The 288,358-nt window shown below is 35.3% G+C and overlaps 1 long non-coding RNA gene across 1 annotated transcript; it reads left to right on the top strand.

Moving 5' to 3' along the window:
• The first annotated feature begins 90,152 nt into the window (after positions 1-90,152).
• On the top strand, positions 90,153-216,325 carry LOC745936 (uncharacterized). The gene is made up of 4 exons (XR_001715974.3): positions 90,153-90,271; positions 168,352-168,468; positions 186,997-187,155; positions 216,065-216,325. It is a non-coding gene; the product is annotated as an uncharacterized LOC745936 (long non-coding RNA).
• Positions 216,326-288,358: the final 72,033 nt, after the last annotated feature.

The raw sequence follows: 288,358 nt of genomic DNA, 5'->3' as shown, positions 1-288,358 counted from the left end.
ACAATTTGGAGTACATTTTCTGAGCCCAACAACTGGAAATAGGTAGACAAGAATGTCTAGTGGGTACAGCAGTATCTAGAGAGGTAAAAGGGGGCAAAATTATCTAGTACCAAGTTGACTAAGTCAAGGGGTTTATATCCTATTTTGGACAGCATAAGAAAACATGAAAGGTTTTAAACAAGGGAAAGACATTCTGTGATTTGCTTTTAGAAAGTTTAGCCAGTGGATCTTGGGTTATATGAAGGGCTGTTTAATTTGTAAAGTACCATACAAACTCAAGGTATGACTACTGTTATTTTTTCTTACTAGTCTAACACTCTTGAAATTAGGCATACTGTTCTTTGTATTATTTTATATTGTTTTATTGCATTTTATTTTTGTATTCCTGGCATGAGTTAAAGCACATAGCACATATTAAGAGAACAAAATAAAAAAGGAAGATCCTTACCTCATAAAAATCAGTTAAATATGCTTAAAACCTAAATGTGAAGGAAGATCCTTACCTCATAAAAATCAGTTAAATATGCTTAAAACCTAAATGTAAAGGGGAAAACATTACAACCTTTAGAAGAAAGTATAGAATGTTTTTAGGTCCTCAGGATGAAGGAGTTTATATACAAAGCACAAGATGCACTAAATTAAAGGAAAAGACTGACAACAAATTACATTAAAATTAAGAACCTCTATTCATCAAAAGACTGCCATAAAAAAGTAAAAAGAAAACGTACAAACTGACAGTGGATATTAGCCACATACATAACCAACTAACATTCAGATTCTATGAACTCTATTAATTAAAAAATTAATAGAGAAAAGGGCAAACAATATAATAGATATTTCCTGGAGGAAGAAGCATGAAGAATCAATAAATATATGTAAAGTCATTTGATCTCCACAATAATTAAGTAAATTAAATCATAATAATATCCCACTTGCAACCTCTAGATTTTCAAGAAAAAAAAAGGTAAAAGTCTAACAATAACAAATATTGGCAAGGATATAGAAAAACCAGGGACTCCCAAAGCTGCTAGCATTGAGAATGGCACTGAAAATGGGCATAACCTGTGTGTGAACAAGTTGGCATTATCTAGTTTACTTGACCTTCATGTATCCTATGATCTAGCAATTTCAGTCCTGGAGAAACTCTGGCACACATGCATCACTCAACATGTAAGAAAATGTTTATAGCAGCACTGTTTGTCAGAACAGAAGTAACTAACTCACTCAAGTAAATTCAAATGTATTTCTACAATTATATAATGGAATGAAATATAGTGGTGAAAATGAATAAACTAGAGCTACATGCAACAAATATGAATCTTAGTTACATAATGTTGAAAAATCACCAAGTTACATTTTAGACTTTATTACTAAAGGTAATAATTGGGTCTTAAAAATAAAGTTAACAAATAATAAATAATACATTACATAGGAGTATGTCCAAGTGTGATAAATCCATAAATAAAAGTAATAGTTTTTTTTTTTAATACAGGATAATGTTTACATCTAAGGGAGAGACAAGAGTTTGGGATTTGACAGGGGAGAGCTATAAGAGATATAAATGGTAATGCTAAGATCTATTAAAGAAATATAGTTGCTGACACTTGTTAAAGACAGTAAGACATAATTTATTCAATAAGAGGCCATTTCAGTAGGTATAGGGACCATTACAATGGGAGAGAGATTGGATTAGGCTCTGAATACAGCACAGGCATGTAGGAATGTATAGCCAAGTAACAGGGTGGGGATCAGTGGATAGAATATTACCAAGAGGAAACAACAGGAGTAAGAGGGAATTCTGGCAAAACCAAACAAATAGAATTTTCTCTGAAGACAAGCCGGGGTGCAGACATGGGAGGTGGTGGAGGATGAGGAACCTGATTAGATATTGAGGGTGATCAGATATGGAGGATAGGAGATTCTGACTTAAAAACTGACTTAGGATTCTTACTAAAATTGGACAGTGCAGAAATGAACACAAAAGTCCAAAAGTCAAAAGCTACTTGAAAGAAAGTTCAGAAGAGCCTGAGTAGAATTTGGTCTAGAAAAGAATCTTTGCTGGATTCAATTTCTGAAGTTGGGTATTTGTTTCAGAGGTGTTTGCTTTATTATTATGCTTTATAAAGTATATGTATGACATCTATATTCTTATGCATGTATCAAATACTTCCCACTAAAACATATGAGAATAAATAATTAACAAATAATTCCATTAAAATAAAAGACATGTATAGGCATTTCTCAAAAGAAGACATACAAACACCCAACAGGCATATGAAAAAGTGCTCGACATTACTTATCACCAGAAAAATGTAAATCAAAACCACAAGAGATATCATCTTACCCCAGTCAGAGTGGCTATTATTAAAAACACACACACAAAAAAACATGTTGGTGAAGATATGGAGAAAACTCTCTCTAGTGGTGGGAATGTAAATGAGTACAACCACTATGGAAAACAATATGGAGATTTCTCAAAAAACTAAAAAGAGAATTACCAGTTGATGCAGGAAACCTACTACTGGGAATTTACCCAGAGGAAAAGAAATCAATATATCCAAGTGATACCTGTACTCACGTGTTTATTGCAGCAAAATTCACAATAGCAAAGATATGAAATCAGCCTAAGTGTTCATCAGGTGATGAATGGATAAAGAAAATGTGGTGCATATATGCATATACACAATGGAATACTGTTTAGCCATGAAAAAGGACGAAGTCATGTTATTTGCAGCAACATGGATGGAACCAGAGGTCATTATGTTAAGTGAAATAAGCCAGGCACAAAGAAATATACCTTAGATACCTCGTGTTCTCATTCATATGTGGGAGCTAAAACATTTGATCACACACAGGTAGAGAGTGGAAAGATAGAAACAGAGAAGTGAGTGGAGGGAAGAGGAGGATGAAGATAAGTGAATTAAAAGGTAGAAACATACACCAAACCAGGAGGAATAAATTCAATGTTTGCTAGCTGAGGAAGGTGACTATACTTAACAAAAATGTATTGTTCTTAGGCGATAGACACCCTAAATACCCTGATTTGTTCACGATGCATTCTATACATGTAACAAAATTTTTCATGTACCCCATAAATTTGTAAAAATAAAGATAAAATCATAAAAGGAAAAATCTAAGCAAGCTTCTTTTTAAAAAATAACCATTTACAATGTAGAAAAAAAGTGAATGAGTGCATGATGCTCAATGTTAACATCAAATAAATTAAGCAATACACAAATATTATCACAACGGGATCTGAGATGCGGAAATACATGCATAGGTTATGTTTCGAATTAAGAGCAAATTCTCTAGGATTTATCCCACCACCTTCTTCCCACCACTGTGTTGGTTTTGAGTGTCATCCTTTGGCTGAGGGCCCCTCTACAGCTTTCCCCTCTTCTACTCCCTTCCTGCAGTTCAGACAACACCTTGATCACATCAGAGCCAAGCTCATCTCTATATTGTGAAACTGATCATTATTCCCTCCTTGAAACCCTTCAATAATCCCATGGCTCTCAGAAAAAGTCCATGCTCTGTAAAATACCACATGCTTTATTTTCTTACATAATCCATTCCTTGTGGCCTTCTGACTCCTTCATCTTCCCTTTCCTTGCTACTGTCCACTGCTATCTAGGTGCCAGGTACAGTGAAAACATTAGGGAACACTTATACAACCCATCCTATGTCCCAGATGCCCCTCCAAGCACTTTATATATGTTATAGTCCCAGCAATCTTAAGAGGTACACACTGCTTTGTTTTCAGTATTTGACCCCTCCAAAACTCATGTTAAAACTTAATACCCCATGTCACAGTAGTGAGAGGTGGAGCCTTTACAAGATTATTGGGTCACAAGGGCTGTGCCCTTAAAAATGAATTAACCCATTCACAGAGTAATGGGGTAAGGAATTAATGGGTTACTATGGGAGTAAGGCCTGCGGCTCTATAAGAAGAAGAAGAGAGACCTGAGCTAGCATGGTCAGCCCCTCTCAGTGGCCCTGTGATGCCTTGTGCTGCTTTGGAGCTCTGCAGAGTCCCTACCAGCAAGAAGGCTCTCACTAGATGTAACCACTTGGCGTTGGACTTTCTGGCCTCCATAACGGTAAGAAATTAATTTTTTTTTCTTCTCTTCTTTTGTTTGAGACAAAGTCTTGCTGTTTCACCCAAACTGGAGTGCAGAGGTGCTATCTTGGCTCACTGTAACCTTCGTCTCCCAGGTTCCAGCGATTCTCCTGCCTCAGCCTCTCAAGTAGCTGGGATTACAGGCACACACCACAACGCCCAGCTAATTTTTGTATGTTTAGTAAAGATGGGGTTTCACCATGTTGCCCAGGCTGGTCTCAAACTCCTGGGCTTAAGCAATCCACTCACCTCGGCTTCCCAAAATGTTGGGATTATAGGTGTGAGCCACCATAACTACAAGAAAATATAATTAATATTTAAAATTGTAAATAATATTAATTAGTTAATTGTAATATTAATATTATTAAGTTGTAATCAGGTATTCTGTTATAAGCAATCAAAAATGGACTAAGACAATTACTTATTATTATATTAATTTTACATTGAGGAAACAGATCCAGAGAAGTAGATTGTCCAAGCTGTAACAGCTAGTTAAACAGCAGGGAATGGAATGGTTGGCTCTTCATACGTGACACTTTTTTCCTGCCTGATTCCTGCTTCTTCATTCAGACCCACATCAGTCACACTCTCCTTTGTGAATCCCACCCTCCAACCACACCCCGTCCCTACGACTAGAGTTGATGTCTTAGTGTTCCTGCGTCACCTGGTACATGCTCCACCACAACACAATTCGCAATTGCCCCCCTGTTATTTCACCATTACCATCATTAGAACATTGTCAGTTGCTGGCACACAGTAGTACTCAATGCATATTGACTAAATTCATGAATGAGTAAAGGCATTTAGCTAAATAGTGATCAAATCCAAAATTTACAGAGTATTTCTTTTATGTCTTTATAAATATTACTTTCTGTATTTCTCCTTGCTAATTGATTCTTAATATTATTACACTCCTATTAAAATAGGAGTTAAGCATTTAGAAGCCATGCAAACAAGTAACATTCAAATGTGCGATTTACTACATTTATATTAAATTAAGAGTTATTACAATCACAACAAAAAAATAAACTTGAAATAAGAACAAAAATGAGCTCCTAAAAGTTCTCTAGAATAAATGTTGGAGAAGTCTGTATTCTGCAAGTAAGTATGGTTTTAAAGAATTTAATTCATTAACTATGGCAAATTGAACCCTTTTAGAGAATTAACTGATCACCTCCAGCTGTGGACTAAAGGGTTTAAGATTACACCACCAGGGGATAAATAATTTCATTAGTCAGTCAATTTCAGATCTCTTTGATTGGGCAGCTTGTCTGCTGTCCCTGATCAAGGAGCTTGGCTGACTCTGGTCCATACGAGGTACCATCAGGAACTGGGCTGAGAGAAGTTAGGAATCAGTCAACTCTAACAGAAGTTATGGGTAACAACCATCATGAACAAGGAGATAGAAACCTGCAGTGTAAGTCACATAGCTTTAGACATGATTCATTTACAAGTACTTTCTACAATTTTAAGAAGAAATATTATTTCAACTGTAGAATTCAGTGATTTCAATATTTCCTGAAGCAAAAAATTACCAATTCTTTCAAGATCCAGGACAATTCCACCAAGGCTACCTGTTGGCTATGAAATGCAGCCCAGTCTTCTTGTGTAGGGGGTACAAAAATCATGAAAATCAGGTTCTCTGCTACAGTAGTCTTGTGCTTATTCTGGAATTAACAGGTACCCTAGAGATACTTCCTTCAGGGAAGCATGTGGGTTGTCAGGTGCTCTTTGCAAAATCATTAAAACATGGAGAAACCAAAAAAAAAAAAAAAAGAAGAAGAAAAATCAGTCTCTTGAGTCTTTTATTTATTATTTGATGCCAATAAAGTAATGGAATGACTTTTTCTTCCCCCCCTCCCCTACCTTACTTCTCATCTCTTCCTCCTCTTCCTCCTTCTTTGTCAGGAAATGTAATTGCTTAGTTGTTGTGTCATGTCCAAATTGCCCGGTATGATGGTATAGCAAGCAATGGAAGAAAATGAGGTGAAGAGGAGAATGAAAGGATATTGGTAAACATGAGATTTTGTAGAAAATATCTAATTCGCCCAAAAGTGCCCACTGGAAGAAGTCAAGCAGGTGGGTGAGGGAGGCAAGGAGGGATTGACCATCATCTGTGCTCACACGTGCACCAACAGCTGGGCTAATGGGAGATCAAGAGACCACATGATTGCAGAAGGAGATCAAGCCAGTACATCAACATGACCTGCAGACTCCTGAGTCCTATTTGCAGAAACTCATTTGCAAATCCCTCAATAGTTTCATGCCTTCATAAGGCGTTAAAGTGCTCCATCCAGGATGTAGAGGTCAAGAAGGGAATCCAGGTGGGAAGCATGTGTCAGGAGCGCCTGATCATGTCTGATAAAGAAGTAAGAATCACTGGTAATTCTATTTAAAAACATTATATCAAAGCATCAAATACTGTTTTCTACAAGTAGATCATTTAGAGATTAAAATAAATCATTTTTCTATTTAAAGTATTTTTAGGATTTCTTCATTTTTACAATGTGGACTGTAAACTAAGTCCTTTGGCAATCTTTATTTTTTCTTTAATATTTCTAGACATGTGACCCTATTAAAATTAGAATAACATCATCAAAAAATCTTTATTGTGTACCTACCAGGTGCATGACACTTTGCTGAGGCAGAATTTATAACTATTTATAGTGTAATACTGCATATAATGTATTTTTTAAAGTCCAAAGATAACTGTGCTGCCTGCCTGTGTTGTCAATAATAGAAGTTCATGACATTTGATTTGAGTCTTTGTGAGAGGCAATGTTATTCTCATTTAATAGCTTCCATCTGCTCTTCCCATTTTCATTGCTCCTTTTACAGTTTCCAAATTCCACCCTGTACCCTCCAGGGAAATTTTCTCAAGCATTGATTCTATTCATCTATGAATTGGAGGAGGGGGAGGGTTCTTCTACAGCCTTATGGTTTTGTTTATTGATCTTGATTGTCAGGCAACTTGTTGACATGCATACACTTGCTTTTTTATTTTATATACATACATATATATCTATGTATGTATGTATGTATACACACATGCACACACGTATCTGGTGTTGATAAGTGCTTAGTAATCTTAATGATTTAGCTCCTAAACAAAACTTGGTGTTGAAACCTTCCTTTACAAAGTAAAATAGGGGAACATTCCATGAATAAAAATGCATAGAAGAGAAACTCCTTCTATATTATTAGTCCATCACCAAGCAATTTTTCCCTGTTACTACAAAAACAAAAAAGTATGTTAAAAGTTTACTTCTTTGACATAAAATAATGTGAATCTAAAGCCTTATTTACAATTATTACAATATATTGCAACGTTAGTCAAATATAAAATATTAACAGAAATTTAACACATTTGGGAAGGTTTATAGACATACTGGCCACATGTGGCATTATTTTAAACTTTTTCATTTTAAAAGTAGGTATTATTTTCAAGTGAATAAAATAATGTAATTCTCTCTTGACATTATATACCATCAAATATTATACTAGATTTCTGAAGTCAAAAATTGAATACAGAATATTTTTACTGTACTATCATCAAGGTTTTACAAATGTGTTTATCCTCAGACAAATAAAGAATAAAAATATTTTTACAAATACTCATCATAAGCATGATTCATAATTATTTTAATATGTTTTATCATTATTTTTTGAGAAACTGTGTTTTATAGCTTAACACTGAAATGCTTTCATTTTCAACATACAAATCTCAGATGGGGAGACCAAGGAAAAGTTTCAGTAATCTATACCTTTAGTATAGAACTTCCCATACTTATTGGCCTCAGAATAGGATAAATATTTTTTAGATAAACACTTTGGGGAAATTCACCTTAATTCCTAAAGGAAATGTGAAATACATTAAAATGAATAAAGTTGACTGTGGTTGTGGTGATAGGAGCTGCCTTTGCAGAAACTTGGAAGAACCACACATATGACTAAGAGGAGCTGGACTTTAAATTTTCCTTCTGGGCTTTTCCAAATGCCATTTCCATTGCCTCAGTGTCATTTAACTATAGACCTACCTGAAGGGTTTTCGGCCCAGCTCTCTACACTCTGATAATAAATAATCAAGTAACAGTGCACAAGTCAATATATCAATATTTTATCTGCTTCACCTAGACTCTCCCCTCTAATTCAGAATTTTTAAATGGAAAATTAAATTCATACTTTTGCCTTTACTTTGCTGTGGTTTCCACTTTTTATTTTACGTGATTCTTACCTAACAGCTAGATAACAAAAATAATTCCATCTGCCCCACAATAGCCCAAACTGTCATTGCAATCACAATACATTCAACTACTATGTTAACTATACTTTGCCTTATTTTATACATACTTCTATCCATGTCATCTACTTAACTAAATTTTATATCTTTTGGTGGCAGAAAGCTTGTCTTTTTATCCTCTGTAGCACAAGACACAGTGCCTTATACATAGTAATTTTTAAATGCTTTTGTTTTTACCAAAATGGAACCCCAAAATAGTCATCCATGTCTATGCAGATAAATTAATTAATTGATTCATTCATTCATTTATTCTTTTATTCCACAAACATGTAGCAAAGGCCTGATGTGCTAACCATTGTTGAAGATGCTTGACATATAAACATGCATAACACAACATCCAGAGAATCTGATAATGACCCTAGGTTTGAGATTATACCTCCTGAAACAATGAATATATTATTTAAAATAAAATCTGTAGTAGATTCTACATGAACGGATATTCTTATATGTAATGAAATTCAGATATCTACATCATCCCAAATCAATTTCACACTTCAACAGTTCCTAGAGCTTGGCCCTTTTTAATTACTCAGCTGGATCCTCTATTAACCAGTTATTTCTCACATTTTCAACTTTTTCAAATAATTCGTTTAAGACTTTCTCTAGATGATTTAAATAATTTCCTTAAATAGTTTCTGGAAAACATTTTTTTTCAATACCACTAGCATCATGTTAAACAATACTTTTTTCTTCTGTTCATTTCCTTTCTTAGTCATTATTTTGGTCAATTTTAACTTGTTAATTCTCTGCCTTAAAGCAAACTATTCGTTACTTGAATCCAGATATTTTAGATGCTCTTTTATATCTAATGGATTTTTTCTCTTGATGTTCTTGAACTCATTGTTGAGTCACTAATTAAAATGTTGAAGTCAATTCTACCCCCAAACAATAAAACAAATTAAATGAATTATAAATGCCTTTACCTTAAAAACCAAGTATGGGAGGCATAGCATTAGGAGATATACCTAATACTAAATGACGAGCTAATGGGTGCAGCACACCAACACGGCACATGTATACATATGTAACAAACCTGCACGTTGTGCACATGTACCCTAAAACTTAAAGTATAATACTAATAAAATTAAAAAAAAAAACAAGTATATATACCAAGAGTATAAATCTAGCATATTGAGGCAATTCACTGTATAACAAACATAATTTCTGTCTAATATTTACCAAAATTCTCAAAGCTGCATCAATTCCCCTGATTAGTCATACTTTACTTCCTTTTCCTTTATGCATTTTCTAAATTTAAATATAATTTTATTCTTTTAGTTATATTTTTAAATGTATTTTGTTCCATTGAGTTTTTAGTTTTTATTCATGCCAGCATTAGTAACACCACTCAAATTTTAATTCTAGTACAGAGCGATTTATATATAATCATTCTCACATTTTTTCAAACATGTAATATATAATCATTTTTACGAAATGTCAATTGCCTTGACTTTCTACTAGAAGCTCCACTCTCTACACTTATGATCAAAACAAAATAATATAAACAAGTATGAGCACCAGTAAATACATGTGCAATGGCCCGATATAAGTTATATAAATATTTATGAATGTTTAATCTAAAAAACTAGACATTGACAGAATATAATTAAGAGAATGTGCTATGCAGAGAGCTAACTTTTATAAGACCAGCCTACTTTAAAATATTGGTAAAGTAATTAATCAACTAATATTACCCAAATGCTGATGACCATCATAAAACATCCCAGGGGAGTCCCAGTGCCTGTGTTACCAAGTTTTATGAAAAGCAAATTATCTTTGTTTCCTTTCCTACTTCCAGTGCCAGTAACTATAATCCACAAGCAAACATCTCATCACCTGAACAATAACTGTCTGTGGTTGTCCAATCTTGAATTAAAAGAGCAAATTTCCCTATGTGTTTAGTGATGACAAGATGGCAACTGATTTGGCTTGGTGACTCGACAGACTTAATAATGACGAAATGTTTTCAAAAGCAGAACTATTCATACAAACTAAGAACATGGCATGTGTTCTTCTGAATATGGCTGAATGGGATAAAATAGGGAGGTTCTTGCAAATAAACATGTTTTTGAGATGGACAGAACATGAAATGGTGACTGAGAAGATTGACATTGTGAAGTCACTCGCCTATGGTGATCAATATTGACCTATACATTTTCTGTATTATTCTTATTCACTGTTTCCCAACTTAATTTTTTAACCATTTCCACAAGATAGAACCTCAAATTTTAATATGTCAACCTGAAATGTGACATTTTGCTTTTCATTGGACTGAAAGAGCATATAATCAACAATTCTTTCTAGGATCAGTGTATTCTATGGGCTCTCTTGTTCTCTCTCTCTCTTTCTCCCTTTCTCACCATTCCCTTCCCTACCCTCAATAAAGCATCTGCATCTGTTACTTTCTAGAAACCTTTTAGATATCTCAGTCACTTTTGTTAGGCTTTTGTGTTTCTTAGTTGCCACAATTTCTCCCTTCTTTCAGCCACAACCCCAGGCAATTCCTACTAAAGAATGACACCAAACAACATGTCAAGAGCGTTTCAAAATTGCTGCCAGACTTCAGTGACATTCTTACAGCATATGGAGTACTGATGTGCTGAAAATATGGCAGAAAACTACCTGATGCTTACTGTGTCAGGAAGTTCCAGCCTGATAGAGTGCTCTGGTTCAGATTTGCAACATAAACAGGACTTTTACTGTTCTTTAACAAAGCAGCTAAGCAAAACTTACCAAAAATATCTTTTTCAGTCAATTGTATCTCCCAGCCCCCATTTTTCAAGCTCTGCTATTAAAAAAAGAAATAGTAAGATTAAACAAAGACTAAAATCCCTAAGCATGACATATAATCCTAGTAAAATAATTTAGCTGTAATTTAAATGTGTTATATGTTGTCTTAAATCATCAAGACGATATCACATGAGAGCTATGTGCTTGCTATTGTCTTTTATATAAGGCAAATTTCTTATAGATTATAAAACAAAGGCATTCAGTAAATACCCATTATTTATAATAAGCACACGTTTAATTGAAATATGAACTTTTAATTTACTAATGAATTAGTATTTGTTTAACAATATGGACTGCATGTATATAAGTATGTAGGTAAAGTCACGTGTATACTTATGTGCGTGTGTGTGTCACTAACAGTTTTTTCTTATTCTATGAGAACATTGTCTTAATTGAATTCTAGTTTAGAATTACATATTGTACAACAATTTCAGGCAGATGTGTTATTGCATGGTTTCCAGATGAAGGTAAATTTGTCCCACAGATTCTATATTTCCAAAAGTAAACTATATTCCTTTTTATGACAAACAAAAATATTGAAATTAATAATATTAGAGGATAATACAAGTGCCTTGGATGGGTCCTTGTAATTCAGTTTTATTATAGATAAAATCAAGAACCCTTAAGAAGATTGTGTAGTATTCATATACTTATTGTTGCCTTTTAATAAATATTTTTGAAATTTTTTTGTGTGTAAACGTTTTTTGGACATAAAATGCAGGTCACTTTAATAGGACTTGAGCCCTTGGGCAAATTGCTAAAATTCACAAAGCTCAGTTTGCACAATATATATAATCATTGAAGTGTTCTTATACTAATAGACTGTTCTTGTAAGATCAATAAGATAATGCACATGCATTTAATAGCATGATATCTGGCAGGTGGTGAGTACTCAACAAATATGTCATCAATTTTATTTAAATTTTCTACTTTTTGATACAATTTTTTTCTCAAACACATTTTGGAAATGGATATTAACTCTTGTGTATTTCTAGGAGGAACAATTTTTAGGTGAATTATTGGAGCGTTGGCTTCTCTATCCTCCATGTGTGAATATCCTCGAATCTTACTGAAAATGCTCTTAGGTATCTCTTGAATCTCTCCATGCCAGTCTGTCCTCATTCCCAATACCTAATTAGGCAAAATTCACCTCAACTTGAGCCTTCTATTTAAATCTGTAGTTGGCCTCACCTACCTTTTGAATCTATTCCCCCCACTAATTTGTAATAGAATCTCTTTTCTCCAAAATGCTGTTGTACTTCTCATCCTGTCATTGTTCCCAAGTAATAATTTCATACCCTAAATAAAGTCCCCATCCTATCTAAATTGCTCCAACACAAAATATAAATATTTTAACAATGTCGTTTTTGATGCTGCTATGTAACCACAATGCCAAAGCTTGACCAGAAAAAAAAGCATATGAAAAGAGAAGAAAACAGAAAACCAAATATATTAATAAAACACATTCTAAATAAATATTAGTGATAAAGTATGGTATGTGAAAGCATTAATACTTCAATCGGAAGTATAATTTATTTAGGAAATAGGAAGATTAATCTTATAATACTATTAAAATAATTCATTACATAAGTCAAAAAAAGCTATATCCATAGATATTTCAAAGTCATGGCAATCTAATACAAATTTTTAAAATTAAAAATGAAATATGGAAATATTACCTACACCAGCATTAGAAGGATGCTTTTTTGACATGAAGAAAGAAAGCTATTTTAAACTAACACATTGTAAATAGGTAAAGTAGAAAGAGAAAGAAGGAGGAGTCTGGGGAGAGAGGGAGAATCACTAAATTCAGGAACAAAAGATGCATGTATATTATCAAGTGTTACAATTGCAATATTTCATATAAACTAATGAGGAAAATAACCATTGTAAAGGAGAGAAAAAATTTTTATTATTTATAAACATTTTCTCTCTCCATTTGAAATACTTAGAATAATAATCAGCAAAATATAAAATTAAATTATAATGTTTAATTATAAAATTAAATTGAATTAGAGTCTAATAAGAATAACTACAACAAAATAAATGAAGTCAATAGATTCCCTAAAATGAATAGAGTATGACATAATGGAGGAAAATTCCATGCACTCCTGTGACTAAGCATAAAAATCTTTGGAAGTGGGCGTTCTCGTATGCGCCTTTAGTCCCAGCTACTCAGGAGGCTAAGGTGGGAGGATCACTTGGACCCAGGAGTTCCAGGCTACAATGAGTTATGATTGCACTACTGGGCCTCTCAAAGGAAATTTTTCAAAAAAGCCTTTGGAATAAAAAGGAAACATAGGAATTATTTATATGAAAAACTTCCAAATATTTTTTTCTGAGGGCTATAAAATGTCTACATGGTGACATAAAACCATTCATAAGAATAGTTAAGGCAAAATTGCACAGTTATCGATTTGTCCAAATTAATGTGTCTGTATGCTACTTCACATACAGTGAGATAGGAACACCCTAGCTCCCCAGTTCCAACCAATCTCTTAATCTGTACTTTCCACTGGCCAAACTACCCAGTGTAACCGGAGTTGGCAGGCAACATACATGAAGGATTGGTCCCTTCAATTGGAAAGGAGGAGAATAGATCTAAGAGCAAACAAGTATGTACACGCACATTCATTGTGTATCTCACTCTTGGCTAGCGTGATTCTACAGTTCTGTTACTCACTCTTTGCTATTTTTATACTTATAGCTATATTTAACTTGTACAACATGAGTTTATGTTTCCTTTTAATATGATGTAACTGTAAATAATACAAAGATGCTCTCAAAATCGTGCAAAAAAAGAACAGGGGCTGGAGGAACTCACTATATCCACTACTGAGGATGTGAATTCTTCAGCCAAGATCTTACTGGGCCATGCTAAAATCAACAAACTGATTACAAAATTAAATACTTTCAACATTCTTCATACAAAATAGTAGAATAAGTAGAAAAAAAGGAAGGATTTATTAATTTTAACCAATATATGCATAAGAATATGCTTTCTTGGTTTTATTCCTAGTACTGTGAATTAGCCTATAGCTGATATTTACGAATTTCTTTTTTTATGACTGTGTTTCCATTCCTTCATCCAAGGCATACAAGACTTAGAATTTCAAGTAAGTGCGCCCTTAACCTACAAATTTGATGGAATCCAACTTTTAGACTAACATGTTTAGAACTCATTCCACATATTTTTGGCTTGTTTGTTTGTTGTTTGTTGTTTTTTTGAAGCAGAGTCCCGCTCTATCCCCCAGGCTGGAGGGCAATGGCACGATCTCGGCTCGCTGCAACCTCCGCCTTCCCCGTTCAAGCGATACCCATGCCTCAGCCTCCCGAGTAGCTGGGATTACAGGTGCCCGCCACCACGCCCAGATAATTTTTGTATTTTAGTAGAGATGGGGTTTCATCATATTGGCCAGGCTGGTCTTGAATTCCTGACATCAGGTGATCCGCCCACCTCGGCCTCCCGAAGTGTTGGAATTACGGGCCTGAACCACTGCGCCCCGCCATTCCACATATTTTCTTAGATATCCCACATAAATAATCAACATTTTGCAATTATTTTGCACTTGTCTTCCTGGGGATGCTGGCCTCTGATTTTGGTTACATGTCTGAAATCGAAGACAGACAGTGCACATGAGCCTTGAGGAGAAGAGCTTTCTCTTGCAAGCAACTGCTTATGATGAGGGCCATATTAGGTCTTTATTTCCAAAATAAGAAAAAAAGAAAAGAAAGAAAACCTCACCTGACAGAAGAAAAAGAGCTGCTTCTGTTGGCAAGAGAGGCTCAAAGTAACTGAGGGATTCAAAATTCTCAGAATTATCTGAATCCATCCAGATCGCCCCATCCAAGTTCTTTCCCATTCTTCCCAAATCAGTAAATCTGTATCCCAAACTCTACATAGAAGATGTGGTGAGGCTTTGCATTCAACTTTTCTTGAGATTCTGCTACAAAAACAATTAAGATCTGGGGCTTTTTTTTTTTTTTTGCAATTTCTGTCCTAGAGTTAAAAGAAGTATGAGTTAATTTTAAGTTTTACAAAAACCCTAGCTTTGGTAAAATGTGCTTTTCTAAGGTAAGAACTAATTCTTAAATTTTCTGATTTAATGTCATAACGTTGAATTTTCTGAATATCTTTTGGAATGTTTATAGAACCTCTGATGTTGACTGCTTTTTCATTACTGATGCTTGGTCTTGGTGCCTTTGCTATATCTAGATTTGCCTTGGCACCTGCTTATTAAATTTATTAGCCTGTTCAAAGAGTTTTTCAAATCCAATCTATTGAAAAATGATTTCTATTTTACTAATGTCCACCCTAAATTTATTACTTATTTTTCATCTTTCTGCTTTATTTGACTTAAATTATAGTTTACATTCTAAACTCTAGAAATAAATAAGATTATTGATTTTCAGCTTTGTCCTTTTCTAATACATTCATTTAAAATGTCTGTATTTGTATAATTATAGCTGCAATTACACAAGAATGATATGAAGTGTTTTCATTATAATTCAGATCATAACTTTTCTTTTTCTCTTTGTTACTTTGTTGACCAATGAATATTACATAATTTCTAAAAATAGGAGAGTTTTTAAACAGCTTTTTGTTATTGATAACTAGCTTAGTTATACTATGGCTAGATAACACAGCTAATATCCTTTCTGTTGTCGGGCATTACTGGCCCCTCATATGGTCAATTTTGGCAAATGTTACATGTACACTTACTCATACTATGAATTTCTTGTGACACATGTTTTTGTTGTTGTTGTTGTTTTGTTTGATTTTTTGAGACAGAGTCTTGCTGTGTCTCCCAGGCAGTGGAGTGATCTCAGCTCACTGCAACCTCCACATCCTGGGTTCAAGCGATTCTCTTGCCTCAGCCTCCTGAGTAGCTTGGATTACAGGCGCGTGCCACCACACCCAGGTAATTTTTGTATTTTTAGTAGAGAGAGGGTTTCACCATGTTGGCCAGGCTGGTCTCGAACTCCTGAACTCAAGGAATTCACCTGCAGCAGTCTCCCAAAGTGCCGGGACTATAGGTGTGAGCCGCCTGTAAGCCCAGCCAACCCATGTTTTAAATATGTCAATTAGGTTATCTTTATTTACAACACTGTTCAAATCTATATTCTTACATTTTGACTGCTTTTTCAATCTATTCCTAGGAAAAATTTGTTAAAATCATCCCCTGTGGTTTTGATTTGTGTCTATTTGTCTTTTATTTGGGCAATTATTGCTTTATATATTTTGATGACATGTTTAATTACATATAACTTTGGAATCAGCATATCTCCTGGTTTATTAAAAAGCATGATCATTATTAGACACAACCTTTATAATTATATTCTTAAATTCTGTTTTTAAATTAGAATATTTATGCAACTGTTTTCTCCCTCTCACATTCTGTGATACAATTTTTTGTCACTACCTTCAAACATTTTATTCCTCTTATTTAGAATATGTCTCTTTTAGCAGGATAAAGTTTTATTTTTTATCCTGTCTGACAAGTTTTATTTTAAATTTCATCATGTATAATAACATTTACCGTAACTAATATTGTATTGAGGTAGGTTTTTGACCTCTTTCCTGCAGTATGTATCAACGATTTAATGTGCTATCTTTCTATTTGTTTTCTATTAGATTTTGTTTCTATTTTCTCTCCTTTTTATCTTGTTTTGAGTGAAATGAGTATTTTACTGATATTTCTCTTTTTCTTGCTATATTCTCCTGTTAGTTTTATATTCTTTCATTTTTCTTTCAGATAGCCTTCAGATTAAAATGTGATCCCTTGTCTTAATTCTTATATGTAGTAATACATTTATTATATCTGGACAATGCTATGACTAAAAATATTTTACCTTAATTTACCATCCTGCTATTCCCCATATGACATCATCATCATCATTAGTATTGTTGTATGTAGTCCATATTTAGTTAGATTTACTGAAATATCTACTTTTTTGTTACTTTCTTCTTTCCTGAAATTCAGAGCATCCATCTGGTATCATTTCCTCTTGACAATTCCCTTTACTATTTCTGGTTGAATGGTCAATTTTTTTTAAATGTGAAAATGCTTCTATTTACCTTCACTTCTGAAGCATATTTTGCTGGATGTATATTTCATTTCTTAATAGTTTTGGAAAGTTCCTAACCGTTATGTCTTCATGAACTCCCTCTCTCTCTCATTTCTGCATTCTTTAGTTCCTGGACTGCAATTATATCACCCACTTGTTAAGCTCTTTTCTGTTTTCTGTCATTTTATTTCCTGTATGATTTTCCCTGGATTTTCATCTTGCCTATCTTCTGGTTTATTATTTACACTTTACTATTATTGAGACCTCTATTAATCTGTATTTAATCAGCCGTTAAATGCATCAGTTGAGTTCTATTTTCCAATTATTGTGTATGTATTAGTTTTCTATTGATGCTCAAACTTAGTGCCTGAAAACACAACAGTCTATTAGCTCACAGTTCTGCAGGTCAAAACTCCAGGTGGGTTTTTGCTTTGAGTCTCATAGGGTCAAAATCAGGGTGATACCTATACAGGGCTCTTATCCAGAGGATCTGGAGAAGAATCGTATTCCAAATTGATTCAGTATCAGCTGAACACAGTTCTGTGCAGTTGGAAAGCAGAGGTTGCCATTTCCTTTTCTGCTGTTGGGTGGGGGCTTTCAGCTCCTAAACCACCTGCACTATTTGACGCAAAACACTTTCCAATTGCAGAGCCAGGAACAGCACATCGAACCCCACCATGATTTGAATCTCTGGCTTACTCTTCTGTTACTGACTGGAGAAAGCTCTCTGCTTTTAAACTGTCAATGTGATTAGATTAATTCCACCTGGATAATCTCCCTATCTTAAGATCAACTATTTAGTCATCTTAATTACATCTGAAAAATCCCTGTCATGCTGAACCTTAACATAATCACGGGAATAACATGAGAGGGCAAAGGTCATGGGCCCTCTGGAATTGTGCCTACCACAGTAAATCTCAGTGATAAAATCTCTATTGATTGTTATTTTTTTCAGTTTTTGCTAAAATCGTCCGACATTTTGTTTTATTTCTTAGACAAATTAATCATAGTTATTTAAAGAATTAGCTGATAATTCCAAAATCTGGGCTATCTTGTACATCTGTTGTTTCTCTTTTTAAAAGTTTGACTTGTGTTCAATTGTTTTCTTTTTTCATACCTTGCTATTATTTATTTAATGACTGACATAGCATACAAAAAATTAGAGTTTTTTGCCTGAAATACATGACTTTAAACTTCTGCCAAAAAGATTATTTTATTTATTTATTTTTTGCCTTTGACAGACATTCCAGCTAGAAAAAGTTCATCTGGGATCAAACTAATATGATAAAGAATTTCAGTCTTTAAAAGGGTGGCTCTATCATGATGCGTCATAAATTACATGTTAGGTTCCCAGTTGAAAGCCCCAGTTTATCAGCTACCTCCGACTTGGTGAGACTAGAGTTTCAAGTCTTGCCCCCTTCTCCAGAGACTGCTCAAAGCCCTAGTCTGCTCTCCCAGTTGCTCTTAAGCTATCTTATGTTCAGCTTTACCATCTTTCATGCATAATTTTAGAATTAATAAGTGCATGAAAAGGCAAAGTGGTATAAAATATTAGACTCAGCTCTCTTAGCTAATTTTCTCTTCATCATGAATGCCTCTATTCTTCATTGTTTTGGTAGCTACTTAACATCTTAAACAGTGGGCTTTAAAAGATCCACATTACTTAGTTGATTTTATTTTAATCAACTTTACTGAGACATAATTTATAAATGATGAAATGTACATATTTTGATTGTAAAGCTCAATGAGGTTTGACAAATGAATGTATCCAATGAAATTACCACCTTAACAATAAAGATAGAGAGCACTTCTATCATCAAAAATATTCCCTTGTGACATTTCCTAGGCATTCCCTAATCCTTACATCTTACCCCAGGTTACCATTGATCAACTTTCTATCACTGTAGATTTGTCTTTCCAGAGTTTCCCACAAATAGAATCCTAATGTACTATGTTGTCATTTATCTGGCTTCTTTGTGCAAAGCAATGCTTTGGGAGGAGTCCATTCATGTTGTTTCATATAGCAATTCTTTTTTCTTTTTATTACTAAGTATTACTATATAGAAGGGTTTATCTTGTTGATGGACATTTGGGGTGTTCCAATTTTTTAATATTATGAATTAAACTGCTTTAATTTTTTGTAAAAGTTTGTGTTGTCATATGTTTTTACTTATATTGGGTATCTAGGAGTTAAAATATTGGGCCATAAGTTACATGTATATGTGACCTTATAGAAAGTTGCTAAACTAATTTTCAAGGGTCTGTCATTTTACATTTTCAGCAACAATGTATGAGATTTTCAGTTCTTCTACATACTTGTCAACACTTGGCACTGTCTGTATTTTAAATTGCACCTATTCTAGGGAGCTTACAATGATATCTTATGGTAGTTTTACTTCGTATTTAATTTATGAATAAAGATCTTTAGTACCTTTACCCATGCTTATTTGTATATGAACTTTGTACAATATATGTGCAAATTATTGCATCTTAAATTGTTTTGTTTTTTAATTCTTGAGTTGTAATGGTCCTTATACATTCTGGATACATATCCTGTTTCAGACATATGGATGGTGAATATTTTTTCCCAGTGAGGGTCCTTGCCTTTCCATTTTCTTAATGATATATTTTGAAAAGTAATTTTTAAAACTTTGATAAAATTAAGATCCTTATTTTTTCTTTGTCTTTTTTGTCTCCTATCAAAGAATTTATTGCCTATTTAATGTTTGCAAAAACGTTCTTTCATATTTACTTCCAGAAGTTTTGTCACTTTACCTTTTCCATTTAGGGCTTTAAGCCAGTTCCAGTTAATTTTTGTGTAGGAGTGGGAGGTGATGTTTGAAATTCAATTTTTTCATATAGTTATTCAATTGTCTAGTACTATTTGTTTAAAAGACATTATTTTTACTTTTGTAAAGCAATGTTTGAATTTTTGGCATTATATAAAAAGGGACTACGTACATAGAGAGATAAGTTAATTTCTGAATCCTATATATTTGTGGGTTTATTTCTGGACTCTATTATCATCTCTTTCTTATATATATAGCCCTTTTTGATTGATATGATGACCTTTTGATATGAGATTTATGTATATATATATAGAGAGAATCCTTTTAAAATTTGATATATGTGTGTGTGTATATATATAATACATATATATATACATACATATATATATATACACATATATATGAGGAACTGGACTATATTCCAATCATTGATGAATATGCCTATTCTTTTACCAAATACCAAATATTGTTAATTATTTCAGCTTTGTAGTAAGTGTTGATTAGATGTTGTCAGTCCTCCAATTTTGTTTTCCTTTTCAAAATTACTTTGGCTATTTTATATCTTCTGCATTCTTTTACAAGTTGTAAAATCAGTATGTAAATTTCTATCATTAAACAAAGGGTTGTTGGGCATGGTAGCTCATGTCTATAATTCTAGCCCTTTAGGAGGCTGAGACAGGAGGATAACTTGAGGCCAGGTGTTGGAGACCCATTTGGGCAACATGGTGAGACCTTGTCTCTACAATTTGAAAAAAAAATTCACTGGGCATGGTGGTACCCACCTGTAGTCCTAGCTACACAGAAGGCTGCGGAGCTTGAGCCCAAGAGTTCGAGGTTGCAGTGAGTTATGATCATGCCACTACACCACTCTAGCCTGGGCAAGAGAGCAAGACCCAGTTTCAAAAAAAAAAAAAAAAATGCATGTAAATTTTGTTGCAATTGTGTTAACTATATAGGCATATTTTTGGAGAGAATGGTTATTTAACAATATTGATCCTTCTAATCCATTAATTTTGTTTTACTTATATCATTCTCAATTATTTAAGGCTTCTTTAATTTCTCTTTGTAGTGTTTTATAATTTTAAATATACCCTTGTATATTTTTTAATGAAACCCTATTTAAAAATCATTCCCTGACAACTTATACTAAAATAGTACCGTATTTACTATATAATTATTCTGTTTTATTTTTCTTCATACTACTTATCATTACCTAGCATTATATCCTATGTCAATTTTGTTTTCTACTGCCCATCTCACTGAAGAAGAGCAACCTTCATGAAGGTAGAGCTAGTACCTCTGTTATTCACTGCCTCATCACCAGTGCTAAGGAAAGGTCTTGGCTTACATTTGGCACTAAATGAATATTCACAAAGAATGAAATAAGATTCTTGCTCCAGCTATGTTACAATTTGCCTGCTCACAAGAAAAATTCTTTATTACATATCTTGTATGTAAGATCTTTTTTCTTTCCCCATTGATCTTGGTTCTCTTTTTCTGCCTTTACCCATATGTTTCTATGATCTCTCCTTGACAAAATTTTCTGGAGAATGAGAGTTTCCAGGGAAGTTACTCTACATTTTCTCTTAAACGCTGATTTTTTTTGTTTGTTTTAGTCACAAAGGACTGGGAAGAAATGGGGTTCATTTCCATTATTCATATTACTTCTGATTATTATACACATGCACTTTTGATTTTTACAGGAGTGAAGTAGAACTTCCTTTAGCTTTTTACTCTGTGTAAAGAGATCCCTTCTCTTCATGCTCTAAAATGAGGTCTTCAGAGTCCACCTCTTAAATATAGTGTGATATAAGTTGGTATACCTAATCCACAGCCCTGTTGTATTGGATCTAATTTAATAAGTTTGTTTTATGTATACCCACACACGCGCCCGGCACACACACATACACACACACATTCACCACATATCATAGTGTCTGATATAGTTTTTTTCAGGACATTCCATTAAGTATCATATACTTCAGTGTGCAAACATTTAATAATATACAGGAAATTAAATAGAAGCACATAATTAGAGAGTATTTGGTACTCATTTTGAGGGAATATGTTGATAAATATAGGATATGTCCCCCAAAATATTATTTACTTAAAAAAATGAAAATTCATTTGAAAATAATTAAATTTAAGCTCATTATTTTTTCTGACTCCTAACATATGAACATTACAAAGTGTTAATAGCATCTCAATTTCTTTTCCATTTCATTAATTATGTCTACTTACATGAGATCCAAAATCTACAAGACATTGCTTCTCTTAGAGAATTTGGTAATATAAACTTTATATGTTGAATTTAGAAATATTTTTGGCAGCCACAGAAGTATCCCAGGATTATCTTATACTTTTGCTTATGTACAGGCTACCTCACAATATCTACTACTCAAAAAAAAGTCAAAACAACATAAATTACTAATATCTTTTTCCCTTTTTTAAGGCTTATTTTTTTAGCGCAGTTTTAGGTTCACAGCAAAATTAAGAAGAAGGTATAGAGGGTTCCCATAAACACCCTGACTTCACACATGCATGGCCTCCTCCATTATCAGCATCCTTCACCAGGGCGACACATTTTTTTACAATTAATGAACCTACATTGACACATCATAAACAGCCAAAGTCCATAGTTTACAGCAGGAGTTCACTCTTGGTGTTGTACATTCAATGAGTTTGAACAAATGTATAATGACATGTATCCATCATTATTGTATCATACACAGTACTTTTGCTGCCCCTAAAATCCTCTGTTTCTCCTCTTCATCCCTCTCTACCTCCACCCCTTGCCAACCACTGTCTCTTAAATGTCTCTAACTTTTGTCTTTCCCTAAATATCATAGAGTTGGAATCATACAGTATGTAGCCTTTCCCAATTGACTTCTTTCACTCGGTAGCATGCATTTAACTTTTGTCCATATCTTTCTATGGCTTGGTAGGTCATTCCTTTTTAGCACTGAATTGCCTGGATGTAGCAGAGTTTATCCATTGGCTGGATGTACCACAGCTTATTCTTTCACCTACTGAAGGACATTCCTGAATATTTCCAAGTTTTGTCAGTTAAGAATAAAGCTACTATAAATATTTATATAGCAGGTATTTGTGTGAATATAAGTTTTCAGTTTCTCTGGATGAATGCCAAGAAGCGTGTTTGATGAATCATGTGGTAAACATACTTATAGCTTTGTAAGAAATGACCAAACTATCTTCCAAAGTGGCTGTACCATCGTGCATACTTACCAGTAATGAAGGAGAGTTCCTGTTGCTCCACATTCTCATCAGTTTTTGGTGATGCTAGAGTTTTATATTTGGGCCAATCTAATTCTTAGGTAATGGTATTTCATTTTTTATTAATTTGCATTTCCTTGCTGACATAGAATGTGGACCATCTTTTCATATGCTTATTTTCAATCTGTATATCTTCTCTGATGAGGTGTCCGTTAAGATCTTTGGCCCATTTGTAAAGTGGAGTGTTTTCTTATTGTTGATTTTTAGGAGTTGTTTGTGTATTTCAGATAACAGTCTTTCATCAGATGTGTCTTTTGCAAATATTTTCTCCCACTCTGTGGCTGGTCTTCTCATTCTCTTGACATTGTCTTTGACAGAGCAGACGTTTTTAATTTTGATGCAGTCAAGTTTGTCAATTATTTCTTCCATGTATTGTGCCATTGGGGTTGTATCTAAAAGTCATCATCATATGAAGGTCATGCAGGTTTTCTCTTATGTTATCTTCTACAAATTTTATAATTTTGTGTTTGCATTAAGGTTTATGGCTCATTTTCAGTTTATTTTTCTGAAGAGTGTAAGGTCTGCATCTATGTATTTTGCATGTGAATGTCCAGCTGACCTACCATCATTTGTTGAAAAAAGTATCTTGGCTCCATTGTACTGTCTTTGCTCCTTTCTCCAAGATCAGATAACTTTGCTTATGTGGGCCTATATCTGGGCTCTCTATTTTGTTCCATTGATACATTTTCTATTATTTTACCAATAACACACTGTTTTTATCACTGTCACTTTATAATGAGTTTTGAAGTTGGGTAGTATTAGTTCTCCAACTTTTTCCATTTTCTTCAATACTGTGTTGGCTAGTCTTGGTCATTTGCCCCTCCTTGTAAGGTATCAGATCAGTGTATTGATACCCACAAAATAATTTGCAGTGACTTCAGCTGGGATTGCATGCAATCTACACATTTACTTGAGAAGAACAAAAATCTTGACAATATTGAGTCTTCCTATCTATGAATACAGAATATCTTCTTTGATGTCATTCATTGGCATTTTTGTAGTTTTCTCTGATTTTGTTCATCTGCAATTTGTAGTTTTCCACATATTAATACCTTTTATAGATATTTTGTTTTATTTACACCTGAGTATTTCATTTTGGGGTTTGCTAATGTAAGTGGTATTGGTATTGTTTGTAATTTCAAATTCTACTTGTTTATTGCTGGTATATAGAAAATTGATTGACTTTTATATATTAATCTTGTATACTAAAATCTTGCAATATTAGTTCTAGGATATTTTTGTCAATTGTTTTATATTTTTTACAGAGATGATTATGTCTTCTACAGATAAACCCAGTTTTATTTTTTCCTTCCCAATTTATATTTGTTTTTTTCCCTTCCTTTTCTTGCTGCATTTGTTGGTTCTTCTATTACAGTGTTGAAAATGATTGGTGAGAGGGGACATACTTGCATTGTTGCTGCATCTTAGTGAGAAACCTTCAAATTTGTTATAATTATGATGTTAGCTGTAGGCCTTTTGTAGATATTCTTCATCAAATTTAAGAAGTCTTCCTCTATCCCTAGTTTACTAAGAGCTTTTATAATGAATAGGTGTTAGATTGTATCAAATTCTTTATCTGCATCTATTTATATGAATATGTGATTTTTTTGTTTTTTAGCCTGTTAATGTAATAGCTTACATCAATAGATTTGGGTTTTTTTTTTTTGTTTTTCTTTATTTCTTCTAAAAAAATAAAAAAATGGGATACATGTGCAGAACATGCAGGTTTATTACATAGGTATACGTGTGCCATGGTAGTTTGCTGAACCTATTTACCTATCCTCTAATTTCCCTCCCCTAGCCCCCCAACCCCAACAGGCCCTGGTGTGTCCTGTTCCTCTCTCTGTGTCCAAGTGTTCTCAATGCTCAACTCCCACTTATGAGTGAGAACATGCAATGTTTGGTTTCCTGTTCCTATGTTAGTTTGCTGAGGATGATGGCTTCCAGCTTCATCCATGTCCCTGCAAAGGACATGATCTCATTCCTCTTTATGGATATTCCTTATATGGAATACTGCATAGTATTCCACAGTGTATATGTACCAATTTTCTTTATCCAGTCTATCACTGATGGGCATTTGGGTTGGTTCCATGTCTTTGATATTGTAAATAGTGCTGCAATAAACATATGTGTGCATGTGTCTTCATAGTAGAATGATTTATATTCCTTTGGGTATATGCCCAATAATGGGATTGCTGGGTCAAGTGGTATTTCTGGTTATAGATCCTTGAGGAATTGCCACACTGTCTTCCACAATGGTTAAACTAATTTACATTCCCACCAACGGTGTAAAAGCATTCCTATTTCTCCATAGCCTCGCCAGCATCTACTGTTTTCTCACTTTTTAATAATCACCATTCTGACTGGTGTGAGATGGTATCTCACTGTGGTTTTGATTTGCATTTCTTAGATAATCAATGATGTTGAGCTTTTTTCATATGTTTGTTGGCCATGTAAATGTCTTCTTTTAAGAAATATCTGTTCATATGCTTTGCCCACTTTTGGATGAGGTTGTTTGGGTTTTTTTTTTTGTAAATATGTTTAAGTTCCTTATAAATTCTGGATATTAGACCTTTGTCAGATAGGTAGAATGCAAAATTTTTCTCCCATTCTGTAGGCTGCCTATTTACTCTGATAATAGTTTCTTTTGCTGTGCATAAGGTCTTTAGTTTAATTAGATCCCATTTGTCAATTGTAGCTTTTGTTGCAATTGCTCTTCACGTTTTTGTCATGAGGTCTTTGTCCATGCCTATGTCCTGAATGGTATTGTCTAGGTTTCCATCAAGGGCGTGGAACTGGACAGAGGATCTGATGGACAAATTGACAGAAGTAGGCCTCAGAGGATGGGTAAAAAAATCTATGCTGACCTAAAGGAGCATGTTCTAACCCAATGCAAAGAAGCTAAGAACCTCAATAAAACTTTAGAGGAATTGATAACTAGAATAACCAGTTTAGAGAGAAACATAAACGACCTGATGGATCTGAAAAACACAATACGAGAACTTCGTGTATACACAAGTAATAACAGCCGAATTGACCAAGTGGAAGAAAGGATATCAGAGTTTGAAGACCACCTTGCTAAAATAAAACATGCAGACAAGAATAGAGAAAAAAGAATGAAAAGGAATGAACAAAGCCTCCAAGAAATATGGGACTTCACACAAAGACCAACCTACGACTGACTGGAGTACCAGAAGGAGACAGGGAGAATGGAAACAAGCTGGAAAACACACTTCAGGTTATTATCCAGGAGAAATTCTCCAACCTAGTAAGAGGAGCCAACATGGAAATTTGGGAAATCCAGAGAAGACCATTAAGATACTCTACGAGAAGTTCAACCCCAAGACATAAACATCAGATTTTCCAAGGTATAAGTGAAGAAAAAACTGCTAAGGGAAGCCAGAGAGAAAGGCCAGGGCACTTATAAAGGGAAGCTCATCAGACTAACAGCAGACCTCTCAGCAGAAACTCTACAAGCCGGAAGAGATTGGGGACCAATATTTACCATTCTTAAAGAAAAGAATTTTCAACCCAGAATTTCATATCCAAACGAACTAAGCTTCATAAGCAAAGGAGAAGCAAAATCCTTTCCAGACAAGCAAATGCTGAGGGATTTCGTTACCACTAGGCCTGACCTGCAAGAGCTCCTGAAAGAAGCACTAAACATCAAAGGAAAAAGTGGTATGAGCCACTGCAAAAACACACCAAGATATAAAGACCAATGACACTATGAAGAAACTGCATCAACTAATGTGCAAAATAACCAAATAGCATCATGATGACAGGATCAAATTCATGCATAACAATTCTAACCTTAAATGTAAATGGGTTAAATGCCCCAATTAAAAGAGACAGACTGGCATGTTGGGTAAGGAGTCAAGATCCATTGGTATGCTGTATTCAGGTGATCCATCTTACATACAGAGACACACATATAAGGCTCAAAACAAAGGGATGGAGGAAAATTTACCAAGCAAATGGAAAGTAAGAAAGAAAAAAAAAAACAGGGGTTGCAATCCTGGTCTCTGACAAAACAGCAAAACAGACTTTAAACTAACAAAGATCAAAAAAGACAAAGAAGGGCATTACATAATGGTAAAGGGAACAATTCAACAAGAAGAGCTAACTATTCTAAATATATTTGTACCCAATAAAGGAGCACCCAGATTCATAAAACCAGTTCTTAGAGACCTACAAAGAGAATTAGACTCCCACACAATAATAGTGGGAGACTTTAACACTCCACCATCGGTATTAGACAGATCAACGAGACAGAAAATTAACAAGAGTATTCAGTACTTGAACTCAGCTCTGGATCAAGTGGACCTAATAGACGTCTACAGAACTCTCTACCCCAAATCAACAGAATATACACTCTTCTCAGTGCCACATGGCACTTATTCTAAAATCCACCATGAATAGATTTTTTGATTATTGATCCCATCTTGCATACCTGGAATAAATGCTATTTAGTCATGGTTTATAATATACATTATAAAGTACACTTTGTACATTGTTGGATTCAAATAGTTAATATTTTGTTGAAGATTTTTGCATCTATGCTTATGAGACATATTTCATTATAATGCCTTGATCTGGTATTGGTATCAGGGCAATGATGGCCTCATAGAATAAGTTAGAAAGTACTCCATCTGCTTCTAGCCCCTGAAAGAGATTGTAAAGAATTGTTGTAATTTTTTCCTTAAATATTTACTGGAATTACCCATCTGGGCCAGATGCTTCTGTTTTGGAAGGTTATTAATTATTGACTACATTGATATTATTATAATTATCTATATTAAATATAGATATAAGGAATAGCTAACAATGTCTTTAATAGATATAGACCAATTCAAATTGTCTATTTCTCCTTATGTGGGTTTGGCAGGTTTTTTCTTTGAAGAAATTGGTCTATTTCATCCAGGATATTATAGTTGTGGGCACAGAGTTACTCATGGTATTTCTTTATTATCCTATTAATGTCCATAGGAGCTGTAGTGGTGTCCCCTCTTTCATGTCTGATACACATAATTTATGACCTTTCTCAGTTTCTCTTAGTTAGCCAGATATAGGCTTATCAAGTTTATTGACATTTTAAATAACCAGATTTGGTTTTGTTAATTCTTTCTACTGATTTCCTGTTTTCAATTTCATCTATTTCTGCTCTAATTCTTATTAATTCTTTTCTTCTGCTTCTTTTGGACAGAATTTGCTCATCTTTTTCTAGTTTTATAAGGTGGATGATTAGATGATTGATTTCAGACCTTTTTTTCTTCTCTAATATATGCATTCAATGACATAAATTTCCCTCTAAGTGCTATTTTTGCTATATTTCACAAATTTTGATAAGCTTTGCTTTCATTTCATTTGGTTCAATGTAATTTTAATTTCTTTTGAAATTTCTTCTTTAACTCATGTGTTATTTAGAAACGTGTTGCTTAATCTCCATGTATTTGGGGCTTATCTTGTTATCTTTCAGTTAGTGATGTCCAGTTTAGTTTCATTGCAGTCTGAGAGCAGACATTGCATTTCTATTTTTTAAGCTGTGTTTTAATGCCCAGAATGAGTTCTATCCTACTGATGTTCCATGTGAGCATGAAAAGAATGTGGATTTTGCTGTTGTTGAAGTAGTTTATAAATATTGATTATATCCAGTTGGTTGATAGTGTTGTTGTGTTAAACTATTTCCTTACTGATATTTTGCCTGCTGGATTTATTTATTTCTGATAGAGAGATGTTGAATTCTTCAACTATGATAATGGATTCGTCTATTTCTCCTTGACGTTTTATTAGTTTTTGCCTCACAAAGTTTTATTCTCTGTTGTTAGGCACATACATATTAAGGATTGTTATCATTATCTAATGGCCTTCTCTATATCTGATAATGTTCCTTGCTTAGAAGTCTGATCTTTCTGAAATTAATATAACTATTCCTGCTTTCTTTGCATTAGTGTTATCATGATATATTTTTGTCTATCCATTTACTTTCAATCTATATGTTACTTTACATTTTAAATGGGCTCCTTCTAGACAACACACAGTTGGGTCTAGTTTTTTATTCAATCTGATAATCCCTGTCTTTTAATTGGTGAATTTTGACCATTGAAATTCAAAAGGATCATTTATATAATTGGATTAATCTCTGCTGTATTTGTTAATGCTTTATATTCATTGCTTTTGTTTTTTGTTCTTATTTTCGTCTTTTACTTTTTTTCTGGCTTTTGTAGTTTTAACTGAGAATTTTATATAATTCTATTTCCTTTCTTAGCATATCAATGATACTTTCTTTTTTACTTATTTAGTGGTTGATTTATAGCTTGTAATATGCATTTACAGCTAACTCAAGCTACTTTCAAATAACACTATACCACTTAAAGGATATCTTATAATAACAAAATAATCTTAATTTATTTCTCTCCTCTTATATCATTGATGTCATTCATTTGGCTTATATATAAGCATACATGACTATATATGATATATACATAAGCATAAGTAATAGAATACAATGTTACCACTATTATTTTGAGGAAACTGTTATCTGTTAGGCCAATTAAGGACAATAAAAGTAATAAGTTTTATTTTACATTCCTTTATTCTTGCTCTGATACTTTTCCTTTTTTATATAGATCTGAGTTTTTTACTCAGCTCTATTATTTTCCTTTATTCTTTTTTATAATTTTTTTTTGATGGAGTTTCTGTCTTGTTGCCCAGGCTGGAGTGCAATGGCATGATCTCAGCTCACTGCAACCACAGCCTCTCAGGTTCAAGCAATACTCCTGCCTCAGCCTCCCAAGTAGCTGGGATTACAGGAATGCACTGCCACACCCAGCTAATTTTGTATTTTTAGTAGAGACAGGGTTTCACCATGTTGGTCAGGCTAGTCTCAAAACTCCTGACCTCAGGTGATCCACCTGCCTCAGCCTCCCAAGTAGCTGGGATTACAGGAATGCACTGCCACACCCAGCTAATTTTGTATTTTTAGTAGAGACAGGGTTTCACCATGTTGGTCAGGCTAGTCTCAAAACTCCTGACCTCAGGTGATCCACCTGCCTCAGCATCCCAAAGTGTTGGGATTACAGGCATGAGCCACCAAGCCTGGCCAAAAGAAGTTTTTAAGAATAAAGGAAAATAGGCCAGGCGTGGTGGCTCACGCCTGCAATCCCGGCACTTTGGGAGGCTGAGGCGGGGCAGATCACGAGGTCAGGAGTTCAAGACCAGCCTGATTGACATGGTGTAATCCCATCTCTACTACAAATGCAAAAATTAGCCAGGCATGGTTGTACACACCTGTAATTCCAGCTACTCAGGAGGCTGAGGCAGGAGAATGGCATGAACCTGGGAGGCGGAGCTTGCAGTGAGCCGAGATCATGCCACTGCACCCCAGCCTGAGTGACAGGGCGAGACTCTGTCTCAAAAAAAAAAAAAAAAAAAAAAAAAGACAAAACAAAACAACAACAACAACAAAAATCTTCTTTTAACATTTATTGCAAGACAGGACTATTCCTTCAATTTTTATTTGTTTGAGAAATTATTTCTTTTTTACTTTTGGAACACACTTTCACAAGGTACAGAATTCTAGGTTGTTATTTTCTTTTTCTCTCAACACTTTAAATATTCCACTTCACTCTCTTATTGCTTGCATGATTTCTGAAGAGAAAGATTATCTTTGCTTCTATGTAGGTAAGGTATGGTTTTCCTCTAGCTTCTTTCAAGAAGATTTAAAAGAAAAACTTTTTGGTTTTCTGTAGACTGAAAATAACATGCCAAAATGTAGGATTCTTTAAAAATCTTGCATTGTGCTCTCTGAACTTCCTCGATTTGTGGTTTGGTATCTGACATTAATTTGGGGAAAGACATTATTGCTTCAGACATTTATTCTGCTTTCTCTCTTTCTTCTCCTTCTGGTATTCCCATAACCTGTATGTTACATTTTTTACAGTTGTCCACAGTCCTTGCATATTCTGCTCTGTTTTTTTCAGACTTTGTTATATTTCCTCCTTAGTGTTTGAAGTTTCTATTCATGTGTCTTCAAATTCAGAAATTCTTTACTCAGTCATGTTCAGTCTACTAATACGTCCACCAAATGCCGCCTTTATTTCTGTCACTGTATTTGGTAATTTGCATTTCTTTCCTGTCCTTCCTTTGCATTTTTGTCTGTCTGCTTACATTGCTCACCCGTTCTTGCTTGCTGTTTATTTTTTCCATTAGACCCCTCAGGATCTAATTATAGTTGTTTCAAACTTCCAGTCAGATAATGCCAACAGTCCTGTCATGTCTGGTTCTGATATTTTCTCTTGTCTTTTCAAATTGTGTGGGTTTTGTCTTTTGATATGGCTGGTAAATTTTCTTGATAGCAAGATATGATAGTAGCAGAAACTGCTGTGAATAGGCCTTTAGTAATATAGTGGCAAAGTGTCGGGGCACAGGGAATGTTCTATAGTCCTGTGATTTGGTCTCAGTCTTTTTGTAAGCTTATGCCTCTGTACTTTGAACTTCACGAGTGTTCATCAGCTATTTTCTTCCATCTTAGGTAGGACAGAATGGCTAGAGTGAGCTGGAGTTGAGTATTTCCCCTCCCCTACATGGAAGGCTAGAGGGAGTTGAAGTTGGATATTTTCCTTTATCCAGATCAGTTTGGCTCTGATAATGTACCAGCAGATTAGACTCTAGTTGAATAGTTTCTCGTGAGGGCAGGCCTTATTTAAAAAAAGAGTGTTCTAACATATTTCAGAATGGTTCCTTTTCCCCTCCCCCTGGTGGAAACATGAGGGGATTTTTCTATTATATTTATTGTGGAATCTGGTTGAGCTCCTGAAGGTAAATCTCACAACATTGTGCGGACTCCCCTACATCTGGTTCCTCTCGAGTTTTAACTCTCAAACTTGTCTACACTGCCCCCCCTCCAGCAATTTGTCAATTAAAATTGTTTTCTCTACCCCAACACTGGTTCTCATAGCAGTTCCATGACAAGTCTCTTCTTCGCTTAGTTGGGACTTTCTGTGTTCACTTGTCTATCCCTCCAATCTTTAGGGCAGTGGGTTTCTCTATGTCCTCCCTTCTCTTATAAATCTATGAAAAGTTAATTTTTCAATCTATTTAGCTTTTTCCTTGTTAGAATGAAGGGGTGACTTCCATTCTCCTTCCAAGTGATATCAAAAATTAGATATCTTTGCATTTTAATTTTTATTAATAAATAAAGGTGCAATGGGAAAAAGATTAAAACATAAAATGTAGTCATATAATAAAGAGGTGACCCAATGACTGCTAGGCATAATTTTGTGTGTGCACACTTTAGAGTTATACAGAACAGATTTAGAATAAATGTTAAAGGACTTTCTATTGTCTCTTATTCTTAGTGATATCATCCAAGCACTGGTAAAACTGAAAACATTGTAGAGAAAGTGTAATACGGAGGATGAAGGCAGTATGTCCTAGCTTCTGATACTGTCTTCCTCTTAAGCTCCATTTTCTTTATTTCATAGAAATTGATTTCAAATAGGTGGTTTTAAAACATCTGTTTTGTTTAAATCGTATATGTTAAGCATTAGTCCTCTCCATCTAAAAGAATTTTTGGAAGAGACTATTATTTCACACACCTACCTAACATAAATTTAAAGTTACATGTAAACTCCACCTAAGCAGGTATTATTTTAGAACTTGTTATGTCTGTATCCCCAAAGCCTAGTCCAAACTTTGACATATGATAAGTACTTAATAAATATATATTGAATGAAAAATGAGTGAACTGAAGTAATAAGATTTAAATATTAAATGAGGAAATTAACAAAATAAAAGTTAGCATTATTATATGACCCTCATAACTCTAAAAATTTTGTGCTGCTAAGTTTTGGTCTAAAGTATTAAAGGATCTTTATGGACCTCTAAAGAATTATTTATTGGTTAGATACCAAATCCATTAGGTCAAACATAGGTTGAAGAGGAAAATTTTGTACGGATGATTTTGGGTATTTATTTTCTTGGTACCTAAAAATACAGATACACTTCTGACATTTGACGAATACTCTCAGAATGCATAAATTGGAAATTAATCACGTGTGGTCATTAGGGCTTGTTGTTTGCTCATCTATGTTGAGACTGAAATCAATCAAGCGAACTAGCCTCTGTGCAAAATGTCAGTTGATTCCAGGCTTACAAACAGTAAAGCTAATAACATTACCGTTGTTGAGTGCAGATATTATTAAATTAATAAAATACACCCAGGATTTTAAAAAATCAATTTTATTTCAATACTCATTTTTTTAACTAAATAAAATTAACTTCAGGCTTTGTTGTTGTTGTTTTGTTTTTCTGTTAGTTTTATGGTTCACCTTGACACATTGATATTCTTACTGTTTGATCTATTGCAATAACCTTTTAACAGGTTTCCCTGTCTTGGGCATCTCATCCATTCGATTTATCTTGAATTGCAAATGAATAGCACTGTTCCTGTCTCCTCTGATCAAAAACCTGCAGGGACTCCCCATTACATAAAGAACAAAATCTGGATTCCTCTCCCTTCAAGAAATGCTCCCTGCTGCTTCTACCTGCCTCTTAAATATATTTCAAACACAATAATTTCTTTCCATCATCACTGCTAACATCTTAGTTCAGCCTACCTCCACTATTACCTGGATCATCACACGAGAAACCTCCATAGTCTTTCTCTTCTCTTGCCTTTCTCTGCCTGCAACATCATATGGACAGCAGGGTGATATTTCAGATTAAACCTGATCACATTCTCACAAAACTGTAGCTTTGCACTCTTTGGTGGTGTGGCCATTTGCTGTTAGATATATTTCCAATCTCTTCTGTGCCAATCTTTATCACCGGGAGCTATTTCTTAAACTTCCTTGCTCCTGCCTGGTTTCACGCTGTAGGTCGCTAAAGTGGGAGGGCAGTATCTTCAGCTGTAGTTTCAACTTTTTCCACTTGAAGTCACTTCCTCTGTGGCCCTGTTTATCACCAGAATGCTAACCACGTTTCTCTCCTTCATACTACCTCCTCCCTATATCCCTTCAGGTTAATAGTAAATAGTGTCTTCCATCTGTACTAAATTTATAAATTGCTTCACTATCCTCTTCTTGGCTTCCTAACTCTTCCATCACCTGTGTAATTAGATCTGAGTATAAAATCCCTTCTGCTTGAAGCATGCGTAGTGGTTTCTGTTTTTCTGATTGAGCCGTGATTGATACATGGCTCTACCTATTTTACTTGGGGTAAAATTCAGTGGCCTTGTGGCTTTGAGATCCTCTGTGACCTGTTTCCCCTTACATTGGTAGCTTCATCTCTGACCACTTTCCTCTTTACTCACTGGAAATCCACTGTAATAATATCCTATTTTTGATGCCAGGAACATCCTTGCTTCTACTGAGTCTAGGAACATACTACTTATCTTTTAGTTCTAAACATGAATGCATTTTTTAATAAAAACCTTCACTGACTTCCTAAAATCATTAATTTTCCTATGGTAACTTAGATTGCCATAAAATATTTGATTGTGTTATGATTTCATTAAGTTACTATCTCCCCTATTAATCTGTGAGCCCCGAAGCAAAGGGAATGTGGATTGGACAAGAGACTAGCAGAGTGGCTGACACAAAGGTAGCTGTCAGTAAGTGTTTGTTAAACTCACTTCAAAATCCCCATTTGTTCAGGTAAAAAGGAATCTTGAATGCTAGGTACTATGGAGGCAAATAATTTGTATTCTGGTAGAGATGAGAAATAGGAGATAAAAGATTGAAATAAGATGTGTTAAAAGCCATGGGGGATATGAACACATAGGAGCATCACAGAGAAGATTCTAGCATGGACTATGGAGGGGTTGGGTTAGTCAGCATGAAAAAAACAACGCAGGTGAATTTGCAGGTATAAATATTTACAGCAGGGAGTCTCTGCTGTTGACATACACAAGGATCCAGCGTTTTAAAAACCAATGCCCATGCCACCTCACTCCTGAATAAATAGACTAATGAATTCTGGTGTGGGTGCCTGATTTTGCTGCTATTGTTATTCTATTCTGCAGCCAGGATTGAAAATAGCTGATTTGTTAAAGTATTTAGTACATGCAAAACCATGGAAATATTAAAGAAAGGTGAGTAAGTAAACTTCGCACAGCACACTTATAGCTGGGCCCCTGCAAATATTACTTGGGGCGAAGGAGAATAAGGTAAAACAAACAAACAAACAAAAAACAAGAAATGAGTTAATGGAAGTAGGCAGGGACCTAGTGATAAGCTACTTCTTGGAGCTTACATTTTATAATGACAGAAATGGGAAGCCATCAGAACATTTTAATCAGGAAAGGAGGGACCTGATTAGATAAGAGTTTGAAAGAGATCACTGCTAACTCTAATGGAGAATAAGTTAATAGGCTAGACTGAAAGCAGTTCATAGTACCAAGCGGATGTGTTTTGGAGAAATGCCTGTGATGGGGCATCAAGACAAAATGCCTGAGAGTTGTTCTGAGTGTATTTGCAAGGAGCTATTTTCTGCATTTACCTGTGCTGCTTGAAACATCAATTCTAACCTTTTTGTGATTAAAGGAGTTTAATTCAAAATACACATCTAAAATTAAGCAAAATACAATATTTTTATAACTGAAAGCATCCTTATCTCATACATTCTTCCCAGCTTTGGAAGACCAAATTTCTAGACTGTGTCACCTGTACTGTACAGATTACATGTAAGGTGTGATGTCATCACTGCCCTTGCACTAGGGTATTTGAGTGTGCACTTACAGCTCAGAGGACATGTACCTTTAGATTGGATTTTAAGCTGCCTTTTACTTTGTGCAATTCATTTGAAAACAGAATGGTCAGCCATGGTATTGGAAGATTCAAAGCAGCTATTCTTTTAGATTCCTCTGGCCCTGTAGAAAAACTGTGCAAGTTTCTGAGGGTGAAAAAGTAAAGGATAACCTCCACCGCTCTTACAAGGAGAAAAAACAGAAGTGTGCATTCCTATATGTCACTGTTCCTTAAGGCTAAGAAGCCTTATCCTGCCTGCACTCCCTCCCTACCCCCCAGTAGCCCTTCAATATAGTTGGTGAGAGTTCTGCTCTACTCTGGTCGCTGCTCTCAGGGTCAGGGGACCACTGGGCCCAGTATTCCATGGGGTTTCCTATGGAGACACTCAGCCAGTTCCACCAGCTGTGTTGAATTGAATAGGGCCACCCTGAGTAGTGACTTTTCTTCCACCCCTGTAGGAGACAAATAAGCACATGGCTTATTTGGACTTGTGAGTGGCCTTCTCTCTGTGTGCCCTATGTGGCCAGTTGTTTCAAGTGCCTCTTATTCCAGCTCTACATATCAGTTAAGCTTAGGTTACTCAATTGCTTGCAGGTAGCTGAGTGTGTTGGATGTTTTAGTTGGGACTAATCTCTGGTTCCCATATGGGGACAAGAGTATTATCACACTTCAGCCCACTAAAAAAATATATATATAAGTGGGGGAAGTAAAAGCTTTGCAGGTGTTCTCCTCCCTAATGGACCAAAACACTGCAGCTTGTGTATACTTTTATTTGTAAAGTGTTTTTCTCTGTCTGCATGTTTAGAATAAGAGTAGTGTAAAGCACTGCTGTTTAATTACTAGCAGGGCCAAAGGTTTCATTTTAATTCAAGATTATTTAAATAAAAACATTATTTATAAATGAAGTGCTGTTTTCTGTCCAAACATGTAAGAATACTGCTCTAGCTGAGATCCAACACTGTTGCAGAAGAATTTAATGTTTTTATGTTAGTTTTTTTAGAATTAGAATTTCTATTAAACCACTCATTATTTTAATCATTTCCAATTTTAAGATAAAATAAAACACTGTAATACCCATATGTACCAGTATTTCACTTATACCAATACTGATTATCTTATATGCTAGTAAGATATCAATATTACTGTTTTTCCATCTAGTGGATAAAACCAAGTGATTGCCATCATAATCATTATCATGATGAAAACTTATATTAACACCATTTATATTTGCATTTTACTTGTTACTTTTTGAAGTGCACATGTATTCATCATCAATCAGCAAATATTTATTGGGAGCCTACTTTGTTCTGTGTAGTTTGCCAAAGTGCAATGGAGATTGCAGTCAATATAGGAAAAACTCAAGTAAACCACCTAAAATACTTATAGAGTGATATTAGACTATGATATTTCATCTATCTACATAATTATATATCTCACTATAAAAAACACTGAGGCAGAGTACCAGCTAAAAAGTTTTATGGACCTATATCTTCATCTGGAACATGAAAAAGCCCAAATGAAATCATTTGTAGGATTTTTCTTCTTCTGATGTGGTGTCCTGTAGCATATAATCTTTATTTCTAATACCAAAAAAAGTGTATACTAGAGTTAGGAATTTAGTTCAAACTTAGTAGAAGTGTAAGGACCAGTAAACAGAAAGAGGAGATCTGAAAAAAGATAGAGAGACACGATCATGGCCACATTAAACAGGAGTAAAGGCTAGGAGACATTAAGAAACTTAACATCGTCTTCCCAATTAAATGAAGAACAGGCCATATTTTCACAATTTTTGTTTTACACAATATGACTCATTTGAGCAACTTCAGGTATTGTTTTAGGGCAGACCCAGCAATTTAACTCATGGAGTGCCCTTCTTCTGTAAATTACCCCAAAACTGGCCTAACACAGTTAAGTAAGTTTTAAAACACAGATACTTTTGCAATAAGATATATTTATACACACACACACACACACACACACACACACATTTATAAGGAAATTTCCTGAAACATAAAATAGGCAAGCAATTTATAGAAAAAGGTTTGAATTGGCTCTAGATATCATTTTTAATCTGTCAGCAGATGGGTTGGAAAGGAATTAATTACTCTATAATCCAGTCATTTATTCATCAATCATTGACTGAGACACAACAATACATAAAAAAGACTGACTGGACCTAATCTGTCCTTCCAGGACTTTGAATTTTCATCGAAAAGACAGAAAAAATAAATACGAACAGAAAAACAAATATTAATAATTGCAGACTTGAGAATATGTTAGAAGGAAATAAATAAGGGAGAGCAGTGGATAATGAAGGAGGCTGATTTTAGTTAGCTTTGTTAGGAAAAGGAAGCTTTTGAGAAATAATCTTTTTAGACCAAGGGAAGAGAAGAAATTAGGTAGCATCAGTGAAAGTGTGGGGAAGAATGCTTGAGGAGGCATAGATGGCATGTGCAAAGGTCCTGAGGCCATAGGGTGCTCATCCCACCTCAGAAAGTAAATAAAGGAAACAAGCCTGAATGCAGCACAAAGGTCTTTGCACATACATATATTCCAGTATTTATAAAAATGTTATATAATTGGCAATTCATGTGTCTGATTTTACATTTTTAAATAATGTTATTAACTCTGTAAAAATTATAATCAATACATATGCACATAGAAACTTTTGAGAAGCAAAAAAAAAAAAAAGAAAAAAGCAAAAACCCCAGAAAATAATTAGGGCCTAAGGCAAACCCTAATCCATAGGCAATGACTGTGACCATTTAGGTGTAATTTTACATAATCTATGCATATAGACAAATACGTATATATATACATTTCTATATATGTACATATACAGATATAGACCTATATACATAATTATTCTGTATTATAAACAATAAATACTTTGATATACACACTGCCATCTCATTTCTAAAATAGTTTTGTAATCTATATCCACTTAAAAAGATACCAAGAAAATATTTACATACATAAGTATCACAATTATGCTAAGATTTTAAAAATCAAAATAATGTGTCACTTTTCATGAAAAGGTTTTTGTTTTATTGAAGTTGTGTATTTTTATGTTAAAATTTTTCTTTACTGAAAACACATTAGGAAATGTTTTAATGTTCAAGCTATCATATAGTAGTAGGATAAGTCATCCCACTTATGATTATTCTTTTAGTGACTTGAAGAATTCTATTTGATAATGATTTTTTAGGATTTTTATATCTATATCCTAAAGCAAGACTGACATATAGTTCTCTTTTTCTATTTTTTCCTTATTTCATGGTAGAATCAGGCTTTATTTATTATTGTAGAATTAGCTGGGGAAACTTTTCTATGCTCATAAACCTCTATGTGATAAAAATTATGTGTCTATTTGATGATAGATCTCTGACTATATTTGTACTTATTCTCTGGCTTTTGGTATATTCAGCTTGTCTATTTTCTTTTGGGTTAATTTTTTTTTAATCTTTTAATGAAAATAATTTATTTTATGTATATTTTAAATTACAAGGATATAAAATTGCACCTAACACTGTAGTGTTTTTTCTTATTTCTTCTTGTTTCCTTCCTCACTACCTTAACCAGGGTTTGTTTCTTTACTAGGTTTCTTGTTTTTTGTCTAACAAAGGACAACATATGGATTCCAGAGGTAGGATGGGAATCTACCCCTGTTAAATGTGTTTAGTTAGCTTATCTTTCTTTTTTTTTTCCAATACAGCAAAATTCATTCAATTATTTAACAAAAATATTTTTGAGCACTTGTGAAATGGCACTCTTGTAATCAACATTTTATAGAGTTAAAATGAATATCTCAAAGACTTAAAATCCTGAAAGTCACCTTGTGTTGGGGATGGAGTTGAGATTTTGGGTTTCTGATTTAATCGAGCCCGTCATCTTGAGTGGGGACGGGAGAGAAGAGGAGCAGTGACTTGTGACTTTCTCACCTGGCTTGCAGCATGGGGCTGGGAGGAGGCCGGAGCCTGGGTCAGGATTTCCTCCTGTTTCATCCCTGGATCAGTGTTCTTGCCATCATCTCACAAGGTCACCTCCCATCACAGCTCACGTGAGCCATCCTCAAGCCTGGCTTCTCATCTAGTCTCAGTCAAGCGCTTTGCCTTTTTCTCTGCTCCCACAGTGCAATCTGGAGCCTGTAGCATCCTGGCTCAAAATGTTTTCCAGCCTCATGCCTCCAACACCACAAAGGAAGATAAAGGGTTAGATAACTTTTAGAACAGGACCATCTACTTTCACTAACATCTGTTATCTTTCTACAAACAGGAGTTGCTCACACCTCAAAGTAATGCGAAGTTCTCTGGTTGCTAGTCCCTTTCTAAATCCCAGATTCCCTCACTCTGCTAACTCTCTTGCCAGGGAGCTCCACTTCCATTTTATTTTGGGATTGTGGTAGGAGTGGGATAGGTAGGCAGTCTATGTACTGCAAGGTAAGTTGGTGCTCTCTGGCCCCTTTAGTGATGTACCCACCAAGTCACATGTGGTCCATGTTCTGATATTGGGTTTCTTCTTGAGTTCTCTGGAAGAACTATCTAACAACAAAAGGCGTTTGAATAGGGTTCAGCTCTGAAGGAGTTCGTTGACAATTTATTTGTATTCATTTTAGGATTTCCAGAAGTGTTCTAAAATAGTGTATTGTTTATAAAGTAACTAAAATACTAAAGTTAACACAGAAACATACAGAAATGGCACATTTTATGACTTGAAAAAGGCTTCGAAGACTCAAAATAGCTACCTCATAAAAATATGCAATGTTGCCTAATATTTTCTAGGACTAGAAATGCATGGCACAAAAAGAAAGTTTAGGAAAGAAGAGAGTATAAATTCTGTAGTATTTGGAGACTTCTGAAACTTTACATAGATGTCTTTACATAGATTATCCCATTTCATCCTTATAGCAACACTGTGAAGTAGATATTCTTAACAGCACCTAGGAGCAGAAAGGTTTAATAACTTGGCCAAGGTCATACAGCTAGTTCGTGGTAGATCTGGAACATAAACACAGAGAATCCAATACAAGGTCGATGTGATTTATCAGTAAGTGGTTTCATTTAGTGATAATTAAAAATTAAAATTGGACAATTGTCACAAATTTCCCTTGGTGATATATAATATTATGTATACATATATATGTCAAATCTATTTATAATTCTATGTCATAAAGTAAAATGTATATATCTGTTTCAATCAAATACCAATTTGATAACTCAAATTTTAAAATATTGAAAGTTATTTATAAGGAATGTGGCAATACAGGTCTTTGAAACTATTTTTGATGTCAAGTTACTAATGTATGTTTTAAATAGAAAAGTCAGAAATCTTACGTCTCAGAAAAGATTATGGGGTGACTTGGTTTTATTTTTGTTGTTACTGTTACTGTTTTCCTATGACATCATTGACTTCAGCTGTCAATGGTCTATAAAAGTCCAGCTGTGATTCTATGATTCTTTGATTTTGTCAATATTTGCAATACTCTGAGAATTTATTTTGTAAACTGAGCATCATTATTCCCAGTGACATTTTATAGTTCCAGAGATCCTACAATAAAAAATTTTGATTTACTGTAAATTGGCATTTATCTCTTATTTTATAGCTGTACCTCTCTCTGGCTGACCTCTATGTTAAATAAGCAGGTAAAAGTTTCTAGTCAGCAACTTGAATTTTCCATAAGACAACATTGTTTTCAGGTGATAAATTTTTTTTAAAAATGAGCTTTCTTAAAAAAAATTGTGTGTGTGTGTGTGTGCACGTTTGTGTATCAGGTATGAATCTTGGATTACACATTGTTTTCTTATAATTTGACTTAATTTCTGAACCCCTCTCCAGTTTCCTTTGACTAGCAGGAATTTTAACCACATTGATTTTTATGACTCCTAGCATCAGCAGCAAAGTTGAGCCACCAATCCAGGCCTTCCCAAATGTGAACCAAAATGTAGAAATTACAAAGAAATGTTGGGAAAACTGAGTAGTACATGAAAATACAACCACACATCCAGAATGAAGACTAGAAACCAACATCTGGTTGATTCTAGTTTCAATCCAATATTGAGAAAATCAATATCCAAGAAGGAAGAGCTGGGAAATCTATAAGCTTTCAGAGACCGTATTTTCGGGATGGTGGCAATTTAGAAAAAGACTGGAGGTAGACATTCTTAGAAGATTTAATAATTTAGCATGTATTTTTGTCTTTAAAGGGACCCTATGGGTATTATTGGATGATTTAGTATCTCAGGGAAACAAACAACAAAGCATCAAAATTAACTATGAAATGACTATTGTCTTGTTATAAATTATGAAACTTCAATGTTTCAATGCACCCTAAGAAATGCGGTCTTTCCTCATTATTAATTGCCAAGAAATAACAAAGGAGAGAGTTCATCACAAATAAATAACATTTGTAGAAAAGAGAATCAATGCTGTAATACTATAAACTGTGAAGAGTTAAAAATCAAGAGTGATTTTGATTCAAAATATTCTAGTAAAAGTGTCTATGGAGAAACTTGCTTATTCTTTCATAAAGTGCAAGGTAAGTAACGGAAAAATCTAAGTAATTAATTTTTTAAAAGGAGGTCAGCAAATATGTTCTTTGAGTTGTGAGTTCACAATTTGCCATTAAATCTGTAGTGTTTATTTCAACAAGGGAATACTTGTGTGAAGAAATTTTTTAATTATTTTTTCTTTTTTAAAGTTGTCACTGTCATGGGAAAACAAATACCTTTGAAAATTGGGTTTTGAGAAGACTTTTACCCAGAAACTGATACTTTCCCCTTATTTAATGGATCAGTTTGGATTTTACTAGCATTCTTTAAAATTCTCTTTCATAAAATGGAAAAAGAAGTTTTGTTTGAGAAAATGTTTTCCTCATATGAATTCATTCTGAACAAGAACTTTTCTATTAAGTGTAGAAAAAAAGCTTATTTTCATTATATTTTGTATTTTAAATGCAATAAGTCACTTAAATTCTACCTACATTTCATTGCTTTTGGAAAAGAGGCACTTCAAGGAGCTTTCCTTCTTAGAAACCACTGGTGAATGACTCAAAACAAAGATCCTCATGCCCTGTAGATGATCAGAACCTCGGAGGGACTTACTCCAAACATATGACTGCCTCTAGAATCCTGTATTTGATCAGAAGGTCAGTACAAATTAAAAACAGAGCAATTGGAAAATTTGCTTCATTGACAAGTAGCTGCTTAGGACAATTAGGAGCTTTCTTTTCTTGACTTTGCTAAGATAACCAAATTTTATTAAGTAAAACATAGCTAAGACAAAGTGCACTGAATCGTTATAGTATGCTGGAGCATGTGGGGCTTAGAAAATTATTGAAGAGAAGCAAGTTTGTAGTTCTATACCTGCCCCTAAGAGGATATTTTTGCTAGGTTCATGTAAGAGTAATCCATCCATTACCTAAAATGTCAGCTCCTAAAGTTTTAGGTATCACTGGATGAATTTGTGAAGTAGTGCTAAATATTTGCTTCATTCTAAAGAAAATGTGCCCAGGGTTAATTAATTAACATGACAGTCAGTAAAGTTTCTGGTAGATTTGCCCAACATTCACCACCTCTTCTGCTACACTTTCCTACTTCTGTCTAAAGTAGTCAAGTTCATCACCACTTGGTGGTCCTTGTCCTCATGATGTTCATGATTTCAGAGGGAACAGTGTACTAATGAAAGATGATCAACTGAGGACATTAGATTTGTTTGATTTGTAGATGAGTATGTCTAGAGCCCTTAATTTAATGGGTTGTGTACTCTTCATACTCATACACAAGCCAGGGTTTTAGAAATCTTAAGGGTGTAATGTAAAAGGCAAAATACTACAGGCAAAATTGAAAAATAAATATAACTGCAGCTGAAAATTGTCATGCTTAATTTTTCTTGAAAGGATTTTGATTAGTGCTTCATATTTGTACTAGTAAAATAAACAAAAGCACTTCATTTTTCTACTAATATTGATTTGGTATACCTTTTAAGTATTCTCAAATATTTTCTTCTTTGACTATTATATTGTTCAAAAGTAGTGGCATTCATTAATGATAAAACCCACATTATTTTTTAGTTGAAAATGACAATTTAAATAAAATAATTTGATATGCTCTTTGAAAAGATTTTGCCTTATTAAGCACTTGTGAACATTTAAATTTTCTTTTATTCACTTTTTCACAGATTCTTTATTTCAAAGAAGTCAGAGCTCTTTACAAATAACAAAAATTATTCAAAAAGCTTACATTTCAAAATAACTTTGAACGGTATAAGTGAGAGCAGAATAAATAGCTTTTTGAATAATGATTTGGATGAGACTTTTCTCAGAACTCAAGCTAAATTAGTTATTTTTCAAGCTTGAAAATGTTTAGCTAGCTTTTTGCTCTCTACCTTACATTATCTGCCTGACACAGTCTGCCTTTCCCTGAAAGTAATAGTGTTGAAATAGACACAGAATCTACATGACAGTGTGTGGGAAAGTGTGGCTTGGTGGACAGACTGCTGGATAAATAGGCAATGCATCCAGACATCTACTTCTCATCTCTCTCTCTTCACATGGTACTTGATTTTAATAATACAATTCAATTGTTTGGGCTGCGTGGACCCATCTTGAAAATAAAGAAAGAATGTCTGGTAACAGCAGTATGAACAATTGGTAATGATCCGCCTTGCCATTATGAACAGTAACACTTATCTTTCAGATTTGGTCCTCATCATCCATTTTGCTTAGTTACTTTATGAACATAATGAAACTGTTTACCATTTTAACCTAGAAGGTTTGAGGAGAAAACCATTTCTAGCCAAATCAATTGTCTTCCTAACTCAAGGAAAGTATTTACGAGCAATCAAGTTAAATGTCTTCCATACAGAGGAGAGAGCCCAGCAAACGTTAAAAGAGGTCAGCTAGACTTTGTATCCATCTTAGTAGTTATTGCAGCTCATTCCTCTCACAGAATCTCACAATTCCCACATTCTGGTAATGTGAATGTTAACAACGTAGTTCTGGTATATTGTTTACCATCTTTAAAATTCCTGCAAATTAAAGAAATCTCTCATTCAAATAATAGCATAAACATGCCTTTCTTAGCCAACTAAAATGTTTAGATTATCTAACTTTTGGATTTTTTGGTATAATTGCAAGTTGTAAAATATTTGTATTAGACATAGTTATAAAAATGAAATGGATTTTAGGCATAGACTGATGAATGTTATTTCTCTTCTTAAAAGCTTGAAACTAAAATAATATGCTTTTGAAGCTATCATTTTTGTTAACAACTTCTGATTTTAATTTCTATTTTTATCTGTTGATCTTTATACGTGAATTTGTGCTTTTATTTTATTTTATTTTATTTTATTTTATTTTATTTTTTTTATTTTATTTTATTTTTAAAGAGGGAGTTTCACTGTGTCTCCCAGGCTGGAGTGCAGTGGCGCAATCTCAACTCACTGTAACCTCTGCCTCTCGGGTTCAAGTGGTTCTCCTGCCTCAGCCTCCCGAGTAGCTTGGATTACAGGCACGCACCACCACGTCCAGCTAATCTTTGAATTTTAGTAGAGATGGGGTTTTGCTGTGTTGGCCAGGCTGGTCTCAAACTCCTGACTTCAGGTGATCCGCCTGCCTCCACCTCCCAAAATCCTGGGATTACAGGTGTGAGCTACTGCACCCGGCCCTGAATTTATTTTTTTAATAATCTACAAACCCTAAATTGCATTTGCAACAGATATTACTAAAATAATACAAAATAACCAAAAGACAAAACTGGATATAGCACATTTATTTACTGTAATAATTATCTCACTGTTACAGAAAATTAACATTAATGCTATGACAGGGTTTTAGTTTGAGTTGCTTCTTACAAAAGTTTTCACACTGGGTATTTATTGTTGTTGTATCAGGCTGCTCTTGCATTGCGATAAAGATCACATGGACACAGGAAGGGGAATATCATACTCTGGGGACTGTGGTGGGGAGGGGGGAGGGGGGAGGGATAGCATTGGGAGATATACCTAATGCTAGATGACGAGTTAGTGGGTGCAGCGCACCAGCATGGCACATGTATACATATGTAACTAACCTGCACAATGTGCACATGTACCCTAAAACTTAAAGTATAATAAAAAAAAAAAAATAAAAATAAATTAAAAAAAAAAAAAGAAATTCCTGAGGCTGGGCAATTTATGAGGAAAGAGTTTTAATTGGCTCATGATTCTCCAGGTTATACAAGAAGTATAGCATCATCTGCTTCTGGGGAGGCCTCAGGAGGTTTACAATCATAGCAGAAGGTGGAGTGGAAATAGGTACATCACATGGCAAAAAAAAAGAGAGAGAGAGAAAGAGAGTGGAATGGTGAGGGAGGTGTCACACACTTTTAAATGCCAGATCTCATAAGAACTCACTATCCCGAAGACAGTACCACGCCATGAGGGATCCTCTCCTATGATCTAAACACCTCTCACCAGGCCCCAACTTCGGCATTACAATTAACATGAGATTTGGGTGGGGGCAAATATCCAAACTCTATGTTATTTATCTCTTGGGAGTGTATGAATGTCAAACATTTCATAACTATGAAGTGATGTTCCTTAGAGATTCCTGAAGTGGGGGATTTGTGGACAGGGGGTTCAGTGTGGAGGCTTCCCAGGGTCACTGCCCTTCCTGATCACTATATTATTTGGAAAAGCAACCATCTGTGAGATCCACAGAGAGGACTGGACAGCAAAGAAGCATCCTGAAAGAAAGAGGAACAGAACCACAATAATAAAAACGTGGAGGGAGACCCTCTGAGGAATGGCTTTAGAAGATATGATAAGAATTTAATGTTCATATCATTGCAAGGGTCAAATGCCCTGGAAAGACGCATTTAAGTTTGGAAATGTAAGTTTGTGAATGTCCTATTGTAATGAAAAGGTGAATGGGAAGCATCATCCCATACCCACTAGGTAAGAAAGTCCTAAGGTGGGGCCCAGGTGCCTGCATTTGAAATGTCCACTCTCATGAACAGCAGGATGGAAGATAGTTCCCTGGATGCAGAAGGAGGCTTAGGAGGCTGACTGAGGAATCAAAGAGGCACCTTCTTATCTCAGAAGATCTTCAGGGACACAAGATAATAGTTACTGAATACAGTTTTAACTCTGCCAACACAATAGCACCTACATGCAATAAACTCTCATGAGTTTACTACTATAGTTTTTTGCTTCATCAAAAATAATCAATTATGAGGCTTTTGCTGGTACAGAGAAAGTATAAGAGGAAATTCTGGGGATTTGTCTCCTCCATCATTCTACACTGAGTTAGACATAAGCAAATTCTATCCAAGTTTTGTCGTCCCCTTCAAAATGCTCAACGTGTACTGACAGGAAAAATACTACGATGTTGTGTTGCTTCCCAAAAGACATGACCAAAATGAAAAATACCCTTCTACCTTAATCAAAGCATTACATTACTGACTTTTGAACTATTACTGACATTTCTTTTAACCTTCCAATTCATTGCGCCTTCCCTTGAGGGAAGGTATGAAAAGGGAGTTAATGAAGATAAAACAAACCCAAGCAAATAAATATGTGTACTTTTTAAGCAAGTGGTATGGGTATAAAGTTTGAATGATTAAGAAGGATAAATGGGCTGTGTGCTGTAATCCTAGCACTTTGGGAGGCTCAGGGGGCTGATCACCTGAGGTCAGGAGTTCAAGACCAGCCTGGCCAACATGGTAAAACCCCATCTCTACTAAAAATATAAAAGTTAGCCGGGGGATGTGGGGTGGCGATGGGCACCTGTAATCCCAGCTAGTTGGGAAGCTGAGACAGGAGAATCTCTTGAACCCGAGAGGCACAGGTTACAGTGAGCCGAGATTGCACCACTGCATTCCAGCCTGGGAGACAGAGCAAAACTCTGTCGAAAAAAAAGAAAAAAGAAGGATAAATGAATCTTACATGTGGATCCAACTTATTTTATTATTTCCTACTAAGTTACATAATTCTCAGTTTTTTGGAAGGTATGAAACATCTACAAAATAAAATACCTGATACCATATTACCACAATGATATTTCATGTATTAATATTTGTCCACAAAACCTGACATGATGTAAGTCACACACACTGCAGTTTTACACTGGAAAAATAAAACTGGAAAAAAAAAACATTTTATTTTTATGTTAGAAATCTAGGTATCCTGGTTCTTAGTAAATGTTCATATTTTTCCTACAATAAACCTTTCTTCAAAATTGAAAATTTACTGTTAGTACTTTAGCGCCATAGAGGAAGTATAGTTTTGCTCATGTGAAGAACTGGGTGTTCATTTTAAAGAAGATGAGCAACTGAGTAGAATGCTCTCCACACTGGTCAAAACTGAGAGTGGAAATTTAATGGTGCCCATGCTACCACCAGCATCAGCCATCGGTTTTGTGTTTCCTCTGACTGAGGCTATTGGCTTAGTGAGAAAAGTTGCTAGCCTTAGAAAGAATTTGGATGACAATGGTAAATTCACAAGAAAAACTATTTCCATGGTTACTACTTCAAATAATGTGAAAATAAGGATTGTTTAGATATGACCTGTATCATTTCAATAAGATAACAAATATCTTGTTTTATTTATTTCATGAATCACTTCAATGGGGATACCAGATAAAGGTGAAACATAGAGCAGAATCATTCTCAAAATATAATTAGTTAAGAGAGAAACTAACTTAGGAATTGGTGTTTTACAGAATAAAATTACACACAGTTAAAGACTATTGAGCATGTATATGTAGCTGTGGAAAAATGTATTAAAATACAGTAATCTAACTATTCCAGCCATGAATTTTAATCTTTAAAATATTTTTTGATCTTTTTAAAGAGATGGTTCCTAAACCTACCATTTTGTTTAAAGATATTATAGTATTCTTTTATCCAACACATATGTTGTGAAGTGTTAAGCATTATTTTCAGTAGGTATTTATTAGAATAAAAACTATTTAAGACATGCACAGTTATTACTCTCTCAAAGTTTAACATCTAGCAGACTAACTAATAATTTAGAAAGTGCCTAAAATGTAAGGGAGTGATGAATGACTTTTGAATATTTAAGAAAGCAAATTATTTCCTCTGGATAAAGCATTTAAAATACATGGTTTCAGGTGAATTTGAAACACAGGTAAAAGTTTGTCAGTCAAAATAAAGGCAGCAATACCTACACACTTAATAAAGTAAATAAGATTAGCAAACCCACCAAAATGCAGACACTGTATATGAAAAACAGAAATAAAAATTGACTCACAAGTTTGGAAAAAGCAACAAGAACCATCAAACAAGAAAAAAAGAAAAAAAACACGTAACTTTTAATACTGTTAGTACTGTCTTTGTGGATAGATGGTCATTTTATACTGAGAAAGATATAACGATCATAAAATATAATAATCATGAATCTGTATGTGCTATATAATATAGCATCAAAACTGTAAAATCAAAGGCACTGTGTTAGTATAGACTCTGAAAGTATGATACCTATATAGTAGAAGAACACAGCAAAAAGTAAAACAAAAATTTCATCATAGTGACTGAATGCACAAGATTCCAATGATGGAGGGAGGGAGAGGAAGGGACAGAACACACACTAGAGAAAAGCTTAACATTTTTTAAAAACCGGAAATCGCATGAAGAAATACATACCATGATAGAGAATGAACAGAAATAACAAAAAATGTAAGCCCAGATAGATCTGTAAAATTACAATACATGAAAAATGCATTTAATTTGTCATTCATGAATTTACAGATATTCATATAAAATTTTCAGCATAAAATATAACAGCACAAAAAGTTTTAAAACAAATGATAAAATGCTATACTTAATAAAAAATAACAAATACTAGACAGCAAAGAATTACTAATATCAGATCACATACATACTAAGAGAAAATAGCTATTACAATTACTGAGGGATATTACATAATTGTATAGAAACTTTTTTTTAGGAAAATACTACAATAATGCACCCAAGAATATTTGATAAATATTGATAAAATAGCTTCTAAATATACAAAGCTTTAGTTGAGGAAATTACAGTGTAGGATTTTAAATAAACAAAACCTAATGCAAATTTTTAAACACCTATAATAGAAAGTGATAGAATACATAGAACAAATGATAATAAAAACACTGATTTTAAGTATTTAAACTTAAACGTTAAGAAGATTGAGCTAGTTAATATTCACAGAGTCTTGCAACCAACAATTAGAGAATAATATATATTCACTTCAAGTGTACTTGAAATATTTACCAAAAAATATTTATGTGGGACAATAAGAATATATGTATTGTAGAGATCATATCAGGTCCTCCGACCACACAGCAATAAAATTAAAAACTGTCATCATAAAACCATCTTCAAAAAAAATAAAGAAAAGAAAAAAGGTACAAGGAAGGGGAGAAAAAAAGAAAGGAAAAAATACATGTGAAAAAAACTTATTAATAAAATAAAAATTTTAATGGAAACTGTTCTATTTAAGACTAAGTAACAAGGGAAGCATTGCCTATTAAAACATGTATCATGCAAATACATTTTTAATTATAGGCAAAATTCAGTATTGGATGCATATATCAGAAAAATAGACCAAAATCAAGTAGCTCAGCATCCAAATTAGAAAGCTAGTTAGGAAATAAAATAAATCTAGATATAAGAGGAAAGAAATAATACTGACAAAATATTATAGGGGAAATATAATGAAATGGAGGACAAGGATACCAAAGTAAAATACTTTTTAAAATATAATAGAATGGGGAAAATGAAAAAATATTTATAAAGGTGAAATGGGTTCTTTAAAATACTCATATAACAATATCTCACAATATTGATTTTAAAAAAGGGAAGAAAATGGACAAACTTCTAGCTTATGAATTGTAGAGGAGACAAATTAATGTGGAGATCTTAAAAAAAATTAAGAGTAAACTCTGTACTAGTTTGAAACAAGCTGGCCATTCTTGTTATTTATTGATGAAGCTGAAAACTGTCCAGGTTTAACTGTTCCTGCCCTATTTCTAGGCCCCCAATTAAATACCTTGTTTAGTAAGTCTATTAGAACCTTTACACTATCAGCAAAATTGATTCCAGACTGATTAAAGAGTTAGATAAATAAAGGTAAGTTCAATACTTCTAAGAAGATTTCAGAAAATTTTCTTTGACTTTGGAACAAAAGTGATTAACTCATAAAAAGCACAACTCTTAAAATAACACCGATAATAATAGTAAATAAAATCATCTACAGTGTAAAGCAACATAAATCAGATTTTGAAAAAAACCCACAGACTTAGGAAAGATAATTATAACACAACTTTCAAATTGACTCACTACTTGAATAACTTTTACATTTCATAGGAATAAAAATGTTCATCAACCTAAATATAAAAAAGGCAAAAGAACAATATTAAGTGTCATCTGAATGGTTAATAAACACATAGATAAAAGCTCAACTTCTTTAGTAAGCAGAAACCAAAAAACGCAAATCAAAGCAACCAAAACTTTCCACTTCATAATCATCACACTGGCAAAAATCATAAAACCAGGCAATAAAACTTTTTGAGAAAAATATGGAAAAATGGAACTTTCATACACTGTTGGTAGGATTAAAAACTACTGGCAACATGATTAACTTGAAAATGAAGATTGTATACAACTCAACAATTTGCTTTCAAATCCTCCCTTAACTAAGCTGTCAAAAATGTACAAGAATTGCCACTGCAAAATTGCATATAATAAAAAAACTAGAAAACATTATTCAAAATACAAGAAAGATGATGTATTATGATTTATTCTTAAGAGGAAATACTGCATGGTGGCTCATGCCTGTAATCCCAACATTTTGGGAAGCTGAGGCAGGAGGATTGCTTAAAGTCAGGAGTTTAAGACTAGCCTGGGCAATAAAGCGAGATGTCATCTCTACAAAAAATACAAAATAATAATCAGGGGCTGTGGTGGCACATGCCTGTAGTCCAGCTTCTCGAGAGGCTGAGGTGGGAGGATCTTTTGAGCCCAAGAGTTTGAGACTGTAATGAGCTATAATTGCACCACTGCGCTACAGCCTGGGTGATAGAGTGAGACCCCATCTCTTAAAAAAAAAAAGAAAGAAAAGAAAGAAAAAAAGAAAGAAATAGTTCAAAACCCTCAAGATTAGAGTAGATTATGTCTAAATGTAACAGCATGTTAAATCTGGGAGGCATAATACTGACAGAAAAAAGTTGCAGGATGAAGAGATCTTTATGATACTAATTATGTAAACTTTAAGTTAATAACATGTTATTTATATTATATGGATAAATAAATATATTAAAGTATAAAACTTGCTTGGATTGGTGCATGCCATCTTTAGAATAGGCACCTCCAAGAAAGGAGGGCAATAAATAGGAGAAGACACTCAAAGAAAACTGTGTCCACAACAACAATGTATCAAATATGGCAAATATGTACATTTTTATCATGTGGATGATGAGTGTATGTGCACTGAATTATTTTTGTAATCCTGTGTATTGAAATATTTGATTAAATTAAGTGAGGCGAGACTTGAATTTCAACTGACACTAAGAAAACTCAAAACAGCTAAAGCTAATGGAAAATCTATTAACTCATGATTTTAAAATGTATAGGCAGCAGGCACAGATAGATTCAGGTGTTCAAATAATATAATGAGTAGTGATTCTCTTTCTCTTATTCTCATTCTCTCGTTTGATCTTTACCCTATGTCTTTTCTTTCTTCTTCTTTTGTCTCAATTTCTTCATTATTATATTCTGGCTAGCGCTTTCTACATGATGGGATAGGTGGTCTCAAGTACCTTTCCCTTTACATGGCCTCTGCATTTTTATTATAAAGAGATAAAGTATTATGACCAATCTCCCAAAATGGAACTGAGTGGTCTGACATTGGACAAAGGTTGGGCAAAACCTCTCAAGGATTAGAGGAGAGTAAGACTGATGCTTAGAAAATGTGCATGAGTCAGACCCTATTGGTTCTTTTTGACTGGCATCTGTTCTCAGTGGTTGGCAGCCTATTCAGAATGGTCAGTACAGGCACTACGCTGGTTATTAACTACTTTTAATGATATTTCTTGGAATAAAGTACCATCATTGGTTGGCCTTAGTGAATGCTGGGTGAAACAGCAATCCTGATTAACAATCAAATGCAAAGGAAAAGGAGAACCTCCTAGAAAGAAGTCAGGCAGGTTGATGTCATGCCATTTGTCCATTTTTGCTTGGATTGCCTATGCTTTTGAGGTCTTACTCAAGAAATATTTACCCAGATCAATGTCCTCAAGCATTTCCCCAATGTTTTCTTCTAGTACTTTCAGAGTTTCAGGTCTTATATTTAAGTCTTTAATACATTTTTATTTGATTCTTCAATATGGTGAGAGGAGTCTAGCTTCATTCTTTTGCACATGGATATCCAGTTTTACCAGCACCCTTTGTTTAAGAGACTGTTCTTTTCCTAATGTACGTTTCTGGCACCTTTATCAAAAATCAGTTGACTGTAAATGTGTGGATTTATTTCTGAATACTCTTTTCTATTGGAATATGTGTCTGTTTTTTATGCTAGTACCGTGCTGTTGTGGTTACTAGAGCCTTGCAATGTATTTTGAAGTAAGGAAATGTGATTCTTCCAGCTTCGTTCTCTATGACTGCTTTGGCTATTCTGGGTCTTTGGTGGTTCCACATAAATTTTAGGAGGTTTTTTTTTTCTATTTCTGTGCAGAAATGTCATTAGTACTTTGAGAAGGATTGCAATAAATCTGTAGATCGCTTTGAGTGGTATGGACATGTTAACAATATTGATTCTTCTAATTCATAAACATGGGATATATTTTCATTGATTTTGTGCATGTCCTCCTCAATTTCTTTTATGAATGTTTTATAGTTTTCATTGTAGCAGTCTTTCACTTCTTTGGTTATGTTTATTCCTAGGTATTTTTTTTCTGTACCTATTGTAAATTAGATTGCTTTCTTCATTTCTTTTTCAGATTATTCACTGTTGGCATACAGAAATACTACTGATCTTTATATGTTGATTTTTTATGCTGCAAACTTCCTGAATTTATTAGTTCTAATAGTTTTTTTGTGGAACATTTAGATTGTTCTAAATAAAAGATTACATCATCTGCATAGAAGGATAATTTGACTCCTTCCTTTCCACTATGAATGTCTTTTATTGTATTTATTTATTTATTGAGACAGAGTCTCACTCTGTTGATCAGGCTGGAGTGCAGTGGCATGATCTTGGCTCACTGCAACCTCTGCCTCCCAGGTTCAAGCAACTCTCCTGTCTCAGCCTCCTGAGTAGCTGGGATTACAGGCACGCACCACCACACCTGGCTAATTTTTGTATTTTTAGTAGAGATGGGGTTTCAGCCTGTAGGCCAAGCTGGTCTTGAACTCCTGACCTCGTGATCAGCCTACCTCAGCCTCCCAAAGTGCTGGGATTACAGGCATAAGCCAAAGCGTCTGGCCAAATGTCCTTTATTTCTTTCTCTTGTCTAATTGCTCTGGCTAGGACTTCCAGTATTTTGTAAATTTAAAGTTGTGAAAGTGTACGTTATTGTCATGTTTCAGAGCATAAAGGAAAGGCTCTTAGTCTTTCCCCATTCAGTATTATACTAGCTATGAGTTTTTCATATATAACCTCTACCATGTTTAGGTATGTTCCTTCTACACTCAGTTTGTTGAGGGTTTTTAATCATGGAGGGATGTTAAATTCTATTGAATCCTTTTTTGACATCTATTGAAATGATTATATAGATTTTTTCCTTCATTTCACATCATTGTTGATGTGATGTATCATGTTTTTTGATGTGCATATGTTTAGCTGTCCTTGTATAGATAAAAATAGTGGATGCAGATAAGGATGTGGAGAAAGGAGAATGCTCATACAATGTTGGTGGGAATGTAAATTAGTACAACCCCTATGTAAAACAGTATAGAGCTTTCTCAAAAAAACTAAAAGTAGAACTACTTTGTGACCTAGCAATCCTGCTGCTGGATATATATCCAAAAGATAGGAAATCAGTATATCAAAGACATATCTGCCCTCCCATGTTTATCACAGGACTATACACAATAGCCAAGATGTGAACTCTACCTAAGTGTTCACCAAGAGATGAACGGATAAAGAAAATGTACAGACACATAACGAAATATTATTCAGCCATTTAAAGAAATGAAATCCTGTCATTTGCAACAACATGGATGGACCTGGGGGACATTATGTTAAATGAAATAAGTCAGGCACAGAAAGACAAATATCATATGTTCTCACTCATATCTTGGTGCTACAGATATGATCTTATTGAGGTAAGAGGTGTAATAATGGTTAGCAGAGGCAGGCAGGGTAGTAGTGAGGGAACAAAAATGGGTTGTATAATAGGTACAAAAATACAGTTAGATAGTAAAAATAATATGTAGTGTTTGGTAGCACAACAGGGCTACTATAGTTGAAAAATAAACTATTGTGTATTTCAAAATAGACAAGTGGATTTGAAATTTTCCAAACACAATGAAATGATAAATATTTGAGGGAATGGAATATCCCAGTTACCCTGATTTGATCATTACACATTCTATGCTTGTTTCAAAATATCACATGTACCCTATATATATGTACAACTGTTATATACCCACAAATATTAAAAATAAAAACAGACAAAGTAAACTTGAAGTCAAAGAAGTCAGGCAGGGAAGACAACTGATAGCATCCAAATATGCAGAACAGCAAGTTGACATAAATCCAATATAAATATGAAACTTCAACATACTCCTCTCAGGTGTCGGTAGATTGACAGCAGAAAATAAGGACAGAGAAGATTTGAAAAACATAACAAATAAGGTGGGACTAATATGTTTGCATCCTGTGAAGAACACAGCTGCTTCTCACACTTTCATAAAAAATTAATCATGCAGTGGATCAAAAAAATACTCCCGACTAAAAATTGTTCAGGCTGCAACTTCTGATCACAATCCATTAAAACTGTAATTAACTAAAGAAACTAAACAACTACCAAAGTTCTAATAACCTCTTTAGTTGAAAATAACTTTTAAAAACTACTCTTCTCGATAACAATTAAATCCTGAGGAAATAAAATCTACCTTTGAAAATAATAAAAATAAGAATGGTTGGGAGAACACACATTCATGACTGTACATGGTTTGCCTCCAAATTATTACTCATTATTCTAAAATTTTAATCACTAGCAGCTTATTTTTATTTCTAGTCTTAAAAAATGACCAGGACTTCATGCTTTTGTGAGCATATAGCAGAAAATCTAACTTTTGTGTCATCACAGTTTAAGAATGAGAAGAAGAGGAGGTTAGGGCTAAAAATACTTGAAGAAATAATGACTTTTAAAATTTGCTGATCGATAAACACACAGATTCACAAAGTTATGCAAATCCCAAAGGGAATTCAAACCAAGACACGTCAAAATTAAACTTCTGAAAACGAAAGACAATGAGAAAATCTTACGAACAGCTAGAGATAAAATAGTTCCATATCTGTAGAAGGAAAATTTATATTTTCAGTGGATTTTTTTTTATCAGAAACTATGGAGGTCAGAAGGACTGTTTCTAAAGTGCAGAAAGCAAAGAACTGTCAAATCCAATGCTATACCCAGCAAAAATATCCTTCAGGAGTAAAATAAAAATCAAAGCATTCTGAGACAAAGGATGAAAAGTATAATACCTTGTCAGAAGATTCACCCTAGAAGAATGGCTTCAGAATGTTCTACAAACAGAAAATAAACAGTGAAAAGAGGAACGTTATAAAAAAGAAAGAATACATTAAACAAAAATATGGGAAAATACATTGGTCTTTTCTTCTTATTTTATAAATTATGTTTGATGATTGAAGTAAAAATTATAGCATTGTCTGATGTGATTCTAAATGTATTTAGAAGGCACATTTAAGATAATTATGTCATAAACAACAGGGAGTAAAGGAATATAAAGGGAGGTAATGTTTTTAGACATCGTAAGAACTGATAAAATAAGAATACTAGTAGACTGTGATGGTTATGACATAAGTATAAGTAATGTAATAACAAGAGAAATAACTTTTAAAAGCTCTACAAAAAGATACATTCAAAAATATAATAGATAAATCAAAACAAAATTCTAAAAATTGTTCAAGTAACCTGCCATGAATTAAGGAAAGGAAAATAGTAAAATGTATACCAGTAAGAACAAACAGAAAATAAAGACTTTTAAAATGATGACATAAACTTTAAAATGTCAGTAACTACATTAAATATAAATGGCCTAAGTATGCCAATTAAAATACAGAGATTGAAAGAGTATATTTAAAAATATGATCCAACAGTATGCTGTCCACAAGAAATTTACTTGAAATGTAATTATATGGTCAGGTTGAATTAAAATAATAGGAAAAAAATTACATAAATATTAATGAAAGGAAATCAACACTATCTTAATAACATCAGATAATATTTTAGAGCAAAGAAAACTAAAGGTAAGAAGAGATAGATATATAATGATAACAGAGTCAATCCACGTAACAAGTCTAGATGGGTATGCATCAAATAACAAAATGCAAAATATTCAGAACACAACTGGTAGAACTGAAAGAAAAAAAAATCTGAAATTAAATTTACAGAATTCAACACATTCTTTTATCAATTTATAGAACAACTAGAGAGGAATAAACAAGAATATGTAAGAACTCTCCAAGACCATCATCAACCAACAGGATCTAATAGAAATTTGTAGAACATTTCACTTAACAACAGAAACATATACACTCTTTACAAGTGCTGAAGAGCATATAGAAACACAGACCATAAGCTGGACCAAAACCAAAAATCTCAAAAATGTCTTTAAACAATGAAACCAGACAGTGTGTATTCTCTGACTACAAAGGAATCAAACTAGAAATCAATAAAATAAAGGATATTTCCAAACACTTGGGAACTGAATAGCATATTTCTAAATAATTGATGGGCCAATAAAGAGTCTCAATAAAAATAATTTTAAATTAAAAAGAAAGAAAATAAAAATATAACTAAAAATATATAAAAATATAAATTAAAATGTATATTTAATTTTAGTATATCTTAATTTAGTATAAATGTTAAAATTTATACTAAAAATATAAACATTAAAATTTGTAGTACACAACTAAAACAGTGATGAGAGGAAGACATATAGCATGAAATGTATACCTTAGGAAAGAGGAGCAACTTTAACTCATTAAGCTATATTCTCTCATTAAGAACTAATAAAAAGAAGAGCAAAGTAAATCCAAAGCTAGCAGAAAAATAATATTATAAAAATTAATGCAAAAATCCATAAAATAGACAACAGAAAAACAATGTAGAAAACAAATTAAGAGCTACTTCTTTTACAAGATTAATAAAATTGACAAACTTTTTGTAAGACTGACAAAGAAAGCAGGAGAAAATATATAAATTACCAATATTAGAATGAAATAAAATATTACTACAGATCTTCAATAATATAAAGAAAACTACACGTCAATATCCTCATAAATATTAACACAAAAACATTTAATAAGTGATTGCAGCAATATAGAGAAATAATTATATACCCTGATCATGTGGGATTTATTTCTGGGTAGCAAGTCTGATTTTAATATTTGAAAATCAATAATGATAAGCCACCCACTAACAGGCTAAAAAAGAAAAATGTATCTTATATCAATCAATATGGAAAAATAATTTATAAAAAAACACTCATACATAATAAATACTCTCAGAAATATAGGAAGAGAGAGAACTTTATCAGCAACTTGATAAAGAACACTTACCAAAAAAATCCTACAGCTAACATAGAACTTAGTGGTGAAATACCGATATTTTGTGTAAATTTAAGGAGATATGCACAGTTCTTACATCCTGAAAACTATACAATATTAATGAAAGAAATCATAGATCTAAATAAAGGGAGAGGCATACTATATTCATGGATTTGAAGACTGAACATAGTAAAGATGTTAGTTCTCCCCAGAACGATACATCATTTTGATACAGTTCCTTCAAGCCAAGCAGATTATAAAATTTATGATGGAAAAGCAAATAAACTAGAATAATCAATACAATTTCAAAACAGAAGGACAAAGTGGGAGGAACTTGACTACATGACTTCAGGACTTATTACATAGCTGCAATTATTGAAACTGTGTGGTATTAGCAGAGTGATAGTCAGACAGATAAAAGGAAAGGAGCAGAGAATCCAGAAGTTGGCTCATACAGTTATGCTCACACAGTTATACTTTTGACAAATATGACAGAGATTACAAAATAATCAGTGAGGAAATGATAACATTTTTTAACAAGTGGTCCTGAAACAATTGAATATCCACAAGGGTAAAAAGAAATTAACTTATAGTTTAGTCTCCTACTTTATAAAACTTTAATTCAAGATATTTTAAAGGCTTAAATGTAAAAAATAGGAGAAATGTTTTGGTATAGCATTGGAAAAAAATATTCTTTGATTTCACACCAAAAGCACAATCTACAAAAGGAAAAATTGATAAACTAGATCTCATCAAAACCAGTTTCTCTGAAAAAAAAAAAGAAAAAAAACTGTTAAAACGAATAAAAGAAAAGCTATAGATTGGAACAACATATTTGTGAGCCACATATCTGACAAAGGACTCATATCTACACTACATTAAGAACTCTAAAAACTTACTCCAGAGTAAAAGAACAATCAGAAAAAGAACAAAGGCACAAAGACAGATTTCACATAAAAATGTAGAAGGCAACTAAGTACACAAAAGATATTTACCATCACTAGTAATCAGGAAATGCAAATTAAATCCACAATGAGATATTACAATATACTTATCAGAACAAGTGAAATATTCTGACAACACCTAATGCTGCCATATATGTGGAGAAACTGCTATTGAGTTACTATTGAAATGCAACTCACTTAAGAACTCTGAAATACTAAGAACTAACATAGCTATTAATGTTGATATTAATGTTGCATAAATGTTAAGAATCTCATAGCTAGGAGAGATGCAAGTGTATGTGTGTGTGTGTGTATAATTTTACATCTAATGGATGTCAGAATGCTACGAATGATTATTCATACATTGCTAGTGGAAATGTGAAATGATGCAATCACTCTGGAAAACGGTTTCTTACACATGTATGGGAATCTATACTTTTCTCAATAAAAATGTTAATTAGGAAATATCTGTTTTTAGTGTTTAGTAATATATACTGGTGCACAACAACTGGTCAATAGTTGTTGACATGCCAGTCAGTTAAAATTTCTCCTGGGATCACTAATAACTGTCCACTGATAATCATTTTTCAAATTTACTTAAATTTACTTCCTAATTCACTTTGTGCCTGCATATATCATAGCTAGGAGAGATGCAAGTGTGTGTGTGTGTGTGTGTGTGTGTGTGTGTGTATGTATGTGTGTATAATTTTAACTCTGATGGATGTCAGAATGCTATGTGGCTATTTGTCTCATACTTTCACAAAAGTAATTAAAATGTTTTGGGATTTTGGAGTCTATTTTCCTTTGTAGAGTACCCTTATAAGTATTACTATAGCTATTATTATTGTTATTATTATTATTATTAGATGTCCATTACTTTGTAGGTAAGGTATAAATTATTGAAATCATTTGCTTAAAAAAGTCACATCACTGGTGGATAATAATGTGTTTCAGACTCTAAAGGCAATCCCAAATAATGAATTCCAATAATTAGCCTTCTTAAATTTTAGATTTGTTTTTATTTCTGTATGAGAACTATATCAAAATAAATATGAAGAATCTCACCAAAGAAAAAGAAGATGTAACTAAAAAGCATTGGATATGTACTGAAGCACCAGGTGGTGTAGGCTCAGCACACCAGTCTTCAGTATACTCCACACCAGTCTTCAGTAGTAATGAGGACGTTACTATTCCCATTTCACAGTAAGGAAATTGAGTTTCAGTGAAACTGAATTTTTATTTTAGAGAAAATGCTAAAATGAAAAAGCTAGTATTCCAAAATCCACACTCTTTCAGTATATGAAACTCCCTCTCAAATGGTGGGAAGAAAAATCACCAGGATATTTAAATTATGGTATGTTTACTTTTAAAAATGGATATAAATTTTTTGCCTTAAGTATACACACAGAAGAAATATTTAGAAAACTAAAACTGTCTCCGGTGTCATTTAATCCAATCTAATGATCTCATCTACTAAAAATGTATTGGTACTTTCCCTATTTATTCTTAAGCAACATCCCTTGAAATATTATCTGACATAGATGTCTTTTTTCTAGATTTTTCTCAATAGTGACCTTATTTTGTGGATATTGCTGGAAATAATCCTCCAGTCACTCTTCTGGCCCCCTAAAATGCTTGGTTCCAGCATGTCACTAGTGATTTATAGCTACCCACTACTTGGCTTCATCAAGGTGGTAGAACATATATTTGCCCTCAGGAAATGAAAAGGAAACATAAATAAAAATTGCATGGTTGATTGGCCTGTTTCTGGTGAGGTAGGCCACAGTTAGAAGAAATCACTTTTTTCCATCTCTTTTTCTAGCTTTCTCTATCACTAAAATAAATGGAATTTTTGTCTGGATGCCTTCCCTCCCTCACTTTTAAAATATAATTAAGCGTTAAATTATGTGATGTGAACTCAAAGTACTGAAGCACTACCGGTGGAAAAAAAGTTCAATTAGGTCTTGTGTGGTCAGAAAAGACCAGATTAAGAGTGTCTCATGATCAGTGAAAGAGGAGACCACTCCTGGCAGGAAAGTGGCTGGGCCAAATGCAAGCCATCATCCCTAAATATATGGGGTGTAAGGAGATGGCTCCAGTCACAGCAGAGGCTGTGGTTGAGATAGAAAAGAATATAAGTTTATAGAACACTATAAAATAATCCACAATGTGTCAGCAAAAAATGAATATGCATATTGAAATTATTTTTTCAATTATTTAATGATCATCATGAATTCAGAATAATGTGATTATTGCTGAATATACATTGATAATAGGTTCTGAACTTTCTGTAATACTTTAGAGTTTCAAAGGTGTTTCTTTTACATTTCTGCATTTGATGCAATCAGCAGCCCTCTGCAGTACAGGAAGCAGGCATTGAACATCTTTTTACAGGTTGTAAAATTCAGTCTCAGAAAGGTAAAGATCTTGTCTAGTTCGTTCCAGGGAGAGTTGCCAACTGCTAGCTTATTTCCTTCTTCATGATTCTGTGTTGTGGATAAATTCAGACTATATGCCTTCACCCCTTCATCTATCTCCACATTCCCATCATGGCAAAAGTCCACCGTATTGCAAATGAAGTAAACATCTTATTCACTTCTCCTTCAACAAACTTCTTGTCTCCTTCAGGGAGGCCAAATGAAAAGAAGATAAAGGGGAACTAATCTATTGAGCAGCTATGATTTGCCTCTAGCTTTAAATCACCATAAAATTTGTATATAAAGTATTATGTATAAAGCACATTTCTTTTACACATACATAAATGCATGCATTCACATACACATGCACAATGAAATAACACTAAAATCAGTCAGATAACTTCTGCAGGTATACACAGCCAGGTGATGGAAGAGAAATGGTGGTGGACTCAAATATGCTATACTTTTCCAAATAGTTCTTCACAAAAGTATTTGTACACAGCTTTTTTATATAGGATAATTGAGAATGAACAAAATTATTTTTATACTATTTATATAACATTGTCATAGAATCAGTATTATGAAGAATCTGAAGCTGAGAGATGCTAATGCTTACACTCTTTTACATTATCACACATTACCTAAAACTTAGGAGTTGTAGTTTGAGAATAGCACACATGTTTGCTAAAGCCTTAGATAACATTAGCCTTCTAGGTACCAGTCATTTTGTATTTGCGTAAGTAGCTACTTTGCTCAGAAGATATCTAATTGAGGACATAGAAAATCTATGAACAAATGATAGCATGATGTTTTTTAATGCTGAAATCACCAAAGAACATATAGCTTTTGTTTGAAGAAAATATGCATTGACATTAGCATGGTGCCTGCCTATTGGTGGGGATTGAATACATGGGACTTACAGCACAAGAGTTTATGGTGATTATGGTAATGATGGTAACGGGTAAAGTTGAAATTAAGTTTCTCCTTGAAGTAATCTATTTGCAGGAGAGTAAGTTTTGTTCTCTCCCAGAAAATCAGGTGTCGGGGCAATAAAAGGATAAGGAGACTGAAACTGACCTTTAGTTTCCAGTTTTATTTTGGTTTAATTTTACATGTTTCTCATTTGTGTGTCTGTATGTTCTTGATGAAAGAAAACATTAAGTCAGTGTAGTTTTAGAACACCTTAAGTTATTGTTATAACTACACAGGAATATATAGATATTTAAGACCAAAAGCAAAATTTCATGAAGCATTCCATTAAATTTGTTAATGTCCCCTATGTGGAAAGACATAAATAGAGTTTTAGTAGTTATGTTTAACTATATTGACTCCCTTGAGAATCCATCCACAATGGTCACCCCAATCTGTTCCCAAATCATTAAGCCAGTTATGCAAACATCAAGATTGTGTATAATTTGCAGATCCAAGAAGAGGATACTTTTTTCTCTCTTCTTTTTTTTTCCCTTATTCCTCAGCCATCCTTCCTTCTATCTCCTCTATATTTTCTTTTGCATTGTCCTATTTTCCTCCATTTCACAATGTATGTGACTCTCCCTCTTCCTCTGGCTTTATCATTGTACAGGTCATAGGAGCCATTCATCTACCCCCAAATGCCAGAGAAGGTGAAACATACCCAGAGTGTGTAACTAGGATCTCTGTGCAAGGGCCAGATTTACAAGGCATAGACAGAAGGCTCCCAGACACTCTCCTGCTACTGTCTATCTTCTTTTTGCTTGTTGTTCTTGGATTCCTGGACTTTCTTTTAAATTATTGGTATTACCATCTATAGTGTTAAAAATGCTATAGTATATAATACACGCTAGCCTAGTTTGTATAGTCATTATTTACAGTTATAGGTTTTTGAGTCACAGACATGGATGAATTTCTGAGTTCTCCTATTTACTAGCTATATGAACTTTGCCAAGTTACTTAAATTCTGTAAATAGCTTATAGAGTTAATTAAACTAAAAAACGACATGTAACAATGGTATGTAGCCCAGAGGCTTATTTTCATGGTGCTAAGTGTTGAACACTTTGTTAAGTGTAGTTGGCGGACCTAATAATAGAACCTTCCCTTCAAAGATGTCCATGTCCTAATCCCCAGAACCAGTGAATACCTTACCTCACATAGAAAAAAACACTTCTCAAAAGAAGACATTTATGCAGCCAAAAAACACGTGAAAAAATGCTCACCATCACTGGCCATCAGAGAAATGCAAATCAAAACCACAATGAGATTCCATCTCACACCAGTTAGAATGGCAATCATTAAAAAGTCAGGAAACAACAGATGCTGGAGAGGATGTGGAGAAATAGGAACACTTTTACACTGTGGGTGGGACTGTAAACTAGTTCAACCATTGTGGAAGTCAGTGTGGCAATTCCTCAGGGATCTAGAACTAGAAATACCATTTGGCCCACCCATCCCATTACTGGGTATATACCCAAAGGACTATAAATCATACTGCTATAAAGACATATGCACACGTATGTTTATTGCGGCACTATTCACAATAGCAAAGACTTGGAACCAACCCGAATGTCCAACAATGATAGACTGGATTAAGAAAATGTGGCACATATACACCATGGAATACTATGCAGCCATAAAAAATGATGAGTTCATGTCCTTTATAGGGACATGTATGAAATTGGAAATCATCATTCTCAGTAAACTATCGCAAGGACGAAAAACCAAACACCGCATATTCTCACTCATAGGTGGGAATTGAACAACGACAACACATGGACACAGGAAGGGGAACATCACACTCTGGGGACTGTTGTGGGGTGGGGGATGGGGGAGGGATAGCATTAGGAGATATACCTAATGTAAATGATGAGTTAAGGGGTGCAGCACACCAGCATGGCACATGTATACATATGTAACTAACCTGCATATTGTGCACATGTACCCTAAAACTTAAAGTATAATAATAATAAAATAAAAAACAGAAAAAAAAACAGAAAAAAAGACTTTTCCCACGTGATTCAGTTAAAACTCTTGAGATGAAGAGGTTATCCCAGATTATTCAAGTTGACCCAATGTGATCACAAGGATCCTAATAAGAGGACTGTGTAAAGGCCAAAGCCATAAAGAGAAGAGAAGTGGCAAAGGGAGCAGAAGCTGGAGTGATACACTTTGTAATGGAGGAAGGGGCCACTAGCCAAGGAATGTGAATGGCTTATAGAAACTGGAAAAGGCAAGGAAATAGAATGGTCTCTAGAGAGTCCACAATGAATGAAGCTCCCTAAACCCATGATTTTAGCCCATAAGACCCATTTCGGACTTCTGTTCTCCAGAACAGTAAGATAATATATTTAAAGTGTTTTAAGCCACTGAGTCCACAGTAATTTGTTATGGTGGCAACAGGGCACTAATACAATTCAAACATTCAGGACCCTGGAAGGAAGACTATAAGTAGAATGGCTGTCATCATTCTCTCCTTTCCCTTTCTATTTGTTGTTCTCCATCTAAGCCTGGTTATTTATCTCCTTAGCTACTTGCCTAAGGGAGAAATGGTGAGCAAAGGTGGAATAGACTGAGGGAGAACAAAAACAATATTTCATTTAGGTAGAGAATAGATTCTACAGTTGTCTTCATCTAAGAGAAGGGAAAAGAAATTAGAGACTTGAAATCAATAAATACATCATGAAAATAATGTTTATAAAAACAAAAGCAAGACATCCTTTGTTTTATTTTGTCATTACAAGATATCTAAACCTCACTCATTCCTCAACTCAACACAACCAGGGTTCTACCCGACCACTTCAACTGAAAAAATGTTCTTGCCAACATCTAATAAACGTCATTTCCAAATCTAAAATTATCTTCCTTCTCAACCCTAAAATGACATCAAACAAAATTGTACAAGACAAACAAGAAATAAATAACCTTGTCTCTGTCCTGTATTCACAATTTTGAAAAATTTAATTACCCTCAAAGTATAAGCCTTAGTATTTTCATCAACCATTTCCTCTCACCTCTCTTCAGGGTATTTTATCAGAGATATGTATCTTGAGTCTATTCCCCCCTCATTTTCCTCATCGTTTCTTGCTTTAATATTTGCATTAAATATTTCCCTGGGACTGGCAGATGGCAATCTCTGCTTCCCTCACTTTAGCGACACTGTTGTCACACTTATCCATCCAAAACACAAATTTGACTGTGTTTAAAAATGTGGATGATGAAAATGGTTGTTTAAACATGAGCAGCATAGGAAGAACAACCATGTGATAAGTAACAGGTGCTGGCAGTAAACCAGGTGGGGATGGCAGAGCAGGGAAAGTTGAGGCACAGGGATGGTGTCAATGAATGAGTTGGATATGGGGGAGGGATTATTTAAGTGTATTTTGGACAACAGAAGCAGGTTCTTCACTGTTTGAAAAGGGAGGTACATATAAGAGTGAAAACTAAAATGTATCCTAGAATGTTGAATTGATAGCGATATCAATATTAATTCATTATTTTTGATATAAACAAATAGATTTAGAGGTATAGATATAGATATACACGTGTTTATGTCTATACATGTATTTCTATCCAGTGGCAAGACCTGGAAGAAGAGTCACCCCAGTGTTAATGGGGTGACACTCCTAATATCTTATGTTAAGAATGTCACCCTAATATATAGGGGTAACACTCCTAGCACCTAGGTATTGACTTCTAAATACGATGCTACTGGCCAGGGCTCCTTGGGGGAAATGACTACATCGAGTGCTGAGGCAGAACAGGTGAAACATTAACTTGGAACATCTTACTGTGTCCCTAAGCAAAGCAGTGTCCCAGAGATGATTGTGACTTATCAAATTCACAAGATAAAAACCCTTTTGAAAAGCCTGTTGCTGGTCAAATAGGGTGCAATTTGATTATCAAAATAAATAATGATCATAATAGGTTATAATCCTTTGATTAAATTAGGAATTGATTAGGCCATCTGGATATAAACAGATAGACATTTTAATAAGGAGATGTTTATATGGTATCCAAATATCTTCCCACAAAATACTTATTAAATTACACTGGGAAAAAGAGTTATTCTGCATTGAAGACATCTGGGAGAAACCACCTTAATCAGGTGATAAAAGACAACATCAGTATTATGGGAACAAATTGAAATTGGGTGCCACCTGATTGGATGCAACAAAAAGGACACTTGATCTCTTCTGCCAAAGTTGTACAACCTGGATCTAAACCTGAAGAATCATTAGACAAAGGCAAGTTGAGGACATTCTACAAAATAACTGGCCCAACATGTGTGATTGTGTCAATTTCATGATAATCAAGGAAAGGGTGAGAAAATATTCCAGACTGAACAAAACTGAAAAGCATGACAACTGAATGCAGCACACGTTTTTGGACTCGAGCCCTTTGTTAAAAGAAACATTTTGGGGACCACCGGCAAAACTTGAATGGGGCCTACCAATTAAATACTAATATCATATCAATGTTACTTTCCTGATGTTGACGACAATATTATAGTTAGGCAGAAGAATGTCCTTATTTATAGTGAATATGCACTAAAATATTCGTTGGTAATGAGGCATCAAGTCAGCATCTTACCCTTAAAAGATTCAGAGAAAAAGAATGTTCCTTGTACTGTACTTGAAATTTTACTGTATGTTTGACATTGTTTCAAAGTAAAACGTTTTAAAAATGTTTGATGGCCTTTTAATGCCCATGGACATAATTTTGCTACATTAATATGCCACTCTCATTCTGTCCATGCCTACCACTTTCTTTATGAAATATTTTATTTATCTTTATTCATGTTGGCTCTTTGTGAACTTCTAAGATGAATATCTTTGTGTGAGGTCTCAACTTTTCCAGAGTCTTACAGGCAAAGTAACTTGATGAAATCTTAATATGTTTAGCTTAAAACAAAGTATAGATGACAAAAAAGAAAAGTATTGAAAAATCTTTCCCTTGGACGGAAACATTTTGTAGTTGTCTGCTGTTTCTTGAAACCATCAGACCGTCCTACATGCCCTGTGCACCAGTTTGATGAAACACCTACCCTTTCCCCAAACATGCAATGTCCCCTGGGACTTTATGTTTTCATTCCTGGTTTTCCACATACCTGATAGCCCTTGCTTGTTGCCTCCGTATTTTAATCCCCTAATAGAGAATGTCTGCCCATCTTTCAAGATCATCAATCTCTCCAAGCCATAGAAAATTCCTTTTGAATACTCCCATCCTGCTTTGTATATAACTGTATTATAACCCTATTATGTACTAAATTATGTGTTTATCAATTTGTCTTCCTGCACCAGAATATATGTCCTGGGAGATAAACTCATAACCATCCTGGTAATCCCCAATGATACTACAGTGCCTATCACATTGTAAACACTTACTGATAGACGTTGACTGAACGAACGAGGTAAATCTTAAGAGAATTAATAAATCAAAAAAAAAAAAGAATGAGCAGAAGTTGAATTATAGTGAAAAACTATTAACCAATTTTGTTCTTTTTTTTGGTTAAATGTGGGACCATGTGGTATTCCTGTGGTTTATGAAAGACTATCAATGTTGGATTTTCGTATGTTTTTGCTATGGTATCAGTGATTTGTTGTTTGTACAAAATGTCACATATTTAAATATTGTTATTTTGTTAGTATGTGAACAAAAATAATATGTAGTGGGAAGTTGGAAAGAATGAGAAAGGGGAGGCTGAAATATAAAGTGCTCATAAAATTTGAGGAAACACAAAATCAAACCAAGATGTTCACCCATCTCTATTTATAGTAGCAGTTAATATTCAATGACTTTTGTAACACTGGGAAGCCAAACATTCATAGTGTTGGCCTTTTGATAATTTGGGGTGAGGGGCAGGAAACTCACTAAAGATGTATGAGTTTATGCTACTCATGGTATCTCAAAAAATTACAAAGGATTTGCTTAGTAAAAACTTATTTGTATATACAATTGCATAATCGTTATAAAAATATGCTCAGTGTTTTTGGAAAATTTTATAACTGTCTCAAGAACACCATGAAGACAGAATTTTATTTGTTCTTAGCTTAAGTCAAACATTTTGGCTATTCTAAGTGAAATAAGGCAGGCACAAAAAGACAAATACTGTATGATGTCACTTATATATGGAGTCTAAAAAAGCTGATCTCATAGAAAAAGGGAGTAGAAATGTGGCTACCAGAGGCTGGTAAGGAAGAGGTGAGGTGGGGAGGGGAAAAGGAAAATGTTGACCAAAGGGTACAAAGTTTCAGTTAGACTGGAGGACTAATTTTTAGTGAACAATTGCACTGCATGGTGACCACAATTAATAGTAATGTACTGTACTTTTCAAAATTACTAAAAGAATATATTATTAATGTTCTCACCACAAAACAATGATAAGTTTGTGAAGTGATGAAGATGTTAATTGGCTTCATTGAATCTTTCTACGATGTATACATAGGTCAAAATATCACATCGTACCCCATAAAATACACAACTGTTATTCGTCAAGTAAAAATTTTAAAAACTTGAGAAAAATTTGGACAACGCTTTTGTTTAAAGTATATTTCTAACAGGTAAAACTCCTACTTTTAAATATAAAATACTTTTTAAGCTCCTTTTGTAAAGGACTGAGTCTTTCTCATCTTTCTATATCTCTTTCTAACTCAAACACTGAACTTTGTAATTTCTAGGTTTTCATTCCGGAGTGACTAAATGAAAGTAAAACGACTTTTTTTTGAAAACAGCACAACACTTAGCCAACAATATTTATGTGACTTGAACTATTTCTTTGAGTTTTACAGCACCCCATTATTCCAGTATTTTTATCCTATAGGCATTAAAATCCTAAAAAAGGTAAACATATGTTGATGCATACATAGGATATATTGTTTATATAAAATTTCAAAATGTATGTGTGAAGACAATGATTTTAGGGTTCCCTTTCTCTCTAATCTGAACCAGGATTACTATCTGAATCGTGAATTACTATTATTATTATTTGCATTAGAAAAATGATATGTTCCTAATCTTTTGAAGTGAGATTATTCAAGTTTAAATGTCTCCCTAAACCACACAGTGATGTTGAAAATGGAAGCTTTATACACATGTAGACTTTTCCAATAAAGCTTTGAAAAATCTTTAATAGGATAGGTGCAATGGCTCAAGCTTGTAATCCCAGCACTTTGGGAGGCCGAGGCAGGCAGAGCACGAGGCCAGGAGATTGAGATCATCCTAGCCAACATGGTGAAACCCCGTCTCTACTAAAAATAAAATTAGACGGGTGTGGTGGAGTGCGTCTGTTGTCCCAGCTATTCGGGAGGCTGAGGCAGGAGAATCGCTTGAACCCAGGAAATGGAGGTTGCATGCAGTGAGCCAAGATCGCGCCACTGCACTCCAGCCTGACAACAGAGCGAGACTCCATCTCAAAAAAGAAAAGAAAAGAAAAGAAATATCTTTAATAAACATTCTCTTATTAACCCCTTTACAAGGGGTTGGTATGAATGTGGAGATGGTAAACTAATAAATCTATCAAAATAAAGAGAAAATCTATTTTATAAGAAAGCAATCTCCTGATGCATCTTTTATTTGAAATTCATACTAATTAAATGTCAACTTTATGAATGTTATTAAATGGTGGAGAGTTATAAGAGTTTGAAATAGTGGGTCGAATCTCAGTTACTCCATAATTTTTCTGTTTTGTAGGGAATATTCATATCCAACCTGACCTCCTCATGGGGTTGTTATGAAGATCAAACACATACAAACATTCTCTGTAAATTCTCACTTTAAAATATCAACAGAAACCAGTTCAGAAAAATAGAGAAATATTCTATATAAGCTACCAGTCAATGCTTAGCAGGAATTCGGAGGATTTGTGTTTATGTTTTGGCAATCCAAAGGTTTCCTTGTATCCACCTTTGCTTTTTAAAATTATTCTTCCCACCTTAGTGGAGCGGCTTGATACCCCACCTAAAAAGCCCTTTAAGAGCTTTCCATCTTTCTTTGCACTTAAGAACAGCATATTGAAGAAGAAAGGGCTCCCGGGACACAGCTGGCCTCCCCTGGGGGGAGCTGGCAACCTGGGGTTGCCTTCCACTCTGCTCGCCCTCACTGTACCCTAATCCCACCCCATTCATCTTCCTCCCGTCCTCGGAGGCTTTCCCACTGCACTACCTTTACCTGTGCGATGCTGCATTTCTCCCCTGCCTAAAGTGCTCTTTCTGTAACTTCCTTGTCACTCAAATGTAATAAACACGTCCTTCCCTACATTCTTTCTCACCTTCAGGATCCCATTACTTCATTCCATTATCCTTCACTGAGTCTGACACCAGGTGTCAACCTATTCGCCTTTATAAGACCTCGTAGCCTGATTCTATTTGGCCCAGTGTAACACTTTTAAAAGCATAATTCTATTTCTGGTTGTATAATTATTTCATTCACATATATCTTCCCCTCTAAATTGTAACCTCCACGTGAACAATGACTTTGTTGTTCATCAGTACATCTCCAGTTACAAGTGCCATTACCTGACACTAAATAAGTATTAGTTGAACAAATAAATTTGAGACAAAAGTGGGATACCAAAGTGCATAACACATTTAATCATGTTTCCTGATAAACTCTCAAGCTAAAGTTGAGGACCTATTGTTTACTTCTGAAAAGGCTCAATCTACTACCAAAAAGGATAAAGAAGTGGCCACTCTCTATATTGCTTTGGGTTAGACAACTTTGAATTAAGGTGTGACAAGAGATGATCTAGCTAATTCATTAATTTTCCCAAATGTATGCTTTTATGATACCTGGAACATTTCCTCACTGATATTATTTTAAAAAGTGATAGAAAAATTTCACAGTGCAATTTTATTGCACAGATGGAGAAAGTGAGGAAGAATGAGTTAATTAAAATATTTTACTCTTAAAAATGAACCCAATATAGTGGCATTTACAATCAGCTTCTGTTGATAAATGATAATAGAAAGAAATAATGTAGTTTACCTGAATCTGTACATAATACAAATTAATTTAGTTACTTTTTCTTGTTTGAAATTTAGGATAATTGTTTCAAAATTTTAGAAACTCCTATTTTGTTTTGCTAAAGAAAATATTAAAATCAGTTTGTTTCTTGTTTGTACATCAATTACTAATAGTCTACTACTATGAGAAGGCATATTGGATGTTAAAGAAATCCTACAATGAAAAATCCACTGAAATAACTGTCATATATAATGCCTTACGGAAATACAAAATTCTTCTTGTATCAGAAAAGAACAATAGAGTATAGTCTGAATTCTCAGCTTTAGGCAGATCACCCAGTTCCCTGAGCCACTGTTTCCTCATCTTTATTCCAGGATTGTATGAGCCATTGGGTTGAGGTAATAAAAACCCACCAAACCAGAATAAAATAAGGCAAAATGACTATTCTACTGCATGTGTTAGAAAGGAAATTATCATCACTCAGATTTCTCATTGATTTTACATAAAAAAGAAGAAAAAGTCTATTGTGACAGATCATGTACATCTTTCCATATCTGATTTATTTTATTTCCCCCAAGCTTCAACTCCACACATTCACTCAGATCTAATGCAATCCCCAAGGAATTACCTTATTTCAGTCTCTACTGAGATCAGATCAGCCCCTGCAGGACCCCTTTCAGTGAAACAGAAGATAAGTGTACTTGATTTTCCCCTAGTTAGCTGCATATAGTCAATTGAAGATTTAGTATTAGGATTCTGATTAACTTGGAGAGAAAAAATTTTACCTCATTTGTATATTTGCATATTGTTGAAAAAACACTTGATTCTATCAATTTATTGGTAATCAACACCAATACCATTTTTTAATTTAAAAAACTTTTAAATATTCTTTAAGAAAAATCACTCTATACATTTTAAACAACAATGATAAGAATGATACCAATGTGGATAAGAGTGAGTTTCTCTTCATTTCCTTAAACATTAACTTAAACTAATTCTCAAAAAAGCCTGTCCTTTAAAAAGAGAGAAGCTAAGCTGTTCAGAATAGGTAAGTCATACGTGCATTTACATCTTTCCTTTACCAAAGAATTCAATGAATAGTGTGGAATGGTAAATCCTAATAATTATAGGTAAGACATGGTCCACATTAGTCATTCCTCATAATACGTTAAGAAACTTCAGTACATTTAGCCATGATTTATATCCAGAATTGAACCTTAATATTTCTTTGATTATAAACTAGATCAATGCACTTCTCAATAGCAAAGTTTATTTTTATGTTACATTGGATGTAGCAAAATTCTTTAACTTATATTTTAACCATTTAAAACTCAAACCCATAGTATTAACATTTTTATAGAAAAACAAGAAGGCATATGCTTTTGATTTCAGTATTATGCTCAATACATTTTCTCTCAAATAAGTTCCTGAACACATTTGGGTTTATTTGGGGTTAGAAGCTGTTGTAAGGGGATGAGGGTAAGCTGATGTATTTTTAAGATGCAGTGGTGTGGCAAAGGGCTTCACAACTAGCTTTATTTGTGACACCATTGTTTCTGACATCTGGGTGAGACGTCATTAGTGTTGTTGGCACTGTTGTTGCCGTGGCTGCTGCTGTTTTTGCTGGTATTCCTATAGACGGGCCACAGTGCTGGCCATGCACTGAGTCCTATGGGAGGAAGTCCAGGATTATTTTGGGACAGCCCTTCAAGGTGCAAATGGAGTGGCCCCTCATCTTCCTTGTTCTAGCTACATGGACTTTCAATTCCATCCTGGTAGCGGCGGCCAGAGGAGGCGGGGGGAATGCCCTACTACATGTTGTTTATGATTTTGTTGCATTAGTTGGTTTCTTTTATTAAACCAGATACAAGTTGTGACATGCTGTTAATTCAATCATTAATAACTAGCTCAAATTGCAAATCTATGTCAGCAGGTTGGTGTTGATTAAGATGTAGCCGTCGCTAGCATATTGTTTTAAATGCTTGATAAATTTTATTTTCTGCAATGATGACTGGGTTGGCTTATTTTTTTCCCCCTTTTCTCTCTAAGCCAAAAGAATTACACAAATGTCCCTCTGTGGGTCCTCTGAAGATCTCGGCATTCCCTGTGCTGCAAGGCGGTCTGGTAACCACTAGAGGGGAGGAGACAGCCGGATTTATTGAAGGCTTCACCACAGAAACTGATGGTGGGGAAGCTGTCAGAGGACGAGATGCCAAGCAAAAGGGTTTAAGTACATTATAAAGGTCCCCAAAAATGGAAAAAAAAATAGGCTTCTTAAAGTATGCAAGAAATTTGCTTCTAATAAATTTGAAATGACTGGGAAGGTAGTTAGAATGCTAGAATGTGGTTACCTGTTAACCCGTAGTCTTAAGCATTAGCAAGATGATCTATGAAATCAGAGTTAACCCTTATGAAAATAAATGGCTCTCTCCTTAGGCCTATAGCTAATGCACATACAAGTTAGGAAAAGTAGCTATCGGGGAAGGATGAGGGAGGGAATCAAAGATGATTTGGCTGTTCAGGGTAAAGTGGAAACTCAGCGTATAGCTCATTTTCTAAAGTATTCTAACACCTGCCCCCTCTTCCCATCACTTTAAATCCCTTCACTCCATTGCTAAAAGGGGAATAGAGAAAGAGACATCACAGATAGTAAAATATTGATATAGTAAACAAAGAGAGAGGGGGCAGAGGAGAGAAACTTTATTAAACCTTCCTGATCATTCCAAACTGCAATATCCTAATGCGGGTAACTTAAATAAAAAATAGTCATCCAGGATTTATGAGGTAGCATATATACCGTGTGAGCACTATTTTTGTTGATTTTTAAAATCCAACTTGACCTTTTTAATCTTTCATTTAAAAAAATAAAATATACTTAATATTAGCATTGTCAAAGTGCTATAATGTAGAACTAGAGGTTGTTCTATGTACTCTCCTGAGTGTAATTGCACTAAGATCATTCAGTTTCCATTTGGAAAGCCAGTGGCAATTACTGGAATACAATGTATCATGCATTTGCTCACTGGATATAAAATGTATATACTAATTCGCAATAAAATGTAACAGCTGTCAGTGCATTTTCTGCTCTGTTACTTCAATAAATTGGAACTCTGACTAGAAAATGGGAATATTGCATTTTTACACACTCTGTAATGTGTTTGCTTTTTGCAAATACAATTTATTTTTTTCATGACAAAAATTGTGGTTTGTTATTACTGCTAGTGGATAAATATTCCTATATCAGAATGAATTGCATATGGTATCTGTAAAGAAGTAGTAATATTTTCTGCTTTTTATTGTAGCCTGTCTCCAGTAAACAAAATACACTTAACCTACTTCTGTCACACACTGAGTGTGTGCGTGTTTTTTCTTTTTTTCTTTTTCCTTTTTTTTTTCTTCATTGTAATGTGTGTGTGTGTTGGGGATAGGGAAAGAAAGTAAAAGTTTATTTTTTACTGTACATTCTCAGGTGTCTGAGTTGATCGTTAACATTTATTTCCAGATATTATCAATTTCCTTCAGAGCTTATTTTTGTTTAAGTTTCAAATCTCTTCTTTCATACATTTGCTAATCAGATTTCTTTAGAATCGGAAGCAGTGTCTCTGAGTTTTATTTAAAATAAAATGCCTGCACATTTCTGTAATTTTGTTACTTGAGGTCAGACTTTTCACAGATAATTAGCCTTTTACACACTGTGAAATCAACCTGCATTGGTTATTTGGCTAGACTCTTTGCTTCTGTTCTTATTTCCCAGAAGGTTAACGTGCTGAAAATCTAGCTTCAAGCTCATAGTACTGTCTCTTTGTGTTGCTAATTATCCCGTTGCATAATTATTAATATCAGGAGCAGGAAGAGGAAACAAGCACACCAAATAGTCGTGAATGCTGGTGTTCTGGCAGGAAGCAAGCCCTGCATTAATAAAATGTGCCTGTGCCAATATCACAGGAGATAGGAGCGTTCCTTGTTAAGGATCATTTATTAACTGAGATCATCTTTTAGTTCGCCTTGGGGTAATGACTAATGTCAATGGCAAATTTCACAGTTGTCTAGAGAAATGAATTAAATTTGTAATAAAAAGCCCTTCGGCTTGTTGTACATGTTCATTTATTGGAGTAGTTGAACTAGGAGAACTGTAAGGCAACCAAGAACATCGGCTTAATTTTCCTTACATATAATAGTGACCTTTAGCTCCATATTGAAAAAGTTACCTATTATGGACTGGTAAATTAAATGAGAAGTTCCTCTAATGCAAAATAAACTAGATGACTGAGCTAAGTTAAACGGCCTTTGAGCCTATGAGATTCTTGGTAGAAAAATATTCTTTCTTTTTTTAATATGACTTTTCTATTTAAGCCTTTATAAAATTAGTCACTTGACATATAAGCAAGAGAATAAGATAATTCAAAGTGAGATTTCACGAAGAGTTACACCTACTTACATTACTACAACTTCTTTGGGTGGTTTCATTTTGTGATCTGATGCAGAGTTTTTAAAAGTGTTGTTTTAACATTCCTTAATTCTAAATATACAGCGTGTTTTTTTATTTACTTGGCATAACATGTTGTTACTGTAATTATTTATAGAAGTTTTTGTGTTGCTTTATGTAGTTAAGGAAAAGCATATTTCCCAGGAGGAAGAACAATTACACCACTGTCTCTTTTTCTGTTTTAGAAAGACTAATTCCGGATTCCTTTTCTGAGAGTGAATTGGACTTGGAAAATGATAATTACTTTTAAAACAAGCATGATGACCAAGCATGGTATTCTCATTTTATAGTAGAAAATATAGAAGCGCCAGTCTTCTTATGCAATCTGTTATCTATACCGTAGTGCACTCGAAACAAATTATCCTAATCAAGGCACCAGCCCAGCTAAGGATAGCAAGTGAAAAATGGACACTATTTTCAGGGAGTAAAGACAATTGCAATATTTATACAAATCAAAATGTAATATTTCTTTCAGAGAGGTAAATTCTCATCACATATTTTAAAACTTTAAGGTAATGTCTCAATATTTTCACCTCGAAATCATATTAGTGAAACATATTCACAGTCTTACAAAGCTTCATTCCCATTTACAGTGGGACTGACCATACTCAGACAAATACACACACATGCACTACATGCCCTCCCACACTAGATGTGTTGCTGAAGATGAATAAAAATATCTGTGAGACTCATGGAAGATAAAAACAATAATAAAAAGACACAATCACAAGTACGGTTAATTTTAGTTGCCCTTGTTTTTAAACACGTATGAAAATGCCTGCTTGAAGCTTATGCCTTCCAAAATTACAGGCTTATGGAACTATGACAAAATGCTGACTTTTTTCTCAATTGTAATTAATTTTCCAATTACTTATGTTTATGTGTCCTCTTTTGAACCTAATATTCTATCTATGTTAATACCAGCCGTTGTATCATCTAGAAATGGGTGGAGTTGCCCCCAAATTGTTTTGTCTCTCTGGCTTATTAGGTGTGCTATGGGGTGTACTATATGCTTATTCATGACGTAGGAGAACCCAAGAAATATGGACATCTTTTTCTCCTTAATGCAGATGCTCACAGCATTCTAATAAGGCCAGGAAAAGAGTTCCCAGTCCCCTTTTACCCACTCTCTCACCTCAGCCCTTTTCAGCACGTAACCTTATTCTCTGTGGGATTACTTGGATGAAAACCAATTAGGGAGCAGCTCGCAATATAAATGCATACAGATTACTGCAGATTGAACATTCCCCATGCCAACTCATCATAGAGTATATAATGCCCTGAATGGGATAAATATTAAAGAGTTGAGCGGAAATAGACACAAAATATTGAGAAAAGACTCTGAATGCCAAATCAGGTCTAATAAAATATATTAACTAAAAGTGTGGACTTCTCTCCACCCCACCTCCCACGGCCCTCCTGTTCTCTGCTTTTTGTGGAGCTAGGCCCACAGGCCTCCTGAAGTGTGTTCTCCTCCGCTAATCCTTCCACAATGGTCCACATGAGTTTCTGAGGGGTCCCTCATGCCCTTCATTCTATGTCTGTCAATTTCTGTCTAATAAGCCAGTCTCCCTCCCTGCTTCTTCCAGAGGGCCTCATTCTCAAGCTGGGAGGGGACAGCTGTCTCAAAGGCCTGGACAGCTCTAAGAATTACTGAATGGGCAAATCAGTATTTAGCGACCATGCTTTTCAGCATGCTTATTGGAATAAGTGCAGCAAAAAAACCGGCAGGGGAGGGAAATGTATAAAGATCCTCCAGTTAGGACTTCTGGGACGTGGTTTGGAAGGCTAACTTGGAGTCCCAGAGAAACTGCAACGAAAGTTAATGATTAATGTAACACTTTTGAATGATAGAGTGATGGCGATCAGCTTGGAAGCTTTTTTTTTTTTTTTTTTTTTTTTTTTTTTTTTTTTTTTTTTTTTTCAGTAACCAGAGGGAGCAAAGGGGTTTTTCTCTTTCTCTCCACATCTCTCTCAATGTAATTGTCTTTCGATGCTCTCTCTCTCCACTTCCATTAATTAGAATATATTGACAGTGTGCAAGCTAAACACACTAAAACATTAAGGTTATACCAATACTTTTTGGTTACATATTCAGACCTTTTTTTTCCTCCCTTAGATCTGTCTCCCTAATGATATTGCATATGCTAACTTCTTACTCAGATAGAAAGAAACATTCCCAGACTTCATGTGGACTATTTGATTCCTGGGCATAAAGTTCCTATTAAAGTGGACCCAAGTTTCATGATCCTAGGTATAGAGTGAAATGAATCACTGTGCATAATTAATCATCATCATTATTCACTCAGTTCTTTCCATTGGCCCTTTGTGAGAAGTCCAGCGAGTCATAAATCCAAGAGTATGGGGAGTTTATTCAAAAGTGATTGAAAGGGTCTGCAGGTTTTGGCCAAAGACTGGTGTGGCCCCTTTGAACTTACACCTCTGTCTTCTCCATTTTTCAGTTTCCACCTATGGCTTCACTTGGCAGGTCACAAGCTAAAATACTTTTCATGGGATCAAAATCTGTGACCATTGCAAATTAGAATACTGGAAGGAAGAGGCAAATATACTATTTTTTCCATACACTGTAGTATTAAAATGACATTTCTAAGTGTTTTAAATAGCTAAGTGGGAAGATGTTACCTGAAAACAGAATTGTTCCTATGAAGTTTTATCTCAGGAGAATAGAGCTTTATGACTGATGAAACTCTATAAAGAAAATTCTGGGGTTAGAGACACAAAATATATGTTTTTCACACCCTTTTCTTTCACTACATACTCTTTTTTTTTTTTTTTTTCCTATTACTCAGCATCACTCCTTTGACCACGACAGGGAAGATCCACTGGGAAGGATCTGAACTCTAGAATCAAACTTTCTGGAATCATGTTTCTAACTCTATCACTAACTGTCCACATGAACTTGAGCAATTTACTAAACTTCTCTGTGCCTTATTGTCTCTTTCATAAAGATGGAAATAAAAGTAGTTGCAGCCGGACGTGGTGGCTCACGCCTGCAATCCTAACACTTTGGGAGGCTTAGGCAGGTGGATCGCAAGGTCAAGAGATTGAGACCATCCTGGCTAACATGGTGAAACCCCATCTCTACTAAAAATACAAAGATTAGCCGGGCATGGTGGCACATGCCTGTAGTCTCAGCTACTTGGGAGGTTGAGGCAGGAGAATCACTTGAATCTGGGAGGTGGAGGCTGCAGTGAGCCAAGATAGCACCACTGTACTCCAGCCTGGTGACAGAGCGAGATTCTGTCTCAAAAAAAATTAATAAATAAATAAAAATAAATTTAAAAAATAAAAAATAAATAAAATAAAAAAGTAGTTTCTAATATATCAAGACTAAAGAAAGAGGGGCTCAGGGCAGTGCTGGGCACAAAATAAGTGTGTGATAAATGTCAAGTCTTATTGTTTTTGTTGACAAAGAAAGAAGCAAGGCATAGGTGCCTACAATTGTTATTTAAACTTTTGGGGTAACCTATAGACAATGCAATAACTCAATAAAAGTAAATAAGTGTTCTATATAATAAAAGAGAGAAATAAAATTTTTTGATTATCTGTATTTAATAGATATTACCAAGAGTGCTTAAGTAAATCAAGTAGAAACTGTACAATCAGTTAATATTTTTACTGAGATGGAGTTGACACTAAATACACAAAATCAAAAAACTGATTTATAGAACTAGTGATAAAAACATATACAGCTTTGGGGAAGGGAAAATCACATTCATTCACAAGCACATTTAGTAACAAATAATTAAGTCTTAAAGGAAGAACACTAAAAATATTGTCAGGACATCAAGAAGTCTTGAAAACATGGAGGTGTTAATCAAAAAATCTTGTATAAAATTAAAAGTGTACAAAATTAAACTTATAAATACAATTATTTCTAAGTTAAATATATAAGTACAATAAAATTTCAATAACAACAAAAATAGTGGATTATTTTAAGATTAACCAAAAAATTTCGAAAAGTAAATTAAGATAAAAAGGCAAATAAAAGTTTGAAATAGAAGAATTATATGAGGGTTTAGCAGTATCAGCTACTAAAGTATGTTATAAAGCTATAATAAGTTAAACAGTGTGGTAGTAGAGTAAGTAGAACAAAGATAAAAAAGTGCAAGAGAAAGTTCAGAAACATGATGAATGAATGTATTTAACTTAGTCATATTTTAAATTAACATAGAAAGAGTTAATAACTACCACTGGAATAATTGATTAATTTATTTCCCATAGGAGTAGGGTCACAGAATATGAATAACAATTCACAAATGAAGAAGTCAAAGGGCATGCAAAATAAAGCTACAATATCTACATTTTGCCTATCAAAAAAAAAAGTAATAAAGGAACTTTAAAACTGTTTCAGGTGGCCTAGAGTAAAAGGAAGCAAGGCTTGTCACATAGTTCTGATGTAAATGTTAATTAATAAAAAGCCTTTGGTAGGGCAACTCAGCAATACATATCAGCAGTCTTAAAAATGCTTATTCTGCTCGGCAGAGTATTTCCACTTTTAATAATTTATTCTGAGAAATTTACTAGAAATAGAAACAAAATATTATTTATAAATATTCACCCAAAATTTATGTAATAACATAAAATTAAGAAAACCATACAAATTACCAGCAAGAAGGTATTTTTTTAAAGTATAGCATACTTGTAAGTTGGCTTGCAAGTTGTAGCATTTAAACAATGTCACTGCACAGTATTTAAAACATGGAAAATTATTATAATGAATTGATACTCCTAAATATCTGATTATTATTATTATTATTATTATTATTATTATTTTTGAGAGAGAGAGAGTCTTGCTCTGTCACCAGGATGGAGTGCAGTGGCACGATCTGGGCTCACTGCAACCTCCACCTCCCGGGTTCAAGCAATTCTCCTGCCTCAGCCTCCAAAGTAGCTGAGACTACAGGCATGTGCCACCACGCCCAGCTAATTTTTGTATTTTTAGTAGAGATGGAGTTTCACCATGTTACAGGCCAGGATAGTCTCGATCTCTTGACATCGTGATCCACCTGCCTCAGCATCCCAAAGTGCTGGGATCACAGGCATGAGCCTCTGCACCCGGCCTATTATTTTTTAAGTATATAGTTTTGTCTCAATGTTTTGTAAGCAAAAAACACAGATAGAGAAAAACTACTAGAAGACTGGAAACTAAAATATTTGGCTTTTGTATAAAATGGGATTACTGATTATTGTTGCTTTCTTCTAGTGTTTTCTGACTTTTGTTGATTTTCCACAGTAAGCACCTTTTATATTTAGGAGAAAATGTTTATAGAAGAGATTCTGTAGTGTTCCGGTTTGAGTGAAAGCAAGAACTATGGAGTGTGATAATCCTATCATAGTAAACCTGCTCTTCCAGATACTAATTCTTAGTAGTTTCTACAATAACAAGAGAGATTTTGTCTTGGCATCGTCACATAGTCTGTTTTCTCTGCTAGGAACATATTTTCATATCTCCCTCCACTCTCATGGCCTATGAGATTTTAATATCCTTTGTACCCCCATTTACATGTGAGTTCCTTAAAGAGCCTACTTTGTCAACGTAACTAATAAATACTCTCCCTTGGTTCATTTCCTTTATAAACTGACACTTAAATTGCACATAAGTATGTTTCCTTGCATAGCATTTGTCATTCAATAGAGACTGTAGGTTTTCTTGGAACATGGTCCCTGAAAATGTGCTCATCACCATACACCTGGTGACTCCACAAGGACTGGCATCTGGCAGTTGCTCAAAAATAGTTGTCAGCTTCAGGAATGACTAAGTTAGCTGTGATACGGTGGTCAGATTCTGATTGCTAATCCTCATTATTGTCTTCTTGAGAATTAGAAGACGGTTTTCCTCATGGGGTTGTTATAAAAACAAAGTGAGATAATATTTACCAAGTGCTTAGACCACGGTGGTTGCTAGGATTAAACTTATGTATTACTAATTTATTACATAATGATGATTACAATAAGGGAAAGAAGAATGTTTAGAGGTTTAGAAATAGACAATTTTAAAAGTGATTTAAAAAACCATAAATTTCAGAAATAGCTTAGGAGGTCCTGCCCTATGGCAGGGTGGGGACAAGGTTGGGGTGGTAACAGGCAAACTGGATTACTTTCTTGTTTTCTAAATCTTCCTACTCCGATAGTGAAAACCATGGTTCCCACGATTGTTCATTCACTTGCGTAATTGCTCAATTCCAGTATACGTGCACAATGGCATCAGAATTGTTAACCCATATGTCCATGGATAAAACACTTTATCAACAATAGTATAACGTCCACATACAGTTCGTTTTCCATTTAATCTAATAAATTTCACTCACTCCAAAGTTACTTAGGTTAATGCCATTTTCCCCACCGCCTTCAGGGAGATTCTTTCCCACATTCATAACATGATTAGACTCTGTTGTCACTCTCCATACCATCCTGCAAACCACTAATCTGTTAACCATCTCTAATGTTTTGTCTCTCTCAAATGTCATGTAATATACAATATATAACATTTACAGCCTAGCTTCTTTCACTTAGCAATGTGTATTTAAGATTTATCTACATCTTTTTATGAATTGAAAGCTCATTTCCTTTTATTTCTAAATAACAAATATTCCATTGTGTGTATGTACTACGTTTTGTGTACTCATTCACCTATAGAAGAAAATATTGGTTGCTTCCAGTTTTTGGTGATTATGAATAAAGATGATATAAACATTTATGTGCAGGCTTTTGTATGGACATATTTTCAAATCAGTTGGATAAATACCTAGGAATCCAATTGCTGGATCATATGGAAAGACTATGTTTAGATTTCTAAGAAATTGCCAAACTATCTTCTGAAGTGTCTATACATTTTGCGTTTCCACCAGCAAAGAATAAGATCTCCATATCCTTGCTGTCATTTGATATTTTCAGTGTTTGGATTTTAGCAATTTTAATGTGTATTGCTATTTCATTGTTTTATTTGCAATTCTCTAAGTGCCATTGATATTGGGCATATCGCATATGTATATTTACTATCTTATATCTTTGGTAAGATGTCTGTTCAGATCTCTTACCTATTTTTAAAATTGGTTTGGTGATTTTAGATATTGAGTCTTACATTTCCTTGTATGTTATATATACATAAAGAACATGCAAGTTCTTTATAAGATATATGTTTTGAAAATATTATCTTAAAGCTGATTGCTTGTCTTGATTCTTTTAACACTGTCTTTCACAGAATACAGGTTTTCAATTTTGATAAAGTAGTCAAACCAAATTTATTTGCATGAATTTTGTTTTGTGTGTTGTATGTAAAATATCACTATTAAACCCAAGGTCACAGATTTTTCTCCTACATTTTCTTCTAGAAGTTTCATAATTTTGCATTTTCCATTTAAGTATATGTTCATTTTGAATTAATTTTGTGAAAAGTGTAAGGTCTGTGTCTAGTTTCTTTTTTTAACCATAAACGTCCAAAAGTTTCAGCAACATTTACCGAAAATAAATGTTTTTTCTCGTTTGTCAAAGTTCAGGTAATATTTGCGTGGGTCCGTTTTGGGCTTTCTATTCTTTCACGTTGGTTTATGTATCTGTTTTTCTGCAAATACCATACTGTCTTAACTATTGTAGCTTTTAATTATGTCTTCAAATTGATTATTGTGAGTCCTCTTACTTTGTTATTCTTCAGTATTACATTGGCTGTTCCAAATCTTTGGGCTTTTTTATATAAAGTGTACAATCGGTTTGTTGATAACCATAAAATAGCCTGCTGGGATGTTGATTGAGACAGTATTGAATCTGCAGATCAAGTTGGGGAGGACTGATGTATCACCATATTATTGATTTTTGACATATTATTGAGTTTTTCAATGCATGAACATGCAGTATATCACAATTTATTTAGATCTTTAATTTCCTTTATCAGAATTTTGTAGTTTTGCACATTATAGATCCTGTACCTGTTTCGTTAGATGTATGTCTATATTGGTCTTCCTCTCTCTTCCTTCCTTTCTTTCTCTTCTTTCCTTCCTTTCTTTCTCTGCTTTCCTGCCTTCCTTCCTTTCTTTCTCTCTCTCTCTCTTTCTTCCTTCCTTTCTTTCTTTTTCTTTCCTTTCCTTCTTTTCCTATCATAAACGATATTTTTTAAAAGTTCAAGCTCCAACTATTCATTGTTGGCATACAGAAAAAAATTTACTTTTGTGTATTAACCTTGTATCCTGTGCTTTACTACACTTGCTTATTAGTTCTTGGAGGCCTTTTCCTTTTATAAGTTTTTAAATCCATTATTTGGGAATTTCTATAGAGATGATTATGTCATCTGTTAATGAACATAATATTATTTTTTCCTTCACAATCTGTATGTGTTTTATTTCATTTCCTGTCTTATTAAGCCAACTAGGACTTCCAGTACACTGTTGAATAGAAGTGGTGAGAGAGGACATCATTGCTTTGGTCATGATCTTGGAAGAATGTGCCCAGTTTTTCACCATTAATTACAATATTAGCTGCCAATTTTGTTAGATGTTCTTTATTGAGTTGAAGAGGTTCTCTAGCATTTTTTTATTGCTCCAAGTTTTTATCATATATGGATGTTGACTTTTTCAAATGCCTTTTCTCTAACCACTGCATGATTTTTTTCTAATTTGTTTCTTTTATTGAGTTAAAATTTGTCAATTAGGAATCATCAGACATAACAAGGATATTTCTCATTCCATATCTTTCTGAAGGTTACCAGCCATTTAAAGTTTTATGTGAATTGATTTATTGATTACTTTCTTTCTCATTTGTCATTTTTCTTGGAAGGCTTTATCCCTTATCCATAAAATGGTACAAGAAAACTATGTATCTCATAAAATTATGGTAAGAAATAAGTGGGCAAATAGCTATGAAGCCTTCAGAAGAATGAATATTCCATAGAAACAACTCAGTCAATATTTCTTATGGCTATCATTATGAATGCAAACATTATAATAGTTTTTATTTAGTAAGTTTAATGCTGGGCAGATTTTGATAGGTAGTTAATGCTTAGATGACGGTCTATCCTGAGGGGCAGTACACTTGCCGGAAATATAAAGACAGTGACCACCTGAGGTACTGAATAAGTAGTGGAAAGGTTCCTAACACAAATTAAATATTTTTAATGTGTGCCCAGATTTGTCTCTGAAGATGGAGACTCCCCACCTCTCTGTTGCTCCATTTGATCCCTGCTGACATGCTCTTGTACACAAATGACCTACAGTCACAATGAAGGCTTATGTTTTATCTGGTAGACCCCACGTGCTTTTCATTGTATTGTCTTTCCATGGAATGAGAATGATCTCAAGGTTCCAAACTCACTTGTGGGACATATTTTTTTTTTTTTAGACGAAGTCTCACTCTGTTGCCCAGGCTGGAGTGCAGTGGCACGATCTCTGCTCACTGCAACCTCCGCCTCCAGGGTTCAAGCAATTCTCATGTCTCAGCCTCCTGAGAAGCTGAAACTATAGGCACACGCCACCACACCTGGTTAATTTTTGTATTTTTAGTAGAGATGGGGTTTCACCATATTGGTCAGGCTAGTCTTGAACTCCTGACCTCAAGTGATCCACCTGCCTCCGCCTCCCAAAGTGTTGCAATTACAGGTGTGAGCCACCAGGCCCAGCCTGGAACGTACATTTTCCAAAAGTCCCAGACTGAGGCCACGGAAATGAAACTAAGCCCCCACCAAGAACTGGCTCATCAAATGTCAAATGAAACAAATATTACACTTAGGTTGCAACCCTCTCATTCATATAACTTGTTTTCATTTTGGGTTATGTCCTGCTTTTGAATGATTTTTTTATCATTTGTGGCTTTGGCTGTACTTTATGTGAATTTGATGCATTCAGGGACAGTCTATCAAATTTAAAATACAGAAAGCCAAGCAAGGATATAGGAAAGGCCTAAGGAAGAGCTTGAACGGTAAATATAGATGCAGTTTATTTTTTTAATTCTGAGAAACAAATTATATTTTGGCAGACAATTATTTTTCAAACCATTTCAAATTTTACTAACCATTTTTCTCTCTTATATGCTCAAACTATGGTGGAACTTTCATTATTTCCACAATTCAGGTTCTTCCACTAGGGAAATGCAACAATTACTGCATTGGGAAAAGGAAGAATGCCTTTCTGAAGAGAAGCTGCCATCTGCAGCCCGGCTAGGATTTGTCTTGGATGCTACTACCATTTGTAGACTTGTAATATCTTTCTAATTGCAGTTGCTGTTGACATACAGCAAAACAGCAGAATGCTTGCTGGCCATAGTCTATAAATGAAAGCAAAAAAAAAAAAAAAAGACAGGAAAAATCAACTAGTGGTTAGTACAACAGAAACTGAAACATAGTATTATAAACTTTATCTTTTTGTATAAATTTTTAATTGTCTGTATCAATGGAAAACAGGTCTGCCAATCAACTGATCCACTATTTTTCCCCAAATTTAATTTAGTCAGCCATTTGAACTATTCTACCAAAGCTGCTAAAAATCCAAAGGAAGGGATTTAAACGTTCTTACCTTGCTCTAGTCTAGATTTACTAGCCAGCATTTTACTGCAAAAGAGAAAGAGGCCATGTATCTTACCCCAAATATCCAGCAAACATTTAGGATTTTGAAACCTTGATTTGTCTATAATATTCATAAATACTAAGTTTCTCTTATTGGCTAAATTAATACGTAAATATTAGTTGAAATGGTTAAGTGCAGATGCAATTCGACTTGCCTGAATCTGAATGTTTGTTACACCACTTAGTCACTGGGTGAGAAAAATGTTTTGCATAACCTCTCTGAGCCTTAAATCCTTACATCCATTGTAATTCTTGGACACATAGCATCTGCACTGTAGGACTGTTGTATAATTAAGTGAAATGATTCATGTAGGATGCTCAGAACCATGTCATCTGCATAGTAGGTCCTCATTAAACATTTTTTAAAAGATGGAGCCAAATTTTGCACCTTAAAGCTTTGTAGTATTCTACATGCCCCACGTTTTTTTCCCTTGAGGACACAAAAGAAATCCTGGTTTCTTTGTTTTTCTTCCTGAATTCTTGCTTGGATTTAATTTTCTTTTCAGACCAAATTAGGGTCTGTTTAGTACAGAACCATACAGCATCAGATGGATTTTCGTTGGAGCAATTGAAACTTCATGTGCAGCAGCCTTTGTTCTGAATGTAATAATAAAATGTGAAGTTATGTTCAGGTGAAAGTAGGGCAGGCCTGCCTTTTAGAGATTTAAAAAAATAACCAAAAATGCCCCAATTCTCTTTTCACTGTTATAGAGATAGCAAGAAACCTCAAAAATATCTATCTCAGATCATCTTAAAAACAGAAGTTCTACAAAGAATATGGATAATGCCACCTGCATGGTTTTCCTTCCAAAATCATAAAGGCCTAATTAATGCATTCCAGGTTTTGTAAACTAGCTGTATTTCATTCTATCAAGTCATGTACCGGCATACCACTAATTGATTATGATCTTGTTTTTACTATGATTATGATCTTGTTTTTACTACCCATAGATAGTTTAAAGACCCACATGAAGACCTGTATTTGTGTCTCATGTGATACACATTAGGAATTTTATAAGAAAAATAAAAATTAAATGTCATGAAACATTTTATAGTTCACTATTGTTCACTAATTAGTAAGTGATTTATATGAGAACATGATTACTTTTACTTTAATTAATCTGGTTACCTAAAAATAGAATATTAATATCAAATTATTTTTACTAATGTTGAGAAAGATAGCTCTATTCAGAGCTGACACCCCAAACCATTTTCCTATACTGTCTACACAAAGCTAGACACACAGCTGAAATATACAGCATGTTGATAATGGATAAGAAATGATTAGAGACTTTGTGTTCAGTATGACAGTAGAAAAGCATATAGAAACAAAGGAGAAAAGGTTTATGCATTTTTCCTAAATCTATGTGTGTGTGTGTGGGGGGGGGGGGTGTATTTGGATACATACTTTACATGCCTGCACACACATTCACATGCAGACACACACACACACACACTCATCTGTATTCTCAAGAAGACACAAAGCTGGCTACTACATAACTGTTATTTGATGAACATTTTCTGAATGCACTGCATGCAATTATTATTGGTATTGTTTCACATTTCTGTAAGCACCAACATCATGCTCTGAGCCATGCAGAATGACGGAACAGTACATCACATCTGCCCTGTAGGCTCACAATCTCAAGTCAAGAAACTGACAAATATGCTAAGCCTGGGGAAAGGGGGAGAAAGACGGGGACTAGTATTGGGCAGAGATTAGGAATATATAATACCACAGAATTCGTTTCAATCATCTTCGGTTCTTTGTTGTGATTTAGCTTTAATTTCAGACAAAAGAAATATATCATTAGTGGACCTTTGTGAAACAGAAACATAAATAAGGGAATGAGGAAATACCTCAATGTGTAATTAGTTGAATGTTCTTAGCAGTAAGGCACATATATAAAATTATATGACTATAGGAGTGAGATAAATGAGTAGAAGTGACAAATTATATTGAAAATACACCAAAAGAAAGTTAGAGTGGGGCAAATATAAGCAAGGAAGACCTGTGGCTATGTCTGAAAGACTATAGGAAATATATGCTTATTTATTTATGGGAGTCAAAGAAAGTCAGTCATTTTAGAAGATGATTTCCATATATGTGCTTGTGCATATATCTAAAGACTCATTTAGAATGTTCCTGAGAACTTATGACCTTACTGAGGGGTGGGTCAGTTTAGTTCCCCATGCCTGTGTTTGCCTTAGCTCGGACTGTTAAAATAAGTAAATATATACAAGATATCTTGAGGCCATCTTACCTGCACCCATACCTTTTTGTTAATTGTGAACTGCTACCTAATCATTACGTGTGATATGTTTTTGCTCTGCTTTCGGGATGTTCAATTTTGCTAAATCAAAATAAAAATTAGTTTATCATGAGTCATAGACATGCTGTTGTGAGAAGAATTTATATTTTCAAAAAGACAGGTTATAACATGGAGGCACATTCAAATGCCTAATTTGTTTTTCTGTCTTTCATGCCCATTATGTTTTCTTTCTTTTCAAAGAAGAGAGAAACAAAAGCACCGGCTGAAATAATAGTAATAATAATAAAATAACAATCTCTGTCATTTTTGCTAGCCATTAGCAAACTACTGACTCCATCATTATTCAATTTCAATCAGGTCACGTTGAGTCAATAAGAGTTCTTGATTGTTGTGGGTGCTGTAGAGAGCAACAAGAAACAAATTCTCTGAAAATCTAATCATTCAGGATGTAGTGTGTTGACTAAAGCCAGACTGCTATTAGTTAAGCATTACATCAGCGATTAAAAGTCTTTTGGGGTGTGGAATCGGGCAGCGTCACTGGAGCTGAGAGCCAATCTGTGAGGGCTCCTAGGGCAGGCACATTCGTCCCTCACTGCTATTGCAACTTTGGCCCATGCTGCCCCATATTAGTGCCTGCTGCAGTTTTAAGAACATCAGAACCCATCGGTCAACCTCCAGGGAGGCACCCCTCTCCCTGGTTGCTTAGGGCCGAAAACCCCGACCCTCATGTTTTTAAAGAGAATTGGAATCCTATGTGAATAAGGTGAGGAAAAGATGCAAATATATAAACATATATATATTTCAAGCATTGTTTTGGTTCTGTTTTGCTTGGAGGTTTTTCTTTTCATTTGTTTTAATAAATTTTATTGTGTATATTTAAGGTATACAAAATGATGTTTTGAGATGCATATATACAGTAAGATGATTACTATAGTGAAGCAAATGAACACATTCATCATCTCACAGAGTTGCCCATTTTCCCCTCTGTGGCAAAAGCAGCTATAATCTACTCATTTAGCAAAAATCCTGAATACAGTCCACTGTAACTATAAATAATAATGACAGTCCTTATGCTGTATGTTAGAGCTTTAGAATGTTTATTCTACATATCTGTTACTTTTCCTTTAAGCTATATCTTCTCATTTTCTCCAGCCACTCTCAACTCTGGAAACCATGGATTTATTACCTATCTCTGTATATTTGACTTAAAAATTCCATATAGAAAGTTATGCAATATTTTTCTTTCTGTGTCTGGCTCATTTCACTTAGCATATTTTCTCCAGGTCACCTACGCTGTGGCAAATTACAAGATCTCCTTCTTTTTTAAGGCTGAATAATATTCCACACACATACACACTACACACACACACACACACACACACCCCACAGTTTATTTGTTCATTCTTCTGATGATGGGCACTTAGGTTGATTTTATATCTTGGCTATTGTGAATAATGCTGCATTGAATACAGGAGTGCAGAGATCTTTACAGCTGGAAACTCCGTTTTCTTTTGGTGTATACCCAAAAGGGAAATTATTTTTAATTTCTTTACGAACCTCCATATTATTTTCCATAATGGCTGTGTTTTATGTCTTTGTACCACCTAAAATTCTTTCTGGAAGAAAGGAGAGCTATAAAGAAATAAAATTCATAGTCACCTTTGTATCATCCATAGCATCTTGCACGGGATTGTACTTGTTATAAGATTAATACGTGTATACTGAATAAATGAAAAACACTGGATGTGGCTTGTTGGAGGTCTAGACAAGGCCTTGATGTGATTGTAATCAATAGCCATTTCACTACAACACACTGCTTCTTCTGTAGGTAGACTTTCTCTTCCTCTTTCTTCCCTCAAAATCTATGATAATTCACAAAGTTATCAACAACAACAACAAAAGTTTCCTTCATCACTTTTGATCAAATGAAATGCTTCTTCAATTAAAGGGAATGATTAAGTGTTTTTTATTTTTGTCTTCCCATTCTCACTTCAATGACAAAATCTAAAGTTTTCAGTAACAATGAAGAAAAGGGATTTTAAATTTTTGTTTCTATCTAAAATGGAAATTAAATGCAATAAATAAATATGAAAATATTGATTACTGTATTTCACTAAATCTTATTGCAGACAGTCCTTTATCATTGGGGATTTTATTTTAAAATTGTGAGATGACACAAACATTGAGGGACAATATTTCCTCAGAGGGCCCTTTTGTTTTTCTTAATCTTAAATTGTTTAATGCTAAATTTGTTTGATATTTTGAGATTCATTCAGCATCAACAGCATCCTTGGGTCCATTTTGTTTTTTTAATTAAATCTATGTAATGTTAAATTACTTGCCTTTGAAAGCTTCAAGACATTCAGCAACAGCACTCAAGCTGTTTAAATATGACCAAATAATCTTTTCACTATGTCATTATGTTTGCTGAGTTTATTTCTTTAACTTTTTGCCTCTTGGTGTTTATCTTATTTTAGAAAAATTAATTTAGGAGTCTACACATGAAATTCCTTATAATCCATCTCATCGCGAGTAGATTGAAATTCAACCAGTGTCTTACTTAGGGTTTATTTTACAAAATAAGTGGAATTCACTGGTAATCTTCAGAGTGTTTCTCTATACTGTTAATCAGCTAAACATAACCATCAATTATAAATGCAAATTTTCAGGGTTAAATTGAGTGTTCAGATGCTCTAACGTAGCTTTTATTGGCTGTACATTGCCAAGTCTACACAACACAAAATAAAGTGTTGGGTTAATATTTATTTTTGAATTGGTGCTCTACAGAGATCTAATATGGGGGTAATTCAGGTCAAGAAAAAAGAAATAAGGATGTTACAAAGGCAATAAGAAGAGTTTTTTATTTGCGTATTTTTGCATGAATTATCTGGATTATGTCAACCGTGTAGACGTCTGTCTAGGAGTAGGTTCTGGGAAGTTTATTCAAATGTTGACATTTGCAAAGAATACTAACATGAAGACAGTCCAGAAATCAGGAAAACAAATTTTCACATGTGAGAAAAAGAAAAAATCATGGAAATTTTAGATTATTTTTTATGTAGATTCATTGTCCACAATTTTCTGGTGGAAGCCTAATTAATAATCCATTTTCCTATTGAAATTTTATAAAGAAAAATAGGCAGAGCTTAATATACAGCTCAATGTTTTCCTTTTTTTATCAACATCTCCAGAATAAAAATCATTTGTAAGCTTTACTAGCAGTATACCATAGTGACAGGCTTCCAAACAAGGAGAAATAATTTATTAGCTCACAATGTTTTTCCAGCCTTCCCTACCACCCCACCCTGAGGTGGTGTATTGGTTGTGCAATGAATAAATTAAGTATATTTCCTGCCTTGTGCTTGGCATAAATCATTACTTTTCCAAGTCCAAAGGGTGAGTGACTATTTGCAACACTATTCCGAGCTAAATAAGCTTTGTAATCAAGTAGAGTGGAGAATTTACTTTATTTTTTTAAAATATTTATTTGCAAGACAACTCTTATGATTAAAATCACACTTTCTAATGGGAAAATAAAACAGCCTTAAAAAGAACAAGAGAATTAATCAATGCAAAATCAAATTGGCCTACTGAATTTTAACTTAATGTAAAGGTTTTTTTCCCTTTGGTTAAAATTACAGCTTTTACACAAAGCAGAACATATCCATAATGTTATTTTTGTTATAATTATTGCAGTTAATATCTCAACTTACAAGGAGGACTTGCTTCGCAAAGATAGTCACACACATGTAAAATGTATCTTATTTCATAACGTGCTGTTTCATGTATTCCCAAGGAGACTGACTATTACTGAAGAATATATTTTAATGTGGGACCGTTGAGTAGATGCTTTAAGGGAAGACAATTAAGCCACTAGTCAATGATGTATATTTACACATTACATTTTATAGCCGTTTTACATCTTAATAAACTAAAACAAATGACATTTTCCCTTTAACAGAGATTTTAGGAAAAATAAAGATCACAGTCTCCTCTCCAGCTCCTTTCAAGCTCCAGGCATTAATGAGATTTTCGAATCAGAGCAACAGATGCAAGCAGTACGTTGCACCACAAGCAAGGCAAAAAGGGTCTAGAACTTGCTTTTTTCATCCACACTAAATCTTGGATAGATGTGGAGCAGAATGATTCTCCAAAGTAGAATGTGGGTCATGGGGTGAATATTTATCAGAAATAATAATAATAATGACTAACTTAAAGCTGATTCAAAAATTAAGTTAGTAACATAAATTCAATGATATGGCACCATTAAAAATGATGTCAATGATAAATTTATGAACATGGAAATGTGCCCATAATGTATTTTATCTGGACAAAACTAGTTACAAAAACCAGTATGTGCTTTAGAATATAACTTTTCAAAATTTTCACAGACTTGCAGAAGTAAATGTGATAGGAGACATTCCAAGATTTCAACAATATTTATTTCTTAGATTTGGATGATTATTACTTCTTGCATGCTGTATTTTCTGGTTGTCCTAAAACAACTGGAGTAGAATTGCTTCAGTAATAAAAACTAAGTTACTTGGAAATTTTGAAGCACATGTTAATTTTAGAATGTTTTCTTCACAGTTTAACATCAGAAGGACTTTCCAAATTACCAATATTTTATTGGTAACATTAGCAAAGCATTCTTTTACTTCTATACTAACATATTCATTTGTTTTGTCATCCATTTATTTGTTCTTCAAATATGCATTTGTTAACTGCTGTGCCAGGCAGCTGTGGAACAGCATTGAAAATAAACAGGCATTGGTCATACCCTCATGGAGCTTCGGTCTAGCTTTGGTTAGGATGTTATTCTCTAGTTCTATGGAATTTTATAGACACTACTCTGTATTTAATTTATGAATTCCACCCCTGAATTTTTATCTAGCATAATATGAGAGAATATTTTCCTTATTAGTCTAGCGTAGTGTCCTTGAGACTCAAATGATGTTAAGGAAAGAGTGTGTGTGTGCATGTGTCTTTGTGTGTGTTTGTGTGTCTGTTTATGCTTATCTGATGCATTCTCAAAGAAGAGCAACAAAGCTATAACAAAGAACTGCATATTAACAGTTCACCGGTACTGAAACTTAAAAACAAGATAAAATTTTAACTGAACCCGATGTTTAGATACTATTTCAGACTCCATGAGGAGAAAAACAGAAATATGAGCAATGACATGACTAGAAATATTTTAATATTTAATCTGTCAACCCAAAACATTACAATTCCTTCACATGGATTTTGTGGAAAAGAGTGAGATTAATTCAAGGGCATATTGAATTAAATATTTTAAGGTGACTTCTTAACCAACATACATTATGTTAAACATGCTTAATAGGAAAAATTATGAGGTTTTTTTTTACTCTAAATGGTTTAACTACAATAATTATTTGAGATTTCTGTTATTACAACAAAGGATAAGCAGAGTTGAATTTCTGAAAAGCTATGGTTTTTAAATTCTAATAAATATCTTCCCATTCAGAGACCCCTGGAAGTTTTCCTTAGGTCATAGAGACGTGCTGTGTTCAGCACACTTGTACCAGAAATAAAAATGAGAGTCACCCTGGGTGGAACCAAGAAGGGAGCTTGTCTGTGGCATGCAGCATTCAAAACAGTGTGCTGCTGCTTCAAACTGTAATCCACCTGGAATTTTCAGTTTGGTAGTATTCAGAAAAGAGTTTAGAGTTTTGTGTGTTTGTTGTTGACTTTTTTTCTTCTTTGGAGAAAAGATATGCTGTGTGCTTAATAAATATTTATGCATTGTAATAAATAATACAACACACCTTAGACTAAGACAGTCTGGCAAACAGGTACAAATAATTTACCAGACCACATTTATTTTTCCTTTTTTTTTCCCCAGGACCACCAGGTTGGTTAGGTTAGAATTTAGGAAAGTGAGAAGAAAATACTCACTGTTGCTGGATAAAAGAGTCATATTAAAAAAAAAAAAAAAAGTGGAACTAGCTCTGGCATCATAAGACTTGACCCTAATCCTCCCAGGATAACTTTAGCACAGCACTTCCAGTCAACAATTGACATCTTTTTTTGTTTTGTTTTGTAAATTTCTTGTTAGTCAGCTGTACCAGAGTAATTCTTTTGGCCCTCATATTTCTAGTTCTGAAAGAACTAGAAACGAGTTACTACCCAGTCAAGGTGCTAATTTGACACACCAGGTTTAGTCTTTAATTAGAGTGCAGTTGAGCACAGAAATCTCAGAATGTATACATGACAAAGAAAAATTTTAGCGAAAACTACTTTTTCAATGGTGCACCCAAGGTAGCAGAGCACAATTCAAAACTTTGTATCTAAATAAAAAAAATTATCCATTCTGTATTCTAGAAAAATATTTTCTCTAAACATAGAGAGATACTCTCTTTACTGTACCACATTCACTTAAAAAAAAAAGTTAGAAGGAGGACTCACTTGATTACTGGTACGATGTCACTGAATGATGAAAGTTCTCAATTCTCTGTCCCAGGCATTCTGCTCTTGGTTAAAATACTATCCAGCATATCGTGTGTTCAATGAACTCTGGATATAAAAGGGAAAAAAAAAAAGAAACCAAAAATAGGCTGCCCAAGATAACTCTTGTCCTCCATTTCTACCAGATCCAAGCATTCACCTACAGAGAATTTGGGTGAGGGATCTTAATAAAAATGAAATCCTAATTAGAGTTGCCCTTCAATGAATTACCTGCACGTGAAAGGAAAACAGAGAAGTCACTTCTACTTTTGTCTGGTCTCTGCAGATTCTTTTCCAGTTAAGAGCGGGAAAGAAATGCTGAAATTAGGATACCGAGTCTGGAGGGTAGGCAGGCTGCAGGAATATCTTCAAAGGATCGTGTTTTTCACCCCTCATATCAGAGCCTTGAAGCGATTTAAAATAATAGGTTTCTTCTTGATTATATGTAATTTAAATATCTGATTAAACGGTAAAAATTCAATATTATGACTTCTCTCTTTTTACAAAAAAGACAATTTTTTCTCAATTGTTAACCTATATGTTATTTTCAACGTGCTACCATACTTTCAATGCCTCTCCTTGTTTTGAGGAAAAATTTTGAAATTTTACCACTGAGAGATGATATACAGAAATAAATGGAAATATAAAAATTTTGCAACCAGTATGTCAAGTCTGTGCTTTGAAAAGCATTATCAACCAACTTGAACACCAAATGAGAGACTGGACACTTTAATAAGATGGTGGTGAACATGACAAACACAGGATGCTAGTCCTGATTTTACAAGGTTCTACATATTGAAAAACTCACTCTGTTCTTGGGAACATAAGCAGCGGCATGCACTCATGGACACATTTGAGGCTTACAGTATGGAGCGCAGAACCAACCACTGTTGAGGTTTCAGTCAGATTGGAACCAGAAGTGAGAGCCAGAGGTGGAGTAAGTGGGGAAGTATGGGACACTGTGTCCAAGTGGGTTTTGTGACAGGGGCCACTTTATGGGCCAACGTTGATTCTGGAAGGAAAATGCAGGGCTTTACGTTCAGCCTTTCTCAATTCTACTTGTTGGTTTTGACCAGATTTTTAATTTATCCATTACTTGTGTCTTTTTAAAAATTATTATTGGAAAGCAATACCATTACTGCCGAAATTTTAGAAAATGTTGGAAAGTAAAAAAGAAAACTTAATCCCATCATTCAGAGACAGCATCTGAAATGATAGTATGTTTCCATCCAGTCTTTTTTCCTCTGGACTATATATTTATATATACACACATGATATGTATACATATGGTTTAAAAAATGCCTTGGCGCTAATCTTCAAAAGCAGCCTTTCATGGTGGCATAAGCTTCCCTTTATTAAGTCATAACATACATAAAACTTTGTTTTGGTTGTTGAGAATAATGTCGCTAAGACTCTTTCAAAATGTAGTTTTCTTACCCAATATAAGCTCTTTGTCTTAGGTTTTTCTATCATCTAAAAATTAAACTACTGTCAATATCCAAATGTTAACTTCGGTTGCCCTGTTGATAATATTATTGATCAAGACTGGGTCAAAGAGGGAACGTTGAGGAAAAAACTAGAAATGGAATTCTTCTTTCTGTTTCTCACCAAGCAATTAATCAAGTCTTGGCAATTTTTATTCAAATATTCTTGTATTATGCTGTTAACATTTACCTGTCATGTCCAAAAGAAAAGTCTGAGAGTCATTGTTTGCCCTAAATGCCTGACTGAAATCAAGTTATACTCTGTCAATGGCATTCTCCTCATCTACCACTCGTTAACCATATCAAAAATGGAAATGAGTTTAGTTTGGCATAACTCATAATGTCATTTGGGAAGAAGGCAGAGGGAGACGCGCCAACATTAATGTGCACTGTGTGAATCATTTACTTTAATTTCAATTACAGCACCAGGATGAGATATAGGAAACTTTTCCTGTAACTGCTGTAAGCTCTGGGATTTAACTTGGTTAGCAGAACAATTTAGATAGCTTAGGGACCTAAATTTGGAGCCAAGATGTTATGGATAAGGATACAAAATAAATAGTGGTCTATGGTGTCTGCAGGCTTCACAATAGGAGAATTAAAAGCTAGGAGGAAAACGGCAGGACAATTTGTATGGCTGGAGGCTGTAAATTAGCAACTTTTATGCAGGGCATTTCATGAAGAATGGAGTGGATCAGGGATAGCACCAGAGACTAAGTGAAGAGGTCAGAAGAGTCTGCACTCATGGGAGATGAGGTAGGCAGCTGAGCACAAGACAATGTATGTTTTCTTTTTTTGTTTTATTTTTGTATCTCAGAGATTTGGGATTGTCTCTATTTGATCCAGACTCTTACCTTTGTTTGCCAATATCTGAAACTTTTGGCCAGTTTTTCATAACATCTCCTAGAAAATTAGCCACTATATTCTGAATAACTAAGCTGAGTGTATCCTATTTCTCCTTCATAATTTCCCTGTTCCTCTTTAAGTGTTCTCCTGCTGGCTTTGCCTCTTCTCTCAGAAGTCTGAAATGTATGTTTTAGCTACACTCTCTACTGGTCAACACTAATCCAACTGGACATTCACTGAGGTCTCTTCTGTCTCGGTACCTACAGTGCCTCCTCCTGTTTAGAGGACCATGATGGTTAATTTTAGGTGTCAACTTAACTGGGCTAAGAGATACCCTGAGAGGTGATAAAGTATCATTTCTGGGTATAACTGTGAGGGTGTTTCCAGAACAAATGAGCATTTTAATCAGTAGACTGAGTAAAGAATGTCTGCCCTCATCCATGTGAGCAGCCATCATCCCATCCATTGAGGGACTGAATAAAGCAAAAAGGTGAAGGAAGGGCGAATTATTTTTCTCTCTTCTGGAACTGGAACATTCATCTTCTCCTGACCTTGGACATTGGATTTCTTAGTTCCCAGGCCTTCAGACTTCAGAATTTATGCCAGCGGTCCTTCAGTTTCTCAGGCCTGCAACTTTAAATTGAAACTTACACAATAAGCTCCCCTAGTTCTTACACCCTCAGACTCAGACAGAATTACATTACCAGCTTCCTGGAGTCCCCAGCTTATAAAAAAAAATTGTGGGATTTCTTGGTCTCTATAATCTCATGAGCCAATCCCCACAATAAATCTCCTTCTATATATCTATGTCTTATTGTTTCTCTTTCTTTGGAGAATCCTGACAAATACAGCACTTTTAAATCTATAGCATTCTACTGGCCACTTTCTTCCCCTGCCACCCCGCCCCCCATGCCCAAGACTTGCTCTGTCACCCAGGCTGGGGTGCAGTGGCACGAACTCAGCTCACTGCAACCTCCACCTCTTGGGTTCAAGCAATTCTTCTGCCTCAGCCTCCCAAGTAGCTGGGATTACAGGCGCCCACCACCACACTCAGCTAATTTTTGTATTTTTAGTAGAGATGGGGTTTCACCAAGTTGGCCAGGCTAGTCTTGAACTCCTGACCTCGCAATCTGACCACCTTGGCCTCTCAAAGTGCTGGGATTACAGGTGTGAGCCACTGCACCCGGCCTCTACTGGCCACTTTCTTATATCCTGAAAATTCAATTTGACCTCAAAGTCATAAGCAATGCAAAGGCACCTAGTATAAGAACATGAGATCAGGGGCCATGTGGATAGTGTTGCATCTGTTTTCAAGACTGTAGTGTGTAACTATTCTGTGATTTGCCAAAGACAATAAAGTAAAAAATTAGCTAGTAATAAAAGCCACAGCTCCCAAATTTCCCCACTAATTTTAGCCTTCTTAACCAGTCTACCTACGTTATTGAATAACAATATATGAATGATGCAAACTACACAGATAGGCAATTTTATTTATTTAGGATATATTTTATGTGTAATGAACATCACTACCTAGTTATGAAAACAAAAACAATATTAAATATACTTTCAAAATACTTAGAGAAACGGTTAATTCAAATTTCATATATTTAACAAAACAGTATCACACTAGTCATCTATCACTGTGGTTGGCAAACTACGGCCATTGGACCAATTCTGCCCCACTGCCTGTTTTTGTGAATAAAGGTTTATTGAAACATAGAAATATGCATTCCTTTTCACATTTTCTATGTCTGCTTTTGTGTTAAAATGGCAGGGTTGAGTGACTCATGTCCCCGGGAAGCCTGAAATATTTATGATGTGCTTCCCTACAGAAAAGGTTTGCCAAGCCCTGGTCTTCCCCATTAGGCTTTACACAAAAATTCAAGTAAGGGAAAATCTCACACATAATGAGAAGGGAATACTTGCATTTGTCTAATTCCAATGGCTCTGTGAGTAGGAGGATGCTCCCTTCGAAAAATGGGATTAGATGGGCCCATTAAAATGTTCCATTTATATACAGGGAATATCTGTCCTTACTCTTTTGTTATGTTTGTAACCACCTTTAAGGAGTCCCATAATTGCCCTTTTACCGCCCCAGAACATTAGTTCTCAAGAACAAACAATATGCTGCACACTGCGCATGGCTCTAGAAAAATAACCATAAAAAAGAGATACTATTATGATCTTTGAGTAGTTACAATTTTACTTACTTTCATCAGATTCTTATTTTTGTGACATTTTCTTCATTATCACATCTGCTTCCAAAAGATGTGTGTATTATTACTTCAATATTCCTCATTGTGTTGAGAGATAATACATATCTTGATATTATTGAATTAATTTTATAAAGAGGCCATTAAATAATAGATAACACACATTATCTAATCCAAAAGTGTTTCCCATTCTTACACAAAATGACCTGGTATCTTCTGCATTTTTGCAAAACAAAATGTGTGGGGAAAGGAATTAACATAAAGTTAATCTGCCAGCATTCATTTAACCAGTGTTTACACAGTACCTGTTCTTAACTGAGAGCGTAGAAAAACAGTAGACTCAAGATCCCCATCTCTTAGTGTAGGATCAATTGTACAAAAAAATTGTATCCATAAACACTTCAATAAGAATAGACGGGGAAAGGCAACGTATTTCGCTTTGCATGGTCAGAGGGGGCACACAAGCCCCAAAAGGCAAGAAGACTTCCGTTGATCTAGCAGAGGAAAACACCTAATGTCAAAGTCCTGTTGTGCTTATTTCATTGGCAAAATAGCTCAACAAGGAGAATGTGGGAATTTGAAGCACCTTCCTAACAAAGTGCTGCTGCTGTCATGCTGGCACTGTTCCCAGCCAGCAAAGCCAGGAGGACCAGGATCTTGGCGCTCTACTCTAGATACCTAAGAATGTTACTTTCCCTCCAATGCCTTCTCCACCTTTATAGTTTTAAATGTCTATGATTCTATGCTTCCATCCAAGTGATCAAAAGGAATTGCCGAGGTTTAAAATCATACCAGGCCTCATATTTTCAAATATTAGTAAATCGTCAAAGACAGTCATGGCCAGCATTCCTTGTGCTGATGATTTATCATAGGTTTGAATGCCGTGTTGGTCTTGATGCATCTGTTTGACTTATGTTCATCAAATACTTTTGTTTAAAGAGGATTTAAAATCACCTAGTTATTTTCAAATGGCAAATGCGTGTATGGTTTATTTACAAATGCTCTTAAGTTCAAATATTCAAAGGTTTCAAGTAAAAATCTTGAAATAAGTTTCACTGCCATTCACTATGTTGAACACACCTTCTCACACAGTTTGCACTATGAAAATAAATAAATGTACAGCAATGGTAGTGGGTACATAAAGAATTGTTACCTAGTTTCATTTGTTCATTCATCTACTCAATTACTACATAATTAATGATCTCCAATTTTGCTTCTCCACCTTCTCCAATAAAAATTTTCCCACTGATTTTTAAAATCTACCTTTAAAATAAATTAATTCATCCATGAATGTCGGATTCTCTACCTTTTCTTTTAAAATGCAGTTATTTGTGGGCAAAGAAACATAATCTTATAAGTGATTAATGAGTGTCTTAATTTTCTGATGATACTAGCTAGATAGTTTCAGAACTTTCCTTTCTCTTCCCTCTGCTACCTATGCCCAGCTGCCAAACCAAACAAGACTGTGGTGGGACAGTTTATGTCTCCACTTTCTTACACTTTGGGGTTCTAAAATGTTGTCATTTCAAAACTGTTATATAAATGGTATAACACAGTATAGGGTTGGCTTTTGAGATTGGTTTATTCCATGCACCATAATACCCCAAACATTTCTCCACATTGTTGCAAATAGTTCTTTCCTTTGTGTCACTGAGTAGTATTCGGTGACGTGGATATACCATACCCTTCATCTGTTGAAAGACATCTGGACTATTTCTAGTTTGGAACTATTCTAAATAAAGCTGCTAAAAAAATGTGTATTTGACATAAACATATGTTTTAAAATTTTTTTCAGGGTTAAATGACCCAGAGTGCGAATGTTGGCTCATATGGTAATTGCATCTTCAGTTTTACAAGAAATTGCCAAAATGGTTTTCAGAGTGGCTGTATTATTTACTTTCCCATGAACAATGTATGAATAATCCAGTTTCACTGCATCCTCACTAGGATTTGATATTGTAACTATTTATGTTGGCTGTATTTTAGTCATTGTTAGTTAGGTAGAGATATCCTATGGTGATTTTCATTTCCATTTGGTGATGGCTAATTCCTGGGCATCCTTTCACGCGCTTACTTGTCATTTGTTTGTCCTCCTCTTAGTGAAATGTCTCTTCATGCCCTTTGGTCATTTTCTTTTTTTTAATTATTATTATTATTATTATGCTTTAAGTTTTAGGATACATGTGCACAACGTGCAGGTTTGTTACATATGTATACATGTGCCATGTTGGTGTGCTGCACCCATTAACTCATCATTTAGCATTAGGTATGTCTCCTAATGCTATCCCTCCCCTCCACCCACCCCACAACAGTCCCCAGAGTGTGATGTTCCCCTTCCTGTGTCCATGTGTTCTCATTGTTCAATTCCCACCTATGAGTGAGAACATGTGGTGTTTGGTTTTTTGTCCTTGCAATAGTTTGCTGAGAATGATGGTTTCCAGCTTCATCCATGTCCCTACAAAGGACATGAACTCATCTTTTTTTATGGCTGCATAGTATTCCATGGTGTATATGTGCCACATTTTCTTAATCCAGTCTATCATTGTTGGACATTTGGGTTGGTTCCAAGTCTTTGCTATTGTGAATAGTGCCGCAATAAACATACGTGTGCATGTGTCTTTATAGCAGCGTGATTTATAATCCTTTGGGTATATATGCAGTAATGGGACAGCTGAGTCAAATGATATTTCCAGTTCTAGATCCCTGAGGAATTGCCACACCGACTTCCACAATGGGTGAACTAGTTTACAGTCCCACCAACGGTGTAAAAGTGTTCCTATTTCATTTTCTAATAGGACTACTTTTTTTTCTGTTGACTTTTTATAATGTCTTATATTTTCTAGATACAAGTCTTATGTCAGCTACGTGGTCTGCAATATTTTCTCCCAGTTTGTAGGTTGCCTTTCCATCCTCTTCACAGGGCCTTTGACACAGCAAAATCATTTAATTTTGATGAGACTCAATTCATAACTTGCTGCTTTCATGGATTGTGTTTTTGATGTCAAGTCCAAGAATGCTTTGCCAAGTGCCAGATCTCAAAGATTTACTTCTATGTTTTTGCCTAAAACTTTTACAGTTCTACATTCACTTTTAATCCATGTTCCATTTTGAGTTCATTTTTAGATCAGATATGAGGTTCAACTCAAAGCTTATTTTTTTGCTATGGACATCTAATTGATCCAGTACCACTTGTTGCAATCAAGTTTTCCTTCCTCCACTGAATTCTTTTTTGCATTGTTTTCTCAAAAAAATCAGTTGAACATGTTTGCGTGGGTCATTTTCTAGTTGTCTATTGGATTACACTAATCTATTTGTCTATCCCTGTGCTATATTACACTTGATTACTGTAGCTACCTAATAATGTAGCTTGTATCTACCTTGATATAACTTAGAGGGATTTCTTGTACTTTATGCTCATTTGTCAAAGTCATTTTAGCTATTCTTGGGCCAGTCCTTTCCCACATAAATTTTAGAATAAGCTTGTCTATGTCTACATAAAACTATGCTGGGATTTTTAAATAAGCATGACATTTGTCTCTCTTTCTCTCTCTCTGTGTGTGTATGTATAAATATGTATATATATATGTGTGTGTGTGTCTGAGATATGTACACACACATATATAACTATATATAATCAATTAAATATATATAGTAATTATATCCCGTTTCATTCATGATATTGGTGACTTTTCTATCTTAGAGGTTTATCAATTTTATGAAATTTTTCAAAGAATAATTTATTTCATTGATTATTCTTTATGTTTTCCTATTTTCCATTTTATTGATTTGATTTTGATTTTGATTTTTGTCTTCCTGTTGCTTTGTGTTTATCTTGTTCTTCTTACCTAGTGTTGAGGTGGAAACTAAAATGGCTCGTGCAAATATTGAGTCTTGGAATACCAAAACTTGCAGGGTGGACTGGCAGGCTTGAGACCAGAAGAGTTGATCATACCGATGAATTCTATAGGCAGACTGCTAGGAAATTCCCTCTTGCTTGGGAAGGCCAGGCTTTTTGTTCTATTTGGGCCTTTAGTCAATTGAATAAGACCTGCCCAAATTATGAATGGCAATCTGCTTAATCAATGTTCATTAATTTGAATATTAATTTCACTCCAAACACCTTGCAAATTAGCATCTAAAATTAATCATTACAATCGTGTGATTTTTCTCTCAGCACTGCATCAGCAGCATTCTACATATTTTGATATCGTATGTTTTTATTTTCATTCAATTCTATGTATCTCTAATTCCTTAGGGATTTACTATTTCACCTACAGGTTATTTAGAATGTATCATTTAATCTCTGTGTGTCTAGAACTTATCCCCTTTTCCCTCTGTTTCTGATTTCTGGTTTGATTCCATTATAGTCAGAGAACACACCATATGATTTCAATTCATTTAAATTTGTTGAGGTTTGTTTATGACCCGGGATATGGTCTATCTTGATAAATATTCCGGGAGCACTTGAAAAAAGTGGCATATTTGTTGCAGTAGAACATTCTACATTTCCTCCTGCCTTTCACTGTTTTAGAAGAGAAGTTTGTTATCCTGATCATTTACGTTTTTACAGGTAATTTGTTACTCCTCTTTAGCTACCATTAATATATTTTTCTTTGTCTTTAGTTTTCAGCAATTTCATTATGGTGTGTCATTGTGTGGATGTTTTCTTTTTTTTAGTTCTTTTGGGTATTTGCACATTTTCGTAAATCTGTAGACTTGTGTTTTTCATCACATTTGGAACATTTTCAAAGAATATTTCTTTAAATATTTTTTCAGCTTCACTCTATTTCTCCTCTCATTATGAGATTCCAAGTGGCCCATTAATAGTCTCCCTCTTTTTTTTCAGTCTATTTTCTCCCTGTTGTTCAAGATGGGTAAGTTTTATTGATCTATCCTCGAGTGAACTGATCCTATTCCCTGTTGTATCCACACTTCTACTGGGCCCATCAGAGAGATTGTGTGTGTATGTGTGTGTTGTGTATGTGGGGGTGGGAAGCAGTGTTATTAAGTTTCAGTTCCCTAATTTTCATTTGGTTCTTTTACATAACATTTATTTCTTTGCACGTTGTTTTTAATTTGTTTCCAGAGAATTTGAAACTGCTGGTTGAGGCGTTTTTATAATACCTGCTGTAAGATCCTTGTTAGATGATTCCAACATTGATTTCATCACAGGGTTGACATCAGATAATTGAGTTTTCTCATTCACATTATGATTTTTCTTGTTCCTTGGTATAATGAGTGATTTTCAGTTGTATCTTGTACATTTTGTCTATCATGTTATGATTCTCTGGATCCTATTTACATCATTTAACAGTTCATTATTCTGTCATGTTTAGCACACGTTTGTGGGATGGAGTTCAAATGACAATTTCATTTTTACTGCCTTTATGGTGTTATTTTGGTCTGCTTGGTTTGTCTGATACTGCTCAGATTCCCACTGTTCCCTGATGGTGCCTTCTAAGGGGGCAGAAGGGGCTTCCTGCCATATTTCTGAGGGTCTCTCAGTGGGGGAGGCAGCAGGCCTGCCGGGACAAAGAGGCTTTTCAAGCCAGCCTGCTTATTTTAGCTATGTCTGCCAGCCCTGAAGCTTCCTGGTGGGGGAGTGGAGTCTCAAATTCATGGGAACAGAGGGTCCGTACCCACCACTGCCCATTGGGAGCAGAGAGTGTGGCCGATCCAGGCCTTGCTGTGGTTGTGTTGCCATCTCTCTGTTTCTAGGGAGGGGACAGGAGTCTCAGGTCTGTGGTCACAAAGGGGCTTCCTTGTCTGGTCCTCTTGTTGTACATGTTCATGGCAAGTACCATATTAAAAGAGTAAATATTTCAATATTTTGATATTTGTAGTAGCACTAAGCCAGGTTGTTTGATCTTGGAAACTCACATTTAGAAGCCTATCCAATCACTTGCTGTTGGTTTTAAGTGTCTATTAACCTTTACAAAGGTGAAGATGATTATATCTAATTTTGGAAACAGAATACTATTGTGTCACTAAGAAATTCCGTGAAATCCAGGGAAAGGAGGTTGACTTGTTTGGGACTTTTTCACTCCAGAATTCCGCCCCTATTCTTGGTCAAAATGACTATCTGTTCAAAATGCTATGCAGATTAAAAGAGAAATCATGAACAGCCTTGCAAAGTCACCATTATATTGCAGGAGACAGAAATTGCCAAATACCTCTTCTGGAAACTAGAGGGAGATATTGAGCATTGGTGGTTCAAACAAAGAATGAGGCAAGTGAGTATCTTATTCAAAGTCGTGAAAGAGCAGGACTGCCCCTAGCCCAGAAGAAACTCCACATCCTATCTATCCCCAAGACTCACCCACACTGTTTCTCTGTTTGCCATCATAATACAATATATGTCATAAAAGCAAAGAGGGTTAGTTAAGTTCTTTTTTTCATTTATCAAGGAAAGGACATCCTTTGGAGATCTGGGCCTATCTGATTTTAGGCAAATATTGTTAAGACCTTTTCGTAAGAAGCTTATGATGAAAGGCAAGCCATCAGTAATGTCAGAGCATATCAATGCAGCCACCAAAGTTAATTATTAAGTAGTCACTATCAACAAGTATTTAATATTGCCATGTATTAAAAAAAGAATATGCTTGTAAACGCCAATGTGGGAGGAAATTTATATGAAGTGTGTATAAAAAGATAGTGATCAGGGGAAGTAGAGCTTATAATAGTTCCATTTTTCTTTGATATGCTCTTTAAACACAAACACACACACACATACACATTCCACAAACTCCATTTAAGTTAATAGAAAATCCCTCGTTATATTTTAATGTTGTCTTAAAACGCTTACCTCTTATTTGCATAATACATATTCAGTCTTAGTAAATTAAACGCAATAATCACTTATTAAGATAACTTTCCGCAATCTATTTGGCTACTCCAAAAACACATTGTGGTATCAGTAAGGTGCTAAAAATCTTCACACTCTTACTTTTCTTCTCAACCTTCCCCCGCTTTCTTTTACTCTTCTCAATTTAATATGTCTAGATGCAATCACATCACTGCCCTATCCCACCCTGTGCTATGTTAATGGATATTTTATTTCTAAGCCATCTTTGCTGCATTATAGAAACAAAACAAAATGTAATGCAATAGCCACAGGTGAAAATCACTATGTATCCAGATCTTCTGTGATAAGAGAGCATGGTAAACTTCTTTAAGGCGAAGTTTAAAACCTACAGTAGGTCTAGATTTCATTATTAAATTTTGAAGCCAAATATTTTCTTTTTCTATAAAATTTTAGTATCCTTCAGAGCTGTATCTTGTTTGTGTTTTTTAAGGCAACTTTCTCTTTGATTGCTGAAGCATTTCACCCTCTCTAACATGTTATACCCAATTGACATATATTTTCTTTTCCATCTTTTCTTCTGAGAACAGTCAGCAAAAATTGTGGTCTAAAGTTCCCTGAGAACAAGGGCATTGATCTCCAGTTGGAGTTTAAGGCCACCTTCCTCTAGTCACTCTCAGCTGTAATTTAAGATATCAGCTCTAAATTATTTAGCGGTGTATAAGTATAAATAATTCACCAGTCAACAACTGAAGTGACAGCCCATTAATCAGCCTGTGAACGTGGGCACAGGTGTCAGGCGTTGGGCTGAGTCCTGATGAGGTCAACATGCTCAGAGTCCTTCTCCTTTCCTTTCCTTCCCTAAGATGTGACCCATCTCGCTTGTGGATTGAATTAATTGGGACTCACATTGAGAGATATGCTCAAGAACTCTAACCTTCAGAGATGGAACCAAACTCTGTTACTAATGTAGATGCAGTATAGACTTTTTTGATACTGACCAGTTACTACTGTATTATGATATCACCAAAGGAGATGTGTGGAAAAAAATAAATTGAGGGATAACACTTTACAAGAAAGTTGTGATTTCTTAAATAAAATATGTATGGTAATGTTGAGTGTTTACATTTATTTTTATCTTCTTGTCTAGGCAGTTGGTTTGTAAGTGTTGACTGATTATTTTTTGAGTAGCTACGTTCCCTTCTTTCATCCATGAGTTCTAGTGAAAACATGACAGTTTATTTCCATAACTTTTGGGTGTTTTGTTTATAATTCAGATTGTTGATAGACTTTTCCTCTACAATAAGGTTAGTGCCTCTCCTAAGTCTATTTATCCTGGTGAGAATGTACGGCACTTCCTATAAAAATAATAATTTACATTAGCTTAAAATTTACTCAAAATTTTTACACAGACTGATGAGGATATGCCTTTAATAGAATCGTAGACTGTTTACAAAAGGTGAACTGGTAAATTCCAAATGATTGCATTATTATACAGACCCTTCTTTTAGATAGTAAGATGGAAAGAAGAGAATAATCCACAGAACAGGTATTTACAAAGACCATTCTAATAGTCTCTAACTGTTCCTTGCTTCCTGGTTCTTCTCCATTAAGTCTCTGAAGGCACAAAGCAAGCCCCAAAGTTTGGTTCTGCCCTCCTCTCCCAACAGAAAGCAGCAACCCTGTCTCAGCTTCGGGTGTCTCCATGAGAAGGAGCCCCCAAGGGCATGGCGTCTCTCTGCCAGGATGAGCCTTTATGGTCCAGAGCTTCACTCTGACCTTTAAGGACCAGAAAAAGATGTTCTTTCCCCAACTCTGAGTCGCATTTAGATAGCTGGGCCATAAATTGCACAGTTTGATTCCAAAGTCTTTCAGCGCTGATATGAATTGGCCCCATTTGCTTATGTAATCACCAATGCTGGTTTTGAGGTGATGTCCGAAGTTCACAATGGAATTTTATTTCGATCATTATCCAAGCAGCAACATGAGCCCCGACTTGGGACAAGTCTCCCCTATCGTCATGTTGCAGTCATCTTTGCCCTTGCTCAAGGAATTCTCACTTAAAGTAAAGCTTTTTTTGAGTCTCGCGCTCTGGCACCCAAGGCTGGAGTGCCGTGGTGCTATCTCGGCTCCCCAAAAGCTCCGCCTCCCGGGTTCACGACATTCTCCTGCCTCAGCCTCCCGAGTAGCTCTTTACTCAAGCTCTGCACAGACACAAATTTTAGTCTATAGAGTTCACCTGTAGTTTCTTCAGGCATAATGTTTAGTCATCTATTCATTGTCTAGTCTACATAACTATCCTTATAAGAACTGATTATGTGCCAAGCCACAAGGAAATTAGTTTGCATAGTGTTATCACTTAATTCCCCTCATAACACAAACATGTTAGCAAAAATGCTCTAGATTACTGAACTAAGTAGTATCAGAGTGGGGATCCAATTTAGGTCTATTGACTCCAATGCTCATGCCCATAAACACCAACTTGTTGCTTCTAGTTCAGTCTAAACACCAGCATCACTTCCTGACTTCCATCTGAGATGCCCCCCTCCTCCCACTTTATTCTTACTGTCCCTCAATTTCTTTCTCCAATGGAGTCACTTTTTTTAGCCAAAGCTGATTACTCCAGCCTAAAAATGCCTTTATCTTTGAAATCTGATAATAATTATTGTAGTGATTGATTTGTCTCTTATTAAATATATTTGTGAATCCTTACATGAGAGAGGTCAGGTGCTATTCTGCTCCATATTCAATAGTTCATTTTAGTATAATTTGAAGAAAGACTGTTCTGCACTTAAGTCTGAATTAGACTGCATAACAAATTGCTTTCCTGTATCCCTTGACTCCAAAAGGTAGCTGCTGGTTCCTACAGCTCTTCTCTTCCTCTGGGCCTCTGTTTCCCCAGGGTGGACACTGCTCCTTTAAGATGTCACTGTGCATCAGATTTTTCCTAAAAGTTTTGGGTAACAGGGGAAATCAGTTTGAAGGGTAGCACAGCACAGCAAAACCAGAAGTGTAAAACATATGCTGGGCCTCTTCAACATAAGGATATCCTTGTGGCAAGTTTCCTTTAGGTTCTTGTTTCTTGCCAACTTCCTGGACCTCTTCTCTCTCCTAATTCTCCCCATACTTTTCTTCTCCTTGAACTTCTCTGCCCTAGTCCCTCTTTCTCTCTCAATCCCTGGTTGCCCATGAAAAGCCAGACACTTCTATTTTAGTGAGCATTTCACATCAGAACTCTCTCTTTTTTGGCCTGTTTTACCCCAGCTCTGCCCAGAATCAGAGCTCTTTCAAACAAAATCATCTGTCAAGGACCATACATGAGAGGCCAAGGCAGGTGGATCACTTGAGGCCAGGATTTTGAGACCAGCCAGGCCAATGTGGTGAAACCTTGTCTCTACTAAAAATACAAAAATTAGCCAGGCGTGGTGATGAGCATCTGTAATCCTAGCTACTCGGAACGGATTACAGGCGCCCACCACCATGCCTGAGGCAGGAGAATCGCTTGAACCGGGAGGTGGAGTTTGCAGTGAGCCGAGATTGTGCCATTGCACTCCAGCCTGGGCAATAGAGTGAGACTCCATCTCAAAAAAAAAAAAAAAAAAAAAGAACCATACACGTATTTTCATGCATAAAATCAGCCATCTTCATAAAGGATGAATTATGCTGTGCTCTAAAAAGCATACGTTATGGTCAATCAATTATTTGTTGAGTAAAGAAAGGTGTTTTCTTGTACTTACCATTAATTTTAGTATGTAATTAATAATGACTTGACTTGTATTATAAAGGTGTAAAATCTCTCTAACTAGCCTATATCGTTTTTAAAATTACCCATTTTAGAGTTGAGCAATGAGAACACTGGACACAGGGAGGGGAACATCACACACTGGGGTCTGTCAGGGAATGGGGGGCTAGGGGAGGGATAGCATTAGGAGAAATACTTAATGTAGATGACAGGTTGATGGGTGCCACAAACTTCCATGGCATGTGTATACCTATGTAACAAACCTGCACGTTCTGCACATGTATCCTAGGACTTAAAGTATCATAAAAATAACATAAAATAAAACAAAATAACCCACTCTATACCCATTTGGAAACTTCCAGGACAACTGACTGAAATGGCAGGCCCAGGGTCAAGCAACAGTAGGTTATGTAGATAGTTACTGAATTTTGCTCAGCAAACAATTGCAGTCACCTATTATGCTAAAAGCATTGCTGAAGTAAGCGCAGAGGCTGTAAATACATACAAGAGACACTCATGCCGTTCTTTACATGGGAAGCTTCCCACACCACAATTTTCCCACCCAAATAAGTCCCAGCTCTCATTAAGCTTCACCTCATGAGCAAGCCTTCTCCTAGGCTCATTTCCACGCCTAGCACTGTGCTACCTCAATTTCTCTATGTCCAGTGCATAGCATAGCATCTGGCACAGAATTGACAATCACCATGTACTTGTTCAATTAATTAAAATAATGATTCTGTCTTTCATGAGTTCCCTGCTGTAAATAAAAGCACAGTGGTATTATCCAAAGAGAAAGCAATAGCAGTCAATTGTGTATTTCTAAGAAAAACATAGCAGCCAATCTTAGCCTTTAGTCAAGCAGACATTGAATGTTTTCGCCAATATAAACTATTGATAGTGTATTTTAAAAATTATTTTGGTTTCTTCTATCGTTAAAATATGTCTCTTGTTTTTTCATTAATTATTCACATCACATATTCAGCAAATTTTTGGGACATTTATGCCTGAATAGTTGTAAGAAAATATGGTTTATCAATGAAATAAACGGTTACCTGTCCAAATTATATTGTGATTGCTGATAGAGTAGCTGGAGAGAAGCTCTTGTCATATAAGAAAAACTATGAGAATGTTTAGAATATAAAGGGACCCATTTCTGGAAAGTTTTAAAACACAGACAGTCACACCACCAAAACTCAAAGTGAGGCAAAATTTTGCACCCAATAACAAGATAAACATCTTAGCAACATTTCTGATTTTTGTAATTATGGCTTTTTTAGCCTATTATTCAAATAAATGAAGAATAACCTTTGTAAATGCATATTAAGCTTTGTAAAATGCATATGATAAATCAGCATTTTTACAAATACATGCTAAGAAGCCTGAGCTTTTAACTATAAAACTTTATTGTGTAATATTTAGGAACATATAAATGTATTGGGTTAGAATCTGTTTAGTTAATAGGTTTATATTTGAAATGGTGGTTTCAGTAACCTGAGTTCTCCCACAGCTACGAAATTCCCCGTGCAATTTTTTTGGCAGGGGTAGTAGCAATTTCTAAGTGTCCATGTATTAGAAATGTCCTCATAGAAATGCTTAGGACTTCCAGGAATGTCCACTTCAATCTTGGGTTTGGTGCTTTACCCTCTGTTCTACATGAAAACATGTCATTTTATTCGAGGGGAATTTTATCTTAATGAACAAGTAATATCTCTTAATGAGCATTCATAGTCTCAGTATATAGCTGAAGGATTTTCTCCCTGTTTTCTCCTTCTTTAAAATATTTTTACTGGCAATTAGCAGTGAATGGATAAGGAGATGAAATCCAACAACTTATGAGTTCAATATTATCAGGCTTCATGAAAACAGTAGGTATTTTTTAAATGTGGAACTTATCCAGACACCTGAGGACTTATTAATAATCATAGATAGAGGTAACTAAAAATTGATGATATTATATAACACATATTATATACACTTAATATTAGAGGTCAATTTGAAATACTGAAAACTCAGGATTTTAGAGTTGTGGAACAGAATCTCAATGTGAAGAGGACTCTGAAGACAGAAAAGGCAGGTGAGGCACAGAGGTAGAACCTAAATTCCCCTTTTCTAGAACGTAGAGTCACTTGAACCACTACAAACACATTCAGTCCATTTGATGAAGTGATAAGAACATCTAGTCACAGATATGCAATTTTTCTCAGAAGTTATCTTTTCTCAAAAAAGTTGACCAAGTACTTACAATTCTATTTACACCATCAATTTACCTCGCATTTATGTATTTACAAACACTATGATGGGTGGATATCACCACAGGCAGGCAAAGTTGTCACACATTCTATGTAACTGGCATCAAATTAATAAAATTTGCCCATTTTATGGTCGTAGCCATGAAAACATAACCCTTCATGCCATTCATCCATCCTGCAAAATGTAAAAGTTACTTTTATTCTGTGGTGAAAACTTAGCATGCATTAAACAAAAGATGTTCCAGGGAATCCTCAGGCTAACCATTTTTTTTGTAAACTTTCATTGAATAGATTTCCTGAGTAATGATGAATTTTTCATTGTTTCAGGGACAAGACTGCATGATATTTCAATAGTACTGCTCCAGACTTAAATAATGCAGTGTGAATGTTGTGATAATGACACGTAGCATATGAAACTCAGGAACTATGAAACAGCAGAAATATTTAATGAGTGATTTCTACTTTGGAACACAGGGAATAGAAAATATTTCTCCTGTACTTTTAGAACCTAACTCTTTTACAGAATTTATAAGTTTTACAACCCTATTACTAGTTTATAAAATTTTATATTATTTGTATTATCCAGTAGGTATTCCCCAAATTGTCTCAATAAATAAAGGAAATGCATAATTAAAATGGTTTAAATAAAGACCTCAACTCCTACTTCAAACTAGATGGAGAGGAAGATACAGCTATCGTTCTTTTCATATACATACATGTATATGTAAGCAGATAAATACTTAAAGCAAAGAGCTATATTAGAAAATTCAAGAATATAAACAGTGAATTAAAAGACAAATTTGCCAAAGATTGTTGAAGAATATATCTTGTTAGGCTTCCTGAAAGAAGTATACCATTTATCTTTCTTAGAGTATGCAGGTAAGTACATTATATAACTTAAAAATGAGCACAGTATTCCAAACAATAAAAGAAGTCTGTTTTACCCTATCGCATAATGTTTTAGATTTGGAGATCTGAAAAACATTTTAAAGGCACATGTTAATGTGTACATAAAATGTAACAAAAGAGTGGCAATATAAAATAAAAAAAACAAATGTTTCTTTTTTTTTTTTTTTTTTTGAGACGCAGTTTCACTCTTGTTTCCCAGGCTAGAGTGCAATGGCTCAACCTCGGCTCACTGTAGCATCCGCCTCCTGGGTTCAAGTGATTCTCCTGCCTCAGCCTCTGGAGTAGCTGGGATTACAGACCCTCACCATCACGCTACTAAAAATACAAAACAGTATTTCTAAATGAAGTTATGTTTTCCTGGGGGTTTTGAAACTCACTGGGACCATTTTCATAACAGAAATGTTAGCATGTGTGGAAGGTAAAAATCAGCACAGAGTTTAAGGAAAAGTAAGATGAAAGGGTGGCAAATGCGATCTAATACCCTTCCCGTTGCTGTAAAATCATACGTTGACACTGAAGAGCCAGGATGAATGCAACAACGACAAACTTCTGAAACAGAAAGTGTCCTGCATTTCTACTCTCAATCACAAGGCTGGAAAATAATCAGGATCAAATGTCCTTAATGTAAATGACATGTCTATATATTCTATAAAGGAAGTAAGTTCCTTGAGTGTGTGGTGCATTAAAGAAATTCCCAAACATTAATAAGGTGCTAGCATCATTCAGAGACAGTGAGAGAGAGCGGACAAGGGGAAGGAAGAGATAGGGGGTCGGGGCGAGAGAGAGAGAAAAAAATATCTCCTATTCTGAGAAGAAAGTATTAGAAGTATAAAATAGCTTCATAAAGCTTACAATTAATTCTTAAAATTCAAGAATCAGCTTTGTGATTGGGCACGGTGGCTCACACCCGTAATCCCAGCATTTTGAGAGGCCAAGGCAGGCAGATCACCTGAGGTCAGGAGTTCTAGACGAGCCTGGCCAACATGGTGAAACCCTGTCTCTAACAAAAAATTAAAAATTAGCTGGGCGTGGTGGCGCCTGTAATCCCAGCACTCGGAAGGCTGAGGCAGGAGAATAGTTTGAACTCAGGAGTTGGAGGACGCAGGGAGCTGAGATCACACCACTTCACTCCAGCCTGAGCGACAGTGAGACCCTGTCTCAAAAAAAAAAAAAAAAAAAAAAAAAAAAAAAAAAAAAAAAAAAAAAGAAGCATCAGTTTTGTGAGAAAAAGACACTGTTATAAGTCAGGAGTTTGGGAGCATATCTTTAGATAAAAAATAGGGAAATAAAAATATCTGTTTATTAGCAAAAACTGAAAACGTGAAACCATCCTGATTTTGACCCTTGTGCTTAGACTAGCCATCTGGATAGGGAAAACATGGTCCTTATGCTGAATTTAGAGGATATTTTCTGTCTTAATGAAGGACAAATCTTTTTTCATGTGTAGGTCTGTTTGTGGCTTTAATTAGCTCTGCTTTTCTTAGACTACACTTTTTGTAGGTTACCTTTGTGATCTAGGCAATGTCAATGTATCAAAAATGAAGCTACATCATTCGTCAAACCTTAAAATAGAGAATGTCTCAAAATCCATCCTTTCATTGCCATAGCGTCTGACAAGATGTAGCAGTCAAGTTCATGCTGGGAAATACTCATTTATAAATAGAGTAAATGCTCTCTCGCCAAGAATTCATATTTATTAGTGAGTAACTACCAAAAATTTTGAGCACACCTAGAAAATAATGTGTGTTAATTAGCCGGGCGTGGTGGCGGGCGCCTGTAGTCCCAGCTATGGGGAGGCTGAGGCAGGACAATGGTGTGAACCCGGGAGGCGGAGCTTGCAGTGAGCCGAGATCGCGCCACTGCACTCCAGCCTGGGCGGCAGAGCGAGACTCCTTCTCAATAATAATAATAATAATAATAATAATAATAATAATAATAATAAGTGTGACTATAAAAGAAGTAATAATAACTTTAAAACAAATGAACAATAACTGCTGCCTGTCGTCCTTCAAGAGAGTTAGCAAAATTCAGAAAGGGACACATGATGTTTGCCATTTGTAAAAATTGTGGCTTCTTTTTTAGACGTATGGCATAAGCTAAATGTAGTAGAAATTATTTTCAAGAGTCTCTCGGCCCTTAGACCTGTCTGTACTAGGGCTGATAGAGTGGTGATTCCATGTTGTGGTTTGTAGTCAGGCTCAATCAGCTAATGCACACTCGTCCCACCCCAGGATTTGAGGGAGGCAGCAAAGTGCTCTCTAAAGGAACAGAATTTCCTAACATACGCCTTAAAGACATGATCTCAAAAAAAGTATTAAATGGTAGGAAGAATAGATGATCCTATTTTTGACTTAATTTTTGGTTTATATCAGACAAGGAAAGGGCCTTGTGGACTTGGCCTTCAAATGATATGTGGTCCCATGTGATACCTTTCATCTCATAGACCTGGCACCACTCTAAAACTGTATCAGCTAGCTCTCCAGCAGAAAACAGGCAACTTAAAGAGATTACCAACCAGACGCTCATGGAGGCCATTTTGCAAAGGAGTGAACGGGGCTAAGAGAAGGAGTGATGAATCACCCAGGAGCCAACAGGAATAGGAGCTGGTACCATGCACAGATCTGGAGGCACAATGGCAGGAGCAGTGTGATTAGGATCCAGAGACAGCTGACCTGGAGAAGAGGGTATCTGGGCAAGAGCTGTCAGATCAGATTGCTGTCATCGTCATGCCCTGCTCAGCAAGTGTAAGGAGGGCAGGAAAAAGTGCCCTCGCTGCTTCCCCTTCATTCTCTAGACTTCTGCCAGTGCCTCCTGTTGGCCAAAACCTAACTATTGTGTCTCTCCTCGAATGCCACTCCACTCTCCTTGAAATACAACCTGAAAGTTCAAATATCTGTCAAGGGTCTGCCTGAACGAGTTTGTGTCTACCTTTCCAACCATGCCTCTCACACTCCACCCCTGTTGTTCATGATCCTACAGCTGCATTTCATGTTCCTGCTGTTTCTAGAACAGCCCAACTGTCTTCTGTCTAGGGACCTTTCCTGCATATGCTGTTTTCTGTGCCTGAACCAGAACTCTCATAGAAATTGCTTGGCTGGCTTTTTCTTTTCCAAATGCAACCTTGGAGAGGCCACCTCTGCACATCAACCAAACTTGGCCTACCCTATTTAAGTCCAAGCAGACTACCTGAGTTATTCTCTTCCTGCACCAAAATTACCTTGTTTATCTGTTAACCTGGCTATTGTCTGTCTTTCTTCATTCTAATGTTAGCTCCGTAAAAGCAGAGGCTTTGCCTTTCTTGTTCACAGAGTCTACAGCATGATCTAATAGAGGGTAGGAACTCAATAAATGTTTGTTGATTGAATGAATGCATACGTAATTGAATGAATTGCATTCAGACCAGCTTACCTAGCTCAAAAATGCTTTTAAAGCCCAGGTGTGGTAGCACAGGCCTGGAGCCCTAGCTATTCAAGAGGCTCAGGCAGGAGGATCACTTGAGCTTAATAGTCCAAGGTTGCAGTGAGCCCTGGCCATGCCACTGCGCTCCAAACTGGGCAACAGAGTGAGACCCTGTCTCAACCAAAAAAAGAAAAGAAAGAAAGAAGAAGGAAGGAAGGAAGGACGGAAAGAAGGAGAGAGAGAAAGAAAGAAAGAAGGAAGGAAAGAAGGAAAGAAAGAAAGAAAGAGAGAGAGAGAGAGAAAGGAAGGAAGGAAGGAAGGAAGGAAGGAAGGAAGGAAGGAAGGAAGGAAGGAAGGAAATTCTTATAAACATGCAAAACAAGATTAATAGTTATTAAATTTTTTGAAAGGCAGACTCTTGCTCTGTCACCCAGGCTGGAGCACAGTGGTACCATCACAGCTCACTGCAGTCTCAACCTCATGGGCTCAAGCAATCTTCCTAACATACTCCTTAAAGACATGATCTCAAAAAAAAGTATTAAATGGTAGGAAGAATAGACGATCCTATTGTTGACTTAATTTTTGGTTTATATCAGAAAAGGAAAGGGCCTTGTGGACTTGACGATTTTAAAACGGAGAGTTTCCCTACCCAAGCTCTCTTCTCTTGTCTGCCACCATCTGAGATGTGCCTTTCACCTTTCTCCATGATTGTGAGGCCTCCCCAGCCATGCGGAACTGTACTTCTAATAAACCTCTTTCGTTTGTAAATTGCCTAGTCTTGGGTAAGTCTTTATCAGCAGCATGGAAACAGGCTAATAAATGTATGTTGTCAATTTTTATATTGGGATGCTTGAACTTATTATTATGGATCTGAAATAACTTTTTACATTACAAGGATTAAACCTTTCTTACATATTTTTAGTATGTGAAAGAAGGTATCCCACGTAGGTACTTTTGGCTATATAACTTAACATATTTTCATATCACAAAGCTTTCACAATTTTATATAGTCAAATTAATATTTTCATTTATAGATTCACCTGGGTGGTATGCTTAGGAAGCCCTCCCTCACAATAAGAGCATGTTAATATTCACCTGTGTTTTTTAGTTTGTATTGTTTATTTTTACATTTAATACTTAGTCCATGTGGACTATTATTTATTTACATTTAACACAGCTGCTTCTACATTGTTTCATTTGTTTTATTCTAGGATAGGCTCAGTTATTGAATTGTAATGTGTGTCTTCCATTCAATATTTAACATTTCCTCAATATCTAGGACTATCCTTCTGATAGCTAAGCTAAGATTCCTGTGAGAAATGACAAATAAGACATGGCCTACTTTTAAGAAGTAACCAATTTATTAATAGTTTTAGGGAAATATAGATTGACCAGTATAACAACTACACTATAAATATGGATTCATCAAAGCATTGAACTGGATCTTAATTACATGTAGTGTTTCAAAAGGAAAAAAAAATGTAGTAAGAGACATTCTAGGCAGAGAAAAGATACTCTTTTAGAGTTTTTTTTTTTTTAAGGCAAACCACAATTTCTAACATAATTTAATGTATTGACATCAGAGGGGAAGAAAGTTTTCTAGTTTTAAAATCATGGCCCTCTGATATGTTGTCTCTGTCTCATGATCCCATCTGTGTTTGTATTCATGTATGTATTCATTACATAACTACTCACCCAATAGGGATTTATCCAGTCTCATAATTTTTTTAATAAATCACTTTGCTTTAAAAAGTTATCCCAAGAATTCTGAGACGGTTCATTTCAATGTTTCTCTTCATTTGTCTCTTATTGTTACTATATTTGACTCTCATTCAGTCCTCAAACCTCCTTACTGCCTTAGTCAGTAGGGTTCACAATGAGATTTCACAGAGTAAGGATCTATCTTGGGTCATTAACAGTAAGTTGGCTATAAAGCCATCTGAGTTTTTTTCATGATCAAAAAGTTGTACTGGCTGCAAGATTATAAGGCAGCAAGAAAGCTATGCTGACAACTGCAGAAAGTATTTCATAGAGATAAAAAAACTCATCATTTTTCGCAAGCTGACTCTCTTTTGCTCAACCTATATTGTAAGCTTGTATTGTTCTCACGCCCAAGCAATGAATGTATGTTGATGCCTTTTTCTCCTTTAAGAAATACATTCCCATCTGAGTTCTGTTTGTCACAAATGTTTAGACACACAGCTGTCTATCTGTAGTGGTTCTGCATACTTGTATATTGAAGAATGCATTCCAGTAAATGTTCTTTATAAGCCAACAGTACAGCCTGTTCCTTTGTTCCTGACTTGAGTCCCAAGATTTCTTAACTTTAAGGAATTGTTACTTCTGCATATGACTAATGGAAAACAGCAATCCTAAGATGACTTGGAAATCATAACCTAGAGCTAAAAAAAAATTGTCATTTTAACACGCTAAAATTCCCAATACTCCTTCACTAGTTGCTGCTGCAAAGACAGTACTTCTGTAACGAATAATACATGATTGAGGGTGTGGGGAAAGACACAGATGTTCTGTAACAAGGGGTAAGGGGAAATAAAAGTGTATAAATGCTATAATGCTTTTGTGTAATAGTGCACACTTTCGAAGTAGGAGGACAGTCAGCAAGCCTATTGCAAACTGCTAAATATCCATACGGTGTCCCAGGGAGACCCATCAGCAGAGGTTCAGGTAAATGTGCAGTAAAGGCTCTCATGCCTGGAATGAAATAAGAGGAAAAATATTATAATTTAAACTTTTAAAATTTGATATGATAGCTGTAAAAAGAAACCATTTTAGAGTTCTTGTTTTCAGGGAACAGAAATCACTTTGGGTTATGGCTGGCTGTCTTCAAATAAATTAGTTGAAGGAAAATAGTGGGATAAAGCGATGTACAGGAGACTGGATACTAAGTGTGGGAAATAGTCAGGATACCAAGACTCTGTTGATGGGCAGGCAGGAGGAATCCAGTAAAGACAGGAGCAGAGGTCTGCAGTGGTGCTGCAGAGCCATGCCACATAGCTACCTCCTCCCACTCACTCTGTGCCCAGGTCTTCAGTGATGTCTGCCCAACAAGCCTCTTCTGTTCCCCTCTGCAGTTCACGCTCACATTCTCGACAGAAGTTATTTCTCATCTTCTCTATTCTCCTAAGCTCAATGATGCTGCACTAGTTTTAGCCACCTCTACAGGTTGAGGGAGCACAGTCCACACAAGACCAGTCTCAATTCTGACACCAAGTCCAAGTTCAAGGAGCTCCCGAGAAATCCCAAGCTTCAATAATTCACTAGAGGGCTGCTCACAGAAGTCACAGAAACTGTAACACTCATGGTTGTGGTTCTCATGGGGAACGGATACAGATTACAATCAACCAAGGGAAGAATTGCGTAGGGCATGGGCTGGGAAAGAAACGACACGGAATTTCCATTGTCCTCTCCCCATGGAACTGAGACGTGGTACTTTTCCAGTAGCGATGTGTGACCGTACACACAGATATTGCCAACCAAGGAAGCTCACCTCAAATCTATAATTTTTAACAGGCCCCTATCACATCAGTGTGACTGATTGTTCCGTTGTTCATGTGTTTGATCTCAGTCTACAGGATAGACTAACACCATATGACCAAAAGAACCCCCCACCCTAGTTCACATTTTCAGTCTCTCTGGCATTGCCAGTCCCTACTCTAAATCATATTGTTAGACTATCTAACGTGGGTCAAGGCCCCAGGCAAACAAAGACATTTCTGCCAGGCATGAGATTCCAAAGGTTTAAAGATTACCACCCAAGGCCAAGAGCAAATGTCAGACCTCTTTGGGGCCTAAGATTAAACTCTTTACAACACAGTTGCCACCTTTGACCTTACTTTCAGTGGTTTTCTTCATTTTCTAACTCAAAGAGGATAGAAGCAATGAGACAGAAGGGTCTCCAAGCCTCACTCATCAAAAACACCCCATTATTTGCATTTGCATACGCCCTGTTCTCTGAACCTCCTCTTAAAACAGATGAGAATCTTTCTTCCTTTCTAAAACTAATCTCTGTACTTGTGCTCTCAATTCTATCCCCTGATGCTTTTTCAGGAACTTCATTCTTATGACAAATGCCTTCTCTTTCCTTTACGCTCAGTCTTCCTCTCTGTATTCACACTTTTCATTGACATTTAAATATGCTCATGTCTTCCAACATAAATATAAAATTTTCCCAATCCCCACTACCATCTTCTGCTAGCATCTTCAGCTGCTGCCCTCTGCACCTACACTGCCTTTTCTTTTACTTTTTGTTCTTTTTTATTTCCATAGATTATTGGGGAACAGGTGGTGTTTGGTTACAAGACTAAGTTCATTAGTGGTGATTTGTGAGATTTTGGTACTGCCTTTTCTAAGGTTACCAGTGCCTTCCTTAGTGCAAAACTAATGGCACTTCTCAGTTTTATCAATGCAAATCTCTTAGCAACATCTGAAAGTGTTTTCACATTCGAGAAACACTGCTTTATCTTCTTCCCTACAAAATGCTCTGTCTTCAGTTTTCTGGCTCTTTCTCCTCAAATTTGTGACCATTCCCCCCGCACTCCCCGCCTTTTCTTTTAGCATCCCTCAAATGCCAGAGTAGTGACTGCTCTGAACATTCGGTTGGACTCCCTCTGCTCTCTGTTCTGGGCAATTTCATCTATTTTCACGGCTTCCATTCCCATTCAAACTTCCATCCTCAAATATTTCTCAAGCTCTGGATTTGCTCAGCTTCTTGAATCTCTCTTCCTGGGTAACAGATAAGCTCTTCAAACTTAATATTCCAAACTAAATCATAATCTCCATTCTCTCTTCTGCAACTCATGCCAATTCTGTTACTCTTCTTATGCAGTCAGCCTTAGAAATGGATACCAGCAAACTTCATTGCCCAGAGTAGAAACCTGGGAATCCTGTTTGATGAGCCCCTCTCCCTCCATAGAAAATGACTCATGTCACACTGTTGATTCTATGCTTTTGAAAGAACGGAAGAACTCATCTCCATTCCCATTTCCACCATGCTGGGTCAGTCCTACATTTTGTGTCTGTGTATTGCAACAACAATCACTTTCTTTTACTATCTGCCTCCTGTCTTACCAGGAACTGTTTTCCTCTGTTCTTGCTCCCCAGTGAGACAAAGTTTCCTTGCTAAAATGCAAAGTTTTATGTCATTCTGCTGCTTCATTACTTCAATCATTTCAGTGACATTTCTCTTAGGATGAAGTCTAAGATCCTTAGTGTGACCCAAAGGACAGTTGTGTTTCTTTCCTACCTCCTCAATGTTTCCATCTCACTTTGTGCCTCTTTATAAATCTACAACTCTGCCCTATGCCCCCATGCTGCCACCTCTTCAGCTTTGAGAATTCCATGCTCCCACTTCAGGCCTTTGTCTATGCCTGCCTAACACCCATTCAGTTGTCGGCTCTAAACTTGGATATCAATTATCCTGGGAAGCAGTCTTCGCTTCCCTGAGCCTGAATTGAGCTAGGTACTCACAAATCTCTGTCCCTTAGCCTTTATTCACTATATTGGAATTGCTTGCCTTGTCTGTTACATTGAATGTTTTATGATGATAGACGCACTGTAACTTTTGAGCACTACTGCATTTTCATTAATTTGGCATTGTGTTTAACACATAGTAGCTACTGAGAAGGTGAGTGGACAGAAATAGGCTGGAAATGAAAATTAAGACTTAGTTGTGAAAGAACTCGCATGCCAGGCTGCTGACTTTGTCCATGGAAGCATCAAAGAAGGAAAGTCCATGAAAGCCTTTGGAAAAACTGTAACATCATGAGACCTTACATGTTCAAAATGACCACAATGTGAAATCCAGAAAGCACATACCTATTTTTTTCTAACTTTTTTCTATAATTTTTGCTGGCTTATGCATTATAAAGAGCCTTTTGCTCCCTTTGGTTACAGAGATTCCAGGTAGATCCACGGAATGCGTTCCATGAAATCCACTGATCCATTGAAATCCATGAATGCTTTCCTCTGCAAGATTTCTCTAGCCATAGTTTATACTAGTCTTTGCTTTAGCAAGTTGAGCATTATGTTACGTTAGAGTTTACAAAGCACTTCCAAATGAAAGGTTCATGTCATATTTGTGACAGCTCTGAGAACGCCCATTGGAGGATAAAATGAATGAGGCCCAGAGACTTTAGAGACATGCTGGCCCATAGACAAATGCTAATGGAAGTGAATCTTGCTAGGGCACACACATTATGAAGTTGGACCCTATGAAATAATTGCCATTTTTGTATGTAAAGAAATGATTGAATATTGGCAATTTCATACCCTTCAACCTAATACATCTTGAAATAATTAAGTGACTAAATAAGACAATGTACACATAACCAATTGTCAAAATGAGTGACAAATGTAATAAATGTTATGGACAGACAATAATTACATCAGCTGAGGATGAGCCTGGAAAAGACTGAGTTATCAATCTTTCCTCCATGACTGTTCACTTATCTTCTCCCTTGTAATGGTACCAACTTTTCTTTGTGTCCTGAGTCATGTATATGTTTCATTTGAAGATCCTGCCATAACACCAAAGACTTTACAGAGTACATTGAAACCAACATCTCCCTATTCAGACCTTCAGCATGTCCTTCACTCTTATGGCTCCTAAATCAGAAACTCTAGATTTCTCTGGGCCACATTCTTCTCTCTCTCTTTTTTTTTTTTTCCTATGCAAAGTCTGGGATCAAGCCCAAATGAAGTAACTTTGAAATAATTAACACACTGATTTCTTCTTTAAAAATGACTACAGTTTGCATAATTCAACCACACCTTACCCAAATCAGCAGTAAAGCCACAGTTTTTAAAATAGCTTCTTCATTGTAGTATGAATGCATGGGAAAAATGCATACATTATGACTACATAGCTCAATAGAAATTTAGCTCAATGCTAACAAAGCTAGCAGACACATGTAAACAACACCTAAAGAAGAAAACGTAATATTGCTCATCCTCTAGAATCCCTCTCATGCCTACTCTCAGTCACTAACCTACCTCAGATCATCACTGTCCTATCACCATGAAGTTATTTTGCCTTTTTTGAACTTTATATCAAGATGATTACAGATTATGTACTTTTTGTGCAGAATTGGTCTTTTTGGTCAATATGTTTGGAAAATTTATTCCCAATATTAAGTATTGCAGTGGTTTATCTATTTTTATAGCTTTAGAGTATCCCATTCAATTAACCTACTGGGTTGTTTCCAGTTTCTGGCACTTAGACATCTTCCTGCTATTAACATTTTTGTGCATGTTTTGAGGTACACATATACATGCATTTCTATTGGGTATAAAATCAATAATGGATGATGTAATTCTGCTACCATAGATAATGAACTTATTTCAAAAGTATTTGAAATAATTGAACTATTTTTGCCAACAGTAAGTATTGCTCATCTTATTAATATTAGATATTCTCATGTGAGTAGAATAATATCTCGTTATGGTTTTCATTTGTAGTTTTCTAACATGAATGAGGTGGGGCTATTCATACGTTTATTAGTCATTTTGATATCATCTTTATGAAATGCCAACTTAAGTATTTCATCTTTAAAAAAAATTATCTGACTATTCCTTGTCAATAATTGAGAGTTATATGTTCTGGATGCAAGTCTTTTTTGTTATGTATATATATGTGTGTTGCTAATATTTTCAATCACTCTCTAGTTTTTAAACTCTCTTATTGGTGTCTTTTGATGAATTGAATTTATTAATTCTAATACAACCTTGTTTACCAAACTCTTCATTATGACCAATGGGATGCGTATCTTATGTAAAAAATAGTTGTATATCCTCAAGACTTTGAAGATATTTTCCTATGATATTTTCAAGAAGTTTTATGATTATTCACTTGCATAATTAAGTGTGTATTTAACCAGAGTTAATTTGTGTATGGTGTGAGTCAGGGTCAAGATTTATTTTTCCCATAAGAATATCAAATTGACCTAGTAACGCCCATTAAGAAAACTATCAAAGCTTTGCCCACTACACTGCAGTGTCAATTTTGTGATAAATTAATTGGCCATATATATTTAGGAACGTATTTCTGGACTCCTTATTCTATTCCATTGGTCTTTTTGTATACACTTAAGCTAATATTATCTTAATTATCATTTATTTTTATCTGGAAATGAAATTCATGAAATGTCCTTCATGATTGCCTTAGTTACTTTTGACCATATACATTTCAATATAAATGTTAGGGTCATCTTTAGAAGTGTTCAAAAAAAATTAAACTACTGTAAATACACTTGCTAGAGTTTTTATTGGTATTGTATTTAAAAAGTGACTCTACAGAGAATTAACATCTTTATAATATTCACTGAACTCATGTGCCACAGTCTTGCCTATATTTTGGTAAATATATTTGTAGACATTTCATATTTCTTAGTAATACTCTGAATAGTACTTAAAAATATTTCAACTAATTTCTTATTGAAATAGAGAAATGCAATTGATTTTTTTGGACATTAGCTCTGTATCCACCGAGTTTACTAAATTCACTGAAGACATAGGTTATAGACTTGAAAAAATGTTATTTATACACAATAATGCCATCTGCAAAAGTTCACATTTTTATTTTATTTTTTCAAAATTACACATGTCTCTTGTCAATTACACTGAATAGAACCTCCAACATAATATTGAATAAAAATGTTGATTCTGAGATTTTTTTTTTTTTTTTGAGATGGAGTCTCGCTCTGTCACCAGGCTGGAGTGCAGTGGTGCAATCTCGGCTCACTGCAGTCTCTGCCTCCTGGGTTCAAGCGATTCTCCTGCCTCAGCCTCCCGAGTAGCTGGGACTACAGAGGCACGCCACCACACCCAGCTAATTTTTGTATTTTTAGTAGAGACGGGATTTCACCATGTTGACCAGGATGGTCTTGATCTCTTGACCTCATGGTCTCCCAAAGTGCTGGGATTACAGGCATGAGCCACCATGCCCAGCGGATTCTGAGAATTTTTGTCTTTTCCCCAATGTAATTTGGGAAAAGCCATTAATATTCTAGCATAAAGAATAATGTTTGTTTTACTTAGATACCATTTATTAATGGTATTTATTAATTCAACAAATGGTATCATTATTAGTAAAGATATTCTAAGATGCCTTTCTCAGTTTACTAAAACATATTTTTTGTTTTTTAAAATTAAATTGTGGATGTGCGATGAATGTTTTTCATTTACTTTCCATTGTCTTTCTTTCTCCCTCTGTCTCTTACTTTCTCCTTCTCCTTCTCCTAACCTCTTCTTCTCCTCTCCCTCCAGCCACTGTATCTATTGAAAAGATAGTATAATTTATCTCCTCTCATTGTTCCTGTGGTAGATTACATGGATGTGTGTTTATAAAGTTAAATTAACCTAATATTCCCATCTTGATGATGATATATTTTCTTTATTTATAGATCCCTGAATTCGATTTTGAATATTTCTGGGATTAGTTTTGAATATTTTGTTTCAAATATTTGTTTTGGAGTTTTTCATCTATCTTAGTGAGATCAAAGTGTAATTTTCTTATTCGTTAATGTTCTGGAGAGTTTAAAAGCATCTCATAAAATGAGTTTCAAAACACTATCCTTTTGCTATTGTCTTCAAAAAGTATAAGATTCATGATATTTCTTTCTTAAATCTTGAGAAGAATTCACCGGTAAAGCTATTTGAGCTTACATTGGTTATTTTGGGGAAAATTTTTAATTACCAATTTAATTTATTTAATAAATGTGGTTTCTCCATATTTTTTATTTCTTCTTTTGTCAGTTTTGGCACATAATTTTTCTAGGAGTATATCTATTTTATGTAAATTGTCAGACTTATTGGCATAGAGATTTTAATAATATTTTCCTTTTATCATTTTAGTAACTGCAGGATCTGTAATGAGAGCCTCTTTTGCATCCTGATATTAGTAAATTATCCCTTCTCTTATTTTTATTTAATAGTCTGAATATTATTTTCTCAACTTATTAGATTTCAGAGAACTAATGACAGCTCTGTTAGAATTCCTCTTTTGCATATTGCATTAGAGCTTTGTTCTGCAGTTGTGCTTTTGCCTCATTTTCCTTTCACTTTCTTTGGATTCAATTTGTTATTAATTTTCTAATTTATTGAGGTGGATATTTTGATTATTGAGATAAAAGCCTTTCTTCTTCCAAGCATATGTATTGAAGGATAAGCATTCCCTTGCAGGTAGGACTTTATTTGTATCTCACAAACTTAATATGTTGCATTTTATTATTATTATATATTATTCAGTTAAAAGTATCTCAAAAATTTTATTTTGATTCTTTCCTAGATCTACGTGCTATTTAAAAGTTACCAAATATTTGTAGAATTCATTAAGTGCCTGTATTAGTCCGTTTTCACACTGCTGATGAAGGCATACCTGAGACTGGGAAGAAAAAGAGATTTAATGGACTTACAGTTCCACATGGCTGGGGAAGCCTCACAATCATGGCAGAAGGCAAGGAGGAGCAAGTCACATCTTACATGGATGGTGGCAGGCAAAGAGAGAGAGCTTGTGCAGGGGAACTCCCATTTTTTAAAACCATCAGATCTTGTGAGACTTATTCACTATACGAGAGCAGCATGGGAAAGACCTGCCCCCATGATTCTATTACCTCCTACTGGGTCCCTTTGACAACACATGGGAATTGTGGGAGTTACAATTCAAGACAAGATTTGGGTGGGGACACAGCCAAACCATATCAGTGCCTTTTTACTCTTGTTTAATCTTGCTCTTGTAAGAGAATATGCCTCCATATAATTTTCATCCTTGTATATCTAATAAATTTTGCTTGTTTTGTCAATATTATGGTCAATTTTTAGAAAGAGTCCATGTTCAACTGAAAAAACGATAGGCTGCAATTGTTGGTTGCAGTGTTCCACGTATGTTGATTAGGTCCATTTCATGAATTATGTTATATGTGTCCTCTATATCTCCATAGATTTGCTCCTGTGACTCTGCCAGTCAATTAGAAAAACGTGTCAAAATCCTTCACAATGTTGTTAAATTACCTTTGTCCTTTTATTCCTCCATTTGATTGATATATCTATAAATATATAGATAGCTACATATAGATATTAATATATCTATATCTTTATACACATCAATATCTATATAAATATCTATATCTACATAATATATATTTTTAATGTAAATTATCAGACTTACTGGCATAGACTTTTCAATAATATTTTCCTACTATCATTTTAGTAACTGCAGGATCTGTAATGATAGCCTCTTTTGCATCCTGATCATTAGTAATTTATGCCTTCTCTTCTTTTATTCAGTAGTCTCAATATTATTTTCTCAGCTTACTGAGAAACAAGCAAAACTCTATGTGTTTTGATTAGGTCCATTTCATGAATTATGTTATTTGTGTCCTCTATATCTTTACTAATTTTCTCCTGTGATTCTGCCAGTTAGTTAGAACAATGTGTCAAAATTTTACAGGGAGATATTCTCTGACAATATATATATCTTTATATATATCTATATAAATGTATAGATCTATATCTTTATAGGTATTTATAGATCTCTATCTAGATATGCATATAGATATTTATATAGATATATCTTATCTCCCTATCCAAAAGCTCTGAACAATTTCTATATAGATATTTATATCTCTATATCTAGGTATACATATAGATATCTATGTATACAGATATATAGATATTTATAGATATACATTTATAGATATATATTTGTTTTTATAGGTCTATAAATATATATCTATCTATGTATCTACATATTATATTTATATAATGTCTATATATAGAAAGATATATGGATGTTATATCTATATTTTATTAATAATCTTATAATATAAATAGAATACCATAAATATAATATAAATATTATATATAAAGATAATAGATATTTATTTTCTTATAAATATAAATAGAATAGAGTATTATAAATATAATTATAAATATAAAGCTATATATTTACTATATTTATATTATACCTATATCTGTATTAGATATATCCACTATCTATATTATATTTTATCTATATTATATAGATGCATATAAAATACAGATAGATATTTAACCTGTGTTATCAGTGTATACAAAGTAAGAATTATTATCTCTTCCTGGTGATTGAACCATGAATATACTAGTATTGCATCTTTCTTTAAAGTCTAGTCAGTTTTATATCAATATTTCTAATTAATGTCATACCAGGTTTCTTAGGGACAGGGATTTCAGGGTCTTTTTTTTTTACATTTAAAGTGTTGATCTCATAAACAGTATATAGTTGTTGTCAATCCAGTCTGATAAGTTTTAATTCTAATTTTGAATTATTTAGTTCATTGGCATTTAATTAATTACATATTTCTGTTTAAGTCTAATATCTTATTATTAGTTTTGTATTTGTCCTGTCTGTACTCTATTGCTTTTTGGCCACTTCTTTCCTTTTCTGTTTTGATTACTCACTTATTTACTTTTTTATCATTCCTTTGTCTCTCTTTGTAAGTTTTTCATTATACAGTTTCTTGTTTTGTTAGCTATCTTAAAACATCAGCATGTATATTTGAAATATTACAGTATGCCTTAAATTAGAATTATTTTCCAATTTCAGGACAGTACAAAGACTTTAACAATACATTAATGCAATTTATCTCCTTTTGTCATTTGTGGATTTTGAGAATTTATTTTAATAGTATATATATTAAACCACATAAGACATTTTTCCATAGTACATATTCATGTAGATTTACTGTAACTTTTTGTTCTCTATTTCTTCTTGTATTTTGATGTTTCCATCTGTGATAATTTTTCTTCTGCTTGAAGAATTCTTTCTGTCATTTTTTCAGGTCTGCTGTTTGAAAAGTCCTTCTTTCACTGAAAATAATTTTATTTCATTTTTGAAGGATGATATTTTAGCTGGCTATAGAATTCTAGGTTAAATTATATTATTTTAGATTTTTGAAAAAATCATTATATCATCTTCTAAATTTAGTTTTTGAGTTGAGAAGTTCGTTATTATCCTTATTGTTGCTCTTTTGAAAGTGATTTGTTTTGTCCCTCCTCTGGAAGTTTTTAGTATATATTTGGATTTCAACTGCTTTGCTATGATTTGTATCTTTTATAATCGTGTTTCAGATTTGTAGCGTTTCTAGAATCTATTTTTGATTATTTAATTGTTTCTGAAAATTTTTCCAAATCATCCCTGAAAAATTACTCTGTTGCACTTGCCTCTAATTTTTTCCTGGAACTTCAGTAACATGTATATTTTCATGCTCTATACATTTGTTCCTTTTTAAATATTTCCCACGAGTTTTTCTCTATGCGTTTCAGCGTATATGCTCTACTAAACTATATGTGAGTTAACTAATCCTAATCAGTAGTGTTCTATCTACTATTAACCTCATTTTTTTCAGTTTACACTCTTCCTTCTTTATATGTGTTCCATTTTCCTTTTCAAAGTTTACATCTAGTCACACATTTTTATTGTATTAATCACAGAATTTTTATCATCTGTATTTCATAAGAGTAGTTATTGGATCATCTGTACATCTATTTCTATTGTCTCTTTTTTTTTCTTTTGTTTTTGGTCCTATCTCCATTAATTTTTTAATAAAATTTTGTAGAAAAACTTTATATTAAATATAGCAAAGGTTGAAAATAATGTTTTCCTTCCCTAGAAAACATTTACTTTTGCTTCTCAAGCCTGTTAGAGTAGAAATATTTTACTTTAATCCGGTTTGTGACTGAGCTGATTTGACAGTGAATTTTCATCTTTGTGAGTGCTGGTTCATTTTAAAGCTAGCCTTACCTTTAGGGTGTAGCTCTTCAGTGATCGCAAGTAAAAGTCTACATTGTTTTCAGTTCCTTCCCCATCGATAGCCCCTGGACTCTAATTCTTGTCTCCCTAGTCAAAAGCTCTGATCAATTTCTTACCACCGCTTATAAACAGGTACATACTATGAAATAAAAAGCAGTATAGATGTTGCACTCTTGTCCCTCTGGAATCCTGATTTCTCAATCTTGACTATAATGACAGATCTGAAATATATTCTTTTCTCAACGCCATGGGACTACCAGAAGCTTTGCTCAGCATCTTTGCTGCTATTCTATCTTAGATTCTCAGTCTGAGAAGTAAATGCCTCCAGAGAAAATGCAGAGCAGAATGTTAATTCACTTTAATGCATTTTCCATTCAGAGACCTTGGCCCCTAAAGCCTTGGCTGCCTACGTGACTCTCCGATTCCATATTTTACCAGATTTTCTAGTTATTCTTGGCAGGAGAGTTGGTTACATCTAAGCCACAGTTTAATACTTTTTTGTGCCAGAAGTAGATTCTAAATTTTAGAGTCACAAGTGAGCTTAGAGATTAATGGCTTCTATGCCCTTTGTGAACTTCTAACCCATATTTTTCCAATATCATTCAGCTCTGACATGAGCACTGTAATGGTAGAAAACATAATTAGGTTCAAATCCTAGTTCTGTAATTTACTAGCGATGCTACCTTTGACTTATTATCTAATTAAGAATCAGTTTTCTCATCTGTAATTTAGGGATAATACAAAGGACCTACCACATAATGCTGCTTTAAGAATTAAATGTAAAAATGCACATAAACTGATTTAGAAATCAGCTTCATGAACATCCTGGTATAAACTTTTGATCTCTGATTTTATGATTTTACTGAGCATTACAGTGTTGTGAATTTCAGATAACCAACGAATATATTTTTAGTATAATTGCACAATATTCAGGACATATTTACACCTCCCAAAAATCATTTATCTAAATTTCAAATTTAACTGGGTGTCCTATATTTTATCTGACAACCTTATGTTAATTTAAACTGGAATTGTCTTTTTCATTTCCACCCATATGTCTAACTACAACCCCCACCCATCTTCCCTTGTTTCTACTCAAGTCTTTCTTTTCCTATGATTCAAAGACTTTGTAACATCTCCCTCCCCCAGCCAATAAAAGGTATAAAAAGTCATTAAGAATGTTTTATGTTGATTACATGTTAGATGATTAAATTAATTGTAGCTCTATTTATTTTCTTTTTCATATAACTACAGAAAATACAAAAATTGTGCACACCACTTACATCATATTTCTATAAGGCAGTGCTGTTCTGGAACACCCTAGGCTCCTTCGTATAGGCTTTTGAGCATGAATCCTTACAGCCTGATGAAATTTAGACCATTTATGAATACAAAGATGAAATTGATATATCTATGAAGCAGCCCCTTAAGTCCCCAAAAGAATTATTCTCTCCCCATCTCTGTTCCTAGAGCATATTATAACTATGCCTACTAAACACATTATTATAGGTGGATAATCAGAGTATAGTTTGTTTCCACCACTAGGGTGAGCTTCTCTAAATAAATGAATAAATGCTTTAATGATGCTGATTAATTAGTGGATTATGTAACTGAATTGTCTGTTACCTTTGGCTCAATATTTGGAAAATTCATTTGATTAATAAATGCTTCCATTTATCTTATGAAATAATATTTTGCTTTACCCCCCTCTTTTCCTTTTGACTCTGTAACCTCTTGCATTGTCTTAAAATAGATTCTGACCTGGATGATTGAAAGATTTCCCTTCTGTGCTTGCTTCCTGTCCCCGGAACTAGTCTTCTCTGCTTCGAATGTTATCTTCTTCATTTTATTTTTGTTCCTTGCCTGAATTTTCTTTTACTTTGTGTGTGTGTGTGTGTGTGTGTGTGTGTGTGTGTGTGTTGGAGTCTCGCTTTGCTGCCCAAGCTGGAGTGCAGTGGCATGATCTCGGCTCACTGCAACCTCTGCATCCTTGGTTTAAGTGATTCTCGTGCCTCAGCCTCCTGAGTAGCAGGGATTACAGACATGTGCCACCACACCTGGCCAAGTTTTGTATTTTTAGTAGAGATGAGGTTTCACCATGTTTGCTAAGCTGATCTCGAACTCCTGACCTCAAGTGATCCACCCATATCAGCCCCACAAAGTGTTTGGATTACAGGCCTGAGCCACCATGCCCGGCCATCCTCAATTTTCGCAGGCACTTTCCTGTGCCTTGTGCCTAAGGCCCCTGCTCAGTGGAGTTCATCAAAATACCCCTTTTCACGTAGCTGGTTCCTCATGCTTAGATGATCTAAATTACACAAGATTAAGTTGTCCTTCTATTACTTTTATCTGCTGGGCTGCAACTCCCAGACTATATTCTCTTATCCTCCCTGCCTGACTCCTTGATCAACATAGAAGTTCACACACACACACATTTTTAACTTCAAATCTATGAGACATACCTATTTTAGTAATCATCTAAAGGGCCATAAATTTAAATTATTTCATAGAGAAACTTTCAATTATTTAAATTATTTCATAGAGAATTTTAGCTTTGTGGATTTAATTTAACTTATATTTGTTTTCTCATGTTTGGGACATTTGTCTAATAGAAGTACTTTAAAAGTCAGGTGGAATAATACATAATGAATTTTTATTAGTAAAGCCAATGAATGAAAATCAGGAGAAATTAATTTGTAAGTAAAAAGTGCATTTAAAATGTTCAATTATTTGTTTATGTTTCAATAGGCAAGGTTTTTTTGTCTTTATGGTTGTTTATTTTAAAATGAGATTCTTCCACATCTTTATGGGTGGGGACTAGGGGATAGGGATGCAAATATATCTACAAAAATAAGACCTAGTTCTTGTATTCTGCAAGATAATAATTCATTTGATGAGATAAGATATTAAGCAAATAAAAATGAAATATCACCATGTGGAATGGAATGGGAGTTATGAAAAATAGTGCTCTGACCACAAATAAGGGTAGAAAATGAAGCCTCATCTAGCAGGAACTATTCAGAAAGGCTTTGTGGAGGATGAGGGGCTTCAGTGGGGTGTTTCTGTAACTAAGGGTGAAGATGGCATTCTAAGAAGGGAAATAGCACACAAAAGAGGCAGGAAAGCCATTGAGAACAACACATATCTGGGAGCAGGCAAGAGTAAGGTATGAGTTAGGTGTGTGCAAGGACGGGAAGGACCTAGAGACAGAATTAGGGAGCTGCTGAGAATGCAAGGTCTCGGAGTTTGAACTTGATCCTGTGTGCAGGCAGTGGAGAACTGCTGGAGAATATTGATCAGGGATGGGATACAAGGAGAAGGAGTGTAGGAGGAACGGCCGGGAGGGAGACACAGCTTGGAGGGAGCTGAGGGCAGCTTACCCATGTGGTAAGGGATTCAAAGAACAAGTGCCAGCACTGTGTCTGGACACACTGAAGACTTATTAATCTCAAAATGTATTGTGCTCAGATTTGTTGAACAGACATAAGTTGAATTAGTAATCAATAATTAATCTGAAAAATCAACAGTTGAATGGAAAATATTCGGCACAATATTCCAGCACTATTTTTGGAGGAGATGAATGAAAGAATACGAGAGTGGCTCTACATGACTATTTGGTATCTGAAACTTCAAAAATGTTTTTGTATAAAGACTGGATATTCAATATACAGATTCCATCTTATTTGAGAGCATTTTATTCCCTTGAATGTGAATTGAAGGTGGCCAAAGCTGCAGGCAAAAACTAGAGGTTTTCTCTAGAGAGACTACATTCATAGGTAAAGAGTTCTATATCAAATGAAAGTAGGTAGAGCATCGAACCTTTAAAAATTTCCTGGTGTTATATAAATTCAGTCGGCTGATTTCACAAGTTTCAGAAAATCAATGGAACCAAAGGGTTCTTGTCCCGATCAAAACTCAGGTCAGCTTCCGGTTCCCTGGGAACTACAAGTAGATACACTGTCCAGGCCTGCTTGGTATTTCACGCATGTTACGCAGCCAGGAAGCAGTTAAAAGCGCTGTCCACTGGCTTACAGTTAGTGTGGATATCTTATCACTGTTTTGGCCCTTTTTTCCTATTGTGAAAAAAGGCACAGGGCATTTCATTATGTTAACGGGGCATCAGAGACACAAATAAAAAAAAGCACTTGGTTCATACTGAGTACCTGTGAGAAGAGAATATTTTTAAATATCTGTAGGTGGTTCACTAACACAGGTAATTGAGTTTCAACATATTTCTCCTTTGAGCCCTTCTCCTGGATGTTCTGTCATCCTGTTAAGTAAGGTGGGAAATAAGAAGTGAAACCTTTTAAGGAAGTATTACCTTCCTTAGCTTGATCCTCTAAAAAAGTACTTTGTTAACTTGCTTAATGCTCCCTTTTATAGAAATCTCTTTTTTTTTTAACTCAAAAAGAAGCAAACCTCATTTTTAGAGAAATGGCAAAGGTGTTAACACTCCCACTTAAAGTAAGAGACATGGATATTACACAAAAGACCTGAGTGCTTGCTCAATGCAGTGTTCACGGCGATGATACAAGTGCCCCTCCGCGTGCATTGGGAGGACAAATAGCTCTCTGGGTAATTCTAAACATGTGTAAGTTATAACTTTCCCTCCTGAAGAAAGATTTTCTTCCCTCTCTTTATTGTAATCATATGCCTTTCAGTGTGGACTTTCATCTACATTAAGAATAGTTGGCATTAAGGGATGCATTTAAAATAAGGGTTTTTTTTTCTTGTTCTTTTCTTGATTTAACAAATCTATAGATGTTCTTCGTCAAAAAAAAAGGGGGGCGGGGGTCGAGGATAGGGGAATATGGATGGGACCACGGGCTCCAGGTACTGCCACAGTCTCTTGGTTTTATTTCCTAGTACTTGTTTTTTCTCATATCTTCCAGTGATCAGGGTAGTTACAAAAGGTGAGCCTTCAATGCTATTAATGCACCAGAAGTCATGTTTTACCATAGAATGGAATTAGACATAAGATGTGGTGGATCTGGGCCGCGTGCGGTGGCTCTAGGCGGAGGCGGGCGGATCACGAGGTCAGGAGATCCAGACCATCTTGGCTAACACGGTGAAACCCGCCTCTACTAAAAAAAAAAAAATACAAACAAATTAGCAGGGCATGGTGGCGGGCGCCTGTAGTCTCAGCTACTCGGGAGGCTGAGGCAGGAGAATGGCGTGAACCCGGGAGGCTGAGCTTACAGTGAGCCGAGATCGCGCCACTGCACTCCAGCCTGGGCGACAGACTGAGACTCCGTCTCACAGACAAAAAAAAAAAAAAAAAAAAAAGTGGTTGATCTGTCCTTTACCCTATCTAGTTCATGGGATACAACATGAAATGCCAAAATTTTCGGAGTAGTTTAGTGCCAGACTGGAAACTAAATCTGTGCATGTATTTTGTAAATGGGGAGATGGAAGTCCTGATGATTCACCAGCTTGTTCAAAACAGGCAGAGACTAGAAGCTGGTTTCTAGGCTTGGTGACTTGGGCTACAACAGGCTAGGTCACTATGCCACACTGCTGGGTCATCGACTAGGTGGACAGTATAGTGCAATTTTTCCACCTGGCCGTCCAACTTCGATAAGGGAAACATTTTCTCGAGTGGACAAAGGGTTCCCTTCCATGCTAGATTTAACGTCAGATGTGCCTTGGGAAACATGCTTTAAAAAATACAGACTTTACTTTGTACATTTGGAAGAAAATATTCTATTTGGCCCCTGAAAGGTTTAGGAAAAGATATTTTCAATAAATTCATTGGCAGAGAATCCCACGTAACTCCACAGGATGGAAAAGAGATATTTTAAATAAATCTAGGCTTTCCACTCATTTATTAATGTAAAAATTTATTTATCCACTCATCTAATCCGTATTTACAGAGCTGGTAATATAATTTGGATCAGAGCGTGCAATGGGGATGGAGTAATAAACAAAACAGTCAAAAACCCTTGCTCTGGTGAATTCATATTCTAGTAAGAGAAAGACAGACAAGAAATGAAGCAAACAGGGAAATCCTGGAGTTCAAGGGTAGACAGTATTCCAGAGAAAAATAAAGCTGAGAAGCTGGAGAGAGTGTTCCTTGGGAACGGGGGAGGGGATGGGTAATGCGTACCCCTGAATTTTACATGAAGACTTGAAGGGGAGGGCTGTTAGATGCCAGCAGATGTAAGAAGCAGATCTCATGTAGACCTCCCCAAAGCTACACGGTAATTTTTATTTGACCACATTTTAGGAATTATGAGGTTCAAAGAGGTTTGGCAACTTGTTCACGGTCACAAAGCCAAGATACAGATGCATAAGAACTTTGCACACAGGTAGATTTTTGTTAACACAGTATCAGTAATTTCATATTCACCAAGCTCTCATTTATCACCCAATGATATGCTGTGTGTCTGTGTGGCATTGTGCAATAGAGAACCGGAAATTCCCTCTAATATGTTAAGGGAAAAAAAAGAATAAAAGATAATTCAATGCCTTTCTTTAATAGCAAAAATAAAGTACACCAAATTCGCTTTTCCTAATTCCTCTAAGAAATATTATCAAAGGCATTGCTGCAGTTGCCTGTTGCCACTGAGGGACTGAGTAATCAAACACGGAGCACACACCCTTGTTTAGCATCTCAGCATGTGGAAAATCATCCTGCACAGTCCCTCTAAAACAGAAGGTTACAGCCAATATGTCTGTGCAAGGAATGCAATGAACAAAAAGACATCTGTTTGAGATGAGCACAATAAGGAAATAGTTCAAGAGCCACTGTATCACCCTTTGCATTGTGAAGAATCTTCACATAAATTTCCATGCCAGGTAGTCCTCAAAAAGTTCTTCAGTCCCCACAGGCGAATATCAATTTTGTGTGACTTCGTTCGGGGAGCCCTATCCTTCTACATTCCATATGCTGAAAAATCACACTTGCATGAAGACTACATCAGAAAAATAGTGCACTTTGGGATCCTTGGAGCAGCAACAGCCAATTTCTATGCCAACCAATCTTTCCTTATCACTTGAACTTGCCTCTATCACTGTGATCATTTCCTTTCATATGTATATGTCCTTCATTAGATTCTTAAAGGGATTCATTCATTATTTAATCCATGTGGGTTTTTTTCTTGCTTGTTTTTTCTTTTCTTTTTTTGAAATAAAACAAACTAAAAGCGAGACTTTGCATTTCAAATCCAGACATTGGAGGAAGACGTGGAGGTGTGGGTGTGTGGGTTGGTTCAATTGCACGTGTCAAGGTGCCAGGGTCCGTGACGTACTGGGAGAGATGGTCTTCTGCAAGCTGATTATGCATCAGACCCTGTGTTTAGAGAGCAGATGTTCTGGGTTCTTGGTGGGGATGGCAATGACCCACCAGCACACTGAGGGTGCTGCTGGATCTGCTGTCGCTATTCAAGTCACTTCCTGTAACATTTGGCAGGCAGTGCCCAGGCAGCAGGGAATGATGGAGGTGGAGGGAGACCCAATCAGGCCCCCCGCAATTGATATCTGATTGATGAATGCATGAAATTTTGGAAACAACCCATTAAAAATAGAGCTGTGAGAGTGAAAGCATTGAGCTGCACTTTTATGTAACTGTAAAAGCTTGAAAATGATTTTACTTTTTGAGGGGGAAAGAAAACTGTTTTCTAGCTAACTTACCTGCTAAAAAGAGAAATGCAAATTGTGTTTTCATATCAAGGAAACTAAACAAAAGGAAAACAGGTTTAAATTATTCACAGAGGAAATGAATTAAGAATCTCAAATTAGATTGAAATATTTAAAGCATTAGCATTATTGGTCTTGCAACCTTCTTCATGTACAGTAAAATAAAAATAAATAAACATTGCTGTGAGCTCAAGGGAGACTTAGAAAAAAGAACAACTTCTTTTAGTTGAAAAGTAAAGTAAAATAAACTTTATTCTTTTTCACCTGGAGAAATGTTAGTTTTGAAATCCAAGGTTAAAAAAAGCATCACATTGCATTTTGACTCATGTTTATTTTTATTCCTCATTTAAATATAGTAATGAATATCCCCTCACCACATAGTCTCACACCCTCACGTATTTCCTTTAAAAAAAAAAAATAGATTGAATCAAACATTTGAAATCTTCCAAATTTACTTTTCCTATAAAATGTGAGCTATCATTCATGGCTCAAAAGGAGAATTCATTCTGATGTTGATTATGCTGTGTTAGATTTTAGATTTTTCTCTAAGTGTGTAAAGGCTGTAAACATCAGCAATCCCTGATGGTCTAACAGAATCATTCCTCCTCTGACCACATAATTGCTAAATTGTGCATGTCAAATGGCTTCAGGATACTCTGTCCCCTCTCCAGCAGGTTATCAAGGGAAACTTGCTGGAGAATGGTGCTGTTTGTATGTCCTTTAAGTTAGGAACTCAAAGGTCAAGAGTTGCCAAAAGCATTTTCACTGGGTAACTGCTCCTTTCCCCAAGCTCTGTAAGGTGCCTCTAGTGATCCATATCATTTACTACTAAATGCGTGTTTTTAGTTTCTAAGACAAAGCCAACTTTTACACCCAAGCTTTATTGTAATTAATTATAATGATTAGTCATAGAATACAGGTTTATTACATGTCTATATGCCAAATTTACATGATAATATGGATTTATTTTTTCATAATTATTTTTGAAGATATTTAAGAAAAATAAATGTGCATTTTTTCAATGATTTAAATTCCAGTACAAACAATAATTAAATATTTAGTGTATAATAGTGTTTAGTATGAGTACAATCTAAGAATCCTTATTTGTAGTGGGATAGAAATGTCTCTTCTTAATGAGAGTGTTTTTGTCTGATTTCAGTGCTAACTTAGGAGTAGAGAGGTTCTATTAATACACTGTGAGTAATGCTAGAATTGAGTTGTTAGAATCCATTTAGTGTTAGTTCGGAATCTCTGCTCTTCCTGAGTGTTTTCTATGAGTCATACTCCTCAGCAATTGCCATTGGTTGTTCTTCTGGTTAAACTGCTATTGCAAGATTAATCTTTAGTTTTGACAGTTAAAAAAGTTGCAGCAATTAATTACTAAGGAATAATTTCTCATCCCAAAGGTTCAGACCATGAAAACACATTTATAAATATGCTGCAATACTTAACTGTTTTCCTCAAAGTATAACCTAAGACATTTTTGTGATGACAAGTCCTAAAACTCACAAATTGCATATTCCTATAAGTTAAAAGAGTTGAGGGGAGCATTTTGATTTTTTTTTCAAATGATATGTGGAAACATTTGTCATTCACATTTGATCAGGATTCTATGATTACATTGCATATGTAAACTTCACTTCAATCTTCTATGTATTTTTCCTTTATTCCTCTTTGCTTAATGGTGGTGATATAATTTCAAGAAATGTAGTTTATGAATGTAAAAGCAGAGAGAACAAAAGAAAACAAATGATGAACATGACAGGACACTATATTCAAAATGCAGACAAAAAAACCTAACTAGGAGATGAAATCTCCTGCAGCATCTGAAACAAATGAAAGGAAAACAGATTGTCATCAAATCTTCACTTTTTTCAAAAGTTTGATACATATTTCTTTGGGGAATAGTTTGCAAATGATATATAGAATATGTGAAATACAATTGTAAACAGACATGCAATTTACCTAGGTTACAATCTGTTCCATGATCTTTGTTCATTCTTAAGAAAAAAGACAGGGCACACCACTTGGAACAGGATTGTAGCAAAATAAATCTGAGTTTGAATTATTAGAACTGACATTATTAATATTTTTTTAATATTCTATGGCTTTCTGGTGATTCTTTGCATGCCATATCTTTAGCAAACTCCAGTGCCTTAATCATTTTAAGATTTGCTGGGTTCTCAATAGCTGTTTGCTGGTATGCAGACACAATCTCTTTGAATGGCAATAAATATGCATGGCTAAAAAGAAAGCCATAGTCAGAAAATCGTATGTCTAAAGAATTAACTGCTATATTCAGTGTTTCTTACACTCTTGTTCGCTGAACACATGTTGCCCTGGGGTCTGAAACTGAGCTACCCTTGCCCTTTTGTGGCACTTTTGTCTCTTTCTTTCACCAAAGGCAGGGCCCGGTGGGGGTGAGGTGAACAGGGAGGGGTGAGGGCGGAAAGGGCAGGAGGGGAAGGTGGATACGCAGGAAAAGAAAAGGAAAGCTCTCCGTGGGTTGCTGGTTGTCAGATCATGGGAAAACCAAATGCCATCACTCGAAAGTGGTTTCCTTCTACCCTGCTTCACCCACACTGGCAGCGCAGCCCCACCACCAGTCACTGACCACAGCCCAGTCGCGACTTCTTTCACCCTTTGAGGTTGCACATGTGCCAGAGCGCTGACTGACACCACATTTTGAAACCGATTGTACAACATTGTCCGGCACAAGCCATGCAGAAACCTCTGCCGGCTGTGCACCCGGCCAGGACTCACAACAGAGAACGTTTCTTTCTAGGTGGTCAGCCGTGGAGCACGGGCTCTGACAATTGTTATTGTGTATGTATCTTGCTACAGAATCACTGGAGTAGAAATGCAGGAGGCAAGACTGGCAGGGGAATGAAAAGGCAAAAGATCAGATATATATGTTTTATCGTGTATCTTGGGTTTTGCACGATTTTTCTCATGTAGGAAGACCCCAGTAGAAGTGGAGTTCATCAGCCCTTCTTACCGGTGCTGTATAATGTTCCAAGTCAGTCCGTTTTTATGGAGTTATTAAAAGGTATAGTTTGGATAAGCCATATGCTGATCTTATTCAAACGGAGAAGAGTTTTTAGGAAAAATAAGAAATTGCAGCTGGTAGCTACGGTAGTTTACTATTTTTGAACGGCTCTTTAGTATATGGTATTTTAATTCATCCCACAGATTCAAATTGGACTTTGACTGTGTACACTAGGATATACTGTATGGTGTTCTGAGTAATGCTGCTTTGCTAAAATTGCAATGTAGATTGATGCTAAAGAGGCAGCTTTGCCATTTCTAAAATCTTCTCAGGCATTTTGTACAGAATGAAAATGCTGACAGGCTAGCTACCTCTGCAAACATGGATGCTGTAAATGCATGTAGTCTTGATCCTTCTACTTTCTAAGTACAGAATGGGTAATTAGTACTGCTAAGGCTGTTATAAAGATATGCAGTATTCCCATTATACCAAGAATGCTGATTTTCAGGGGTTTATAATCAGGCTAGGAAAAAAAAATGCTGTAGATAAAATTGGTACCCAAGTTTCAGTTATGGACAATTTTATTTTTCTTTTAAAAAATTTGAAGTAAAGTAAAATAATCAGGGCTACTTCCAGGCTACAGAAATCCAATAAGTGGACAATATCTAAATTTTCTATATTTCTGTCTGATGTCTTGCTTTCGCTTTATTTTCCACTGTGCACTTGGAACATAATCTTTTATGCACTGTGTGTTCGACTCTCACAAATGCTTAAGGACGAAGTCTTTGTTGCTTAAAGTTAGTAGACCACATCAGGGTAAAATACTTCTGTGCTTTGCATATCTGATGATCCCTCGGTAACAGAGCTTTCCCATTGGCCGTTGGCTGCCTTAGCCTGCCAGAGTTCTCTGTCTCTAATATTGGTGTTCACGTTGTGTTGGGTTTCCTTATTAATACTCTGCTAAGCCAAGGAAAACCTTACTCAGGCTAGTCCACCACTGAAAGCAATTAACCTGTAACATGAGCTCTAACATCGCTGTGCACTGCAGAGAACCAACAAAGATTTGTTATTTGGCTTAATGACAAGTTTTAATCCTCTCCCAGTAGAACTCTCTAGAGGATTTTTAGCACATGGACATTACAGAACAGACATGTTCCAACTGCCCTGGTATGATGCTTTGGATTTGTTCCAAACAGGGAAAGTCTACCAAAAAGCCAGTACATAATATTAACAATAGACCATAAAACATCCATTATAAACTTCATTTTCCTCGAAACTCTCTAATAAATAAAGCAAGTCCTAATAATAATTTACACAACCTATGCGTGAAAACATACCATGATTGAATTTGTTGAGCTACAAAAACTTTGCCATTATTTAGAGCATTATCTGAAGACAATTTTTTTAATTTTTACTTATTTTTTTAATAATCAATATGGCCACAACCAGGTTATGTTTGCAATCTATGTATCTCTGCCTACCCTGATGGAATCCCTGGCTATGGCATCTTTCATTCATTCATTCCAGCACCCCACAAAACCGATTGTATGCCTGCTCTGTTTTAGGTTTTGCGTTATGTTTTTAAACGAGAATTAAGTATATTAACATTTACTTCCTTCTCTATCCCCCAACAGCATTTCGTGTGCATATTTCATACATAAAGTCTTTCCCTACTGCCTACTCAACATGATGAAGCTAATTTTGTCTAAATATGCCCATTATTTACTTCTAATAGTTTCTCTATATTGTGCTATTAGATACTAGTTGCTCTAAGTTGTTTCCAATTTGAAGTTTGTATGTGTTAGATAACCTACTCAAATTAATGTAACAAAATCCAATCATAATACAGTCCAAGTGTTTTACACGTCAGCTCATTTGCCCCATCATTTCACAGATTCTTCCTCCTTTCACTTCCCCATCTTAATCCCCATCAAAACCAGAACAAAACAAAATTGATAGTGAAATAATGACGGTATAGAGTTATTATCCCTATCTCTTACAGAAGAGGAAATATAGGCTTAATTTTACTCCTGTTTAACTTCTAAGCTAGTAAACTATCTGATCAAGTTGTTCTGAAGACTGACTGTTTCCGTTGATTAATATTCTCCTTCTAACTAAATTGCTTTACTTAGCAATTTGTGTTGCAGCTAAAGTACTGATTTGGTATTTTTCTACATGGGAATAAGTGGGTCATCCAGTGGCTAGGCCCAATCTCTGTATCACAATGTTTTTTTCGGTACTATTGAGAATATTTATCAATAGCATATCTTTAGCACAACAATTAGTTCAGAGGCTACGAAATATTAAAAATTGGGTGGTTGCAGTGGCTCACTTAATCCCAGCACTTCGGGAGGCCAAGGCGGGAGGATCGCCTGAGCCCAGGAGATCTAGATCAGCCTGGGCAACATGGCAAAACTCCATCTCTAACAAAAAAATACCAAAAAGTTAGCTGGCAGCGTGGTGCATCCTTGTAGTCCTAGCTACTTGGGAGTCTGAGGCGGGAGAATCACTCCAGCCTAGGAGATCAAGGTTGCAGTGAACCTTGATCACATCATTGCACTCTAGCTTGGGTGATAGAGTGAGATTCTGTCTCAAAAAACTATACAAGGACACAAGGGGAAAGAGGTGAAATGGAAACACAACACGTAAGATCGAAGGCCCTGAGTAAGGGAATGCCTAGAAAAACCATCAGGTGAGATGAGACCCAGCAAAGCAGGATGTTAATGTAGATGAATTCTGCATCTTAGGCATGACTTCAACAAACGTGTAACACAAATGTTATTATTAACAAATGCTGTCCAAAGAGAGTGTTTCGGAATTGTTAATACCTAATTGTGCTCAGTTAATGTAAGTAGCATTCAAACGTCAAGCTGAGGTCTTCTAAGCGTCTCTGGCTTGGATTTAAGTACGATTAGCTGTATTTTTTATTCATTCAAAAATATATGCATTTAAGAATATTGCTTATGATGTCAATAATGGGCCAGTCAAACCCCAACTACCAGGATTTTTTAAAGGAATCAAAGAGAGAAAAAGGTTTATTTTCCTTTGTCCAGCAAGCAATGCTGTGTAATCTCCTTACCCCAAGTAGAGCATGCTGTTTCATTTTCTCTGTGATTACAAGGATGTGTTCTGGACTCTAGTTGGCATATTTATCCACTTCTCCAAAGGCAACCAGACAGAAAAGTTTCACATCTCCTATGTTTTGAGCAACAGTTGCTGAAGATACTGTGACATGCATGAAATGAGAAGAGCAGGCAAACCTGAATGCTGAAACACCAGTTTCCTGATTCCTCTGGCATATTTTGCCATGCAAGAGGCAGAATCAGATCTTGTTGTACCAACAGTAGCTTCAGAAAGAGAAATGATTCAGCCATTAATACTTTGACAGAAGCATTCTCTACAATAAGATTTATTTTAGGGATTAGAAAAAATATTTTACAAATTGAAGCTATTTTCAAGTGTAGACAAGAAAAATTTTATTGAAATATTTACTCAGTATTCAATAATATCAAAAATTAGCCAGACACAGAATTTTCTATGGTGAAAGTGAAGGAGTTCATTAATTCTGCAAATAGTAGAACATATTTAAATATTATATAACTGAAGTGAACTATTTTGCCCAATTCTATGAAATCTGGCCATTTGGTCAGCAGCACATCGTCTTGAGAAACAAAGCCTTTGCAGATAGTGGTGACTGATGAGGATTACTTATAGTTCTCCTGTTCCCTGGACCTACACAAACTGTGTGCATGCACTGTGGGAGCATGTTGATTCCCACAGCTCTTCCTGGTTAGCTAACAGTGGAAGTAACTCTGTATCCATCAATTCCAATGGCTACACGTGCCCTTTATTTGCATGTATGTGTGTGTATTTTAATTCCTGCTCTGTTTTAGATGCTATTGATAATCGTCATATATTATTATGTACGATCTCTTTCAAGATATGTATTAAGATATATACCTTAATGTCACTAGATGTGCTTTATGTCAAGCCCCTTACAATTACTCAAAATATCACTCTTAAATGAAAATGTACAGGCTTATTTTTAGAAAATTTTCTGGAGACTAATTGAAATGGTAGAATTCGGTGCCAAGTTACATCTGGGTTATAAATTTAGCCATCCTATGCTTCAGTGTTTGACCTGAAGTTGTGTTTGTTTTCCCACCTTTAAAATAGTAATAATTCCTTTTTATATGTTACAACCAAGTGACTTTTCCTTTACAAGAGACTGCTTTGAAGTACTGTGGGTCATATCTAATGAAGTATTATCACTGGACACTTTGTATTTCCATGTGAAAACTAAGGCTGTCATTACCAGCTTGCTTTTAAAAATAAGGGCTTTTTCTAATGAATCAGATCTTTCTGCCTTTTAAAAAGCTCATCTCTAAAGCTTTAGTTACCTGAAGAGTTTGATTTGCATTTTCCCTTTTTCATTAGTGGTCTTAAAGGAACAGACTACCTCAAGATATTTTCTTTTCCTTTCCATAATTTATTTTGTAATCTCAACCTTTATGTCAGTTTGGAGTTTTGCTTCTCCTTATCCTTAGGATATTGATTCAACATCAATAGCAAAAAGTACTAACAATAAAACACATCGTTCTGTTTTAAATATGTCTGATTTCCAGAGTGCCACTTTCATGAAAACCAAAAGCTTTGATTAGCCAATATACTGACCACATATCTAGAGGTGAGATTTTAGAAATGATTAATTGTTCCTTTTTCACGTAAACTAGAAAACTGAATAATCCTATACAGACTTATTGTTTCCAACTTCATGAAATATAAACTAGTCTTTTATGTTTCGCTTATACATTTATATATATATTTAATTTTGAACTATGTTATTACAGAGTTGAATTATGAGTAACACATATTCTGCAACATGTTTATAAATAAGATCTTTATTCATTTGGGGAGGCAGCATATCTTCTTTTAGTATGAGAAGGAATGTAAATTGTCTGCAGATGACTTCTGTTATAGGTTAAAGAAAAAATACCATAGAGTAACATTTACTTTAAAGAGCAAAAGACAACCAACTTTTGCTCATTTCAATACAATAAACAGTTACATTTCTCAGTTTAAATATTTGGAAATGAGATCTATAACATATGAGTCCTTTGTTCAAAATTCAAAAAAAATGGTAGTTTTGTTTAAATTTTTGTTTGCTGTTATTCTATGAAATCTGTGTTCCAGAAAGCGGCAGATGTATAACATGCTCTATTAAAATATAATAAAATAGCACCCAGGGCACTTTATGAAAAGTAGGATTAAAATAATATTTTTTGATGCCAAAGAACTGTATTCTTGGAAGTTGGTTTAGTAAAAGTAATTGGAATCAATGGGTTAATTGTTTCTAGAGCACTTATAAGTAAATATTATTAGCGAAGTATTTTAATTACTGTACTTTATGTGGCCTAAATGTAAGCATTTATTAATACAAACCAAGCTCTCATTACAAATTTGCACAGAAAATGATAAAATATTATGTATGAAATGAAGCATTAGCATGGACCATTAAGTCCTCTATTTTCATTTAATTGAATTTGTCAGTAGTACCCTCTTTAACTGAAAACCAGTCATAACCACAAAATTAAATAATAATTAAAGAAACAACTATTGAAAGAGTTGCTTGGAAGCTAAGGTGCCATTTAACCAAAACATAGCAATTTAATGTAAATTGCAGACCATGTAGACACAGTTCTGAAAATTATGCATCCTGTGGTTCCGTATATGTTTGATTTAGCAAGCATTTTCAGCATTACAGATTAGAAGTTCTAGTGGAAGAGCCAGTCTAATTTTAAAAGAAGGGAAATGGTCAAAACTTCTGGTAAACTAAATTATGCTGTGATAAGTCAATAAAGGTTGCATATAAAAATTCAATTTATTACTAGATAATCAATGGTTTTGGCCAACTAATATCTGCATCAACATATAGGACTGAGTATATGTCTTCTTAGTGTTCCAGATAAGCCATTGTGCAAATTGTGTATGTGATAACATAATGAAAACTATTGACTCAAATACACTTCACTATTCTAGCATATATAAACGTGGGATATATCTTGAGTGTCTTTCATGTTATAACTATGATATTACTCTTTCACATAAAATTTTGTTTATAGATTATTGCCTTAACAATTCTCATCTAAGACTAAGTCTAATTTATAAAAAAATCTAGTTTCATTGTGTGTGTACATGTGTATATGTATTTGTAAACATATATATGAGCGTATGTATTTTTACGAGTTGCCCTTCTGAAAGGTCTCCAACCTTTGCAAATTACTTTTTACTCTACCTAGACACGCTCCATGTTGCACAACCAGCAGGGGGAGGTAAGATTTAAGGAAATAGCAAAATGAACTTCACAGAAGCAACTACTTTAGAAGGCAAATAAACAAACAAACAAAGGAAGAGAGGCTTGTCAAGGAGCAGAATGGAGGGTTTCTAATGCACTTGGGATAGGTTTAGTGTCTTAGGTATGGTGTTGGCTATCAGAAGTTTGGTAAACATGTGCCACTGTACTTTAGAGGTCCAGGTTTTAAGTACTGTAGACATGAATTCTAGTTATTAAAAACCTTTGTGATGTTTTTCAACATGCAAACTGTAGCTGAATTTATATACATGGATCTGTGAGTCAACTGACATAATACAAAAGTATAGCATTCATATAAATATTCCCATAAGCTTCGAAAAAACATCAGTCTTATTTTTAAAATTTCACAGAACTGTGTTTTCCCACTTAACTACTTGTATGCAGCAATTCATAAAAGAAAACTACATGAGGAACTGAAGGATTCTAATTTTTTCAATATTTTTGTTAAAAGCATCATTGAAATTATGTTTCTGTATTTGTATACAAATGACTCAAATAAATGTGGATAAGTTAGATGCAATGTGTGTTACTGAAAGAGAGTTACATTTCCTTGAAAATGATCAAGTTTAGGATTTGGAGTAAATAATATGATTTTTATATTTACAAACTACATTTTGATAAACTTCAATTTAGCCAGGATAAATGTTAACTCTTGCTGGGTGCTGCGGTGGTATGCACTTGTAATTTTAGCAACTCAAGAAGCTGAGGTGGGAGGAATGATCGAGGCCAGAAGTTCAAGGCTGCAGCGAATTATGATTGTGTGTGTGAATAACCACTATACTCCAGCTTGGGCAACATAGTCAGACTCCCTCTTTTAAAAAGAGAAAAAATAGTTAGCTTTCCTGGTATTTACAACTTTGACAAGTACAGTGAATGTGTCTGCAGTTAATATGAAGAAGTAGATTTCTTACATAAAGATGCAGATTGATGAGAAAAATATATTGCATTACATTAAAATTGTTGCCAAGAAAAATAAAAAATTAAAACCATATCTTAAATTTGTTAAGTTGATTTCTTATTGGAAAGCACTTTCACATATTTTATTTCATTCTATCATTAACTGTCTTTTAAGAAGAACTTATTATACCCATTTTTCGGAATGAAAAATATAGCATGTTCTTAATGACATTTTAAAATAAACCTTCGTTCCCCAAATTACATGGATTTTATTTCTCTTTTTTAAGATGTAATAATGAAGTAATTATTAAACTTACAGGACTTAAAAACTGAGCTTTTTCTATTGATAATTTTTCTAATGTAACTCAAAACAGTTAGCATGTGTAACTATACCCTTTCACATTTTAGTTGCCTCATTGCACATATTGAGACCCAAAAGTCAATTTTTCAAGGATTTCATGTCAGATCACCATGTTAAGCAAGAGTCAAATTTTGAAAAAACTGAATTAAGTTGAAAGCAATTAAAAAATCTGCGAATCCAGCTACACACATGTGCGTGTTCACAAGCACATACCACTGATGCCCCGAGGCAACTTTATTGTATTTGCCAATATCCCTTTTTTCTTTTTATGTAATTTTCAACTTTTAATTGAAATAAAATTATTATGTATATTTATGAGGTATAATGGGATGTTTTGATCTATGCATACATAGTAGAAAGAGTTGATCAAGGTAATTAACATATCTATCACCAACTTATATTTTTGTGATGAAAATGTTAAGAATCTGTTCTAGCAATTGTGAAATATACAATACATTATTAATTATGGTCACCATGCAGTGCAGTAGATTACTAAAACTTATTCTTTCTATTTAACTGAAATTTTGTACCCTTTTCTTATCCTTTTCCTTCCTCCCCACCCCCGCCCAGCCTCTAGTAACCATCACCTTTCCACTCTCTGTTTCTATGAGATTGACTTTTTTAAGATTCTACATATAGGTGAGATCATATGGTCTTTGTCTTTTTGTGCCTGGCCTATTTCATTTAGCATAATGTCCTCCAGTTCCATCCACACTGTAATGAATGACAGAATTTCCTTCTTTTTAAAGTTTGTATAGTACTCCATTTTGAGTGTGTGTATATGCACACACACACACACACACACCATGTTTTCTCTATCTATTCATCCACTGATGAACAAAGCAAGATAGGTTGCTTACCTATCTTGGCTATTGTGAATAGTGCTGAAATGAACTTGGGAGTGCAGATATCTCTTCAACATACTAATTTCAATTCCTTTGGATATATACTCTGAAATGGGATTGCTGGATCATATGGTAGTTCTATTTTTAGTTTCCAGTATTCCATTTTTTTCTCTCTCCAGCCAATGTATAATACCTGACTGTGATTTCAAAAGATTAATGAATAAAAAGAATGATTGGGGACCATGAAGTTCCAGGATTGAGGATTATTGTAGAAACGAGACCTATAGTTCACAGGTGTGCTGAGAAGACACTGGGCCCACCTCCCCCCACAGCTGGGCGTTTCTGTTTTGGACCCAGTGTTAAGTTCATGTAAGAGAAAAAAAAGAGACTGTGAAAGACTTTTGCTAAAATATCTAGTTCTTACTAAAATATTTAATTCCTTTAAGCTCCTGAATATTTTATCATATATAGATTAAACTGAGATTCATAGAATTTAATGTGGGGATTTGGGCTATTTTTGGACTTCAGATATGCTGATTTTGTTCCTCCACAATATCAATATACTTTCTTCTAAATTGGTGCAGAACAGTTGATTTTCTTTTATAATACTTCACCTGTCATGCCTTTCCAGAATCTCCCTTTACATTAAACAGATCACTACAACTCTCCATTAACCACTACAACCAATTTCTTATATGTGACGGAAAAACTTGGAGGGTTTTATGCCACAAACCCTCAATATTTGTGATTCTATGATTAGAACATTAATATGTAAGTATGGCCATATCCCATAGTCCTAAAATAATAGGACAAATGTTGAGCTGTGCTTTACTAGACCATTTAAGGGGGATATATGATGTTTTCACCAAACTGAGCAAGGCAATCTATTCAGCTCTGGCATTTAGAATATGAATTAAAAAGACTTTGAAAGTTGCTATACAAAAACCAGATTCAGAATGTTGTACAGATAACCAGCCATTTAATAGAGAACATATCATTCCAGATGGCCAGAATTATTCCAGATGGCCAGAATTATGCTCCCATAATTCATAATCTGAGAAATCTCAATAGCTTGAAGCAACAAGCTAATTTTTCAGTCATGCTTGAGGTCTAACATGGATTGGTGTTAGAGAGGAAAGAAGAAAAGTGCTCTGCTCCATCAGGTCACTCAGGGACCCAAACTGATGGAGACTTACCATGTGATGATATTGACATTTCAAAACAGAAATCTGCTGAGGCAGTGGAAGTGAGAACAGGGAACTATGCTTTGCCTTTCAAATGTCTCATCCAGAAGTCACCTATGACATTTACATTACATATCATTGGCCAAAACTAGTTGCATGACTACTACATTCCACTTCCAAGAAGTAGAGGATTGTAACCTGCCATGTGCCTGGAGATAGAGAATACGACAGGTTGGCTAATGCCTAATATCTGCCTTAGAAACCAGTGGCAATCAAATGAGTGTTAATGTGATGGGAATTTTAGAAAAGAATACTTTATTTTTAAATATTGACTATTTTTATAGTCAATTTTAAAACAAAAAATTTAAAACTTCTTCAAGAAACATTTAAATAATTCACCAAGAACTTTAAAAAATCTTAACTGTTAAAGGAGTATTTAGTGTTCTTCCTTTTAATAGGCCCTTATTTCAATTCTGGTGTTACCTAAAATGTCCATCTGTGCACCATATTGTCACACATTGGCATGGCTGATCCTTAGTATTCCTATTTTTTAAAAAAATTAAATTTCCATTACATGGGACAAGTAGGGGCTTCCTGTACTTATATGATCCCTGAGTCATGTAAAATCTGGGTATTATTTAATCTTTGAGTACTTTTGACAGATTTTGATCCTGATGTTGATGCTTCTAACTTGCCTCCTGCATCTGACACTTTGCTGGTCAGAAGTATGTCTGGATCTATCAGTATACAGTCCTCATTTTATGTGTAAAGGCTGATTTCTAGGGCATCTGTAAATAATGACTCACCCATCTTCCCAATAGAATAATTTGCCTACATTAACTGAGACAGAAAAGCATTTAAGCCACTGTTTATGACCATCGATATAGAATATGAAGGAAAAAAAGAGATACAAGAAAAGGACAAAGACTAAACAAGGTTAAAAAAATAAAAACCTCACTGTATATTGTACTACAATCCAGAAACAGGGTGTGATAAAAAAATCAAAACATGAACAGGGATAAAAAAGAAAGTTCTGAATTAGACATAGGTATTAATAGGATCCTGAGTCCTGTGCTTGGAATTCCAAACTCCAAAAGAAGTGTTTGTTTGTTTTATTTATTGTCTCTGTAAGTTTGGCAACAAACTCATTATGTAGTAGAACCCAACCTGAACTGAAAAAAGAGCATTTTAATTTTCATTTAGCCAATTTAGTATAAATAGCCATACCTTTCATTGTAGAAATGTTAAGATACTTGTTTATGGGGAAATGTCCCGGATCTGACTGAGGATGCTATGAAGTCTAGATGTGCAGCTAATAATACTCCACTCCACTCTGAAAATGTGTGGTTCCAGGGGTTTCCAATAAGGAATTGTATACCTGTAGACAAAAGTTAATTTGGAGGGAAATTAAGAGATCTCATACGGTTTGCCACCCACTCTTTAATTACCATCTTGTCTCTCTGTGTCCCACGTCCTTCATTTGCCTGTGAAGAGCGTGTGTGCACTCAAAGACTTACTCCCAAGGTGTTTTATTCTTCTAGTGCTCTTTGACTTCATTAATTTTCACCTTGCAAGTTCTCCATACTTTTTCTCTTGTAGGAGACAAGTATAGTTCTCAGCTCTCTTCTACCACATGCACTGTGCATGTCAAGCATAATGAGGGTATTTAGGGGATTTATCCTCTTAATTTCAGAGTGTCCAGAAGGAAAAAAATACTGAAATTTAAAGCAATTGAAAATTGATTTAGACATAAAGTGAATAGAAGAACTTTAACTTTGCGTTTGCAAATAAGCTTGTAGTTCTCCCAAAATCATTTGGTTTTTATTTTGGCTTTTTAATGCGTTACATAAAACCTTTTAGACCTCTGCAAGAATTGTGGTTTAGTCTAAAAGAAATACTTTATGATGTTGCCTGTGTATGATGGAAAATCAAGCTTTATTACAGATGTTGTGGTTGTGTCCCAAATTCCCAAATCAATGTCATTTTTGTTAGAAGTGGTCGATATTATTCACACAATGAAATAATTCATTTGATTATTCCCTATATTATTCTTGTGAACATATTATGAGCCAGATTCTAATCTTTATACTCATAAAAGTTCTACCTGACTATAATACTTTGAATGGAATCTAATTGATGTAATTGATTCCATAAGAGTTTGTGTGTTTGTGGATGTGTATATGTGTTTTCATGTGTTCACATCTAGCTTTAGATATTTATATTAATTTATATTAGGAAGATCTTTTAAAAACTAAGTTCTTTTACATAACTATTGGTTATGTTATGTAACTATTTTACATAACAACTTTATTTCATTGAGAGGGACTATTAATGAATAAGTGTAATAAACATTTTGGAGGACATCTTTCAAGTTAATGGATGTATCAGTTATATGGAACTGCAGAGCAAACCACCCCAAATCTTAGAGACTTAAGACAACAGAGTTCTAAGTCCTCCAGATTCTGTGGGTGGGTGATCTCGGTATTGCCTTTACTGGTTTCCCTCAATGCAGCTGCAGGGCTGAATGTTCCAGAGTGGCTGGCAGCTCTGCTGGCTAAGGTGCTTAGGTTCTTCTCCACTTGGCTGTTCATCATCCAGGAGACAGCACTGGGCTTCTACACAGCATGGTCAATTGAGATTCCCAAGAGTGTCCAAGCAGAAGCTGCAGGGCCTCTTAAAGCCTGGACACCAGAACTTACACATCGTCAGTTTCATGACTTTCCATTTTTCACACAAGTGGAAAAGACAGTCATAGAACAAAGAAGGAACACATCATATGGCAAAAGGGATCCGGACACAGGGAGATGTAATTTAGTGGAATTCAGTTTTATGAGTATATCTCCATGGGTTTTAGAACTACTGAGACTCTAAAGGCCTTCCTCAAATGAAAAATTTCTCTCATCTGCCCATTATTTTCCTTCAGAATGACATGTTCTCATCACAACTAATCTTCCCACACTTTACAAAATGAAGCATACTGACTGCCCATCCATCATTGCACTATGCACATTATGCTGAGGTCTGGAACAAAGGGAACCTTCAAAATGTTGTAGGTGTACACTTCTTGGTATTATTTTTCTCCAGTACGGTTTTCTTCTAAGGACAGACTGTGATATTAGAAATAGATATTTTAGCCTATAAAATCAGATGCTCTGAATTCAGACATCTAATAGACTGAAGAGTGATAGTAACTTTAAAAGTTTGTTGCTTCTTTCTTAACTGCCCTACTGTCAAAGAGTGTATCACTTTAAGGGGAGGGTCTTACAAAAGCCAAGCAAATAGAGCACCTGAAGGAAACACTATGGGGAAACCACCCCATTCCTAGCTCATCACAAGGTTCCCTGCTTTTGCTATTAATCTGATCATATGTTTATATTGTTTTCATCAACTGTGTGCTAAATATAGTTATAATGATAACTCCATCCAGAAAAACATAAATCATTATGGTCATAAAATATTATTTTTAGAATTTTTATTTACATACTTTTTTATTGCAAGAAGCAAGATTTGATTATCAATAAAAGACTTCTAAGCATAAAAATATATTATCCCAGAATCAACTTCTTTGGGGGAAGTGGAATGAAAATTGGGTTCAAGGAGGAAAAGGAACAATATAAAATTCCTGACTGTTAAAGAACATTCTGTGCATATTTTTTTTAAATGGATGTTGGTAAAAATCAAATCTCAATGGTATTTAGATTTCATTGGATATATTTTAAGGAGTGGTACAGCAGTTTTATTTTTAAATGTCAATATTTACAACATGCCAGAAGTTACACTCTTTAAAAATATTTAAATTTAAGAGAAAATATTTTGTATGCTTATGTATTATATGCTAGACGGCACATAGTTTGTCCAAATTTTTTAGGTTGTGTGAGAACGAAAAAAAGTGGGGGGAACCACTGATATAGAGAGCCCTCTAACTCATGGTAATGGACTTCAGGAAAAAACTGGTGTCCCTTTGATTATCTGAAAGAGACTGATCAGGCACTCAGATGCAGTCAGGATACCACTGATTACACAGGGCTTAAGCCAGATTAGTAATCACCAGTCACACTGAACTGCATAAGAAGCCCCATGTCTAGAACTATTTAGCATAATAGCATCACAATGAAAAGGAGGCTAGCATTTGGGCTTTTCTCAGCTACCATTTAGATGTGATCCAAGGAAATTAACAGTTAACATTTTGACAGTCATGAAATACTTTAAGGATCAAACCAAAAAATGTTGATACTCTCACAACTTATACTACCCTTGGTCCACCTCCCACATCAAAGTACATAACATTCACACACCAAGGTGTGCATATAATTTCAGGGCTGCCTGGACATGATGCCCAAGCTTTCATTAATCAAGTTTAAGAACATCAGCTTTAAATGTAAATAAAGTCTCATCATCCACCTGCTTTGAAAGCCCTGTAACACTGTACATAACTAATACGTAGAATTCAGCAAATATTTGTTGATGACAGCAGCTGATATTTGCCTTCCTTGACATTGCTTTTTGATATTCATTTTCAAGCAGCCTCAATTCAACATGAAAAAAAAATCATTTTGGAAGGGGGTGAATTCACACAACCCACTTTCAACATAGTTCTCAAAGCATTTTGTAATAGACCAGCCTGACTGAGGCAACACCTAGCAGGCTGAAGCCTGTTCCATTTTGAACACACCAAGAACAGATTCTTGCTTTCATGCTTCAAAATATTCTTGTCTCAACTCCAGATCAGCCTTTCCATGAAGCATTCATTTTCTGTGATTTCTTATTTCACATATTCTACTTTGAAATAATTTAACATCATAACACTCAAACATAAGACAATATAAGAAAGAAAATAACTTGTATGGTTCTGTGAACTTTCCTTCTGCCCCCATGCTTGTTTAATCTCAGGGGGCACCTCTATTCTAGTGTTTTATCTGCTAAAACCCTAATCTTAATTTTGTCTATGGGAGATGCTAGTTAGAAAAGCTCATCCCTATCGATGAGAAGAAGTAAAGTTTCATATGAATTATAGATTTGTGAATATAAGCATTTAAGTTTCCAATAGTAAAAACACATAAATTAGTCTAAACGCTATATCTTTCTTAATTTGAATGTCCTTAGCACCATTGGTTATACAACTAATGTGAAAACAGCGTATTTTATGCAGTATATACAAATCAAATTTTTAAATGTTTTATAGCTTTATTTTCACTTGCAGATGTTCAGACTTATTCAACTTCATTCAAAAATAGTATTTTTAAAGCAGACTACACAATCTCTTAAAATCACTGTGCTTCCACCTAAGAAAAGGTTGACTGGCCTGTCACTTGTACCCATTTGTTAGAGAAAGTTCCAGAACTTCACACTTACACTACCAGTAAAAGTTGAATTTAACCTATTTGTTGACATAGTTACAATTATACTTCATTTATTTTGGTTGCTAACCTAAGAAAATAAAAGCTAAGCTGGGTTGACTGCTGTAGAAATACAAACCTATGTGATAGCAATGGCTAACATTTATTCATTACTCAACATATGCCAGGCACTGGTTTAAGGTCTGGTATCTTGTTAAATCTTCATAACAACCTACAAGGTGGGCACTATTATCTGTATTTCACAGATACAAAGACTGAGGCCCAGGGAGTGTAACATCCCAAACCACACAGTAAGAGATGGAATCAAGTCTCAAATGCCCATGTTCTGGCTCTAGACCAGTTGGTATTTAAATATAACTATAGAGCAATTAAAATTAAAGAAAATTAAAAACGAAGTTTCTCTGTCACAAGCCAAATGTCATGTGGCTAGTGGCTACCATATTGGACATGACAGACATAAAATATTTGCATAATCATAGAAACTTCTATTGGATGGTGCTGTACTAGATCACTCTGCCTTACCAATTACTAGGAAAAAAAAATTAGATTACAGGTTTTTGTTTTAAATCACGGATGACTTTAATCTGTAAATGACATCCACATGTTAAATTTGCTGATTTTTCTCCCTTATTGACTACAACTAATATTTTGTTATAACTAGCCATTCATTACGCAGGCAAAAAGTTTTCATTGAGAAAATCTAAGTGGCAACGATCACATCCTATACACAGACACTAAATAATGCTTGAAACATCAAGAAAACGGGCTGAAACGATGAACCAAATTAAAAAATGTTTCATCTCCTGGCTCAAAAGGGAAAGATGGCTTATAAGAAAGTATGAAAGGATTATAAAATTAAAATTAAAACGTAAGACAATTAAAATTTCTGCTGACGTACCTCTTAATGCTTAAATAGCAATTGGAACATTGGTGATATTGGCCATAAATACCACAGTCCCAAGTCAAAAACATAAAATTGACATTACATATACTTAAGTTAAAGTGGAAATTTGAGGGATAAATTTTGAAGCCTAGCACATGGCAATAAAAAAATCTGTATAGCAAATTGGGAGTTAACAATAATTTTAAAGTAGGCTTTATTTGATAAACAATTGCACCATCAATTTCATTTAAATAGCAGTCTCAGGAGGAATTAGAACGTTCTATAGTTGAAACGCAGCATTGAGAAGTAAAGGGGAAAAAGGCAACTTTACTTTCCCTTAATAATACCAAAATATGTGTTAAAATAAAGTAAGTGAGCTAAGATTTTCAAAGGCAATTTGATTTCTATGTGGGGTTGTCATGCAATACTACATGCTGTTAGAGAAACTTACTCTTGGTACAACTTGGCTAATACTAATCTACCTTCAGAATTCTCGTTTTAAATCCAAGTTAACAGTTTCACAGGTTCTTTTTTAGTATATATTATGACTTACAATGTGTAAAATCCTTCCAAATAATGTTGGCCTAAAGTGCCTGCTAAATCCACTTCCATTTGGGTTAAAAGACTTTTGAATGGGCATTAATGTTGGTGCTGGCAGGACAGACAGCACTTTCTTCCTCATTCCAATAATGAACATTCTGTGGGCCTCTTGCTGTTTAGAGCGCTTGCAAAATAGAAATGTGTCCTGTTGTCTACTAGACATTTTAATAAAATTTCTCGAAAAATACAGAGGAAAAGCTCAAGTAGTGACTACAGGATGTCAATTGTTAAGATTTTGTGTCTGTAGTCATCTCTGGTCTTGCTTTCTTCTGTCTGCCCTCTCTCGAGTGTGCACGGCAGCTGCAGCCCCAGTTCATACTGGAGACTCCGGCCAGTGTTTGAGGAGTTATTTATAACCACCTCTGCTAGACTCGGTCTAGGTCAGACAAGAGAGTGTTGAAGACCAAGGGAACCTGTAAGACTCGGCTGCTACTGTGAGTCCTCAGGGATTTACATCGAGTACCCTTTTGTCGTTGCTGTTGTTTTAAAAATGTCAGGAGAGCAAAATTTAGCATGTGGAGTTCTATTATAATCTGAAATACTTATACCATCAAAAGTAAAACTTCAAAGGGATCGTGATGTCTCTCTGCTGACTTCCAAAGGCAAACGTTTAAGGGAAACAACAATACAATGAAAATTACCAAATTATGAAATTAAAAACCTAAAGTAAGGGGCGTATACATATAGACTTAGTGATATTTTTAATATCTGAAAGCTGATATTTTAAGTAATTTTTTAGGAAGAAAGATAGAAGTCTCCATTTCTTGAAACCTTAGCCTAAGTCTTTTCTATGTTTGTTTGAAATTTTTGCCAAGTTTCCTTACAAAGTATAAGTATATAAAAGCATGACATAAATTGCTAATGGTATCCAGGTCTCCAATTAAAATCCCCAACTACCAGGAACAAATATTGCATCTTCTCAGGGTAAATTAATGTTTAGTAAATTCAGACTTTTGCATGTTTATATAATTATACTTGAGACATAGTTGGAACAATAATAGGACATTATTTAATTTGTACCTCTGAATGTCATGACCAAATGTTAAAAATAAACATCTTGTACTTGCATACACCAAAATAATGTAACTGAACAAATCTAATAATTTATGATGTTAATTTTATCTTCAATATTCCTGGTACAGTAAAATTAAGATCACTGAATAAACTGATAATTTCATCAGATTTATGTCAAATATTTAATTTATTTGTAATTTTAAGTTGTGTTCAAGGGAAATTAGAAAATATTTTTAAATTCATATTTACTCCAAAATTTTAAAGCTTATAAATTCAGACAGTCTCACTTGAGTCCCCAAATATCTTAATTTGCTTTGAAGAGAAAGTATTTTTTCTTTCATTCATATAATTCAAAACAGCTAAACAGATTCTACTTCAACAATTTAAATGATTCACATGTGAGAACAAATATGGAAAATCTAAGCCCCAAACAAAATTGCAGACTTAAATTATAATGATAATTTAAAATGTGTGTAATATAATTATAGTATAGGGTCTGCTATAATGAGCTCGGCGATACTATATCTATATCAAATGTGTTAGGACCGCGATATTAGATATGCCTTTCTCTGAGCATTTTTTTACACATTTCTGAATTACGATACCTGTGCCAGAATCAGTCTACTGTATCAAGGATTTTTTGGATGGAGAAATGAATTTTTTAAATTGTCAAAACATGATAGAGCAAACTTTCATTTTCTACATAGAATCTACTAAAATATGAATATCAACTATGTATGAATTTTAAATGTATAAAGATAGTATGTACTCATTTTGAAAATATCTCTGTAAGAAAGTTGATACATAAATTGATAATTCAGATGGAATAATTTTATGTAATGAAAGTAAATTAGAAACTTTTTTTACAAATATAAATTAATAATCATCTGTTCTTCCACGTAAATGCTTAATTTTTTTCATATAAATACTTTTCTTTTAGACATAAAAATATGTCATACTAAAATGCAGACCCTCTTATGGCACTTATATATTTTTTGAATATTAAACTAATACTCTATTGTTGAATTGACAAATATACATCATTACTCCATATAAAAGTTTAGTGTAGTAACAGAAAACTATTATGCACACAGACAATTGTGTTTACAGTGAGTAGTTCTATGACAAAACAAAATTATCCTATTTGTTAATTGAAAGGGAAATACGGCTTAGATTAAAAAGTCATTGATTCCAGGTTGAGGCAGGAAGGCAATGCAGAATTATTGTCTTGAACAGTCATGGGCAATGTACTGTGGATTTAAGAAACAAAAAAGGGCATAGTATTCAACTGCATATATCCAAATAGTCATTCATTCATCCATCCATTCATTAGTCAGTCCATCCATCCATTCATTAGTCATCCATCCATCCATCCATCCATGCATCCATCCATCCATCCATCCCTCAGTCTATAACCTTTCATTTAACCAAAGAACAAATTAATAATATCAATGCATAAAATATTGCATCTGTGCCAAGATAGTACTGAAGAATACATAATGGGCATATAACTTATCCTTCTACTGGGGAGACATACATATAATTAATTAACATATAAAATACAATTAATTAAAATATACAATACAAACTCTGGTGAGATATATCTATCTATCTATCTATCTATCTATCTATCTATCTATCCCTATGGTAGCACATAAAAAGGTGTGATAAATTCAAAATTGGGAAGAAGAGTGGGTTTTTTATAGGAAGGTAGAGCTGAGTCTTGGTGGACAAGTTTGGTGCCTTTAGTAACAGGAAGCTCCAGAGGTTACTGCGTCATTTCATCACTTCCAAGCACAGATTAAACACATAGCTGGGGTTCCATAGATGTTGACTGCATAAATGAAGAGAGAGAAAACTGTCCAGGCTGAGAGAATAGCATGAGCAGGTGGAGAAACAGAGAAATACCCTGTGGCCTTCAGAAGGAGTTACAGGTGTGGCTGGTGTATGTGGTAAGCGGAGAGGTATAGTGGGAAACGAAGCCCCAGAGACAGGGGCGAGCCAGATGGTGAATCATATGGAAATTATGAAAACTGATGAGATAGCATCTCCCCTGCTTTGAACTCTGTTGAAAAAGGTAAAATTATGTTTGGACACTGATCCATGAATCAATAAAAAAAAGCAGAAAGATCAGTGCAAAGACAGAAGAACGAGGTCTTGAAATGATGCATATTTTACAATATCTTGTCTTTCCAGTTCAAAGAAATCTTCATTTTTCAGAAATCAGAGTTGGACAGAAATAAATTGACCCCAGGGGAGTGATATTTTTCCTGTAGTTAGTAGCCTTTTAATAATGACTAGTTTCTGAATAAACAACCTGCATAAATAGGTCTCTATCTCTAGATCTATATAATTTGCTACTCCTGTCAGCGTGGGAAGTCACTCCCTCTTCAGCAGAAGCCTGCCAGGCCTGGACGCCAGGTGTGTCCCTTGACTGATGAGGGGGCCGTAACCTGCTGACCCCACCCCCACCCCTGGTTTCCGGGCTGCCTTTTATCCGGAGCCCTCACTTCATTTTCACTCACTCTCTCTAAAAACACCAAGAAACCCTGGGCCCATCATCAGCTGTCTACTGTCCCCAAGTCCCAGCTGGTGTGAACTTCCTGGCTTACTCCTTCTTGTGCCTCTTGACCCTGATTTTGGATTCTGATTCAAGTTTAGGTAACTCCTCCTCTCTAGTTGCTGATTGTGGCTGGATTTTGGAACTACCTGTCACCTTTCATTTACCTTTATCAGAAATCCTGAATTAGGCTTTCTGACATTGCCTCCCTACCTGGGATTCTGACACTAAATCTAGGCTCGAAAAGCTTCCGGGTTTTATTTATGTTTTTATTTGTTTGGGTCTTGTACGGCATCAGCCTTTATCCTAATAAAGATAATCCCCGATTTCTAACAATTCACATGCCGAACAAAGACGTGCATACTGCAGAGCTCTGCCACGTGTAACTTTAATGCACACGCCGTGCTAGGTGCAAATTGGCACATTGGGTTCCTAAGGACGGCCCGTCTGTCAGCAGGCAAGCAGGCCCTGCTAGAGTGCCCAGAGAAGCTTGAGGTGGGTTTTCAAAAATGCATTCTAAATCAAAGCAAGTGCATGTAAAACAGAGTACCTTTTTAAATATTTTAATACAATGATATTTTTAAATTTTTTTACAAAGAATCTTGAGTGAATGCAGATTCTTTTTCTAGCCTATCTCCCTGCAATTTTGGATTGTACGAGTTAGAATGTAGTTATGTATAAATATAAGCATAGAACACTCCTTCACAGCAGAAAATTCTTCCTAAGAGCCTGCTGCTGCTTGTGGTGAGAAATATGTGAAATAACTCTTTTACAAAGTAATAGAAGTTTTAAGTCAAATTATGCTAATTTTTTCATAAATAGACACAAATTCAGGGGTGTAATAAGATGCAGTATGAATCATGCCCAATCTTCTAGACTGCCCTTATGGGAGAAAAAAAATATTTTTCTTGTTAGAAGACAGAAAAAAAAAATGGTATGTTAAGCTATTTCCCAAATGCCTGTTGACTTATTAATACATATTTAAGAAATACCTCCACCAATAAAATCACCTATCTTGGACTTTCCTAGGAGTTTCAAAAAAATTAATTTAACATACTTTCAATAGTGTAAGAATATTTCTTTTGGCATAGCCATTGCATTCTGTGGACACAATGGCCTGTTACGTAAAATAGACCATATAGAGCAGTTAATTTTATAACTTTATTCAGAGTTTTGCAGGGATTATGTGATGTTTCAGCAGTATGGATACATTTTTTTCATAAATATCAGTTCTCCATAGTCCACTAACTGCTGCTGCAGTGTCTTTAAATGTCAAATGACTTTTATCGCTCTTCCAAAATATTTAAAAAGGATTTTTGTTTGTTTGTTTACATCAAACTCTCACTCCTATCCTAGAGACAGTTTTAAAGTTTCTCAATGCTGATCTATCCCATTACCACAATTACCACCACCTCTACCACCGTAATACCACATGCAATCACAGTCGACTTGCTGGAAAAAAAGGGTAATTAAATCCTGAAATAAATCAAAGGAATATAAATTATATATGCAACAAAATCTATAGCAAGTGTTCATCAAATTGGCTATAATCTCCTTTCCCTTAATATTATATGTGTGCTGAGAGTCTGTCTACCTTCCCTCCTTCCTTCCTTTTACTTTTCCTTCCTTCCTTCCTTCCTTCCTCTTTCCTTCCCTTCTTTCCTTCCTCCCTTCTCTTCCCCACTTTCTTTCTGCTTTCCTTCATTCGTTTCATTTTTGGGGGTTTGTTTCTTTTGTGTCTTCTTTCATTTTATCATTGTATTTCTTTCTTTCTTTCTCTTTTATTTATATTTTGCACCTTGTGCCCTTAGCTTCCTAGTCTGGGCTCCTTCTGTTTCTTCAAATGCAGGCTCTGCGTATACATAGCACAGAACCTGCTTTCTTCCGGCCACAATTTGAGGGAAGAGATGACAAACATAGGAAAAGTCAGTGGAAAAGATGGTTGAGATAGTTCGTTTCAGCCTTGTATTCTGTCCTGCTATTTTGGTGATGTTTGTTATTTAGTGTGATGAGAGTTCTGTGCTGTTGCTAAAACTTACAGAGGGCCAATAGGCAGAAGTAGCTGCTATGTCTGTTCTTGGAAGTTCTTGAAAATCAAAAGGAAAACATTAACAATTCTTTTGGGATCCATATCTTGTGTTTTACTGAGGTGTCCTAAGGAGTCATCTCTCTGCATATTTTTATAGGAAGCTCTCCAGTGGTGCCTTCTGTCTGTCTCATGTCTGTCTGGTGGAAACTGGTGCCTGAGGCCATGACACAAGTACTAACTTTTCCTGCCTCCACATCCTCTGAGTCTCCCTGTCTTTGCAAGGCCTAACCTGCTGAACTTACGCACCCTTACCATGGGTACAACTGTGGGCCACTTCCTGGCCAAACTATCCTGGCTCGTGAACTTATGTAGACAAATTCACAATGTTCTTAGGTTATGATTTATGATTTGTTTTTGAAATTGCAAAATCACTTTGATGTGAACTGCTGTTCTCCGAAACCATTCCAGATGTTTTTAAAACTCCAGAATTATCAAACAAAAATAAAACGTAGTAATAATAATAGCTAATATTACGGAAAGAGAGCTCATCAGTAATTTAGGTTTGGCAAAGTATCTTGGCCTGGTTTGTGAATTTTTTTGGTTGGGCAAAATTTGTTTGGCCAAGCGTTTCCCCCTTAATTTTTAGGCCCCTGAGTATTACAGAGGAAACTTAATCCATATGTTTCTGGTTCACTGCCTCTTAAATCGTCAAAATGTTGTTTTCCAAAAGCTTTTTAGTGTTAAAAGAATTTATCGGACACTACACAAGTTCTCGAAAGTGTTTTTTACCTCAACTGGTAGATCCCAGTGGACATGAACTCAAATTCTTAGAGTTTGGTTCTAAATTTAACATCAACAAAGCTTGACTGGGGACCAAAGCAGCCCGACAGCAGTTAGTGCTTTGAAAAGTACGACATTATTGGAAGAACACATGTGTTGAATGGAATGTACAAGTAAAAGCACACCAAAAAGCAAAGTCTGAGGGATGGATGGCAAGCCTTCCAAGGAATGACTGTTGTGTAAATTTCTATTTGATGAGCATTCCTTTACATTCTAATTTTCCAGCCACTTCTCCCCAGGCCCTTCAGCTGTATTATATCCTGGGTAATTCCGTTTCCTATACAAAAAAGCGATTTTTTTTTTAAAGTAAGTATTCTGATAATCTTGTCAGAGTGAAAAGGATAAAGAAAAAGACATAAGAACTTATTGTTTAGAATGCATCTTGTAATTTCCATAATTCACTACAAAAAAATCATTCCCTGCCAGTTTATTTGATTTAACATCATCCAAAGTGTAAGGTTACACGGAATAAATAGTTAATTGGGTTAATTTAATAGCAGGTTAAATCTTTCTTTTATTTTGTCTAAAAGGCACATTAAAATAGTGCAATTTTCAAGTGGTCTTGGAAATCTAAAGTAGATTTTCTTGATAAAAAAAATATATATAGCTTTCCCACTGCTGAGTTTATAGTGGGAGTTGCTGGCAAGCTTCCAGTTCACCGCATGAAAATCTAAGCTGCCTGTATAAGTGCAGAATTTAGTGTTGGGTCTTAAGGTTTTGTTTGGCATCTTGCCAAAGATGTTATGCATTTAGCTGGGAAAATTGCCTAGAAGTTAATTGAGAGGAAAACACTAATATACAACCTCCCCCCCTAAAGAAAAAAAAAAGCCACAGATATGCATATGGTGCTGTTCATTGATAAGATTTGTATGTATACAATAAAGACTTATAGTAAAGTTGCTTAGAATGGATTTTCACTGATTATCCACCCACCATATATCTGCTCCTTTGAGAATGCTGGTAGTTTCTCCAGGATCAGGATTTCTCCATCACAGTGCCTGCTCGGTAGAGGTACGAGATCACTGAAGTTCCTTTAAAAATGTTACTGACCAAAGGATAGTTGATGATTCAGGAATTCGGAAGAGAATATATATCAATTTAATTTCATAATCAAATATCTTAAAAGGGACACTTTGGTGCAGGATCTCAGTGTCTTCTCTCCAGAGAAGATAGGTGGAATTTGCTCTGTACTCTCCTATAAAAGGACACTTGAGCCTCCACTGAACTTCTCTTTTCCCCCCGAGAACCACCAGTGCCTGGGTAAGCTCTCAGGCTTGGTCTTCTCAGGGCTGAAGGAGCACTTCTTGTTCAGAAATTCATGACTTTTTAATTTTATCAATAGTCCTTTTTACCTGAATTTTGCATTTCCTAACCCTGGCAGCTAACTTGTATTTTCTTCTCTCCTGAATTTTCTCTCTAGTGTGATAAATACACCTCTCCTCTTTAGTCTGTGACCTTTTCCCTACTGTGGCATGCCTCCCCGCCAACTTTGTTTTGTCTTTTACTTTTCTTTTCTGATCAATAATCACGACAGAGACCCACCAGAATCACCAAAGAATTAACTGCGTGTATGTCCCACTTCAAAACGAAAGTAAAGAAAGCCGGTCGTATATTTTTGTTCATTGGATTTAGATTAAAATTTATCTGGGAGAACCCACTCACACAGTCATGCCCAGTAGTAATTAAATCACAGTTCCCCATACTTTCCATTCCTCCACAACCCCCTCCTTTCTTAGAGATGCCTTAAGCCTTGGATAGAAAAATAACACTTCCCCAAAATCCAGTCCAGCCTGAAGCTGGAAAGCCTTGCTCTTCAATGACAAAGCTCGCAGTAAGTGGGCTTCTTGGTCACTTTCAGAGCCTTTCTTTATGGTTCTCACTGTGGTCTTGCAGAAAGAGCTTGGAGGGGGAGGGTAGTTAAGACAGAAGAACAAAGCTGGGGGGTACGCTTTGGGCCCGAAACCGAGAGAAAAGTGATCCTTTCATTAAGACGAGTGTTCTTTTGTACCTGCACTGTATCCTTTTGATGTGTTGAGGTAGAAAGGATATGAGGAAAGAAGAAACAATGAGAGTTGCTACTGTATGAATTCCTTCTCCTTATACTTAATCCTGTCCTTATTGGGGCCTTGGGTGGAAAGCTGATAATTTTGGTGAGCCCTAAAAGGAAGGCAGTGGCTTGAATTCCTGCCACCATCCCCTTGATAATGAACAAGCCTAATGAATGTGGGTAAGTGGTAAGAATCTGTGACCAGCTGCATCGGGGCAGGTAATACAGCTCAGATTTAATTGGGAGCAGGTATTGGAAGGCTGTATTACTTTAATTGGTGAGGGGTTTTCTAAATGGAAAGGACAAAGTATAATGGACAAATTGTGTAGTACAATAGCACTTAAGCTGGGATTGTATGCATTCGTTAATCTGCTGAGGAATGAGGCAATTCTAAACAATTTTCTCAGTGAAACCAACTCCAGAAAGCTTGTCCCTTTTGTTCTCCCTTGGGAAAATGCAAGATTGAAACAGAAAATACCTTTACCGAGGCAATCATTTGCCACGTGTGGAAAGCGGATACAGCTGTAAACTATGAAAAAGGGATCTTTGTAGTACAATAAAGGATGGAAAAAGAGATAAAGCTTGGGATAAGAGTGGGCCTGTCAGTGCATCTATAGGAGGAATAAAGTGATGGCATTTACAGTGACAGATGAGACTCTAAAGAGAAGGCAGGACAGTTTAGAGAGGGAAATTTGATATTTAAAAGAAAGGGCTGTGATAATTAAAAGTAGCATTACATTAAGCTCTTATGCATATCATTAATGACAGAAGGAAACTGGTGGCTTTTAAAAAGTTAATGATTCCTATAAAACCATTCTGGATACCTTACATTTTTTAAAAAGTCTGTATGAACATAAACCTGGCCTCTCAGGCTGTATTTCTGATTCCCAAATTTGCTTAAAAATATAAAACGCAATGAAGTTAGAATTAAACTCCAGTAACTGTGTGTCATTGTCTACGGAAGAGTGCTCAAGCACTCCTCAGTTAAGAAAAGGATGGACTGAGACCAGCCGCGTACACATTGCTGCAAAGGGCTCTCTTATTAAGATGTGGGCCTGAAATGAGCCCAAGGGACATTCATTGTCAAACGCGCATTAGTGCCTTGTTTCTTTTGATAATTTATATTTGACAAAATCCAATAGCATATCTATGGAATGGCATTAAAACTGCTTCCAGATTTGTGGTTCAATGATGAGTGAGCTCTGACGAGGTTGCTTAACAGGATTCTCAACAGGTTGAAACGTAAGAGTAGAAGAGCAATTGTATTGAAATTCTTAATGGGGCTTTTACACTTGTATATTTCATTACAGGTGGGAAAACTGGAAAGATTGAATGTCCTTTGGAGTTCACAGAGGTTTGGCAGTGGGAGGAGAAAAACAAAACGAAGCATAGTGGGAGTGTTGAACAGACTTTCCCAAGATCCCCAGGTGGGTTTCATGTATTGCCTAATGGGAAGAGTGGGAACGATTCAGCTTTTCACACTGGCTGAATTATCTTACCTGGGCTATTGTTCACAGCTAGAACCAAATCTACAAAGCTACAGTTTATCTAAAGAATTCTTTGGAAAGAAAACTATTTCACTATCCACACATCTAGATCCCACATATTGGACAACGCAGGCTGTAGCCTCAGTCTCTAAAGTCCAGACTATAAAATTAAAAAAAAAAAAAGTTCACAGTGTGAAATCATATTTATTCTAAAAGTAAAGAATAAAACCTTTTCTGGCCATTGGTGCATAATAGCAAAATTTTGCTTGAAACTCAGCCAAAGATGCCATAAACTATAATAAAACAAAAGATACCTCATGTTCATCAAAGTATATTCAGAACGAGTAGTCAGGAGACTCACTACTTTCACATTGGAAGAGATATTTCTGGTAATGGCCACTGAAATTCACTACTGGGCTTCCACATTAAAAAATTAAAGCCTGTCAAATTCCTTGGGCCAGGGTAGAAGTAAAATAGAAAATAAATAGCTAGAGTTCCAAACCATTATCTGTTTTAAAGATTGTGATGGGGAGCATTGAAGTGCTAATCTATATTGTAATGCCATCCAATCTTTTGAATGGAGTGCATGTATGTGTGTGTGTGTGTAGTTTGAATATGATAAAAGTTGTTAATATGTGACTATGCTATGTGCAAGTGTGACAAAACTCAAAATCAGAAAAAAATTAATTAGAACACATCAAGTTCATATAAAACTGCTATCCTTCTGGCCGCTGGAGTTAAACTGAAACATTTTCCTGTACTTGCCATATCTCCACATTCATTTCTCCTTACCAAAAGAAGAAGTAGAGAATGTCTCTCCTCGTAAAAGTCGTATATAAATTTTAGCTAACAACCATTCAGTGTTGGCAATTTCAACTTATAAAAGAATCCATTACCCCAAGAGCCATTTACACTGGGAATGTGAATAAGAAGAATCTTGACACACACACAGGCAGGCGCACACACACACACACACACACACACACTTATTGATTACCTACTACGGGTCATTTAATCCAGCTAGTTGATGTTATCTGCTTCTTAACAACCACAAACTCAGCAACTGTAGTTATTTTCTACAACATTCAATTAGGGGTTTAGTAATCATAAATATCAACAAAATAGAGATTTTAATTAAATTTAGTAAGGCAGAAATTATACAGGTATAATTATACTCTTTTCTACCACTGAGCTATGCAGAGGTATAATCACTAAGTGGAGAAATTAAAGTAGCATTCTAATAGAACTTGGAAGTTCTATGAGATGAATTCCTATATATTTAGATACTATCCCCTGAAACTTCTGCTTCTGTACCTCTCCATCATCCTTTAACTTTATGACAATGATATTGGCTAAAAAGAACACCTGACTGTCCTCATGTAAGGAGAAATCTTTAATGTAGGACATTGAGGTTTCAATTTTATGTTCAATATTTATCATTTATGCTCTACATCTATAAAGTGAGGGAGGCAGATACAGAGAGGGGGAGACAGGCATACACACACACATGCACACACACAAGCACACACATATATACACATCCACACATGGTTAAAATAAATATTAAATGTTATCACAAGACAATAAGTAGAAAAATATTGTAATGAAATTCACAAATAGTTTCATACATGGAAAAGAGTTTGAAATTTTAGGAGGCATATTGTTACCTCTTTAAGTGACAATAATGGATAAATAGTTTAGGAATCTCAATGAAGAAGTATTTTCCTCTTAACCTTTATTAAACATTCCCATGTATATGTATGTATGGCCAGTAAAGGAAATTACAAAGTAACAATATTAAATATTATCATTCTTTGTGTATTTAGCTAAAATATATCGTCTAGAGGGAAATATATTATTTTAAATAATAAATTTATCTGATGCATCTTTAAAATAAATTATATTTACGCATTGACATTGAATAAAGTCTCTGAAATCTCACAAAGTGAATATTGACGGTTCTATGTTGGTATTATTCAACTATGTCTGGAGCATATACACATTTTGTGCTTTTGTAAAATGTAATTAATTAGTCAATAAAATAAAATGAACTTCTCAAGAGAAATGCCTTTCTATTGTTCAAAACAGATATTGAAACATGAGAAATGAAAAGAAAAAAAGGGACAAAGTGGAAGCTTCTTATAGTTAAAAAAAAAAGTATAGCGTTACAAGTGAGATTACCTGCATAAAAGCAGGTTTCTAAAAGTCATGCCCACTTCATAAAAAGGGCAAATAAAATATCCACTGCACCAAACCATAGTAGAAGAAAATAAGTTTTCATGTTTTCAAAGCTCTGGTGTAGAAAAATGTTCTATGAGAAATAGAAACATTAAATCTGTGCTGCACTCAGGTGTTGAAGCTAGAATTTATTTATTTATTTTTCTTACTGTAGACAACACAAATTTGTTACCTTACAGTCCTGATATGAGATTTTTAAAATTTGGGAATCTCAAGATACATATCCCAAAAGCTCTAGCAGAAGAAAAGACAAAACCATCTATAGAATAAATCCATAATACAGGGCATCTAGTAAAGCTACAGAAAAAAATAATGCTGCTAAAAATGAGCTCAATGATTTCAAGGAACCACCACATAAGGAAATGTGCCAGCATGGAGAGAACCAGCAGATACAACAAATAGGAGAACTGTTATTCTCACATACCCAAATCGATACAATAACCTAAAAATGAATGCAAAATAATTGTGTTTAAAGTAATTAGTGAAAATTTGGAATGAAAATCACATTAACAGAATAGCAGGTTATGGGGAAGAAAGTAGAATTCTGAAAGAACCATGTCTTAGTCAATTTTCTGCTGCTATAATAGAATACCAGAGACTAGGTAATATGTAAAGAAAGCAGAGATTTATTTCTTACAGTTCTGGAGGTGGAGAAGTCCAAAGTCAAGGGGATTGCATTTGATGAGTGACTTCTTGCTGCATGATCTCATGGCAGAAGCGGGAGGGGCAAGAGAGCACATGTGAGAAAGAGGAGAAGGGAGCTGAACTCAGGAACACATTCCTGCAATAACTAACCTAACCTGTAATAATAGCATTAACCCATTCATGAGGGCTCTGGCCTCATGAAATCACCTCTCAAAAGGCCTACCTCTCAACACTATTGCATTGCAAATTAAGTTTCCAACATATGAACTTTGGGGGATACATTCAAACCATAGCAAAACCACAAATAATTCCAATTTTATACTACCTGAACTCAAGTAATAAAAAAATACATATTTATTTTTATGAAATGCCCCATTATATTTGTGTTTATAGAAAGATGAATTAATTAATTCATTATTTCTATATAATTGTTGAAGTTTAGTAAATGACAATGTATAAATAGCATTAGGTAATAACTGAGAACAACCAGTAATGACAGAAAAAAGAAATGATCATGAAATGTTAAACTTGACTGTGGAAACATTGACACTTTCCTAGAGGTCTTTGAAAATAAAAAAGGAATAAGTAAAGTGTTTCTAGACTTGTCAAAAATAGGAACCCTTGTGGTGTGGTGTCAGCAAAATGGTAGACTAAGAAGTTCCAAGCTCTTATTCCTCAAACATAAACACAAAAAATAAAGTAAAATAAAACATAAACAGTGTGAACCAACTTTGTAGAAGCTCTGGAAAATGATCAAAGTTTTACAGCAACTAAGTACATACTCAATCAAGAAAAAGCCATCTTCAAAATGGTAAAAATGTTTAGTGATGGTTTTATTCTGCATCCCCAAGACCCTTCATAGTAGATGATGCTGTGCTTTTCAGCAGTGACAGATTAGTTACCAATTCCCCACTTCAAAGTGGAGGAAGCAGAGCAGACTTTACTTGAAAATTATTGTGTATGTTCATCCTAACTGGACTAGAGAAGCACTTGAAGAACTGACTTGCTCATCTCTGTCTTGTATAGTTCAGAGTACAGGTAGGAAAAGCAACAGGAAAGTCTCATAAAAACCACAAGAGGACAAAAATCCCACAGACATCTGGAACTAGAGATTCTCGGTGGAGACATACAATATACCAGCTAAGGCCCAGAGGGGAAACATATTGAGACTCTTTGGGAAATTAGGGCATTCAAAAAGAATTCTGTATACAGGGGGATTTAGAACATTACTAGCATGCCCCAGAAAGACACATGCTCAAAATTCCTTAAAAACCATTAATCTTTCACCCTGGCTGAATCCCAGACTCATGGAAGGCCTAGAAAATCATGAAGAAGTACATTAGCACAGAGGCAGTCTATAAAATCTGAGAAAGGTGACTGTCCATTTGTTTGTTTGTTTGCTTGGGGTTTTGTTTGTTTTTGTCTGTTTCAGATCCTGAAATTCAAGAAAATCTTTGCCAAAGTATTAGCTGAGTGCAAGCTAAGGTATCAAAATAGTGAATACACACACCAAGGAATAATCTTTGCAAAAATACTTTGTCTCAAGACAAATAGAACACAACAGACTTTAATAATCAAAACAGAAACACCAACATAGAGAACCTAAGGAACGAAGAGAATCTGATTTCCAAAGTCACCACATTATAAAAATCAAATGCCAATCTTCAACAACAACGAAAACAACAAAATTCGCAAGGCACATAAAGAAACAGGAAAATGGCTCATTCAAAGGAATAAAGTGATTAATTGGCATAAACTGTCCCTGAGAAAGCCCAGATACTAAAGTGACTTGACATTTGCTCAACTAGATAAGAGTGTGTTTCGACAAAGAAGTAAAGGAAATTTGGAACATAATATTTTATCTAAAGGAGAATATCATCAAACAAAGAAATTATATAAAAGAACCACACAAAAATTCTGGAGCTGAAAAGTACAGCAACTGAAGTTTTTAAAATTACTTGCAGAGATCAACAACGGATTTGCAGAAGATTAGTGAACTCGAAGATAGGAAAATTGAAATTATTGAGTCTGAGGAGCAGAAAAGAAAAAGGAATGAATAAAAGTGAATAGAACCTAAGGAAACTGAGGGACACCATCAAGCAGATCAAGGAGAAGAGAGAGGTAAAAAAGAGTAGTAAGATAAATAATAGCCAAATACCTTCCAAATATGAAGAAAGACATGAATATACAGATAAAATAACCCCAACAAATACCAAATTGGATAAACCCAAAAACATCTACACCAAAGCACATTATAATCAAACTGTTGAAAGCCAAACAATGACAGAATCTTAAAAGCAATAACAGCAAGGCAATTCAACAAAATAAAAGGGATGTTCAATACAAGTATCAGCCAATTTCTCATCAGAAGCCTGGAGGCAAGAAGGCAGAGAAATAATATATTTAAAGTGCTGAAAAAAGCCAGGCACGGTGACTCATGCCTGTAATCCCTGCACTTTGGGAGTCTGAGATGGGTGAATCACTTGAGTCAGGAGTTTGAGACCAGCCTGGCGACCATGGCAAAACTCTGTCTCTACTAAAGATAGAAAAATTAGTCGGGTGCAGTGGCGTGCACCTGTAGTACCAGTTACTTGGGAGGCTGAGGCAGGAGAATCACTTGAATCTGGGAGGCAGAGGTTGCAGTGAGCTGAGATCATACCACTGCACTCCAGCCTGGGCAACAGAGTGAGACTCCATCTCAAAAATAAATAAAATAAAATAAAATAAAATAAAATAAAATAAAATAAAATAGGGCTGAAAAAAAAACCGGTCAATGAAGATTTTTATATTTGGCAAAGTTGTTCTTTAAAAACAAGGGAGAAGTTACAAATAGTGTAATTTATTTACTGTTCATCTGTATTCCCAGATAAAAAATAATAATTTTCTTGTTTATCTGTATTTTCAGATAAACAAAAGCTAAGGGAATTCACTACCACTAGAACTGCTCTATAAGAAATTCTAAAGGGAATCCTTTACAATGAAATAAAAAGACAATATGCAGTAACTTGAAGCCATATGAAAATACAATGTTCTCCTGTAAAGATAAATAAATGGGCAGATATAAGCCACACTACCGTAATTTTAGTCTATAACTCCACTTTTTATTTTCTACAGAATTTAAAATACAAAAGCATAAAAAGAAGTTTAAAGCTGTATTATATTATTAGTCACTCAATGTATAAATATGTAATTTGATATGCTTATGATAAATTGTAACATATTTATTATTAATAACGAGGATGTAACTTTATAAGAGTATATTATGCAATTGAGGTCAAGTTATGATTAATTCAAATTACTTATAACCTTAAGATATTATATGCAATCCCCATGATAATCACAAAGAAAACATCTATGGAATGTAAACAATAGGAAAGCATAGGGGAATCAGACATGTCACTACAAAAATCCAATAAACGCACAAAAAAACTCAAATGGAGAAAATGAGAGACAAAGAAGCTATGAGATGTATAGAAAGCAAATAGCAAATGGCAGAATTTCCTTCATATCAATATGTATTTTTAATGTAAATGGATTAAGCTCTCCAATCAAAAGTCATAGAGGCAGAACAGAAAAAAAAAACATGATTCAACTCTATGCTATTTTTAAGAGACTCACTTTATATTTCAAACACAATTTGAAGGTAAAGAATACAAAAAGATATTCCAGGCAAGTAGTAACTAAAGGCAAACTAGATATTATATTAATATTAGTCAAAATAGACTTTAACTCAAAAACTGTTACAAAAGGCAAAGAAAGGCATTATATGTTAATAACAATTCAATTCGCCAAGAGCATTTAACTATTATAAACACATATGCATAAAATATCAGAGCCCCAATATATATGATAGAACAATGACAGATTTGAAGAGAGAAATAGACACTTATACAATAATAGTTAGAGAGTTCAATACTCCCAACTTCAATATTGGGTAGAGCAATAAAACAGAAGATCAATAAGGATTTAGAGGACTTTAAACAACACTGTAGACCAATTGGATCTAAGAGACACACACAGATCATTCCATCCTATAACAGCAGAATACACATTTTTCTCAAAGGCACATGGAACATTGTCCAGTATAGTTAGGACACAACCAAGACTTAAAATTTTAAAAAGATTAAAATCATGCAAAGTACCTTGTCTGATTACAATGGAATGAAGCTAGAACACAACTAAGTCTTAAAATTTTAAAAAGATTGAAATTACACCAAGTACCTTGTGTGGTAACAATGGAATAAAGCTAGAAATTAATAAAAAGAGAAAACTAGAAAACTCAAAAATACGTGGAAATTAAGCAAAACACCTTTAAACAACCAATTCATTAAAGCAGGACAAGAAAAATTAGAAAATATTTTGAGACCAATAAAAACACATGTGGAACCTCATGAGATGCAGCAAAAGCAGTGATAAGGGGAAAATTTATATCTGTAAATGCATACATTTAAAAAGAAAAATGTATTAAATCATTAGCAATATTTTAAATGTTAAGAAGCTAGAAAAAATTAATAGAATGAAGTGAGGGAAAACAGTCAATAATGACAATTGGTACAAAAAAAGGAGAGAGAACAGCTAACGAAAATCAACATTCTTTCTTGATAAAAAGCACCCAATAAACTAAGGATAAAAGATAAATTCCTCAACAAATTTATATGAAAAGCTTACAGATAACATCCAATATTTAAAAATAATCAACTTTTTCTCTAAACTCAGAAATAAGCAATGATGCCTGCTTTGGTCTCTTCTATTCAACGTATTACTGGAAGTTTTTTCTTTTAATATATTTTATGTGTATAATTTTTTTGTTGTACTTTAAGTTGTAGGGTACATGTGCACAACGTGCAGGTTTGTTACATATGTATCCATGTGCCATGTTGGTGTGCTGCACCCATTAACTCGTCATTTACATTAGGTATATCTCCTAATGCTGTCCCTCCCCCCTTCCCCCAATCCATGACAGGCCCTGGTGTGTGATGTTCCCCATCCTGTGTCCAAGTGTTCTCATTGTTCAATTCCCACCTACTGGAAGTCCTAATCAGAGCAATAGGCAAGGGAAAGAAAGAAAATGCATCTAAATTGGAAGGGAAGAATGAAAATGATCTCTGTTCACAAATGACATAATCTTAAATGTAGATAAGCATAAAGATTTCAGAAAAACTGTTGGAATTTAATAAACAAATACAGCAAAGTTGCAGGATAGAAAATCAACATGCAAATATTAGTTGCATTTTTTTCTTAATCACTTAATAAATCATTTATTTGTAAATCAACACATGTGCTATACAGAACCTAAGAATTTAGACAATTTTAATAACCCATAAACATGTTGATTCCATTTGCAGATTTAAATTTTGTATAAATAGCAGTCATTGCATTCATATAACTTAAGTGTACTTTGTTTATAATCTCATTTATGCTACCGATACTCCTCAGAAAAAAACAGATTCTACTTGGTTCTAGCTGAAGTATTATGAACTCCAAATAATGCTTTGAGGACCTCCAAAGGAAAAAAACAAACAGATTCTACTTGGTTCTAGCTGAAGTATTATCAACTCCAAATCATGCTTTGAGGACTTCCAAAGGAAAAAAACAAATTCTACTTAGTTCTAGCTGAAGTATTTTCAACTCCAAATAATACTTTGAGGACATCCAAAGGTAAAGTACTAATCCCTTTGGCCATTTATTGAGAGAGAGAGACAGACAGAAAGAGAGAGAGAGTTTTGAAGCAACAATGTAACAATGTACCATTAGTAAAACTGCTGTGCAAAATTATCCCTCAGTCCTATTAAGCTTACAGTTCAGTTGATTTTGTTGTCCTCACCTAAGTATATACAATTCACACACAGGAAAAAAACACTAAATCAAAATGGTTATTTTCACTATTTTGCTTAAGATTCATATTTAAATATAAATCAAGAAGTTAACCTACCCAGTTTAAGAGACACTTTTTACATTACAAATGTTTTTTAAAATGTTAAAGTGATACATTATTGTAAATATTTATGGTCTATGTACTGTTTCATGTAAAATGTGTATCAGTCAAATCAGTGTAATTAGCACACCCATCAACTCAAACATTTATCATTTATTTGTAGCAAGAACATTCAATACATTATTAACTATAGTCACCCTACTGTGCAATAGGACATCTGAACTTATTCCTCCTAATTTAACTTTGTACCCATTAAAAGTGGTTTTGTGTGCAAATAATAGACAGATGTTCAACATGCAAATATTAGTTGCATTTTTTACGCACTAACAATGAACAATGTAAAAAGGAAATTAAGAAATAAATTATATTTATAAGAATATCAAAAAGAAAAAAGACAGGTATAAATCTAAACAAGTAGATAAAAGACTCATACATTGAAAACTACAAAACATTGCCAAAAGATTAGATAAATGAAAAGACATCTTGTTCATGGATTAGAATACATAATCTTACCAAGATGACCTCACTACCCAAAGCAATTTACAGATTCAATGCAATAGCTATCAAAAATACCAAGGATTTTCTTTTTGCAGGAATAGAAAAATTCATCCTAATGTTTATATGAAATCTCAAGCACCTTCAAGAGCCAAAGTCATCTTGAAAAATAAGAACAAAGATGGAGGAATTACACTTCCCAATTTCAAAAGGCACTGCAAAGACCTAACAGTGTGGTGCTGGCTTAAGGACAGACATATAGGCCAATGCAACAGATATAGAGCCTCCGAATAAACCTTTGCATATAAAGTCAATTGATTTTTAGCAAGGGTGCCAAGACCATTTAATGAAGGAAAGGACATTCCTTTCAACAAAGTGAACTTAAGAAAACTGGATATTCACAGGCAAAAGAATCATGTAAAACTTGTAACACATGCCACTTACAAAAACTTACTCAAAATGGATCAAAGACCTAAACTTAGGAGGTAAAATTCCAAAACTCTTACAAAAAATAGCTTGTATGACATTGGATTTGGCAGAGATTGCTTGCATATGATACCAAAAGCATAGGCAATAAAAGAAATAGTAAGCAAATTGGACTTCATCAAAATGTAAAATGTTGTACATCAAAGGATGCTATCAAGTGAAAATATTTGTAAGTCATATACCTGATAAGTGATTAATATCCAGAATGCATAAATAACTTCTAAAACTTAACAAGAAAAACAAACAATGGTTAAAGGACTTGAATAAACATGTCTCCAAGGAAGATACACAAATGGGCAACACGCAGTTGAAAAAATGCTCAGCATCACTCATCATTAGCAAAAGGCAAATCATAAACACAATGAGGTACAACTTCACACGCATTACAGTGGCTCTTATTGAAAGAAAACAAAAGTGTTAGGAAAATGTTAGAGAGAAATTGCATCCCTTGTGCAACGCTGGTAGTAATGTGAAATAGTGCAGTCTTTGTGAAAAATAGCATGGCAATTCCTCAAAAAGTGAAACCTAGAAGTACCATACGATCCAGCAATTCCACTTCTAAATAGACACTTGAAAGGATTGAAAGCAAGGACTCAAAGAGAAAATTATACCCTGATGTTCATAGCAGCATTATTCAAAATAGCTGAAATGTGGAAACAACCCAAATGTCTGTCAATCATCAACAGATGAGTGGATATAAGAAATATGCTATAAACATACAATGGAATATTATTCAGTCTTAAAAATAAATGAAATTCCTCTGAGACATACTACACCGTGGATAAACCATGAATGCATGATGCTAAGTGAAAGAAAGTAGACACAAAGGAAAAACGTAGTATGATTTCACTTATATGAGGTACCTAGAAAAGGCAATTTAATAAAAGCAGAAAATAGAACAGAGGTTACCAGGGTCTGGGGGTAGGGAGTAAAGTGGGGGTGATATTTAGTGGGTACCAAGCTTCTGCTTTAGATGATAAAAATGTTCTGGAAATGGATAGTGGTGGTAACTGCACGACATTATGAATGTCACTGAAATGTACATTTAAAAATCACTTACGGATGTTTTATGTTATGTATATTTTACCACAATTAAAAAAAAACTAAAAAAAGAAACTCCCTTTCTACTCCTCACCAATATATTACTAAATCACAAAAGGAGCCTGTTTTCTGACAGTGTTCAAAATTCTCCTAGCATTAATAATTATAATCCAGCATTTCACTGAGCCAGAAGCAGCCTTAACAACTGGTTAAAAAAAAAAGTAGTCACCTGTATGCAGTGATTTTAAGTGCATACAAATGGCTCTAGATATTAGAAAAAAAAAACAATTGTTATTAAGCATTTGATATTTAGTTATTTTAACATTTGGAAATAATGATTCAGCCCATGATCATCAAAATAAACGAAGAAAAAGGATTTGACAAAATCCAACACACATCCATGATTAAAAATGCTCAACAGACTCATGAAAGGAAATGTCCTCAACTTGCTAAAAGGCAGCTGCATAAAACCTACAGCTAGCCTTATACTTAATGCTGAAAGATTGAATGCATCCCCTGAAAGATGGGAAAAAAAGCAAGGATTTCTGTTCTCACCTCTCCTACTTAACATTTTAATTGAGCTTGTAGCCAGTATATAATGGCAAATAATAATAATAGAAATTAAAAACATGCACATTTGAAAGTATGAAGTACAATTGTCTTTATTCACAGATGATGTCCTCATATACATAGAAAGTCTTAAGGAAGCCACAATAAAACTACTAAACCAAATCGAAGAGGTCAGCATGTTTACCTATATAAGATCTATATACAAAGGTAATTGTATTTTCAAATACAAGTAACAATCCAAAAATGAAATTAATTATATTCACAAAATTATCAAAAAAGAATGAAATGCTTAGGAATAAATTTAACAAAAAGTGCAAAATGTATAACATGACAACTACAAAACATTGCTATGACACATCCAAAGAAGATTTAACCAAATGGAGAGACATTCCATATGTCTGAATTGAAAAATTAATCCTTTTATGATGTCAATTCTCCCCTAAATTGATTTATAAATTTAACACACACCCTATCAAAATCTCAGTAGGTTGGGGTATTTGTTGTTGTTGTTTGCAAAAATGGACAAGCTGATTCTAAAATTTATAAAAAATTACAAAACACCTAGAACAGCCAGAATAACTTTGAAAAAGAATAAAGTCGAAGGACTTAGACTTCTATAATTCAAAATTACTATAAGTCCACACTAAGCAAGATAGAATGCTGCCAGTGTGAGGATAAACATATAGATCAGTGGTACAGAATTGAGAGTCCTGAAATAAACACATTTGTGGTCAAATAATTTGAAAAAAGGTGTCAAGGCAATTCAATGAGGAAAAAAATAGCCTTTCATATAAACAATACAGGGACAACTGAATGTCCACATGTCAAAAGACTGATGTAGACCTGTATGTCCCATCGTACAACAACTCAAAAATGTCTCAGAGACCTCATATAAAAGTCAAACTCATAAAACATCCACAAGAAAATATATGAGAAAATATTTGTTAACTTTAAGGAGACGCCAAAAGTGCAACTTATAACAACAAAAAAAGATAAATTGAAATTCATCCTAATTAACAATTTTAAGCTTTGAAAGATATCATGAAAAAGTTAAAAGACAAGACATAAAGTGGAAGAAAATACTTGCAAATCATATATAGGATAAATGACTAGTTACGAGACTATATCTAGAACTGTTACAATTCAATAATAAAAAAACAATTGAACAACCCAATTTAAAAATGGGTAAAATATTTGGATAGACATTTCACCAAAGAAGATATATGAATGGCTAATAATCACATGAAAAGGTGCAAACATTATTAGTAATTACGAAAATGAAAATTTCCTGGCTAACACAGTGAAACCCTGTCTCTACTAAAAGTACAAAAAATTAGCCAGGCGTGGTGACAGGCACCTTTAGTCCCAGCTACTCGGGAGGCTGAGGCAGGAGAATGGCGTGAACCTGGGAGGCAGAGCTTGCAGTGAGCCGAGATCGTGCCACTGCACTCCAGCCTGGGCGACAGAGTGAAACTCTGTCTCCAAAAAAAAAAAGAAAGAAAATGAAAATTAAAACAACAATGAGATGCTACTTCACACCCACCAGAAGGGTTTTTCTTTTCTTTTCTTTTCTCTTTTCTTTTCTTTTCTCTTTTCTTTTCTTTTTTCTTTTCTTTTCTTTTTTCTTTTCTTCTTCTCTTCTCTTCTCTTCTCTTCTTCTCTTCTCTTTTCTTTTTTTCTCTTTTGGAAGAAGACAATACCAACTGTTGACCAAGATATGGAAAACTAAGAACCCTCATAAGTTGCTGGGGAAAATGTACTGCCACTTTGAAAAAGTTTGGCAGTTATTTAAAAAGTTAACATAAACTTATCAAATAACCCACCAATTTCATTCTGAGGAATATAAGAGGAAAGGAAACACACACCCACACAAAGGTTTGCATAGGAATGTTTATATTTATAGCAGCATTCTTCATAGCAGCCCCAAACTGGAAGCAATACATATTTTCCTCAACTGTTCAACAGACCGAATGAAATGTAGCCATATAAAAATTCAATACCATTCAGTAATAAAACGGACAAGTTATTGGTAGATGCTAGGTTGTGAATGAACTTCAAAATATCATGCTAAGTGAACAGAGTCAGATGCAAAAGAGTCAGATGCAAAAGACCATATTTTGCATGATCCCATTTGTAGGAAAAGCTCAATAAAGGCTAAAATATAAATACAGAAAGTAGATTAAGGACTGCAATGTTCTAAAACTAGACTGTTGATTGCACAACTCTATAAATTTACTCAAAATTGAAATACACATACACACATGCAACTAGAACTCTCTATATAGCTGCTTATTAAAATTTATTTTCCCTTAGTCCATGTGCAGTGGCTCACACCTGTAATCTCAACACTTTGGGGAGCTCAAACAGGAGGATCACTTGAGCTTAGGAGTTTGAGACCAGGCTGGTTGTGTTAGTCCATTTCATACTGTGGTAAAGAACTGCTAAAGACTGAATAATTTATAAAAGAAAGAGGTTTAATTGACCCAAAGTTCAGCATGGCTGGGGAGGCTTCAGGATCCTTACAATCACGGAGGAAACAAGGCACTTTCCTCACAAGGCTGCAGGAAAGAGAAGTGCTGAGCAAAGGCGGAAGAGCTACTTACAAAACCATCAGATTTTGCGAGACTCACTCACTATCACGAGAACAGCATGGGGGAAATCACCCCCACAATTTAATTACCTCCACCTGGTCTCTCCCTTGACACAAGGGGATTCTGGGGATTACAATTCAAGATGATATTTGGGTGGGGATACAAAGCCTAACCATATCACTGAGCAACATAGCAAGACCCTGTCTGTACAAAAAAATACAAAAATTAGAGGGCTGTGGTGGTGTGTGCCTGTAGTTCCAGCTACTTGGGAAGCTGAGGCAGGAGGATCACTTGATCTTGGGAGGTCAAGGCTGCAGTGAGCTGTGATGGTGTCACTACACTCTAGCCTGGGAAACAGAATGAGACCCTGTCTCAAAAAAACAAACTTCCCAGTTCCTCTACCACTACAAAAAATATTTTCTTATTACTTTTTTTTTTTTTGAGACAGAATCTCGCTCTGTCGCCCAGGCTAGAGTACAGTGGCCCAATCTTGGCTCACTGCAAGCTCCGCCTCCCAGATTCACGCCATTCTCCTGCCTCAGCCTCTCTAGTAGCTGGGAACAAAAAATATTTTCATGTGTTACTATGGAGTTTGCGCTTATTGTGTTTGCTTTCTCTTGGTTAATAATGAATATATATTTCAATATCACATGATTTTATGATGCTGCTCAAACCAATAACTTTACTGCAATAATGTAAGTAAAATAAGAAGGGAACAGCAAAAAATCATAAGAATTTCATGGAAGGGAGTACATCCCCATGCTGCTCAGGAAAGCATTAAGGGACAAAAAAAAAAAAAAAAGAGTTCTCACTGTTTTAGATGGATAGTAAATATTCTAGGTATTGTAGATACTTATAAGAAAAAGCACAGGACAAAATATGTTCAGTGTATATTCAGGAAACAGCCATTACTACAATTCCCAATGAGTAGGGCTTGGAAAGAATAGTTGCCATCATTGGACAAAGGAACAGAGAGCTTGAACTCCAACTGGTGGAAAAGCACGATACACTTTAGGAGAATCTCCTGAATGAATGAAAAGATCTCATTAGGAATCAAAGTTGCCTTATTTATTAAGTGTATTGGTCTGTTTTCACACTGCTGATAAAGACATACCCAAGACTGAGTAATGGAGGTTTCGTGGACTTACAGTTCCACATGGCTGAGGAGGCCTCATAATCAGGGCAGAAGGCCAGGAGGAGCAAGTCACATCTTACACGGATGGCAGCAGGCAAAGAGCTTGTGCAGGGAAACCCCACCTTATAAAACCAGCAGATCTTGTCAGACTTATTCTCTATCATGAGAACAACACGGAAAAGACCCACCCCCATGATTCAATTACCTCCCACTGGATTCTTCCCATAACACATGGGAATCATGGGAGCTACAATTCAAGATGAGATTTGGGTGGGGGCACAGCCAAACCATATTAGTAAGGAATGTACATCCCATTTGAAGAGATATTATTATTTCAAGTGTTCCTGAAGCTCTGTTTTCTAATGAGTACATTTTAAATTCTGTTGTGAGTCTTCATTTTACTTTCATAGAAGTTATTAAATTATTGTTATGGCATGTATTTGGAAACTGACACACAGCAATATTTTTATATATAGTCATCATCTTCACGTGATAAAAAATTTATATAGAATTAATTTCAACTTGGTTGTTTATAAAAGTAAAGTCACAGAATTCTTTAAAATATATCATTAAATATGGGGATATTAGAAAAAGAGATGCTCAGGAGCCATATACTCCTGTGTTTTTGTGATAATTTTAGAGAAAAGTCTTTGTCTTCTACACTTGCTTTTAAAAAGAGACCAAAAGAAATATAGTATAAAAGAAAAAAGTATAATATACATGGAGTATAAAATATCCATGAAGTATACTTTTCTTTCCAAAATTGAATCTGTTATTTTATGTTTTAATGAAATAAAAAATTCCATTATTGCCTTTCCTATGTCTTTGTGAGAACTGCAAAATATCACTAAACAAGACTTTTTCCCAATTTACTGAATGATTTGAGATGTAAGATTTTTAATTGTCTGCTAAATGCCACCAAAAATATATATTTCCTACTATCTATTCAAGGTATCTTTTTATTCAACACCTGTGATAATGATAATTTTTTAGAACTTCTAATCAGTGGAAAATTTCAGTGTAAATTCCAATGTATTAAAGACTTAAAAAGCAAGAAAAGATGTTATTGTAATTGTTATTATATTTATTTTATACTAGATATAAGTATTGATTCCAGATTATTTCTAATATCATTTGTGTCCTTAAATATACATTATTATTACCAATGTTGACTCCTTCATTGATATATTTGCAACTCTTTCTAAGCAAAATTCTATGACTTCTCACAATATGTTTTCTCGCATGTAGACAGCTCCAAACAATGTATTTTATCATTTGATGTCACTAAAATTATTAGAAGACCCAATAATAGACCTGTTTTATTAATATATGTTGAAGACACTTATGGAGTTAGGAACATTTTCTAAAAAGCACACAAGGAGATAGCCAAATGAGTTACATTTTGTAAAAAGTAATTCCCCTAGTCTAGATAAGATAGTGAGACTAGCCATTAGTTTATTCAGTAAACTTATTCTACTTTTAGTATATAGTATGTAGGTGTGAGTTTAATAATAAAACTATGCTTTTGTCATTTAAAAATTTTTAACTTTTTTTAACTTGTGACTCTTGATAGTTTTCTTTATGACAAAATTTAGTCCATATCCAGCTTAATACAAAAAATAAAAAACAAAACAAATACTTATGATCTCAAAATCAAGAAAGAATAATTGTGGGCAGGACTCACTTAGAAGTCTTCTTTCTTGAGCTAACTTTACTATCTCCTGCTGTAATTTCTAGAAAATTTTCCTAACTCTGTGTTTCTAACATATATTAATAAAGCAGGTCTATCATCAGGTCTTCTAATAATTTTATTGAATTAAAGAGAAAAATATTGAGTGAGTTGCCTTTAGAGTTTTTATTAATGGCTAAAATATGCATTTGTCTGCAATGTCTGCCTAAAAAGTTAGTTACCAAGATCTAGTGAATCTTAAAATCAGTTTGCTTCATTTACATACAGAAGTAATATTAGTTGACAGTGTCAGTATATCTGTGGGAAACACCAGATACATTCAAAACATAAAATACAAAATAAAGAGCTAACACAAAGTTTATATTTAATTAAAGCAAAATAGATAATCTAATAGTAAATTTTGCAACAGAGAATAATCTGAATTTATTCAGTCCCTTTGGAAGATTTTTAGATTTTTTCCAACAGGATCTGCTCACACACAAAAATTCAATGCAGTTTATTAACAGTTAGCATATCATCTCTAAATGAAGCTCATTGCAATCTAAAATGGACCCTGTAAGGAGCTAATGAGCAAGATCCTGCCTGATATCGACAATTAATCAGGCATAAAAGCATTTAGGATCAGGACCCGTTGACAAGCATGTACACTCATACAGACTTCAATGAAACATGGTATGTGAACATATTTGTCTAATTGTACATTGGGTTTTCGAACAAATTCCCACCAAAACACTTAATTATCTGCAGAGGTGATGCTTCCATTTCAGAATCTGTAGGAAGTTTTTTGGTTGCTGTAACCATATATAATGGATTAAATGAAGTTTAATAAGCTTTGTTTCCAGTTTTCCCATTTTAATTGCTATAGCAACCTGAAGCCAAAGTTGGATCACTGGATAGAGTAACTGAGCAATTAAAAGCAACCATCTTTGTCCTCTGATAGAATTATCCTTGGCCCTTAAGGAAAAAAAAAAAAAAAAAACAAGTATTTAAAATAAATGAAAATTTGGAACATGACAAAAATATCTTTTTACATTGAAAATGGGAAATTATACATTAGTTAGCATTTATATTTCTCCTTTTAAAGTTTATAGTTGAAAATATTCAAAATGAATATTTTATATCAACTTTAAACATAAGAAATGAGTTATAACTAATATGAATGAGTGTATCTCATAACTAATAAATTACTTACATCTGATCTCACCCTGACATATGAAAAAGAGGAAACAAAAACACATACCTGTTGTATGGTTCTTTGCTTTTAAAAATAAAATATCTTGATTTATTTTTGAAGTAATTTTGTTATATTTAAGGGACCTTTGAGTTTAATTTCTGTAACAGGTCAAATTGTAGATTAATCTCTCCTCTGCTCCCTTTCCAATATGTGATTTTTTCCATCTTCACATTGTTTATTTAAAATTTGTAATTTCTGAAACAATAAAAGGAAAACACAAAATTTGTTTTTTAAGTGTTGTAGTTAAATATAGCCTTTGCATACTATTGAAGATAAAATAGCTCCAGGTGTTTCTGAGTGAGATCTTTAGTTATAGATACATTCATTGTTTTATAATACAATATCATACTAATAGTTTATGCTGATTTGATCTTTCTTAGTTTAGAAGCTTGCTTTTCTCTTTCAAAGGGAAATCAACAAAGAGTATTGCTTTCTTGCAAATTGGAAGGAAGGTTTCCAGCATAATGAAAGAGTGCAGAAAAAACAAGTTAATTCAAGGATAAAACTGTGAATAAGTAGAAGAGAAGACTACACCAGGAAAAGAGACGGAGATAGAGGCCCAATGGAGTAAGTAATTTTAGAAGAAATTTAATACTGGAAGAATAGATGTTTTCCAGAATAAAGAGAAACATAAGCTAAAATGGATAATTTCCTTAATGCTATGCCATATAGAAATGCAAATTTACATACAAATAAATTAACAGTTATTTACTGTATAAATATTATTCTGATAATATTATTTCTTTATAGATTTAGCTCCTATATTTTACTTAAAATGAGAGCACAATTGTTAAATACAGTTTATACACTAAGTCTTTGAGACAGAAATATGTGGCTTATAAGAGAATGACCTGATTCAAATGCCAAATTAAACCAATAATTTTAACTAAATGCATACTCTGGTCATCTATCTTCATGTAATCTCTCCAAATCTGTCAATAAAATATCAATGCAAATATAAACAAAAAGAAAACAGCAATAAAAACTAGTATTTATAGCCAACTTATTGCAAAATTTGGGAGGTACAAAACTTTCAGAGTTGAAAGGAGAATTACATATACATTTTGCTTAAGATAATACAAATACAGTAGTTTGACAAGGATGTAGAGATATTTTATTTATTGCTTATAGGTTGGATGATGGCTCATAATCTGTAATAGGCACTGAGAAAACAAAGCAGATGCAATAAAACAGCTGAGGGTTGCCATCTCTCTTCCAATTTCTTCCTCCCATAATCAACTTCTCTTCAAATGTATTCAGAAACGACAACTTCATCGCTCAGAAAACCACAGGTCAGATACAGAAAAGTAATGCTTGGATAAATTATATCATGGGAGATATAAGCTCAGCTACAAAGTCCGGAAATACAACAGACAAAAACAGAAAGAGCCATGGGGAAACTTGATGCTGAAATTGGGGTTTTTAGCATTGATTGTTACTTCTGTGGGGGTTGGGGTTGATGCCACTTGGATTAGCAGAGCTTCTTCATTAATGCTTGCTAACCCTTAAAATCAGTCTGCAAATATCAATTAGTCCTTTAGCTGGGCAAAGACAGTTCAACATACTGATAGGCAGGCAACTAGGCTAAGGGTAAGCCCTAGCCCCTGTTTATAGGAAATCACTCAGCCTGGACTTCACAATCAAGCTGAAGTTGAAAACTACAAAAACTAGAGTCAGAGAAACATGAAGACCCAAAAATATCAGTGTAATTGAAGTGAATAATCTTCAATTGAGTCTTTACCCTGAAGACTCAAGTGAAGATTAAATCTCTCACTGTATTTAAATATCACAAAAGAATACAATGTTAGAATAAAAAAACACTAATTTCTCTAGTAATTCAATAAAATAAAATAACATATTAAGTCTGTGAAACAGAATAAGTTTAACAAGAAGGAACAGATTAAAATTAAAATGGAATTGGGTAAGAGGATGTATAAAAGGAAATTACCTGTCCATGAAGGGCAATTTGGTAATGTTTCTCAAAAATACAAACAAAAAAAAAAGAGGAAAAACACAAAGATTCTGAATGCGAACAATTATGATTTTTAGGAATGTATCCTATATATCTTCACTCCTGTGAAAGAGACTTACATACAAAGACTATTTGAAATAATTGTTTGTACTGTCAAAAGATTGAACACAAAGTAGATCTCAAAAGAAACACTAAATTATGCAAATCCATTTAATGCAATATCCTGTAACTATTAAAACTGGGACAATTAAAGAAGATTGAAAGATATTGAGGGATATATACATATTAAAACAAGGATTGATTTCTAAGATAGATAATTTTGTAAAACAAATCAAGTTGCCAAAAATGTATAATAAAGTATATTCCTGGCCGGGCATGGTGGCTCACGCCTGTAATCCCAGTACTTTGGGAGGCTGAGACGGGTGGATCACCAGGTCAGGAGATTGAGACCACCCTGGTCAACACAGGGAAACCCCGTCTCTACTAACAATACAAAAAATTAGCAGGGCGTGGTGGTAGTGGGTGCCTGTAGTCCCAGCTACTCGGGAGGCTGAGGCAGGAGAATGGCATGATCTTGGGAGGCAGAGCTTGCAGTGAGCCAAGATTGTGCCACTGCACTCCAGCCTGGGTGATAGAGTGAGACTCCATCTCAATAAATAAATAAATAAATAAATAAATAAATAAATAAATAAATAAAGTATATTCCTGTAAATACTTACCAATGTACAGGAATATAAGAGCTAAATTAAATCCACCTGAAAATCAATGAACTCATAGAATTTTGTGAGACTTTTGAATTAGTTATGTGAAGGACAGGAATCATTTGCTCTCTCAGAATGAAGAAAAAATTGGCAATGAGATGAAAATTATAAAAGAATATTGACATGGAAGAGTGTGAAAAAAGGAGTCAACCTAAAACGATTTCATATTCTTAAGATCCCAACCTAAAAGGATTTTGTATTCTTAAGAAAGAAAAAAGTATAGAATGAATAACATAATGAAAGAATAATTTCTTGAGCTAAAGAAACAGGCAACATTGTGAACCTACAGGATCCATACTTTGAAATGTAGGAAGAAAAAACAGAGTATTTTAGTTTCCTAGGTAGATAAGAAATACTTAGCAACACAGGAGAAAATATGTTTTCGAACTTTACTTCTGAAACATTATTTTTTAAATCAATATCAAAATATAAATATAAAATAATTGCCATGATTTTGAAATTATGTTTTGCCTAAATATTATTCACATTGGATATTAATTTTGGACATACATAAGTAACAGTAGGATAATCTGAGAAAAAAATATATATACACACATCTCTGACAAAAAAATCATAGAATGTTTAAAAACAAAACATCAATCAGTCCAATTAAAAAAGAGCAAAGCTGGCAATATTATTTCATACAAAGTAAATTTTATGACAAAAAATGACTGAACTCTTTATAGATACAAAAATTTTACTAATATTATAACTATTAATATTTGTGTACTAAATTAGTATAACACTATTAGAAAAATAAGGGTAAACGTAAGGTAAGAAACATGCAATTGCTTTGAGAAATTCTACCTCCATCTTTGTCTTTCTTTGATAAGGCAATAAATCAAAGCAAAATACTTGAAAAATGTAATCCCTAAGACTAGATTTATAGATATGCATAAACATCTCAACAACAGAAAATATCCTTTTCCCTAAGTTTCCATGAAAATTTAGCCTTCCCAAAACATAATTACCTTCACTCCCATATAGTATGAAACATACTCTGTGATAAAAATCTAATGAGTTAGAAAATGATAATTAATATTTTAAGCAATAACAAGAAAGCATTTTAACATTTAGAAATTAAATATTTATGGAGTCAAAGACGAAATTTAAGAATGTTAAAGAAATATAATGTAAGAATGTAAGAAAGGTAACGTTACAGAAGACAGTAGATCCAAAATGGAGTCACTCCATTCCACCAAAATGAAACCTAAGTTTTTGACCTTTCAAAAAATCAGGCAACAAATGACAGCAAAATTATGTTACTGCAACAATATTTTGCTTTCGTCCCTGTTAAAAAATTAACCTCAAAATGATCAATTTGCTATTTTTTTCTTCTTTCTTCTTTTCTCCACATTTTTGTACATGTGAAACTCATTCATTCTGTTTAGTTTATTGAAGCTCCTTTATATTTTCCTTTAATGAATTGTTAATAAAAAGCCAATTAGATCTTGGAAACTCAATTTGTGGAAATGTTTTTTACAGTGATAATCATAAATTGTTAAAGAAAGAACAAAATAATATTACAACATGTGAAATTTATGGGAAACCTCCCAAATGAAACAGTATTCTTTGCTTTAGATATTTATTATAAAGAAATAATAAAAATAATTCAGAGTCAACTCTCAAAGCATATTACAAAGTATTGGCATTTTATACAATAAGGTGTTATTTGCTTTACTTTTCTGTTTATGTTTTTAATAGATTTTATATATTTTTAATTAATAAACTTAATTTTTTTAGAGCAGTTTTAGGCTCACGGAAAAAGTACATGGAAAGTAAAGAGAATTCCCATATATTTCCATTCCTAAACATGCACATCCTTCCCCAGTAATAACATCCCATGCCACAGTAGCACATTTGTTATAATCGATGGACTTACATTGGCACATTATGAACCAACTCATAACTTACATGAACATTCACTCATGGTGTTCTACAAATGTACAATAACAAGTGTCATCCATCCTAGTATCATTCAGAAGAGTTTTGCTGCCCCCAAATTGCTCTCTGCTCTACCTGTTTACCCCTCCATTCCACCTAACCCCAGGCAACCACTGATCTTTCACTGCCTCCATTCTTTTGCTTTTCCAGAATGTCGTATAGTTAGAATCATATAGTACATAGCCTTTTTAGATGTGCTTCTTTCACTTAATAATATGTATTTGAAATGTTCTCAACACAGAGAAATGATAAATGTTTGAGATTATGAATATCCTAAATACCCTGATGTGATCATTATATAAGCAAGTATCAAAATATCACGTGCCCCATAAATATACACAATTAATATGTATCAAAAAAAATAATTTTTTTTTTGAGACAGAGTCTTGTACTGTCATCTGGGCTGGAGTACAGTGGCATGATCTCGTCTCACTGTAACCTCCACCTCCCGGGTTCAAGCAATTCTCCTGCCTCAACCTCCAGAGTAGCTGGGATTACAGGCGCCTGCACCACACCTGGCTAATTTTTGTGTTTTTAGTAGAGACAGGGTTTCATCATGTTGGCCAGTTGGTCTTGAACTCGTGACCTCGTGATCCACCCGCCTTGACCTCCCAAAGTGCTGGGATTACAGGCGTGAGCCACCGTGCCTGGCCATAAATTTAATTTTTTAAAAAGATCATGTTAACTAAATTCATGTGTGTCTATTTCTCAGTTCTCTATTCTGTTCCATTAATGTATTTGTCTATTTTTTTGCCAATATCACGTGGCTTGAATATTGTAGTTTCATAGTAATTATTCAAAATAGCATCAGTCAGTCTTCTGACTGTTCTTCTTCTTCAATATTGAATTGCCTATTTTGCATGCTTCACCTCTTCATATAAACTATAGATTCATTTTGTTGATTTCCACAATATAGCTAGATATAATTTAATGAGAATTTGTTTGAGATTGCATTAAATCTATAGATCAAGTTGGGAAGAACCAACGTCTGACTGGCAATTATGCATCTTTCTATCAATAAACACAAAATAGCTCTTCATTTGTATATTTCTTCTTCGATATTGTTACAGGATCAGTGGGGTGTCACTGTTCTGGCCATAAACCTCTGTGGACAGTGGCTCATTTGCCAGGGTTTTGCTTGGGCCTACTGGGCTAGTTCTGCTCACTCAGCCTGCCAGGCTGTGCTCAGCACACACTACATGCCTGGATCCCATGTCTGCCAAGGGCTAGTCAGGGGTGGAGCAGTGAGGGGTGTGAGTGAACATGAAGTCTGGCCACTGCAGCTGGGTGGGCAGCTCCAGGTGCCGGCATGGGCACCAGCTCTCTGTGAGGCTGTGGCTGAACCAGATGCACTGCAAGCAACTTCCACAGCTGGCACTGGAGGACGTGGTGACGCCCAGAAGCTTGGAGATGCCAGGAACCACAGGGCCCCAAAGAGGAAGTGACAGCCCTGGCTAGAGGAGCTCCCAGGTCTAGGCTTCCTGAAGGCCCACAGCTCTTCTCTCCTCTTTGTCCGCAATGTGGCAAGCATGGGACATGTTTCAGCCCTGTTTGTTTTATAGCTGTTTTAGCCCTGCCATCCAACGGGTCCCAAGTTCTTGTCCTGCGACCAGGAAGAATGAGATACACAAAGAAGTGGAGGGTGAGCAAGATGAAGAGGATCTTTACTGATCAATAGAACAGCTCAGAGGAGACCCACAGTGGGTACTCCTTTGCACAGCCAAGGTGTCCTAATGGGTGTTCAGCTCTGAGCTGAAAGGAGACCCTGGAGTGGGAAGCTCCTCTCTACAGGCAGGTCATTCCATTGTCTCTGCAGCTCTCAGCAGAGAGGAGGCCTTGGTATGGGTAGTACCTCTCTGCAGCTTGTTGTCCTGATATCCGCTCAGCTCTGGCTGAGCCCAGGGCTTTTATGGGCCTCAGAGGGGAGAAAGTGCATGCCGATTCGTCCGTGGGTGGCCATGGGCAGGCCCAGAAAAGGGACCACAATTTTCCACTCTAGTGTACAGGACTGGCAGCCTAGTTTCCAGCCTTCAGACCCTCCCTGGCCTGAAGGTGGGGCCTCACCGGGGACCTGCCCCCTTATGCCCAGGAACCTATCTACCTCCTGCTGCTATTCATGGCGCCCAGACTATAGGTGCCAAGGTGCAGCTGCAGGCCAGCACTGAGCTGCCCTCAGTGCCCCCTCAGCTTCCCTCCCATGCTTGTCAGTGCCCAAAGTCCAGAGGGGGCTGAGGAGGCAGTGGGTTGGTGTGTCCAAACATGTGCACAGTCAGCGGGGCTATGACAGCACCTGGGCTTGGCTCTGACTTTGCTCCAAGATCAGAACAGGTGCTGACAGCAGGGAGAAGCCAGCAAGCAGGAGCAGGCACTTCCAAGCCTGCAAGGTCAGGGGACGCCTTCCCAGGCCCCCAAGAGAGCAGAGATGCAGTGATGCCTGGGTCTGCAGCTGCAGTTTGGGTGGCTGCAGCTGTGCCCAGGGGAGCACAGTTCCTGCCTGCTCTGTGGTGCTGGAGGCCTGGGTCCACAGCCGCAACTTGGGCTGCTGAAGCTGTGCCTATGAGAGCTGGGTGCCACCCCTGCTCCCGGGCCCTGAGAGCACAGAGATGCCTGGGTCCACAGCCATCGCTTGGGAGGTTGCAGTGGAACTGGGAGAGCTCCCACTCCAACTCAGAAGGGGCAGGGCTCCCACTTGTCCCCAGCTCCTGCTGGCTCCATGGAGTGTGCAGCCCCAGACATGCCTCCCTGCTGCAGTCCACATGATGGCAGCAGCTTCTTCAGACAGCTGCCACTGCCATCAACATCTTTTATCAGTTTTTTAGTTTTCCTCATAAATATATGAGGGTAATGTATGTATTTTGTTAGGTTTGTACCTAAGTATTTCATTTTGGGAAATGTTAATGTAAATAATATTGTCTTTTAAAATTCAAAATTTCTTCTGTTCATTGCTGGTATGAAAGAAAGCAATTGATTTTTCTGTATTAACTTTGTGTCCTGCAACCTTGCTGTAATCAATTATTAATTTCAGAGGTTTCTTTGGCTGATTCTTTTGGATTTTCTACATAAAAACATTGTGTCATCTGTAAACAAAGATAATTTTTTCTTCCCAAATAATATACAATTTATTTCTTTTATTGTCTTATAGCATTAGATGTGACATGAAAGTGGTGAGAGGTGATATCCTTTAACTTGTTATTGATCTTTGCTTCCAGTTTCTCACCATTAAGTATGATGTTTGTTGTAGAACATTTGTGTAAATGTTCTTTATACAATTGAGGAAGTTCCCCTCTATTCCTAGTCTATTGAGAGTTTTTATCATGACTGGGTGTTGGATTTTCTCAAATGCTTTTTCTGCACCTATAAATAGGATCATGTGATTTTTCTTTTTTAATTTTTTGAAGTCATGCATTACATTTATTGATATTCAAAGATTGAACCAGTCTTGCATGCCTGGAATTAATTCATCTTGGTCATAGTGTGTAATTTTTTGTATACATTGTGGGATTCAATTTGCTAATATTTTGTTGAGATTTTTACACCAATTTTCATGAGAGATACTCTGTAGTTTTCTTAAACTGCCTTTGTTTGATTTTGGTATTAGGGTAATGCTGGCCTCATAGAATAAGTTAGAAAATATTACTTCTGTTTCTGGCTTCTGAGGAAGACTATACAGAATTGGTATAATGTATTTCTTATATGTTTGCTAGAATTCACTGGTAAATACCTCTGGACCTGGCGCTTTCAGTTTTGGACAGTTAATTATTGATTAAATTGCTTTCATAGGTATCAACCTATTTAGATTATTTATTTTTGTGTAAAATTTTCTATCAGGAAATTAGTTCATTTCATCTAGATTATTAAATCTGTTGGCATAAAATTGTTCCTAACATTTCTTTACTATCCTATTAATGTCCATGGGATTTGGAATGGTATCTACTCTTTCTTTTCAATATTAATAATTTTTATTTTCTTCATTTTTTTCTTAGTTTCCATGACTAGAGACTAATAATTTTTATGAGTCTTTTCAAAAAACCACTCTTTTCTTTCTCTACTGATTTCCTGTTTGCAATTTTATTATTTTCTCCTTTAATTTTTGTTATTTCTTTTTTTCTGCTTACTTTGGATTTAATTTTCTCTTTTTTTTTCTAGTTTCCATGGGTGGAAGTGGAGATTATTAATTGTATATCATTCTTCTTTTCTAATATATATATCCAAAGCCATAAATTTCCCTCTAAGCATTGCTTTAGCTATATTCCACAAGTTTTAATAAGTTGGGTTTTTGTTTTCATTAGTTCAAATATTTTAAAATTTATTTGAGATTTATTGTTTGACCCATGTGTTATTTAGAAGTATGTTGTTTTATCTTCAAGTATTTTGAGATTTTTTTTGCTACATTTCTGTTATTGATTTTAGTTTTTGTTATTTCCAAAAGTCCATTGAATTCAATTGTTGTCTGAGAACAGGCATTATATGATTTCTACTCTTTTAAACTTGTTAGGTATGTTTTATTGCCCACAATGTGGTCTATCTTAGTAAATGTTCCATGTGAGCTTGAGAAGAATGCATAATGGGTTGCTGTTGGATGATGTTGTCTCTAGAGGTCAATTATACACAGTTGATTGATGATGCCATAAAGATCAACTATATGCCTACTGACTTTTGGGCTACTGGATATTTCATTTTCTTATAGAGTTAAAGTCCCCAAATATAACAGTAGATTCTTCTATTTTTCTTTGCAGTTCTATCCACTTTTGGCTTGTATATTTTGATGCTCTATTGTTAGATACAGAGGCATAAAGAATTATTGTTTTCTTGGAGTACTGACCCCTTTATCATTGTGTAATGCCCCCTTTATCTCTGATAACTTCTCTTTTTCTGAAGTCTGCTCTGTCTAAAATGATTTTAGCTACTTCAACTTTCTTTTCATTAATATTAAGATTGTATCTCTTTCTCCATCCCTTTACTTTGAATTTATATGTATTTTATAGTTACAGTTAGTTTCTTGTAGACGACATACAGTTAAGTCTTGTTTTTTCATCCATTTTGATGATTTTTGTCTTTTAATTGGTATATTCAGACCATTGATGTTTCCAGTAATTATTGATGTAGTTGGATTAATATGAACCATATTTGTTACTGTTTTCTACTTCTTTCCCTTGTTCTTTGTTCCTATTTTTTGTCTTCCACGCTTTTTCTGCCTTTGTAGCTTTAATTGAGTGTTTTGTATAATTTCATTTTCTTTCTATTTTCAGCATGTCAATTATAACACTTCTCTTTAATTTTTTTTAGTGGTTACCCTAGAATTTGCAACATACATTTACAACGAATCCAAGTTCACTTTCAAATAACACTATACTGCTTCACGGGCAGTGCAACTTTGGGAGGTTGATGGGGTGAATCACTTAAGCTCAGGAGTTCAAGACCAGACTGGGCAAAATGGCAAGACCCCATCTCTACAAAAAACACAAAAATTAGCCAGGCATGGTGGTACGTATCTGTGGTCCCAACTACTTAGGATGCTGAGGTTGGGGAGAATCACTTGAGCCTTGGAAGGGGAGATTGCAGTGAGCTGAGATCACACCACTGCACTCCAGCCTGGGTGACAGAGTGAGACCTGGTCTCAAACACAAAACAAAGCAAAAGAGAATGTCCTCTGCCAAAGCATGGTTATTCTTCTCAGATATTCATATTCATTGTGAGGACCTGGTAGAGCTCATGGAGGTAAAACACACAAAAATGTGAGGGGCCCCTCTTTATCGTGGTACCTACCCTTTGAGTTTTTAACTCTTACTTTCGTCCACACTGAGACTCTGGCAGTTTCTCAACTACAGTTTAGTTTTTCCTACTCTGGCACTGGTTCCCATGAAGGTTTTTAGTCATGGGTTTCTGCTCTGGTACCTTGTGATTTTTCCATATTTACCTGCCTGTCTCTCCAATTTTGGAGGCAGTGGTTTATCCTGTGACATCACTTATCTTACTGATTTAAAAAAAATTACTGGCCGGGTGCAGTGGCTCAAGCCTGTAATCCTAGCACTTTGGGAGGCTGAGGGGGGTGGATCATGAGGTCAGGAGTTTGAGACCAGCCTGGCCAACATAGTGAAACCCTGTGTCTACTAAAAATACAAAAAATTAGCCGGGTGTGGTGGCACATGCCTGTAATCCTAGCTACTCCAGAGGCTGAGGCAGGAGAAGAGCTTGAACCCGGGAGGTTGCAGTGAGCTAAGATGGCACCACTGCACATCAGCCCGGGTGACAGTCCAAGGCTCCATCTCAAAATAAATAAATAAATACATAAAATTAAAAAATAAAATAAATTACTGGTTTTCCATTTGTTCAGTTTTCTATTTGTTGTTAGGATGCAGTAGCAACTTCTAAGCTTCTTACATGCTGAAGCTGTAGTCTTTATTTTTAGGTTCACAGCAAAGTTGGTGAAATGTGCAGAGTTCCCATGCACACCCTTCTGCCCCAACATGTAGAGCCTTCCCATGGTAAACATCTAACAATAGAGTGTATTTGTTACAACAGAAGAAGAAACATTGCCACATCATCAACCAAAACCCATGGTTTACAAAGGTTCACTCTTGGTGTTGAAGTTCTTTGGGTTTTGACAAATTTGTGACATGTATCTACTATTTTAGTATCATTTAAAATAGTTTCATTGCCAGGAAAATCCTCTCTACTCCACCCATTTAGTCCCCCTGCCATTACCCCAAACCTGAGAAAACTACCGAGTTTTTTTACTCTCTCTGATTTTTTTTCTTTTTCAAAATGTCATACACTTGGAAGCATATGGCCTCTTAACACTGGCTTCTTTCACTTAGTAATTTTTATTTAGGGTTCTTCCATGACTTTTAGTGGTTTGGTGGCTCATTATTTTTAGTACTGAATAATGTTCCATTATATAGATGTATTATGATTTATCTATCCATTGACCTGTAGAACATCTTGGTTAGTTCCACATTTTGGCAATTATGAATAAAGCTGCTCTAAATATCCGTATGCAGATTTTCCTATGGATGTATGTTTTCAACTTGTTTGGTTAAATACCAAGGAGCATGATTACTGGACCACATAGGGAGAATACGTTTAGTTTTGTAAGAAACTGCCAAGCTGTTTGCTGAAGTGGCTTCACCATTTGTATTTCTACCAGAAATGAATGAAAGTCCCTGTTGCTCCACATCCTTACCAGCCTTTGGTGTTGTGTTTGGGATTTTAGCAATTCTAATAGGTATGTAGTGATAGCTCATTGTTGTTTTAATTTGCATTTTCCTAATGACAAATAATGTTGAGCATCTTTTCATGTGCTTATTAGTTATTTATATATCATCTTTGGTAGACTGTCTTCTGTTTTTTCTCCACTTTTTTTGACTGACTTATTTGTCTTTTCATTATTGATTTGTAAGAGTTCTTCGTAAATTCTGGATAGAAACCTCATATTGGATATGCGTTTTGAAAATATTTTCTCCCAGTCTGTTGGGAGACTGCTCACGTTTTTATTTTCTTAATAATGCCTTTTTATGAGCAAAAGTTTTTTATTGACAAGGTTAAACATTTTTTTAAAAATTGTATGCCCCATGCTCTCAATTTGCCCCCTTTATATCTACCTACCTATTAATCTATGTCTGTAATGCATTGTCTTGATAACTGTAGCTTTATAGTAAATTTTGAAACCAGAAAGTAGAAGTCCTCCAACTTCATTCTTATTTTTAAATAATATTTTGTTTTTAAATTGTTTTGACTATTCTAGATGTTTTGCATTTCCATATAAGTTTTAGGATTTGGTTATCAATTTCTGAAAAAAAGCATGCTATAATTTTGATAGGGATTATGTTGAATTCATACATCAATTGGGGAGGAATTGTCATCAACATAAACTGAGTCTGTAAACTCATGAACATGGAATGTCTCTCCACAGTTTTGTGATCAGTTTTTACGCCTTACACTTTTTTGTTACGTGTACTTCTAAGTATTGTACTTTTTTAGTGCCACTGTGAATAGAATTGTATTCTTAATTTTAATTTTGGAGTGGACACTGCTTGTATATAGAATAACAATTGACATTTTATACTAATCTTGTTTCATGTGGCCTTGGTCTACTTGTTTATTCTTTTTTTTTTTTTTTTTTTTTTTGAGACAGAGTCTCACTCTGTTGCCCAGGCTGGAGTGCAGTGGCATCATCTTGGCTCACTGCAACCTCCACCTCCTGGGTTCAAGCAATTCTCCTGCCTCAGTCTCCCAAGTAGTGGGGACTACAGGCGTGTGCCACCACACCTGGATAATTTTTGCATTTTTAGTAGATACGGGATTTCACCATATTGGTCAGGCTGGTCTTGAACTCCTGACCTCGTGATCCACCCACCTCGGCCTCCCAAAGTGTGTGTTTATTCTAATTTTTTTTGTTTTACTTGTAGTTGGATTTTTTTAGGATTTTCCACCAACGGGATGGTATTCACTGTGAATAAATAAAGTTTTACTTCTTGATTTTCAATCTGGATGTCTTTCTTTTTTTTCATTTTACTTGTAGTTGGATTCTTTAGGATTTTCCATAAACAGGGTGATATTAACTGCGAATAAATAAAGTTTTACTTCCTGATTTTCAATCTGGATGTCTTTCTTTTTTTTCCCCTTTCTTTCTGTTTTACTGGTTTTGTTTTGTCATTTTGCCTGATTTCCTTGGCTAGAACCTCCAATACTATGTTGTAATGGAGTCTGACTTCATTTTTCACATTTGACAGCTGACAACGTCCAAGTCCCACCATTCCCCTTTTCCTTTGGCCTAACATTTCTTCGAGCTCATAAAGAATGTCCAGGTGCTCTTTTCCTAGATACACAAAACCTACCCTGTATAGAAACCCTTATGCCAGCTTCACCCTCCAAAAACTGGAAACACTCACCCTTCCCTTCACTGAGACCATTTTCAGAGAGGCTTTGGTGTCTGCCCTGCTTTCCTCAGAAAGCCTGTATATGTGATAAATCTGCTCAGGCACTCTTAGTGTGTGTAGTAGACTGAATAATGACCTCCCAAAGATATCAGGTCCTAATCCTTGGAACCTGTAAATGTTCCATTTCATAAAAGAGGGTCTTTGTAGTTGTGAGTAAGTGAAGGATTCTGGAATGGCTAGGCCATCCCAGATCATCCAGGTGTCCTTCTTAGAGAAAGAGGGAGATCAGATACAGCCAGAAGAGAAAAAGAAATACATATAGAGCAAAAGGCAATGTGAAGGCAAAGGAAGAGATTGGAGTGACAGAACCACAAGCCAAAGAATGCAAACGGCCACCTGCAGCTGGAAGAGGCAACAAACCTACTCTCTGTTGGGGCCTCTGGGCAGAGCACACCCACGCAGACAGCTTGATTTTGGCCCACTGATACTTATTTCAGACTTCTGGACTCCTAAAATGTAAGAGAATAAATTTATTTTTATTATAAGCCATGAAGTTTGCAGTAATGTGTCACAGGACCCACATGGAATTAAGCAGGGTGTGTGTGGCATCATCTGTCTCAACATCTGAGGGTGGTTACTCCAGGCCTCTGAGGGGCAGCCGCAAAGCACGTGTTAAACAGCAGAGAAAGAGCGAGTATCTTTGTCTTGTTTCTGATCTTAACATTTTTCTTTCCATATTCTCAAGGGATATTGGTTTTCTTTTCTTATGACGAATTTTATTTGGTATCAGGGTGACACTGAAATCATAAAATGAGTTAGAAATTTTATTCTTTTTCTATTTTTGGGAAGTGTTTGTGGCACGTTGGTATTAATTTATTTAAATCTTTACTAAAATTCACCAGTGAAGCCATCTAAGCACGAGCTTTTCTTTGTGGGAAGATCTTGCTTACTAATTCATGTATTTACTTGTCATAAACGTATTTTTCAAATATTTCTGTCCCTTTCTCCCCCAGCTTTCAGCAACTAACATTATGCATATGCTGCATATGTTGTGCTTGATGGAGACTCACAGGTCTCTGAAGCTCTGTTTATTTTCCTATATTTCTTTCATTTTAGTAACTCAGACTAAAGGAGGAATCACTACAGAAACATCTTGTAGTTTGCTGATTCTTTTCTCTGCCAATTCAAACTGGTGTTGGGCCCCTCTAGTAAATTTTTTAAATTACTATACTTTTTATCTCTAAAATATCCACTTGGCCATTTAAAATATATATATTCTATCTCCTTATTGATATTTTCAGACTTGTGAGTCATCACTCTCCTAATATTCTCTACATATTGGTAAGAACTGATTCAAAGTCTTTAATACTTCCACCACCTGGGCTTGCTCATGGGCAGCATGCACCTGCTGCTTGTTTTCTCCTGTGGGGGCCATTCTTTCCTGTTTCTTCGCACGTCTTATGATTTTTGTTGAAAACTGTATTTTTTGGTAATATCATATGATAACTTTGGAAATCAAATATCCTCTCTTCTGGACAGTTTTGATTGGCAGTGGTATTTTTATTTAAGAACTTTTCCAGAATAATTCTATAATGCCATTATCCATATAGCGTGCAGCCGATGAAGTGTTAGCTTGGTTAGCTTAGTAGTCAGGTAATGATTGGTCCAAGACTTCTTTAAATGGCTTGATCCTGTATGTTTCCTGCCTTTTGCCAAGAGGCTTTGTGTGTGTTGGGGCATTTATTCACCCGCCACTCTGGACATTTAAAAGTCTGTCAGCCTTCACTGCATCCTTTTGCAGAGATACAAGTTGGGCGGAGGTGAATGATTGGTGCCCTTTAAGGTCTTTTCTGGACAGGCATACAACACTGCATGTGCACATGGCCTTCTGTATCCACATAAAGCACCCTATAGACATTTTGTTTTTAAATCTTTTTGCATTTTTGTCTGGGTTCTTGTTTGCCATCACTGGCATCACAGCATTAGGCAGTTTCCAGACTTTCCAAAAAAGTGGAATAAATTGTGTAATCTTTTGTGACTGTCTTCTTTCGTTAAGCATAATGTGTTCAAGCTTCTTTTAGGTTGCAGCATGCATCAGTACTTCATTCATTTTTTTATTATTATTGAAGGATATTCCATTGTTTGGATATACTACGTACTACATTTTAATTGCCTATAAATTAGTTTATGAACATTTGGGTGGATTCTAATTTTTTACTATTATGCATAATGATGCTAAGAACATCTCTGTACAAGGGTTTATGTGGACATACGTTTTCATTTCTCTTTCATTTCTGAATAGAATTACAGGGCCATAGATCAATTTCATGTTTAATATTTTAAGAAAATGTCAAACCATTTTGGGAATATTTTACATTCTTGCCAGGAACGTATGATGGTTTCAATTTCTTCACATCCTTACCAACATTTGCTGTAGTCAGACATTTTGATTTTAGCAATCCTAGTAAGTGTCAAGTGGTATCATTAATGACTAATGATGTTAATTATCACTCTATGTGTTTATTGATGATTTGCGTATCTTCTTAAGAATTTTCTATTCAAATATTTGTCTAGTTTTAAATTGGACTATTTATCATTTTTATTATTGAATTGCAAGTGTTCTTTATATATTTGGGTTCAAGTCCCTTATTAGTGATTTGCAAATTTTTTCTCCCAGGCTATAGCTTATCTCTTTTATTGTCTTTATAGTATATTTGAAGAACAAAAGTTTTTAATTTTGGTGGAGTTCAATAGTTATTTATTTTCTTTCTGTGCATCTGATTTGTTGTCGTGTCTAATGTAACATTGCCTAACCCCAGGTCATGAATGCTTACTCTTATGTTTTCTTCTGATAAGTTTGTCATTTTAGACCTTACATTTTGGTCAACAATTTATTTTGAAGAATTTTTACATATGATGTAAGGCAGAAATCTAGATTTCTTTTCTTTTTTTGCATGTGAATATCCAGTTGTCCCAATGCTATTTTTTGAAATGACTATTCTATATTTCTCCCCCATTAAATCATCTTGGCACTTTCTTCAAAAACCAATTGGCTATAATGAAGAGTTTATTCTAGACTTTCAGATCCATCCCATTAACATATACATCTCTCCTTGTGCCATTACACAGTATCTTGTTTACTGAGCTTTGTGGTAAGCCTCAGAATCAGAAAGTTATTCCTCTTAAGATTTTTTGTTTTTTCAAAACCTTTGTATTTTCATATAAATTTTCAGATATGCTATCAATTTCAGCAAAAGCCATCTGGGTTTATGACAGTGATTTTATTGAATCTGTAGATTAACTTGGGAATATTACCCTATTAAAAATTTTAAGTCTTCTGATCCATGAAATTTAGCTGCCTTTCCCTTCATTTTTAAATTGTTTTAAATTTTATTTAACAATATATTATAATTTTCAGTGTGAAAGTCTAATGCTCCTTTTGGAATTTGTTTCTAAGTATTTTATTTTTTATTCTATTGTAAATGAAATTTTCTTAATTATATTTTCAGTTTGTTAATTTCTCAGGCATAGAAATATAATTCATTTTTTATATTGATCTTCTATCCTGTAAACTTACTGCACTCATTTACTAGTTCTAACAGTTTTTAATAGATTCTGTAGGATTCTCTAATTATAAGATGATATCATTTGCAAGTAGATATATTTTTATTCTTTTTTCCCAAGAATAATGTCCTTTATTTCTTTTTGTTACTAAATTGCATTGGCTAGAACAAACATACAAATATTTTAAAGAAGTGGCAAAGGTGACGTCATTGTCTTTTTGCTACTTATGGGGGAAACATTCAGTCTTTTACTATAAAGCGCTATGTTCGCTGTGGGTTATTCGTAGATGCGTTTTATCAAACTGAGGAAGTTGTCTACTATTCTTAGATTGTTGAGCATTTTTATCACAAAAGAACGTTGGATTTTATCAAATACTTTTTCTGACTCTATTGACATAATCATGTGATTTTTGTTCTCTATTAACATGGTTTATCATTTCTTACTGCTGCTGTAACAAATTACTGCAATTTAGCAGTTTAAAACAATTTGTTATTTTAAAATTCTGAAGGTCACAAGTCTCAAATAGGCCTCACTGGGCTTAAACTAAGCGGTCAGAGAACTGAGATCCTTTCTGGAAGTGCTAGGGAAGAATCTATTTACTAGATTTTTCCAGCTTGAATGGGATTTCTGCATCCCTTGGCTTGTACTTTCCTCCCATTCCAAAGACAGCAATAGATGGTAGGGCACGTCTCACATCGCATCATTGGGTCATTGGCTCTCTTACCTCCCTCTATTGCTTATAAAGAATCTTGTAATTATATTGGATCCTTCCTGACAATCCAGAATAAGCTCTTCATCTCAGACAGCTGATTAGCAAATTTAATTTCATTTGTAATTTGGATTCCCCCTTGATGTGTAGCCAAGTATCATTATTCTGCCTACCTACTATACAAAACGGCATGGTACTGGTACTACCGTTTGACCTAGCAGTCCCATTATTGGGTATATACCCAAAAATATATAAATAATTCTACCATAAAGAGACATACCTATGTGTGTTCATCCCAGCACAGTTCACAATAGCAAAGACATGGAATCAACCTAAATGCCTGTCAATGGAAAACTGGATAAAGAAAAGTGGTACACATAGACCATGGAATACTATGCAGTCATGAAAAAGAATGAAAATCATGTGCTTTGCAACAACATGGATGGAGTTGGAGGCCATTATTCTCAGCAAACTAACACAGGAACAGAAAACCAAATACCACATGTTCTCACTTATAAGTGGGAGCTTAACACCAAGTACATATGGGCACAAAGAAGGGAACAACAGACACCTTGGCCTATATGGGAGTGGAGGGTGAGAGGAGGGTGAGGATTGAAAAAAATACCTGTAGTGTGCTATACATATTACCTGGCTAACAAAAAATCTGTACACCAAATGTATCCATGTAACAAACCTGCACATATACCCCTGAACCTAAAATATGTTTTTAAAAAGAAATAATATAGAAATATTGCATATACCCTACATCTAATTCCCCTCAATGTAATATCATATAGATATATAGTACAATATCAGTCCTGGAATATTGATATGGATACATTCACAATTCTGAACAGTTCCATCATGACAAGTCTCCCTCGTAGTGCCCCTTTACAAACACATCGGTCACCTTCTCTCTCAACCCACCTTTGTTTCTGACTCCTGGAAACTACTAATCTGTTCTCCATTTCCATGATTGTGTCATTTCAAGAATGGAGATATACCTAATGCTGGATGACGAGTTAATGGGTGCAGCACACCAGCATGGCACATGTATACGTATGTAACTAACCTGCACATTGTGCACATGTACCCTACAACGTAAAGTATAATAATAATAAATAAAATAAAAAATAAAAATAAATAAAGAAAAAATAAAAATAAAATGATATAAATTAAAAAATAAAAAAAAGAATGTTATATAAATGAAATTATACTATGTCACATTTGGGGAAGGGCCTTTTTTATTCAGTGCAATTCTCTGGAGATTAATTCAGGTTTTTGCGTGTAACAATAGTTTGCTCCTTTTTCTTACTGAGTAGTAATCCACAGTGTCGATTTTCCACTGTTTATTTACCCATTTGCTTTTTGAGGGAAATCTGTGTGTTTCCAGTTTGGAGATATTATGCATAAAATAGCTATAAACATTCATGTACTGGGTTTTATGTGAATATCCCTTTCATTTCTCCGAGATAAATGCTCAAGGATGGAATTGATGGATTGTAAAATGATTACATGTTTAGATTAAAAGAAAAATTCCAAAATGTTTCTTCAGACTGGCTGTACCATGTTAAATTCCCATGAACAATAAATAAACCATGCAGTTTTCAACATCCTTTATAGCATGTTTGTTTGTTTGTTTGTTTGTTTGTTTGTTTGTTTAAAAATAGCCTTCTGGTATGTGTGGAATAATAACTAATTGTGGTTTTCTCTTTCATTTCCCTAATGGCTAATGATGTTGAACATGTTTTCATTTATTTATTTGCCCTCTGTTTACCCTCTTTGACACAACGTCCCTTCCTGTCTGTCACCCATTTTCTAATAGGAATATTTGTTTTTTTTTTACTATTAAAATTTCAGAGTTCTTTATGTATTCCAGCTATGAATCCTCTGCTGGATGTATAATTTGTAAATATTTTCTCCCGTTCTGTAGCTTGCCTTTTCATCCTCTTATTAGGGTCTTTAACAAAGAAAATGTTTTTTAATTTTGATGAAGCCCAATTAATCAATTTTTTTTCTTTTCTTTCTTTTTCTCTATAATTCTTCTTAATATGATGGGCTCAGTTGGCTAGCATTTTGTTGAGGGTTTTTGTGTTTATATTCATAAGGAATTTAGGTCTTTAGTTTTTGTTTTGTTTTGTTTTTCTTGTGATGTCTGTGTCTACTTTTGATATTTGGGTAATGGTGGCTTCATAGAAAGAATTGAGGAATGTTTCCTCCTATTCTATTTTTTGGTAGAGTTTTGTAAAGGATTTGTATTAATTTTTCTTAAATGTTTGGCAGTAAAGCCATCTGGGCCTGGTCTCTTCTTTGTGGGAAGTTTCTGAATTACTAATTTAATCTCTTTACTTGTTACGAGTCCATTAATATTTTCTATTTTTTATTGAGTCAGATTCTTGTTTGTCCCAGCTGGCATTGCAGCTCAGACTGCTACAATATTAAATAATTGTTGCTGACTGGTTTGTTGAGAAACACCCCAGAGATAGGGCTTTTTCTGCAAAGCAAGCTCTGAATCAAGTCAAATAATGACAATGCCCCCAAATGGGGCTTTTCCAGGGAGCTTCAAGACAGGTCAGATAGTGGTAAAGCACTGGGGGTGGCATCTTTTGAGGAATTTCCATCCCCATCCAGGGACTTCCAGCCTGCTGGCTTTTACAACTGCTTGGTTTTGAGGCAAACAGCTTTCAAGGTTGTGAGGCACTTGAGAGAGGAGAATGGGAGTAGGCCAAAGTGAAAGCCACTGACCCTTCTATTCTTAACCAGATTTGGCAACTTTGTTTTAATTAATGCTTTTCAGAGTGTTGTAAGCCTTTGGTTAATTTCCAGAGATGGGAAAAGTTTAAAGTTTAATGTTGACAATTTTTGCCAACAGTTTCAGTGCTTCTAATGGAGGGCTGGATTTACAGAGTTTCTCACTACACCATTCCAGAATGTTCCTCAAACTGTACTCTGCTGTTACTGTTTGGTGGTAGGTAAGATAAAGCAATTAAAAGTGGGTGGGGGTGGGCGGGGAAGCAACTTAAGCATTTCTAACCCACTTTGGAAAGTCAAGCATCCTTCAATGGTCTTCCTTGGTTTTGCCAGTCATAATGTAAAAGAGAGTCAATTACAAATTAAGTTGTGAGCACAAAGGTAGCCATGACATATGTGGAGAAATTTATGGTCACCTTCATAAGTAAAACACTATTTATATACTCAGTTTTTGAATGGCTCAACTACAAGCCCATATTTTTCTGATTATGAAATATTTTAGCCTCCAAAACAGTATAGTGAACAATATGATAAATATCCACATACCATCACTTAGCTTAAGAAATTAAGCATTGCCAGTCCTTTTGTTTCCTGAAACTTATTTTTTTTAAAACCAAGCTCCCAAATCAGTGATATTTTCCTGAAATTTTCTGGAAAGTAAAAGATTTTGGTTTCTATTGTTAAAATAAATAAACCTAAATAGGAAGGGGAGCTGTGGTTACTAATTTCTTAAAAATTGATGTAACAGAGGTCTAGAAAAACTTTAGGCATGATTTCCAATCAGCTACTACATTTCTAACACAAAATAACGCATCAATAGTGATGTTGAGCTCTGAGAAAATCCACCCTATTTACAAGCAACAGTGCTCATATTCACATTTGCACATACTGAAAATATCATTTGGATGAGTTTTTGATTTACGAGGGCAGAAGAGAACTTCAAATGAACAGCAAGAGTAAAATTCCTGGTACATTAGTCGATATCTGTTTTTAATATTGTAGGAATTCATTTGAATATGTTGCTTTTGTTCCCTAATCCCCCAAACTAACATTTGTATCAAAGTTACCTGATGATATAAGCACAGTACACTGTAGAATGAAAACGTCTTTTCAAATATTTATCCTTTCTCTGGGGAATTTTAAGAATTGCTGAATTAAGGGATGGTTTTAACCAGAAACACAAGTACTCGCTAATTCCAAACAAATGAAAACCAAAGACGTAATTGTAGTTTTCATCATGGTGTTCTTTATACGTGATCAATGAGAAAATTTTCTATCATTTTAACAAAAAAAAATGTTTGCTAGTCACTTTTATATCATCAATATTGCTGGCAATAATAAAAATAATGTGCTTATTTTACTCATACGATGTCACCATATTTTATTCTGTTATTTCATGAGAAACCTAAGGTTCAATGAGTATCATATTTTATTTCTGTAGACCATTCAGTGCTGGTAGTACTGATGGCTGTTATTTGGTACTGCTTATTCAAACATTGACGAAGAGCTTCTTTCAGTGGTTCCTTTCAAGTGGTCAATGGACTGAAGACAGGTTGATTATTTTTCACATTTTTCAAAATTATAATTACAGTGTGATTCCCCATTATAAAACAAACTGGGTGTGCTTGTAAACTCAAGTGGCTAGATGACAGCCAGTCCCTGCAGGATGAACCAGTCACAGAGTTGGCAACCTCGGAGGCAGGGAAAGAAGGGAAAAAGGTCCAAAGAACAGCCTCTCCCTCAGAAAGCCTGGTTCTTCAACCATCGGGATCTGTCGGCACTTACCTGAGAGGCATAAGGGCCCTCTTCTTCTCTGTATTTGGGCATGGGTGTAGATTTCACCAGAATTTAAACTAGAAGGAAATATAGGAGACATTCCTGAAGAAGCCTATATGCTCATAACTTCCAAATTAATATCTTACTCATATATGTTACTTGACCACCAAACATTTACATCCAGTTTTCAATTTGCCATTGCCGCCTGGATAGACAATCAAAGATGTTTATAGTGTAACACATTTATTTATTTTTTTATTTTTATTTTTATTTTTCTGAGACCAAGTCTCGCTCTATTGTCCAGGCTGGAATGCAGTGGCACAATCTCGGTTCACTGCAATCTCTGCCTCCCGAGTTCAAGTGATTCTCGTGCATCAGCCTCTGGGTAGCTGGGATTACAAGCATGTGCTGCGCCTGGCTAATTATTGTATTTTTAGTAGTGATGGGGTTTTGCTATGTTGGACAGGCTAGTCTTGAACTCTTGGCCTCAAGTGATCCACCTGCCTCCGCCTCCCAAAGTGCTGGGATTATAGGCGCAAGCCAAGTGCCCAGCCTATAACATAGCACATTTAAAATTGAACTTCCAGCTCCTGCTTTCTCATCTTTCCCCCATAGTCCATCTTACCTCAGCAGGTGGCAATTTCATCTTTCCTGTGGCTCTGGTCATAGAATTGAGCGTCATTTATTGATTCTTTCTCTTACATATCCCACATCCAATCCATCTGCAAATGTTGTTGGCTCTAGTTTTTAAATATGTTCAGTATATGCTTCTGTTCATCTTCATCACTACCAAAGCTCAAACCTACTAAAAGATCTCCCCACTTTCTACTTGTTCTTTATTACTATTTTCAAAATAGTGGCCAGAATGATGCTTTTGAGGCATGAGTCAGAGCATGTCATGCTTATCCTCATAATTCTCCAGTGGCTTCCTCTCTCCCTTAAAGAAAGAGCTGGAGTACTAACCATGGCACTGAAGACCCTGTACAACCTCCCGCCTTGCTGATTCTCTGACTCCGGCACCTAACAGCACTCCTCTTGTTATTCACAATCCTGGAGCCACTCAGGCCTCCTTGCTCTTCCTCAGGTGCACCAAGCCAGTTCTGGTCTCAAGATCTTTGTAAGTATTTTAACCTGTGGCTAGAATCTTTTTCTCCCAGATATCCACATGGCTTCCAATTTTGCTTCCTGCAGGTCTCTGTTCAAATATCATTTCATCACAGAGGGCTCCTCTGATGTCTTTTAGGAGATAGTCTCTGCTTCCCTACTTCTCTCTCCATCTTACCACACTTCATTTTTCTCCATAGCGTTTATCACCCCCTTACATAAACTATTTAATTAAATATAAGTTGCAATGATTGTAAGATACATGGTTATTTTATGTATCACTAAGAAAGAAAATATACTGCCAAGACCAGCTTGGTTGGGGAGACCCTAACTCAGTGGCGCTAGAGGAATTAAAGACCCACACACAGAAATATAGAGGTGTGGAGTGGGAAATCAGGGGTTTCAAAGCCTTCAGAGCCGAGAGCCTCGAACAGAGATTTACCCACATATTTATTGACAGCAAGCCAGTGATAAGCACTGTTTCTATAGATTATAGATTAACTAAAAGTATTCCTTATGGGAAACAAAGGCATGGGCTGAAATAAAGGGATGGGTTGGGCTAGTTATCTGCAGCAGGAGCATGTCCTTAAGACACAGATAGCTCATGCTATTGTTTGTGGTTTAAGAACGCCTTTAGCAGTTTCCCGCCCTGGGTGGGCCAGGTGTTCCTTGCCCTCATTCCGGTAAACCCACAAGCTTCCAACGTGGGCATCATGGCCATCAAAAACATGTCATAGTGCTGCAGAGATTTTGTTTATGGTCAGTTTTGGGGCCAGTTTATGGCCAGATTTTGGAGACCTATTCCCAACATTATACTGCTAATTAAACTGTGAAACAATACTGTATTTGATTTGAATTTTTATTTTAATCATACTAAGAGAGCTCTTTTAGACATACTTAAACATGGATTTCTATCACCTGTCACCCTTATACTTATAAAAAAATGAAAAGGACAAACAAAAAAGGTTGAGTTATTCCTAAAACTTGTTCACATTAAGAAAGAGTAAATTGTCTATATCCCTGATTTTCTACACAATATCATATTTTGTACATTCAAGAGCTATTAATAATTTGGTGTTTTTTCTAAAAAATAATGCTCTAGTAATGACTTTTGCATTTTCTTCTCTGCTCCTGAATATTGTACAAGTTTTGATGGATGCTTTTTTGATTTGACTAATGTCAAATACATTAATCTGTCACACCAGCCTCTTATTACTCTGAAGAACTTTTTCTCCTCCAAGGGGTATAGCCACATTTGCTGCTTGTAGGGAAACTGTTCTGCTATGGTGCCATGGTGATCTTGCACAGATCTACCTAGGAACACCTTATGATCTCTGCAAGAAGAGAGGATGGGGGGCTTGTAATGAGCTGCCTCAAAAGCTTCTTGTGGCAGGGCATGGTGGCTCGCACCTGTAATCCTGGCACTTTGGGAAGCCAAGGTGAATGGATCGCTTGAGCCCAGGAGTTTGACATCAGCCTGGACAACATGGCCAAACCTCATCTCTACAAAAATACAAAAATTAGCTGGGTGTCTTGGTACGCATTTGTGGTCCCAGCTACTCAGGAAGCTGAGGTGGTAGGATCACCTGAGTTCAGAGGGTTGAGGCTGCAGTGAGCCTTGCTCGTGCCACTGCATTCCAGCCTGAGCTACAGAATGAGACCCTTTCTCCCTCCACCCTCCCACCCCTGCCAAAAAGCTCCTTGCATTGGTCTCCCTGTCTACCTTGGGAGGCATCATAAGTCAGTTTCTCATTGCCTCTCAGGTTTCTGCTCCTCCCCGTAAAGGGACAGCTTCAGACCTTACAACTGTTCAGCTAAGGTCTAGGCTGTGTTCCTGAGCCTCAGCATGTCCCATAAGTCACGCTGGATTGTGTCCTAGCATCTTTGGTTTTGATATCATTTTTGCTACCTAGGACAAGGACTGCAGGGAGCTGGCCCCCATTAGGCATTGATGTAAGTAATAAACTATTTGCATTTAAAATTGGCTGAATCGCACCCTGACTTTGGCCTTGCCTCATATTATGGTCTTGGCACTGCCTTCTGGTGTATTGCTTGGTCTGTATTAGTTCAGTGCCTTTTGCATACATCTCAGTTGGAAAATAAATCAACAGCTTTATTTATATATAGGTACTTTTGTTTTCTCAGCCATAGCATGTTAAAGCTTATTGCTCTGCAGGAAAGTATAGAAATCAGGTATTCTTCCAATAACGAATATTTGTCTAACAAATATTAAATTTATGTCCTGCTGGTTTATATCTGTGCATTTCTGCATAAAAATTTTGGCATTGATGTCATGTCATAATGTGGTCTCTTAGAAAATACTTTTACATGGCAAATAAACTCAACATGTGTGGTATAATGGACATAACTCATATGACTCAAATATCTAAAATATGAAGAATTATAATTAAGTTTACATATCACAAATGCCACCTAGCCAAAAGTGAATATAAGATGAGCTCAATTGTAAGATGAACCTCAATGTCAAAGATTAAAGCGTGAACAATTATGGATTTTTGAATGGAGGGAATTTAATGCATACTTGCCTGTTTGCTTCATGGCTACTCTCACCCATGGAATGAAAGTTTTATGAGAAGGGACTCTGTGGTTTTATTCAGTATTCATACCTCCAGAGCCTAGAGTATGGCTGACATGTAGTATGCTGTCAAAACTAGTTTGCTGGCCAGGCAAGGTGGCTCACGCCTGTAATCCCAGCACTTTGGGAGGCCGAGGTGGGTGGATCACCTGAGGTCAGAAGTTTGAGACCAGCTGGGCCAACATGGTGAAACCCTGTCTCTACAAAAAATACAAAAATTAGCCAGGTGTGGTGGCACATGCCTGTAATCCCAGCTACTTGGGAGGCTGAGGCAGGAGAATCTCTTGAACCCAGGAGGTGGCGGTTGCAATGAGCCAAGATCACACCACTGCACTCCAGCCTGGGCAACAGAGTGATGCTCCGTCTCAAAAAAACAAAAAACAAAAAACAAAAAAAAACCAAAACTAGTGAATAAGTAAGGAAAGAATCTGCTTAGCAATCTTTTCAGCCTACAAGAAACAGGTTGCTGTGGAACTTTTCCCCTTAGTGGGTTTCCCAATATCCTTTTATGATTGATTATTGATAACTAAGCATAACTTAACAAAACTCAACTGCAAACAAGGTTGAGTGGAAAATGCAGATCAAAGTATCTTTGCAAGGCTAATATAGAAACAGAGCCTCATATTTAGGATGATAGAGACAGGAGAGGGGAAGGCTGAATTTATTTCTATTGCCATCTACAAAGGGGACTCAAATTCTCAACCTTCCACGGCTCATTCAACTACGTTCCATTTCACTCAGGTCACTCTTCTCACAGGCATCATAATTAAAGGTTTCATTTCTAGAGTAAGGTAACTTTTTATATGCTTCATCCTATCCCTGTAGTGCTATTCTTTTCTCCTTTTGCAACATTCATAGGTTTCTTATTGTCCCTAAATGTTAATTTGCTGCTGAAATTGGCTTAGGTGGCTGCCTTTTAAAATAGCGCCCAAATTCCTTTGCACCCACATCTTTACAAGTAAGGCATGGTTACAATGGTGGACAGAAAATGTCAGTCCAGACATGTATTTTGATATACACAAAAGAAATGTGTCTGTGTTTATATGCAGGAACTCATTCAGAAACTGCTCAACTAGGAAGTACTTAACCTTTCAGAAACTTAGATGTGTTAAAAAAGGGATTTCGGGGGTCTATAAAATTTATGTGATCTTTAACTCTATACCTTTGAGTTGAAAGAAAAGGGAGCAGGGAATTTTGTGAGAACATAATAAAGTTTTATTGTCCTCCACTGTGGGATCTATTTCGGTGTTCTCTTTTCTTCCTGTTGTATTCTGAAGCTGCAGAGCTGGGTTGCTCTCTGAAGATATTTAGTAATGAGAGAAAGATCCCCAAATAGGCAACTTAAAATGTCAAAGAAGGGAGCAGAGGAGGAAAATAATAAGCTTCAATATTCTCTTTAAAGATCAATTTTTATTTTCTTCTTTCTATTCACTGAAAGAGCTTCATTTGTTTCTATAGCCCTTCTATGTTAATAATGTAAACTCATCTTACGTAATTAAGTGCCTGGGATTCCAAAGACTTTCCAGATATTGTGCAGAATATTGGCTTAACAAGGATAACTAAAAATACAGGATAACAAGCAAATGGATTAGGTCTTAACCTCATGTGGAGTGTAAATTATCCACAAAATGAGAACTGAAGTAAAATGAGCATTATCACTAAATGGCAGCATCTGAGGCAAAATTTTCTACCTGCTAATATTTAATGTCACTGCCTTGGAGGACCGGAATCTTAACATAATTTTCCCTGTATCAGTACATATGTATCACCTAACACTATCAGACACTGATAAATAACTTTCGATGGTGACAAAGTTTCATTAACATAAAGCATTGTGTTTTCATGGCTATTGTATATTGGACGAAACTATCGATAGGGGGACATGGAACCTGGCACCAGTTCCATTAAAAATCCTAATGCAATTTCACCTTCTAATAAATTTCACCGAAGTTATGATTTTGCTACAAATATTAAGTTGCAGAGGATCTTATACGAAATCACTCTTGTAAACTGTCCTCTTAGCTATAACTTAAAACATATGTATAAACAAATACTGAAATCTGTTTGAATTTTTAGAAAACATACTGTTTTCAAAATAAATAATCATAGGCTATATCCTGTATGTGGATAAATATTCATTTGTATAAAAATGTTGCAGTGTTTACTTAGTTTTGCCATGAAATCTCATTATCATCTTCACATTTTGTACATTTTAATTTATAAAAATGAGTCTTAGGATTTGAAAATAGAAGTTGTGAAAATAGGAAAAAAAGATACAGAATATGTAGAAAGAAGGGTAAAAATACTGTAGCAATGAGGGAAATTAGTATTTTTTCTCAGTGGATTTTTTCCATGCCATCAATACTAGGACACAATGAATAAAGTGGCACGGGTTTCTAGCAGCAGCTCAGAATTACCAGGAGATGGGTATGATGACAAAATAAAAGGATATTTGGGTTTTTATAGTGCTCGTGTGGGTGTGTGTGTGTGTGTGTGTGTGAATGTTACATGTGCATGTATACTGGAAATGTTATATATATCTTCGGGATACACATTTGGATTTTCATAATACAAAAAACAGTTAATATAAATATATCAACTACAAATATAAATATATTTTTAAAATGTATTTATAATGACATCAGAAATATATATATTTTTAAATTTATTTATAATGACATCAGAAAAAATCTGAAAACAATATTGTTATTTGTATAATTAGTTGTCCACAAGAGGACAAGAAGCTTAAATTAAATTAATCATTTTAAGTGTGTAAACTTTCCACCCTGACAATTTATCATAATTTTGGCAGGGGAAACCCAGCGAATTTCAAGAGTCTTCAAAAACCTGTACATGAGGTTTCCAGGAAATTATTGGCCTAAGTATTTATCAGCAAGAGATTATACATCTTCTATATGTGTACTGAAATGCCATGTGCCTTGTGGCAGTGGTTCCTTATATTAAAATGGCACCATACATGTTTGTATGTGTGTGTTCATATGTGTATACACATATGGTAAAAATGTTTGCACATATTACAGGCATATTTATGCTTTCACCCATAAACTTTTGCATACAAACGGATATTCTATAATTACTTGCCATGTAGTTATATGTGGCAATGTCAAAAATAAACATAAATTTAAATACAAACTATTAACTAAAAACATTCTATAGTTAATATATCAATTTATTTATTTAACAAATTTTAGGAATATAAATGTTCATTTATTCTACTACTATTTGCTGATTACCAATTAGTATTGAGTACTTGATAGATACTAGAGAGGCAGAGATGAAAAGATGAAAAAGGCCTCAGAGCTGATCACAATCTATCTGAGAAGAAGGTCTGTAGGGCCATTTATAGTGTTTGGAGAAAAATCTGCACTTACTCTAATGAAGCACATTTCTTTCTGCCAGGAAAAGCAAAGCTACTACAAGAACTCACTACATCAATGCGTGTTCATTATTGAGACCATCCTAGGAGAGCGTGCATCATCACAGGCTGCTCTGAGGTCTGTGCCCAATCAAGCAAAGAACAACGGGGATAATCACACTGTGCAGAGGGTGACCAATTTAGAAAAAAAGGACCCTTAAGAAGATCTTCCAACTTCCTTAAATGACTTTCATTAATTTTACACCTTTTGCCAATTAATTGCACTTATGAGCCTTCCTTGTCAATTACTGCATTCTCATTTTCGGCAATTGAACTAATCTTGGCCTATTCATATTTTGTTTTTTAAATAGGTATTTCCAATTATTGATATAGATCTTTATAATTACATTACAAATGTTTCACCATATTTATTCATTCTTTATAGAGACAAAATAAAGGTTCTATCATCTACACTTAAAACATGTACTTTTTTCTTCACAGCAAAACTTACAATATTCTCCTTATTTGGTGATTACTTTAAAACAAATATATTCCATTTAAAATATAAGCTCAATAACTACAGATACATGTATGTGTGTGTGTGTATATATATACACATACATATATACATATGTGTATATATACATATATGTGTATATATACACATGTGTATATATACACATATATACACATGTGTATATATACACATATATACACATGTGTATATATACACATACATATATACACATGTGTATATATACACATACATATATACACATGTGTATATATACACATGTGTGTATATATACACATATATACACATGTATATATATACACACATATATATACACACACACATACATGTATTTTTCTTATTCTGTTTTCAGTGTCTGTCTGTCTGCATACATGTTATACAGAAAAAGTTAAATTAGTATTTGATCAATAGTGAGTTTAATGTAGATTCATTTTTCACCTGCTGCATATTAAGTGCTGTTAGTTTACAAATATGAGTAAGACCAAAATAAAGGTATCAAGAAACTCAGGACCTACATTTCAATGTGGCTAGTGCAATCATTGATTTATTTACTGAGTGTTATGATCACACAGAAGAGGTACTAACCCTACTTTTTATTATAGTGAACTGCCTTCTGAAAGTGGCTTACTTAAAGAACATAGCTGGAGGTATTACATTATCTAATTACAAGCTATACTACAAAGCTATAGTAATTAAAACGCATGGTGTTGGCAAAAAAGATATGTAAACCAATGGAATAGAAAACCCAGAAATTAACCCATACCTACAGACAAATGATTTTCTATAAAGCTGCCAAGAATACACAATGGGAAAAATACAGTCTCTTCAATAAATGGTGTTGGGAAAACTGCATTTCCACATGCAGAAGAATAAAATTGGACCTACCTCTCACACTATACACAAAAACTACCCAAAATGGATTAAGGATTTAAACATAAAATCAGAAACTCTTAAACTACTAGAAGAAAACAGAGGGGGAAAAACTATATGACATTGGTCTGGGCAATGATTTTTTTGGATTTGACTCCAAAAGCACAGGCAGCAAGTCCAAAAGTAGACAAACGAGATTACATCAGACTAGAAAGCTTCTGCACATCAAAGAAAACAATTAACAGTTTGCAAAAACAACCTAAGGGTTGGGAGAAAATATTAGCAAACACATATCTGATAAAGAGTTATAACCAAAGTATATAAGGAGCTCCAAGAACTCAATAGCAGAAAACAAAACAAAACAAAAAATTTAAAAATGGGCAAGAAGTCTGACTAGATAGTTATCAAAAAAAGACATGCAAATGGCCAGCAGATGCATGGAAAAATGTTCAACACGGCTAATCATTCAAAAAATGCAAATTAAAACCACAAAGAGATATCATCTCACACCTGTCTTAATGGTTTCATCGAAGAGCTGAATGATAACACAGGGTTGACAAAGCTGTGCAGAAAAAGGAACACTTGCACACTGTTGGTGGAAAATGTAAATTAGCACAATCATTATGGGAAGTAATATGGAGGTTCCACAAAAAACTAAAAATAGAATTACCATATGATCCAGCAATCCCATGTCTGGGTATTTGCCCAAAAGATTTTGAATCAGTTTGTCAAAGAGATATCTGCACTCCCATGTTCACTGCTGCACTATTCACAATAGCCAAATTATGGAATCAACATAAATGTCTGTCAGTCAATCAATGGATAAAGAATGGATAAATGAAATACTATTCAACCTTAAAAAAAAAAGACAATTCTGTCATTTGGGACAACATGAATGGAACTGAAGAACATTATGCTAAGTAAAACAAGTCAGGTACAGTAAGACAAATACTATATGTTCTCACTTACGTATGGAATCTAAAATAATTGAACTCATAGAAGCAGACTTTGGAGTGGCGGTCACAGAGGCTGAGGGGCAGGGAAAATGAGGAAATGTTGGCCACAAGGTACAGAATCCCAATTAGACGGGAAGAATATCTTTTCCTCCTTTTTGAGTTCCACTGCATAACGTGGTGAATATAGTTAAAAATAGAGGCTGGGCGCAGTGGCTCACGCCTGTAATCCCAGCAGTTTGGGAGGCCAAGGCAGGCGGATCACCTGAGGTCAGGACTTCGAGACCAGCCTGACCAATATGGTGAAACCCCTTCTCTACTAAAAATACAAAAATTAGCCAGGTGTGATGGCGTGCGCCTGTACAGCTATTCCGGAGGCTGAGGCAGGAGAATAGCTAAAACCTGGGAGGCAGAGGTTGCAGCGAGCCGAGATCGCACCACTGCACTTCAGCCTGGGTGACAGAGCAAGACTCTGCCTCAAAAATAAATAAATAAATAAATAAATAAATAAATAAATAAATAAATAAATAAAATAGAGTACTGTGCATTTCAAAAGTAATTTCAAATGTCCTTGCTAGAAAATTTTTAAATATTTGAGGTGACAGATACGGTAACTAGCTTGATTTAATTACTCCACATTGTATTTTCATACCCCATAAATTTTAGACAATAATAGTCAATTTATAATAAAAATAAATAAATAATATTACAATCAATTAATAATTACCAAATGAATACCAGAGAGGTATGTTGTCTTTAAATGATGTCTCTTCCCAAAATGTTCCCATTTGCAACTAAAATAGCAAAATACAAGAGACCGGAAACAAAAATTTGTGTGACTTTTTTGTGTGCATTGTAGACTCCACTGCCATGACATGGAACTCCAGAATAGTAATGAATTATGGTTTCAGTAAGAACCCATGATAAGACAACTAGGAGGGTAGTAAAATAAAAGTTTCTGAGAGTTCCATCCTTCAATGTCCTATTAACTGTACAAGAAGGCTTCTGGGAAGGTGAAAATCCCTGACAGGATGCAAAACTAATGGCAACAACTGAGCATGTTCCTAAAATCATGGGGTATTTTGCACTAATGGGATTTGCTCCAATACATGACCAAGAGCAGATCTAAAATTTTTCACTTACCAAAAACTGAACCTTGGTCATAGACGGATCTGGAGAATGGTCTGCTCCATATCCATTGACATTATTAGGATTTGGTCGGTCATGTGATGTTGATAGGGTGGTTTCACCTGGGTAACTCCATCCTGAAATAGACTATTTGGGATAGAATTACCACAGGTGTGAATCACATTAAAAAGGTGTTTTGGCCATAAATATGAGACAAACCTGGCTATCTTACAGCCCTAACTTTATCTTGATTGTAGAACAAACCACAGGCAGAATACGTGACTCATGGCAGTGAATTTAAAAATTATTTTCTTCGGCCAGGCGCGGTGGCTCATGCCTGTAATCCCAGCACTTTGGGAGGCCGAGGAGGGTGGATCACGAGGTCAGGAGATCCAGACCATCCTGGCTAACACGGTGAAACCCCGTCTCTACTAAAAATATGAAAAAATTAGCTGGGCGCGGTGGCGGGCACCTGTAGTCCCAGCTACTCGGGAGGCTGAGGCAAGAGAATGGCGTGAACCCGGGAGGTGGAGCTTGCAGTGAGCCGAGATCGAGCCACTGCACTCCAGCCTGGGCGAAAGAGCGAGACTCTGTCTCAAAACAAAAACAAAAACAAAAACAATATATATACATATATATATATTTTCTTCAATTAAATGTATACCTCAAACGTGCATCATTTCTTTGCGTTGGGAACATTCAATGTCCTCCTTCAGCCTATTTTAAACTATATAATATATTATTATCGTCAACTATATTCATTCTACACTGCTATAGAATACTAGAATGTATTCCTCCTATCAAGCTGTAAATTTGTGTCCTTTAACAAATGCTAATTACCCTAATTTGATCACTATACATGGAGTCCATAAATATTTATAATTATTATGTGTCAATTTTTAAAATGGTGAAAATGGTACAGATAGATAAATACATAAACGTGCATCTCAAATAGATTATCTTCTGATGCACTACCTTATTTATTTTTATTTAAAAAAATAAAAACACTAAACTCCCCAAAGTATACAATACAAAGTAAATAGATGGGGGCAGGTAGAGTAATTTTTTAAAAAGTGTGGTAGCTGCCACAAGGGAAGATATATAGATCAATAGTATAGAATAAAGAACTTAGAAATAAACCTTCACATATATGCTCAAAAGATTTTCAACAAGGATGCCAAGAGTATTAAGTAGGGGAAAGGACAGTCTTCAACAAATAATGTTTGGAAACTGAATAGCCGCATGCGAAGAAATGAAGTTGTACCCCTCCCTTGCACCATGTACAAAAATTAACTCAAAATAGATGAAAGACCTAAATGTAAGATCTAAAACTATAGAACTCTTACTCAAGACCAGCCTGGCCAACATGGTGGAACCCGTCTCTACTAAAAATACAAAAATTAGCCAGGCATGGTGGTGCACACCTGTAATCCTAGCTACTCGGGAGGCTAAGGCACGAAAATAGCCTGAACCTGGGAGGCAGTGGTTGCAGTGAGCCGAGATTGCACCACTGCACTCCAGCCTGGGTGACAGAGTGAGACTCTGTCTTGAAAAAATAAATAAATATAAATAAATAGATAAAACTATAGAACTCTAAGAATGAAACATAGATAAAAATATTAAAAACATTAAATTTGTCAGTAATTTTTTGAATGTGATACCAAAAGCAGAGGCAACAAAAGATCAAATAGATAAAATGGACTTAATGAAAATTAAAAACTTGTGTATCAAAAGAAACTATTAAGAGAATAAAAAAGCAACCCATATATTGGGAGAAGATATTTGGAAGTCACATAACTGATAAAGGATTAATATCCAGAATATATGAAGAACTCCTAAAACTCTACAACAATGGAACAAATAACCCAATTCAAAAATAGTCAAAGACTCAAATAGACATTTCTCCAATAAAGATGTACAAATGGACAATAAGCACATGAAAAGATATTCAACATCAGGAATTGCTAATTAAATGCAAATTAATATCATAATGAGACCACTTTATACCCATAGGCATATCCAAAAAAAAATACAAAATAATAAATGTTAGCCAAAATGTGGATAAATCAGTAAACTTGTGCATTGATGATAGGAATATAAAATAGTTCAGACACTATGGAAGACAGTAGAGCAATTTATCAAAAGTCAAACATAGAACAGCCATATAATCCAGGTCCATACCCAAAATAACTGAGCAAGGACTTGAATAGATATTTGCAAACCAATGTTTATAGCAGCATTATTCACAACAGCCATAGGTGAAAACAATCCAAATGTCCATCAATCAATAAAAGGATAAACAAACTGTGGTGTATACATATAATGAAATATTATTGATTCTTTTTAAAAAATGAAAATTCTAGTACATGAATCTTGAAAGCATTATGCTAAGTCAAATAAGCTGGGTTAGAAGAGCAAGTATTGTAGGTTTACACTTATGGAGGTATCTAGAACGAGTAGACAAATTCACAGATACTAACAGTAAAATGATGGTTATCAAGGCCTAGGGGGAGGTGGGAATGGGGAGTTAGTGTTTAATAGTGTCAACTTTTAAAAACTCAGAATTTATAATTTTAGAAAAGGAGAGGAGACTTATTTCTTGTAAAGGGTTACAGGGGGCAAGGTGGCCACCCCACAAGCTGAGAAATGTGCTTCCAGCCAAGATCAGAGACAGGCACTTAGAAGGAGCAGAGTTTGGGGTAGGAGCTTTATGCTGGACACAGTGGCTAAACATATATATTCAATAGGTTACAGGGAGAGCTATGAATATTCATGAAGGGGGTCCTGACACACATATTGAACAAACGTGTGTAACATACCATGCATGTTCACTTTGGGGTGGAGGCCTAACATATGATGTGTTACAGTTAAGCTCTCTACATCAAAAGGTCCTTTCAGGATACAAAGCCCTGTGAATGCCTCTGTAAACCAGCCCAGAACCAGTCCATGGTCAGCGGTCTTTTACCAGGAGAAAGTTGATGAAATCAGTCGCTTATCCGATGAAAGCTGTAGTTAAGGCTGGTGGAAAAGGGAGTCAGTTAATCAAATGTCTGTGAACTGAGTCAGTTAGTCAAATGTCTGCGAACTGGGTGAGTTGTAATTGTTTTAATCTTGCTTCTCTCAAGGACAGTAGTTATTTAGGTGCTAGAGATAAAGAAAAACCTCGTGGCAGTTAGGGATATAGTTTATTTTTTAAGTGTAGTTGTGACTTCACCCTTGCCTGGCATGGCCTGAGGTCCTGTTTATAATTCGGTGTCTTATTGCCAGGAAGAGTCTGTTCGGTCAGTCTCATGAACTCTATTTTAACACTAAGGCTGGTTATGCCTACACCATAAAAAAGGAGGAGGTTATGCCTATGGTTTAGGCATAACCATAAAGAGGTGCATCTGACCGCCCATCCCACTGTGGCTGGGAACTCAGTTTTAAGGATGTTGGGGGTCCCCTTGGGCAAGCTGGGGTCTGTTCAGTTGGTGGGGCCTCAGGACTTATTTTTAGTTTACAATAGGTACAAAGTTTCAGTCTGGAAGGATGGAGAAGTTCTAAAAATGAATAGTAGTGGGTCAAATGGTATTTCTAGTTCTAGATCCCTGAGGAATCGCCACACTGACTTCCACAATGGTTGAACTAGTTTACAGTCCCACCAACAGTGTAGGGATTATAAATCATGCTACTATAAAGACACATGCACATGTATGTTTATTGTGACACTATTCACAATAGCAAAGACTTGGAACCAACCCAAATGTCCAACAACGATAGACTGGATTAAGAAAATGTGGCACATATATACCATGGAATACTATGCAGCCATAAAAAAGGATGAGTTCATGTCCTTTGTAGGGACATGGATGAAGCTGGAAACCATCATTCTCAGCAAACTATAGCAAGGACAAAAAACCAAACACTGCATGTTCTCACTCATAGGTGAGAATTGAACAATGAGAACACATGGACACAGGAAGGGGAACATCACACACTGGGGCCTGTTGTGGGGTCGGGGGAGGGGGGAGGGATAGCATCAGGAGATATACCTAATGTTAAATGACGAGTTAATGGGTGCAGCACACCAACATGGCACATGTATGCATATGTAACTAACCTGCACGTTGTGCACATGTACCCTAGAACTTAAAGTATAATTAAAAAAAATGAATAGTTGTGATGGGTGCACATCGTGAACATACTTAATTTCAATAAATTGTACACTGAAAATGTTTACATGGTAAATTATAGATTATGTATATTTTACCACAATTAATAAAATAAGCTATTGTGCAAAAACAAGAAAAGTCTAAGAAACTGATATCAGTTGATATGAACTAAGGAGATGAACTAAGGAGACGTGACAACCGAAGGTGGTGTGATATTCCCATGATATCCTGGAAGAGAAAAATGACAGTACTTAAACAACTAAAGAGATCTGAATAAAGTATGAACTTAAATGGAAAATATATCAATATTTGCTTATTAATTATGAAAAATGTGCCATGCTAATATGTTAATTATAGGGGACAGTTGGTGTGGGTTATATGAGAACTCTCTGTACTATTTTTGCCACCTTTCAGTGAATCTAAAACTACTCAATAGTTCAATTTAAAAGGCATGAAAAAAACTAAATAAGAGGTGAAGCAAATACAAATATCATGGAAGTCAATCTCGTTCTGAAAAAACACCTGACGTTTTATGAAAATGACTTCTGCTATTTGTAAAGAAAATTTTGTAAAAGATACATGAGGCAACTTTACAACAAAAACAAAAAAAACCTTTCTTAGTAGCATAATTTGAATTATTGTTTTAAGTAGTAAATAACAATTTAAGAAATCATAAAATCAGATTATGGAAACGATTTGTATGCAAGTAGCTAGGCAGCATGCAGGAAAAAAAATACAGATAAAGATCATTCAAAAGAAGATGAACAAAATGGAAGACAAGGTGCAAAGATTAAATTTCTGAAACAGAGGAGGCAATAAACAAAGTTTAAAAATAATAAGAGGCCAGGAACGGTGGTTCTCGCCTGTAATCTAAGGACTTTGGGAGCCGAGGTGGGCCAATTGCTTGAGCTCACGAATTCAAGACCAGCCTGGGTAACATGGGAAACCCCGTCTCTATAAAAAAATACAAAAATTACCCAGGCGTGGTGGTGTGCACCTGTAGTCTCAGCTACACTCTAGCCTGGGTAGACGCAGCTTTGGTCTCAGAAAAAAAAAAAAAAAAAAAAAACTAAGAAAGTACATAATTGAAAATAATAATAATTTCAAATTTAACCATTCTACAAGCAGTTACACTTTTAACTGTACACCAAAGAAAAGCTTTTCACGAAGTGAGGAAGGAGTTAAAGCAGTTAGGTTCTGATCTATTCACTCCTTTTACTGAAGAACTTTCCTAGGGGTGAGGGAATGAGGGCAGAGGGCAAGTGAACTGCTCTGATATTGCCAGTTGGAATAATTACATTTGCTAGTACAAAAATATCTTATACTGAGAATAACCATGGCAAGATATCCATAGCTAAAGAAAAACTACGGCAAATAAACTCAGAATCCATGGTTTTCTGAGGCAAGTTTCCCTACAAAATGTCACATTTCTTTAAAACTAAAGTATGTCTTGTATATAGCGTATACATGTACTTCAGTTTGTGTCCAGTTTTAAGTCTGTCTTTTGATCAAAGCATTTACTTCACTTAAATTTATTGTTAAGTATTTATATGATTGGATTTACTTCTGGGATTTTTTTGCTGTTTTCTATTTGTCTCATTGACTTTTTTGTTCTGTTTATCTTTTACTGCCTTGTTTTGTGTTGAGAGAGATTTCAATGCAATTTTAAATTACTTTTTAAACCATTTCTAAAATGTATTTTCTTAGTCATATGTGGGTACAGTTGGTGGCTCCCCAAAACAACTACAGACATACCTTGTTTGATCGTGTCTGGCTTTATTGCAACTCACAGATATTACATTTCTTACATACCAGAGGTTTGTGGCAGCCCCTGCATCCAGCAAGCCTATCAGCGTCACTTGTTTCAACAGCATCTATTCACTTTGTGTCTCTGTGGCACCAGTTTTTAGCAATAAAATATTTTTAATTATTAAGGTATATACATTGTTTTTAAGACATAATACTGTCGCACACTTAGTAGACTATAGTTTAGTGCAAACATAACTTTTATATGAACTGAAAAACTGAAAAAGTTTACTTTGCTCTGGTGGTCTGGAACTAAACCTGCAATATCTCCCAGGTGTGCCTGTATACACACACTCACATCTGTGCAATTTTATATTCATCCACATATTGCCACTTCTGGTCATATTTATTTATTTCTTGTATGTTTCAGTTAACATCTGACATCATTTTCTTTAAGCCCCCAGAACTTCCTTTAGTATTTTATATAGAGCAGGTTAGCTAGCAATAGATTTTCTCAACTTTTGTCTCTCTAGGAATGCATTTAATTTCTTTTTCACGTTTTTATTGTTGCAAAACATACATTATATAAAATGTGCCATTTTAACCATAGAGATGTACAGTTCAGGGGCACTAAATACATTCATGATGCATGGCAACCATCACCAGTATTTCCAGAACTTTTTTATCATCTCAAACAGAAACTCTATAGCCATTAAATAACTCCCCTTTACGGCTCTTCCACGGCCTTGGTAAATCTCTATGCAATTACTTTCTATCTCAATGAATTTGCAAATTCCAGGTACTTTGGCTTTGAAGATAAGTCTAATTTAAGTCTATGCTTTAATTGAGTTGTCTCTTACTGACAAGTTTTAAGAGTTCTTTATATATTCTGGATATTAATCCCTTATCATATGTATGATCAGCAAATATTTGCTCCCATTCTGTGGGTTGTATTTTTACTCACTTGACAATGTCCTTGAATACTCAAATATTTTAAACTCAATTAAATCCAATTTATCTATTTGATCTCTTGTTGATCTTTTTTTTGCCTATGTTTTTGGTGTCATATCTAAAAATCATAGCCAGATTCAATGTCATAGTTTCTTTCCTATATTTCTTTCTAAAAGTTGCTGAGTTTTAAGCTTTATGTTTAGGTTTTGGATCCATTGTGAGTTAATCTTTGTACATGATGTAAGGTACAGGTCCAACTGCATTCTTTTGAATGTAGTTATCCAGTTTTCCCAGCACCACCTGCTGAAGAGACTGCCCTTTCCCTCATTGAATGGTCTTGGCACTCTCGTCAAGTAGCAATTGAATTTGTATGTAAAGATTGATTCTAGTCTAGTCTAGTCTAATCTAGTCTAGTCTAGTCTAGTCTAGTTCTATTCTATTCTATTCTATTCTATTCTATTCTATTCTGTTCTGTTCTGTTCTGTTCTGTTCTGTTCTGTTCTGTTCTGTTCTGTTCTATTCTATTCTATTCTATTCTATTCTATTCGTCTGTGTGTCTGTCCTTGTACCAGTATCACAAAGTATTGATTCCTGCAGCTTTATAATAAGTTTTGAAATTGGTACCTTGTGAATCCTCCAACTTCTTTACTTTTCAAGACTGTGTTGGCTATTTGGAGTCCCCAAAGTTTTCATCTGTATTTAGGATGGGTTTTTCTCTTTCCAAAGAAAACACAATTTTGATTTCTAAAGAGATTGCATTGAATCTGTAAATCTCTTTAATTAACACTGTCACCAAAAAATATTGTCTTCCTCTCCATGAATATGGAGTGACTTTCCATTTCTTTATGTTGTCTTGATAACTATTAACAATGTTTTGTAGTTTCCATTGTGCAAGTATTTACCTCCTTGATTAAATTTATTTCATATTATTATTTTTGATGCTATTGTAAATTGAACTGATTTTTAAATTTTCTATTAAGGTTGTTCATTGTTAGTGCATAGAAAAGCAACTAACTTTTATGAGTTGATTTTTTGCTTCCTGCAATTAATCCTGCTGAATTCACTTAGTAGCATCAACATGTGTGTGTGTGTGTGTGTGTGTGTCTGTATGTGCGTAATATTTAGGGTTTTCTATATATAAGATCATAGCATCTGAGAACAGAGATAATTTTACTTCTTTTCCAATCTGGGTGCCTTTTTTTTTTTTTTTTGCCTAATCTCTCTGAATAGATCTTTCAATACTATGCCGAATAAAAGTGTTAAAGTGGGGATTCTTGTCTTTTCTTAATCTTAGTGGAAATACTTTCAGTTTGTCACTATGGAGTATAATACTGGCCATGAGACTTACATATGTGGTCTTTACCCTGATGGAGAATTTTATTCTATCCCTGGTTTGTTGGATGTTTTATGATAAAAGGATGTTAAATTTTGTCAGATGCTTTTTCTACTTTGAGATAATCATGTGAGGTTTTTCCCTCTTTATTCTATTAATGTGGTGTATTACATCAATTGATTTTCATATCTCAAAATATCCTTGATAATTGATCATGGTGTGAAATTCTCTTAATGTTTCTTAATTCTATTTACTAATGTTTTGTTGAGGATTTTTACATCAATATTCATAAGAATATTGGTTTGTAGTTTTCTTTTCTTGTATTTTCTATGTCTGACTTTAGTATCTGGGAATTTTGCCTCATAAAATGAGTTGTGAGTGTTCTCTCCTTAACTATTTTTTAACGTTTGTGTAACACTGGTATTAATTTTTCCTCAAATATTCAATGTACTCCAACATTGAGGCCAACTGTGTCTGCAATATTCTTTGTCAAAGGTTTTTGATGAGTAATTAGAATTATATAACCAGAAAAGTTGTATTAACAGGTTTCTCCATCTTGGTACAATTGATGCTTGGGGCTGAATAATTCTTTTTTGTGTAGAGCTGTCCTATTTATTACAGGATTGAATGGTGTTTAGGAGCATCCTTGGCCTCTACTCACCAGATGCCAATAGCACCCTTTCCCCCTGAGTTGCGACACAAAAAGGCCTCTAGACATTGTCAGTGGATCCCAGAGAAAGCTAACATATCTGATTGAGATTGACTGATGTGTTAGGAATTTTTCCTATTCCTTGTGACAGATTTGGAAATTTGTATGTTTCAAGAAATTCAAATACCGCACGTTCTCACTTATAAGTGGGAGTTAAATGATGAAAACACATGAACACTGGTGGGGAACAGCACTCTCTGGGGCCTGTTGGAGGAGAGGGGGTGGGAGAAGGGAGAGGATCAGGAAGAATAGCTAATGTATGATGGGCTTCATACCTGGGCCATAAGACGGTCTGTGCAGCCAACCACTATGGCACATGTCTACCTGTCTAACAAACCTGCACATCCCGCACATGTACCCCTGAACTTAAAAGTCGAAAAATTTTTAAAAATTTTTTAATTTCTTCAAACTGTCAAATGTATTTGTTTATAACATTCAGTTATCTGTTTTTATGGCCGTAGAGTCTATAGTAATGTTAATTGATGATATTTATTGTGATTTTGCATGCACTCTCTCTCTAATTAATCTATCTAGTCTAACTGGAAATCTATCAATTTTATTAGTTGTTTCAAAAAATCAAATTTGTATTTTGGTGATTTTTCTCTACTGATTGTCAATTTTCTACTTCAGTGATTTCTGCTCATATCTTTACTATTTTCTTTCTATTAACTTTGGTTTTAATTTTCTTTTCCTTTTCTAACTTCTCAAAGTGGAATCTGATATTCTTAATTTTTTAATATAAGCATAAATTTTCTTTCAATTACTGCTTTAGTTGCAGCCCTCAAATTTTAATATATTATGTTTTTGTGGCTTCTCTGTTAAAATATTTGCTATTTTCTCTTCTGATTTCTTTCTCTTACGAGGTATTTAGAAGTGCTTAATTTTAAGTATTTTAGCATTCTCCAGATATCTTTTTATTTCTTTATATTTTAATTACACTGTAGCCAGATAATATGTGTGTATAATATCAGTTCTTGGAATTTATTGGTACACATTATATGGCCCAGCATATGTTCTACGCTGATTTAATGTATCCAAGTACACTTGAATATAGTGTGTCATGTGCAATATTAGGTATATTGTTCCTTAACTGTTAAGTTTAGTGATTGGCAATAACATATAAATATTATATACCTTTATTACTATGAGGGTATTAAAATCTCCATCTATAACTATGGATTTGATTTGTCTTGTTCTCACTTTAGAATTGTTTTTGTTTGATGTATCTTGAAACTTTGTATGTACATGGAATATTATATTGTCATTTGTTCTTAAAACATTTGCTCTCAATTTCTTTATCCTCTTAAACTGAGAGCCAATCGGACACAGCTTAGACTATGCTGAATGTACATTGATTTCCATATGTGCCTTGAAAACTTTGTGCTTTGGTATATATACCATAAGTAATATATAATTTTTTATCATTGTATGTGTATTTCCAACTTTTTCCCTTTTGAAAGAAAGCATTAAAAATAACTACTGTGGGCTAGAAGTGGTGGCTCACACCTGTAATCTCAGCACTTTGGGAGGCCAAGTCAGGTGGATTGCTTTAGCTCAAGAGTTTGAGACCGGCCTGGGCAACATGGTGAAACCTCGTCTCTACTAAAAATATGAAAAATAGCCAGGTGTGGTGGCACACGCCTGTAGTTCCAGCTACTCAGGAGGCTGAGGCAGGAGGATTTCTTGAGACCAGGAGGTGGAGGTTGCAGTGAGCCATGATCATATACTTCAGACTGGGTGACAGAGTGAGACCCTGTATCAAAAATAAATAAATAAATGCTGTGTATTATTACATATGTGTATATATGCTATTGATCTGACATAGGTACTCACTCAGTTTAGGTTAGTGGAAGAATACTTGCACTTACAGTTTTGTTAGTAGAATCTGTTTGCAGTTTTAAAAACGCTTCACCATGTTAAATTCCCAAAAAGTATATATGAAGGTATCCATTGTCTCACACGACCAACAGTATTTGATAATATCAATCTAATTTGCTAGCTGTTGGGTGAAAAAACACAGGATCTCATCATTATTTAAATTTGTATCCCCTAGCTACAAACACTCTTAAAATTGTATTTATATTAACTCTCTAAATTGTATGCTTATATTTCTTGCCTATTTTTCAATATTTTTTCTTTTAGATTTGAAGTTTCCCTATGCATATCATAATTGTTTTTATTATTTAACTTTTTATACCTTGCAAATACTGTTTCCAATACTGTTTCCAAGATTTATGGGCTTATTCCCAATCCAGTAACCTTGGATTATTATATCATTTCCTATATGGAAGTTGTTTTTGCTTTGCTATTTATGTGGTCCACCTAGGGAGGTAGTGTAGATGAATGGCTAAGGAAAAAGCTCTAGAGTCAGATTATGTGTCTCCAAATCTCAATATCCTTATCTAAGTTGAGGAAACGTTAAGATAACATATCAGAGAAAATTCTCCTGTTAGTATGAGAGTAGGTATTCTTAAGCAAGACACAAAACCTAGATTCTATTAAAAAACAAAAAGCAGTGAAAAGAATATAAATCATTTTACCATAAAGACACATGCATGTGTATTTTCATTTTAGCACTATTTACAATAGCAAAGACATGGAATCAACCTAAATGCCCATCAACAGTAGACAGGATAAAGAAAATGTGGCACATATACACCATAGAATACTACTCAGCCATAAAAAAGAGAATGAGATTCTATCGATTGTGGCAACATGGATGGAGCTGGAGGCCATTATCCTAAGCAAACTAAAACAGGAACAGAAAACCAAATATCACATGTTCTCATGCACAAGTGGGAGCTAAACATTGAGTACTTATGAACACAAAGAAGAGAGCAACAGACACCAGGACCTACTCGAGTGTGGAGGAAGGGAGAAGAGGGAGGATCAAAAAACTACCTATTGAGTGCTATGCTTATTACCTGAGTGACAAAATAATCTGTATACCAGACCCCATAACATGCAATTTACCTACATAACAAATCTGCAAATGTACCCTGAGCCTAAAATAAAAGTTAAAATTTTTAAATTAAAAAAAATAGCGAAATCTTACCATATTTTGGAGGCACTACAAGGCTCAAACCACTTAACCCTCCTAAAATCCTGAGGTATAGAATGATCTCCATTTCACAGATCAATGTTTTCCTAATGCTTTTTTACATTTTTACAAATTAACTTTATGTGGCTTGGTCTAAATTATTTTAATCCAAAAGATAGCTGATATTCCCAACAACATTTATTACAGTTCTTCCTTTCCCCACTAATTTAAGTGACCCTTTGTCATAATTCGATCAATTTTAGTACTATCTACAATTTCTATTGACCTTTCTATTTATTCTTGTGCTAATATCTTACTCATTTAATTGCTCTAGCTTTAGAGTATATTTTTAATCTTTTGGAACATGTCCAAAGTTTTTATTTTTCCCTCTTTTTTAAAACAACTGTCATGTTTTTTTTTTCCAAATGAAAGTTGGAATTTGTTCCGTTACATTAAAATATTTCTGTTAGAATTTCCATTGGGATTGGCTATATTTATAGAATATCTGGAGAATCAACATTTTTACAATTTTTCTATTTTGTAAGAAGCATGTCTCCAAATTAATATATTTAAATGATGTCCTTCAAAGCAAGGCATGGATTTCATTATACCTCCTTTGAGCATTTCTTATCAAGTTTATTAACAAGTATTTTGTAGCTTGTTTTGCTCTAGTTGTTCAGATCTTTCCTACCCAAATTTTCTACTTAGTTAAGAAATTGACTTTTAAATTTTGAATTCTATTGGGACTCTTCACTGATATCTCTTATTCTAGTAGGTTTTTAGTGGTTCCTTTGAGGATTTCTAGGTAGTTTGTCATATGGTCCAAAATAATAACAGTGTGTCTTTTTTATTTTAATTTTTATATCAAAGTTTTTCTTTTTCTCTTATCATACTGCTTTGGCCAGAATACTCACTACAATGTTGAATAGCACTAGTGACAATAATGCCTTTGTCTTTCACCTTTTTTATTTGAAGAATATTTTAAAATTTCACTTTACATATGATTCTGATGCAAATTTTTAATCGCAATTTTATTCAGGATGTTTAGTTCTATTTTCACCATGTTAAGAACATTCAACTTGGAGGCAAATTAAATTTATCAAATAGTGTTTATGTATCTATTAATGTTGATTTATCTTTTAACTTGTACTTTAAAAATTCTGTAACTTGAATTGCTTTTGTATTTCTAGCATAAAATTGTAAATTCTTAATAAAACCATACGTTTAATATTTGTAACTTTTTATTATATCACTTCTATTTGGTGTTCATGGTTAGAGAAAATAGTAGCCATATCCCAGAAATGCACACACACACACACAGACACACACGGCCAAAATAATTTTTAAATTTATCTTTTTCATTAATTTACTCTTTGTTACTTTCTTCCTATTTCTTATTTTATTTTTGCATAAATAGAAAACTAAGCAAATTTGCTGAGTTGTGTAACATAAACTTTTAAAAGCTATCTTCAGATACCTCTGGATAATATTTTTGGTTCTCTGGTGTTGCTATTTTTCATTAAATGAAATAATTTTGGTTTTTGAAAGTGATATTTCAAGGCATTTCAGATTGTATTTAGGAATAAAGAATTTTTACTGAAAAATATATGGGTTTGTTTATTCCTTTTGTTATTTCCTCTCTTCCTTCTTCCTTTCCTTCCTCCTCGTTTCTTCTTTTTTTCGCTGCTTCCTTCTTTTATTTATTTTCCCACAGTAATGGTGAATTTGCCTTAAATTGACTACATTGTATTCTCTAGTCCCTATTGCAGCTAGTGTAATGCATTCTCATGATGGATAGACAGGAAAATGCACAGTCTGTGACAATGGAAGATAGTACAACCAAGGGGCTCATGGGGATCAGTGGAACAAAAGCAGTTTATAAGCATCTAAGCTAAGCAGCCAAGAAAAGGCATATTGTTCTGAACACAAGCTATATCTTCACTAAACAAAATGTAATGACATGCTACTATGTATCAGGCTCTATGCTAGGTTCTAAGGAAAAAAAAGGAGATCAAGACTCGGGCCATGCGCCTCCTTCAGAGAACTAACAGTTTTTTAGGAGGACACACATGAAATCAGAGATTTATTACAATGGAGAAAACTTTAGATGCATGTAGAAAATGACTGGTAGATAATGAAAGATGACGCTAATGCAACCTGTGGAGTTTAGGACATGGTCCACAGTGTGCTGGATATTTACTCCAAGTCAGATATAATTCTGTTTACTACAGTTGTGTGAAAGCAATTATGTGTATTTCACATTTTATTCCTATTAAATTACTAAGCGCATTGCTTAGCCACTTAGTTATTTAAGTTAGGACATTTGCCCTTAAATGCACAGGTATTCATTTCTTTACTCTTCTTCTTCTGATAACTCACTCATTAAGGCAGGCCACTCATTCAATCAAAATACAATGCCCACTTACTACGTGTCATTATTGGACTCAGAAACCAATCTGACTGAGTCCTTGACCTCATGAAATTTACTCTCTAGTGGGACAGACAAAGATTAATCAAAATCTCTCAAATAAGTGTATGATCAAAGGACAGATTTATGTGCAACCTAAACATTTAGTGATTAATTATACAGTGCTGGGTATAAGCATGGGAGCATTGAGGGCCATTGGGAAGGAAGAAGCCCAGAAAGTGATAATTGAGTTGAGAACTCAAGAATATTTGGGTCAAGAGACAGAGGTAAAGGGCTCCAGACAGAGGGCTCGGTGTGAGTGCAGGCCCCGTGGGAGGGAGCCTGGTGCTTCTGAGGCTAAGAAAAAGGTAGAGACTTTAAGGGAGGCGTGTGCACAATTAATGAGAGCTGTTGCTCTCTGGGTCTTGTAGGCCCTTTTAAGGATTTCCTTCCTTAGAGAAATGGGGAACTCTGAAGGGCATTGAATGTGGGAGAAAATAATTGATTTCCAGGTGGCTGTAATGTAGGAAATGGACTCAATGTTTTCAGCTCTTCCAACATCTCTATAGCAATTTCCCTATATTCAATTCCCTCCTTTAACCTTCACAGGATGAATACTGACCCTGACAGTACATACAGTATATAACATTTATTCAGTATTTTCTATCTGCCAGGCATTTTCTTAAGGGCTTTACATATATTATTTCATTTTTCCAACAATCTTTTAGACTTGTATCTATTTATGTCCTCATAGCACAGACGTGGGACCTCAGGTACAAAAAAATTAAGTAATTTGCCTAAGGTCACAGATCTGTAAAATCTGTATACTAATTTGGATTTCTGGCACTATTATCTTTGTTTCCAGTATGTTGTTTTGATCTTTTTCTAATATTTCAATAGTTCTGCTGCTTGTTTTCTCAAATTCTATCATAAGTAAATGGAGTTAAAATATGAAATATGTAAACATTTCAAATTCAATGAGGTTGATATTTCAGACATTCTATGTTATATGCGATTTCTGAATTTTCCTAATTGGTTTAGAATAAAAATATGATAGAAAGGCAATGATGTTGTGAGGAATACAATTTTATTTGCATATTTATTTAAATGAGATATTTGAATATTTTACATGCATTTAAGCTTAAAATAAAGCACCTTTGGTGAATCTTTTTTCTCTCAGAAATAACTTGATAGGTTTGTGAATCTCAAAACGGTGAGATGTTCACACGTTTATTACATTTTATTTCATATATATTTAGAGTGTCAGTAGGTAAGATAGGTTTGTGTCAGATTCAGTGTTACCATAATAAGGGGATTCTATTTAAAATGTTGCATATGCATGCACGATATTACTGGCTATATATAACAGATATATGTGTAACAGTTACATGCTTGTAAATGTTATTTAAATGAAGACTTTTAATCTACACTATTTAAATAAAGTTTATTTCTATTAACCTTATATAGAGAAAAAAATTCAAAACACCAAACAATATGGTATTCAAAATATAGAACTACTAGTTAAATGCAGATTAATTTTTTAACAAGAATTCCTATGCAGTAGGCAGATAGTTCCCACATCTCATTGTGATTGACAAGCCTGACATATGGAATAGTTCACAAATTCCCAGGTGACTGACAGATGGAGAATAGAAAGGCGGATAAAGTTGCCTAGAGAGCTGAGGATGATTTCATATTCAGCGGTTTTGATCAAAAGGATTCCAGATCTCACACTAAATTTAGCACCGCTGGCAATTAGTGCATGATTTATTCAGTCCTTTCATTTGCTGGTTGACAAATGGAAAACAAGCACAAAATTAAAAATAAGTTTATTTCCAGCATTTCGGATATTTAAAATGTGTGTGTCTTTGTTTGCACATAAATTAACATGAGATGAATTTATAGTGAGATTAAATCTGAAATGGAGATGCAAGCAATAAATAAGAGCTTTTTTATGTATCGTACGGGCAGAACAGGTGTTTGAATTAAGAAATACTAATATGTTTAGCAGCACGGCTCCACCTTTAGCATTAGGGAGTTGATGCTTTCCTAAATTTAGAATAATCTTTTCGCAATTTAGAGTTCTTTCATAAGCTTCCAACATAGGTGACCATCTGTATGACAATATTAATGCTTTTCAGTCTAGTAATAGTATAAAAATAAAAACAACTCCCTGTCACCAGGCTTTTCTGCATTACAACGAGTCACAGAAAGGCTACAGGCTTCTTTCCCTGTTTCTACCTCTTGGGTGTCCATGGTGAACAGGCAGCAGAAACCCAAATCTGTCCCCTCTCATGCATTTATAAACGGGGTTACAAGATTTTAACCTTTTCTGTACTATCCTTCCAGCTAGACCATGTGTAAAGCTCTGTTTCCAGTTTCTCTTCCTATTTCATGGAACAACAATGAGAGGAGCAAGATATGCTGATGTCAACTTTCTGTCGTGTTATTCAGAATCAGAACACAACAAAATCACATCCACAATTGCAGGAGAGCATAACTGAAAATTGTCCCTCCTAGGGATCCAGAGAGGCAGGGACATTTTTAAGCACATTGACTGCAAGTGTAGAAAATGAATTGAGCAAAAGCCCCATTCTTTCAGTGATGGAAAAAAAAAAAACCAATTATCATATCTGAAAGACCTTGTGATTTCTGAGTAGGTGTGTCTGTCTATCTCCTTTTTAGAAATCTTCTTGGCACTGTCTAATATAGCTGCTTAGAAAGATGAATGAATTTCTCGAAAGACGGTGGAAGCTGGAAGGATGTCTCAGAGTGTGAGGTGCCTTATCATTGTTAATGGAACAGAAGTGGCCCGTTGAGGTAGCTTGACATCAAAAGCAAACCAGGGCAACCATTTATGAAATGTTGGGCTGGCAGCAAAGCACCTGAGACTTAGGGATTGTGGGGGCAGATGTTTGGGATACTTATAGGTTTTCTTATTTGATTTGTATTCCAGGTCTGACATTCAACTTTATTTGTATTCATTATTCACAGTGGGAACTAGAAAGGTTTTTAAAATAGCATAAAATCCACTTAAATTATAATGGAAAGAATTGTGTGCAATGTGATGCTTTAATTACTGTTAGGCTAACCTTGGGATATGGGAAATGTCAATTTTCATTGGCCACATGAAGGCTGAGCCCAGGTTTTAGCCCGCAGATATGTGCAGGCAGTAGGGGAGCAGCTCATGGGCACAGCCTGCCTGAGGAGTCCCCACAGTGCTTCAAATCTGCTTTGCCTCCTCCCCACACACCCTGGGGCACCATCACCGTTTCATTAGTATTTTCTTCCTCTTCTGCAATACCGTCACTGGTTCTCAGCAGCAGCCCAAAGACATTTCCCAGGCAAATGGCTTCAGGTCGGTTATGTTACTTCTTTTTTTTTAGTAGACCCTCACTGGGTGGGTATGTCCTGGGTTTTCCACCCACCAAGACTGGGAACAGGGAAGCAGTGATGAGCTGGGACAGATCTTAAGACTCCTCTCTCTGTCAATCTATTCTTCTATTACTACTTGAAACCAGTAGCCCAAATACCGTGCTATCTCCCCTGTGTCTTCTGCATGCATAAATTATTTCATCTGTAAACAAGCATTATCAGTTTTGAGCTTCTGGTTCCCTAAGAGCATGAGAACACCTTCCAAAGTAAGAGGCCATCATTCTGATTACCCTACTCTACTGAAGAGTCCGTCTCTGGTCTTTCAAGACCTGCCATGGTGGTTAGGTATATGGTATGAAATCAACTGGACCTGAAATTCTTCTCAATTAAAAGGAGATTTTTAATTTCAATTTACCCAACTATGTGCAAATGTAAGCCATATATGAACTGAGAGAAACAGAGACTAAATTTTTTTCTTAAGTCATACTCCTAGACAGTATGCAGCCTAAGCCTCTACATTACAGCCTGGAGGCAAGTTATGCATATATACATGCACACACAGATAAACATATTTATGTAGACACTTCCATTTTTATTTATTTTACCCAAAAATATACTCTCTGAAAATAATAAGTGTTTAACAATTTGGGAAATAACTACATTCTAAAATACACGTTGCCTTTCCTTCAGTGTGACATTTATTTTTCCTAATTAATCTGTTGAACTGAATGAAACTGTTCATAGTTGTCATGTTTAAGCTATAAAATTTACAACGTCATATGGTTCAACTTAGTAAAATCACAGTATTAGATGGGAGAAAGGTGGTTACATCCCCATTCCACTATTGGAGAGAAAAGAAAGAAGGCAATACTTTCTAATACCTTATTAGTTACGCATAGAACTATGAAAAGAATCTATTTCAACTGACTCACAAGATTTTTTCCTGTTGCATACTTTCTCATCATGCTAAAAACCTGTAACAAATATAAATGTCTTATTTATTTATTTATTTATTTATTTATTTATTTATTTATTTTTGAGACAAGGTCTCACTTTGTCACCCAGGCTGGAGTGCAGTGGCAGGATCTCGGCTCACTGCAGCCTCGACCTCCCAGGTTCAAGTGATCCTCTGGCCTCGGCCCTCCAAGTAGTTGGGACCACAGGCCCACACCACCATGCCCAGCTAATTTTTCTGTATTTTTTGTAAAGACGGGGTTTCACCATGTTGCCCAGACTGGTCTCAAACTCTTGAGCTCATGCAACCCGTCTCGGCCTCCCAAAGTGCTAGGATTACAAGCGTAAGCCACCTCACCTGGCCTAAATGTTTAATGTTTTAATTTGTTATATATTACCTGTATGCACTGTGATACTGTAACATCATAAGAAGAAGAAAGGGAAAAATGTAACACTCTCTGAATGACACCTATGTGCCAGACACTCAGCTTGGGGTTTTAGCAAAACGTTAACTATTCTTCTCAGTTTTCTATAGTTCTCTGAATGAAATTTTTAACAAAATCTGAAGAATATGTTTAATCTCAGCATTTGTCTAAACATGTCCACCCAACATGGTCATCTCTCACCACATGAGTCTATTTATGTTTATATTGAAATTTATCAAACTCAAATAACTTAAAATGTTAGTTACTTCTGTAATACAAGAAACATTTCAAGCACTCGATAGCCATATGTGGCTAGGGGTTACACCATCAGACAGAGCAGATATAGAAAGTTTTCCTAATCTCAGAGAGTTTTGCTAGACAATGGAGGTCTAAGTCAATCTTTCAAAGGATATATTGGTCAACAAAGTTTTCACAACTTCATTAAACCTCTGGCAAGCTGGTGGTCCAGGTCTATTTTTAATTATTTATCATTTCTAGAGACCAAACACTAAAATTACACATTTTTTAAAACATTATTTACAAAAGAATAAGTGGTAATTTCTTTGAAAGTATGTAACATGAGATACTTAATAAACAAATAACACCACCCCAACTCTCCCTACTTTTGAACATGATATAGACAGAGTGCATACATGACAGTTGATGTGACACACTCTCTGCTCTCAATCTTAAGCAGTTCTTTCATTTGACTAGTTTCTAAATAACACATCTAGTGCAATCAAAAGTCATCTTTTCTGGGAGGAAAAGAAAAACAAATGTTTCCACAGTGATACAGAAATGCAGAAAACTGTTTGGAAGCAAATATTAAAACAGTATGTGATCAAGCATAGGTGATAATTCAAAAATCAGGAAAACTTGGAAGATTTTAATAATAGCTTTATGCTTTCGAATGAACACTTTGCAAATGTCACTGGGCGCGGTGGCTCACAACCGTAATCCCAGCACTTTAGGAGGCAGGCGGATCAACTGAGGTCGGGAGTTCGAGACCAGCCTGACCAAAATGGAGAAACCCCGTCTCTACTAAAAATACAAAAAAATTAGCCAGGTGTGGTGGCACATGCCTGTAATCCAAGCTACTCGGGAGGCTGAGGCAGGAGAATGGCTTGAACCTGGGAGGCGGAGGTTGTGGTGAGCTGAGATCCTGCCATTGCACTCCAGCCTGGGCAACAAGAGCGAAACTCCATCTCAAAAAAACAAAAACAAAAACAAAAAAACTTTGCAAATGTCTCTTTGAAATGCAAAGGTTAATAATGTAATCTGAAACACATCAAAGGGATAGATAAGGGAAAACATCTTTTTTTTTTTGAGATGAAATTTTGTTTACCTGGTATATGTGCTGGGTAGTTCTGCTGACTAAGCACCTCATATAAAATTAGGGCACCAAAATTACTGTTGAATGAATGAAACGAGTATCAGGCTGAGGAGTTTTACAGAGTAGGTGTCTTACTGTTTGTTTCAGTTCATGAAGAGTTGAGAATTGTGACCAGTTTTCTGCACACTGAAAACCCTAACAAAAGTTATCTAATCACTACTTACCCTTCATAAGCATACACTTGTTGCTACTAATCCTATTTTTACTCAGATATTTTAATGATATTCCCACAAAATTCTCTGTCTATTCGCCTTGCCATACTCTAAGCAAATATACATACCTCTGTTGCAACAGCCACCAAACATTAACCATATTCCTTGTTCTTTCTTTTCTGAGGAACTTCTTTCTACCAGTCTGGGTTTTTTTTTTTTTTTTTTTTTTTCATCTCAATCTACTATCCATCATCTGTCTTTCACCTCCCACTGTCTGAAATAAAGCTGAGAATAGACATACATAATGCTTCAACAATTACAGCTGGAAAAAACCTACCAGCATGGCTCTCAACAGAAGGGGTGACAAGCCCTGATTTCTCATTTGTCCCCATACGTTTTGATCCAGAAACTAAGAAAAACTTTTCAATTCCCAATTATATTGATCATGGAGGAAAGTCATCTGGTAAATCAATGGTAAATACTGCTAAATTAAATGAAAACATGAGGGATATTTTTCCTTGTTTTTCCTCTTGTTTGAAGATTATTTTATTTCGTTTTGCAATAGGTTAGTTTTGCTGGCAATCCCGTGCCATGTTAGAACACTTCATAAATCAGGAGAAAAGATACCAAAATTTTAAAATAAGTTTATCATTCTGTTAGTACTGGCAAATCACATAGTTTCCTTCCAGTTTATTCTAAATATCACTGTTGCTATCCTTATCCCCTACTTTGATGAAATTAACAAAAGACAATTCAAGTAAGTTATTATATGCCTGTCACAAACTGTATCAGAGTTTCATTTTGTGCTCTCCCTAAGCACAAACAAATATCATCATTAAGGAGCATTTATTAGTGATCTAATTTGTAGGGTAATGAGCTGGGAGATGAAGACAAAAAGTTATGTTAAGGTCAGCCTTACAAGGAAAACAGGCGAGCAAGCGAGCGAGAGAGAGAGAGAGAGAGAGAGCAAAAGTGCCAGGAAGAGATGGCCAGATATCAAAGTTTTTAACCATTAGTTCATTCAGAGGGCAAAACCTTTTTTAGAATTACAAATTAAAGGGTTAAAATATGTAAGCAATACCATAGGGTGGTTTATGTGAAAGCCACTCACTGTGTTCTTAGAGTAAGGTATCTTCCAGCAACAGACTTGGATTTTCAGAGTTGTCTGAATTCTGGAGAAAGACCTTGGCAAAATGGAGAAAAGAAAAAGAGAATTTGGAGAAAGAGGAAGAGATTACACATCTCTTGTTAGTTGAGATAAGGCTCAGACAGAAAAAAATGATTAATTACTATTATTAATCTCTAAGACCATCCTCTCCATCTCATTTTATTCCTATTTGGTACTTGTTATTCATGCACATCTTTAGAAGGCATATGTCACGAGTCTATAGAAAAGCCTCTACTAAATAAACAGATGGGTGGTCAGGGAAGAAATAATATTAGTTGGGGAAATAGACATCACATCTTTCCCACCTTTTGAGACAACTCAAAGGACTAAAATAAAAAATAAAATCTGACAAGAGAAAATATACCCAGAAAGTAGAAGTTATAAAGGAAAGCATTAAGGAATATAAGCAAATAAAAGAAATATAAAAGAATGTGGACATATGTATTATTTGGCATTTAAAAACTGAGTGTTTCTAGGACATAGAAAATGAAACTAAAGCAATGATAAGATTAAGCATTGTGCACTGTAATATTCAAAATGAGTGAAAATAAAGATATGTTTAGGTGATACCTGTATCCAAATATTTTCAAGGGAGCCAAGGTGAGAAATTCCAAAAATGTCATATATTGTTATATTGGCCAACCTCCATTGTCCCATTAAATACAAAAGCAATGAAATACTCGACGTTATAAGAAATACGTAATTGCTGCAGAACTGTAAATTAAGTCCAACAGAAATCTTTAAAAATAATTACTCTTGCAGAAAGTTAGAGTACATGTAGTTTTCACTATTCCTCCCACTAAGTGTGACTATAAACCTTGAGTATCAAAAGGTGGAGAGAGGAAGGAAGAATGGCTAGGGACTCTGCTATCCGAGAATTGACAAAGTGGAGAGTTACTTGTGCTTTCATTTTGCTTTGTATATCTCTAAATACATATTAGAGAAACCAGCAGCCAGGAAATGCCTAAGAATACAGACAAAAAGAGCACCAAGAAAAGCTTGATCACTCTAACAAAAGGACACAGAGAGGGGCAGCCTAGCAAGACAAAAGAAAACTTTTATTAGACAATAACTGCTCTACTTTTGCAAAACTAAAGAAAAGGCTAGGACCCAGCCACCACGCCTGCAAGCCTGGTGGAGTATCTGAACTTCTACCTTGAGAGGTTGTAATAAGGTGACCCAACCACACTGTTTGGGTGGCATTGAGAACGCTGAGTAGGGAGCTGAGACTTTCATTCTTGCAAGATAGTAACAAATCTTCCAACACTCCCCTCACACACCACCCTATGTCAATAGAAACCACATGGACAGTCTAGACTTTTATCTACATACCACTGAAATGTGGTAGGAGGCCTGGTGAAGAGTCAGGATGTCTAAAGCAGTAAAGTGGTAATGAGCCACCCCACACCCCTTAGAAACACACTGCCATTGTATTAGTTGAGGCCACTACCATCAACACTAATGAGATGCCCCTCACCACAAATCGACAAAGAGTTAGTACAGAACCTGGGCTTCCTCTGAACTTCCAACCCAACCTTTCAGTAAAGAGGCTGTGGCTTTTCTCTGGCCCTTCATTCCCTGACATTGAGCAGTGTAACAAGAGAGTTGCTGAAACATGAGATTTAAATACGGTTCAGAGTCTCTCAATGTAATACCTAACATGAATAGGTTTCATCAAAAAACAATCCTCATATCAAAAACCAGGAAGATCCCAACTTTCAATAAGAAAAGAAAATTGACAGATGCCAACATCAAGATGACACAGGTGTTAAAATTATCGATAAGAGCTTTAAAAAGCCATCACAAAAGTGAAATGAGTAATTACAAACACACTTAAATAAAAATAGAAAGTCTCGGAAATGAAACAGAAAGTCTAAGCAAATAAATAAAAGATATAAAGAAGAATCAAATAAAAATGTTAGAACTGAAAAATATAATTAACAACAAATCCTCAGTGGATAGGCTCAATAAGAGAATTGAGAGCGATCAGGAATGTATGAGACTATAAAAAAGTTTTAACATTAATGTCAATGGAGTCCAAAAATGAGGAGCAGAGAGTGTAGAGCTGAAACGGTTTTTGAAGTATGACTGAAAATTTCCAAAATTTGCCAAAATTAATAAGCCTACAGATTCAAAAAGCAGAGTAAACCCCGAAGAAGTTAAACCCAAATAATTCCATGTCCAAGACACACCATACTGAAACTTTTAAAATTAAATGGGAGGAGAATAAAGGGACATAAAAAGAGGTAAGATTTTTACACTTCACTTAAAGTGATAAAAAAATTGACACTAGTAGATTGGGGTAAAAATATAATATTAATAGCAATCACTAAAAGAGATATATAGAAATATACTATAAAATTTATACTATATATAAATCAAAATGAAATTCCAAAAATGCTCAACCTATAGGAAGAAACAAAAAAGAAAGCTAGGGGATTAAAACAAAAACAGAGAAGAAACAGAACAAAAAATATATAATGACCAGTTTACACTCTAATCCCTGATTATATTAAATGTAAGTGATCTAAATACACCAATTAAAATACAAAGATTGGTAGCATGGATTTAAATAAACAACCCAATTATATACTGTCTACAAGAAGCTCATTTCCACAATTGTACTTGGACATTTCAACAAACTTCTCACAACAAGTAAAAGACAACTGTCCAGATAATCAGCAAAAATATAGTACTCAAAATCACCATCCATCAACAGGATCATACTTATATCCAGTGCCCACAGAATACATCCCAATGAAGACCACATCCTGGGCCATAAAACAAACTTTAACAAATTCAAAGAAATTGAAATCATAAACAGTTTGGTTTTTGACTATAATGGAATCAAACTAGAAATCAATAACAACAACAAAAAATAAAAAACAAAAAAGAAAAAGTACCAAACAAGTGGAACTCAAAAAAACACACTGCTAAATATTCATGAGTGGAAGAAAAAATTTAAAGGAAAAGCTAAAAGCACATTGAATGCAAGAAAATGAAAATACAACATATTAAAATTTGTAGATGACAGCTCAAGCAGTATTAAAAAAGGAAATTTACCGTACTAAACATTCATATTAGAAAAGAAGAAAAGCCGGGCATGGTGGCTCAGCCTGTAATCCCAGCATTTTGGAAGTCAGAGGCAGGCGGATCACCTGAGGTCAGGAGTTCAAGACCAGCCTGTCCAACATGGCAAAACCCTGTCTCTACTAAAAATGCAAAAGTTAGCCAGGCATGGTGGCACACGCCTGCAGTTCCAGCTACTCGGGAAGATGAGGCAAGAGAATGGCTTGAATCCAGGAGGAAGAGCTTACGGTGAACTGAGATGGCACCACTGCACTCCAGCCTAGGCAACAGAGCGAGACTGTCTCCAAAAAAATAAATAAATAAAAAAAAGAGGAAAAGTCTTATATCGGTAATCTAAGCTCCCACTTCAAGAAAATAGAACAGAAAAACATAAACCCAGCAGAAGAAAAGATATAACAACAGAAATAAATGAAATTGAAAACAAAAAAAGAGAAAAGACAATGAAAAAATGTCTTATTTTAACAAAAGTCAACAAAGCTGACTAACCTTTAGCTAGCCTGACAAAGAAAAAAAAGAGAGAAGCCACAAATTACTAATATTAGGAATGAAACATGGGATATTATTACAGACTCTGCAGACTTCCAAAGGATAATATGAAAATATTAGAAATAACTCTACAAACATAAATTTGACAGCTTAGATGAAATTGATCAATTTCCTGAAAATCAAAAATGATGCAAACTCATCCAATATAAAATATACAACTTTAATAGCTTTATAACTGTTTGAAATGTTAATTCATAATTAAATTCCCCACCTACCCCCACCTGGTGAAATCTTCAGATCAAAATGTTTTCATTGGAGAATTCTGTCAAACATTTAAGTAAGAATCAGCATCAATTCTACACAATCTCTTCCAGTAAATAGAATGAGAAGAGACACTTTCCAATACGTTATGTGAAGCCAGTAATACTCTTATATAAGAATCATACAGACAATACCACAAAGGAAAATTACAAAACCCTCATAAATATAGAGGCAGAAATTCTCAACAACATATTAGCATATAGAACTCAGCAATATATAAAAATAATTATACAATATGATTGAGAGAGATTTCTTCCACAGATACAAAGCTGGAACAACAGTCAAAAGTTAATTAATCCATATTAACAAGCTAAAGAAGATAATAATATTTGATGCAAAAGAAAGCGTTTGATGAAATTCAATATCTGGTCATGATTAAAAAAACTCAGAAAACTAGAACTAAAGGGGACTTTTTCAACTTGATTGAAAAAATATACCGAAATATTATAGCTAACCACATACCTAATGGTAAAAAATTAAACACTTTCTCTCTAATATCAGGAACAAAGTTAGGATGTTCTTTCTTACCAACTTATTCAATATAGTGCCAGAAATTTTAGCTGGCATGATAAGGCAAAAGAAAAAATGGCATATAGATTAGAAAAGAAGAAATAAAACTATCTCTATTTACAGATGACATGAAGGTTTCCATAGAAAATCTAAAGAAGTAAAAAAACCCTAGAACTAATAATTGAATTCAGCATAGTTGCAGGATAAAAGATCAAGACACCGAATCAATCGCATTTTTATACTAGCAGTGAAAACATGGAAACAAATTAAAATTACAATACCATTTACAATTAACCAAAAAATTGAAATATGCAGGTGTAAATCTAATGTATAGGAGGTGAATATTGAAAAGTGAAAAAACACTAATTAAAGGGATCAAAGAAAAGTAAATAAATGGAAAAACTTAATGTGTTCATGGATTGGAAGACAGCATGGTAAAGTTGTCAATTCTTCTCAAATTGATGCGCAGGCTTATGCAATTCTGATCAAAATCCCAGGAAGATATTTTTATAGATATAGAAAAGATCTAAACTCTCATGGAAATACAAAATAATTAGAATGGCTAAAGCAACTTTAAATAATAAATATAAAATAAAGGCATTATTGTACTTGTTGTCAAGACTTACTATATAATTATAGTCATCAAGATCGTGTTGTATTGGCAATCTACAGGTAGATCGATGTAACATAATAGAAAATCCAGAAATTGTCAAAAAATAATATTGTACTATTATAAATCATATTGATTATATTGTATTGGTCTAAGATACAAAAGCAATTCAATGCAAAAAAAATTTATCAACAAATAGTGCTAGAGCAATTAGATACACAAAAGCAAAAAAGAAAAAGGAAACAAGATTTTAAATCTAAAACTCACACTTTATCCAAAGCTAACTCAATATGGATCATATACTTAAATGTAAAACATGAAACTAAATAAGGGGATGGAAGAGATAGTGTGAAGTTGGTTAATAGATGGAAAAGTATAGCTAGATCGAAAGAGTAAGCTCTAATGTTCTATAGTACTACAGGGTGACTATAATTAACAATAATTTATTGTATATTTTCAAACAGAAGAATATTTTGAATGTCCCAGCACAAAGAAATGAGAAATGTGTGAGGTGATGGATATGTTAATTACTCTGATGTGATCATTATACATTGTATACATGTATGAAAATATCACACTGTGCCCCATAAATATGTAAAATTAGTATATGCCAATTAAAAATAGTAATAAAAGCAAAAAATGTTTAGGAAAAAACAATAGGTAAAATATTCAGATTCTAATTTTTGGTAAAGAGTTCTTGGATATGCCACCAAAAGCACAAAAGAACAATTGATAAATTAGAACTTCATCAAAATTAAAACCATTTGCTCTTTGGAAGACCCTGTTAAGAGAAATAGAAGAAGAGCTACAATCTTGGAGAAAATATTTGCAAACCACATTTCTGACAGAGAACTCATATCTAAAATATATAAAGAACTCTCAAAACTCAGTGGCTAAGAAACAGCCAGTAAGAAAATGGGCAAAAGACATGAAGAAACGTTTCATGAAAGTGGAGCTATGAATGGCAAATATGCACATGAAAAGATGTGTAAATCACTAGCTATAAGAGATAGGCAAATTAAGACCACAATTAGATATCACTACACATCTCTCAGAATAGCTAACATAAAAGTAGTGACAACACCAAATGCTAGACAAGATGCTGAGAAACTAAATCTCTCCAGCACTACTGATGGAAATTTCCAGTGACCCCTTGGGAAATTAGTTTGGAACCTGCTTTAAAAAGTAAATATATGTTTACCATGCAATCTGGTTTTTGTACCCCTGGGCATCTGTCCCAGAGAAATGAAAATATATTTACGCAAAAATCCTGTACATCATTGCTCATAACAACTTTGTTCATAATAGCTGAATAGTGGGCAAAACCAAATGTCTCTAAATGGGTGATCAATGATTAATTGGGACACCCACACCAGGCAATACCACTCAATAATGAAAAGGAGTGAATTACTGATACACCCAACAAATAGTTGAACTCCCTTTTGCTGATAATTCCATTGATGTAACATTTTCAGATGACAAAACTACAAAGTTGAAAAACAGATTAGTGTTTGCCTTTGGTTTGGAATGGTGGAGGAGGTGGAAAGGGGTCAGTGCAACTATAAAAAGGGAACAGGAGAAAGATCTTTGAGATGAAGGAATATTTATCTGTCTTGATCAGGATGGTGACTACACATGTGATTAAAATGACATAGAAGCAAACACACGCTTTACTGCAATGTGAACTTTTTGATTTTCATAGTTGTGCTATAATTATCTAAGTTCTAACCATGACAGCAAACTGGGTGAAGAAGACACAGGAACTCTCTGTGCAATCTTTGCAACTTCCCATGAATCCATAATTATTTCAAAATAAAATGTTTAAGAAATAATAACTAGTCTTCAACCTTCAGTATCTTTCTAACAGAATTGCCTTTTTATTGATGAAAAGAAATGATGGGAACATTCTAGTCCAGTGATTATAAAGATGGTCCTAGGAACAGCATGAGTAGCAACATCAGCACCACCTGGGAACTCACGAAAAATGCAAATACTCAGCTTGACTTCAGACCCACTCAGTCAGAAACTCTCAGAGTGGGCCTAGCAGTTTGTGTTTTAAGAAGCCTCCTGGTGAATCTGATGCATGTTGAAGTTTGAAAACCACTGGCCCAGGAGCAAGGAGTCCTAGTCTTGAGCAAGATCATGACTATAGCCTGAAGAAAAGCCATATTCCCTCTGGCATGGCTATATCCACGCTCTCTCCATATCATGTGAAAATTAACAAAGTGCTGCATGTTGTACTCCACAGACTTCTCCATACGATCATACACTCGAAATCATTAAAAGTGAATACTGAGCATTTCAAAGTAAATATATTCAAAGTCATTACAATTAACTCAACTTTACACTGTTATGATTATACTCTTCATTCACTCTAGTCCCAGATTTATTTGAAACTCTAAAATGTTAAATCCAAGGTCATATCTAGACACAGGTGCCTTTCAATAATGTAAAATCATAATTATAATACTTGCCTGCTCACCTCACAGGAATTTTGTTAAATCATATGAGATAATTTATTTGAAGGATTTGTGAAATACTTCCACAACCTACACAAATAGTTTTTATCACAATCAATTATAATATATATTTCAATACTTAATAATAAATATTTTGTCAATATTCTCAATATGCACTTATCACTTCTTAGCCAATTCTCACATGGCCAATGGCTTGCGTATGCAACCTCTAGCCTTCATAGGAGATGCTCATTACAGATAATTGTAACTACATATGACTCTGAGAGGAGGGATAAATGCCCATGGACTCATCATTGCTGGTCAAACTCAGATTTGAAGCAGACTAGCAGATTCCAAATATGGCACTGCTCTTTCTCACTACATCTCTGGCCTTCTCAGTCACAAAGACACTTTCCAGACACCAAAAAGAAAAAAAAAAAAAAAAAAACATTAAGCAGTCAGCTGATTTTCTTACTTTTCGATCTAAAACATATTCAAGTTAACAACTGTGAATAACCATTGTCAATTGCCAATGAACGTAGTAAAAAGAAAAAGGATTGTGTGTGTGATTGCACACACATAACTATAGAGCTATCTCATGTTAGAAAGTGGGTTTGCATCTGGAGTTAAAACTGAAAAAAAAGTTAACAGCACTTTTTGTGGAAGACTCCTTGACAAAAACCGAATTTTATGAGTTTTCTTTGTGAAGAATAAAAGGAAGTTTATTGTAACAGGAACAGTGGAAAGGAGTAAGGGGGAAGAAAGAAGATATGTCAGTAAATAGTTAAGCTGACTTTCTAGGAAACATTCCCAAATGATGAGCCAATTCTTATTTATTTAAATAAAGTGACAAAGCTATGGAAATAGGATGCAAATATTTTGTATTATAATCACATTCTTGTGTCCATGGCTTTGAAAATTACTAATCTACTCATCTGACAAAGGGCTAATACCCAGAATCAACAAAGAGCTCAAACAAATTTACAAGAAAAAAAACAAACAACCCCTTCAAAAAGTGGGCAAAGGATATGAACAGACATTTCTCAAAAGAAGAGATTTACGCAGCCAAAAGACACATGAAAAAATGCTCATCATCACTGGCCATCAGAGAAATGCAAATCAAAACCACAATGAGATATCATCTCACACCAGTTAGAATGGCAATCATTAAAATGTCAGGAAACAACAGGTGCTGGAGAGGATGTGGAGAAATAGGAACACTTTTACACTGTTGGTGGAACTGTAAACTAGTTCAACCCTTGTGGAAGACAGTGTGGCGATTCCTCAGGGAACTAGAACTAGAAATACCATTTGACCCAGCCATCCCATTACTGGGTATATACCCAAAGGAATATAAATCATGCTGCTATAAAGACACATGCACACATCTGTTTATTGCGGCACTATTCACAATAGCAAAGACTTGGAACCAACCCAAATGTCCAACAATGATAGACTGGATTAAGAAAATGTGGCACATATACACCATGGAATACTATGCAGCCATAAAAAATGATGAGTTCATGTCCTTTGTAGGGACATGGATGAAGCTAGAAACCATCATTCTCAGCAAACTATCGCAAGGACATAAAAACAAACACCGCATGTTCTCACTCATAGGTGGGAGTTGAACAATGAGAACACTTGGACGCAGGAAGGGGAACATCACACACTGGGACCTGCTGTCGGGTGGGGGGAGGGGGGAGGGATAGCATTAAGAGATATACCTAATGTTAAATGAAGAGTTAATGGGTGCAGCACACCAACATGGCACATGTATGCATATGTAACAAACCTGCACGTTGTGCCCATGTAACCTGGAACTTAAAGTATAAAAAATATATATATATATATATGTGTGTGTATATATATATATATACATACATATATATATATAAAGAAAATTACTAATAGTCCCCAAATGTACATAAGTTCAGGGACTCAAAGTAAATTTAGGGAAGATGGTCAAGTAATGCAATAGCTGATGATGAGCAGGAAGCCACTGCCAGGAAAGAGAGAAGGCAGCAGGCTTCGGGTGGATTTGGTAATAGGCCTGCTGTTTATGCACATAGGTCAAACTGAAAGCGTGTTCTATTACATAAGGGTGATGAACCTGCTCAACACATTTCCTCTATTGGCAGGTGAAACTAAATTTGTTTAAATGGCATAATCTAAATTTCTGTCTGAAGAGAATTCACTAAAAAAAAGGGCACTCCATGCCAAGTTTAGTGCCCTCCACAGAGACAGCTCACTGCAAAATAGTCACTCCAACCATAAAAATGATCCTGGTTTGGATCCAAATACTGAATAATAAAAATGCTAGATTTGGGGAGAGTACATTCTTTGCAAAAGTGTGATAAGAGGTGGGAACAATCCAAGGGGATAAAGTAATGGAATTCTACAAAGGCCAGCAAGGGGAAATGGAAAATATTTAATGACAAATTAATGTATGCCCAAGGGTTAGGAATGTCACATACCAATAAGTACAGCCGGAGTGAACAAAAGTCAATGTGGATAAATCAGGAGGTGCAGAAAGCAATCAAGGTATGAGAGAGAAATATGTGAAATATAAAACACTACATCCAGATGTAACAGCGGAGTTTATAGAATGAATTCAAGTGTAAAAAATATATAAGAAAAGCAAAGATGAAAAATGAAAGGAAGATTGCAGGAAAGTTTAGATAAATATCAGAACATTTTTCAAAGCACTAAGGGTAAAGAGGTCAGCATAAGAGACAGTAAATGTTGAAAGACAGAGACAGGTAATTTATTGACCAAATAGTGGAATCTAAAGAATTAAATGCATCCTTTCATTTATTTTTCACAAAAAAATAAGGGAGTGAGTGCGTGGAGGCATGAGACAGATTTAGCCAGTGCTTGGTGAAATGATGTGGTGGCTGAAATGAGTGATCAAGGAATTAGGATATATGACAGTAAATAAGTTTCTCATTCTTTTTTCCTTTTACTCAAAAGACATTAGTAAATGTTAAACTTGGGTATCAGAGAAAACATCATAGAATAAATCTAAGCCTAAAAAGATAACTAAATTCTCTATATCCTAACATTTACAGTATATCTTGTTTATATTCTGTTTAAACTGCTTGAGTTGAAAGTGTCCTGTTTTAAGAAAAAAATTCCCTCCTATATGTAAGTGTATAAATGTGTGTGTGTGTGTGTTTAGCTGACTTTCTAGGAAACATTTCCAAATGACGAACAAATTCTTATTTATTTAAATAAAGTGATAAATCTATGGAAATAGGATGCAAGTATTTTATATTACAATCACATTCTCGTGTCAATGGCTTTGAAAATTACTAATATCCTCAAATTTTCATAAGTTCAGGGACTCAAAGTAAGTTTAGGAAAGATGGTCAAGTAATGTAATAGCTGATCATAAGCAGGAAACCACTGCCAGGAAAGACAGAAGACAGCAGGCTTTGGGTGGATTTGGTAATAGATAATTTGGTATGCACACACACATTTATACACTTTTATATGGTACATGAGAGGGAATTTTTTTCTCAAAACACATGTATATATAATACACATATGCATCCTTCTGTCCGTGGGTTATATATATATACACACACACATATGTGTGTATATGTGCAAATACATACACATATTAATTTCTCTCTATATATACATACATATAAAACATATACCAATACACCTATATCTATATCTATATACTTACATACATATGCAGAGATATCAAATCTCTATTTGGAAATAAAAACGTACATGAATTCAACTGACTAGAAGCTCCACTTCTTGACCACAACGTATTGTGACATTTGAACAGTTTAAATAACTTTAATAGTGTCTTTTGTTCTTTTCTCACTGAAATGCTCTGGATGGCTTATTTTGGGAACACATTTTATCCGAAAAATAATTGGTTGTAAAGATTATCCTCTGAGGCTTCCAAGAGAGTTATTTGCCTGATTTGTTTTCGGCCTCAGTACCTGACTGAGCATTTACATACTTTAATGTGAATTTTAAATGGCAGACCCCACGAAAACCCCATTTCTGAAACAATGCCCTAGTGACAAAATGCCCCCACTCTCCACTGTACCAGAAAGGCTTCCTCCCCATGCAACCCCTTGACTACCGCCACCTGCGTGTGCCTTCCCCTCTCATTCTCTCTGGAGCCTGGTGGTTCATCCTTTGTGCTCTCTCTGGGAGGAAAGCCTGCCTATTGGCTGATTTCTCCATCCATCAGTCATATTCCCCTCTGATCTTCTCCCATACTTGTATCTTAAAATTTAAGTATATTTTTGCATTATTCAATTAGACTAGAAGTTAATTGATGACAGACTGTGTGCCTAGGTCATCTCTGCACCCACCATAGTTCCCAGCTTAACATTTTTAAAAACTATGTTTAACAAATTACAGAAAAAACGAATGGCCCTGTCTAGGCAGAACCTAAGTGATATAGTTTGGATATTTGTCCCCTCCCAAATCTCATGTTGAATGGTAATACCCATTGGTGGAGTGGGGGTCTGGTGAGAGGTGTTTGGATCATAGGGGCAAATCCTTCATGAATGGCTTGGGCCATCCCCTTGGTGATAAGTGAGCTCTTTCTCTGAGTTCATATGAGATCTGGTGGTTTAAACGTGTGTGCCCCTCACCCCCACTCTCTCTTTCTCTCTCTCTTGCTCCTGCTTTCACCATGTGACATGCCTGCTCCTGCTTCACCTTCCACCATGAATAAAAGCTTCCTGAGGCCTCTCCAGAAGCAGATGCAATTATTTTTTGGATAAAATTTGTTCCCAAAATAAGCTATCCAAAGCATTTCAGTGAGAAAATAACAAAAGACATTATTAAAGTTTCTATCAACAGAAGCAGATGCTGTTGCCATGCTTCCTGTACAGCCTGCAGAACTATGAGCCATTAAATCTCTTTTCTTATAAATTGCCCATTCTCAGGTATTTCTTTATAGCAATGCGAGAACGGTCTAATACATATTTCACATTGCATGCCTGTATCAAAGCATCTCATGTAAGCCATGAAGATATGCACTATGTACCCACAAGTTTTCTTAAAAGAATGGTCTAATACACTGAACATGCATGGCAGCTATGTATTATCTTCAGTCAGGAGCTAAAAGCCATCTGTTACAGTGTCTGCAAATATATGATGAATTTATAATGTGAACATACAGAGCCCTTGTTATCTGCATGGTTACATAGGTGTGATAGAGTATTAGCGTTTCAATATACAGGCATGATTTCAAAGTAAATAGAATTGAATTGTAGGTCTTTATTCTGTTCAGCATCATATGTTAGTCCTTAAGGAAAGCTCATGGAAAGCAATCTTCAGTCCCCTCTGTCCATCTACAGCCCACATATTCATACCAAGATGATGGGTGTGTCAAGACTCAAGGGCAAGGACATTATTGGATTATTGACTGGAAAATGCATCTTTTGCTGCACCTGATAAAAATGTTAGACTCTTGAGTCTGCAGGCCATAGCTTCTTTGGATTGCTTTAATCACATTTTACTGTCACAATAAGAGAGATGTGGCGTGGCCTCCTGCCTGGAGGAACTTAAGGCCTTGGGTGGGTTGCTTCATAAAGGTTTTTTTCTGAGAACCAAAACATTTCTTTAGATTCTAAAACACTTAGTTACAGGAAAGTTTCTTAGAATTTCTTCACACCCACATAGCATGTATTTAATACACATTGTTAGACTTTTACATTTTGACTAATAGCTTGAAATTTTTAAAAAGTTAAACATTCATTAGCTCATGATAGCAAGATTATCGGGAAGAAAACATTTACTTATAACAACGAATATTATAAATTTGGGGATTTCTTTGGAGTTCATATTTACCTAATAGTTCATATAATTAGTTGGGAAAAGGAGTAACTAACTTTTCAATAGACTCATATCGAGTTCTATTACTGTGTATGGCAGAGAATTCAGGTCATGAAATGCTACTGTGTTCTTTGAAAAATTCATTCCTTGAAAAAAACTTCTTATAAAGTCATATGCAAGGAAAGATCTGAAGCTGCTGGCAGCCCACCATTTCTATCTATGGCAACAAAAGACCACAGACCTCTGGAGTTGGAGAGGGATTCGAGTAATCAGGAACAAAACGACAAGACATCTAGAAACTTACAAGTTAATTCAAGTGAGTCACCAAGAGACACACACATGTACAAGATTTAGTCTAACACATCTGATGGCTTGATTGAATATTTAAAGGAAATCATGAAACAAAATTACAAAGGTAATTTATGGACACAATTTCTTTCTCAATTTCTCTTGAATTGAGAAAGGCTTTTTATACATGGTGCTATATAAATGAAGACAAACCCAGAGGGTCAATAATTATACCATGAAGCATGATCCAGAATGATAGAAAAAGAGCAATGTTTTACAAATCAAAAGAAATAAGGAAAAAATAAAACATTATTCCAGTCTGTTCCATGTTCAAATACAATTTCACAGCTTCATCATAGGGAGTCAATAAAATGGCATCAGGGAAGGTTGATCCAGGTGTTTGAGATGATTATGAAATAGTCTTATTATTATTTAGAAACAAACAACTTTGTGTTCACAAGAAAATAGAAGGAAGATAGCTAGCTGCTTCCAGCTCCACTGTATTTTCAAGATTTCCTAAACATTGCTGGGTCCCCAGGAAATGGAATTGATTCTTGCAAACTGGAGTTACATACTACCATTAAGCGTCACATTATCTTGTATTGCACTGTCAAATCTCAGCCCCCACACATTGCCAGGACCAGCTTCACACAAGTATGGTTTGATGGAGCTTCATCCCCAAATCACGCTGTTCCCTGCCCTACCTCCCTGATGCCTCAGGGAAGGGGGACCACGAAGTGCTCAGGCTTGCAGAACGCAGAGCTGGGGAGAGCCAGGAGGTTGGTGCTCCTGGGGCCACCCTTGACTGACGGAAGACAAGGGCCAATGGATAAATTCTTCACCTCTCATCTGCCATAAGCTGATTCTAAGACACATTTTTCAAAACTCCCTGGAAGGTTAAACAATGAGTCACCCTTAGTGGTGGCCAACAACATCACATTTCACATAAACTTTCTTCTCACAACCCAAGCAGTTGGATCAAGGTTTTCATGCGGGAGGACACAGATTAGATACATCACAGTTAGAATTTCTTTTGAAATTCTAACCCTCCAGCCACAAACTCTGAGAGAGAGGTCTCTTTTGTTCTTTAACAGTAGACATAGGTGGTACACTTGAGCCTCTCTACTTCTTCTCCTTAAGGCTACGCTTTGACTTGGACAGACTCCTGAGTATGTTACATATACGTGGAGCAATGGTGATGGACGAGGGCTCTGCATATGTCCTGTTATCCAAAAGGGTTGCCATAAAATACAACCATCTCAGTGATATCTGCGTATTTTTGTTCATTTCTGTCAGCTCTTTACTTTTGTTCCAGAAAGCTAAATGTTTAGTTATTATTCAGTAAAACTCAGAAGTCATATGTTTTCAGAATGGTTATACAAGTAGTTTTTGTTTTGTGTTGTATTGTTTTGTTTTTAGTACAGTTTTGATTCCTGGTACATTTGTATTTCTTACTGTTCTTTGCATTCAAACTGTTTCCATGATTCCTGCTACATTTTCAACTTCAGGATTAAAGGATTTATAAAAAGGAGCAAACTTTTATCACAATGATGTTCTTATTGTGCACCATGCCAAATACTAGACATTTTATATGAATGTATAAAGATATGCTGGCACTAGGTTACAGAGCTAGGAGCCTGCACTTGATTTTTGGTTTCTGAACCAATAATTAAAGAGTTTGGATGTTGTTATTTCCATCCTTACAGTATGACAAAAAGGCTAACAAAATAAAAAGCGACTCCCCTTAGATCCACTGACGAACTGAAGTCATAGGACAAATTGCCACCTTGAATGTTGAAGAGACAGGTGGATCATAGCTTACTGGCAGAGAAATCAATGCCAGGGCCAGAAACTGGTAGGAACACTTGTAGAAGATTTGACTAACTGTTGGGAATGGTGTGCAGACTAGCTTGAGAGATAAAAATGCTGGGGGGTGGAGGGGGGTGTCACACGCTCAGCAAAGACCCCAAAACTGGATGAGTTTCACCTCAAGAAGTCCACCCAGGTTTTTACTGTGAAGAATAGAAAAAGATCCCCACTGACAGGGAGAGGGGAAAGGTAACCAGTTGACATATACCTAGAGTGTTCTCTTCTCCTTAAAAAAGGCCTTCCCTCAAGAAAATCTATTTCACCAGAGTTTAACCAACATGCAGTTACCCAATGTTGGTACTCAATACCAAATACCTGACTCTAGGCCACTCTAACCCATGATTTGAAGAAGGGAACTGCCCAACTCCAGCTCCTTCTAGCCTTCGACATGGAGGAAGGGACATATCCAACTCAGAATAAGTAAAAGACTGAGAACCAATAAAGGATTATAAAACACTTCCCCTCTCTTCCCACCTTCTGACCCTTCTACAGGCTCCTGTATAATGCCAAGGAGTTTCATTAAAAGAACTGTACAGCTCAGAGTCTATTTCAGATGGAGTCTCTAATAAACCCAAAGACCAAAATAAGGACATTAGAAAAAATTTTAGTCTCTGACATTACAGGAATAGCAAACAGCCAACAGAGACTAAATCCTAGTCAGACAAACATGAAACCTCACACTAAAGACCTGTTTAACCCCAGTTCCTTATACCCAATATGTCCTGTTGGCTTTTAACAAAAACATTACAAGTCGTGGTAAAAAGCAGACAACACAGTCTGAAGAGACAAAACAAGCACAAGAACCAGACTCAGATATGGCAGAGATTTTTGGAAGTATCAGACCAGGAATTTTGAATGATTAATTTTCTATGGGTTCAAATGGAAAAAGTGGAAAACATGAAAGAATAGATGGATACTGTAAGCAGAGAGATGGACACTCTAAGAAAGCAAGTCATTTACAACATAACAATACTTTTCTGAGACTTACTAGGAAGTAAAAGAATCATTCTTGCTGCCAGCATGGTAGCCACCAGCGACCTTTGCTGACCCAGTGGAGTTATGGACTTGTGGGAGCCGTTTTTTTATGGCAGGTGAACTCCCGCCCACCCCGCTCCAGCCACATGAGGGAATGTTCCAAGATATTTTCTTATCAAGAGTTGAGATATCTGGCTCACGCCTGTAATCCTAACACTTTGGGAGGCTGAGGTGGATCACTTGAGGCCAGGAGTTCAAGATTTGCCTGGGCAACATAGGAGCCCCATATCCACCAAAAAAAAAAAAAAAAAAAAAAAAAGGAGAAGAAAAGAAAAAAAAAGAAAATTTTTACAAAAAGAAATACCTGCAAGAAAAAGAGATTAACTTCTTGTTTCCCATTTGGAGTTATTTTATGGACACTGTAGCTCGTGGGGTTGACCCATCATTGAAGGTAGATAGGTGCCATGCCAGACCCCTATTAACTTCAGTAGGAATGGCACCAGGTTCAAGAGGCAGAAGAGACCCAGGGCCAGCAAAGGAGACGAAGGATTTTTTAAGCAGGAACCTTACATACAGGGATGGTCCAGTGACAGCGGGCTGGACAGGAGAACTGTAAACTCTTGCAAAAAGAATGCAGTTTATATAGCATTTTCACTTAGAACCCTCTCCCTAAATCTAGCAACTGAAAACGTTCATTTAACCAGAAGCAAAGGACCTCAATCCCCTGTATGGCCCATGTTTCACAAGACTGGCAGAAGGTTTCGATGTTCCTCATAGATAAGGAATGGATCTCTGGGTTGGCCATTTCCATATTCTTTAGCTTGGAATTCTGAACACATATTCAGGTGTGTCTGCCGTACAGAATCATTCTCAAGGTATGCTTAAGTTATTGCTGTCAGGTGCCTCTGCCAAATGCTAGGCATGAGCCATCATTTTAGTACCCCACCTAAGAGGCTTTGGGACATGGGGCCAGTAGTAGGAAGAGGGAAGGGGCAGGAGATGTCCAACAGAGTTTCATCTCCCACGTCAGGCACCTTGAAGTGCAATAGCTCCTCTGAATAACTTACACATGAACCCTCCTTAAATGTCTGGCACAGAGGACATCAATAGTCTATCAGTGGGAATCAGACACCACCACCAAAAAAAGTCAACTAATTACAGAGACTTGTTCTTTTCTCTCTTTTTTCATCCCTTCCCAACACATAGAAATAACTTGTCTTTGGAAAGGGAATATAGGGAAGGAGAGGTCTTCCAGAGGGAGATCATACCATTCTCCAAACAGTCAGTATTTCAGCTCAGCTTGATCTTGGCATTTTGGTTGAGAAACAAAATTAAGCCCTGTGAGCTGTAGGGTCCATGAAAATGTCTTGCTTTGTCGATCTGTGGAGTGCAGGCTATTCCAGCATCCCAGCTCTCCAGTTCTCGTCTCTCCTCTCCATATTAGGCATAGGGGCACACAAACTCACTAGACATCCTGCCAGAACTCCAAATGGGAAATGAGAACTTAGTCTTTCCTTTTAGACTAATGTTTTAAGTCAAAAATGATTTGAGACTCAAAGTAATCTGAAAGTTGACAGACCCACCCGAAATTTCATTAAGAGACTAACAGCAGAGATCTAAGAGCAATGTTACAAACACTGATTGGAGAAAAGTCAACTCTCTTAACCTTGATACTTCTCCAAGCACAGATGGGACTATTCACCAGTTGTAAATGTTATGAAATTTAATCCTTCTAACATCTTTGTGATGCCTACATTCTTATTTCTACTTTTTGAAGAATATGTGACTGAAGTTTAGGTTAGTTTAAATCACATCCCCAAGGTCCCACAGCTAGAGTAGATGGAATGTGAACCTCAGGTACTTCGGTTTCAGAGCCCCTATTCCTTCTACCATATTCCATTGCCTTCATAGAGAGTAGAATTTGGTAACCTTCTAAACTGGTAACATTCCAGTTGAAATTTAGCATGCTTTGTATGAAGCCCTACACAAGGAATGCTACAATGCTTTATGAATTTACATCACAAATTGATAATTATATTATTTCTAAGTTTCGCAAATCCCTTAGGTTTTTTCAAGGAGAAATCAATATTACTTTACACTATCTCTAATTGTATTTATATAAATAATGTTATCAATTAGAATCCATATTTTAACATTTTTTTTAAGGATCCATTCTAATTCGGGGTCATTTTAGCTACTGCTCCTTAATCTTTCTCACTAAGGAACACTAAACCACAAAGTGGTAGTTTGGAGGATCCTGCTATTTCAGATCCCCTTTCCTTTAATTTGCATGATCTTGCACACAGAACATTGTAACATCTATTGTTATTACTACTGAATATCAGTAATTTTGCTCTTTCTAGTCTTCCTCAATGTTGTACCATTAATTTCCCACTTATTCTTAAGTTTTCAAAATGCATCTCACAAATACTCACACGCTCTTCCCAAATACCAGGAAATCAGGCTGCCACTGACTCCCCCATGCCTACATTTTCTACCACCACCCCACCCACCCGTATGTCTTTCTTTCATTGGAATTATTTCAAACTCTACTTTGTGGCCAGGAAATATAATCCCAGAATGTCACGTGAGTGGGAAGAGGCTGAGGATTTTGCCTTTGAGAGGCTGAGTTAGCCCCTGAGGAACACATGAGCATAGTGTCATTCTTTATTTTTATTTTGCTCAGAGAAGGTTAATGTGTCTCTTCCATCCAGCTGAAGTTCATTTAACTGCATGTGAGGCTATGGAAATGTTGGTAGTGACTGACCATTGTATCCATTCTTTGCCCTCGACTTCTTGACACACATCATTCAGGCTGCGGTTTTAAACATTCGCATAAAACAGCTCTTGCTTTACAAAGCAGCAGCCTGTTTTCTTTTGTATTACCCTGTTTGTATGAAGATCATAATCTCAGCCCCCTGCAAAATACTGAATATTCCCCTTTTGATTTTACTGCCAGGGCAAGAATGATAGTACCTGTTTTTGCAAATTTCCTCATTCATGCAACCATCCAGGATGGACTAGTCATTAGTCTGATGTTTTCAGGGAACTGGTCTAAAAGGAGAAGGAGAAGCCTGTGTCTTGAATGAGGGGCCACATTGGGAGAGAGAAGGAACTTTGAACCTGGATTGAGCACAAACAGATTTCTCAGAACCCTAATTTATTTTTATTTATTTATTTATTTATTTTTGAGACGGGGTCTCACTTTGTCTCCAGGTTGGAGTACAGTGGCACGATCTCAGCTCAAAACAACCTCCGACTCATGGGCTCAAGCAATCCTCCCGCCTCACCACCCCCAGTAGCTGGAACTACAGGCAGGCACCACCACACCTGACTAATTTGTGTGTGTGTGTGTGTGTGTGTTTGTGTGTGTATGCGTGTGTTTTTGGTAGGGAAACTGGGTTTTGCCATGTTGCCCAGGCTCCAGAACCCAAATTTAATGAGCTTTGATCAAAAACAAAGTTTACATCTATACCAAAAGTCAAGGGAGGAACTAACTCTTCCTCTTTGCTGTTCTAAATCCAGGAAATCAGCTTATAAATTGTCAATATGAAGCCAATTTAAAAAAATTCACCTTACTTATATCCCTTCTTACTTGCATTTAACTTGTCCATAGGGACAAGCCAAATTTTGTTAGCATGTTCTGGTCTTTAAAGGAGCATCCTCAGGATACTGATGAATAGATTTTTTTTTGGCCATATATTTGTCATGAAAATTGCTGAGACTGAACTGACGCAAGATTGGTAAACACCTCCATAATAATGTGAAGGTGAAATGGGGAGAAAAACTATAGCTTTGCTATGACTTTGATGGAAAGCCAGCCTCCACCCCACCCCACCAATCAACTAATACTAGCAAATGAAAGTGCTCAGCATATGCTATGAAAAAAATGAGTATGGTTTTCAATTCCCACCGATGTCATTTCTGAAACACTTGGCATAAGACCTATGAGACTGGGAGGCTGTTATTTGGTTTTACCCATTCTGAAAATTACAGGGAGAAAATCATAGGCTGGTATCAGGTGTCCAAATCTTCATCTCAAAGGGTGAATCATAAAACTATTATAAAAAATGTATCCTGCTGCAGTGACAGCTGTCATCCCAAATCTACCCAGTGCAGAGAGCTGTGGTGACAGTCATTAATGCTTTAAATGTGAGATTAGGTTGCGGTGTTTAATGGTGTGGACAAGAAACTTTTTTAGAAAGTTATTGGAAGTAAAACATCACCCCGTTGATAATGGAAAAAACAGCCTAAGGATATGAGATCATTTATGTAATTATGCAAAGTATTGTATATTGATATTATTGTGTGGTTTTTGTGTGTCTTTCTTACTTGTGAGTAGGTGAAGTTTAAATTAAAGAGACGACTCATTTTGTTACTGTTGCTTTTGATGTTGGCAAATCTATCCTTAACTACTATTTTAGAAAATGTGCAAAGTATCATTATGACAAACACAAAGAATCATAGAATTTTGAAGAAGAACCTGTTTCATATGAAAGGAAACTGAGGTCGGAGAAGAAGTAAATCTCAAGCTTACATTTCTATACTCAGTTAGCTGCAGAAGAAAGACTAGTACTTAAGTTTTCAATGTTTTGTTTGGTAATGAGTCAAATATTACTATGATAACTGGAGCAAGGCCTAAAATATTTTTGTTCTCAGGCTTTGCTGTTGTAATTTCTACTACATTAGGACTTTGCCTACAAACATTTGGTGCCCCTTGAATTATGACAGAAAACTCAGAATGCCGTTGGTATGCATTCTGATTTTTTAAGCCAAAAAGTTCAGAAACTGCAAAACTGAATCTCCAAGTCAACTCCCATAAAATCAATCACAAAGACAAACCAAACAGAAGTTAGGGGAAGCCTCTTCTATTGAAGTGAACCACATCAGAATGCCATGGAATTAAAAAAAATCATACAGAATACCAAGGAGTTAAATAAAACAGCACTGTACTTTCTCACTCCCATGCCCTCCTGAAAATGCTTTCTTACATTCCCTGTGCTTAGAAAGATCATTCCAAACTTGACAGGTCATTGACTGCAGTGGTCTGAATGTTTGTATCTCCCCAAAATGTGTGTGTTGAAATCCTAACCCCCAAGAAGATAGTACTAAAAGGTGAGGTCATTGGGAGGCAGTTATGTCCTGGGGCCACAGCCTTCATTAATGGGATTAGTGTTTCTAGAAAAGAGGCTCCAGAAAGCTCCCCAGCCCCTTCCACCATGTGAGGGCATCTATGAACCAGGAAGTAGGCCCTCACTTGATGCTTAATTGGATTGTGCCTTGATCTTGGACTTCCCAGCCTTTATAACAGTGAGAAAGATTTGTTTTTGTTGTGTCTAAGTTGTTTATAAGGATTGTGTTACAGCAGTCAAAACCAACTAAGTCACTGACATTCTGAGATAATTTACCTTTCCTGAACACTCTGTTGCATCCTTCTTGGAAGCATTTCTGGAGCAGAGCACCCACTCTCACCTCTTTGGTCAGGCTGTTTATCCAGCAGCTTCTAGAAAAGTTTATCCACAGACTTTTGATGATAAAAGAAAGGAAGAAAAAGAAGCACCTCGGAGCTGGATAGATTGAGTATTCCTACACAGAACCAGACATTCTCATTCTTTCATCTTTTCCACCTTCCAAAAACCTAGCACTCATTCCATCTCTAGTGGGTTTCCTGAGATCACATGCTGTCAATGCATTAAAACAAGACAAAACAAAACCCAAGAAACCATTTTTGTTATCTACACTGTGATCTTTGGATTAAACCATTTGAACATGAGTTATGTAAGGTCTGATTCCATAGGGTTTATTAAAGTAAAATTGTCTTAGCAAATCTGTCTGTTCCATTTGATTCTGAAGAATAATTGGTTAATGACAGAATAATTGTTTTGTTCAGACATGGTTACTGAAAAAATCTTCCATCCATATGTTGCTGAATAATAGGAAATTCTCCAGTAAAGAGGGGACAATGATTAGAAGAAACAAGATAGCTCAAGAAAATATTCCCCAATGTGTTACTACATTTTTTTAAAAACAGGACAACTCTAAGTAAGTATAGAGTTTCTTTGTACAAGCCTGGAAATGCCTAATAGGATTAAACTGTTTGCTGAAAAAGCACTAGGTAGGTTTCTTTGTCTTTCAAATCAAAGAACTGTGACTTCTAATACTTTATGTGACCATAATAGCTGTTTTCTATGCTAGTATCCTTTTTGTGACCTAATGTTATTCAGGTTGTGGTCTTAAAAGAGCTAAGCTGAACGTTGATAATTCTCCAAATATTCATCAATATGTTTGGTTAAGTTTCCTGCACAGGAATTGACCACAGGACAACCTGATAGGTTAGACCTTTGAGCAGAGGATAAAGGACACTGGATATGTATCAGTTTTACTTAAATTTTAAATGGCCTGCAGTGGCAAAGTGACCACTTGCTATATTTCAAATTTCTTAAAAATCAGCTACAATCAAATGGGAAAACAGTTTGTTTCAATAGAGCTGTTTTGGTTATCTTAATTACTAAATGCAAAGATACATTAAGACGCTCTAAAGAATAGAGTTTGCCTTTTATCCTGAGGGTTCACTCATTCCTACTCCCCACCCAAATAAAACAAAAAACACAATTTCAGTTTTAGTTTCACATTACAATTTAAAAAATACCAAACCAGTTCATTGCCTTAAATTCATATATGGACTTTTCTGCAAACGACTAATACACTATTTTTTAAGGTAGAGCTATATTTTACTTCTTTAGTTATCCTGCACAAGTAATAACTGACTTGAGCTGAGCACCTATGAATAGAGCTGAAGGTTGTAGTAAAATAAAATTACAATTATTTGTTCGAAGAACAACGCATTATGGACACCACTCAGAGCAGTTCACTCTAACTGGGAATCAGGGAGTTTTCACAGAATACAAGCTATTTCAGCTGTGTTTTGATGAATAAGTAGGAGTTCATCCAAGTGAACAAGAGGCAAGTCCAGTGTCAATAACAGCCTGTGTAAAGATGTAGAGTCATTCAAGGATGCAGCAGGTTCAAGAAGCTGATAGTTTGATATAGCCAGAGTGTAGCTCTGTGGAATTTTCATATTTAATATGATTATTTGAGGCACACAGGACAAATAGAAAAAGCGTTCTTAAGCTCAGCAACATGGGTGGAGTTTAAAACATAAACTGGGTGTAATCAGTGTGTAGATATTAATTGTTACCGCAAGACTCAGTGAGAACACCTAGAGGCCGAGCACAGTGGCTTATGCCTGTGATCCCAGCACTTTGAGAGGCCAAAGCAGGAGGATCACTTGAGGCCAGGAGTTCAACACTAACATGGACAATATAGAAAGACTCTATTTCTGTAAGATAAAAAAGAGCACATAGAAAGAAAAGAAGATGGAAGATCAAATCCAAAGAACCCCAATATTTATTTAAGATTCATGCACAAGAAAAAAAAAACAGTGACACTGGTAAAAAGTAAAATGAATCAAGGATTAAACACATAAAGAGAAATAAGTTTCATGGGTGTCCAAGGAGATGAGAGGTTGTCTGAGAATATGAGACAAGGGAAGAGGTGACACAGGAGAAATACTGAAAAGATGCCATCAAATCTGGTATGTTGGAGGTTAATGATGTTAGTACCAAAAGAATTTTAAGGAAAGGTTTTGAAATACTGCCCTAAAATTATTTGACAAGCCCCCCATGAAGTATGGTAGCATGAAAGCTCTGTTGGCCTAGGAAACTGACAGCTCCCACTTCCTGTCTCTTGAATGCTTGCTCTTGGCACACAGACATCATGCTCTGAGCCAGCCCAAGAAGCCCATGGGAAGCCAAGCCCCAACTCCCAGCCATGTATAATCCCTTGCATAAAAGATCAAACAGCTAACAGTCTAGTCACCCTACTGAAGAGAAATGAGACATTCCTGTAGAGCCCTGCCCAAATGGCAAATTCATGATAAAAATAAATAATTGGTATTGTTTTAAGACAATAGGTCATAAGCAGGTTTATTATGCAGCAACAGTAGCTAGAAGAGCTGATGACAATGTTACATGGGGATTTGTTTTCAACTAGGTTGGTAATAAAGAGGAGTTGACTAGGACAGGGGTTTGAAGAAAGGCAGGATAGACATGAAAGTTTTTAAGGATTTAGAAGCCTCGAGCTAGATTGCAGAGGATACCTAAGAGAGGAAAGATTGAATATACAGAAGAAAGTTGCTGTTGTTCAATTGAAGGGAGGAGGAAACGCAAAGGGATGGGATGGAATCTAGAACACAAGTAGTTCCAGAGTTAGAGCTAGTGTTCAACTTTAGGAAGGGATAGACATTTAGAAGGACTAGGGATAAACTTCCTGCTAGAACAAAAGAGGTAAGAGTAATTGTAGATTTTTAAACAAGAACCCTAGTAGTAAAACAACAATTGCAAGAGTCCTTCAGTCAAAATTTTCTAAATAACTTTAAGCAATTATAAAGAGAGCTTCTCTTTTAGATTATAAGGGCATGGGGCATATATTATATTTTATTTATCTTTCTCTCCAACTTTTAACCCTTGCTCTCAAGCTGGGAGAGTAGGAACATTGGAATATTTGGAGTACAACAGCATAGACTAATATGGAGTAGCATAATGTTGGATGTATGCAGGTTGACAATAATTTATGGAAATAATTTTAAGGAAACAGATGCTACTCATTGGGAAAGCCAGGAAACAAAGGTGCATTTTTTCCCCATTGCTATACAAGTGAGATTTTCTGGGGTGCAAAGAAATAAAAGCATTATAGCCTTTAAAAGGATTTTATAACTTTGACACCCAAAGAGGATATTAGCAAGAAATCTAGAGATGTAAATGCATCTTCAAAAAATTCCTACTCTATGCACTGAGTAAGAACTTCCTAGAAACTTTAAGTTAGAACAACTCTCAGTTCCTAGGTGGTCAAAGAAGGAGCTAGGGATGGTGCAATATGCCAAGAACAGGGGTTGGCAAATGATGTGCCCCAGGTCAAATCTGGCCCAATACCAGTTTTTATATAACCCAATAGTTAATAATGTTTTTAAATTTTAAATGATCGAAAAAAAATAACAGGACAAGATTAATATTTCATGCCAGGTGAGAATTATATGAAATTCACATTTCAACGTCAATAAATAGTTTTAGTGGTACATAGACATACCTTGTGCTACAATGACAGAGCTGAGTAGTCACATTAGAGATCATATAGGTTGCAAAGCTTAAAATATTTGCTACTTTCTGGTTTTTCATGGAAAAATTTGGCAGCCTCTGAACCAGAGGATCCTTTATTTTTTATTATTCTTGCTTTGAAATACATGTATTTCCCTTCGTATCTGTTCCCGTGGAGTAAAGTTTGATTAACATTAACTTATGTTAAAATTCGAGTTTGGGTTTTTTTTTTTCTTTTTTTTTTAGGAAGAGAAATGGAATCTTTTAGTGGTTATTGATTTCTCTGTTTCTGAAAACACTTGGAAAAGTCCCAGGTTCTTAGTTGTGTCTACCACTGGGCTGATATCCCCTCAGCAGTTGCACAGACTGCAAGCATATGCTCTTAGTGGAAACAGTTTTTTAAATCCATTTCAGAAGTATTTATTGAGCATTGTCCTAGACATTGGAAGTGTGGCAGAGAAAAGGACTGCCAAAGTCTCTGTCATCACAGAGGATATGTTCTGATAGTGGGAGGCAGCAATAAAAAGTAAACAGATGAACCAGATAAGTTGAGATTATTGTAAGTCATATATATAAATAATGAATGGGGGTGGAGAGTGATTTGGTGGGGATAGGGGGACTTATGGAAACAAGGAAGGGCTGTCCAAGGAAATTATCCTTGAGCTGAAGCCTGAATGAGAGAAGGAATCAGCCATGCACAAAACCCAGGGAAGAGTGTGCCAGGCAAAGCAAGTAGTAAATACAAGGTCTGCAGGCCAAGACCAATTTGTGGTCTCTGAGGAAGTGCAAATGCAAGACTCATTTAGTGAGGAAGTGGAGAAGGTGGTATGAAGGAAAACAGGGCAGGGGAAATAAGATTGATAAATAGGGACAGACTTTTAAGTTATTGGCTTTTGGGTCATAGTCAGAAGTTTGAATTTTATTCTAAATACAACAGGAAGCAACTGGTAGACTTTTAAATGGGTGGAAGGTGTGACGTATGATTACATTTTCAAAAAAGCCATCTGGTTGCTATGTTTGGACCTTGATTTCATGATTGCAAGAGTGGAGGCAGAGACTATTGGGGCTACTGCAGAAGGGGGTGAGAAATGGCAGCTGTGGGGCCCAGACAGATGGTGAGAAGAGGGAAAACATGAGCTATGTTTTGGAGGTAAAGCTGAAGTCTTGAATGTAGACATGTAAGGTAAAATAAAAGGAGTAAAGTTAGAAAGAAGCAGTGTTTTGAAAATGATTCCAAGCCCGTATATTTCGGATGTATTGAGATAAAAGTCAGGCTAAGGCTCGGAGGAATCCAGCCCTAGAAGTGCCTGAAATCACTAGGGTTGGAGAATGAAAGTGAAGTTTCTGTAGGTAGACTGGGAATAACCTCAGTATCTAAGAGAAAGGAAAGGGTCCTGGGGTAGATGCCATGGAATAGATCCTGCAGCCAGAGGTGAAAAACAAAACAAAACAATCAAAGGCACTAGCACAGGATAGCGGCAATTCATAATGGAACATCTTGAGATTAAAAAAAAGTAACACCGAACACTTTGAGGTCTAAAGAAACCCCAAATTAGAAAAGCAATCAGGTTTTTAGTTTTAGTTTTGTTTTTTAGGGGTTTATTGTTTGTTTGTTCATTTGTTTTACAGGAGAGAGACTCGCAATCGACAGCATAGGTACCATCTTCTGCGTTGACAGCCGCTGATGGACACAGGCTTATGTTCAATTCACGTGACATGGAAAGTTAGACAAAGTTTAAATACATTCACTGATAACAAAGTCCAATTTTCAAGGTTGGTAAGGACAACCAGGTAGTCTGGCAGAGGGATAATCCTATTTCAAAGGCTCTAGTCCTGATGCTGGCTCCCACATGCTCAGATTCACACACATGAACATTCATTGCCTACATGACACTTGTGTAAGTCTTGCAAATTCTCTGAAGCTTAAGAGTGGTTGAAATTTGAAAATAAAGCCATTAACTATATAACTTTGATTTATAACTATATAACTTTGATTTATAACTATATAAATTTTAACTATATAAGTTAACTACATATATATGAGTTAATTATAAAATCATGTGACTATAGGATTTTAAACTATATAAGTTTTCTTATATCACACTACATATAGTTTGTAAGTTTAAAAAATTTTAAAGAGAATTCAAAGGTTTTACTTTTGTATAAAAGGCATGAATTTTGACAATTTCTGAAGCTCTACTGGAATCCAAATTCCTCTATGGACAGGTAAGCTAAGTAAGGCAAAGTGGGTTAGTGACTTGCCTAAGATCACAGAAACATTGAGTAGCACTTCTAGTACCCAAATCACAGGTTTTTTTCTTAAAAGTCAGATTTAATTGTATATTTAACAGCAGAAAGAGAAACTTCCACCCAAAGTTGACCTCTTGCAACAGACAGAGCAAAGTGCCACAGTGTACACACAATGTTAAGAAGAGTCTGATTCCAGTAAGATCCTGGCCTAACAAACACTTATCTTAGATATATTTGACACTATAATCAACCTCCTTGAGGAAGAAAAAGAGTACTTAGGATGAAAATATTTAGTTAAAATAATTCTTGGGTTTTTTTCCTAAATTTCTAAATTTCTTAAAATATTTCCCTCTAGATCCCCACAGCCATGACAGCTAACTTTTTCATTATGATTCCACATTTCCTGGTCTTCGTCTGTTCCAGTTAAGGGCTGGCAAATGCAGAAAAGGTCTTCAAGGTTTTCAAGATGATTTATTTAAAAGTTCTAGGTGGATAATTTATGTCCATCCTCAGTGTATTCACATCAATTTCCCCACCCCACCCTCACAATATGACAGGCAAAACTCTTTTATTGCAACAGCCTTTTTTGGCATAGCAATATGCTTACTGTTTTGTTTATAGCAAAAAACAAAAAAAAAAAGAAAGAAAGAAGAAAAAAAGAAAAGGCTTAAAGTGCTACTTTTCTTCTCTTCTTTTAGAAGCAATCAGTCTCCCTCTTACTGAGCTCTTACTATAGGCAACCACTATCCAGAATTATACCACATCAGCTGTGTGGGAAAAAATGCACGCATTGTTTCTTTTTTTCATGAGCAAAGTAGTATTTGCCAGTTAAATCCCCAGGTATTTAGCTTTCAAACAGTCAGATATAAAATTAGCAAATGAAACATCTGTTCCTCACTATTATTTTATAATCACATTAATTGGCAGACGTCTTTAGGTAACAGAGAAAAGCATATCAGCCATTACTTGTATTTCCATGGGGTTATGCTTGTGGCCACTGGATATCACACACCTAAAAGACCATCTCAGCAAAAGATCAAGGTGACACTGGACTCAGGAGCTGGCTTTCTCCCTACTCAAAGCCTCCTGACAGTAGGGCCAACTGCCCACTGACAAGTGCAAACCGGATGCCCTGTTATATGTTGTGGTGGAGAACCTTACCCTCATTGCTGCCAGGTTTGGGTTTTCAATTATCATGTAGTTTGCACAAAAGCACTGTGCCAATTCAATTACTGCCTGATTAATGGAGTGTTGCAGGTTTATTTCAGGGGTCTAGCTATCTATTAATTAGCATATTGGGGCCTATACTCTACTGTTTTGTCCTGCTATGCTTTGAAAAGTCCCCAGTGCAATTAAAAACTCTAATATGCTTTAAATAGTTATTTGAGAAAACATATCCAGACTTTTTTAAACTCCTCAGGGATTGTTAAGCACATCCAGATTTATTATACGGCATCTAAAGTTTCTTTAAAAGCTCATTCTTCTTTCCTCTACTAGGTTCTGGGGTATATCTACAGTAGAGCTCCTGTTTCCCAGATCTGCGAGAGGAAGAATCCTCAGAAAAGATCTTGTTGGAGCATTTCACTGCACGGTTTGCTTCCCTTCCTTAGTATCTACTGGAGTTTGCTTTGAATCGTAAACTTGATCAGGGGTTGAACCTAAACTGGAATCTTTCAAAGTCCCTAGATTGAGTTTCGTTGGTATTCAATTAAGACAAGCAACTATGGACGAATTATGCACAATATTACATTTCCTTGCCTCTCCTACCTTTCTTTCCTTTTGCTGGAGATTGTCATTAAGACAATGCTCCCCAGTGGGCAAATAAAGAGCCGCTTATTAGTAGCCACTGTGAGCCACTATTAGGTGTGAGTACAGATGGGCTAGGAAAACATATAGGCTCTTTCATTAATCCTAGAAAATTCCAGTGGGCAATTCAAGATGTTACAGGTTGCAAGTCGATTCACTTGCTTGCAATAGAAGACTCATGGAGGATAAGACTGGAATAGGAGATTGTGGCTGCCTGTTAAGATCCAGGCTAACCCTGTGTGTTATATCTTTGTCATTGAAGAACACTGATTATGTTGTGACACTATAAGTCTGAACAATAAGTGTTATGCATAATATAGTAAGTGGTATATGCATATAAAATATGTGTGATATATATAAATATGTAACATGACAAAATGTATGTAATATATTAATATATAAAATATAAACAATACATTGAGAATCTGGGTCTGTGGTCAGTAGGTGAGATAACTGGGAATTAGAGAGAGCAGGAAAGAACAGTGGACAGTGAGGAGGTCATTTCAAATGCAACAATGGGCTGATGAAGAATAACACAGAAGCCGGGTGATAGATTTCCCAACATATTAAGATATGAGCCAACAGTTGTGTCATGTGTCACCCAGCATCTAACCTAAGTGTCTCCAACTACAAGATGGGGATAATGGCCTGAAGACTACAAAAAATAATGTAATATTTGCCAATATTTTCCTCCATGGTAGAAAGAATGTTACATTACATGCATCCAGTACAGCACAACTATTTCACCGTAGTGATTCTATAAAATCTCCACACACAGCAGTTCTCCAATTATCTTTGCGAATGAATGAAGTATTTACCACCATAGGTCTAACGGATTTAAGGTCTAACTGTATCCAACACTAGGCTTAATACAAAACACTAGGATTAATACAAAACTATTACATGGATACAGTTTCCCCCATACTGTTAGTCCATACAGGAACTGTTAGGGTTTTTGAAATCAGCAGAACCAATAGGAAATATATATAAAAATATATATATGAAAGGGGAGATTTATTATAGGAATTGACTCACAGGATTATGAAGCCAAGAATCTGCCATCTGCAAGCAGGAGAACCAGGGAAGCTGGTGATGTAATTCAGTCTAAGTTGAAAGCCTGAGAACCAGAGGGAATGCTGATGTGAATTCTGGGGTCCAAAGACCTGAAAACAGGAGCTCTGATGTCTGAAGGCAGGAGGAGACACCTATCTCAGCTTAAGAAAAGAAAGAGCAAATTCGCTCTTCTTCCACTTTTTTATTCTACCGGACTCTAACTAGATTGAATGAGGCCCACCCACACGGATGAGGGTGATCTTCTTTAGTCAGTCTACTGATTTGAATGCTAATCTCCTCTGGAAACACCCTCACAGTCACACCCAGAAACAATGTTTTACCAGCTATTGGAGCATCTCTTAAAGCAGTCAAGTTGACACATGAAATTAACCAACATGCTAAACTAGCTAACGTGACAAGTATGCACACAAAAGCCAGCAGTGAGGTAAACAGAATAACATCCACATGTTGAATTTTCCAGTCTCCCAGAATTATTGTACCTTAAAAACATTTGCAGGAGATTAATAGGTAAAGAGGTCACCTATCTCCAAAAACACAACACCTAATTGCGCACTTATTTATTCATTTCTACATTGATATATTTAGCTATCATCACTGGGTCCCTATACTAAAGACCATGTTAAGCACTGTAGATGTTCTAAGTGCTGTTCTCAACTAGCCTGGCTTTATTACTCTTTCTCTTATCTCCATGAAAGGATATCTGTCATAAATTACTATTTCCTAAGAAATGGATCCAACCTTTAGCTTTCAGAAATTTGTTTATTATATAAGGTATAGAAGGACAGTTAGAAAAAATGAATAAGATTCATTTTCTATAATCCAGAGCTTATTACATTTGTTAGAGAAATCCCTGCTTCCCCAAAATACCTACTCACTATAAGTAGAGGCATAAACATTCCAGAAACTATCTACTTTTCCTGCAGGTAACTTCAGGATACGAATATGCCAATTTTGGAGTCATCTGCATCTTGAAAGTGCTACCTTGAGGCAAGAAAAAGAAAATGTTTATGTCCTAAGAAAAGCAGTAGGATTGTTAAATGCATATTTTATAGATCAGGAAATAAGGTCTAGGTCTGTCATTTTGAATAAAAGCAAGTTTCTACCCTGTGTTACTATTGTTGGTTCTCTGTGGCTCAAACCATCACTAGCTTTTCCTCTTGAATGGTGAGAAACTCATTCGGATTCAGTCCACAGGGGATTATGACATGAAGCATTTGCTCCTGGGCAGTGAAGTGTAAGCGAGTCCAAATGTTTAGCATGGTGAAGGCTGAAGGATGTGGAGCCAACTACATCATATACACTGTAGGCTCCAGGGCAGTACAGCCCATGTGACTTCATAATACCCAGGAGTTTGCAATCGCACAAGCTGGGAAAAAAGAGAACAGAACTTTTGGGGATGAGCGCATAACTTAGCAATGCTGAGGCAATAAGTCAAAAGTTAGTGTTTCCAACTTCAGAAAATGTATCGTTTATTTTATCCTCCATGCTCTGAGATTCTGCATGTATATTTACATCACTGAAAATGAACATATTAGGATCACTAAATATCATGACTGATTTTTCCAATTTGCTGTGCAAACCTCCAAAGGATCTCAGCCATACATTACTTAACCTGAACTTTTGAAGTTTAGTATTATAAGAGAAATTATTCCGTATGCTTCACAGTTTATTGTGAATAAACATGCCTCCCACATTCCACAAAATACACATTTTTCTCACTTCCAACGTTTAAAAAATAATAAAGAAAGGGTCTTTTGAGAATGGTTGGAAAGTATTGAAAAATGAGTGAAAGATTTTTTTAGGTATTAAACAAACTATGTGATTTGAAAAACACATGCCTTGTATTTTACCCATTGTTCTTACAGGGAAATTCAATTTTCAAAACATGTTTTTCTAACAAATGAATGTAGGGTCTAGGCAAACAAACAGACAACCTGGTTAAAGTAATAATTGTTCAGAACCGTTAAGAGAATACTAAGAACTTCAATAATGTACAGGAAATCATATAACCAATAAATACATTTGAGTTTTGAAGCTTTATTTTGCTTCAAGATTGCAAATGTTTTGAAAAATACATTTCAAAGCAGAATGTTGAACCCTTTATATTGCAAAATAGTGTCAACCTCCCTGATAAAACTGATTAACCCATTTCCTCCAAAACAATATTTAAAAATTTTTGATTGGGAATATTTCCTTTAGCAGTGTTCATATTTATTTGCTTAAAATCATTAAAATGCTTAAAGTAACTTTGAGTCAGTTATGTTAAATGCCATGTTTAATTATTTTACCTAAATTAAGTAGCTTTCTTTTGTTGTTTCTAGATTTTTTTTAAAAATATTTAATTCGAAATGTCATTAGAGGACTTTTCTGTAGTCAAATGATCATAAGAATTTTAAAAACTATCATAATATTAAAAAACACATACTGAGTTTTCCTAATGTAGTAAAATATGAAGGCAATGATATAAAACACACTATCTGATCATTTTTCTGCTTTGAATTATTATAGGTCAACTTTACAAATAATATTTTATTTTGTCAACTAAAAATATGATTTTAAAAATATGAGCATTTCTGTGAAATTTCTTTTTGTACAGGAGAAAAATGAGCACATTTCTAGTTTTGCTCTATATGCCAAGTTTCAGCCCAGGGAGAGTGTTTATGGTTCAGATATAAAACCTCAGAAATATAAATGTGAAGACAACCTTAACTACAGTGTTGCAAATGCAATGTTGTAATTTTGTATGTTAATCTATCAATACACAGCATGTGCAAACATATGTTTATAGACAGGAAGACAAGAATATACAAATAAGGAGATAAAATTCTTGTATCTCATTTGATGCTCTATAATTTCTATCAATGTATGAATGTTTTCTTTTTGTGTTATGATTTCATTTGAAGTTGACATAATGCGACTTGTGCTTATTTGCAAAGGCCTCATCACTAACATTCTCAAAGCTGATGCTGCCAGCCTGCTCAGAAGATGGGGAAGCAACTTTGCCTGCCGGGACCATTACAGCAGGCAACGCTAGGAAATCAGAATATTGTGCAATGGGAAACTTTGGAGTTTTTGTTTTTGTTTTTGTTTTGGTAGGCAGCACAGGTATGCATTCAATTTTATGAACACATCTGGTTTATCTACATTTCTAAATTTGGCCCTTAGGGTTCACAGCAGAAAATTTGTGGCAAAAGAAAGATAAAACGGTGCTTCAGCAGTCTTCTGCCCCGCTGAAGCAGCCCAGCTCATTTGCTAACCATTACGAAACTGAAGCGAAATTCAGGGACAAACAAGACAATTTATTTTTTGAAGAAGCCGCCTGTGCCTCTGTTGATGACATGGTCCCCACCACATGGTCCTCAGCCAAAGATTAAAGAAGGTCTGAGGTTGTGTTTGCTTCTTTTCTTGTGTTTACTCAAGTTACAGCAACATTTTGCAAAACATTTAGGTGAGGTATGTTACGGAATTAGCAGATGGCTTTAATTTTCATTTGGGATAGTAAGGCATATTCCAATTTTCCTTACTAATGTGATGGATGAGTTTTAGGAAGGTTTAAAGTACTAAATTCAACATCGATAGTTGCAGAAAGAATGCAAATTTTTATTATTAAAAGCTAGTATCAGAGTTTTTATGAGCTTTTGGAAGAAAGGTTTAGGAAAGTATATGGTAGCAAGGTGTATTATTTTTCAAATTTTATTTCCAGCAGACAGAATCTTGAGGATAAAATTCTTAAAATGCATTTTGTTTTCTTGAAAAATATGTCTAAAATAATTAAAGTTGATTTTGGGCTTATTTTTCCATAATAAACCCGGCTTTTTTCCAATGATAAAAGAAATAGGTATGCATTGTAAACAATTTAGACCAATACTAAGCCTAAACAATAATAATTAAATAATAATAGAATTCCATCCCCCAAATATGATCACCACACTAACGTGTTTTTTCTAACCTGTTTCTATGTACATATATACAACACACACATTTTAAGAAAATGGTATCATTCACTTTTTGTAACCTCTTTTACATTTAACTGTGTGAAAAATATTATATGTGGGGGCTTATGTTTATAAACATACACATGCCTCCATGGCAACAAATATAAATTTATATTCTCAACTTTATTTTCTAAATAGAAACTTATTTTATAGAGATACAGTTATTTAAACATTCCTCTATCATTTGATCTATAAGTTCATCTCAATGTCTTGCTATTGACATTGTATTCTAGTATTTTTTCATTCAAAAATAATTTTTATTGTTGATCTCTGTTTTTCACTTACAATCTTCTTCTTTGTCCTTATTTCTAATAAATAATTTGTCTTCTTCTGATTCATTTGTAAGGGTTTTAAAATATGATGATGATAAGACTTTATCATATACACCTGTCAATTTTCTTAAATTTTAATTATGGTGTCACTTTTAGTCACATATAATTTTTTTAATGTACTGAAATATATCTGTGGCTTTTTATTATAATTATTGGGGGAAAAAAAGCCTTTCCATTTACACTTGTAAAATTGAAGTATTTTGACAGTTATCAGAAAAAAGTTCACTCCATTTACATATTGCTATTCATGTTAAATATAGTTTTACTAGTTGGTTCATTAACTCCAATAACAGTTTTATGATTTATTGTTTAATCATGTTCTTTGTCGTTTACAAGGATAGTGAAACTCACACCTAAAGTTAGCATTCATTTCCCAGATTATAAAATGAAAGATGTCTGTACAAAATAATTGTTAAAAGAGATACTTAGGTTCTCACAAATTCCTGTAGGGTCACCTCCAGACTTCAGTAGTGTGGATAGCAAAATTCTTGTACCTCTTGGTGTATTCATTTAGCTATTTTTTTTTTAATTAACAAATATTTTCTGAGTGTCTAACAGGCACTGACCCAGGTATAAGCTACCTAGAAGCAAAGGAATGTGGACATGATATCTTTATCAATGAAGCATAAATTATTGGTGATGGAAAGAATACTAAAATTAGAGTTACCAAAACAAAATAGTTGTAATTGTTGACAAGGAGAGGCAGGTCCTGCTTGAGATTATAATTGGGGAACTAACCTTAGTCTGGGGTGATCAGAGAGGGCTTCCTTGAAGAGGTGATATTTCATTTCAGCTGAGACATGAGAGATGGTTTAGAATTGGCAAGGTAAAGAGGAAAGCGGAGTATGTTCCAGGCAGAAGCACAGGCACGTGCAGAACCAGTGACATGGAGAAGAGACTGGTACAAAAATGCTCTGAAAATAACAACTTAAAAAAAAAAAACTAGATAATTCAAAGGCATGACTAAAGGGCAGAGTTGTTGTGTGCGATGAAGTTGGAAAGGCAGTGAGTGGTGGAATATGTAAGGCTTTGCTGGCAGTGGTGAAGATGTTGGCTTTGGGCTTGTAGCAACTGGCAGATGGTGTAGACATCTAAGGAAGGACACTCAAGGTAACTGTTCCAGCAGGAGTTGGGCAAAAGAGATAGAGGTTAGGAATTCATATTTTGGCATGTAGATTTTGAGATGCCTATAACATTATATATACTATGTCAGAGGTGACCTTCATTAAATCTAAAATTGGTGACTGGATTTATGGATCTGAATCTCTGAGGGAAGGTCTAGAAGAGTTATTCTCAGCTGAGAGCAGTGCCCCCTCTCCCCAGCAGTACTTGATAATGTCTGGCGACATTTTTGGTTTTCACAACTGGGAGAGAGGAGGGTGTTTCTGGCATCTAGAATGTAGAGAGCAGGGATACTACTAAATACCTTACGAGACATATCATAGCTACTCACAACAAATAATTATGTCTCCCAGAATATTGATAGTGATGAAATGGAGAAACCTGGATGTGAATCTGTAAGTCCTTAGTTGGTGTTTGAGGTTATATAGGAAAATAAGATCACTGAAGACCAGAGTAAGAGGAGAAGAGGACCAAGGACAGAGTCATAAGAAACTAATTGTTAAAAGTTGAGAAGAGGGGACATCTTCAAAACATTGAAGAAAAAAACAACCCGGGCCTGCACGGTGGCTCACTCCTGTAATCCCAGCACTTTGGGAGGCCCAGGCGGGTGGATCATGAGGTCAGGAGATCGAGACCATCCTAGCTAACACGGTGAAACTCCATCTCTACTAAAAATACAAAAACAAAATTAGCCGGGCGTGGTGGCGGGCGCCTGTAGTCCCAGCTACTCAGGAGGCTGAGGCAGGAGAATGGCGTGAACCCAGGAGGTGGAGCCTGCAGTGAGCCGAGATTGTGCCACTGTGCTCCAGCCTGGGTGACAGAGCCAGATTCTGTCTCAAAACAAAAAACAAAAAACAAAAAAACCCGGAGATGTGGTGGCAAAAATGGTGATCCTGCTACGATTTTTATTGAAATCAATTGCATTATTTATCTATTGCTATATAGCAAATTACCCCAAAATTTAGCTTAGCATCTTGCAACCATAAGCATGGATTGCCTCACACAATTTCTGTAGGTCAAGAATCTAAGAGAGTCTTGTGTGGGTTGCTGTGGCTCACAGTCTTTTGCAAGGCTTCAGATGAGTTCTCTACTAATGCTACAATCTTCTTAAAGTTCAGCAAGGGATGGGAAATCTCTCACCTCACTACTGTGATTATTGGCAGGCCTCCACTCCTCACCAGAGGTTCCAGTACCCACCACAGGGGCCCCAAAATGGGTTGCTTAAAGCATGACCGCTTGATGTCATACATCATTGCTGCTATTCATTAGTTAAGAGTTGCTAAATCCAGCCCACACCCGAAGGGAGCAGAATTAATCTCATCTCCCTGAGATTCTGTGTTTCTTCTATGGAATGCTTACTTGAGAGTACACAGTAGACATCTGGCCAACCAATAAGTTGACTCAGCCTGGGTAAGGTGTTAACTCCAGTCACATCCGCTCTGATGAGCAAAGTTTTTTAGTCCAAACATATTGCAGTGCTTATCTCAGAAAAAAAGCAGTTCGCTCTGCTTTTGAGGGAAGCAGTTTTTAGGGAGAAGTGTGGCCTAGGGAGTAGTGGTTGTGTGTCAAAGGAAAAAAATCAGCTGGATCTGGTAGAGAGGAGTCAGTTTCTTTAACGTATGTGCTGCCCTTCACCCCCTGCAGTTCTATGTGCCCTTTACCCTCTGTAGTTAGCAATAACCAGATTTCATGAAGATGTTGGCTTATATTCTATGTGATTTTTTTTCTGTGGAAAAAAGAGTACTAATGTCTGACTTTTGCAGCAACAATTAGTTTACCAAGATCTGATAAAGCTCAACACATTAGTGCAAACTTGAATATTGTCTAAAATATTAACTGATTATTGACTTTATCTGCCAGTGAAAAAATTATTGCCAAAAATACAGATTTTATTTTTCTCAAGTGTTCTTAGTAAATGACATTATATGCCACTACTCACATTGGCCCCGGGGTAGGAATTTTAAAGTATTTCCTTTCACTGGACTTGAGTACTAGACAACAGCTTGAGTTCATGTTAAAGAAAAAATGAATTTGACCTATGCTTTCTTCACAGGTTATGACAATCTACTCAGGCACCATTATCATTAGTTGATGATGTATTGACTGCTTATCACATATACCTCTTTTTCCCTTTCTTCCTCTGTCTTCACACAATATTGGAAACTGAACTTTTATTCCTAAGAAGAATTTAGAGAGTTGGCATCTGGTTATGTGTGGGCATTTTTACACTCTAGGTTTTTATTGAGGAGGCTTTATAAAAATAGTTGTTTTAGAGAGAAGTGGATTCATTACTGTCATCCCCATTGTAATGGAAATGTCTACAGTGAGCCTTATCTTCCCACAGAAATGTACCTGGGCCACAAAAGCCACTGAGGAACTTGGAGGCAGACTCTGTGTGTTGGCAGAAACCCATAGCATCTCAAACATTCTCAACAGGCGCTCTTTGGAATCACAAATGCTGACCATTGGCAACTTATTTGTGAAAATAGCTAATGCTAACTCTGCGTTTGTCTCCCCTCGTCTCCGCAGGCCGTGCGGTCAGTATGGTGGACTCCTCAGCCTCCTCGGGGCTAGGTGACAATGCTAACAGAGTCCTTCACAAAGGACTTCACAAAGGCTATATCTGCAGGATGCTTTCACTCTAGGATTTTATTAATATCACTCATTTATATTAATATTAGAGCATTAAAATGTGACAGAGACCAAAGCAATTTTTAAAATTATATGCTAATAAACTAAAATCGAATTACACATTTTTTTCCACACTTAAACCAATGTTATCAGTATAACAAGGCACACACACACACACAAAAAAAACCCTAGGCTAAAGTGAAATATTTACTGCAGTAATCACTGTTAAAAAAATACAAGACTCTTATGAACTCCTGTCTTTCCGGAACATGAAGTAATTTCTTTGAAATAAGCAGTTCTCATACCATTATTTCATATCATCTTACAATCCAAGGACTTGAAAAAGAATCTCACCAAGATTAAAGACTAAAAATAATTTAAAATACTGACATTGAAACTGACTCATTTTTTTGCTAACCTCAGTTATTAAATAAGTGAAATATGTATCATCAAGCAAAAGCCTCATTATATTCAGAAATCTCATCCTAAAAGGAGATTGTCATTCTGACTAGCAACAAGTGACTAGATGAAAATGCACTGAATTGTAGTTTCTGAACTTTGCAACTGGCTACCTTTACCTGATTTAGCCAAAATACACGTTTGTGCTTAATTGTACATCTCATGTTTAGATTCATTCGATATTCATTCATTTATGTTTGGTTGAAGTAAGATAGAATCTCTTAATGACGAGGTAACCAGTGAGGCTTGTTTTCCTAAAAATAATTTCAGCCTGTACAAGGATAGAATTTAGCAAATCAAATTTTATTTTCTCAAAAATCCTACGCTTATATCCCTTGCATGCCCTTATGCTTCCTTGAGGATCTTATCTAAATGAGATAGCCACAGAGGCATCTTGCATGGTCAGTAGTTTTAATGGGAATCTGTCACTTCAAGAATCTCAAAACTTTACAGATTCTCCGTAGCACCATTGAGATGTTGGGAGAGTGTTCTTGTCACAGCTCTAAATCTAGAAAAGCTGGGAACAGCAAGGGGAAAGTAAGTCCTCAAGGTCATTCAAGGTTAGCAAGCAAGACTTGAAATCTAGTACTCCTGGCACCTACTCTGCAATTTTAACCAATATGCCATCTTGCTTATCTCTTTCTGATCTGCCTAATGAGCAGCTGTCGAGCATTAAGCAAAATCATCCCATCCCTGCTAAAAATACACTGTATACGCCAATTTTCAAAAAGGAAGCCAAGGAGACGATGTATAGTTTTCTGTGTCCAGGTGCTTTATTCAGTCCCTGGTCTTTATTTAGTTCTTGACGCATCCCAATATTCGTCCTGTTTGCTGACACTTTATGACAGCCCCAGAAGTCACTGCTGCTGGGAGTGGTTGCAGATCATTCCACATTCACGATTTGAAGGAGAAAACATACACCAGGCACAGGAAGTATTTGCAGAGCTGGAACCTGAACAGGATGATGTTCTAAATGACAGGAACATCCTTTATCAAACATCACACTATTTCAGTTACAATATTCCTAGAAAATTCCAGAAAGGAGCAACATGGATAAGTTTAATACTTGCTGTATAAAAGAAGACTTCCCCTTTTTAAATTTACTTCAATCTTTTCTCTTTTATTTAATGTCAAAGTTAGCACCCAATTCACCTATTCAATACAATATAATCCTTAAAAATGGATAAAAGTTTCATCCAAATATTTCAACAATGAACTCAAAATAATTGACTTGTCACTATAATTATTCTCCACATTTTAGGAATGCATCTTTGGGTTTATATTCAAAGTACTTTACAAATATATTTTAATATTCGCAGTACAGTAATAAGTAACCTAGAAAACACTGGTTTAGGCTGTATATACATCAAAGTATATTTAAGCAATTTTTTATACATATGATACATAAAATGAAATACCTTCTATTAAACTCATTAGATACTCAAATTACAAAGTGCTCCTCAGCTTACTGTAGATCAATAATTTCTTTCATGTTATGTGTCATAAACTATGACATTTTACATTCATGAGTTAGACTGTGTTTTGTAGTTTTAATGATAAATATACAATAGAGAAATTAATTTAAATTGAGATACATAACGTAAATCATCACAATTGCAACCAGGAGATGAGCTAAAGTTCGCTAAATAAACATTGAGATAGAGTTTTGAACAGGCAGATGCTGAAAACTTGGTATTATTAGAAGAACCAAAAAAGGAGGGGCCTGAAGAGAGTGAGTGTCTGCGCGTGTGTGCTTTCTAAGAAAAGGAGAGCCAAGATCTTTGGCCAGGAGAGGAGAAGTGTAAGGAAAAAGCAGCTCAACTTGTGTGAGTGAAACAAAATAGAACAGTCATTTTATACAAGCTAGTGGTTAAAAATAAAACTGAAATATATTAGTAGAGTCTTTATTGTATTTTGCAGCAAGGCCAGAGGGAAATTGCAGAATTAATTTGTGAATGGCTTCACTCTTAAATTCATGAAAGTAACTTCCACATTTATCTCTTGGACCAGTCTGTAAAGTGGGATCATGCAGGTATTTACAGCCAGCTGTATGTTGATTTGCATAAGGAGTCCAAGACTGTTTAAAGCCAACACTCACTGAGGAATACTGATTATTGCCAAAATTATGTGAAAACAATAACGCTAATTGCCAAATGAATTAAAATTATGAGGTGCCTGTTTGATACATAAAACAATAAATCTTGAGTGTGTTCAGGTGAGAGTATATATCTGCAAGTTATACCATACAATACAGTATGGCTTGTAGTTTAATTTTATTAACAGCGTTTTCAATGATTAGGAGATTTTAATTTTGAGAAAACACAATTCATTGTTTTTTCTTTAATGAATTCTGCTTTTGCTGCCCGCCTTGGACCTTTTTTTTTTTTTTTTTTTTTTTTTTGAGACGGAGTCTTGCTCTGTCTCCCAGGCTGGAGTGCAGGGGCGCGATCTCGGCTCACTGCAAGCTCCGCCTCCCGGGTTGACGCCATTCTCCTGCCTCAGCCTCCCGAGTAGCTGGGGCTACAGGCACCGGCCACCATGCCCGGCTAATTTTTTGTATTTTTAGTAGAGATGGGGTTTCATCATGTTAGCCAGGATGGTCTCGATCTCCTGACCTCGTGATCTGCCTGCCTCGGCCTGCCTTGGACCATTTTTGCTACTATAACAAAACACCTTAGACTGGGTAATTTAGAAAGAACAGTTCTGGAAGCTGGGAAGTCTAAGATTAAGGTGTGAACAGATTCAGTGGCTGATGAGGTCCTGCTTGCTGAGTCCTCATGCGGTAAAAGCAAAAGGAGCTAGGAGCTTCAACATCTTTTACACGAGCACTAATCTCATTCAAGAGAATGCAGAGTTCATGACTTAATTACTTCCTCAAAGGCCCCCCTTCTTAATACTATCACAATAGGTACTGGGTTCCAACATATGAATTTTGGAAGGACGCATACATTAAAAACATAGCAGAGTCATATCTGAGAAATCTTTGCCTAGCTCAAAGGTTTTCTCCTACTTCGTCTTCTAAAGTAATTAAAGTTTTATATTTTTAGATCTATGAACAAATTTGAGTTCATGTTTATACGTAGCATGAAGTAGAGATTGAGTTTATTTTTATTGTTTGCATGGAAATCCAAATATTTGTTGCAAAGGCTACTTTTCTCTATTGAATTTAAAATATATTTATTTGTTATTTATGGAATCATTTTATAACTTTTTCATGACTACATTTTTGGAAAATAAGTGAAATACGTTGAGAAATTTTTTTAAGTAATAGTCTTTTTGTTGATATTCTTTATTTTAGATATCATTGATTTAAAATATGTTGGTGTCTTGTGACTCTTTTAAACATCTTTTTCAGGCATAATTGACATATAAATTTCATATATGTAGGTAGTGTGATTTGATAAGTTTTGACATATGCATATGTCAATGAAACTACCAACACGTTCAAAATGACAAATATATCAATCACCCTTTTGTAATCCCTCCCTCCTCAACCTCCCCACCCTATCTCCAGTTAATCACTTATCTATTTTCTGTCATATAGATAATTTTACATTTTCTAAATTTTATGCAAATGGGATGGCAGCATATGTACTCTCTTTTGTCTGGGTTCATTCATTCAAAATAATGAGTTTGAGATTCATTCATATTGGTAAGTACATAAAAAATTCATTTCTTTTTCTGCCAATTAGTGTTTCATTGTATAGAGATACTACAACTTATCAAGCCATTAACCTATTGATACACATGCAGGTCATTTCTATTTTTTGGCAATTACAAATACCATTGTTACAAACATTTAAGTACAAGTCTTTGTAGACATATCTTTTATTTATCTTGGAAAATTACCTGGAAATAATTAGCTAGGAATAATAGCTGAATCATATTAATATAATAGATGTCTACCTAACATTTCAAGAAATTGCCAGACTATTTTGTGAGGTAGTTATATAATTTTACATTCCCACCAGGAATGTATGAGAGTTTTGGTTTCTCCATATTCTTGGCAACACTTAATACAATCAATATTTTAAGTTTTAGCTATTCCAGTATATGAACAGTGGTACATCATCATGGCTTTAATTTGCATTTCCCTAGTGATTAATGATATCGAGCATCTTTTCATGTTGCTATTTGCCATCTTTATATGCTCTTTAGTAAAGAGTCTAGTTTATTAAACTGTTTTTCTGTTGTTACATTTTGTGTCTTCAAATACTTATTCTAGCAAGAAGTCCTTTGTTGGATGTGTAATTTGCAAATAGTTTTAACGTTCTGATGCTAAGTTTTTTGGTCTCTTAACCGTGTCTTTAACAAAGCATTTTTTAAAATTTGGTTGAGTTCAGTTTATCAAATTCATATTTTTTGGATTATGCATTTTGGATCATGTGTGAGTACTTTCTGCCTTACAACAGGTTACAGAGATTTTCTTCTGTATTTCCTCTAGAAGTTGTATTGTCCTATATTTTAAATTTAAATGTAAATTTTTACTTTATGTGTGAGGGTTAGGTCAGCATTCCATTTTAAAATATGGATTTACAGTTGTTCCAATGGCATTTATTGAAAACAATATCCTTCTCTGTTGAATTGTTTTGCACCATTGTCAAAATGGGAAGAGGAAGATAGGATGCAATAAACAGGTTTCCTATTACTCTAAGTACAGCTAAAAACTCTGGACATTAAATTTGAAACAAGCAAAGGATTAACTCTGAAAAATAGAAGAATACAAACAGCTTGAATCTTAAGACCGAAGGAATGAAAATAACTGTGAGTTTATTGGGTTTTCTTTCTGCTTCATGTATGCCAAAATAGGTGTTGGAGAAGCTGGCAACCTACAGATGCCAACAGTCAAAGAAGAAAATTATTCCCAAGTAAATCTTCCTTTCTTTAGCCAAAGGAAAGGATAGCTTTGCTTTACATCACAGGAAATTGGCAAACAATAGCCACTCTACTACTGCCAAGTACCAACATAAACACTGTGACTACACCCTCCACCTATGACAGGAAAGGCTGAGTGGAGACCCTAGACTTCTACTCTCAGAGGGCTATAACAAGGCCTCCAGCCCTGTCTCTGAGGCCAAGTGGGTACCTGGGACTTCATCCCTGTGAGATCATAATTAACCTAAACTTCCACCCTAGCTGTCAGTACAAGGTGGCACTTTTCCCCCAAACCTCTTCACCCACCAGAGCATGTCATACAAGGTCTGATAAGAAATAAGATTTATATAAGATGCAGAATCTTATAAAACTCAAAAATGTCCAGGTCTCAATTGAAAATAACTCATTATACTAAGAACCAGTAATATCTCAATCAGAATGACAAAAGACAGTCAACAAAAAGCAACAAGAGGTGACACAGATGTTAGAATTTTCTGACAAAAATGTTAAGCACATTGTAAAAATATAGTAAGTCTTCACAAAACATTGTCAACAGGTTCTTGGAAACTTTGACTTTAACACAACAAAACAACTTATAACAAACCAATTTTACCACAAGTTAATTGATATAAATGAGACTTGTTTCTACTGTATATTTCTGGTCACAAAAATATCACCAAACTTCTAAATAAAGAACAAAGGCTCCAAATATTAAACACTGAAATAAATGTGAGTGATACATACACTGAAGACAGATTTATAAAAAAAAGTAAGATCATTATTTATGCAATTATTTCAGTTCAAGGTCACGGGTGACCAGAGCCCATCCAGGCAGCTCAGAGTGCAGTGCAGGAACCAACCCTGAACAGGACGCCATGCCATTTCAGGGTTCACTCACACACACCTACACTTGCTCCGACAAGGGCCACTGAGACACACCAATGAACCTAACCTGCACTTATTTGGGATGTGAGAAAACCCAAAATACCCAGAGAACACACACAATGACGGGGAAGAACATGTAGACTCTGCATAGACAGTGGTCCCGGCCTAGAATCAATTTTTTTCTCATTGTGATGGTTAATATTGAGTGTCAACTTGATTGGATTGAAGGATGCAAAGTACTGTTCCTGGGTGTGTCTGTGAGAGTGTTGCCAAAGGAGATTCACATTTGAGTCAGTGGACTGGGAGAGGCAGACCCACCCTCAATGTGGGTGGGCACCACCTAATCAACTGCCAGAATGAAGCAGGCAGAAGGTGAGAGAAGCAGACTTGCTGAGTCTTCCAGCCTTCATCTTTCACCAGTGCTGGGTGCTTCCTGCCCTTGAACATCAGACTCAATGGGTGGTTTACCAGGGCGTCTGGGGCCTTCAGCTACAGACTGAAGGCTGCACTGCCAGCTTCCCTACTTTTGAGGTTGGGGACTCAGACTGACTTCCTGACTCCCCAGCTTACAGACGGCCTATTGTGGGACTTCACCTTGTGATCATGTGAGTCAATACTCCTTAATAAACTCCCCTTCATATGTACATTTATCCTATTAGTTCTGTCCCTCTAGAGAACCCTGACTAATACACTCATCAATGTTATAATGAAATAATGTTGAACAAAACAATGTTAACAAGGGCCTGCTATTCTTTAAAGAGAAAATACATACGTAATTCAAAGAAGTGAGAAATAGACTGTCTGAGCAAATAAATAGAAAATGTAAAGAAGAAGCAAATGGAAATTTTATAATTCAAATACCATAACAGAATTAAAAAAAAAAAACAAAAAACTCCTTGGATGGGCTGAAGAGCAGAATAGAGAGGGGAGAGGAAAGAATCAGTGAACCAGACCATAGAACAATATAAATTAGCCAGTCTGAACACCAGAGAGAAAATAAAATGAAAAAGAAAAATGAGCAGAGCTTCGGGAACTTGTGGGATTACAACAAAAGATAGAATGTCTGTATCCTCAGAACTTCAGAAAAGGAGCAGCAGAGTAGGACTAAAAAAGATTAGAGGAAATATGGTTTTATTTCACAGAAATAATGGCTTTTCCAAACTTAACAACAATAAAAAAAGGTTAACCTATGAAATCAAGACTACAAAAAAAAAAAAAAAAAATGAAGCAGGGTAAGCCCAAGGAAATCCACACCAAGACACATAATAATTAAACTTTTGAAAACTAATGGCAAAAATAAAATCTTGAAACAACCACAGGAAAAAATGTCAGATAACTTTTTTTTTTTTTCGGGTACAATGGCGTGATCTCGGCTCACTGCAACCTCCGCCTTCTGGGTTCGAGCAATTCTCCTGCCTCAGCCTCCTGAGTAGCTGGGATTACAGGCATGCACCACCACACCAGGCTAATTTTGTATTTTTAGTGGAGACAGGGTTTCTCCATGTTGGTCAGGCTGGTTTCAAACTCCTGAAAATGTCATATAACTTTTTTTAAGGAAACACTAATTCAAATGGCAGTGGATTTCTCATCTGAATCATTGGAGGCAAGAAGAGAGTGGCTTAGTTTGTTTTAAATGCTGGAAAAAAAACCCTGTAAACCACAAATTCTATAACTGCTAAACATGAATAAAGACATTGTCAGATGAAGAAAAACTAAGGTAATTTATTGCTAACAAACTTGCTCTTAAAAAATAGTTAAGCTCTTTAGAGAGAAAGAACATGATAACAAAAGGAGTCTTAAAATTACAGAAAGGAAAGAATTACATTAAAATGTTTAAAAAGAGGAGTATAAATATAGTATCTTTCTTCTTGTATGTTACTTAAATCATATTCAATAGTAGAAGCAAAAATTATGAAAACATCTGATATTTGTCATTGAATTATATTCAATGTATGCAGAAGAAATGCTTAATACAATTATGTTTTTTATATGGAGAAGGTAAAGTAATGTTTCTAAACTTTACTCAAAGTGAAAAAACG

The sequence above is a fragment of the Pan troglodytes genome, chromosome 12 (assembly GCF_028858775.2).
Source record: "Pan troglodytes isolate AG18354 chromosome 12, NHGRI_mPanTro3-v2.0_pri, whole genome shotgun sequence".
NCBI classification, from domain to species: domain Eukaryota; kingdom Metazoa; phylum Chordata; class Mammalia; order Primates; family Hominidae; genus Pan; species Pan troglodytes.
Note: the sequence above shows the minus strand (reverse complement) of the source record. Positions and strands in the feature narration are given on the sequence as shown.